Here is a 281,175-nt window from a genome sequence, read left to right on the forward strand (position 1 = left end):
CTGCAATGAGTGGCCAACTAGTATTATTAGCGCTGCACCATCATTCTTTATATGTAAAACTCTCATATAAATGAACATAGCATGCAAGAACAAACTTTAAAAAATTCATACCCTATCCAAAACTTCAACATTGCCACCAAACAACCCATGTACTAAAATTTCTCTTCTCAATATTATATTCATTTAGAACACACCACTAGATTTCTAGTAAATTGGAATAGCACCAATTTCTGAATTTCATTTTTGTTGAAATCTCAATTTTCCCGGCTGTTAATAGCTTGAAATTATCTCATAGTGTGTGATACAAGAAAAAACTACACAAAAAGAAAACAAAGCAAAACTCATAATGGACACTCCTGAATTACCTACAAATTTGGCAAAGAAAATAGAAGAACAAAGAAGTTAAGAGATCAAGAAATGTGAGGGGGGAGATTTGGAGTCCCTACAAGTGTGCAGCAGTGCGGATATTGGAAAGAAATTCTCCACATCCAACACCTCCTCCTCCCAAAAAAAAAACCATCACATAGTAGAACAAGACAAGATTGTGGTTTGAGATACTTAAGTTAAAGCCCAATCACTTTTTCAACTCAACCAAGTACTACCAAACTAGCCCAAAATGAAGTCCATGCCTATAATTTAGAGGAAGAGAGTACCTCAAACAAACCAATTTAAAAAAAGAAAAAAAAAGAATTCATACAAAACAACCCATGAAAGATATAAAATTTTGAAAGATTTATGCTTATAGTCAAGGGCTTGGGAATACTATTATAAGGTCCCTATTTAAAGTAGCTCAAATTGCACAACCTTTTTGGCTAATGGAATATGCAAAGAATGACCTTTGATTGTGTAAATTAAGTTTTCACCACAATTTGATACAGAATCAAACATGTACCTCAAGAGATTGTTCAAGAAAATTAACAACAAATAATAAACTTGGAAACTCAATATAATTGACCAAGAATTCAGACTATAGCTAAAAATTGCTAAACAATTAACTAGATAGTGCACATATTCCAAAGGAGAGTTAAGTGCCCCAAAGGCATAATAAGAGTCTTTTATATAGGTGTCTTCCTTTTGAAAAGAAAAGTAGCTCTTGTTGAAAAATCCTCCAATTGCCATCATCTATATAGCACCTGGAAACTAGAAACATTGACAAAACAAATCTATTAGATGGAAGACATCATTTGCTAAATGAACTAAGTTGAAAAACTTAAGTGGGAAGTTGACAAAAAAAGAGGGGGAGTGGGGGAGTTTAATTTTTTTTTTTTTTGGCGACACAGGAGATATCCCAGCATTTTGCTGAACTAATTTCCCTGCGGCTGTACACAGCCCCGCCCAAGCATGCACAGCAATGTTAGCACAGCAGGGTTCGAATTTGTGACCTACTGGATACTACCGCATGTGGACACTAGTTGAGCTCCTTACTGGGGGCTAAAAAAAAAGTTTAATTCAAGTCATCTTTTTCGCTCAAAATGTTACATTTTCATCTTGGCTCCATCTAACTGTGCAAATTAATAAGATCATGAATATGCCATAGGGCATTTAGTTTCCTCATCAATAAAAAAAAGTAATAATATAAAATTAGTAAATTATATGGTCAAAAATATGAATACCAAACTGTGCCAACTGCCAACGTGGATAAAGCTCAAATTGTACCAATGGCAATATGGCCATAGCTTCCATTATAAAAAATAAGTGCATTAAAGAATCATTATAGAAATTGGATTATTTTTTAAAATGAAAAAGGCCATGTCAATTCACAAGTTCTAATGGCTGCAATTGTGTTTCTCAACATGTAATAGAGAAAATTGAAATTCGGAAAGAAAGTGTAGTTAAAGAAGAGGGAAAAAAGACAAGTTGTGATTCTTTTATTCCAACAATGTGACTTAAGGAGCAAATTCATTCGGGATTGGCACCAACTTGTCCACAAGAAGTCACTCCCGAGCTGAATTTATCTATGACGTATACAAGAAGCTCACACTGCTACAGCTGCTAAAATGCTGACATTCGCTGGCAACCCCAGTGCAAGATGCTCATCTGATACCTCAAAGCTAGCACGCAAAATGGTGCTTTGGAGAGGAAGAGAAGAAGAGAAACAGTGAACACAGACAACTTAACAACACAGAATTTCTCTTTCTCTTGATCCCAATTGACATCAGGAGACCAAAGCATAGCATATTTAAAGGAGCAATTGGCACGAGCAGAAATGCATTAGGGTCTTCAAGCAACATAGATCGACCATCTTGACCAAGATAACGTGAAGGAGGAAAGCAAACGCAAGTTCCATACATGCCCTTGACAAAAACATGGAACCAAGGCGCTCAGCATGGGTTTTTGTGGTCCTTGATGGCTACCACCTCTGTTATATCAGGTATGAATATGTAGTCGCCGTCCACAAACACGGCATGCCCATTATACATGCTCAGCTCACTAGAATCAGAAATTCTGCTCAATAATTTTCTACAGATATCATAGCATACAGTAATTCACTGAGGCCAGTTTATGTGAGCCAAAACATGGCGCTAGGGATCAAATTATCTCTCAATGACAGGCAAGTCAAAGACTGAGGTAGATTCCTACTCCAAAAGAGAGCTCACACCCAGTGGATGCCATTTCCAATTCGAAAAGGGTTGCAACAAATTTAGACACTTACCCCATATATAACGAGGTTGATCTGAACGAAAAAATTCATCATCAGATAAGGCTACGCCTCCCAACACATAAAGCTTGCCATCAACTACTTGGTAACATGGTTCGCTATCACGGGTCGCAGTAGCGGTCGCAGTCTCGGTTGTTCCACATCCGTCACGGCATATCGGTTGAATATCGGGTGATACGCACATTATAACAAATGAAAGTTTCAAAAAATTTTGAAAAATTACTAAAATTAAAAAATATCAAAAAATGCACAATTTAAAAAAATATATAAATCGACTCTGAATTGACTCGGATATATCGGCCAATATCATGCATCACGAATTTGAATCGACCAATATCGGCCCAGTCAGAGCGAGTCGTCGCGAATATGGTAATATCCGGGTTTCAAAAATCGGTATCGTACCGATCCCCTCCGTTCAAGTCATGCTTAGTAACGAGGCTCGCGTCTAGTTGCAATCATATCAAGACCTTTGGAGTGGACTACCCCCTTGCTGGATCTACTGTATTGTAACAGTAGATGGAGTGCAAGATTTTCTGGCGCTCAAGAAAATGACACAATGGGTCAGGCACTGAGATAATGCCTCCTAAACCCAATGTTTTTAAACTCGGACCGGAGAGTGAATAGGAAAACTTTTTGGTTCACGGTTCGACCGATTCAAAGGTTTAATAATTTTTTATTCATTTTAGTATTAAAAATTTTGAATAAAACTAAAATATTTATTTTAGAAAATAAATACTTAATAAAAACCGGTTGAACCTCCCGATTTTTACCAGTTCAACCGGTTCTTGACCAATTTTGACCGATTTAATTAATTCTTTGTGTTTTTAAATGAACCGAACCGGAGGCATGGTCGGTTCGCAGTTCAACCGGCCGGTTCGATCCGGTTTTCAAAACATTGCCTAAACCGTGAATTAGGATTGTATATGAATCGAAAGTAACAAAGTCAATGCCTTCCAGTGGATATTGCATCTCTAGTTTCTGAGCACAAAGACCAGTACCTGCACACCCACTACTGCAGGCACCTTTCTCGTTGCCAGCATTCAAAATCAGTTGCAAACCAAAACTCTTTTTGGGGACGACAATCTCTAACTTCCTTCTTGACAAGAAAAAGATGCATGATCTCTTTTCCTCTAAGGGATCAGCAACCCTTGCTTTATTCGTTTGTCTTTTATTCCTCAGCTTGCCACCAGGTGGTGACCTTTTATCTCTTCCTATGTATAAATAGTGAGAATTTTTTCGATTTAACCACTTTTACTGCGTTTGACACCAAAACCTTGTAATCGGTGTTGCGAGGGTAAGTTCAATGTTTTGTACCATTCTTTGAGATAAAATATATCCATTCAAGCCAAGTTTCCACCTTATTTGCCTTAGGGTTGGACCGCTTGGGTTATTACCGGTCCTTTAAAAAAAAAAGGATAAATTACATATAATCCCCCTGTAATTTCATCTATTATTACATGACCTTTCTAATGTTTCAAAATATCCATTTCATTCCGTTATGATTTTATGTAAAGTAAAAACTTGATCGAAAATATTCTATCTAACATCATTAATTGAAATATCAATAGTGCCTTACTTAAATGCTAAATCAATTGAGGGTTTAATTATCTTGTATAAAAGTATAGGAGAATTATATGGATAAATGCAAAAATCACACGGGGTAAAGTAGATATGTATATAAATCATAAGGAGGTTACATAAAGATTAAAATTTTATCACACATGTTTCTAGAGTACATTGGTACAAACGCTATAACTGATTGTGCATTTAGCCCATTTTTTATTTCACATAAAATTATAGGAAGGTTATGTAGCTATTTCGAAACCTTAAAAAGGTCTTCTGACATTATGTAAAATCACAGGAGGTTATAAATAATTTATCCAAAAAAAAATCAAATGAAAAAAATAGAGACAAGAAGGCCATTGAGAAAGTTTAATGAAATTTATAGAATACCTGAAGCTATTTGAGTGAGATTGTCTAATGGTATTTTCGATTCTGATCTTATCAACGAATTAACATAACTCAATCATTTGAAACAAAGAAATAAAGATTGAGATATTTGACTTTCGCTGAAAATTAATGATCTTGACAGATTAGAAAATCAACAGGTTTTCTCATGCCTAACTTTTTAGCATCATTAACTGTAAAAGGAGCGGATATCGAACCGTTGAGGAACTCTAACTTCGAAACGGGTCTGGTGGTCTGTAGGTGATTATTCTTTAAATAATTTGCTTGATGAGTTCGTGAAACGTGGCCAACGTGCTTGTTATGAGATCTTTCTTATCAGACTAGCGCCAGCCTACATACGCGATGCAATAAGCAGTAAAAATCCTAAATTCCCTTTTCCAGAACGGTAATAAAGACGGGAGAATACAACTCGAATGATTGGAAAACATTTTATTGCAGAGTAGAGGAAAGAAAATGATATCGAAATTAACTACAAATGAGCTTTACGAAAATGATTTCCCATATAATCTCCTTCTTTCCACGATTCTCTCTTTTAAAGCTAATTATTCTCAGTGACTAATTTGCAATTACTACTTTTAATAGAATTAACAAACAAGTCAAAATCAACTAACTAATGATAACCACCCAAAATGCATCGGATGACTTCCTTCCCCCCCTAAAAAGTAAAAACAGTTCTTGTTCTCGAGAACTGAATTTTAGGTATTGCTGATGAAGGTTATGCAAAAACTCCCAGCTTGCAAACAAGGCAATGTAAGGATGCCCGAGAGTTTGAGACCAGTAAAGTGAGCATATTTGCTTGGGGAGAACTATATACTTTAAGAAGCTAAGTGAATAATCACACGAACTAAAATTACCAACATAAGTAGATTAAACATTTTGAGTGAAAGATAATAGCATGCAATTACTTACTTAAGTTGGCAAAAATTACCTTTGGAGCATCTCTTATCGCATATCGCGTAGAAAGAAACCTATCATACAACCAAATCAAAATTGAAATCTTAATTGAAAAATTGATATTTTCCCCATAACTCTCTATATTTAAGAGACTAATACCGTGGCGAAGGGTTCGATTGGGATAGCCATTTAGGCATAAAATGGACCGCTTATGTATTTGAGAGATTCCATAAGGTGTATTTTGAGGCAATAGGAGAATGGGGGAAAAAATAAGATTAACAATTGCAAAATTTCTTATAGTAAATATTCCAACCTATTTACCCATTTTAATTTTCAACTCAATCTAATCTGTTCAACTTTATGGCCGAAAAAAGAAACAAGTATATGAACATTCAAATGACGAGTCATGGGCATTTTAATCAAAGTTCAAATTATTATTCTAAAGATCCAAAGTCCAACAATTGCTTGGACACTCAAATTAGTGGTAATGCACATCTTAATCAAAGCTGAAATTATTTTTCTAAAAATTCTGAGCCAACCTAAAAGGTTAGTGATAAAACAAGCCAGTCCAGTCCTCCAATTGAACTCGAAAGGGACTAGCCGCGATTTATCCAAACTGCAGGGAGAAAAACTCAATTAATTAAAAGGTTCTATCGAAGTGCGGACTGCCGGAACCCGGAAAAGTCCAAGCTTTATATCGGAAACCCGATCTTTTAATCGGACTCTCATCCTCAGGGCTTCATCAAACGACACTTCTTTTAAATTCTCCATTATTCAATTCAAATCAATTCAATTCTTTCCCATTTTCAAAGAATTGGTCGCAGAAACTACACAAAAAATTGCTTGTGAAAACTGAAACTTTCAACTTCTCTTCGTTTTCCTAAACTGTTTATGGACTTCCAAGTACACGACAGCGGCGGTAAGTCTCCATAGTCTTCAAAATTATCTAAGCTTGTCGATAATTTGTTTCTTTTGGGTTTAGGGTTCTGTGTTTTTCTTTGGTTTTTTGTTGTTTTGATATAATTCTATTGAACTTTATTTTGCCTTGGATTTTTGCAAGATTGTTGATCTTTTGTTAGTGGGTTTTATAAGATTAGGTTAGGATTTCATAAAGTTGGTCGCTTTTTGTCGTTTTTTTCATTCCGGTGAAGCTTCTTTTTGTCTCTTTGATGCTTTTGTTGCGAAATTGGGTACTTTGATTTGATTACTTCTTCATTGGAAAAAGACGTTAATTCTTGTATCAATTTAGTTTAAAACTTCCATAGTTATTGGGGATGGATATGCTTTTGGTGAATTCGGGAGTTCCGTGTTTTGGGTTTCTTGGCTGTTTTTCTGTGTCATGATTTCTGGGTTTCTGGGGAGGAGAGCTGGAGCTTGGTGAATAGATTGGTTTCATAATATTAGGATGAAAAAAAAAAGGAAAAAGGAATACTGATTTATTAATGTTGTGTAACCTCAAACTACCAAGAACCAAGTCAATTTTAGGTCTTTAAGTTAATATTTAGTTTTTAGCATTTAATTAAAGGGAAAGATTCAATTTTTATCTGACAATCAAAATTTTTTGAAGATTCCACTTCAGGAATCAAAATGATAGGTGAGAGAAAAGTCAGGTGTTAATTGTGAGCAATAGAAGACTAAAGCTTTGATTTTGTCAATTACCTATGAGAAGATTCCTGCAATTCCGACGAGAAATGTTATTATGAAAATGATCAAATGCGATAAAAATGTTTTCTGCGTCGCTTTTTGGTTTGACACTACTGTTGGGAAACAGCTGTAGGTCTATGATTACTGTTCTGGATTGATATGTACCTGGTTATTCTTGTCAATTTTCTACCTGACTGTGGTGACATGTAGATCGATGCATATGTGATGATGCTATAACACGTTTAATTAGCATGTTGCTTTCGATGCATAATTTTGTTTTTCTGCCATCTCTTTTTGTTTTAGATTCGACCACACTTGTCAATGCTGTTCTGTCCGATACTTTACCTACATAGTCTCTAGTACATTGTTTCTTGTAGATTTGGGACTATTGAACACCTTGCTACGCTACTGCTATTATATCTTTGCTGTTCTTTGTCGTTGATTTTTAATTCTTATTCAATGTCTTATTCAGAGTGCGATCCATAGGTGTCAAACTACAATTCAGTAGAAGGCCTCTAGAGTGTTGATTTCTTGTAGATTTGGAATTAGTGAGCAATTCTATAGGTTGATGATATCGTATCTTTGTCTTAGATTTTACTTTATTTAGTGTCTTGTTGAGAGTGCCACTGACAGGTTGGAAGGTGCTACATTAAGCATCTTGTATGCTAAATAATGCAACTTGTTCTGCCAGCTGTCAATCTTTGTTATGAAGAGAGTTTTGGTTTGGTTATTTTTGGTACATAACTTATTATTCCCGTCTTTTTTCACCTAAGAATGCAACACTTTTAGTTTCATTTTTTTCCTTTTATTGAGTTTACCATTGATAGCTATTATCATAGACCAATCTATCTGAAAGCCAAATGACATGAAAATGACATGGTGCCTTGGTAATTGCTGTTAAAGGGATATATGTTTTGCTGGGCATAGAATTATCTTAGAAATTGTGGTCCATCATTTGGATGCGGCAACTTAAGTATGGACATGTATGTTAGGTGACTGAATTGAGATTTTGATATCTCTGATAGATTGCCACCAACATAAAGCAGCTGCGTATTTGCTCATTGCATTTGAGTCATAGTCACTTGATCTTATCATATATCTCCAAATTAGTGCTGCCATTGATGATGATCTTGCCTGAACACAATATATCAGAGTTCTGATTGGTGGTTTTCTTGCAGGAATTGGAAGATCTTTTATAGGTTCAGCCCCATACCAGAACATGAACAGTGATATGGAGTCCCAGATCCACATACTTGAGCAAGAAGCATATGGTGCAGTTCTGAGAGCTTTCAAAGCACAGTCTGATGCCCTTACATGGGTATGCAATCCTCTTTTTTGATTATTTTACGACCTCAAGCTCTATATTAACTTCTGAGCTAGTAAGCTGCTTGTTAATGCATGCTCATAGGAGAAGGAAGGTCTGATAACTGAACTGCGGAGAGAACTGAGAGTATCAGATGATGAGCACAGGGAACTACTGACCCAAGTAAATGCTGATGGACTCATTCATAAAATCAGAGAGTGGAGGAAAGCAGGGGGCAGGCTTAGTACCACACAGATCATGCCACAGCCTGTTCATGATCAACTACAGAGTCCAACAATTTCAGCCTCTCGTAAAAAGCAAAAAACATCTCAGTCAGTACCATTTGGCACACAGTCTCAGACGTTACATCCTCAATCAATTGCTGCGACACCACAGCAATCTTTGGTTTCAAAATGGGGACCTACTTCAGGAACTGTTGGCAGAAGACCTCAGCATGTATGTCCATATATTTATTGCACTGTAAATTTCTTTGTGCAGTAAACGTGTTTGTTTGTCCTTCTTTTAGTCTAGCCTTTCTACTCTGGGAATGAATGAAAAGATTCTGTTAGTTTACATTTCACTGCTGAAGCATGATTTCCAATTTTCTGATAGGGTCAGCCAGTGTTATCATCTCCTCCAGCAATACAGTATCAGCAAAGCAACCAAGGCCCTGGCGGCCGTTTCACAAATGAGCTTGCTGAGAGAACCTCTGATCCACTAATTGGTAGGAAAGTTATGACGCGATGGCCTGAAGATAGCAACTTCTATGAGGCAGTTATTACAGACTACAATCCAATAGAGGTGGATTTCAATTTTAGACTGATATTTTAGTGGTTTCTTTTATCTGCATCACCTTAGTGAAACATCTTAAAAGAGAAGGATATTGATATTTGACCTGAATAATTACACAAGGAATGAACAGGATTTCAAAAAGAGGACATCACTAAAGAGATGGTTAGCAAAGTGTCTGGATCTGAAAGAAAGTAAAAGTAGGTCTGAGAAGTATATTGTTCTTTCCCTAGATGTGATTCTGTCGGCACCAGAGCTTTTTAGTTCATTATGTAAAGACCTAATCAGAGTTTGAACTAGTGGTTTTCTTTTCATAGGGCTAAAGGTAGAAAATTTTAATGAAATTGCATATCCAGCTCTTCCAAATAAAGATCCGAGAGTTTACTGCTGCAATTTTTCTTGATATGTTCTAACAGGTGACTACTGCATGGCATCTTAGTATGGGATTTTGAAGAAGTTAGCAGGCATGTCTTTGAGGGTCTCGGAGTTCACATGCTTACATTTTTCTTGAATTATTGTGTTTGTAGTGGCCATGCAGTAGGTTAACATGCTGCAGCTCATTTCGATTCAAGAGCTTGAATCAGTCAGTCCAATGACCAATATAATTTCTATCAAAACTTTATCCAATTAGATTGGTGATTTTGTGACCATTTTCCATGTTTTGCTTGAAGATTACCCTCCCTTAGCTTCTGATGTAAATTTTATCATAGTTACCATATCACCGCTAAGGACTGTTTAAGTAAAACATTTTCAGAAGTGGCCTCCTGATGGTGTCTGTTTTGTACCGTAGAAATTCATTCTTCCTTTCATCAAGTTTACTTTCTATGTGATGCAGCCACTGCACTTCTCTCTTTTTTTTACCTCTCCTTTTTCTTCTGGCTTTTTCCACTTTCTTTTTTTTTTTTTTCCTTTCCTTTTTTGGGGGGAGGGGTTTTGGGGAGGGTTAGAGATTATCAATAAACACAAAAGGTAATTTAAGGGGTTTCTGGTGTATATCTGTTTTTGTTTGGGGTCAAAGTTGGTAGATGAGTGGCTTCCAGTCCACCCTCTTGGAAACTCATTTTTTCTCCCACTTTTTCCTGGCATTGTTGTATGATGCTGATATGTAATTTTAAACAAAATAAACCTTAAAATGATTTGTGTTACACCTCCATTACTTCCTAATCTGTTCGTGTGAATTCTGTTTATTGAGCTTTTACTGTTTGACCACAATCAAAAGTAAACGTTGGAATTCCTCTCTCTATCACACTGTGAGAGTGATGCTAAATTGCTTACTTATCCATTTAGTGATAGGATGAGCATTGAAAAGATGTCTCTTTTTAGAAGTTTTAACATTTGACTACAATCAAATTGGAATTCATCTCTCTCTCTCTCTCTCTGTAAGAGAGAAATGCAAAATTTTGCTAACTGGTTCATTGTTTCTTTAGCTGTTTATGTCTGTCTTTAATCTTCTAGTCCTCTACAGTGGGCATGAGGTTATTAATTTGGATACCAAAACTCTGCAGTTACCTTACCAGTCTGTTTTGTTTTTCTCTCAGGGCCGGCATGCTCTGGTTTATGACATAGGTACACCTAATGAGAGTTTGGAATGGGTTGATTTCAAAGAGGTACTTGCTCTATTGTTAACTCTTAATCTTATTTCCTTTATTTGGAAAATGTAAAACTTGTATTTATTGTCAGACTTCAGACAAGATTGAAAACTGAAAATTTCCTCAACAATGTGGAAATTATGTGAATTTGTATGCACTTGATCTTTTATCAAGAAAACGAGTTGTACTTTCCAGCAATTCCTTTGGTCAAGAATTCTAGTTCTAGCTTATGAAGTTTAATTAGTTTAGAAAGTAGTCCTTATCCTATATGACTCTCCATATGTCCCACATCCCCAAATTAGTTATTTTTGTAGAGATTACCAACTGCTTTTGTCTTCCAATAATTTGTTCTATTTTCATAAAGTAGTTGTGTTTAAATTAACATTATTGTTTCCCTGTTCACACACACACTAGATGTGCACAATCACTTGCATGTATACTTGCATGATCTTCACCATGTACTTGAGAAGTAATTTGCTTGGGAAGATTGGGTCAGATATAGTTTTTCTTTCTCTCGTTTTCTCCATTTTTCCCCTGGTTCTGTCATGGAGTCCATGGCTTCATTTTGATGTTGAATTGTGGTTGCAAATTTCACTTATTTGTTCTTCTACGTTGTCTTCAATTACTCTTGTTTAAAGTTGATTGATCTTTAGTTTAATCAACTGAATTTTATTTTCACAGTTAAGCCTGGCCACTCAGCTTTCAAATGCTGAATTAAAGATAGTTTGGTCCAAGTGACATTTTTCTTGTTTCATTGCTGCTTACATACATATTGTTGTAATAATGATACTTCTCATTGTGTTGTTGAATGTTCATTTTGTTCTTTCGGCGAGCTAAGAGAGCAAAGAATTTTCTTGATGACACCACACTTTGCAGATATCTCCTGAAGATATCCGATGGATAGGTGATGATCCAGGAATATCCCGACTAAATGTTGGTAGTGGACAAGGCTTTGGAGGCAACACTCCAAATGCTGGACGAGGGAGAGGACTTTCAAGGGATCAACTTGAAAATGACCATAGGCCATCACAGAATGGGGTTGTGAAGAAAATTGCTGATGATATTGAAATTCTTCATACAGACACACTAATTCAGAAGGTACTATATAATTAAATTCAAGCTGATGCTACCCATTTGGTGCAGATTTTTTGTGTCATAGGTAGAATTCACTTTTTTTTTTCTTGCCTCTGGCTTTCTGTCAGGTGGAGAAGGTAGTTGCTGCTAGTCATCCTGATCTTCTTGAGCTTGAAAAGGCTAAGAAAATGCTCAAGGTAAAAATCCAAAGAATTCCTGAAATGTAATATCAGCTGTCTTACATGCTTGATATTGGAAAATGATTCTCATTGATGCAGGAGCATGAACAAGCGTTGCTTGATGTCATTGCGAAGCTTGCAGATGCATGTGACGATACAAGCGGTAATGAAAACGTGCTTCTTATGTGAAATATTGTTCTACATTTCCCAGACTAACGCCATGTTTAACTGGTAAAAAAAAAAAAAAATCCTAGGTAACTTGGCTGTGTAGAACTTTATGATAGTGCTGAATAAAGTGTGTAAGATGGTTAGATTTCTCCTATTCATTTGTTTCAATATTTTCTTGGCATCTTTTAGTTTTTCAGTGATTTTTCTTTTTCATTTAATTTTTGCATCCTCTAGGAGATTCTTTTGGGTTGAAAACAAAATACCAATACAGCTTCTCTCTCATTGAAATTGTGAACAAGAGAAAATATATTTTTGGCATGAAGGAAAGCATATCCACATGGGGAAAAAAAGTTTTCATCTGTCAAAATGTAAACATAGGCTGGAGATGTTAAAAGACTACTGAATCGAACGATTGTCACGAACAGGTTGAAACAAGCTTTTTTAGAGTGAGATCAATATGTATAATTAGCTCAAACTTTTTGTTAAACGACTGTACATGGAAAATCATATTAAAGAAAGAGCAGTTGTAATATGAAACTGTCACTCAAATATCGTACAGCTTGATTTCAGTTTTTGGCAAAATTATGTGGTTGTGTTAATCTTTGTGTAGTAGATGGGGAGCATCATGGACTATCAGTGGGCATGGAGCGTGGACAAGGACATTTACATGGTAGAAATAACAGTGGCGCCAACATGGCATCTGAGATGAGAAGCAGAAGTAGCAGCAGTTATGACATTACTAGGGGCCAGATGCCGTTTGATCACCAGCAAGATGATGATGTTGTTGTTATTTAACTTCTTGTGTTTAGTTTGCTGCATCTGAAATATGTAACTTTTCTAGAAGTCGAGATTGTAGCATGGTAGGCCGTGATGAAAGACCTGACCTGATAATCTTGGCATAGGTGCTTGTTGGCTCATGCAATGTGGACGATGTAAAGAGATCCCTTTGCTAAATTTCATCCCCGTTACTTTTTCCTTTTTAACCTTTTTATATGTTGCGAGTAATAAGGTTTTCCTTGCATTGTGATATATATTTGCTCACTGCAGCACCTATAAAACTAACTAGCTAATTTTGCTGCGTGGGTGGCTAGAACATGATAATCTGAGGCAGTTTAAGTGATGGAACAGAGAGCATCTTTCCGGTTGCAGTGAGATTGCACGTGTAAATCATTTCTACATCTTCAACTTTACAACAATCACTACAGAAATCGTCAATCTGATTATAGCAAGATTGTACGCGTAAATTGTTTCCACATCTTGAACTGAATAATAATCACACCATCTCTCTCCTGTCTTCAGTTTAGCAGCCATCTGCTGTACAAAATGAGGCTATTACATACTCTCAGAGTGACACAATAAATTCAGCTATCAGATTCACCATCTGAGCATCAAAATCAGGACCCTCCATTTGAAAGTGACTAACACCTTTAATTAGATGGGTTTCGGTTCGCCCTGCAGCAGTTCTCAACTTATTCTCCAGTTGTTTTACACTGGTGAAACCGTCTTTCGTACCCATTACAAAAAGTTTTGGTTTTGAGGATTGTAGTATAAATTTGTGGTGTCTTCCAAACAGGATTGAAGCAGTTAAACCAAAAGGGTATCCCAAGCTCACAAAGCCAATGACTTCCTTTATTTGATCTACTGCAGAGCCAGCAATTGCTGCACCTGTGTCCAGGAATGAAAAGACGAAAACATGGCGCAAGTGAACCAGACATCTATAGAGAATATTAACCATGAACTGGGAAATTTATAACAAGCTCCCTAAGGTTATTCTTGAATAGAGTGACTGGAAATATAAGAATGGAGAGGCTGTTCTCTTTAAAAAGTGGAAGGCTGAAATTGAATGCATGCTCATCCTTCCTTTTGCCATGCCAAAAGTGAGAAAAAATGGGGAGGAATTGTAAATGCAAAATGGGGAGGACTTGTAAATGCAACTTCTTGTCCTTCCAAGTCTAACATGGTAAAAGGACATATCCTTTGTTCCAGCAATGCTTAAAACTCTTTCCTTCCTTTTTTCTTTTCTTCCAGCAATTAATAAAAAGAGAATAAAATAATTTCTCATCCTTTCATTTGTATTTTCTGCTCTTTCTCCCTTCCTGATTCAAAAATTTCCAGCTTTTAGTTTATCTCACAATGTCCCTTGGGTATCATAAGAAAAAGAAACTTAGTTGAGTCATTTAAAAGTTGAAAAGCAGCAATTCAGTGTCAGAAGAAAAAAATTGACAAGAATAGAAAAGAAAACCAACCAAAACATCGTATCAAATGAAAATTTGCACATGACAAACATTCTTAGCATAGTATGCACCAAATCTAAAAGTCAACATTGGAAACTCCATGCATTTCTCACACTAATTTTATTTATAATCTGCAGAAGCAGTAACATGCAGGAGTAAGTCTTTTAACATTCCCATCTATTTGTTCGGTTCGATAATCTACCACCTACATGGATCCTGGAAGACCAACCATGGTGAACAAATTATGCATGTTGGAAAGGACTGAAAATGCTGAATCCAATGAAGAGATTTCTGGTAAAAATATTTAATAAAGTACCAAAGGAGCAAATGTTCACATTTTCTCAACAAGGACTAACGGAAGACAAACCAATAAAATGCACCAAAAACTTGTCAAGAATTTTATTTGGTAAAAACATTGAAAAGTCAGTATCCTACAGAGTTTAATGACATCCAGTACTGTGATGTTGAGCACAAATTTTATTTGTTTTCTTTAGCACAAATTTCAAGTAAGGTGAGCATGTTTAATTTGAAGATCACAACTCTAAAACTCCTCCTCGCTAAGAATTTCTCCTGTCCTTCAAAGTAGCCTTGAAAACTTTTCAGGTGTTTTAGTTTGTCCTTACTCTACATATTGGAATGAAAACAAGCAATTTGTTACAGCTTGAAGCACAAGTTACTCATTCATCATGGAACATTTATGTCTAGAGAAGAAGTAATAGAAACGATATATATGAAGGGTACCATCTCATGTTCACTAAGCATAATTAATCAAAAGTTGCAAATAAAGCATGTGTTTAGTTGCAGCTTAGAAGGAAACAATAACAATTGCAATAACAACAATAAAAGCATGGTCCTTGGATGTTAGGAAGGTGAAGCCTCTCACTTGCAAATGCATTAGCAAGATACCTAAAATTTCATTTCATAGGACATTTGTCAAACTTTGTTACTTTTGGCTGTCTCCCTTTAACCTTAGAATATGATGATGGGCAATAATTTTATAATATGACTCTGTATTTGCATATATATATATATATATATATATATATATATAGGTGATAAATACTTGCACAAGTCCAGCATTTGGTTCAAATTTAAGACGATTATAAACATCCTCAGGTTAAGCCAATGAAGCTCTTTTTCCCCAAAAGGTCATTCTCCAGCAACCCATGAGCAACCTTCTGAAAAAGACCATTCCAGCGGTGCACCTGCCCTTAAATTATTCATTCAGGCAATACTTAATAATACCAACAAGAAGTCCTGCCTTTCCCCAGTCTGTTAAGCACTTTAAAGTTATGACTGCAACTTGCAGAATTACCACCCTAGGCAGAGTGTTCATCAACAATTGTGTTTTGGAAGGCGTGACAATTACGCATTGAAAGTAGTACGGCTCTACTTGTTGACCAAAGGCATGGTATGCTCAATAAATCATGGAAAATTTTACTTTGATCAGTTCCACCTTATACAGCAAAGAACAGTCCCTAAGAATAATTTTGCACAATGCAAATAATGCAGCAATTTTTGGGACTTCATTATCAGGCTTATCAAGTTAAGGCAACCATATTAGCACAACTAGGATAGTTCCGACTGCAAACAGAACCTTCTCTATCCTAAATGCCCCATAATAATCTCAACTCAAAGGCATCATAACCATGTATGTACATCTTCATTTGCTCGCAAACGTGTGAATTGCATTCGCAATGATTGATTTCAGTAGTAATCTTTTTGATCGACAAAGTTGAGGTAATAATCTTTATACAAAAAAACTAAAAAAAGAAGAAAACAATTACCCTATTAAAGACTTCTTAACAAAGATATTAATTGCGGAGCAATGAGATTGAGTTTAACTTTGAGCATAGAATTAATAATTCCCATACATTTTCCTATCTAATAGTTTACCTCCAACAAAAAAAAAGTGTGTAAAGAGTAGAGAAACCCTGCCTAAACAGCACAAAATTACTGAGATAAAAAGAGCAAAAGAAGTAGACCTACCAGCTGAAGAACCAATGAGGAGAATACGGTTAGCATTGAGATTCCGGGTGGCCCATTGGCAGACGGAAACTACGTCGTTAACTTCGGAGAATCCGGTGATAGATGGACGGCCGGTGGATCTGCCGGCGCCCCTCATGTCGAAGGTGACAGCTGTGAAGCCACGATTGGCCAGCCCACGGGCCATTCCCTTCATGAGGCCTTGGCAACCTCCCAAAATGGAGTAGGGGTGTACGAGTACAAATACCAAATCGCCCTCTCCGTCTCCCGCATTTGGCTTGAAGATCCGGGCGTCGAGCTTGACGCCGTCGCTGGCCTCAATTGTACAAAACTCTGTGCTGCTGGTATCACCACTCATTTTTCAGAAGATTTTTATTCTTTGTTTTTGCAGGGATTAATTGATAAATCGTGACACTATTCTGTTTGGGGGAAATGGTAATAGAAATTGAATTTGCATTACATTGATTTAAAGAAGGATTGATACCTTTGTTGGCTGTAGGCGCTTGAGTAATTGAGTTTAGATTTAGTTGTTGGTTGTGGGGTAAGGGTTTTGAATGTTAGGGATTAGATATTCAGAAAAAAAAAAAAATGTTAGGAATCAGGCAAGACTTTACAAACATTTTTTTTTTCTCTTTTGGTGAAATATATTATTGTTGAAAGATAGGTTTCTGTCACTACTTTATTTGAGAATTTTAGAAAATAATCTAGTGATTTTGATAGCACTAATTTTATCTTATAATTTTATGTGTCAAGTTGGAATTTGAAGGATGTTGAGTTCATATTTTAAATTTTCTTCTAGTGGAAAAAATATTGAAAAGCAGAATAAAGCATAAACTCATTATTGCTCGCATTTGCCAATTGCGAATAAATTAATCAAATGTCAAAGTAATGTGGTAATGGTGGCATGATGCTACAGACACGGGATATGGCAATTGTGCGTGTTCTCGAACAACAGCCAGAAAAGGGAAAAATGGTGGCTAATTTCAATCCATTAGTCGATGTGGAAATGTGTGTACTTTCTGAGAGTAAGAGGAAAAAATATGCTACGCTGTAGCACATCAAATCAAATGGGCTAAGTAACCACCAGACTAACATTAACCAACAAAATACTACTATATAAAGGAAGGACCATTTACTTTCTTGGCTTTTTTCTTTGTTGTTTTGAAGCTGCTGATTCACTCTCTCTATCACCTCTACCCCGTTTACCAGATGGAGTAGGAGGTGCAGCACCTTTATTTAGTGGTCTTCCAAGCGATTTCGTTGCTGGGATAGTCTTTTCCTTTGCCTGCTTTGCATCTGAACTCCTTGTAGAGACCTGTGCTTTCTTTCCACTCCACTTGACGTTTTCATTCTTCTTATGCTCGGATCCTCCACTTCCCTTTCCATGCTCATTCTTCTTAAGATTGGATCCCCCACTCGCCTTACTATTTTCATTTTTCTTGAGCTCAGATCCTCCTCTGCTGTTATTGGAAGCAGTGAGTGGGGTACCCTTCAATGCATCTAATAATGTACTGTTGTTGGAGGAAGAGCTTTGCTTCATTCGATTCAAGAAGTTAGCTGCACTACGTTTCTTCAAGTCTGCACTTGATTGGTTGTTCTTATTTTCACATCTAGGGTCCGGTTGCTGAGAAGATGACCCTCCCTTCCCTTTGTTGTTCTTCTCTAAATTTGTGCCTGACATTTGTTTGGAATTAGTGCCAGTACCATTTTTGGCATTTTTCTTCAAGCTCGTGGAAACTGAAGCAAATCTATCTGCTGATCTCTTCTTCGTGATTCTTGGTTCTTCAGCCCTAGCAGGCTGTTGACGGCGGGATGGGTGCTTGGAATCCAGGCCAGCGCTATCCTCAGTTGGCATTTTGTTTTGGTCTCTCTTCTTATCAGATGCTGATGATGATGCAGATGCTTTTGCAGCAATTGAGCTACGTTTCCGGCAAACAATCAATTGACCTCCAAGCTTAGGTTTTCGGAGCAAAGATTCTGATGGTTCAGAGCTTCCCTTGTCAGGCAAGGATGCTTTTTGTAGTGAAGCTTGTTTTTCAGACGATGAACCTGACGACTTGGCATTTCTCCGAGCCATCTCGTTTGCAATAAGATGTCGAAGCTCCATTGCAGCAAGAAATTCTGGGGTATTCTTGCCGAAGAAGACCATGGCATTGTTGACAAGCAGCAGTAGATCGCGAAAGAACTTGAGATTGCTATCCGAATAAATACCTTCTTTGACCCTTCTTTGCACTGTTTCAAGGTCAACATGTTGCCGGATCAAGCTCTTGTAATTTGGAGCTTCCTGCGATGCAGAAGTAATCAGCAAATACATAGTTGCTGCGTTACCGTTAGTGGGATAGGATAACATTGGCCATTGTCCAACATCCATATCCCAATTCTGACAGACTATTTACTTGATTTCAATTTTGTAAGTTGTCTTTTTTATACCGAATCCGCCCGCTAACATAAGCCCGACTTAAATTTACCAGTTCAAAAGGGCAACCGACACACAATTTCACCGGCCCAAATAATTCAGACAAACGAGAATATTATTAGTTTCAGAGACCCAATCAATCAAATCTCCAATGAGTTTGACACGTCAGCTCACATAATTGTCTCCACCAAGAAAAAAAAAATCCTAATTTATACGTCATCACTCATCGCCAATCACCTTTCCTATACGCTTTTTTATGTTTTTATTTTCCAAAAATAATCCAATTTACTAAAATTGAATAAATAAATTCACCTGGCTGTCGAGCCGGCGCAGGAATAGTGAGCCGAGCTTGTGACCTTTCATATGATCTAGAAAGTCGATTAACGGCTGAGATTCAACTGAAGCTTCTAATTTAACGGATGGAGACCTATTGTCGTTTTGGAGATCCAGATTCTTAGTGCTCCCGGGAAGCACGTCGTCGTTTTCACCATCTCTCCTCGATTTAGTCGCTGAGCTTTGCACGTCTGAGTTACATTCCTTGGTCGTCGCTTCCTCATCTCCACACACTCCATCACCACCACCATCCTTTGACTCGGCCACCGATTCCACTAACTCAGGTGAGTGACTCACCGATTCCGGTTCTACCTTCACTTCGTTCGGAACCGATTCAGGTCCAGGCTTCCGGTATTCTCTCTCCACACTATCTGAACTTCCATAACCCGAATCCTCTTCCTTAACCAGCTTATCCTCCATTGTCCGAACCGGTTCTTCATGCCCCTCCCCGATTCGACCGGGTTCTTTCACTTTCACCTCGTCTCTCCCGGCTTCTATTTCCCCAACTCTTCCGTCCTTGGGAACGGATCCATTCACGGACTGCTCATCCTTCTTGTTGGCCATCGATGACGGTGACTTTTCCAGCTCATCCATAATAACTTTTACCTTATCTTCAGACGCATCTCTCTCCGGCGGAGCCTCCGCCTCTTCACTTTTCCTCAGAACTGATGCCTTCTCCTCTCTAATCTCACTCTCTGTCGAACACCTCTCTCTTTCTTCCTTCATTTTCTTCACCTTCGATTGCAACGTCCTGCAACAATTTCCCACCGTAAACTAGACGACCACAAAATTTCTCCAGATGAAAAGGAAAAAAAAAAGAGGTCAAAAAATAGACGAAATGGTGGCAGAAGGGAAAGGAACGAATACACGATGGATAGATCGTAACGTTCGAGTTCGCGGCGGAGTTCAGCAACGCGGAGCTTTCGCAACTCTTCGAGCAAGGGAACCGATTCATCCGTGGAGATTATACTACCATCATGATCGGCAGCTTCGACGTCGTCGTCCTTGTAGTCGTTATCAGTATTACGAGGATCATGTTTGAGGAGGAATCGGCGGGTGAGGTCGAGGTATTTCATCTGGCAGTTACGAGGGGTTAACGATAACGAGAGGAAAGGAGAGGTAGACCGTTTCTGGATTTCGAGGGCGACGGATTCCCAGCTGTTGGTGCCGTAACGGTTGACGGCGCAGACTAGCAATAGATCTTCCCATGTTCCCCAGTGGGCGGCGTCGTCGGAGTCCAGTCGTTCAGCTGGGGCCTCCGATTTGTTGCCGTAGTCTCCGGTGGATCCGTTGGGTCCGGCCATGATTCCGTTCGGATAAGAATCAAACGGCGACGTGTTTTATGTTATGTCCTGCTTCGCGATTCGTTCATTTTCATCGTGTTCTTTGACTACGTACTCATCGAGGAGCATGTTATTATTAGTGCTGTTGTTTCTGTTAAATTAAAAGGCATGGGATGATGGGTCTGTACTCGCTAGAAGTGTAAAGAAGAAAGTACTTTACTTATTAAAAAAAGAGTACGGCGTTCTTGTTGAATTGCTAATACTAGGAGTATATGGTACTGTATATACATCTCCGACGGCATTGATTGGGCTCGGAATGGTTTGGTTTTGGTAGCTTTATTACACCATGGAATATGAATTGCATCCTTTTTGTTTTCCTTCTTTTTTTATTTGGAAAAGTTTTGCAATTTGCATTGCATCGTCTATTCTGTTAGGCTAGTAGTTTGTAGTGATGATTTGACCAAGAATTTGAAATCCTTTCGAATTTCTTTATAATTGCTTGGATTATTTAGAAGACATTTGGATTGGTAAATTACTAATTATTTTAGTTTTTCAAATGTATATAAATAATTGATGAATTACAATTCAAAATGGTTCTTAAATAATCTAAACAATTAAATCGATTTGGATGGATTTTAAATCCGTTGTTAAATTCTTTGACCCAAACGAAAATTTTGGAGCTACACTTTAAATTATAATGCGTATTAATATTTTAATACAAATTCTTTTAACACGTGAATTGACGCACTCACATTTATTAAGTCTATCATAAAAAAATACTTGATCTAATCCTTGACAGACACTGGTAATTGTTACATGTAAATTTTCGGCAAATGTCTACACTCCCCACCAAGCATGTCTTCAACACCTCTTGTTGAACTCCATTTGGATTACATCTTCTGGATGACTTTTTTCTTTTTGTTTTTTTTTTTGAAAAAGTACCATTGTGATATTTTATTTAGAAATTATATGTGTGATAAAAAAAGTTAATCGGTATATGAATTAAGAATCTCTCCAAAAATTTAGGGTTAATTACACTTTATTCCCTTGAACTTGGAGGTAAGTAACACCTTACCATCCTAAACTCATAATATGCACAGTTTACCCCCTAATGACATCAGATTTTAGAACTCCATAAAAAAAATTCGATGAACTGACATTAATGCCCATACATATTATCTATATAGACTACCATGTCCATTGGGTGGAAATTTTAGCGCCTTAATAATAGAAACTCATGTGATGTTAAAGAAAAAAAGAAGAAGAATGACAAAAAAAGAATGGGGAGATTAACGAATGAAGCATCTTATTTGTCGAGGAAAGAATAGAGAAACAAGCTGAAAAATGATGCTGCTGACTTTTGAGTTGCTGAAATTTGTTCTTAAACATATCTTTTGGACAATTTAGTATGAAACTTGTTTTTGTTAATTCAGTTGCCAATCAAATGGGATGATATTCCCTCTTTTGGAATGCTTTAAAAGCCGTAGTCACAATGATATTATTTTGATTATATTGATGAATATCTATGGTATATGTAATATGTTGCACATGGAAGCTAATATTACATTATTCATTCCTGGACAAGTTTAAAGTATTGCAATCATGGTAGCCAATGCCTTTCTAATTACTTAGAATATTTATTTATGCCTATTTCAGTTGGAGTTAGTTTTGGAATAAAAATTGGTGATGTCGCTCAAAATCTTGAAATTGTTAACATGGGGGTGATGTGTATATTTCTTTAGTATAGGAGGGCAAAGTGTTACTCATCCCCAAGTTTAGGAGGGTAAAGTGTAATTAACCCAAAAATTTATTCGCAGAATGTCAAACAGTTTAGGGATGCGGTGCCTCGACAAACTCTTTAATTTGCAAGACAAATTGTACTGAATTCCTAATCCCACCTGATTCAAGTATATTGGATTCATAATATTTGAATTGGATTCAATAAGATCAGGTGCAGTGACCAAATTCCTCAGGATCATAGCCAAGTATATTGGATTCATAAGCTGGATCTTAATTAGTGAATTCCTAATCCCACCTGATCTCATAGCTGTAAATGCTAATCACTAGAACAAAGACAATTTCTCCGGCACTAAGGTTTGTATCTGAAAAACATTGGAGCATATGACTTGCCCCTGTTGTATTTCCAGGCCAATAGAGTTCAGAAAATTCCAAAGAAACTAGACCTGCACTTTCACAAGCACTTGAGCTGAATAAAATAATTCCTCAAGAATTCATTTCTGTCTAAAATGAATTACTAGCAAATCGGCAAAAGTATGCTAATGGTGAAATTCTGACAAGCCAACTGGGTATCAAAGTTAAATGGCATCATAATGGATAGCAAGATCCAACATGCTAGTATATGAGTCCAAGCAGTAATGCTAGATTCAAACAAAATATTACTAGCATTCCGTCCTGTGACATATACCAGTAAACACAAAACAAACTATCCATTTTTCAGTGAGTCAGTTACTACACTTTTGACAGCATTCCAGAGGCCCAGTTCCCAATCCAAAATCCAAGATCAGCAGCTCAAGCCCTTGGTGCGAAGGTCTTATAAATTGTCAACCATTTTGACATTGATAAATTCCCTCACTGCGCATGAACTGTTTTCAAATCTTTGCCAATGTTGCACAGCAAGATACACTTTTTAGGCTAGGGAGAAGAAAGATGCCAGAGTTTGGGCAAATTAAACGAATAGCAAGTAGTTTAATTTCCCAAGGTTCTCAAAAGCTAAACTTTAAGAGCTAGTAAAAATTCTGAAGCAAAACTTGATGCTTACTATATCATGTTGTTGGCAAACCAAGTTTAGACCAAGGATGTTAACTGCTTCATCCCATTGGAGTGTAGCTAAGTATTCCATAGTAAACTGTTATTAAAGTATTACCTCTAACCAATCTCATAGCATGGATCCCGAAGAGCCTGGAGCAAAAGACTTTCCAAGAACTATATGACTTGAAGCAACTAGACTTAGCAAGCATTTCAGCCGAAAACAACAATTCACAAGAAATCATTTTTATCTCACGATAACAAGTTAACAACTAACAAGCAACCAAGAGTAATACTAACTGGCACAATGAACTTTGGACAAACGAACCAGCACTTAAGACTTATTTGCATAAAGAAATCCTCATACATAGCTAAAATTGAACATATTAAGCTCACTTCAAGCATAAATAACTAAACAATATACACAAAATTTCCTGAACTAGCAAACATACTTCCCTTCGTTGACAAGAAGCCAGCAAAATATTACTAGGCACTAGCACTTCTTCCTTCCTACATTCTGCATTCTCTACATTAAGCTAAACAAGCTCCCAAAAAGACTATAGATACCTTTTCAACTCTTCAATGATTGCCAAAGGTAAATAAAATTTTTAAACAAGCTCAAACAACAGTAGCACCAACAAAAGTCTTCTTCATCAGTTCCTCGTTCACGTCTCCTTCCATGCTCTTCCCATTAAGTTCTGATTGCTTCCTGTCACCGCCATTGCCCCGCCTATCAAATTTATTCCCATCCCTCCCCTCGACACCACGACCGCTGCCACCACGGCCCCCACTACCATCCGACAAGGATATGTTCATCTTCCCAGCCGCTATATCTGATCTCAGATCATGTAAAGCTTTCCTCAACAGCCCATTCTCGGCTTGAATAATCTCAAGCTGCTTCCTCACATCCAAACACACCCCAGCCACGTCATCACTCCCCGCCAAATTTAAACCCGACCCAGTTTTAGAATCTTTCGAATCCTTCTTGGCTACGTGTTCGATCGAGATTTTGTCCATCACAAGCATAGGGACATTTTTAAACGAAATCCCAGCCGTCCGCACATTCTTCCCTACTAAAACTGCATCATCAACCCCATCCGAAGCAGCAGCCGACGGAAACCTAAGCCCCCACCGGAAATTCAGTACAGCACGGCTTCTCAATGGAAAAGCAGTAGTGGCATTCACGGCCATCCCAGACATCATGCTATTCGCTATCCCAGTCGCCGCTGCAGCTGACTCCGCTGGCAAAACCCCGATTTTCTCCGCACCCGAAAAGAGCCCGCTCTCCTCAAAATACCCGTGCTTCACCAACGGCGGCGCCTCCTCGCCATTGCCAACAGCGGCGTTCAGCTTTGGTTCCACTTTTTTCACCAAAGCCATGGATGAATGTGATTTCTTGATTGAAAAGTCCCCAAATTTAGGCTTGAAGTGGATAAAAAAGCTAGGATTTTGATTTTGACTGCCAACAAAATTGAATTCGGCGCTCATGGTAAAAGGGCTCGAAATTGGAGACCCAAAATTCCCAATTCCGATTTTGCAAATCACGCTAAAAGGGTTTTGAGAATCATTCGGGCGATAAGCGATTTTGAAGGCTGGGCCGGCATCAAAGAAAGTGGAGAGATTTAAAGAGAGCTCTTTGGATTCGCCAGCGACGATTCCTGATTGGAATGGGAAGCTGAGGACATTTAATGGGATTTTTGCTCTGACTAAGGGCTTTTGCTCGTCGCGGAATTTGATTGAGGCCTTCATCTTTCGTCACGGGCGACGTGGTATCTTCACAAATTCGTGCGTCGACTGTGTATAGAAGTAGGTGGGTTTATGGAGTTTATAGCGTGTCTCTGTGTGCGTTTTATCCTAGTGTAGCGGTGGCTGCGTGTGTATAGTAATAGTGAAGCAGAGATACCGCTGAATAGTGAGCTGGACGTTTCACTGGGGCAATCTGATATGGCAATATTTTGAATCTTAGGGGAGTTTCTGGAAGGATATTAATCATCCCATTATACAAGTTCTCCAAAAGGTTTGAAATTCAAAAAAATTGCACTTGAAAGACAAATTTGGTAACGCTCCTCCTACGACTTGAAGGTTGTTAGCACTTTTGTCATTTTCCAAATTTGCGTATTTGCTCTCTGTTCTCATGTAATTTGGGCTTCCGTTATTTGGCCTAGAGCTAGAACTCAATCGAGTAGCTTGATTAGCTGCTCGGCTTTAACTGAGGGCCTGTTTGGCACCCTAGTTTTTTACCAAGTTTTTTAGCTATTAGTTTTTTAACAACTTTTGCTACAGGAATCTCAAAAAACTTTTCAAAGTTTTTTACCTACACACTTCAAAAATTTATACACAAAAAAATTCTCAAAAACTTTTCTTCCTCCCTCACCCAACCCACCACACCAGACACCGCCTCCACCACCTCTCCCGGGGCCGGTCACATATTCCGGCGCCGCCGGTAACCTCAAAAAAAAATTTTGAATTTTTGAGTCCCACAACCTCAAAAATTTATTATATATATTATATATTTATATATTTATTTAAACATATTATAAATATTTTATTTTATTTAAAATATATTTTTATATATTTATATAAATACTATATACCATATAAATTAATATTAATATGAATATGTAATTATACATTTATATCAATATTATATATTATATATTTAATAAATATAATACATATTATATACATTACACATTTATGTGTATATATTTATGTATATTTTTATACAATTATATTATGTATTATGTATAATATAATACATTTATACATAATATTAACACACAATATTAATTATACATTTATACATAATACTAATACATTTATATATTTATATTAATTATATTAATACATTTATACATAATATTATATATTTATAAATTTATAATATATTAATTTATATATTTATATAATATTCATTTATAATAATATACAATTATTACAATTGTAAATATATTTATATTATGTATTATATATAATATAATACATTTATATATTTATATATACCTATATAAATATATTTATTTATAAATGTATTATAAATGCATAAATATATATAAATATTTGAACAATATTAATTATACATTTATACATAATATTAATATATTTATACATTTATATTAATTATATTAATACAGTTATACATAATCATCATATATATTTATAAATTATAAATTATACATTTATATAATATTCATTTATAATATATACATTTATATTAATTATACATTTATACATTTATAAATATATGTATATTATGTATTATATATAATATAATACATTTATATATTTTTATATAAATATATAAATATATTTATTTATAAATATTTATAAATGTATTATAAATGCATAAATGCATATAAATATTTAAACAATAAAAATTATAAATTATAAACAATATTAATTATACATTTATACATAATATTAATACATCATTTATATTAATTATATTAATACATTTATACATAATCATCATATACATTTATAAATTATAATTATACATTTATATAATATTCATTTATAATTTATACATTTATATTAATTATACATTTATACATTTATAAATATATGTATATTACGTATTATATATAATATAATACATTTATATATTTTTATATAAATATATAAATATATTTATTTCTAAATATTTATAAATGTATTATAAATGCATAAATGTTTAAAAATATAAAAATTATAAATTATAAAATACTCAAAAATATGTTTTAAAAATACCTCTAAAAATAATCCAAAAAACGTCTACAGTAACATTTCAAAAACTTCTACAAAAAAGTTTTTCACCTTACAAAAACTTCTACAAAATTTTTTCAAAAACTTCTACAGTGCACTACAGTAAAGTTTTAGACAAACTCCCAAAAAACTCAGGTTCCAAACAGGCCCTGAGTTCGAGTCGAGTTCAATCCACTCGATTGAATTTGCGAGTCAAGTTCGAGTAAATAGATATATTATGGTCTCGTTTGACATGTGAGTTTTTTTTATATTTGTCTAAAATTTTATTGTAACTTACTGTAAAAGTTGTAGAAATTTTTTTTGAATATTTTGAAATGTATAATTTAAAATTTTTGAAAAATTTTTAAGATTACAATAGTTAAAGTTATTAAAAAATTATAGCAGACAAACTTGATCAAAAACTTGCTTGCCAAACAAGATTATTTGAGAACTGTTGAATACTCGCTCTATCGAATACTCACTCTTATATTTAACTAATATATTATAGATAAATAAATTACTATTTTAGATTGTTTATTTACAATAATTGGTTTTGTTATAAAATTAGTGAAGGAATGAGTCATTTTGCTAAAAAAATTCTTCTTCTTCTTCTTAACACATGGCCTTTTCTTTTTGGGAGAGAAAGGAAGAAAAATAAAGAAGGTTGTGTCTTTTAAATATTTGTCTTCAAACATAAAAATGATTACTCCCTCCATCCCAATATAAGAGTCATTTTTTGAAAATTCAACTTTTCATGGAGACATGATAATTATTATGTATAAATGAGGTGGCATTGATGAATTTAAAAATGTATCATTTGAATTCAAAATGTTGTCTTGATAGATGTGTATTAGAATTTTAAAAAGTTGTTTTTTCAAATGGCAATATCGAAAAGCATGTGTTAAATTTGACATGATAACTCTTATTTTAGAACATTAATAAAGTGAAAATATGACACGGAGAAAGTATATTATTTTACATATTGAATTTCTGTGTTGAAAATTTCTTACTTTCTCTCAATTTCTATCCGTGCATGGGTCAAAAAAGATTTCGGATCCTCTATCTAATCATCATGTGCTCCAATTTCTACCTCATCCTATATGTTTTTGCCATATGTAAACTCACATGTAATAGTGTATTTGTTATACACTATAAATATAAATTCACATCATATATTTACGTGTGGTGGTGAGAATAATAAATGGTGGATTTGAGATTAATACAATATCTGGGATAAAAGATTCACGGAGTAACGCTACTATCATTTTTTTCCTTTATAATTTTCTTTCCATCCAAACCTTCTAAATGACGAAAATTTTTAGCGTGTCACCAAATTATGTATTCTTTTTCCCCCAATTCAAAGTAAGTGTAAAATGAAGATTTTCTTTAGCTGCATAATATGGATTTTTTACCACATTACCATCTACACTAATTTTTTTTTTCATATTACCAGCTAAAGTCAAAAAATCACTCAAATGAAGTCACGAATTGTCATTAGAAGTTGAAAATTAGCTCCATTTGCCATTTCCATCTCTTCATTTGTAAAATAAATTAATTTTATATACATTGACAATGTATACACTATCACGATTAAATATACGATACATACACATAATTTGAATTTCAGATTAATTATTATATATACAACAGTGATAGTGTATATACTATCAATGCATAGAAAGTTAATCATTTGTAGAATACCTCATGATTCGACTATTTCTAGATAGTAAACTTCCAAAATTACCCATTCAATGTCCAAATTGAATATTAAAATTGTCTTAGTTAATATAGAAGTGCATAAGTCACTATCTCGTTGGCCTCTATAAGTCAACCTAAGCCTAAACTTTCCTCATCATTTTCAACAAATATATATTTTCCAATGGTAAATGTTACCGGTGCTTCTTAGAAAGAAAAGACAATTTAAGGGCAAATGATGGTTTTGAAGTGCTTATAACCTTCCTAATTTTGTTAGTTCGAAAGAAGTTCAGTGATAACTTCTAGCAAAATTTTAGATTCCTTTTGGTTTAAGTTTTTTTTTTTTAATCTCGGATGTGCTTTATGTATTTAAAAAAAAAACAATTGGATGTTTTTAGGGTTGTTTTTAAAGCCATCATCGCCCTTCCCAACGTCTTGGCTAACGACCAATGCTGTCACCTTTCCGGCTTTCCTTTACTGTGACGTTTCAGTATTCGCCACTTTCTTGCCCCTTAGCACCTCAGCTAGCCAAGAGTTGAGGTTCTGGGGGGGTTTGGGTTTGGTTTATAAGTTCTGGGAGGAACTCAAGAGTTGCCGACTTTTGAGGTTTCTTCTGAAATTAGATTTATAAAAGCCGAATTTCTAAACTTCAGTTTAGAAAAGGTCAAGAGCACCTCAGCTAGCCCTTGCAACCCTTTCTTTCCCCCACACTCTCCTTTCTGGCACCCTTTTTCACCTAGCCCCCATTATTTTTCCCCCTGTTCCTAGCCACCCTTTCCCCACCTGTCCCTTTCCTGCCACCCCTTACTCTTATGATCTTATCTACCTCTTGCAACGCCCTACTTTTTTCTCCTCTCTAGCCTACCGTCTCTTTCCTTCCCTCCCGTATCCTCTTCTGCACTCTCTTCCCAGATTAGGGAAATGGGAGAAGGCCAACGAGTAAGGTAAGATACAAGAGCTGTAGGGGGTCAGAAAAAGGCCGGTGGTGGAGTTGGAGGAAGAGTAGATGGTAATAGGGGAGGATGGTTGTCCGTCTTTTAGGTGTTTGAGGTTTCTAGCGTGTTTTTCTTCAGAAGTAGGCCAATCCAAACATACCTTTTGCATACACCAGGAACAAGATTTTCGTTTCAGATATAACTTTTCATTTTATGCAGAAGTTGACATCCAATTGGGAATATAGTACGTAGATGCTTCGCACTACAGTTGCAAAGAGAATAATGGATTCAAGAAAGGAATGAACAATTGTTATAAACAACAAAATTTGCAGTTTTGAGGACATCAATCCCAAGTACTGGGGACTAAGTAGCAGCTTCAGGAAAATCGTGCATGGACTCCACATAAGCACTCACCTTATAGCAAAAATGTATATCGACGACTTGCTTTGACATGGCTTGTGAGCATAACTTTTTGTGCTAAATGCGTAAAAGGGTTGGCAAGGGGGTACGATAAATAGAAGAGACTATTGCATGGAAGAAAAGATGGATGGATAAAGACGAGGTGGGCAACACAATAGATGGAACAATAATTGCGGATGAGGCTAGGGTCATTTGTATAGACATGCATGGGATGTAGGAAGATGGATAGATGGAAAATGGCAGCCAACAGAAAATGAGAAATTTGTCTTCTTTATTGACTTCTTGCTAGGCATAAAGAGTCTTAATAAATTTTTATACCATTAATAAATATTTAGGCCAGTTAGTTAGTCTATTTGATCATACAGCACACAAAAATTTTATTAAAGTAAATTTTAAAATTTAATAGGGTTAAAATGACAACATTTTTATTTATATAAGGCTATGCAGACCATTGCCTGACTTTGAAGGTCGAATCGAATTTGAATTTTTTAAAAAATGTTTGATTGCAAACATTCATACTTTGTGGTATATGAAAAACGTTCATTCTAAAAAGGAAAAAGTTCTTTTTTATTTAATTATTTTAGTAAAAATACGAGCTAAACCATTTGCCCTTTTAGTCTTTTGTTTGTAAAGAATTTGCTTTCTAGTAAATCCCTTTTGGTCTCTCGAAAAGATCACCTCTAAAATTAAAGAGCTTTAAGATTTTGATTTCCATACATTCAATATAAATTATTTTTCTAAGCTCAACTACATTTACACTAATCTCTTCATGAACCTATGAGATTATCCTACTTTTACTTGTCCTTTATCTTTGATCAAAACGTAACGACTATAGTAGGGGTGAAAAGCGCTAAGTCAAACTTTTGGCCTTCAAAATTCTTATTAAGTTTAATTGAATTTAACTGGCTTGAAAATAGGGGTAAGTTGCACTTTGTCATTTGTTGTTGTTTTGTAATAATTTTATCCTTTTACCTTACCACCAAGATTTTCCCATAATTTGCTCCTTTTGTCTCATAGTCAAAATTTTCCATCATTTTTTAAAATTGAGAACATATTGCGTAGTTGGCTTCTATGCGTTTTAGTACATGACTATGTTAATTCACTTGTACTTAACTAATTAAATTACTTAATAAAATATGCTTTACAATGAAATATATATCTTGTTCCAATCTTGATTTAGAATGTGGAAAGTAAAAGTAATTAAACCCAACAAATTTAGAATAACAAATTACAACATTTTCAAAAATTCATTTTATGTTTATGGACAGTGGACACTGATGGCTTGGAATGAAAAGAGGAAAAAAAGAAAGGTAAATCACCCTAGGCATTTAAAGTCATCACAACATCATTTTGTATGAAGGAATTATAAAAACATTTTCATACTTAATCAAATGAGGGCAAATTTCTGAAAAAAAAAAAGAGTTTAAGGGACAAAAAAGTGCAACTCACTTGTATCATGGGGGGTTTAATGCAAATAAGCCAAAATATTTTTATTCAAATATGAATAAAGTGGACAAGTATTCTCAATAAACACGCCTCCAAACAAACAAAATGGAAAAGGAGGGGAGCAATGCTAGTAAATTACAGCTGCAGTTTCCCATATTCAGGTCATAAAAATTCAACCGTTCGATCAACCCCGGAACTTCAATCAGAACCCTCCACCAAACCACTTATCCATGATAATTTTGATGATCCTTCATCTCCACACCTCATCACCGTCAACAGCGCATACTATATATATATTTTTTAACCCGTACAAAGTGCATACTATTTCTAATACAGTAGAATACTTCCAAAAAAAGATCCTCAAGAGAAAGAAAAAAAGAAAAAAATTGGGAAACAAAAGCCCCACAAGCAACCCAAAGAGACCTCTTTTTCCTAAACTATTTATTTTATTTTATTTTTATATCATTTAAAAAAATAGATTGTATAAAATCGGATCTGAGCAAAGACTCGTCGGAATTCATCGGCGCTTAAACCCGGACAGACTGTCTCTTCTTCTCTCGTTGAAAACCCTAAAACGCCCCGGAGACCGGCGACTCTTTCAAGGAAAAGCTTCTCACGAACTAGAAATATCTTTCGTTTTTCTTCCCCTGTAGATCTCTTCCTATCTGTTTCACGTTTATTTGTATCAATTTATACTCGACATTGGGCGCCTCGCGCGCGCTTTTTCCACCCATCAGTGGCGGCGGCGTCGGCGTTCGTGGAGAGCTGAAAAGCTTATCTTTTTTCTCTATTTTTATTCATCGACGAATCCTTTAGATGGTAAGCGTCACTGTGTTTTCATTTTGTTTTGTTTTCTTTTGCTCTCATTATTCTGTTTATGCATGTAAATATTATGTGAATTTGTTAGTTTTTCTTAGTTTTTGTTTTTGTTTATTCGGGATGAAGTGGGAGACTTTGGCTGTGAGCTGTTAGTTTGCTAGTGTGACATGCACGTTAAATTCAATTTTTCTTTTGGGAGTTTGAAGCTTTGATTGAGAAGCTGAAGTTGTTTCCTTTTTTCTATTTTTTCTTTTTGGGGTTAATATGTGAAACCCTAGCTAGAGTTTTGACTTGTGGATACATGTCTCATTTTTTGAGTCCTTAAGAGAGAAATAGGTGCACGACATATACTGCGTTAGAATTATATCTGCTGATGAAGATGGACATTCGCACCCTTTTTAGCCCTTAACCTTTGGCCTATATCCGATTCCTGCGAGCGTGTGTTTCATTGTCTAATTCTTGAGCCGGAGCTCGGTCTCTTTATCTCATTTAGATGGAGAAGATGGTAATTTCAAAATTTGTCTGGGTGTATCAATGACATGCAACCGACACAGCTGGGTGCTTTCGACATTAAAATACAATACACTATGTGTTATTTACAAAAATTTAAAGTCAGCTATAATGTGAACTGTATATGGGCCAACCAAGGTTCACATTGAATACCACTCAACCTTTTCTGTCCACTTTTTCTTCTCCCACTATTCTGGCACTTAGAGTGAGTACTTGCTATGAATTGTGGATTTCTTTCTTAAGCAGCATTTGCAACCTGTAGGAGTAAGATGTAAAAAGGCAGCATATTGTGGAGAAAATGTTGTTTCCTTTCTGTTTTTGCCTTGTCAAGTAATGTGACAATCTTGCAAACCTGAAGCGGGTCGTGATGGAATTGATTGGATTCTGTATGTTTTGTTGTTCTCTTTCACAGATTTGTGCTTTGAAGATTAGATTTGCTATCTGAGAAAATGTGCTTGAATCATTCATGATCTGAATGCTGGATGTAAGATATAAGATTGCAGTGACAAACTTGTTCTTCCAGTCATTTTGATTGCTGGAACCTGGCAAAGATGGAAACTTGAGATGTGACTTTGATAGTCTCTTGTCACTAGGTTTTGACATATATGTGTTGCCCTGTAAATACACATGGAAAGTGATTTTTTTTTTGGGTAATATACATTTATCTAGTCACTTCAGCTAAGATCTCTCTCGGCTTTCTCCAATACAGTTGCTCCTGTAAATGATGCTGATTGAATTTAGGATGGCATATTGTGAGGGAAAATGATTACATGATGCAGTTAAACATTGTAAAGTGATTGTTTGTTTACTATAGCTTACAGGATGTTAAGGTGCAGGTATTGGGAACAAACTACTTTCAATATGTCTCTAGAGCGGGGCTCTTTTTCTTCTTAATAAGTAATAATCTCTTGCTCTATCTCAACAGAGATTTAGGGAGTGAAAATTTGATATAAGGATGGTAACTAGGGGGCTATGATGCCTGTTGAAAGCAATGCTCTTTTATGTGAAACAATTTAGCCACTGACTATTGTACAAGTCCAACTAATTTTTGCCCGGATCTTGTTTTGATTTGCTTTTTTGTTCTTTCTGTGAAGCCTTGTCTTTAGAACATGAATGACTAACTTTATCTAAATGGGCATTGTAAGGACATATGCTTGAAGTTAAACGGTTATTTATTTGATCCAGATAGGGGAACAGCGGTATAGGTAGAATTGAATTAGTTTTTAAAAGTTGAAAACATAAATCATTTGGTATAGGGACTACTAACAACCTCATTTTGAGGTTTGCGTCCCTGAGGTAGAGATATATATATTTTAGTTTTATGTTTGCCCAGTTTATAATTCTTGAACGGAAGTAATAATTCTTTGCACTATCAAAGAGAGTGACTGAGCAAATGGTAGTTTTCTTGAGTGATGTTTCATGGATTTTCTTCTTAGTAGTGAGTCAATATAGTTACATGACATGAGATGTAAAGATTTAGTTGATCTAAGGATGTTTTCCATGGTACTTTAAATTGTAAGTGGTTCTTGCCTTGAATCTTGCAAATAGAGTTAAGTAACTCCTGAGTTAATTGTCAAGCCAGGTTTGTTACCAAGCAGCACACTCTCTAACCAGGTTCACCCTCTTAACTCCCATGCCCCCTGCCCAAATGTGGTTTTTTTCCTTTTTTTTTAATTAGAAAAACTTCCAGTTTAATTGGGTTACCTTCTGTAGTATGAACATTGGATTTGGTACCATATTGATTCACCGTCCTTCAATCTTTACAAATAAATTGATATAAAACACTGTGCAACCAATGTTGACAGCTTATGCCCATGTAGTCGCTTAGAAATTTTTGTTAAGTAATTTCAGGACAATTCTTCCTTTTGTTAAATAACACCCATGCCCCTGCATTGAGAAATATTTCATATTACTTCAAATCTAGTTTATGTTCATAAGATGTACCTTGAGACTTCAATCCTTGAATACATTTCCCTATGAGTTAATGAACCCACCTATACCTTTCCTGGCGACATATCACGAGAAAAGTCCTGGTCACTCCTTGGTATTTTTGGACTTAATTTATTTTAATCAGCTCGGATTCCTAGTTGATGGAAAATTGAAACTTGAAATGTTGAAAAACGTTTATCTTTTCTCTTTGCCATGTTTTTTGAGTAGAAAGTAAAGATCAGCACGATTTGTCCTGACTTTAATGATTTTTTTTTTACACCATTGAAAAAATCTACCACCATGGCGATTCTGTTCTGTTATTTGGCTACTTATTTATGGATGTAAGCTGATTTCTTTTTGGTTATTCTGTATATTTGACTCTTAACCAGGAGGATCACCTGCCTAATTTTGAATAATTTGCACTTCATTGTCAGATAGGATCTTCAGAAGGCAAAATCAATCTTTTATATGAACCTGCAACTTTGTTGCTAAAATTAAAGCAATCAAGATATCTAAGCTGTCTTGGTGTAATTAACTTTTGGCAGTAGTTTGGGGAGGAACTTAGATATGCTAGTGGAACAAAACCACAGGAAGCTATCTTCTTACTTGTGACCATTATAATTAATTACATTTAACTGCAAGTTGGAAGATCGAACTTATGATTAGATTATTTCATCTGAGGCTTTATCTTGGGTTTTTGATCATCTTACCTTTTTTTTGGAGACGTGTATTGATCGAAATGTTTATTTTTGATCATGTGGATGTCATGCAGTCAAACTCATCTGAATTTTCTTTTTTTCTGTGTGCAGGATTTGAGTATGACATAGGGATCTAAGGATACTCATGGCCTCCAAAGGTCCCAGGTCTAAGCTTGACCATGAAACGCGAGCCAGGCGGCAGAAAGTAAGAGAAAAGAACTCTCTTGTTTGAGGCCCTTCACTGTTACATCTAATCTGTTGGCAGTGGATGTATATCTTATATCGAGCTTCTGATACTCCTTTATTACTCTTTCTTTATCAATGTACTACTTATCTCGTACCTACAAGCAAGCACACATTCTAAAGGAGTTCTACATTGTAATAGTCAATTTCATTGCGAAATTGATTGATGTGCTACTTGAACTGGTTGCTGTGGGCCCTGCACAACTGAAGTTTTGCAGCTTAAATGTAATCTAACTGCACAAAAACAAGGGCAACCTTTTCCCATCTTATTACATCTCTTTAAGCTTACAATCATATGACAAAATCTTGTTCTTTATTATGAGATTACATTGGTAAATAAATGACTGTAGACAAATGTAGTCAGTAACTCAAAATGCTCCTTTCTTGTATCGTAGCAACTCACAAGAGTTACAAATGAACTGGGACTCAAACTTGAGTTATTGAGAGATTAACTACTTAATGAATGTGAACTTGGCTTTGTTTCCTTTCTTCAGTGGATGCTGCCCAAATTGTATTGCAGATCACGGAGTTGAGTTTTACATAATGTAGAATATATCGTGTATTTAAATCCGAAACATTTTGTCACTTCAAATTTCAAATCCATCCAGAATTATATATGTTAGACTGTCATGGCCCATCAAATAGTTGGTTTGACAGTTAAGTTTTTTTTTCTTTTATACTTCTGTATTTCAAATTCTGTGTTCTGTTTGACAGTGACGTCTTTCTGTAATTGCACCATTCTGACGTATTTGTATGGTGCTTTTAGCATTTGTTTTGATTCATTTGAGCTGACTTAAACAAAACTGTTATGAAGGAATTAGTATCTTTTGTGGAGTCAAAATTGAGTAGCTTGAAGTCATGCTTCAGTATAATTGATGGTCTACTTAATTTGCCGCATTCCATTAAAAATAGGGGGAGAGAGAGAGAGAGAGATTCTGGTTCTTTGAGGTGGTATATAATCTTGTGGTTTAAGATTCAGCACACAAAGTTTGTTGAATATTTTTTCTATGGAAGTCTGATGCGCGCAGCAATTCATTGATGTATTTCATATTGATAGGCGCTTGAAGCTCCAAAAGAACCTCGGCGTCCTAAAACACATTGGGATCATGTTTTGGAGGAGATGGTTTGGTTGTCAAAGGTAGCGTCTCTTTTTGTTTTTTGGAGTGAATTCTTCATTCAGCAAAATTTTTGTAAGTGATAAATTATACTTTGACTTTTCCCTTACACTAACAAATGTATCATTCAGGACTTTGAGTCAGAGAGAAAGTGGAAATTGGCACAGGCAAAGAAGGTTGCAATCAGAGCCAGCAAGGGTATGTTGGAGCAGGCTACAAGAGGAGAGAAGAGAGTGAAGGTTCTGTGTTTCTACATTAAACTGTATTTATACTAATAAATGTAGCAAAATCAAATTCTCTTTATCTTTTGTGGTTCACACTGATTTGATAGTCATATAATTATGTCCATGAATGTTACCAGGAAGAAGAGCATAGGTTGAAAAAAGTTGCACTCAACATTTCTAAAGACGTGAAGAAATTTTGGTTGAAAATAGAGAAGCTGGTAAAATGAATATTTGGTCAATTTCTTCCACTAAGCGTCTCAGAGTTATTGGAAATTGCTTGAAAAATTCTTTTAACTTTATGTTTTTAGGTTCTTTACAAGCATCAGTTGGAGCTTGATGAGAAGAAGAAAAAGGCACTTGATAAACAACTTGAGTTCCTCCTTGGGCAAACCGAAAGGTACGTTGGGGCCTGCTTTCTGGTAACCCTATAGATCAGGAACAATAGCATTCCCTTTTCATATTTTTCTGGTTGTGCCCGTCACTGCAAGATAAAAATGATGTATCAATGCTTGAAATTTCAGGTACTCAACAATGCTGGCAGAGAACCTTGTTAGCTCTCCAGGTCATTGCAAATTGGACTCGAGTTCACCGCAAGAACGAATGAGGATCGAGTACAAAGAAGGTGACTATGACAGGGGAAGTGCTGAACCGAATATTGGTAAGAAGATTTCGTATTATGTTCTCTGTTGGGTTACATCTTATGATGACCTTGTGCAGTACCTTACTTGAGTAATATTGATAGAATCTCAATCAAATGGACCAGATATAGATGGGGATTATGATATGGACTCTGAGGATGAATCGGTAAGGTTTTTTATTTTATTTTATTTTTTCTGTTTCTTTGTGATGTTGTCTATACTTTCTATTTGGGAATCTTCACTGTGATATGGACGGATTCTAAGAAATAGTTAACTGTGTGTTGAACAAACCATGACATCTTGCAGCCTCTTTCTGTTCTTTAAGCATTTTGTTAAATTGGTGTTCGGTCTTATTGCCGTTTACGTTTCCTTATATTTGGTTTTGTCATCCATGTACCATTCATACCTGAGTACTAGGCATTTCCTTTTGATACAGCTACTTGTGCTTAATCTTTCAAGAATTTGAGCATAGGTATCCAGAAAGTGTTATTATGTGGTGGAAGAAGGGGTTCTTTTTTTGGGTTGTTTTTTTTGGGGGGGGGGGGTTGGTTAACTACTTATAGGTGGCTGCATCATCAGATGCGTTTGTTTCATCTATTTGTAATGCACTACAATTTTTGTAAAGTTTTAATCTTTCTTTGGCAGCATTTTGCTCTGAACCAGGGGAAACCAAAATATTGACTGAGCACTTTATATAGGTGCATACTCATATACAACTTTGTTATAATGTGTGGGTTGTCTGCAATTCTGCCATACTATTGACAATTGAGACATGTTTATGTGCGATGCCGGTGCTATACTTATTTTTGGTTAATAAAATTGAGACTTTTGAAGCTAGTAAAAGTTATGATTGCTGTTTGTTGATTTTGATGCTACATTCTGGTATTTATTCAGCGCATCTGTGCACTTATGAAACTGTTTCCATGTGTGGTGATACTGCTTTAGGAAGATGATGAGCATACTATTGAGCAGGATGAGGCTCTCATAACCAAAGAAGAAAGGGAAGAAGAATTAGCAGCTTTACAAGATGAAATAGATCTTCCTCTGGAGGAGCTTCTTAAACGCTATGAGGAGAGAGGTATTCCTAATTTACTAGATCTTTTGTCAAGATATCTTTGCTTTCTTGCATTTTCTGTAACTTCACCTGCCCTTATTCTAGAAGCGTAACTAGCCAGACGGTTAAGTTTAATGCTGGAATTTAAGCTTCAATTCAAGGGGAATTTATGTGGCATATCATGTATTAATCCTTATCATGAATCTTTGGAGCCATCAACTACAAAAGCTAAGATTATAGCCTTGCATGATTTATACCTCATCTTGTCATGATAACTTGAGAGTTATTTGTCCTTTGAATGCTTAGTAGCATAACCTAAGTAGGCCTGCCCTCTTGTGTGCTCTTGAGCGTTGTGAATCTGTTTGAGGTAATTGTTCATAGCAAGTTTTATTGGACCAATCTAGGATCTATTCACGGCTCTGGCCACGTCTATGATTACTTCTCTGTTGAAGTTGGTTCTAAACTGCTGATCATTGACGTTCTTGACAATGCCAAATTTTAAAGGACAAGTGGTCTTACCTTTTGCAAACAACAATCCTTGTTTCTAATCTAGAATCTGAGTTTCTTACATGTACTACTGCTCTTGGTTCTTCCTGATAGAACCTATACTTCTTAAGGCTTGTTCTTGGTTGATTATTTATCCTGATTATAGATTTGATTTGATTTTTTATTTTTTTATCTTTTACTTTTTGCATCTAGATTTTTTATTTTTTAATACCAAGAGAGCCAAAACTGAGCATCTACCAAAGAGAAGCTTTTGTTGATTTTGATGGTTCACCATGATTGAATTTTGGAAATTCTAAAGGGGACGAGAATGAGCCCTTATTCAGAGGCCTTAACCTTGTCTGATGAGATGTGTTTTTATTTTGACAATAAGGCATTATAAGCACCTGAGAGCTTGCAAAGAAGTTATTGCAGCGGAGGGTAACTTTTGTGGTTTTGGAATGAGAAAAGTAGCTCCATGAAATTATTGCAGAAAACGATAACCAGATTGGTACCCTGACAGAGGGAAATCAGAATAAAACTAGAGCTATGTATCTCTCTGTGTAATATAGAGGGTGTGTGTTGTTTGGGCGGGGGAGGGGGGAGAGCACAAGAGACAATAGAATTCTCTGTCTTAATATCTACCCTCCTCCTATTCTTGTTCTCTATGGTTCAATACTGATTTTTGTTATCATGCCCTAGTTAGAAAACATTCAGTAGGACCCCCTCAAAAAAAAACCTAATTTATGCAATTTGCAATTTCTAATTAATACAAATTTTCAGTCAGCAGAAAAGCTAGTCCAGAGCAAACCGCTGTTGCTACTGGAGCTAATGGGCCAGTTGAAAATGGTGAGTGTCTATAGTAATTGGCTTTCTGCTTTATTGGCTATAGTTACCTTCTCATTTTGGATTTTTATTAAGACAATACAGGCAAAGAGAACGAAATTGGTACTGTGTCAGCAAATGGTAGAAGCAGCTCACCAGTATCTCCTGGTCGTCGTTGTGTAAGTTGTATGTGCTTGTGGTTATTGTAATGAATTGTTGAGCTATCTCTTCGCTCAACTTAATGTTTTCGCTCTATATTACAGGTTGGGAGTAATGGCTTTTTACACAATTCCAACAATCACTTTTTGGATGTTCAAGTGCACAGAGTAAGAACTCCAAATAAATTTCAAGACTGGGAGAAACAGTGCATTTTGGATGATTATAGTGATGAACAGGTAAAGATTGGAAATGATAATCTCTCTGGATTGTACTTGCAGTAGTTTTCTACTGTTTTGATGTTTCAATTATTGTATCAGTTATGGAACATCTAGGACCTGTACTATTTGCAAGTACATGGTCAATTTGAAGGCTGTGTTAAATTAGGATGCAGAAAGGTTGATGGGTGGATGTCTTTACATGGTAGTGTGGGGTGAGTTTCACCATCAAGTTGAAGGTTGAGCTTGGTGCTGTTCAATTTTAAAAGTGTAAATTGACTACACCTGGCGGATCTTGTCAAATGGCCATTCTTAGAGATTTAATCTGTATAGGGATTGCAGTTACTTTATGAAGAATGAATAGGTTTCAGACTTCTGTTATCTTTTTCTTGATAGGGTATAGACAAAAGCTGAGTGTATACAAGGTTTCTAAGTATTTGATCTTTTTCACCTTGGTCACTAATATTGGAAGAAAGGTTATCAAGCTGTTGTGAAATTTGGTTAGTGTTTCATTTTTTTTAGAGCTGCTCTAGGTTATAACCATTTCTGGTGCTCTTGGTTCGTTAATGGTCACCGTTATATTACTTTTTCTTTCTGAAACACGATATTAAACTCCATTATTGGCCAAAAGGTGTTTTCCTGTACAGAAGCTTTATTGTAGTTTAAGTATAGCTCTTTTTTTTCTGTCATGTGTCCTCTCTGCTTTGCTTCATATGTTTGATGGTGATTGAAGTGTGTGGCTGAAATTATTTAAAGATCACCTTACTTTTGTAGCTCGCCGATTATAGAGCTAAATCTGTTATATCCTCTTTCATGTGCAGGATGATGAAGATTTTGACATTGGTACAGGAGAGGAAAAAGACGATTTTATGGTAAACCTTTCATTATCAAAAAGACGTTTTTTTTTTTAAATTGGATGTGTAGTAGTGTGTATTTGTGTGTTCTTTGAGACTCCATCCACTTAGCTTTAAGGTAGCAAATACACTACTAAGAAAATTATGGGTGATTCTTGAGGAGGTTTTGCAGGTAGTGAGATGTAATTGGTTTTTCAGAGGAATGATTTTTAGAACATAAAGCAACCTGCAGAGAGCAAGAGCTCTTGAGTTGGAAAGGAAGTAGATAGTAGAACATATCATTCTTTATGGAAAATTTTATGGTTTCTCATAGAATTACATCAGCTTCCTAACTGTATGAAGGAAGTTACCAAAAGGTATGGCCATGGGAGCTGTGTTATGCATTTAGAGGTTGCGTGGGTTGGTGAATATTGAAGATTGGATGTGATGTGCATGTGGATGTAGTACAAAAGGTGGGTTGGAGAGAGATGATACTTTTAAGGATGATGTGCAAGGTCTTCCATGTAGGAGGTAGATAAAGACATAGATGATAGAACTGCCAGTTTAGGGAACCAACAAGTTCTGTTTGTTGGATGTGCTCTTGGGTGTGATAATAGGATGTGCTCTAGGGCATGTTGTGTCAAAGAGATGCAGGGAAGTATTGGTTAAAATGAGTCCTTAAATTTCTGCTGCTACTTTAATAAGTTAGACTTGGTCTGATAGTTAATGAGCCTTATGGAGTATTGTCCTTCCATTTGCACTTCTTATGCGTCTTTGTTGAGGACAGGGCCCCATGACATCAATAATTGTTGTGTATTCATGTTCAATTAGTGGCACATTAAATACGGCGTGTTGAATCAGAATAGAGGTTCCTACTCCGTTGAAATGATGTGCATTTTTACTAGTTACTAGTGTCTTATTGATGTGCATTTTTTTGTGAAATTTTGGGTTATTTGGTAATTGTACTTTTTGCCTTTGTTAATTAGAGTATATCTTCTTGATCAGTCACCAATCTTGATTTTGGGATTTTAAAATGATTGGTTTTTTTGAGATTATGTTTCACATTGACTTCAGGATGATGAGACAACCCTGTTAGAAGAGGAAGAACTAGCCAAGGCGGAACCCAATGATGCCCCAAATGAGGCAAGAACAGCTCAATCACTGCTCCATTTTAGTTTTTTTTTTAAATACTTTTCCAATAATCTAATCCTTGTATACCAGTGTTCTGGTTTCCATTTATTAGTTGATATATCAAATGTTGAGTTTGGTTTGATTTAATGTATTAAATGGCTATTTTTCAGATTGCGCTATTGCAGAAAGAGAGTGAAATTCCTATAGAAGATCTGCTTGCAAGGTATAAAAAGGTATGGTGTGGATTTCTCGCTTCAGTTTTTCTGAAGTGACTGTTATATCTTTGAGATTATTCTGATGGCTTGAATTTTTCTTGTTAGGACTGGGACTCTGAGAAAGATGAGCATGATGACACTGGATCTGAATATGCTTCTGCTTCTGAGAATTTTATGGATTCACCTGAACCCAAGGATCGTGAGTTGAAGGAGCTTAAAGTATCTTTAAACAGAGAAGATAATTTTAGTGCATTTCAGCCTGCTGCTTGCTCTGAGGTAGAAGAACCAGAAACTGAATATGTAGCAAAAGCTGGAGAAGAGGGCGAAAGTGCAGACATAATTGCTGATGCAGCTGCTGCTGCTAGATCGGCACAACCCACGGGTAATACATTCTCAACAACGAAAGTGCGTACGAAATTCCCTTTTCTTCTCAAGTATCCTCTTCGTGAGTATCAACATATTGGCTTGGACTGGCTTGTTACCATGTATGAGAAGAAACTTAATGGGATTTTGGCTGATGAGATGGGCTTGGGAAAGACTATTATGACAATTGCTCTGCTAGCTCACCTAGCATGTGAGAAGGGGATATGGGGCCCTCATCTCATTGTTGTTCCAACTAGCGTCATGCTCAATTGGGAAACGGAGTTTCTTAAATGGTGTCCTGCTTTCAAAATATTGACGTATTTTGGAAGTGCTAAAGAGCGAAGAATAAAGAGGCAAGGGTGGTTAAAACCAAATTCTTTTCATGTTTGTATAACAACTTACAGACTTGTTATACAGGACGCTAAAGTTTTCAAGCGGAAGAAGTGGAAATACTTGATTTTAGATGAAGCTCATCTGATAAAAAATTGGAAGTCACAAAGATGGCAGACGCTTTTGAATTTCAACTCAAAACGGCGCATTCTTTTAACTGGTACCCCCTTGCAGAATGATCTTATGGAATTATGGTCTTTAATGCATTTCTTGATGCCCCACATTTTTCAATCTCATCAAGAATTTAAGGACTGGTTTAGTAATCCCATATCTGGGATGGTTGAGGGACAAGAAAAAGTTAATAAAGAGGTTGTCGATCGGTTGCACAATGTTCTTCGACCCTTTATATTACGTCGGTTGAAGAGGGATGTAGAGAAGCAGCTTCCAATGAAGTATGAACATGTCATCTATTGTAGACTGTCAAAGAGGCAGCGGAACTTGTATGAGGATTTCATTGCTAGCTCAGAGACCCAAGCAACCCTTGCTAGTTCAAATTTTTTTGGGATGATTAGTGTCATAATGCAACTTCGCAAAGTTTGCAACCATCCTGATTTATTTGAAGGCCGTCCAATTGTCAGTTCCTTTGATATGACTGGCATTGATCTGCAGTTAAGCTCATCTGTTTGTGCAATGCTTACACCTCGCCCATTTTCCACGGTGGACCTTGGTGATTTAGGGCTTTCATTTACACATCTGGATAACTGCATGTCATCTTGGGAGAGTGAAGATATTCAAGCTATTGCTACCCCCTCAAGCTTGATTGAGGGTCGTGTTAACCAAGTTTGTGGAGAAGTTGGGCATGCTTATAAGCATAAGAAGTTTCATGGGATGAACATTTTTGAGGAGATCCAGAAGGCACTTACGAAGGAGAGACAGAGAGAAGCAAAGGAGCGGGCAGCATCTATTGCTTGGTGGAATTCTTTAAGGTGCAGGAGGAAACCTATTTACTCAACAGGTTTACAGGAACTTGTCACCATAAAAAATCCTGTCTATGCAATTCATGATCAGAAGTCTAATCCCTTGTCTTACTCATATTCATCGAAGCTGGCTGACATTGTACTATCACCTGTTGAACGATTTCATAAAATGGTTGATCAGGTGGAGAGTTTCATGTTTGCTATCCCTGCTGCCCGTGCACCAACCCCAGATTGCTGGTGCAGTAAAGGTGGAAGTTCTGTGTTTATTCAACCGACTTTCAAGGAAAGATGCTCGGAGGTTCTGTCTCCTCTTCTCACTCCTTTGCGGCCTGCAGTTGTCCGAAGGCAAGTCTATTTCCCTGATAGACGTCTTATACAGTTTGACTGTGGCAAGTTGCAGGAGCTTGCACTTTTGCTTAGGCGTCTAAAATTAGAAGGTCACAGGGCATTAATTTTTACCCAGATGACAAAGATGCTTGATGTTTTGGAGGCTTTCATTAACTTGTATGGTTACACATACATGCGTTTAGATGGCTCTACTCAGCCAGAAGAGAGGCAAACATTGATGCAGCGGTTCAACACTAATCCAAAAATTTTCCTCTTCATTTTATCAACCCGTAGTGGTGGTGTCGGCATTAACTTAGTCGGGGCAGATACAGTTATCTTTTATGATAGCGACTGGAATCCTGCTATGGATCAACAGGCTCAAGATCGTTGTCATAGAATAGGACAGACACGTGAAGTACACATATATCGGTTAATCAGCGAGAGCACCATTGAAGAAAATATATTAAAGAAGGCAAATCAGAAACGTGTTCTCGATGATTTGGTTATCCAGAGTGGGGGTTATAACACTGAATTTTTTAAAAAGCTGGATCCAATGGAACTGTTTACTGGCCATCAAAAAATTTCAGTAGAGAACGAGCAAAAGGAGGACAATTGCAATGAAAGTTCTGAGGTTCCTCTCTCTAATGCTGATGTTGAGGCAGCTCTGAAATATGCTGAAGATGAAGCAGACTACATGGCACTGAAGAAGGTTGAACAGGAAGAGGCTGTGGAGAATCAAGAATTTACTGAAGAAGCTATTGGGAGATTGGAAGAAGAAGAATTTGGCAATGAGGAGGACCTAAAGACTGATGAGCCTGCTGAGCATGATGGCCAGGTTACGGCATCAAATAAAGACAGTGTGGCAGCATTGAATGTTGAAGGACCAGTTGAAGGTGGATCCATCACCTTTGCTGGTAAGGAAGATGATTTTGATATGCTCGCTGATGTCAAAGAGATGGCTGCAGCTGCTGCTGCATCAGGACAAACAATTTTGTCCTTTGAGAATCAGCTACGTCCAATTGACCGCTATGCAATACGCTTTATGGAGTTGTGGGACCCAATCATAGATAAGACAGCAACACAATCACAAGTGCAGTTTGAGGAAAAGGAGTGGGAGCTGGATCGCATTGAAAAGTTGAAGGAAGACATGGAAGCTGATATTGAGGATGATGAAGAACCTTTTGTATATGAAAGTAAGTAGCTCTTTCCTATAATTTAGTCATTGACAATGCTTGAAATCATGACACAATGCATATTATCCCTTAACAATGCATTGACACACTGTGCGTATTATGCCTTAATGTCTCACCTATATGTTCCATTTTATTGTTTTCATGTTTTATTGAGTTAAACAAATTTCTGACTCTTTTTATGCTTGAACAAGTCTTAGGTGTTGTAGCTTGTAGATGAATCACATGAGTAATGCATGGTCTGAGGTCATAGTAGTATTAATGCTCAAAATTCCTGCCAATATCAGGTTGGGATGCTGATTTTGCAACTGAGGTGTATCGTCAGCAAGTTGAGGCTTTGACCCAGCATCAGGTTAGTGGCACCAATATTACTTTTGTTTTTTATAACCTCTCTAGAAAAGCGAAACGAAATAGAAAACTTCCTGAATGAAAAGCAATTGTAGATTTTCCAGCTTGTAGGGACACACAAAACCATGCCTTTCCTGCAATTTTTACTTTATTCTACTGATGAGGTTGTTTTAAAAATACTTGGTAGTTGATGGAAGAACTGGAAGCTGAAGCTAAAGAGAAGGAACTTGCAGAATATGGGTATTCTGATTCCGTGAGGTAAGTATGCTGCTGAGAATTTTCCTATCTATCCCCAGCTCACTTTGTATCTAGGTGGTCACTGCAGTATTAGGAAATTATTGTGTGTTATATAGCTAGCTCTGTGTGGTATGCAGAAATCAGATATCAACTGTTCGTAAACCCAAGTCAAAGAAAAAGACAAAGAAAGCCAAGTTCAAATCTCTGAAGAAAGGAGCTTTAGCTTCTGAGTTCAAAGCCGTTAAGGAGGAGTCAGCGATGGAACTGATGTCTATTGATGGAGAATCTCTGTATGATGATGAAATGACTTCCTCTGGTGATGTGTCTCCGTGTCGAAGGCTGGAGAAGAAACGTAAACAAGCACCATGGGTTGATGAAGAGAGAAGCACAAAGAAGTCCAAGAAGTTTAAGAAGGCTCCTGAGATGTGCTCCTCTGTTTTAGACTCCAACATGCTGGGAAAGCTGCAGAATGATACCAAATATTCTAGGCAATGTGAGAGTAGAGTAGTTGATGTTGAACTTAAGTCTGTGAGCAGGAGTAAGATCGGAAAGAAAGTTTCAATCATCCCTATGCCTGTGAAGCGGGTTATGACCATTAGACCAGAGAAACTTAAGAAGAAAGGGAATATGTGGCCCAAAGATTGTTTTCCTGTCCCTGATTTTTGGTCGCCTCAGGAGGATGCTATTCTATGTGCTGCTGTGCATGAGTATGGTGCAAATTGGAGCTTGGTGAGTGAAATGCTGTATGGTATGTCTACTGGTGGGCTTTATCGTGGCAGGTACCGATATCCTGTCCACTGTTGTGAGAGGTTCAGGGAGCTTATTCAAAGATATGTTTTGACTAGCACTGATCCTGTGAACAATGACAAAGCCAGCAATACTGGCTCTGGGAAGGGTCTTCTTAAAGTAACTGAGGTAAGCACATTCAACAATGAATCTCCCTCTGTACTCATGGAAAAAATATTTGGAACAGAATCACATATAAAATGTTAAAAAGTGGATTCCTTAGTCAAGCCTAAAATAACAGCTTGGACTAGCAGAAATTCTAGAGTAGAATTGTGAGTGAGGCATCTCAATAGGACAATGTTTCACATTCCAATAACCTGTGTCTTGGTCATTGTTGTATGGTTTATGTGTTGCCAAAAAGAAATCACCACCTGCTTTTTTCTCTCTTTTTTTTGCACAAATTAAGCAACTTTGAAAGTACGTGTGTCTATTTATACTTGTTTCTGCATTTGAGTACTGTGTTGTGGGTTAAAATACCCAGAAAGGATCATGTTTTACCTGGACATTAAGCTGCTATATGCACACATATGCTTATGTATACATATATGCTGTGATGTTCTGTCCTAATAAATGTCTGTGCTTATGAGTTACAGTAGGAAAGTTATGAGGTTTTGAATTTTAGCTATTGTGCCTACTTAAATTTGAAGTGGCAATGGTTAAGAAGTGCTAATCTTAATGTTCTTGACTCTAATTGGACTGGTAACTTGTTTACAACTCAGGATTCTGATAAAGCGCAGTTTGCACTTTGCTTAGAGCATGAATCAGGGACCCCAGCTATGACCTTAGAATTGTTGATAGGATGAGATTCCTTGATATTTTGTAAAATAAGGAGATATAATGAAGCTAAAGGTTTTTCAAATGATGTACAATACCTTGAAATTGATGATGTGGTTCAATGCTGCTGCAGACTGAGTGTCGAGCTTTTCCTTAAATTCTTGCATCATTCTATCCTTCATTATGTGTACATATGTTCAATGCATTGTTCTCCAGGTATTTCTGTGCCTCATTTTACATGGAGATAGCGTCTTGAGATTGTACAAGAATTTATAGCATCATGAAAACTTTGCAAATGAGTGTATTTCTTTTGGTGTGTATTATTTGAATGAGCTGCTTCAAAAGTATTGTTGGTTATGGCAAATCTAGCCTTCTTTTGGTCTATTATTCATTTTATAGTACATTGTCAACTTTCATCAATTGGAGATGGTATTACTTTTTTTTGTAGTCTCTCATTTTTTACCTACAGTTTTTTGGTTTAAATGTTATCTCAAGTTTCTTTAGTAAAATGCATTGTCAATGCACTCTGCCTTGTCAATATGGAAGAAGCTTTTGTTTAGATTTAGCTAATCCCTGTCCTCCTTTTGCGTCAGGACCATACCAGGATGTTGCTAGATGTTGCTTCTCAGTTTTCTGATGCTGAACCTCTTATTCAAAAGCATTTTTTTGCCCTTCTTTCTTCTGTATGGAGGTTTTCATCTCTTAAGACTAACAGACACAACCTTGCACCTTCTCAAAATGCCTCCTCTTCTTATCGAAAGGCAGTCACCTCTCCGTTGAACGTCGTCTCCAGGGATTTCAGTGGAGAATCGTTGGAGTCGATGAAATTCACCAATTCTTTTGCATCTGGTAAGTTAGTAGCAGCTGCTCTCTGTGATGATCACACAGCTAAAAAGGATGACAATGTTCCTATCTCCAAGCAGAGGGATGAAGCTTCTGTTGTTTCAGAGAGACTCGATGTTACGCTACAATTACTGGGTGGTGAGCATGATACAACATTAAACCTTCCATCTGTTGTAAATCTTTCGATACTTGGGCGTGAGACTCCACCATCTTCAAAAACCATTGGACAAGAAAATCATCTCAAACCTTTCCAGGATTTGGCAGAAAATCGGTTCAGGTATTGCTTATTGCAGCAAGACATTTACTTGCTTTTAATAATAAAAACTTAAGTTAATGTGCTGTGCTGTATTCTCGATTCAATGATTTGCAAGTGCATCATCCAACTGCCTAGAAGCAAACAAACTCTACATGGCTATTGCTACCCTGTGGAGTAAAGCAGGAATGTTTTTCTTCGGTTTTTTACTAAATATGTTTACTGCATGTCACCCTGGAGCCACATACAATTTCACTGGAACTTTCCTTTTTCTTTCTTGCACCTATTATTGACAAGTGCCAGTTTTGGGAAAATTAAGTGTCTATCACTCTTTTTTTTACCCCCAATATTTGTGCTATTTTCAAGCCATTTTATTTATGGTATATGAGATGTTAGGATGAAATCTTTCTTGGGGCCTCAGCCTTGTCTTCGAACACTCTCTTAATCTCTTGATCGGTCAATTTTGTCCTTGGGTTTATTTCTTATTCATTAATGCAGTCCTGTGTTTCATGAAATCACCTAAAATAAAGAAAAATGCAAAGTTGAAAATAAGGTTGCTGCCCTTTTTACTTTTTCTTTGATTGACAACTAAGCACTTGCTATTTAGTGTATTTATAAGCAATATATTATATAGTTTTTGAGAACTTAATATGTAACTCTTGGATCTTTACAGAGCTGCATCTAGAGCTTGTCTTGAAGATAGTTTTGGTTGGGCTACTTTGGCTTTCCCTGTTGGGGATGCAAAGTCTCGAACTCCAATGAAAGTACAATCTCTGGGGAAACACAAGCTATTAGTTTCTGATTCAAATAAGTCGTCCAGATCAAAATTGAGAAAGACAACTACAGAATCTAGTGATGCCCGTAGTTTTGCAGCTGATCCAGTACTCCATCCAGTACTCAGTGATTTCTGTGTAAAAGATGATGTGGTATCAACCAGCAGCGCTGAAATTGGAATGGCTGACCTTTGTGTCAGTTCCCCCTTTAACATCAATCCTGAACTTCCAATGGCAACTGACAGCTCAGATATGGTTGCACATGACTATGTTCCTGGGTTCATTTCTGGGTTGGATGATTATTTGATATTGCCAGAATTTACAGATATTGGCTAAAGGTTGAATTTGGAATCTGGCAAATGCTCTGAGATTTCCAAGTGAGACTTGGCTTAAGCTTTGGCAATTAAAGCCTCGCGGGATCCGACTCCCAGTCAAGGAGAGTATCCAATACTTGAGACTGGAGAATCATTTGCATGCTCTCGGGGGCAAGGTAGACCAAGGTGTATTGTTGTGATGCTTGTTAAAAAGAGGGCAAGATTCAGCCAGACCTGTGGTTTACTTGTGGGACAATGATCTGGTATAGGTGGTTGGATGAAGCGGAGTACTACATGGGGAGTGTAATATACTATTGATCTGACAGGCCATTGAGCTATTGATATTTTCTTTTCTTTCGTGGGGGGAATTATGTGCTTGCAGTTTTGGGGGAAATCATGAATTGGTTTATGTTGGCACATTCTATTCAATAGTGATAGAGGAAAACCTTATCAATGAAATTAAAAGGATACCATTTTTACCTGCTTCTCTTTCTCTCTCTGTTTGTGTGTGTGTGTTGTGGCTGTGCTTCCTGAGTTTACTAGATAGTTTGCATGAAGACAAATGCAAGTCCGGTATGTGCTGCTAATGCGAGTTCATAGAGCTGCTGCAGGTAATGTTCCTGAAGGGGAGTAATGTTTCCTGGCTGAAAGTCTTCACTCATCTCCTTGTTACTCTGATTTTGCTTTTGACCCTTGATTCTTGAAACTTAACTATGAATGGAATTTGTAAATTGCAGATGGCACTAAGTTATAGGGTTTGCTGCTGCTGGGTGAAGATATTGAGGAGCTGAACCGACCAGTGCTCGAGTTTCAGTTGCTTGGCTTTTTGCTGCATGATAAGGTTCCAATACGGGTGAAAATTTGCTGGATTACCAGGTCCTGAGTTTTAATACGACGGACAGCAACAATCCTTTCCCGCTTCTTCCTCCTCGGAAAACAGGAAAACAGAAAAGTCTCTTGTTCAAAATTTGTTCTCTTGGGGCTTTTACTGGATTCTCTTAAGCCGTATGTATGGATCACCTTTCTAGAGCTGGCAAAAACGATGGGAAGTCTTTCCATTATGCTCGTTACTTTTCAATATCTTAGGTTTGTATTAATGTAATAGAGGAATGTGCACAGAGCCTTATTGGCGAAAATATATCAGCTTCCTGAGAGGTTTGATCCCGTTCCTTATAAAAGCCAAATTGGCTTATTCTTACTCTTGCTATAAGCATAATCTAATAGTAGTATTTTACTTTTATAGTTCTATAATGTAATGTTTGGTGAATATGAATATAATTTTCTTATCAGCTTCCTGAGAGGGCTTGCGATTGTTAGGCAGCATATGCAGTTACACGCATAGTGGGGAGGTTCATTTGAGTTTCTTTCACAATGCTTTTGAAGTGCGCTACCTGTTGTCTGCCTTTACATCGCCGTCATAACTGTGATACGTGCTTGTACCTTTTTTTATTATAACAATTACAACTGGTTCTATATTAGGGGGGATGGGGGATGGATCGGACGGGTGTGATTAAAGCACCAACTAAAAGTGAAGTCAGTCAAGAAACTGTCAAATCGTGTACTAAGGCACATGACGTGCAGGAAGGGATCCGATCCTGTTTTACACCCAGCGAGGGGCCACTGGGCTGGAATCCAATGGTTTACTTGAACCTGAAGGAAACTAAGGTGATGTCATAATGATTTTATTCAGATATTCTTTGGCAGACACATGAATTATTCTGATGTTCTCTAGCAGCCTCATAAGTCACAGTTTGTTCGCTAAACTTCTAAAATAGGTGCTTGAGATAATAATACAAAGATATGTTACAACAAATATGTCTCCTCCATCTTTACTTCAAAAAAAATTTTTTTTTTTCACTTCCTGTAATTGCTCTTTCATCACTTTCCTAAATTATAAGTATTGTAGGCATGTGATTTATTCTAATCGCTTTTTCTAGTAACTCGTGTACTATTTTGGAGCGTGCTTGTACAAATGCTTCTTGTTGTGTTAGATAAAGTAAAAATTGTGTATTTTCAATCTTTGTTTAGTTTTAAATTTGTGATCAGATAGTCATACTTAGAACCCATTTTGATTGCTATTTTCTGAAGATTTTGTAAAATATATATATATAGTGTAATGATTTTATATATATGAAACAAAAATATGATTGAAAAATATATTCATGAAAAATGTAAAATTTATAATGTTATAAATTTATAATAATAGGAAGAATGCTATCAAACATCCAAAAAAAATACAAACAAACAGTGAGGCAAATATTAAAATCAATCGATACAACATATTTTTAAAAAATAATTAAAATTAAAAGGTAGTTATGAGTTGGCACTTAAATTGCGAATAAAAATTCATAGTGACGATATATAAACTCACTACTCACTAACTAGTATCTTCCCCGCCAAGCTCGAAATTGGAAACGGCAAAAAAAAAAAAAAAAAAAAAAAATCAAATCGAAGCACATCTAGTAAGCTTCCATTTCAACCCATTTTTAACTCACTACACCTTCCCACACCCAATCCCACGCCCCCCTCCACTTTCCTCTCATTGAACTGCCCGCTCCCCAAATTCTCAAATCCAAAATATTTGCGGTTTGAATTTTGTGTCTCCTCCTCCAAATCTTCCCTCTTCAATTCAATTTGCTTTTTCACCCCTCCTCCCTCCACCCATATCTCAAAACTCCCCAATCCACAGTAATTTCTTGTACTCCTCCTCCGCTGTTATTTACTTTCCATTCTCCGACTCCCTAAATTTTAAATTTTTTATTTTTTATTTTTGCTTCCAAAAACCCTGTCTAAGAAGAATCATTTCCATGCCGGGTTTAGGGTTTTAGGCCTTTTCTGTCATTTTCTTCCTTTTTTTTTTGTTTTCCTATGAATTTATAATGAAATTGGAGAGTCATTGGGTCTTAGTTTTCTGTTCTTGAGAAAGGAAGAAAAAGAGAATAGGAAATGATGCGGGGTGTAAAACGTGAGCCCATTGGTTCGCGGAGGAGTAGTAGTAGAAGAACAAGTTCCAGAGAAGGAGAAGAAGACAGCCAGAATCAGATTGTAACGCGACAACAAGCAGAAGCTGAAGCACAGGCGAATACGAGGAATGCTAACAGTAATTGTCAGAATGAAGCACAGGGGAATGCAAGTAATGGTAACAATAATCATCAGAATTCTAGGGCTGATAATGATGATAGCGTCGAAGGAGAAGGCGGAGTAGGAGGAGGAGATGTAGTGGAACGGAGAGTCCTTCGATCTCGTTATCTCAATGTCAAGAATCGAATTTCTGGTACACTGCATTTTCACAGTTTTGTTTTTGACTGGGTTTTTTGTATGTTTGTTTGTACAGCTTAAGATTTTCGTTTTGTGTGTGTTTGTAGGGAGTCTTATGTGCATTTCTGTAGTAAGCAAAAAAAAAAAATTTTTGGGGTGCGTTGTGATGTGTGTTAGAAGTAGAAGTCAGTTGCAGAATTTTTTTTAGTAGTATTTTGATTTTCATTGTTCTTGGTGTTCCGCAGATGAGCGAGACGATTTGTCCAAGGTTGATTCTGATAAGTTTAAATCAATTATTGAAGAGGTTGACAACTTACATCAGCTAGGTATGATTTGAAATCTTTTCTTGTTTGCTTTTTCCTCAAGTTTGTTGTGCGTGCATATTTTCACTTGCCATTTTGCTCAAGGATACGTGCTTTAATGGTAAGGTTGCTGCTTTAACCTTGAAAATAAATACTTTTCCTTTCTGTTTGGTCTTAATTTATAACTGGGTACTTCGTCAGCAAAATATCCCCTCCAGTTGGACATTGTACATGGAACACTGACACCGAACTGGGATTTCTATCCTTCTGTGTAGTTTTCTTTCCTATTCCTGGTTCTTCCTTCCTTAAATTCTTGATCACTTCCTTCCCTGCCTTATCTGTTCCAGTGGCATAGCCTCTCCCAGCATTTGTATTTTTTTCTTGTCTTGCTTTCTGCTTGACATTGTAATGCTTTCTTCACCTCTTTTTCTTCATCTCCACATGTCCAATCTTCTTTATTCCTCTCGTGACCCTTTGTTGTGTTAATCAGATGTTTCTTCATGCACTTCATCTCATTTTGATTTTAAGTTGACACTTTGGCTCAAACTAAATTGATTTCTTCCATTACTATACAGTTCAGAAACCCAGGGAACAAGTAGCAGATGCAGAGGCTCTCTTGGATATCACCAACACTTTGGTTACCTCTGTTAAGGCACATAGCACTGAAGGACTGACCCCTTCTGATTTTGTCAGTTGTCTGCTTAGGGATTTTACACAAGGTGGAGCAAGTACTAGTAATGAGGTAGCTAGCAGCTCTCTGCGCTTGAAGGAAATTGGGCTTGCAGTCTCTCATGTTTTCAGGAGTGCTCCAGGTTGCTTCACTATGTATGTATCTTCGTCATCCCCTCTCTTTCATTTACATGTAATGTTGGTTCTTATGTTGGGATTAACTACTTGCAGTTGTGTTTTTTGAATGATTTTCACAGGGTTGGGCCTATGAATACTGAAATTAAGCAACGTAAGGCTGTTATCTACAGAAAGCGTGCAAAGCCTACAGAAAGTGCACGACCTGAAGATGTAAGGTTCCTTGGATTAGATTTAGATACTTGTGCTAGTTTTCTGCAAACTCATTTTTGAAAGTGGCTTCTATTGTGGCACTAACTAGATCTCATTCAAGTTATATGAAAGCAGCAAAAAGAATAGCAACTTTAATCAAAACCTACTGTAATTTGTTGGTAATTGGATTTTTACAATGTATTTTCCTGTCATTTATCTATAATTTCCCCCAATACTCGGTCTTGTGGAGAAGAATGATTATATGGTTTGATTTACTCTATGCCATCAATACAGTTTACAAGTGGCAATGTAGGTTTATAATGCCCTTTAGTGAACATACTAATACACTGTGCAGCTTGATGGTGCTGCTACTGAAGAGAAAACAGACACAGACAAGAATATGGCAACAATGTTTGACATTTTGAGGAGGAATAGGAGGGTCAGGCTTGAGAATTTGATATTGAACAAAAGCTCATTTGCACAGACAGTTGAAAATTTATTTGCTTTGTCATTTCTGGTTAAAGATGGGCGAGCTGAAATAACAGTGGATGAGAAAGGAGTTCATCTAGTTTGTAAGATTCTCAACTTTAAACAATGACATGTGTATCATTTTTTTTGGGGTGCTTTTTGTCTTTTTCTAATTTCTGATCTCATTCTTTCCAGCACCAAGGAATGCTGCTGCTGCTAGTGCAGTTCATTCTGGGGAGGTTTCTTACAGCCATTTTGTGTTCAGATTTGATTTTAAGGATTGGAAGGTATCTGAATATGAAATGTTACTTTTGGCGTGGCTTTCTCTCCTATTGAATCTGTTATAAGCTTTCCTTTATGCATGTTGATTACTTCATGATTAGTACCAAATGAGTGGAAACTGTATTGTGTCTTTTACTGTCTTGTTCAGCACTAACAATTTTTAGAACTATGAAATTGTCTTAAATATTGAATTTTAAGATACAGCAACCATTTTTTCCCTCTATAGGGGAGGATAACTGTATTCAATGTCTTAGATGACATAAGCACTTTAGGTTACTGCTGCCATTTCCTACTTGAATCCATTCAGTGATTTCCGGCGGTGTTGTACTAGCAAGTCATGGAGTCACAGTTGTCTTTCTTTGCTTTAAATTTGCTCCAAATTAAATCATGCAGTATTTATAATAACTTGATGTCTCAGTTACTCGGCTTCATTTTTTGGTATTGAACATCTTGTTCCATGTTGTCTGAATTTGCAGTTAATGATGACTTGTGTTGGAGATGGGGAAGTGTTAATGCCACATAGGGATGTGGCTGTAGCAGGAAATTCTGAGTCGGATCCAGTATCTCTTGGGACACAAGCAGCATTATCTACAACACCAATTAGGAAATTTTCTAGAAATCGGGGTTTGGTTTTACAGGAACAGACAGTTGTCCAAGGATCTCCTGAAAGTGATGATTCAGGAGCAAGGGTTGCTGCAATTCGTAAAGGAAAAAGGAAGCTTGTTTAAGTGACCAGACATCTTACTAACTTCGGTTTTTGTTTTGTAGTAAGATGTAAAGTGAGAGGCATCTATTGTTGATTTATCAGTTCTTTTGCTAATTTTGGAAGTTTGGGTTCAGACCCTTTACCTAGGCTGGCAGCTTTCTAATTGAAGCATATGGAGTTTGGATGCACTAGATTGTTGTCTGGTTCTGTCATCCTTACCCTGCTTTGTACATATTTGCTGTGTATCGTTTATTTCCTTGGGTAAATACGATGATGTCTAGTCGTCTTCTGCCTTTCTACTTTTGAACGAAACCCTGCTAGAATAAGTTTATATTCTAATTCCTTAGGGTACTAAACTGTGAATTGTGAAGGCTAGGTGGTTTCTCATGCAAGTATTTCAAGTAGCCTTTATGCCTTTTCTCACTACTGGACCAAGGGTCCCATAGGATGGTTTGGTTGGCAATGAAACCTTTGACTACTAGTTTGAAGCAAGATTCCCATGCCAACATGCACATCTGCGGTATTCATGTGTGCATAGAGTTTCTTCAGGTTAAGGCTGGCAAGCATGTATGCGTCAAGATTTTGTTGCTGGTACTGGCCTTGCATGTCAAGCTCATGAGATGATATTGTAGTTTGTCACTTTTAGGGAGTCTGACCTCCGCATATGGAAGAAATGAAGAAGTGGGAGGTGATGGGATGATCAGTGAAATTACCTATGTGTTTGGGGTAATGTTTGGCTGCGCATTGGGATGCCTTAGACGAGAGGTGTCGAATTGAAATGATTGTATTTCTTAATATTGGAGAATAGCAATACTTAATATTAAGCCAGCTTTTAATCTATCAAGACCCGAAGCTAGGCCTGGATCTGATAATTTCTGGTATCAAATCTCTTGTGCATGCAGATACGGATGCAGTTGTAACAGTGCAATTCAGAACCTTCAAACAAGTTGGAAATAACAAGGCTCCACAAGAAGTTATAAGATTGCCATACATCACAATTCCAATGCTAAACCCGTTTCTATGAAAACGAAGTACACTTTCCTCGCATCAAAATGGAAAGCCCAGCAGGCGTCTTCCTGATAGCAATTGACTAAAGAACCATTATTCTCAATTTGATCACCGGACACTAGTCGCCAAAGCAAGCAAATCATCTAGCTTTTATTATTGTCTTTTGGGATGTCAAGATCTTTAAAAACTGGACTATCAACTCCTACACCCATTGCATTTAGGCCGTTGTCAACATAAATTACAGCACCAGTGACAGCTGAAGCCAATGGTGATGCAAGAAAAGCAGCAGCATTGCCAACCTCCTCTGTTCAATGTCAAATTCCAACCATTAGGACTCAGAAGTGACAAGCACCACCAGATGACTCAATAAGGCAATACACTGCATGATTGCATCATATGTCCAAAAACGAGAAATATACAAGCATTTATTGTGCATGTGTGTGTGTGCACTCGCCCATGGGCAAGGATGTCCTTTAGGAGCTTGACCCAGAAACTGACACGTCAGATAGCACCAATGACAACACAGCCTTGGTCGTCTATGTGAGAACTGTAAATACTCATGATCTAAAGCCACAACAAAAATTTCTTTCAAGTACTTCCAAAGATCATATATGGACAGAGTGCAGCCAAAATTCTCCAAAAAAAAAAAAAAGAAAAAGGATCACTCACCAGCAGATAATTCCTTTTGCAAGGGTGCATTTTCCAATGAATAATCAATCATCATATCGATGAAACCAATGGCTTTAGCAGCGCGACTTCTTAGTGGACCTGCATATTGTTTCAATACAGGTTAGATGTCAGCGGGATGTTATACTTGATTTTTCTGGTTTCAAATATTGTTTAGAGAATATAATTTTGTTCAATCAGTATCTGCTGAATGAATTAGTCATTAGAGAAGGAAAATGACGTATAACGCATGCTCAGCCCTAAAACATTGCCTGTTCATGGAAAAGGAGAAAATAGAAGGGACACAAGGCAGATAAGACAGAATTGCACATGGCACATTATGCATCCACATAAACCCATTAGAACACAGAGAGTTTAAAGTCAAAAGCAAAATGATCCAGCCAGAGCAGGTACTGTCTTGCTTTCTTGTAAAGGCACATCTGACACTACAGAATATTGTTATTTTCCAAGGGGGAAGGAGGCATGTCTATTAGGTAGTTGATAGCTTCAGTTATGTCCCACAAAACTGTATTCTCCTTTCATTTAATTCGTTTTTCAACCCACATGGACAAAAAGACTCAAGTGTAACCAGAAAAGAGTTACCACAATTATTTGTTATCAGCAAGAAATAAAGTTTAACATCTAGCACAGCCGTGCAACTTTGGATCCTAAAATGGTACCAATCATGCCATTAATCTTAGTATAAGACATTAACATGTAGTAGTTGCCAATACCTGCAGATATCGTGTTGACTCTGACTCTGTGTTTTCTACCAGCTTCAAAAGCCAGCACCTTTATCAAGAATTTGAAGTCAGAAGTGGTAAACCTAAACTAAACATTATCCCTTAAGCATCATCATGTACATCAGAAAGCTCACCCTCGTATCACTTTCCAGAGCAGCCTTGGCTGAACTCATACCTCCTCCATACCTAAGTTTAAGAAAAATCAATATTATGCTTTCAGAAGAGATAGAGGTACAACTTAGAATAACCTAATGCACCACCTCCATACCCTGGTATTATGCGTTCAGAAGCAATGTATGTTAGAGAAATTGTAGCACCACCTGCAATTTGAAGATAGGACCATACGTTTAGCATAAAACACAGCTTGCCAGTGCAGCATATGAAAACAGAAACTTTTGTCTCACTGAAATGCAGAAAACAAAAGAGAGGTGAGGGAAAGAATACCTGGATTCATTATGGGCACAAAATGCTTAAGTAAAGATACAAAGGAATAACTTGATGCCGATATGGCAGCAAGATACCCATTTCTTGATGTCTCCAGGAGGAGCTTGCTAACCTGTATTATGAGTTCAATGAAATCACATCCTGGAAGGCTGAAACACCAGCAATTGCTAAGCAAAAATGAGAATAAGAGGACGAGGAAAAGCACCTCGGGACCATTAGCAAGTGAATGTACAAGGATGTCTATCGTTCCAAAGTCATGTTTCACACACTCAGCAACTTCCTACAAGATAATTTAGAGTAAGCTCGTTCAGCATGCTGCCCTCCAGCATACAGTTTACAGGATAACCATGTTGAGTCATCAAGCACAATTGGTCATAATGCACTTGGTACTATAACAGGGACCTTGAGTCTTGCTTTGCCCAAAAAATTAGATAGGAAGTAACAATATTTCTAAGGTAAATAAACACAGATCTTGAGAACCTATTGATCAAGTGAATGAATAAAGGATTAAGTTTCTAACAACCTACCATACACTTTACCATGATGAGGTTCAGTTAGCAACTTAGTTTGATACTATTTTGACAACTTGAACCATTTCAAATCTAGCACTGGGTTCAGTAATAACATTATTCAATATGAATTCATCATCAACAGAATGTTACTGCTTGATAGCACACAATTTGGAAAGCTAAAGAATGTCTCATGATGCCTCATGGAAGAGTCACCAAGAATACATGATTTTGTTGTCCTGGAGGTCTCTGATCATCATTTACATATTGCACTTACATTCAAAGTGGCACGATCATGTGCTGGTGGTCTTGGGTCCTAAGACTCACCAATTGATTTTCCCTTTCCTATGAATAAACCAATTGGTTTTCCTTTGGCCTCTCATTAGATTTAATTTAGGAAAAGTTTTAGATTGCAATTATCCAGAACTATCTAAGAGCATGAAGTAATTAGAAATGAACAAATAACCACAAGCATGAGCAAGTTTTTAGAAGATTTGAAGTTCATACCTTAACTGTCCAGTTTGTAGAGCCAGCATAGCGTTTGTTTGATTTTACCTGCATAATCCAACATAAGTTTCACCTATGAGTTTACTTCAATTGCAGAGTCTGTGCTGAAAGACATTTTACTAGAAAAGATGTGCTTACATCTTCAGGGACATCCTCAGGACTATCATAAACAGCATCAAGTGGGTAAACTTTTGTGATTTCCATCAGAGAACCATCTGGCAGCCTGAAAAGAAGAATCATAGTTAGAAGGGGAATTAAATAGACAAACTGGAAAGTATAAAATCTGCAATGCTTACACACGAGATTCGTCAAATTTCCCACGACGCAAACTTGTCTCAAAAATATTCAGTGCCTAGAAATGCCAGAGAAAGAAAGAATTTTTAAAACCTGAAGACTCTTGCAATCATTAATTAACAACAAAGACAAATAATACGTACAGGCACCCATGTTCCGACGAGGATTTCAGCACCAGCAGCTGCAAGAGATTTTGCTATTGCCCATCCATATCCATTGTCATCAGCTACACCAGCTATGAATGCTCTCTTTCCTGCAGGTAATGGTGTTTATATGTGTGATGGTCCCTGATAATGTATGGCTATTTAGGGACAAATTACAACTTGTAACACGCATCTCTGTTGCTTGAAGATGCCATGTCACCATTTCCTGATACCTTAGACAGGCTTTAATTGTACAATCGAAACCTCAGGAAAATATGTCGCAGGTCAATGCTTGCAATGCAGTTTTCCAGATTTTACTGGAATCTTCAACCGAAAATATAAGTTTTTTATTTTTTGTTAATTGAAAACTACCTTCAAAGACTATTATTATCACGTTTCTGACTATTTAATGTTCCTGACATTTGCATTTGTATCTACTTCACACCCCACCTGTAGGTCCCTATAATTTTAACACAAAGATTAACATTTTGAGCTGGAAATATGCAATCTCTCTGATAGAAGGTAAGCATCTGCTGATTTACAAGCCTTGGGTGGCATACTCAGATCATAAATAAATATAAACCATGACACATAGCTAATTCTAAGACTAAACTTTGTCAGGAAATTTCCATTTCAGAAAACATAATGATGTCAACTATGCAGCAGCACTAGTTAGTCAGATGAACAAGCACCTGAACATGGGTAGGAAAGTAAACTACACAGAAAATAAGAAATGCAATGTGAATATTGCAGACTAATACTTGCATGTGGCCATAATTACCTACACAGGAAAGCTTCACAGATAAAATTAGGTTTTACTTTTACCAAAAAAAAGGAAGCTGATGATAGAGAAACATGTAAATGTCCAACCTCTCAAGTCAATTGACAACCCTGGTAGAGGCTCTTTATCACTTGTTGCAGACATTGCTTTTGTAACAACTCTCTGATATTTCAGGGGACTGGAATTAAGCTTTTGGTAGAAAGACCATGTTGATGAGATGTGAGATGTGCACTTGAGCTTTGTCCAAGACTCGCCTTTAGTTTCATTACCAAAATTTGCAATGCTTGACTTCAAAATTCTTTGAGATGCAGAAATGCAGGGCTTTGGAACTGCAATTTGAGAGCCAGCAGTTGTATTTGCAGCCATTCCCCTTAGACTGATTTACCAAACTCGAGATTCTGCAAGAGACACTAAAATCAGAAAACTAGAAGTTTCCTTCAGCCACCAAAGTGTACATGTAGATTATCCAGTTCTAGTTATGAACAAACAAAGCATCTTTTCTTTTGAAAATTCATGTCTTAGACAGCATAGAGAGGGAGCAATCAAATACAACCCCCCCCCCCCCCCCCAAAAAAAAATGCCTGAAGGCAAAGAAAATGCAGTTACTCTAGTCGAGCACGGTTCTATGAGTCTATAGTCGAGCATGGTGCTCTGAGTCTATCCATCTTTTCCTAGGCATTACATAAATCACCCTTGTCTCACACTTTTACTCTGTTTCACATTTGTCATTTCTGCTTTCAAATCTTAATCCAGCAGATGACGAAAGGAACAACCTTTATACGAAACTATCTTATTTCAGAACAGAATCACTTAAGTTCTCTAGACAAATTCTTAGTCCAAAAAAAAAAAAAGAAGGGAAAAGTGTCAAAGATACAATTAAATTTCAATTACTACCAAAGTTCCACTATCTTCAACTTGCAAGTGAATTTTCATGTTCAATTCTGACCTTTACTAATCCCTCCTTGCACATAAAAAGGTCGGTCAAACAAACCTATGACTCAAATATTCAAACACTACCAACCAAAGTTTTTCTTTTTCTCCGCAAAGAGAAAAGAGGAAAAAAAATTTAAGATCCTCTGGAAAAGCAAAAACAAATCATTCCAACACCTCATTTCTTCACGATTCTAGCTCCCAAGTTCATATGACATATCACCCTGCGAGACCAAATCTCGGAAACAGAAATAATAAAAAAGCTTCAAATCAAGAAATTATCATTTATGGAACCAGCAAGACAATGTGAGCATTAAATCAAGCACAAATATACAAACAAGGGAAAAGAAAAAAGAAAAAACCAATAAATGAACCTGAAATCAGCATGCAATTACATAATCCCTTGAAAGATCTTAGCAAGAACCATAAAAAAAATCTATCCAAAAACAAACCCTTTTCAGGAAAAAGCCTAAAGGAAACCCCATTCGGATCAACATTACGTGAACGCAGCATTGTGGAAGAAGGGATCAGAGAGAAACTCACCTTGAGGGAAGGAGGCAGACGATAAAAACGAAGAAAGCGTGAGTGATTGTGAGAAGGAGAGTGCCAAAGAAACGTGAATGGGGGCAGCGCCGTATTTATTGCTGGGGCTTTCGATGAAATCGAAGTTTGGCAATGGCAGTGTAGTGCGTAAATTGTAGCAATGACTAATGAGGCTGCTGAGCTGAGGTTGGTTTAACCGTTGTTTTGGCGAAGCTTTGAAAGTGCCGAAAAGGAGACTGAGAGTTCTGGGCTGCGCTGTTATGAATTGACTGTTTTGTCCCCTTTTTTTTTGCCCCCCTCTCTTTTTTTTTTTTCCATATAGGAGCATTCCAACCTTTCGACCAGACTAATATCTTAAAACCATATAGAGACTTGCCCCAACGATACACAGTGAAATAGCGTACGGGATTTGATCACTGAGTCATCTAGAACCTTGCTCCAATGATATGCAACGAAGTAGTACACGGGATCGATTATAAGATTTACTGGTAAAAATTAGATTACAGGACGAGTCGGATTACGAGTTTTTCCCCCTCTCTTATTTTTCATTTTCTTTTCTTTCTTTTATTAATCAACACACTTACTTTGCACGTGATATAACTTGTCATTGTGAAGAACAAAAAATTATTAGGATCCTCCTTACAAACTTATTCACAAGTCTTGCAATTCATGGAAGAATCTAAAGTCAATAATTTATGTGAAGAAGTGATGCTTCTTCTAATATAGCGATAGCAATGTTTTATGCGGTGTCCGCAAGGCGCTAATTGCACTCTCACAGGCGCTGTTACAATCATCGAAGGGTGCTAGTCACTATTTCCTTCTCTAAAATCTATGGATACCCTCCACACTTCACTCATTCAATGTAATCAACAACTCCACACATTCTCACTCTAGGTTACGAATGATTTGTACTAATTTAAGCATTAGAACTATTCTGGAATAACTAGATCCTAACTCTCTCTATATTGTCATTCAGTACTTGGAAGTCTTTGAGTAGCACTCAGTAACTCGCATTCGACCTGTTCGATTCCGCTACATGTCTAGATTTTTTGCTTCTCCATTTTACATGAAGAGTTGTGTTAATTTATGAGTAAAGAATTACGTCCTATATTAGTTCGAAGATGGAGAAAGAGTGATTAATATATAAATAATGATGGATTTTGCAAGATGAAAAATGAAAGATTAATATATAAATATGGGTCCAAAATTTAACAGTTTAACCTTTTTGGTTAATATTAGATTCCTAACTTACATATATTGAACTCTCTGTTAGATTCTCTCAAAGGTGTTTTCTTCCTAACAAGTGATATCAGAACTTGTGCTTGCGAGGCTACGATACTCGGTGATAAGTGGATGATTATCAAAGTTGGACCTATAAAATTCTCTTCTTAGTGATGGATTGAAATGTCAAGGAGTTTGACTGGTGTTACACTAGGCGCACCGTAGATTTGATAGAAAATTCGGTTGATGATAGGCCAAAGAGCCAAGTGCTTGACTAAAATGTTAAGGAGTTTGGCTAGTGTTAGGTTAGATGTGTCATGAATTTAACATGGAATCCGATCAGTATTAGACCAACCAAGGGTTGATAGGGTCAAAAATCTAGTTTGAATATTGAAAAAGAGTGGGTCCATAATTAGAAGTTTAAATGCTGAAGACGAGTAGGTCTATAATCAAGAGAATATGTGGTTTTAGATGTTAAGGTGAGTTTGCATTGAATATTAAAGTAGATTAAAAAAAGAGCTCTTATTAACTTGGGTTTCAATGTGAGGATCTCTCATAAAAAACGAGGTTATTAAATTCATGAGTAAAAAATTATGTAGCATGTTAGTTCGAGAGATACAAAAAGAGTAATTAATATGTAAGTAAGGATCTAAAACCTAATGGGCTAAGTTTTCGAGTCAGAATTGAGTTCTTCATTTACATATTGGATCATTTGATAGACTCTCGAGAGGTGTTTCTCCCAGTAAATTGTAATCCCGGGATTATTTATCTGTTTGAATCCAAATGGATTTTAATCCCTGTAAAATAATTGAAAAAAAAAAAACAAAGGGTCAAAGATACAACGAAATTAAGAGCCCGAATCTTCCAAGCTAGTAGGCCCCGAACGCAGCATCAACAACAGTCTCATGTAGGTTAGCTACATTTTCTTGCACTTCATGCCCTTGACAATACAGCATATGCGAATGAGCGTCAAAGCCCAAAACCAACCGTGTAAGCGGACTAGTTCACAATTTGGAAGGCAGTCCAATTGAGCCCACTAAGTTAGATGTACAGTAGAGTTGCTTGGAGTTTCTGGTCAACTATTTAAAGAACTACACCAATTTTAAGCTCACCTTTTTCATTTCTTGCCTATAAATTTGGATTTAAAGTTTTGTTTGATGAATGTAAATACGCTGGATAGTTAAGCTAACCAAGTAATTTGAGCTTGGTTTAACAGCAGCTCAAGGATCATTTGGTTACCAATATCATATTTGAACACACTACTTCAGTTTATGTAAAAGTTAATTAAACATATATCAAATGTCATACTTTTTTTTTTTTTTTGGTTTAAAATAGCTATAAACTTAGAACTTGTCACACCCATTTGACACATATAAGTGTCTTTTTTTAAAACTAAACATACATAGAATAATGATTAGATACTTATGCGTAATCCGGTAAATCAGTACTAGTGGAGTGTGTCGAAAATTTAACAATTTGCCTAGCCATATATCCATCCTATTTTAGTATTTTAAAAAGGGTTAATTACATCTATCTCTCTCTTGCTTTGATCAAACTGCAAGAAGACCCCCTAAAGTTCAAAAAATAACAATCGCTTTCCTTTGACTATGAATAAATATAACAAATTACCACTTCTTGTTAGTTTACTAACATTTGTTTATCCTAATCAAACCAAATAATAACAAAAAAGTCAAAAATTACCCCTTCAAACCAAAAAATTACTGAAGTGTCTAAAATAAAAACAAGGCCATCAAAATGAAATGAAGGGAGTAGTGCATTTAGTAGGTCATAATGATTGTCAATTCACTTAATTTCCTAATAATAAAAGTTAATTATATTCTTCAATTAGAAAGTGAACTATAATTTAAAATTGATGGAAAATGAAAACAACAAGCATCTTTGGTTGTGTTTGGATTACACGTTATTTCCATCTTATCTATACATACTAACTTGCTTGCATCATCGATACATTTTTCAATCACCTTTTTATCTTACAAACATCACATACAAAATTATTTCAAATAATTTATTATCCAAACACACTATTTGCTTGTATCATAAACACATTTTTCAACTCATCTTTTTTATATTTTTAACCACCTTTTTATTTACACATACATTACATCACAAAAAGTGTTACAGTATTTATTCCAAATAATATTTTAAAAATAAAATCGTTCAAAACATCTTTCATATTTTGTTAAATGACTTTTTTCGTCTCTCACTTATTTTTACGCCATTTACAAATTTATATTAGTCAAATTTCATCCTTACGTAGGTTTCTAACTAGTTTTTTGTCAAAATACATCATGTGCCTTGCAGGTGATCATTTTTGGGGTAAAATTGTCAAATTAAAATTTACATAATCCAATCTATAATCCCTTACATTTCACAAAATGAATTGCTTCGTCCATCACATTTCACAAAACAAATTTTTTAATCCCTCACATTTCAGAAAATGACTTTTTTCATCTCTCATTGACCATGCGTATAAATAGTTTTTTTTTTAAATCTATGTATATATCTATTTGATTTCACGTAAACAGTACGAATAGCATGTAATATATTTCTACTTAATTTCACCTAAACAAACTAAATTGTAATTGTATACATGCTATTCAATAGATATATATGGGTTAAATCTAACAATTTTGTTTTAAACCCATATATATATATATTTATTAATTTATTTGATTTTATCATGTGAATCTATTCAATATTTGTAGCATTTCTCTTTTGATAATTATTCATTTATTAAGTTGTGTAATAAGACCATCTAATTAATCAGTCATAATTCGAATTCTATAGTCATGTTAACAAATTGTAGTTTAAATTTAAAATTTTTACTCATCACCTTTAAGACCAACAGTTGAATTTCTCACCTTATGATTGTCTTAAAATTTGAAAGTGTTAATCAGTTACTTTTTTTGTTATACTTTTCCTTTGTTTATTTTTTCTGTCCAAATTTAATTTGATATAAATACTTGATAATGTTTAGAATTAAATGTCTTATTTATTTTCAATTTTTCGAGTAAAGAAAATGAACATGAGTGAAAAACTAATAAATTTTTAAACCCTGGTATTTATATATTTAATTTCACTTAAACAGTACGTTTAGGCGAAATCAAATAAAGATATATTACATGTTATTCAGGTAAAATCAAATTGATATATATATATATGTGAATTTTAAAAAAAGTTATTTGTACGCATGATCAATGGGGGATGAAAAAATTTATTTTGTAAAATATGAAAGATGAATAAATTTATTTTGTGAAATGCGAGGGACAAAATAATTCATTTTGTGAAACATAAGGGTCACATTAGGGACTATGGATCGGATTATGTAAACTTTAACTTAATAATTTTATCCTTAAAAAATGATCACGTGCAATGGATTCCGATAAAAAACTAGTAAAAAATCTAGATAATGATCAAATTTGATCAATATGAATTTATAAGGGACGTAAAAATATACTTTTAAAAGTAAGAGACTAAAAAAGTTATTTTACTAAATATGAGAGATGTTTTGAAGGATTTTTCCTATTTCAAATAATACTCTATTCAAACAAACTCACTCGGCTCCTAGTACTAGCGTTTACTCACTTAATATCAAGTGCATTTAAGTAGACGTGATGATTGTTAACTCACTTAATTTCCTAATAATAACCAAACCATGGTACATGAGAGCAGCGCTACTAGTACAGCAGTCCTAGCGTCTTTTCCTAATAATAATAATTACTGTATAAGAGAAGGACTACTGGTACTAGTGTTTAAATATCTCATCTTCTGGAAATCGTTTATTTCTTTTGCTTTGCGTACTCTTTCTCCGAGGAGGCCGCCCTCTTTCTTTCCCCGCCTCAAATCCTCTCTCTCTCTCGCGCTCTCTCCCTCACCTGTAGAGCCTCTGCAAAAACCCATGGACAGTTAGGGTTAGGGTTTTGCAATTATTCTTTTTCTTTTTTTTTTCTACCTGCTCTGCCTTCTTAGCTTAGGAGATTTACTTCAATTTTCTTCCTGTTTTGTTTTTTTTAGGAGTTTTGTTAGAGTTTTAGTTCCTTGAAGGTTCGTTGCTGTCTTTGCTGATTTAACACTCTCTGGATCTGAGTTTGGGGAGCTATGGATATTCGGAAGAGAAACCGGACAGACTCCAATCTCAACGCCAATGGCGGCTTCAAGAAATCTAAGCCAGGTTGAATTTCTCTACAATTTTTACTTTTATGCTGTTTTTCTTTTATTGAATTGTATCTGGCTGTTTGCTTTTTTTTTTTTTTTTTAACTTTTAATGACTAAAATTGCTTTCTTGGTTGATATTGCATTCATGATTTATTGGATTTTCAGTTTGTTTTTGTTTTGGTTTTGGCTCTTATATATGTTAGAATTGTGCTGATTCATGAAGATGTGCCTGATTTAGGACACTTAAAGTTGCTTTATATCCTAAAATCTTTAAAATTTTCACTCATATTGTTGTAAAATTTACACTTTGCTCTCAAGCCTTTAAGAAAAATGATAGGCTGCCCTTACTCTTGCCCCCGAGATCTCAACTTCTCGTTCCAGACTCCAAAGTACGAGTTGCTTTCTTCTTTTTTGCCTTTTTGTCAATTATACAAATTTTTTTTGTACCAGTGTGTGTGTGTGTTTTTTTTTTGGTGTATTATACTTGTGTTGTGTGTGTCCTGTGAAGCAAGAGTAAATTACCTGTTGGATCCTTGGTGTGTCTTGCTTATTACTTGTCCTGCACTGGGTTTCAGAAGATAAGAACGGTCCTTTTTGGTAAAATGGGAAGAAAATGGAGACTGTAAAATTTGTCACGTTGGAACTTTTGGTTAAAATATGGATATATCTTTAAAGACTGGAGAATTGACCTGTTGTGCACATCTGTGTCTGAGCACTTTTATTGTTGTAAATTTCTGTTGTCAGGAGTTTGTCGTCTTTCCTTTTTAGTTGGTGGATTTTAATAGTGATCCTTGTTGTTTAGCAAATATGTCAACAGTCCGTTACTAAGAAAAATGTAGGTGTAATCTATTGAAAATGAAGAGTACAAAAGCTTTGCTTGCACATAGCTTGAACTCGCAATAGTATATAAAATTTTTTTAGCTCTACGAGTACTATTTTTGCTGGTCAGAAGCTTATAACAATCTGTTGCCGGTAAGAAGGTCGTAATAGTTGTACTTTTCTTTTTGTTGGTAACAAGCTGATATCATATTTGTTAGATGATACATAATCAATTTCAAGAATCGATTAAATTCTAACTGGAAAAAAGTAATTAATGTTTGCAACAGAAATGGACTCCTTATCAAGTGGTATAGGAAGCAAATCGAAGCCTTGCACGAAGTTTTTCAGGTTCAAATCTTTACTTGCCCAATATAAATACTTTCAACTTGTAAATTTTCTGTCAACAGTTAATAGCCATAAATTTAATACCTACTCTTGATATTGCAAGTATTAAAAACTATTAGATGTGCTGGCAGAGTGGTGAATTTTGTACAAAATGTATTGGCTTATTGATCTTGGTATTGGTATTCTCTTTGGCTCTTTGTAAACTGTCAATCAAATTTCAGAGGAGAAGATGCTGTATTAGCAATTAATGGTGAGGTGAATCATTTGCCTGCTGATGTTGAACATTTTTGTGGGCAATTAGGTGGCAGATGAAATCAGCGCTATATAAGAAGTTTTTGGGTGAAGTACAATAAAAACCAGTGCTTATGCGAGCAAAATAATATTATCTAGAATATTTCCTAGGCCTAATAATCCTTCCTAATGGAGATCATAATAGCAGCAGTGGTTTCAATGTTTTTGGTTCTTGCATTGTGAAGGTACAATACAATTATATAATATTTATGTGCTATTTTCAATGTTGTTGGCTCTCTGATCAGTAAATAAAGTTGAACACAACCGTTGCAATATTGTATTAATCTTTATACAGTTTTATAATATTTAAGTACTATTTTTTATGTGACTATCAAACAATTTACTGTTTGTGGTTGAAAGCAGTCCCCGCCTGATATAGGATTTGTTGCTTCAGTGTGTGCAACATCTTTTCAACACATGGCCTGAAAATCCTGAAAAGCTTGGGGGTCATTGAACATGTTACATTATGTTCCTTTTATTCCTGTTTGATAGCTGCTAGCTTGAGTTTTACAAGTTTTTGAGATTAAATTAAAGTTTGGTTGGCCATCAGTTGTTTATATTGAACGACTTTTAGAGTCATCTAGAGTATTTCTTTTGGATATATTTTAATTCTTTAACTTTGAAACAGTATGTTTTCAATAAGTCTGCTTTTGATTATATAAATGTGGTTAAAGTTGCCAATTTGTATGGGTTTGTGGTGGTTCTATAACAAACATAACACAGAGTTTGCAAGCACATTATGATCTTACCATTGGCTAGCAGCCCTGTAGGCAATCACGTGGTCCTAGGCGTATCATATACAGTCTTACGGTCATCAGGGCTCAAATAGATGTTAAATTTACATTTGAGAATCTATACCATTGGAAGATATTTTCCATAAATTAATCTGCGAAACAAATGTAAAGTATTGTACACAGGGCTATCTATTTTCCCCCTTTGACCTTTTTTCAGAACATTGTTTTTGTAAGTAGTAAAATTTACACTGGTTTTTCCTGGTACAGATCTCGGGTCAAAGGAAAAGGTTTATGATGTTTTTCTGCTTATTGAATGTTAGTTGATATTAACATTGAATGTTGCAGACACATTTTTGCAGAACAATCATTTCACTTGTGTAGAGATGTAAAATATTTCAAATTTTTGTCTGAAAGTGAGGCCTAATTAATTACTCTCGGTTCTTGTCCGCCATTTAATTGTCTTGACGAGCAGCGACTTGTCATGGAAAATGCTTCACGTGAAACAGAAAAACTTGGATATTGATGATGATGCCTTTAGTGTATCTTGTGTAGTGGCTTTTTTTATTGTTTAGCCTGTGGTCTTGATTCTGGAATGTTTTACTCATCAATAACAAACATTTAGCACCATTAACAAGTCTCTGAAGGCTTCTCTAGTGCTTCATTTCAAACATCAGCGTTAATAGCAGTAAAGAAATTCATAGGCCTTGAGTATAATCATGTTTCTCTGCTGTATTGGGAATTTTACAGATTTTAATCAACCTGAATGGCAAACTTTGTCAATCCTCTTTTCCATATGACCATCCCCATTCTTTGTATGGTGAGATGGGTTTTGCGGGCGGGTGGCAGGGGAAGACTTCTTTTGAATTCTTGACCTCCGTACTCTCAGGACTAAGACGTAACTATACATATTTTTATGTTTGTCAATCATGATTCTTGGTTTTCATGTCAAATTGTAAATAAAGTGAATACCATCTTTCTGTCTGTTTTTTCCTTTATGGATTGCTGCCCTTTCAATTTTAAACTTTTCTGGGTTACCAAATGTATGGCGTCTTTTAATTGTGTCCATTTCAGCATCTATATTCCTGTTTAAGTATAAAATGGCTCTGTAAAGTCAACTTGGTGACTACGAGATCGAATTTTCTTTCAACAATATCTTAGTTTTTCAAACATAATCTATTTCCAAGGAAAATGCTGCCTGACTTATTCTGGTAATATTTCAGATTTAGACTCTTGTAAGATTTGGCAAAAGTTTGATCTGAGTGTTGGATTGTGTTTCTTTGTAGCACTGCTGGCTGCCCATTTGGGGAGAGTTGCCATTTCCTTCACCATGTACCTGGTGGCTATAATGCTGTTGCCCAGATGATGAATCTGCCTCCTGCCCCAGGCCCACGAGGTGCAGCAGCGCCGACATCTGTACCAAATGGTGCTGGTTCAGCAACAGTTAAAACCAAAATTTGCAATAAATATAATACTGCCGAAGGATGCAAGTTTGGTGATAAGTGTCATTTTGCTCACGGTGATTGGGAGCTTGGCAAGCCTATTGCGCCATCACCACCTCACACAATGAGTGCAATTCCTGGACGATTTGGTGGCCGCATGGAGCCAGTTGTACCTGGACCTGCTGCTAGTTTTGGTGCTTCAGCGACAGCCAAAATTAGTGTGGAAGCTTCCCTAGCAGGAGCCATCATTGGGAAGAGTGGGGTGAACTCCAAGCAGATTTGTCGTCAGACAGGTGTTAAGTTAGCTATTCGAGAGCACGAGAGTAATCCAAATCTGAGGAACATTGAGCTCGAAGGTACATTTGAACAAATCCAGCAAGCAAGTGCAATGGTAAGAGAGCTTATTGCCAGCCTTGGACCAGTAGGTGGCCCAGGAAGGGCACCTGCGATTCCTGGAGGCCCTGCCCCTCCAGGGAGCAACTACAAGACCAAACTGTGTGAGAATTTTGCGAAAGGTTCCTGCACATTTGCGGAGAGGTGTCATTTTGCACATGGAGCAGCTGAGTTGCGCAAATCTGGAGTTTGAGAATTTTTCATTCAGTCTAGTTGATATCCTTTCTCCTGAGTTTGAGTTGTTCCTATGTAGCATCTTCCTAGTTTTGCGAGCTAAACCAATATAGGTTAAACAACAAATTTTCTCAGCAGTTTTTCTCCTAGGAATTTGAGCTATCTGGTTTTCGATACTTTAGCTACTAATTGTTTTACTATATCTGATAGATACTATTGAAAGTAGCGAAGGCCGCCAACTATTATTTTACTATATCTGTTTTTCTTTTCTTTTTTTTTTTTTGTTTTGTTTAACGGTAACAATTTACATTATTTCTATTCCTGTACGATGGGAAAGGGAGAGCCAATTGGACTTGTAAGCGATTGGCGTGTGAACTTTAGATAGTGCATTACTGCGCTCTATGGTCTCTTGAAGTGTATAGCCCTTGGTGGTGTCGTATTTGTGCTTGAGAGGTTGCACATTCACAAGGGTCATGCGTTCGAGCGAGACGTATTAGCCCAGACACCTGATTTCATGGGTTCGACCCCTAATATGGGCGTGTTGCCCATTTAAGTAACCAGCTTGTAGAAATTTGTCGTTGGCCTTGTTTCGTTCCTTTTTAGCTCCTTCCCTCATCTCTGCTATCCTCTCTGTTTTCTTTACTGCGTGGCTAGTCTTTTTTTTTTTTTTCCCCCTGCAATAACAAATATCTAACATATTCCTACTCTTACATTATTGGACGAGTCTAAAAAAAATTTGTATGGAAGTTGGAGGGTGAATTTAGTTAAGTGCACTGTTGTACTCTATGAAATTTTTAAGAACAAGAAATTGTGTGATGCACTAGACGGGATTTTAATCCCTGACCTAGTGCACCGGAGAGCTCTTAAAGGGACTCTCCTTAATCATTGGATCAAGACCAATGATTTCACGATGTGGCTAATTAGCTACAGTCTAATATAAGGGTAGGGACCCTTTTAGTAAAGCAGAATTTAAAAACACCAGGTGGCGGTTTTAAATAAGTAATAGTTGACAACAAGTCATCTTTCGGAATTTTTTTTCCCAGATAAAACATGGGTCCGAATCGAATGCGAATGGTCATTGCAGTCTGCCTTCTTGGCCAAACTTGATTTTTAACCTTTGCTAGTGTTTTTGGATATTAGTTTTTTCTTTTTTTTTCTTTTAATTTGAGTGGATTCGATTTCGATCACCATCATGATCCTTCGAAATCATAAATTACTTATAAAAATTATTATAAATCGCTTACAAACACAAACTGCAACGAAATTCAAATACACGATTTTTTGTAAAGAAATTATCAATCCTTGTCAATTGAGTCAATTTATGAGCCAATTTATGTTAACGTGTGAATATTAGCTGATCGTGGAGTCCAGTGATATTCTTCACTTCCCGAAAAAGAGAATAAATTCTTTTTTCTAGCCTACAATTTTACCCCATGGTATATAGTACATCTGGATATGCTGAAAGGGTTGCCATTACTTGCCAAGCTGAAGATGGAGTGCGCAAACTAATTTTGATTAATGCTTGATGGTCTGTTTTTTATTTCCTTCCTGTGAAGTAAATCTCGATTAGTTGATCACAAAAGGCATGGAGTGGAGGCATCTTCTTCCGGTGATAATTTTCTCCTTTTAACTCGTTGGTCACGTATATTGAAAATAAGGCACTATCCAAAAAGCTGATATAGTTTTTTTTTTTTTTTGGGCGGGCGTAACTAAAGACATTGATGAAGAATTCATGATGCATTCGATCAAATGAAAGAGTCTTTATTGAAACTCTATTCTATCAAAAAAGGACTAATTGAAATTCTTATGTCTCAAATCTATCCATGTTGAGGAGAAACTTAACATGGGATGAAAACGAATTACCACGAACATGTAATATCCTCACTTATTACTAAAATTTCCACTCCACGAAAGTCACTAATAGTAATAAACAACTTTTACATAGATGCTAGAAGTGAACCTACGAATGACATTATCGAAAAAGCAAGCTTGTAAATCCTAAGTAACCTAAGATCAGAAATAGTCGAATACAACAAGTGGACCGTCCAACTTAAAAAGGGTTCCAAGTCCTTATTCAAAGCAAGATTTAAAAGGTCCAATTATCTAATCTAGTCTAAGTATAAGAACCACCAATGTTAGTAGCCGCACCAACATGGGTGTTATGGGCAGCATTAGTCCTGCCAGTCCCAGTGGCCGTCCCAATGTGGTGGGACTCAACCACGCCTTCGGTAACTTGTCCGGTGGGCTGTCCGGTGCCATGGCCGGGCAAGGCCGACTGCTGATGAGTCCCGGTAGGATGTCCTGGTGCACCCGTGGTGGAATAGGTGTGCGGCTGGCCAGTGTTTTTGGTTGCATTCCTAGCCGCAGCGTTATGCTCCTGAGCCGCACGCTTGTCAAATTCAGCCTGATTCACCTTCTGTTCCTTCCTCTCTGTCGCCATCTCTTTCTCAGTTGGATTATTTGCAGCGGCACGATCAACCTGCTCAGACAATTTAGTTGCAATACATGTGCTTCATCCCGTTTTCAGAAATTAGCAGAGAAAGGCGTGACACAGGGATTTTATGATCATGCTTAATAGTTTTGGCGTAAAATTGGCATTCAAGAACTAGTAGATGCATGGAGCCAAGAAAATGGTTCGGCATAAGGATTTGGAGTGCACTTTTCCAGACATGTTTCAAGTCTTAAAAAAATTGCGATATTGTTCAGTAAATTGCATGTCAAAATTGAAAATTAATGCTAGGGAAAGGGATAAATAAGTGCAGTATATATAACCTTCTCTTGCATGGTGGCCTTGGTTTTCTCCATTCCGGACTTGGCTGAGGCGGCAACATTGGCTGCTTTCTCCTTGATGGCCTGCATTTTCCACTCTCTCTTTTGCTCTGAAATCTAACTTGGTAGTGTTAATTTGCAAGAAGTTATCTAAGAGAAACTTTGTAACTGTTTGATTGATGATTTGATTCTTGAACAAGGTCCGAGAAAGCGGTTAAATAGATTGTGGAAAGTATGGAGATAAAGACAAGTGTTACTCAAACAAGAGGAACACTTGACTCCAGTTTTCGTGGGGTTTCAAACACGTGTCCACAAGGTGGCATCCTCAGAGGGCAGTTTACCAATCCGCGTAAAGAAAGATAAGGCTTTGTCGGGAATTTTCCCCGAGAAGACGGGCCACGCCACGTAGCAATAGGAATATGGCATTGCTACCTTTTAGGGCTCCATTGATTTTGAAATGCAGCCACGGTTTGCCTCCCCTAGGGTTGCTAGAGATTCAAGGTGCTCCCGGGTCCTTCGTGAACACCTCGATCGAGCTCGATCAAAATCAAATTTGAGTGCTAGAGATTCAAGGTGCTTGTGAGTTATTTGCAAGTAACTTGGTCGAGTTCGATTAAAATCGAATTCGAATCGAGTTTTAGCAGTTCGTTTTTGAATTTGAATCAAGTATAGACCTTAGAAAATGAGGTTCAAGTATTTGACAAACTTATTTGAATAATTAAATTTTTAATTGAAAACAAATATATATGTGAAATTATACTTATAAGTATGAAAATTGTGAAATTTATCACAAAAAAATTGAGTTCGAGTATGACATGACTCGTAAGGATTCTCGACCTTATTCAAATTGAGCTCGAGTTTGTAAACTACTTGCTCAGCCGAGTTCAAGTCGAGTTCGAGAATCAATGATCGAGTGATCACTATTCGAACTTGAATTGACTCGAATGCACCCCTAACCTCTATCATCAAGGAGTGAAATATGCTTAAGACCACATCTTTAAGTTAAAGAAAATGGGTATAGTAAATAGCTCAATAGTTTCCAACCTCTAGAGTCTAGGCATTTAGTTTCTTTGAAGTTTGGTGTAGTTTATCACTCATTCATTTAGAAATTTCGAGTAAATGATTATTTGATTATTTATATTAACAAAAATGTATTTCGAGGAGTTGAGGATGAAAAGGTTAAAATTTTTTTATCAAAACAGAAAGGCTAATCGTGAGTAATTGTAAATGATTTTGTATGTTTTTTTTAAAAAAAGTAAAATAATACTTTAACTTCGACTGTTCGAGTAAACTTCGAGTATGTCCTAATGTTCTTTCTATATTATGTCCTTATATTAATTCTACCAGTTACGTAAATATTAATATGTCCTAATATTTTAAATAAAAAAAGAGCACGTACAAAATTTTAGCGTTGTTTTTTCTATGACTCCCCCACTGTCCCCTCCCCACCCCACCGGTTCTAAACAAACGAAGCAGGCAGGGAACCCACCATGTCAGGGAAAATCTTAATTAGGGTGAAAACGAACCAAAAAAGCACACTATAATCACTTATTGCCGTACTTATCAAACATGACCTGCGAAGAACTCAAACAAACATACTGACGGGATTAATGGTTGAGTCAGTAAGTCATTAAAATATAATGTTTATAAATGCTGATAATATATTTGTTATCTTAGTATATGTAAGGTGTGTTTAAACATTAATTATTGTACTTAAAAAGATATATTATGAGAATATAAATATTGATAGAGCACTCAATTTCATTTTTTATTATACTTTACGAATACAGACTCGTAGTCAAAGACAAATCAAATTTATTTTATTTAATAATACAACAAAATTTTAAACTAGAAATTATATCTAGTTATCGAGATACAATCGACGCGCGTGCAACACGACAGGAAGTAATATAGTATTAACTAATCGATGCGCGTGCAACACGACAAAAAGTAATATTAACTAAATTGAATGCATTATACAGATACACGGAGTATGTGTGTGTGTCCGGAATACATATAAAAACGAATTGTATGGCATAGGAATATATACAACAATTGTACTAACAAAATATTAATGCCATTAAGAATGTATATATGTGTGGAAACCCTCCATATTGGCACTTGGGATCCTCGGTGACATGTTTTCTATGCCAACCCAATGCCACCAATAGTGTTGCGCCAAGTGTCATGTTATTATTTACACTTGTGTTAAACCAAACCAAGTTGAATTATTAGAAAATTAAAATGTAAATAATAACATGACACTTGGCGCAACACTATTGGTGGCATTGAGTTGGTATAGAAAACATGTCACCGAGGATCCCAAGTGACATATTGGTGTTTACTATCTATGAGCTAATACTTGCTGGAGACATCTCGTTGTTAAGCATCAAAGTCGAGCAATAATGATGGAATGGGAACTTCTCAGTTTGAAAGTTCTAGCGATTAATTTTACATAAGAAAGTAAATAAATATAGTTAAAGCAACATTTGGTCAACATGTAAAAGTCTAAATTAGTGGTAAAATTAGAGAAGGATATCCAAATTTGAAACCTTGATAAAAGTGTGTTTAAGCAAACCACCGCCGGGTTCCCTCATAATTAAACCAGTTGGTTAAATGAATTTGACCAAGTAAACTGCTCAAAGCAGATTCAAAAAGCGGGCTGGCCTGGGGGCGGTCCACCCGACGAGCGGTTCAACCTCCGAGCCAATTACTGTGCTTATAACCAAAATTTCATGTTCAATAATTAAGCACTTCACAACACTACAATGGAATGAATGGCAGACAAATGCTTGTTCAAGAGGTGAACTCAGGATTTATCTTATCATGTGGTCTGAAGAAGTTGGAAATTAAGATAGTTCTACTCTGGCCTGAAATTCTTGCTGGCCCGGAAACTACGTACTGCTTGGGAAAATACCAAATATTCATGTCATGTGTGATCTAACATAAAAATAGATTTCATTGCTTTCGAAAAAATTAACATTTGAATTCCTCTAAACAGCACCATAAATCTATCAACATGTGCAAGTTAAAGGTTTTAAAGAACCTCCAATGTTATTCCCTTGTTCCAAACCATGGCTAATTCTGTATTATTCCCTTATTCCAAAACATGGCTAATTCTGTATAATACAACCCTAGTTATAAGAGGATCATCCCTTACTACTAAACAAAGTATTGGCTCAAACTAAAACATGCGTCATAAACACTCAGGCTAGCTAATATGTAGCACCAGGTCCATAACCAGTCCTAGCTCCTCCGCCGCCAACCCCGGGGTCTTGAACTCCCGGTCTGCCCACATCCACCCGGTCAGGATCAAGAACACCGGTCCTTCCACTCCCCGTGTTCACTCCAGCAGGATACTGCGACCCAACAACTCCACTAGTCACGCTAGTTGGATAATCCTCCCTAACCGGCCCTTGAGCCGAGTAACCAGCGTGGCCGAGCGGATCACCCGCCGTGTGGAGGTTGTGGTCGCCTCTCCTGGCAGCTTGGCGCATCCGTCCCTTCTCACACTCTGCTTCAAAGAACTTTTCCTCTTTCTTCCGCTCAGCCATCTCCTTTTTCACTGGATCAGTAGTCATCTTTTCAGCCTGCATATATACGTACCCAAAAACAACAAAAATATATCAATACTGACACACTCTACCAGCAATCTTGGGTTGAATTGGTAAAATCATTGGTTTAAACAAAGTCGTTTTGAACCAAAATCGAACTTTTCAGCCTCCTAGGTCGTGCTAAACAAGTTAAAACAACTTACCTTTTCTTGTAAAGCGGCCTTGGTCTTATCCATACCGGACTTTGCCGAAGCAGCTACGTCGGCTGATGTTTCCTTTGCTTTCTGCATTTTTCTCTCTGTGGCAAAGATTAATTATGGCTTATTTCTGTGCCAAATCCCTTGCCTATAACTAAACGAGCATATATCCCTTGACCATACCATGCTCAAGTGACCAACTTCACATGGTTTTATCGTATGTGCATGGGCGTGGAGAGGATAGGAAATGGGAGGCGGTGACACGTCGTCGTGGGAATACACGTGGAGATTGAAGGGACAACTTAGGTGCGGAGATTTGACGCTTGTCGAGGGAAGTGGATAAGATTAGAAGTTTGGAGATGATGACTGAGGAGAGGGAGAGGAGGATCTTTAACTTGCTTCTGTGCTGCTACATTTCGTACGTGGAGCCCTGCAATGGCTTCAAAATTGTTGTCTCAAACTATGTGCTACACGTTGTGTTCAGTGATAAATTAAATAGGGAAATGATTCTCCATACGACTGAATTATCTTGCTAGGATTGCAAATAAATCAAATCCTTGGGAGTTGATTTGATCAAATCGAGTTATTGAACTTGAAATGAGCAAAGAAAAACTCGCCAGCCAACTCTCTTTTTCTAATTTTTATTTTAATAATAAAATTATATATGTGTCTCTAACATTTGTATTATTTATTAAGAAAATGACTATTTTATATATTTTTAAAAAATAATTATTTTTTATTTTTTAAAATTCTACTAGATTCGAATTTGAAATCAAATTCAAATTTAAGTTTTACAATTAAAAATTCTTTGAGTTTAAGTTCGAATTTGAACTTAATAAAATCGAGTCGAGTCGATTATGTCAAAATTCGATTCGATTCGATTCGTTTGCAATTTTAAGTCGGGTAGACTCGTTCGAACTTATGTGACTTAGCTAAAAGACTAACATATCCAGTATTTGCGTTCTCTTCATCTTCCTCGTTATTTTCAGCCTCCACCATTGCACCAAACTCTGTCTCTCCACATTTGTCTCACAACCCACAAGGCTGCAACAACTCGCCTCTCCCACATGCTCAAAACGCTCAACCACTAGCCCTGCATTCCCTAAATCCCAATTTCAACTGCTGCCTTTCCTCAAAACACAGCCGAAACCCACTTTAATTTCTTCTGTCGCCAAGAAAATAAATTAGGAAAACATTGCTTGGCTTGTATTATTATCATTTATCGGAGGAATTATACTTTTGTAATATAAAGAAATATCTATGCTATACACAAAGGTGGAGGGAGATTTTGGTGTAAACAAAATTTTGTCACTTTACCTTTTTCTTAAACGACCTTTACTAACTACCTAATATAATCAAACACCAATTATGGTTATGAACTATTTCTGAATAACTATCTATTTATACACTTTGTTATGGTGAATTTTTTAATATCTATTGTCAAAATATAAAACAAATTCTTCTGGAAATGATATTAATTTGCTCAAAAAAAATTTTAATGGTATTTTCCTATTAGTTGCACACACATTGGCATGTGCCCTAAATACTAGTCTCAATTAAACATGTCAATTTTGAATAGAACAATTCCTACTTTCTTGTAATGCTACGAGGAAACCACCAGCCTTTGGGTTGGTGGCTACCACCAACTCTTGCCTCCCATCAATTGTCACAATATGTGACTTCTTTTAAAAAAAATCAAGATGGGTGTGTAGTGTACCTGTTTGGTCCGATGGTAATTCAGTTCCCATCGGCTCCTTATAGACCTAGTTGGACCTCCCTTTTAGGTTAGAATAGAGTAGGATTATATAGATAAAATGACGGGCCTCCTCTTTAGGTTATGATAGAGTAGAATTATATAGATAAAGTGACGATTGACAAAAAAAAAAAATTAATACTACGAGGACGGCGAAGTGAAACTGATTTGGAGCCAACAGTGTTGAGTCGTTGCACTGTTGAAATACGTGTTCAATTGTTTGCCGTGCTTGAAGTCTTCAAACAGGTTTAAGATAGCATCACAGACAGAGGGGAAGTAGTCTTCATTTATTCCTCTTACCTAATCTTGGACTTTAATTAATCTCAACTACACGAAAAGAAAGAGGTAGTTGGCAATTGGATTCCTATTGTGATTGAATTGAAATGGAATTAATGCAAAATTAGGTAAAAGGAATAAATGAAGGACTACTTCATTTATAGACCTGCGTACTAACTTGTCCATCTGCGTACCTAAGTATTGGGTAAAAGGTGGCCATCTGAGCCCAATCGTGATTCTTGCTTTACAAAGGGCATCCCTGAACATGTGCACTGAACAAGCTTGAATTTGAGTTTTACAGAATCTTCTATCTGAGAGTCTGAGACACCACCACCAACTGATAGTTGTATTGTATATGCCAAAACGCTTTCTTGTTTGTTAAGAGCACTTAAAAGTTGGGTATGCATTTGTTTGTTAAAGTGCCCTATTCACAAATTTTACGTAAAAAATAGTTTATACCCTTTTTCTTAACATGTGTTTAGAAACATGAATTTCAGTTTTGCAAGAATCTATCTGAAACGCACTTATGTGATGGTAGTGTATTTGTCAAAGATCTTTTTTTGTTTGTTGGAGCACCATTTGGTTTGCTAAAGTGCATTTTTCATAAATTGTACATACATAAATTGTATCCTTTTTCTCAAGAGTTTATGAAGAGTTTTTCTCTTCGTCTTTTCTTTTTCTTTTTTCTTTCGCTTTTCTTATTGTCGAATGTTCATGCAACTTTTGTCGATGAAATTGCTTGGATTATTCCTCGTGATGAGCGGCTAAATTTCTTTTTCTAGTCAAGGAACAACGGAAGACTTGGTTAATCTAAACTTGTGAAAATCGAATTGAATATTTTTATTTCTTTTATATACTGATATTCGTATGTTCTCTGATTTAATTTCTTATGGTTATTATTTTATTTGAATATCAAGGGCACCCGATATTTAATTAATCTAATAACCTAAAACTAGTTAGAGCAGTTAAATCCGTAATTATTTAAATTTTTTAAATTAGTGGTGACTGGCATGATTGAATTTGTGTCAGGAAAACATATGAGTTAACTTAAAATAACCCTCATAGCTTGTTATTTGGTTTGAACAGGGTTTCTCTAATTCTTAAGACAATTGAAAAATTGAACTCTGTGATCGTATCTAGAGTTATTTCTTGATTAGGGGAGTAATTAATAGTCATACCTTGATCACCGATACAGTAAGAAGAAGTTGATTGTCATCGTGTGTTTAGTAGTTATAAATTGTTTATCAGCGAATAAATAAGATTTTCATTATTTTGATGATCAATTTAGTGAACCATTTCCAAAGTTAGTCCTTGGTTAGAGCTTGTTTATTATTGATTTAATTTTAATAAAATATCACTTATTTTTTATTTGTTTATTTATTTTTCTTTGAGCTGTTTAGTTATCTTCATTTTTATAAAAATCCCCCCTACTTTGAACTAGAGGAGAAACGAATTTCTCCGGTCTCTGTGGATTTGACCTTATTTACTACTGTATACAAAATTCATAATTTATTTGACCAGGTATTTATTATTGTATAGGCTCGACGCCTGTCAAGCACCAACATGTTTATCATGTTCTTGGCTATCAATTATTTTTTCCAAAAAAAGAAAAATGTTCCAACATAGTGAACACAGTACTTCGGACTGACAAAGGAAATTTCAATGCCAAATCCCAGAAAGAGCAAGTCTTTGAGCATGTTTGAACTGGCATGAAAGTTTAGTTTCACAAGAATCCAACCGCTGAAGAAACACGCCCTCCATCTGATAAGTGTTTTGTTTGCGGATCTTTTTTTTTTTTTGGATAGGCGATTATTTTGAAAAAATAATTTTTTTTTAAAAAAACTATAGTATTTTTCTAATGTGATAATATATATATTTTTAAAAAGTATAGTATTTTATGCTTGTTAAAATTTAAAAAAAGTATAGTATTTTATGTTTGCTTTTTCGTTTTCGGGTTTTCTTTCTTTTTGTCCAAGTGTAGAGTTCTCTAATTTTTAATCACAAACAAATTTTCAGCTACCATCCAGAAAGCAATTTTCCTATAAAGATATACTTGTAAAAATAACCAAACTAACTTTCTGCAAAAGCACATACACTTTTGCATGGCTTGGTTTATGCTCTTCCAATAATTTTTTTTTTCTTGTTTAAATGTAACCAGTTTTTGCAAACAGTTTGATTTTGCACTGATGAAGCAATCTCAACTAGTCAATTCTATATATTAAACCTGGCATAGTTTTGGTTTTTGTCTATTGCATATCACTTTCTTCATAAATACTCTCTTATACAACTTGGTTTATCAATATTGACACCACTAACGAAACTTGGACGGTTGGACCTCCAACCCCAAAAGAAAAGAAAAAAACAAAAATAAAAAACAACATCATCTAACGGTCATGGAGAACCGGATCCGAGGATGTTGCTGGAGAAAAGCCCCAACTTCACTGCTGTTTCCATCTTTGTGATTCGTCTGTTTAATTTTGCTTTACAGGGAGGATTATGCCTTTTGGAGTCCACTTACAAAAAGTGTATCTCGTGATTCTTCTGTTTAATTTTATTTTATATGGAGGATTAAGCTTTTTAGAGTCCATCTACCTAATTTTTTACCAAGGATTATGCTTTCACAGTCCACCGGTAAAGGTGACTGAAAATCTACTAGATATTTAGAGTTCATCTACCTAATTTTATGCGGAGGATTATGCTTTTCGAATCCAGTTACAAGAGTGATTGAAAATCACGATATTTTTTAGTAATAAAAACAAATATGAGAATTCCTGAAAGTAGATCATCTTTTTAATTATTACTATCATTTAAGTTTTTTGTTCTTAAATGTAAAGTTTTGCAATTAAAATTTTTGATTTATAATTTCTTTTATCTTACCGTCCAACTCAACTCTTTCCATTTTGTTTAAGTCGTACGTCGCTTAATAAAACATTTTTATATCCTGATTTGTTGATTGATTCAAGTTTAGCTTGAATCTGCAGCTGACAGGATCTCGGGACATTTTCAACATTTCATCTATGTTGCACACGTGACTCTCCCAAGATATTTTCAACCGCTTGTGCAATAATCTCAGCCGTAAAATTGCCGCAACTCTCCAAATCTACGGCGACGGTTCATTGGACAACGTAGGATCAGCCGACCAATTACATTTGGGAAAGTGCAACTTGTGTTTTTTTTAAAAAAAAAAAAAAAAAATTCTTTTGCTACTGCCACACCCTTGGCTTGCATCTTTTCTTTTTTTTCTTTTTCTAATAATTCTTTCAATAAAGATGTCTATTGTAATTTTTCCTTTTCGCATGCCTACACAAAGAGAATTTTGATGAGGAATTGTCTATTACTTACAAGACAACAGGAAATTCAAATTGCTGTTTTCATTTCTGTCGAACACAGTGAGGCTGTATCCAAATGGGATTGTGAGTTCTTCGAGAGAAATTTTAAAATATTTCTCTAATACAATTTTTAATTATCATTATATCTCACATACTCCCTCCGTCCCAAAATTTGGGACATTTTTCGGGAATAGCACTTTTTATGCACAGTAAAATGGTGGACTGCACTTTTCATATTCTTCCAGTTTTACCCCTTGTCTGACACACGGAAATAGCCAGCTAAAAGCAAAAGGTCACAGGAATGGTGAAAGTGTGCATGTGTTGTGGTGGGCCATATGTAATTGTTTATTATTAATTGATGGAATCTTGTCATTATTACTAAGGGTATAAAAGGAAAGTAGTAGTGAAAGTTGTTTGACTTTTGCCATAAGACTCTTATTTTGGGACAACAAAAAAGTGAAAACATGACATTAACAATGGGACGGAGGGAGTATATCATATTATTATAGTACAATTTTTTACAAAAAAAAAAACTTAAACTCCAATGCAAATGGACTCTTACATTTTCAATCAGCTTATTATTTGTTTAATTATTTGACATATACTGTACTACAAAATGTGTGATAATATTCATAAACAAATCACAAAAATAAGAGAACAGACGAGACTATAAATAAGTTTGGGTGTAGTGGAAGGAGTGGCACACTTGAAGTATCAGGTAACGAAACCAACCTCCTAATTAGTAAGACGTTTCACTTATTATCGATAAATTATATGTTCTAATTAATAAGACATTTCACTTATTATCGACAAATTTATATGTTCGAATCCACAATAAAACAAAAGAAAACAAGACAGCGGAGTGTCAAAAGTACAAATAAGAGCGCAAAAGTGACTTGACACCCCACAAACAATGCACTAAAAATGTTGGAAGGCGGGAAGGGTCCAAAATTACGTGCAGGCGTGTGGGTCCGAGAGAGAGAGGGAGAGATGCGGCCCACGCAAATTGTAAGGTATTCATTTCGAGAGGAGGGAAACGTAAAAGCTTAAAATCCGAGCGTTCCCTTTCCCACTTCCTATATAAACCAAAGAGGGCCGACTCCCCCAGCGGCCACCGAAAACTAAGGAGAGAGACAGAGAGGAGAGGAGAAGGCGAAAAGTAGCAGTAGAAAGAGAAAAGGGCGACTTCTTCGTGCTCTCTCAAGTGGAGGAGAGAAAGAGCTTCCCCGGAGGGAAAAAAATATAATATATATCCTCCTCCATTTTCATCAGGTATTGATCCTAATAACCTGCTGCTGCGTTTTCTCTTTTGCTTTGCAAAAAATTCTTCATTTGGATCAAAAGAGCATATATAGAGGTTGAGTTTAGATCTTTGACTGGAAGGCTGATTCATTGATAAATTTTATTTATTTTTTATTGATCATTCCATCCTTGAATAAATTCTCAAAAGCAGCTAGAAGTTATGAGTAATTTTTGCATGTATGGATCGAATGTTCTTCATTTGGATGGTGTGCTGTAGAGCTCTGATTTCTTTCTTTCTTTCTTTTGATTCGATTTTGAAACCTGAAAGAAGAGCTTAAAAGGGCAAAAAAAAAAGGAAAATTTTTTTTCCCTTGATGAATGTGCTTTTCCTTTTCAAATTTTGTTAATTGGATTATGTAATGCATTCGCCAGAGGAATCTGATTTGTTACGTTTTTTTTTTTTCAAATACTACGTGCATATGAAATGGATCCAGATTTACCAAACCCCATGTCTGATTCCCTCGACATTTCTGTCCAACTAATACTAAAATTTTGTAGTTCCAAAATTGGAAGAACTGCCCATTACCACTCATATGTTGTTGCTCCTCCATATTCAAGAACAAACTTCTGCATACAAACGAATGCAGAAGGAATTTCAACTTCTCAGTCATGGTGTTTATTATAGACCAAATTTTGGTAATAGGTCCTAGGATCAAAGAGAGAGACTCACCAATCCATACTTCCTTTCTCAAGTTTTGAAGCCTTGCAACTTCTCATTTCTTGAAGCTTTGGATGTATAATTATCAACTTCAATGTAAATTTGAAATTCAAATTTAGACATTCATTGCATCTAGACTTTTTTTTTTTTTTTTGTAACAAAAGGGACTATATATTAAAACAAACTTAAGTTATAGGTACAAAACGAGGCATCTAGACTTTTTAATGTATACATGTTAATATACGAAATGCTATTCCTAATTTTATTACTGGCATCAAAATGAAATTAACGTGTTGTTGGAAAAGGTTGATGCTTAACACAAGCGTTACAAGTACATTGAACTACATGTCTCATGGGCTGCCAATTTTTTTTTATTGACCTTTGACCAAAAGAATAAAAAATTGGGCTACCAACTACTGAGTTTTTGATTTGTCACATGGGATGTGGGTCGGATGGTAACATGTTGATTAACCTTTTCTGTATACATCTCCCACTCGTTAACGCTTTACAAATTACAACTTTGGTTTTGTGTCTTTTTCCTATACGGAATTACTGGACTTCCTTAGATGGATGCCTTTCCTCAATTTGGTAAAGAGTTGAGTGGTTAGTGAATTTAACATGTGGAAGCTGTGGGGTCGTATTCTTAGTTGTTTAATCTTGGACAATTACTCCTCCTTGCAATGCTTAATGATTACAATGGAACTCTTCATTAAGCTCATAGATTTAAATTTCAGAGATTAAGGGTTATTAAAAGAGAATGCAGATATTATGAATACTTTGGGGAAAATTTTCCATTATTTTCAAGAACTTGTGGAAAAAATGTTAATTGTATTTTTGTAGAGAATCATAGGCCAATGATGTGATGTTTTAATGAGTGGCCAATGACTTATAGCTGTATTCAGCAGACGGCAGCCGGCAGGCGGACTGATGGCTACTTGCATTGAATATTACTACTAAAGACTTTTCTTTCTTGATGAAGTAAATTTCAGATTGCCATACATTAGAAAATTTATTACTAGATTTATACTTTTCTATCATATCCAGTGTTCTTTTTTTTTTTTGGGAGGGTACCATACCCGGTGTTCAATAGTCTGAGCCAAATCATCTTTTGACTTGGGTCAAGTACTAATTCTTAAAAAAAAGGAATACATCTCATTTTCATGACGAGGCACTTGTTGAGATATTTTCTTGTCTTATCAAATTAATTAGATGCAAATTGTATCTTTTTGGGTTGGCAAATATAAAAATTCGGCTCAAGTTGCATATGCTGTGATGTAAAGAAAATCATTTGGTGGGGGCCCACCAAATGTGTAGCAATAGTCGGATATGCTTTTTCCTTATTCGGTACCTTTGCAATTTATGTAGCATAATTATTTTTTTTGGGGTGATAAAAAGCTCTATTCTTGCAATTCCCCAAGAACAAAAAAGAACCCAAAAGGAAAATATTAAGCCCTCCATTATCATAAGGATCTTGTACTAATGCAAAGGTATTATGTATTAAAATCCTATTGTAAACTGATGTCTATGCGGAGCATCCTAAGTGTATTCCGATAGGAAAGGCTAATGTCGCCATCTAATCCAAGTACATAAAGGACATTGATCCTGCTATTTAGCTGAGCCAAGAAAATAGATATTCATGGGTTCTCGCCTTGCGGGTGCTTGTATATTGAATTAGTTGTCTACAGAGCAGATGTCTGTATCTTTGGTTAAATTACAATTGGTGGAGATTGGTCTGTCAAATTCTGTTGACTTTGTACAATTTGAATATTGAGTGGCTTTGTATTTGACGAAGTTGTCCGTCCCTGAAAATTAATATGCTGTGAAAGCAATGGTTGCCTGCATTATAGCTCGTCAGATTTCTTTTAATCAAACTTTTCAACCTAATAATTGCTTAGATTGTGCAGATCATTGACCAACTTTTGTGTTCTTTTTCTGCGTGCTTGAATATTTTGAATTAGTCGTCTATAGAGCGAAAGAAGATTTAGTTGATTAAATACCATTGGAGTCTGTCAACTTGTTGCATCATTAGACCACAATGAAGTTGCTATGGCTTTACTATTCAGCCGCTTTATATTTGCTGAAGTTTTCCTTGGTCTGAAATTTCCATTGACAGCAAGCAATCTAGTTTTAATTCTATTATGATTCGTTACTGTTTACCTGCATTATAACTCATTGATTTGTTAGCTACCAAACTTTTCATTCTATTTTAATACTGTCCAATCTAATGGTTTCTTACATTGTGCAGATCATTCAACAATGGGTGCTGGAGGCAGAATGAATGTTTCCACTGAGGCCAAGAGGTCGAAATCCGATGTCCTCAAAAGAGTTCCCTATTCAAAGCCTCCATTTACCGTGGGAGATGTTAAGAAAGCCATCCCTCCCCATTGTTTCAAGCGGTCTGTTATTCGCTCTTTCTCTTATGTATTCTATGATCTCGCAATTGCCTCTCTTTTCTACTACGTTGCAACGACATATATTCCCCTCCTCCCTCAGCCTCTCTCCTTTTTAGCCTGGCCGCTATATTGGATATGCCAAGGCTGTGTGCTAACTGGTGTTTGGGTCATAGCCCACGAATGCGGCCACCACGCCTTCAGTGACTATCAATGGCTTGATGACACTGTTGGCCTAATCCTCCATTCTGCTCTCCTTGTCCCATATTTCTCTTGGAAATACAGTCATCGCCGCCACCATTCAAACACTGGTTCCCTAGAGCGTGATGAAGTATTTGTACCTAAAGCTAAGTCCAACCTTAGATGGTCTGCCAAGTTTCTCAACAATCCATTAGGCAGAGTTTTGATCCTTGCTGTTCAGCTTACTCTGGGCTGGCCTTTGTACTTGATGTTCAATGTCTCCGGAAGACCTTATGATCGGTTTGCTTGCCATTATGACCCCTATGGCCCTATCTACAATGACCGCGAGCGCCTTCAAATTTACCTCTCTGACGTTGGTGTACTATCTGTCTTTTATGGGCTGTACCGTCTTGTGGCAGCAAAAGGGCTTGCCTGGGTTGTCTGTGTTTATGGATGTCCATTGCTCATCGTGAATGGGTTTCTGGTATTGATCACATATTTGCAGCACACCCACCCTTCGTTGCCTCATTACGATTCCTCAGAGTGGGATTGGCTGAGGGGAGCTTTGGCCACAGTTGACAGAGATTATGGAATTCTGAACAAGGTATTCCATAACATCACAGATACTCATGTAGCACACCATTTATTCTCAACCATGCCTCACTATCATGCAATGGAGGCTACAAAGGCAATTAAGCCTATCCTCGGAGATTATTACCAATTTGATGGGACGCCAATTTTCAAAGCAATGTGGAGAGAAGCAAAGGAGTGTATTTATGTTGAGCAAGATGATGCTGACCAGAACAAAGGTGTCTTCTGGTACAACAACAAGCTTTGAGTTTTGATGGCAAGTTTCAATCTTTAGTGGAAGATTTTACTCTCTTCCCTGTTAGTGTAGGTTGTCTTTTTCCTCCTATTTGTACCGAACCTTTTTCTTAAATTAGTTTAAGATTTTAGTTAATTAATTACTCTATTAATCATGGGAAGGTGCAATGAGTGCAGCAAGATAATGGACTCAGAAGCAAATGTACTGAGCCTTTGCTTGATTTGGACTGCGAAACAATTTTTTTGACAATGGCAGTACGTTTATCTAAATCCAGCTAAAGTTTCAGATGCCCTTTTTCTTTTTGGCATAGAAGACTGTAGCTAAAGTCGGTAAGAGATTTAAGCATACTTAAGCAAGATATATGCTAAAGGTTTAGTAAGAACTTAACTAACGTATTAACTTAGTAACTATTTGAACATCCTCCGATTGAGCTTAATAGTGTTCCAGATACAGTTGGATCATGTCGCATCCTAATTCCCAACTCTACTAGAATCAGTTAATCGATGAGATCCATCTTCAGAAGTTTAGTTAAGGTACTCAAAAATCCTCAATTGCTTCTGATTTTAACTCTACTCAGACTGAATCCTCAGACTTGATTAGCTTCCTAGCCGTTCCATTTCTTTCGCTCATAATTTTAACTGCTTGAGTTATATAGGGTCCTCTAGTCTTCCTCAGCGCTTACTACTTGTAATGAAAAAGAAGAAACAATAGCAGCTGACATAATCTCCCCTTTTGTTGCTCAATGAAGGAATATTGTGAAAGAAGGCAAACAGCCATGAGCAAGAGTCAAGTTGGTTCAAGTTGGTCTGCAAAAGGATGCTCGAATAAAACTCGAGGGGAATTTAGACTGAGTAATGAAATTAATAAAATGATAAGTGTGGATGTTCATTTATCTTTTCAAAGATACATTGAATCATTCATCCCTTATAAGATTCATTGGTGTGTTTATATGTCTTCTCGTAATTTGTTAGTTCATAATAGAACTACTAAATTCATACTAATCCTCTTCCCTCTATTTTTCTTTACTTAATTTATTAATTTATATTTGGAAAATTTGTCAAATTGGTCCCTAACATTTATCAAAAATACTTTTTTAGTCCCTAACATATAAAATCAGTCAAAATTATCCCTCACATTTAAATTGTGATCCAATTTGGTCATAATGCTCGTTTTTGCTCATTTCTCCCGCTAAAAATAGCACGCCTCTCTCACGTGATCATATTTTTAGGGGTAAAATCGAAAAACACATTTCATTACCGGTTGAAAGTAAAAGGATAAGGGACCACTTGACTTTGTCAGCAGGCAAAGCATCTCCAGCTGCAACACCACCTTCCCAGACACCCACCACCACCTCCTCCTCCTCCTCTTTCACTAGTTGTTGTTGTTGTTGTTGTTCCAGTTCAGCAGCAGCAGAAAATGGAGGAGGAAGAGGAGGAGGAGTAGCAGCAGCAGCCTGTGATCCTGTTAACCTAGCCAGTACGACAAAAGACATCCCTCCAAGGACATTGCTTAAGCACCTCAAAACGACGACGGAGCTTTTGAAGAGAAAAGAGGGAAGGCCCTTGGCAAGCAGAAACTCGATGCCGTTGAGGGCTTGGTATCTGAAGTTGCTGCTGACGCCCATGTGGACAGCCCAGGTGAGAGCGTTCAAAGGCATCGGAGGAGGCTTGTTGGGGGTCTAGAAATTGGGATCCATCTTCTTCCTCATCTTGATCAGGGCATTGGAGATGGCAGTTCCCACGAGTCCGGCAGCGATGCCTACGGCTGCAAAGAGGGTGCTTTTGTACACAAAAGTCCCCATCCGACTGAATACACCGTAAGCCCTCGGCTCGAACATGTGGCTGGGAGGACAAGCAACGAAGATGGAGGGGAGGCGGCCAGAAGAAGAAGCGCCCCAACCTCGGCGGTGTGTGCCAGGAGATACATGAGCAGAAAATTGAGAATAGAGCCGACGACGAGGGTGGAGAAAACGAAATCCAGTTCATTAAGGCCGAAATTAGGACGAGATGCCATGTCCCCAAACACGCAGGCCGTCACACTCTACAGCTTTGTCTTTGTCATTATCATCACTAACATTTCCAAGTTATACTTGTTAATTAAGGGATGCAATTTAGGATTTTTGAAACTGTAATTTGAGGGGGAAAGGTGAAAAGGAGTGGTGGTCCCCTATCCTTTTACTTTCAATTCTGGAAATGTGTTTTCCGGTTTTGCCCTAAAAATATGGTCACGTGAGAGAGGCGTGCTATTTTAGCCGGAGAAATGAGCAAAAACGAGCATTAGGACCAAATTGGATCACAATTTAAATGTGAGGGATAATTTTGGCTGATTTTATATGTTAAGGACTAAAAAAGTGTTTTTGGTAAATATTGGAGACCAATTTGGTAAATTTCCCTTTATATTTTATTAGTTTCACGATAGAATGCGGTATGTTGTCCCCGGTCGAAATTTCCACCTTCTTGGCTTACATGGGCTTGGACTTAGTTTGCTGATGGGTAGGCTTCGCGTTAGCTAATCGGTGTGTTTAGGCCCAAGATTTGAGCATTTTTTCTTTTCTATTTTTGACAAATAAGTCGAACTGAGGTGCAAGCCTAAATTCCTTTACAATTCCATTCTAGGCAAGGCTTGGAATTTGGTGCTCTAATTTAGCATCCAATGATATGTTTTCATAAGTATCAAATTTAAGTCGTTCGAGAATATACATGAATGCTACCCAACCTTATTTCTATCAAAACTACAGAGCAAAAAGGATAGTTATTACTTTTCAATAGTAAAACCTGATGGATTGTCAATTTGAGTTCGTCTTGTGCATGAATTGCCTTGTAAGTTCTGAATGTGAAAAAGGATTTTCCGAGATTTTATATTGCAAAATGCTAGTAAATTAGAGTATTTCTCTTAATCCGTTAGCATTGTTATTTTTAGGAAATTTTGCAGAAAAATATACTGCAACAATTTGATATATATGAGGTAAAAAGGTGATTGGAAAATGTGTTTACAGAAAATGGAATTTTTTTTTTTTTTTTTTTTGCAAAAAACCACAATCCAAACAATGCTGATATTAAGTGTAATGCTTACTTGTTTAGATAGACAGATGATTAATGTAGCACTTAATTAGCAAATGACACAAATTGAATGTGGATAACCTAGCCGAGCACATTACTCTTAGGCCTCAGCCTCAGAAGTGCCTAGTCAATGTCTCAAATCTCACTGTATATCATTGCTTTCAGTAAATCCAGCCATGCAACATGCAAGCACAGGAAGCTTAGGGGCACACACATACAAATAAAATGCGAGGACCAGCCTATAATGAGATATAATTGTATTTTCTGCTTTATCTTCTTTCTTTGTTCTTTTTTTCTAAGTGGTACACCTATATCTCAACAATATTCAGAAGGCCAGTCCAAAATCCAGAAATGAAAATGACAAGTACGAGAGCTGCACTTGAATATTAATCCAAGAGGCATATATATATATATATATATATATATAAAATTTGTGAGTGAGACACACTCTATGTGTTTATATGATATGTATCAATCAATCACCTAAGAGGATTGGTTATATGTTATTCGTGCACCCCAGCCGCCCGTCCTGAGGTCAAGGTTGGTCAACTCTAAGTTTATTTTTTTAAAATTTTTTATGGTTTGGGGCATTTTGATCAATTGGATTTAAATACACTAAAATTTAAGAATTAAGTTTTCATACACTGTCAATGTAAAGTTTATTTTACACTAATAATCGTGGATGTGTGTCATATATGCTAAAATTGAATTTCAAATTTGAAATTAAATTATGTGACATACAGTCAATACCGATCATGTACACACTAATAGCGTATAAAAAAAATTACCCAAAAATTAATATGCCATAAACAAGGAGCTAAACGCGTATTGAATAAAAATGACACCTATGGACATATTGTTCTAACCAATCAACAGCAAAGCTTCTAAAAAAATGGCATTGAATCGTTCAAAAATCGGTATTTTGTCAGAGACTAACTATCAATTTGGACATGACAAAGCAAGAACCAAACATTGTATTTTCTGTGTGTGTTTTACTCTTGAGAGAAGAGGGGTTGAGAGGAAGAAGCTTGTGATTGTGATAATCGGAAGCATGTTTTTATATGATGAACTAAAAAAAATTCTTAACCACATCATTGTATCATACCAAAGTATTCCATGAACAAAAGATTTTTTGTTAACTCGTTCATTTTCCAAGCAATGGTATAATTTTGTATCAAGCTAATGGTATGGACCTCTAATGCTACGTACCATGACTCAAACTCTATTTTAGTTTTTTTTTTTCAAAATTTTATAGCATGTTAAATCCAATTATCCAATTAATACGTTAAATCATACCTCAAATAGTGTATTTTTTTTCCTCAGAAAAACCTCTTTTTTTTTTAATGATCAGAAAGATTTGATAGAGATTAGTGTGTTGACCAATGTGGATTTCTTTAATTTTTTTTTTAAAAAGGGAAGACCGGAGAAAGTTGGCTTGAAACTTAATAATATATTTTTTTCCCCTAGTGGTGGATTTTTTTTTGGTTTGTATTTTGGCAGTTTCCCTTGTGGCAAACTTTAGAAGATTGGCTGGATGGTTAATTGGAACCTGCTAAGGCTAACCTAATCCCAGCATACGCAAACGTACCAGCTTGCCACGTGGCAGCAGAGTTGCTCGTGGGGAAGTGAGGTGGGCCGGCTGGACCAGCCGGCACACGAGTCCGGTGTGGATTGCTTTTCGGACGCATGACGTCAGAGTGAGATTTTGTTGGGCCTGGGCTGGCTACGAGGGACTGATTGGCGATTCATCGGAGCTCAACGGAACTGAAAATCATGATGATACGCACTCTGACATGAGCACGTGCAAATCTAACGGCTTATAAGCAATCATTCTTGCACGGACAAAGCCACTCTCTAATCATCTTTCACTTTTTTTCACTTTTTTACGTACCCCTGCATGTGCGTGAGTGCGTGAACAATACAATACTATACAGCCTCAAGTGGAGTAGCCTCTTCAACGATTTCTTTGTTCCCACTGTATAGAATGTAAAATAGATTAGATTATACGAATATTATCGTTATTATTAAAAAAAAATTGAGACCATTGATAAAATCGGGTCATTTCCTTGATTAAATTTCATGTTTTATGTTTTGATATCCTCAAACCCCTAGTCTGCATTTTCGATTCAGGATTTTCTGAAATATTTATGGAGATATGGGTCCATCCTCATCTCCCTTGTCCTAATATAGGGCTAGTTGTAAAACGTTGCATTAGAAAAAAGTATTGGCCTAAAAAAGGCAATTTGTAAGAATTTAAACAATTGGTGTTCTTAGAAGCATGTTTTGATTTGTGAAGATAACTAGAGTTGAATTCATCCAAAATTTTTCTGAACCAAAAACAAATAAAAAACAACACTACATAGCACACGATACTTAAGCCGGCAAAATCCGCCTATACCTGCATTTATGCTCGCCATATACTTCATGCTTTCCATTTTCCCATAAGCTTGGAAGTGTGGGGGGGGGGGGGGAGGGGGAGGGAGGGTTCCGGCCTATTCCTCCGGGGGAGTTTCCTCTAGAAATGATGGTGCTCAGTCAACAATTATAGCTTAGATTAAGGGTCTAATGTTGAATGGCGAACTTTTCACCCAACATACCAAGCAATATTGACAGACAAAGATGACTTTGCGTCCATATCTGGCAACACATAATGCGAACTAAAAGTAAATAATGTGACAGGAATATACTACCTGGTGTAGACATATGTGTATAAAAGTTTCACAAGAAAGTACAATAAGCGCAAGAAATTGCATGCGTTAACAACATTTTATGCCTGGTGATTGAACAAGTGTCAAATCTTTCAAGGTGAAGAAGTAATTAAAAACCACTCTTCTTTATAGAAAGTTATTTACTATCGTTAAATTTGAACCACATGATCGATTAAGCAATTGCAAAAAACTCTTACAACTATCAAAGCTATTAAAAACCCCCAATTATCTTGTGCCAAATTTCACTAGCCAGCATTCGTACGATCTTTTTCTTTTCTGTTTGAAAGGGATTAGGTAGGAGAGAGCTGACAACTTGTAATCATCTTTCTGGTACCAGAGAGACATAATTAACTTTCCTTTTAAGTTTCTTCCTAACGTCAATACGGAAAGAGCCCATCTTTATTATCTATCTATTTACTCTTGAATTGAGCTATCATATCATCAAACTTATGCAATTAGTTCTCGTCTTGAAAATGTCGACATGTTACTTGTAACCAGCAAGATGTAGTGTATGAATTTGTGTTTGATATTTGGATGAGAGTAGGAATATTTAGCGAAGGCGATGCTCAGTAAAATAAAAATCCAAATTCTAGCACTCTCATGCAATGAAACATGCTCCCTAAGCAACATACATAGGCTTATTTATTTACAGCTGAGAACGAGAGTGCTTGTCCTATTTGCTCCTTGAATTGGAAGCATTTGCACGTCCTGCCGAAAATTTTCTCAAGGATGGAAGCGGGTCTCATTTGTGTTCTTGGGTGAATATTGCGATGTTTCGGATAAGTTAATGTATAATTGATGAACCAATTATAGGGTGTTAGACTTTCCTCCAGGGTCCACTACCTGCATTTTTTATGCAGCTGTTAATTAATTCATAGTAGATTTGATTAATTAGTGCACCCAAGTCACTTTTTAATGTTAACTCACTTTTTAGTGCAACAGGATTAATACCAAAAAAAAAAAAAAATGGTAAGTTTGTTTGGACTGGTCTGAACTTAAAAGCCTATTTGTGTAGTTCACATTTTTAAGTTTAGTTACTCATCTTTCAGTCTGACGACAAGTTGTAAATCATGTTCATGAAACCTGCAGATACTCAAGAAATCAAACATGTCCCATTTCCCAATTAATGCAAGTGAGTGATTGGAAAAGATAATTATCTAAAAATCGGGGCAATGGATCTGCTGAAAGGTGAAACATTAGGGACAAGAGAAATTAGACAAGTCTACGAGAAAGTGCACTGAGACTAGCTCCAAAACCTTTTTGAACCCAGATGTGAAACTGTGCACATAATTCTAGTGAAGAATAGTTGTTGCCAAGAAAAGTTTCTTTAGTTTCAGATAAATAAAAGCAAGCAGTAGCAAACAGAAATGCGGAATTTACGTGTCATTTACCCTGAGAAAGACAACATGGAAAGAGCAGATGGAAGAAGGATACAGAAACTGGTGAAATCGTGAAAGCTGGAGTTGGAAAGAATTGGTCAATACCCAAGAGCAACCGGCACAAGGGACCACGCAGGTCTGGCTATATATCACAAGCACCAAAATGTACTCAGAGTCCATCCAATCTCTAACTTTCTCAAGAACAAGCCAAACATGTAAAAGCCAAAGAACATACCATCTGGGCACACTAGTGCCATAGTATAAGAGTCCAGGGCAAATCTTTTATGATTTGAACAGGGAATTATTATAGTGCTCCAGACTATGATTGTTGGGATTCTGAGGATAACTTCATTAGTACGTTGAGACCTTGATACTATAGCGGCAGAATTTGATTGTTAGTAAGGCAAAAAGGTGTAGTGACAGTGGAAACAGTTAATTTAAAGCGTTGTAGGAAAATGAAATTTGTTTTGGACGACCTAAATAAACAAATAGATATAGCAGAAGCACCTGTTGAGAAGGTATCAACTGGTCATGTTATTCTAAGAGAAAGACAATCAGAGGCAAGTAGGAAGGCAGGCGCATTAACTGTGAGCCTGAACAAGGATTAGTTCTGATGCAATACTAGAATCCGCCAGAAGTTGCTAGCACATGAATACTATTTTATCTATAATGAGAAAAATTATCCCAAGTCGAATCTGTTTTCAAGGATTTAGCATTTCTTATATGTAATTTTAAGGATTGGTGTTTATTTGCGAAAGTTGTTTAACAAGAGTACTTGACAGAATTTGCTAATTAAAGCATTTGTATGTAACGTGTGTTATTTTTTCATTTGCTGATCAACTGTAATGTTGATTAATATGTTTAATATATCTTCTACAGCGGATGACAATGAGCACTTTTAAATGTGATGTAGGGAAGATTAATCCTTTTTTTAAATGTGATGTACGTGAAGTAAAACAATGGTTGTGAAATGCGTCAAAGATATACTTTGAAAAAAAAATTACTTTTGAAAAACTTTCCACAAAAATGTAATCCAAACAATTCCGCAGCTTTTGAAAAACAACAACTTACAAAAACTTAGGGAATTTAACATGATTTGGATGTTTGCTAAATACCATTCGTACAACGACTAAGCGCAAGGATGACAAGACTAAGCGCAAGGAGAGTAAAGTTGTGATAGATTGTTATAAAATTATGAACACAGCTATGGAATTTATACGAAATTTTACTCTTTCAACTCTAAAGCTTAGAGATAATAATTTGTCCTAACATCTTCTATATTGACAGAAGCATTTGATACACATAAAGTTATTGGCACCTACATTTGAAAAAGTCAAAACCATGGCAAAACCTTGGAGTTCAGTTGTGTTTAAAGCTTTGAATTCGAGGGCATTCAAGTACCAAATAGAGGCAAATACAACTCAATGAAATGAAATTGAATTCTTTTGGTTTGGAATCATTGCTAAACATATTAATGCAGTACGTGGGAATGTTCTGCAAAAGCATGTTTAATTCAAGAAGGACATACAACGTAATGCCAAAAACCAGAAGCAATAACTTGTGATGAATTTCAAAGATCACGAGCACATAATAAAGATTTGATGGTAGGATTAGCAAAGAATATTGCAAGTATAAAGCAATATATGGTTCACCAAATCAACGAAAGAAAGATACAGAGATAGTAGTTTTTGAGACGTCTGAAACCTGGACAAAACATGGCCGTACCCAAATCCATAATGGGAGCCATGACATTTGGCTCAATTTCTTCCTACTACGCGCATTCTTGTATTGAGTGTCACGTATTTGCTTGTTGCTAGACATGTTAGTCCTTTATAATGACCTAATTGTCATTTACACAAAATATTTGTGATTGGCTTGTGCATTATGTTGTTAGTTCTTTTGTGGAGTACTAATTAATTATAAGCATCAGATGAACTAAACAGTTACCATGTATGATTGAGTTAAACTTCTTGTTTTTTCTTTAATTTTTTTGAGTCTAACGATTATTATCTAAGGAGGAACGTGGTGCTGTTGTAATTTTTTTTAAAAAAAAAATTCAAAGGATCAATAGTGATTTTTCACCTATTCTCTTAATGGTTCAAACCTGTGACCTGTTAGTTATAGGTGAAACGTCGTACGAACTAGATTATTATAATTGATCATATATCTTTATCATTATGTCACTAGCTAGAAGAGGAAACAAATTTTTCATCTTTTTAAAGATTTAATATTTTTTCTTTTTGCTTTTTGAGAAGGGAAATAGTTAAGACTAAGTTGAAAGAATACTGACGATGAATAATGGAATGGGACTAGTATTCTTAGTGCTTTCGATTTACTTAATCTTTTATCGACATATTGTACTTAATTCTTGTTTAGAACTTCTCATTGAGTTATAACCTTGGCATTTGCTAAATTACTTCTTAAACCAACATTCTTGGAGAAACACTCAATGAGAAAATTAAGCACACAATACTCTGCCACCATTTAACAAATGGCTTTTTTAACGAGTGCTCTATGGGCACTCGTTAACACACTTATATTCCACCCAACCTACTATGTATATACATACACTAATAATTACCATTTTCTCTTGCATTTATATACTTTTCCTAATTAATTCCGTTGTATTTATATGTTTTCCCTAATTAATCTTATATTTCTAAAAATCGAACACCTGAAATACATTTTAACCCAACCTACTATGTATATATACACACTAATAATTACTATTTTCTCTTACATTTATACACTTTTCCTAATTAATTTCCTTGCATTTATATGCCTTCCCTAATTAATCTTATATTTCTAAAAATCTAAAACCCGAAATATATCTTAACGAATGTACACCTGTTAAACAGTCCGTTTAACAAATTAGCAGTGACAGTTCAAGAAAAGGTCAATCAGTTAGTTCGTAATGTGTGGCTTTAATATATACTATGAATTGAATTCCCTCGACTGCTTGGCAACAGTCTGTTTTCTTCTTCTTTTTTAAAAAGAGAACATAAACAAAGCTTAACATTAGGGTTTTGTGATTTAAATATAAACCAAGTTGGCAACTACTGTGTTTCATGCTAAAGTTTGATTATCATATTGTTTTGCATTAATTTCGTCATCAACTCTAAGAGACAGAGGACTGTTTCTGTCATTTTAACTAGGCTCTTATAATATTATTATTACTCGGGGACCAATAGATAGATGAATTCCATACTTTATTGACTCTCTCCAATTCTTCAATATGTCAGAAAAGGATTCATTCAATCCTTGCCTCAACAGACAGCTTGTTTTTCTTTTCAAATTTTTTCTATCGGCCCTTCATTACTATATTCTATTCAACAAGTACCTTTGATTACTCTCCTATATATACAAACATCCCCCCTTTCTTCCTCACTAAAGAATCAACCAACCTTTGCAGTCCTAAGGAGCCACTCTTTCTCCAACCCCCTTCTTTCCTAACTAATTTTACAACTTACCATTTTCTTTTATCTACAGCTCAAATCTCAAGTTCCAGGTAGTCTTGATGTATATTATGGAAGGCATGACGAACAGACAAAATTGTGTCGCCAATACTAGCGTAACAGGTGCAGCACCAGCAGCACTAGGATTGCATAAGAATTCTCAGATGATATCCAAAGTGAAGCCCAAAATTCGCATAATTCACATATTTGCACCGGAGATCATCAAGACCGACGTCGCAAATTTCCGGGAATTGGTGCAAAGGCTCACTGGAAAGCCCACAGAGAACAAAAACGACAGTTGCACCAAGAAAAAGTTACCAAGAATTGTTCCCTCCAACAAAATTGAGGCATCAAGAAATACTTCCTGCAGTACTTTGCCCCAGCATCACATGATTCACAGGCCACTGGCGAAGAAAATGGAACTAAGAAGCCGTTTTCACTGTGCCAGCTTCAGAGAAAGGATTAAGGGTGAAGAAGAAATATGGAGAGGTGCAAATTCTGGTGGAGGTTTCTTAGGTGGTTTTGCTGAGTTGGAGGGCTTCATGGAACAGCTCAACCATGAGTTTCCATTGCTTCCTGCTATGCCCATGGAAGCTTCTCATATGGATGCTTATGGACAATCCCAGCTTGCTTAATTAGTAATAGTAGTTAGTAGCGTATTGACTTGAAAACAAATGTTGGTAATTTCTTTTTTTTATGACCAGCTATTGATTAATTATTCAATCTTTAATTATTTAATTAGGGTTTAAGGTAGAGTTTCATTTCTGGGATCCATCCCTTCTCCTCTTGAGTTCGATCTTTTCACTGCACTACTTCCTGATCATCACTTGAAGTTTTCGAACTCCTGGATGAGTATGCAATTCATCATATTTTCTTTGCTTTTAATCTTTCCTTAAACGAGGAATATCATATGGCATGGAGTTAAATAATGTAATTTGCTCCCCCAACTAAGCACTGGAAGCAAAATAAAAATGGAGTTCAATATTTGGATGTTTGTGAATGATTCAACTCATTCTCATTACTGTTAGTGTTTCTTTGTCCCGAGAAGTTTCCAGTGGCTTGTTTTTGTTTGGTTCTTTATCTTTAGGAACGTGCTAAACATTTTGTTGTTTTGCTATGGATGTTGCAATCCAAGGTTTTGTCTTTTTTTTTTTTTTCTTACCAACTCTTGGCCTTGATTTTCATCTCTATGTCTCTCTCAAAAACACAAACAAAATGCTAAATAATCCCTTACAGCGACAGTCTCTAGAGCCATTAATTACCTTTACGTCTTTCGTTTCCTTGATCAGATTACAGTTCGGCAGACCAAATTGGACTCAACCAAGACCTTGCATTTGAATAATTAATGTTTTTCATTTCTTGCAAGATTCATCATATATTATGATTTTAACAAGTTGACCTCGATGTCATGTGTTTATCCAATCCGAATTACTCGCCAGAAGAAGAATTCAGGGAAAAAGAAGCTAAAAAGAAGAATGATACCAATTGAACAACATGCTACATGTACTGAAACATTAGCAGCAATGATACAAAAATATAGTATTTGACAAATCATACAACGTTACGTGTCAAATGCAATTAAGGGATATATATATATGTACAACAACTTTGTATAGGGGTCTACTCAATTTACTACAAGTTGAGGCTCATGTTCTACAAGTTAAGGATTCCAAATTGGGTTATTTTGTACAACTTTGTATAACCCAAGTTGAGTTTTAATTTTGTACAACTTTGTATAACCCAACTTTGTTTACAAAGAAAATGTTTTGATATTATTTACAACAAGTTGAGGCTCATGTTCTACAAGCTGAGGATTCCAAATTAGGTTATTTTTAATTCTGGATCATGTTCTTGGCAAAATTTGCCCATTGCAATTTCAACACCCATTAAAAGTTCTTCAAAGACCCTTCTACGTACAAATTATGTCCAAAGAAGAATAACTTTTTGTTTACTATTTTTCAAGGGCAAATGCAACTTTGTCTAGTTATTGTGTATAGTTTACGTGTATTTTCTTCCAATACCAAATGTGATGCGATATATCCACCGTTTTAAGTAAATTGATTCGGTAGTTAACTAAAACTGATCAAGAAGTAGATGCATGGACCTAACGAAAATGTTTAAAAAAAGAAAAAAGAGTAAGAAAAACACAGAAATGGCACAGAATATCCTTAACCGGCCTGCTTCCACGTTACATTCACGATTGACTTCATTTTTATAATGGTGAAGATGATGACTCTATGTCTCTCATGAATCATAGCTCATTTTGACATACTGTTTTAGGCTTTATTAATTCGTATTTTGGTTGTTGCTTAGTCACGTCTGCGCAATTTATTTGGGCAAACGAATTAAAAAGTAGCAAACAAAGAAGAATTTCCTTCTCATCCATCCCCTCAAATCCAATTCAAAAAGTTCGTGACCACATAGGGCTTATTTTCGTCTGATTATTTTAACTGATTATGGATTTTCACTTTAGATAATTAGTTTTTGTGATGTTCTCAACTGTTTTTGTATTCTAATTATATATTTTTTAATATGATAAAAAATTAAAATCTATAATTATCTAAAGAGTAGTGGTTGTTGCTGATTTTGATTATTCTCCATAATCAATCTTCATAAATAGATTTTGTAAAATCTAAAGCAACCGAGAACAAGGTCATAGGAACCGAAGATTTACTTAATTTTTTCCTTTTTTTTTAATTATAACATATATTAAAAATTGTTGGCTGAATTAAGCCTAGACTTATAGGGAAATTTATTCGAAATTTATTCAACATACTTTGTCATTTGTCATGCTTATCACTTATTATTGATTAGAGTTGACGACTATATATCTATATATTTATAGTTATTGAAACATGCAATCAACTTGAATAAAGGAAGTAAATCCTTTCTTCTTCTTCTTGTTCTTTTTTTTAACCCCTTGTGATCATGGGAACCAAAGTCTAAAGCTCGTGCTCCTTTTTTTAACCAAAGAAAATATTTGACTAGTGGTATTTTGGTATACAACTTAAAGCCCACGTCTATTGTGTAGTGTATTAATATTTGTTTCCAATTTGAGGCGGCGTTTTCACGAATTTAATTAGGCTAAAATTGAGTAGACTTGCAAGTCTTCATGACGGGTTTCCAATGTCACAGGACTCTTAATTTCTCCTTTCATCCACTGCTGGCGTAATTGGAAATCATTTATCTTTTGCACGCACATTGAACTATTCATACCTTTCCTTAGGTGTGAAAATTTGTGCATAATTAATGTTACAAACACGAATGAAGGTAATTGATTAAAGTTGAGATTTTTGTGATTTGTTCTTGACACACCTGATTATAATACAAAATTTGTAGGATGTGACACAATTAATTAAGCTCTTATTATGATAATCAGAACAGTTTCGGTCCATTAGTTAATTAAGCGTATTATGTGGCCTTGGAAGGATCAAGCCGAGTCATTTGCAATGAAGAATTGGATAGTCAATAATTTGTCAAAATTTATTTACTTGCATCATTAACATATTTTTCAGTCACCTTATTATATCACATAAAAAAATATTTTTTCAAAAAATTATCCCGAATAATCTACCATACAAACACACTCAAAGATATCATTATTAATGGGGTTAAAAACAAAAAAGCCCCCTGTGATAAACCTAATACACAGAAAAGCCCCCCATGGTTTCAAAATATACAACACGACCCCTCATGCTTTGAACTAAATTGTAAAGGTGACGGAATCCATTAAACTTAACGGAAATAACATATTGGAACCTAAAAAAAAAATTTTATACCTAATTTTTATCAAATATACCTATTCTACCCCTTAACTCTCAATTCTCTCTACTTAGAAAATAAAATAAATGATTTTTTGAGCTGTTTTTTTGTTGAATTATATCAGGGTATTTTGGTCATTTTGACCATTTCCGTTAAGTTTAACGGATTCCGTCACCTTTACAATTTAGTTCAAAGCATGAGGGGTCGTGTTGTATATTTTGAAACCATGGGGGGCTTTTCTGTGTATTAGGTTTATCACAGGGGGCTTTTTTGTTTTTTACCCTTATTAATGGTCAAGGAGGTTAAGACATTATGAGTTAGAGGTCTTGAAGTCCTATTTCCCTATATGTGAGTTTATTCTTTTACTATTTGTGCGCTTGTTTGTTGATTGTATTACTCTTACCATGGGAGAATCTTTGTAATCTTTCCAAAAAAAAAAAAGACTATTCTACACATTTCAATGTTATGACCGATATGCCAATATTCATTGATTTAGGGTCTATATGGTTTATAAGGCATTAGAATGTACGATGAGACTTGTATCCTTGTTTGAATTGTGGTATTCCGCAAAAAAAAAAATTTATATTTTTCATGAACATATTTTTTCATTAATTTTTTTTCATATATATCAAATCACTATAATACATTTTCTTGTTTACAAAAACTTCTAAAAATAGCAATTCAAACCGTACAGTACAACATTTTCTTCCTAATCGATGCAAAGATGAAGAGAACACAAAGTTACTTAGAAAAGAAATTGTATAAGCAAATAATGACGAAGCCAAAGATGCTGTATCCATATGATGATAAACGAGTAATGACATGACAAAACTGATAGTAATAGGTTGACTTATGATTCTGAATTTTCATAATGAAGGTGCTAATTCTTCATACCACTGTTCTTTATACGTCCTGATCATTCAATTTGAAGCCTCCAGCCCTCTGCAAAAGCTGAAGACAAGATTACATCAAAATCGCAACGGATCTTCTGCCCCACACTCTCTCTGTCCCATTTTTTATTATATTGCTATTTCTCCTACATAAACACCATGTTTTAGTTCTTTTTTTGTTTCCTTAAGATCCAATAACTATTAACTAAGTAATATACAAAATTTAATAAACTCAAAAAATCAAAATGCATAAAAAATGAGATTTTTATGAATTTTCTGCTGCATTTTTTAATTTTCTATTATATATTTCTTTTTTTAAACTGTTGTATTTATTTTTTATTTAATTAATAGTTATTGGATCTTAAGAAAACAAAAAAAGAACTAAAACATGGCATTTATGTAGAAAAAATAGCAATATAATAAAAAATGGGACAAAGAATGACACAGGATGTGGGACAGAAGATCTGTTGCGCATCAAAATCCGGAATCCAAGTTATTTGATTTAGCGAAAATAAAAAAAAAAGACCCCATATATTCATCATTTCAAGAAAAATATTTAAAAACTAGTTGCCTTTTTTCTTGTTCATTCTCGAGGATAGGCATACACTTGCACTTGCTTGTTACAGTGGAGGACATTTCAGCCCTACAGACTGTATGTTTGGCTAGGTTCATACGTTATTCGTCATATATTACAGATAGGAAGTAATATTCTGAGTATATTTGGTCTCTTTGCCATACTATTACTCTTTATTGCTGGAATACATGAGCAAGAAATTGTCAGTCAAGCTCCATTCACCCAAAATAATCATTACAAGAATCCGACTATACAGCAGTCCACTTCTACGTAAAACAGTAGCCAGGATAACGGTGGAACGAGACCGAGAATTAGCTTTTGCCTCAGATTCCTTGATTTCTTTTCCGTAGGAGGTAGTTCCAAGTCTACAAGATTTCAATCGGCTGAATTTCATTAATTTCACCTAGAAATGTGCTTTAAGCCCAAGCCAGTCATCTAGAAGTCAATGTTTGATGCAACAACAAATGGGATAATTTCAGAAACCTCCCTTGAGGTTTTTAACAATTTCACTCGGCTCTCTTGAGGTTTCAATAATTACATAGACCTCTCTTGGTATAATCAAATGACTAAAATGTCCTCCAATTAATAGTTAATTCATAAAGGGACATTTAAAGCCGAAAAATACTTCTTATTATTATACTAGTCATTTCCTAATATCAAAAAACAATTTCCATCAATTTTCTAATTTCCATCTCTTCCTCCCTCCTTCCATCCCTCTTTCATATTCTTCTCTTTTTCTCCTATAACCCCTTCTCCCTCTCACTAATATTGTGCTCTGTTGTTACCAACCATACCACTATCAATTTTTTACCAACTCCAAAATTTATCTGTATTTTTTGTCTTCCTATCTCTTTTTTACTATAAAAATTTTAGACCCTTTCTTTTTTCTTTTTCCAATAGTTTTACTCTTTACAAATGTTAACCAATTGAAGTTACCAAATTAAGAAGGTGCAGATTGTGAATTTTATTGTCAAACTAGGGGAAGATGAAAAAAGTGGCAATGATATAGGGAAAAAAATAAAATTGAGAGTTGGAACATAAAGAAATAACTATTATGTTTGTTAAGCAAAAAAGTCTAGCAATTACTCATTGGTTCTCTCTTTTATTTACCTATTGATTGTGATTTTACTAAAAAGGTAGAATTTTGTCTCTATTTCTAAGAGTGCTAGAGCAATAATGAATTATGTTCTTAGGGACATGGAGGCATTTCTCAGTTTAGTATTGGTAGCGGTGGTAGTGAGTTGTACAAGGTAAAAATTAGCAAGTAATGAATTTTGAGATGATTTGGAGTCACTGAACTTTGTTTGTTTTAATGAGCATAACACGTACAAGAAATTAAATATTAAAACCTTATTTTGTTTTGTTTTGTTCTCTGAAGAAGGGTATTTTAGGATATTTGTGAAAAATAATAAACTATCGGGTCTATATTGTTACATAAACCTTACAAGCAAGGGAGGTAAGTATAATTTTTGAAACTTGAAAAGAATTCTCTGTAATTGTTGGAAATCTCAAGGGAGGTTTTGAAATTAATCCCACAACAAATATCGACATGGTACTTCTCAAGTTCTCAGTGCTTCAAAAAAAAAATGGTACTTTTCAAGCAGCAGCAAAGTCAGAAGTAGTAGCCTTTGGGACAGTTTGTTTGTTGCCTTGTTTGCTGCAGGAATTCATGAAAGAAATCTTCCCCCTGTTTGGGAACAATCTTTCAGCTTTTAAAAGTTTTGGCACCATTAGTGTCTGATAGAAGTGCAACAACTTGCCAACATAATGTAATTAATGAAATAGATTAATTCAAACCTATTTGCCATTTGTCCCTTACAAGGCAAAGATTACTTTACCCTGAGCAGTACAAGTAATAACAACGGCAATGAGTGCTATTGCCCCAGTGTCTTCAAGTTCAAACGTTTTACCACTTAGTTACTGACATCAAAACATCTAGCCGCACCAATGAACCAGTTCTTTCGACTGCTCAATTTATCACTGCCCCTCCTTCCTCTCTCCGTGAATGATGTACTCTATAGTGCAATTCCTTTTTGTTTTTGGTTGATGTTTCCCATTGGGAGTAATATATTGCCAAAATATATGCTGGATTTCCGAGGTAAGTTGAACTACCGAGCTTTCACCCTCAGAGCAAGCTGCGGCTCTTTCAACTCTCATAGTCTGTTATCTGATCTTCCTTGGTTGCTGGGGCAGGATCTAATCTTGTAAGGACTTCAGGAACTCCACCGATACCCCTTATTATCTGCCAAGAACACCAGCGGACAAAATATTAGTCTAGGATTAGTTAAATGGGTTGTAAAGAGACAAATGTTTAGACAGCAAAATGCCTAATTGCAATCATAATTTGATCATCAGGTCTTGGAATATGGTAGAATTCCACGCCCATCGGCCCATTCTACATGGTTTTGCGAACAAATAAGTCTGAAACCTTAGCAAAGCAAAAGGAAGAGTGTCCTCATTTCCGCTGTAAAAGAAGATCTTAAAGCTCTTGCAAGAAGTACATGTGATTTTGTGAAGACAGACTACTACATTCCAAGTGTTGGCTAACATACAAACTATGTTTTAAGAATTACAAAATGACTAGGAGCGAAAGAAGATATCAGACATGTTACATACAAGTAATGGATATGAATAGACTGATAAATTCTGTAAGAGAGATTTGAAGATTGCAAGCTACAAAAAATGGTTCATGTACACTAACCAGTATTTCATCATCAAGATAGGAAATCATAAATAGTCTCTGAATCCTCCCGCCTGACATAGTAAGAATAAATGTCAAATAACATATCAGAACTAAAATGAAAAAATTGAGCAGCATTTCAGCTATGATAGCCCTTATACAGATGAACACCTACGCTTTCCCCTATTTTGATTTCCATTGCATCTGGATTTCTGGCAAATACACTACTCTTGCTCTTATTCTCCTTTTAAGTTTTTTTTTTTAATTTCTTTATCTTTTTTAAGGAGGGTGGAGTGAGGTGGCAGAGGATCTTTGGGACGGGGTAATCATGATGACACTAAAATGACAGAACCTGGTGAAACAGGAATCTGTGGACACTTCTTTCGCATACAAGTCAAATGCACAACAATATCATAGGAAGGGTAAAGGATTATATCAAGTCCAAGTTCAAAATGAACATTCAAAATCCTCACCAAGAGGGACTTTCAGTCCACTGGCAACAGCATCCCTGATGGGACCAGGAAGTTGCTCCACTGTGCTAACTGCCTGACTGAAAGCACCTTTAAGCTGCTCAGGGATGGTTTCTTCATTGAGCTTTGGAGACTCAAATACTCCTTCAACATATTCCTCTTTCATTCTAAGTGGTCCCTCAACTGATAATCTGGTTGAAAGAATGAAGTTGCTATCTATCTGCATTTCACTCATGGAAATTTGACCACAATATTGTTAAATTATGATCAGAAGACAATATCAACAGAGAAGTGACACATATATGAGTTGCTAATAAGTCCAAATAGATAACAACCTAGGTCTGCTTACTTGGGTCCAAAAAAGCAATAGTGATAAAATAATATAAAATAAAACGTCCTGGTATATCTGGAATCCTTTCCTCTAATTAGTTTGGGCAGCTAAAATCAGCAAGTTTACCCAAACTCATAGATTATTATGTGCATCAGATCATAATTCCATATGGTGTTGTCAGGATGATTCAAAGTGCTTTAAACTTGAGAATGAATAATCACTCTCTTGAAAAGGAGGGTTTACCAGATATAGAAAGGGCTGTCCAACTATGCATGATACACATTTATAGCCTTCACATTGCCAATCAGCTATAGCTCAGTAGCAAGAAGTACGGGAGTAATTTTACACTGGCATTTGCACATTCATCTCTTTTATTGAGGTTTCAAGACTCAACTTTCATGAATCAAAATGGATAAAGTCCAATTGAAATTGCAGGCATCAAAGTGGAGGAAAGCAATCTGTGGGGTTATCCATCACCTGAGGAATGCAGAATGCTCCTGATACATCTATCTATGTACTCTTTTTCTTCTATATTTTATATATTTTAATTCGTTTTCAATTTCATTTTATGTTTAATTAACAGATAGAAGCTGAACTTGCTTGTTGCAGTCACATAGAGTATGTTACCGAGTTAACAAACTTCAAACTTGCAGTGATATTGGCATATCCATCCTTGATCAGCACATCAAGTTTCGATAGAGTAGCCAACGTTGAAGGAAATGTCCTGTGAATGCAAAACCACATTACTGCCAGTGATATTGGCTTGTCCATCTACTTTTACAGTGATTGAGTAGATATCCTACCAAACGTATGCCATAGATTTCAGAACATTCTCTCTAAGATAATTGAAATGCAGCCCAAATAGTTTTAATATCCAACAGAATTAGGACTAAATTGAAGTTGGCTAAAAACGAACTAACAAGATAAAGAAGGTCTCAGGGATTCGGGATTCCTTACCAACAACTCAAGCCACCCCAAAAAAGAAAAAAAGGGCAGGATGTCAAACAAGCACGGAGCTCTCTTAGGCAGCGAAGATCATTTCTTATGCCCATAATGAAGTGAAGATTTCTGAGAGATGCTCTAAAACTCCTATAACTTTCCTAAAGGACAAGCACTGTGGTGCCTACATGGGGCAAACATAGGCAGAGACCACTCTAGTGAACAGAGATAATCACCACCATAACAGAACACTTACTGGAATACCAACTTAGCGGCAAAAAAGCCAGGACTTCCATCTCCAAACCACTTGAAATTCCATTGACCTTCAAGATAAGGAGACCTGGACAGCTGAAAATATCAATGAAGTGCCAAGTCGATAAACCTTATGCATTTGAAGATTGAGCAGCCTTGTCATTAGACTTGAAACCTTACGTTGTTGGTCGAGGAATCGAATTGAGTCTCTCAAGACTTACTATCCTCTCATTCACATCAATCCGCTGCATATCTGTTACATTTCCAGTCAGTAGTGCTTCAAACCCCCCTGCATCTTTGAACTGAAATAAGAAAATCTATCTTTATTCTTGATTAATCACATCAAACCCGAAAATCAAATCTATACATTAATCATTTGACCAAAGAGGCCGGGGAAAAAAGGCCAATCCAGTTGGTTTCCCACTAAAATTTGGAACTTGCACCGGCAATATCACAAGCTACATCCACATCTTTACACCAAACATCAGTTACTCGGTGCACCCCACATCTTCCCCAGAAAAGTATGAGGCTTTAACCAATAAACTTCAGATACTAAGGCAGCAAGTCCTTATTTACTTTTTACCCTTTTTTTTGGGGGTGGGTTTGTTTTTGTGGGGGAGGAGGAGGTGGGGTAATAATCCTTTATCTACATATTTAAGTGGGGTAATTAGACGAAAATGGGGCTTCTCTTAGGGACCAATTACAGTATATTCCCTCAAAATCAAGACATTTAAAAAATTTCGTGAAAAAGGAAAATATTAAAGCAGAGTTTTGTTTATCTCCTTTGCTTCTTTTTTGGGATTTTAACAACCAAGATTAGAAGCATAGAAATAAAACAGAGCTGAAAAATCGGACAATATTATCGCAACTAACAACCAAAAACTGAAATCCCAGAAAACCCCATCTAGAAGAATAGTGATATCAAACACGAACTGATCAAGAGAGCTAAATTTCCTAGTTTTAGTGGGTCAAAAGTGAAGAAAAACTTCAAGAGATAACACAAGGAGATTATATGAATTTACAGCAAGAAGAAGGGATTCTTTAGCGGAAAGTCTCTCCATTTCTTTAGCATAAGCAGCAGTAGCTCCTTGGACAGCTGTTTGCTGAACCATTGCTTTGCAAGTCAAGGCTCCAGCAAGGGATTTTTCTTGATTTTTCGCATTCCTTGGAATTTTCAGGAGACTACGGTTACTGGGCAGAGTTAAAAGGGAAGAAGGGTACGCCGTCGTGCTGCGCCGAGGGAGAGCTGAAGAAAATGGGAGGTTTTGAATTGAAAAAGGGAAAGCCATTGGGGAAAGAAAGAGAAGATGTAATGGGAGGCGCTTGTGCGTCTGTCGCAGAGTTGAGTGCCGCAGCTGGAAGGCGAGGACTGGGCAGGACGAGAAGAGTCGCGGATAATTGGACAAGAATCCTCAAACAAGTAAGAATCCTCAAAGGCGTGGGAAGTTTAAGCACGTGTCACCAGCATCCCGCTTCTGTCCTTCGATGCTACAGTTATGAAATGGAAACTCTGTGCCTCCTTGACTGCAACGAAAAAAGCGCAGTTTAAGACCATGCTAAACTCGTGCTTTGCTCATCGCTTTTATGGTCAAGCTAACCCTCATTAACACTTGACAGGATACTTGTATTTAGATAGGAGATTTAGTTGGGATAATTCTATGAAGAAAATATTCTAACACATTTTTGATGTGATGTATATGATATAAAGGATGATTGAAAAATGTGTTTATCTTGCATTTTGATAAATTAGTGTAAATAATTTACTATCCAAACATTCACATGATAATATTTACAAAAAATAATTCGAAACATAGCTACTTTTGAAATGATGGGGGATTGATACATGTTGAGGATTTTGTTATTATTATTATTGTTATTTACTGAAAAGAAATTTTATGCTTACAAGGGAAATTAAGGGGAGAAGGAAAATTTTGAGAGTTGAATAGAGATTTACATAGTTACTTGATTATTGTTGAAACGTTGACAGTTTGATCAAGGTAGTAAAAATAAGATATGTACGTGTTTAATTAGTACTATATTTACTCCTACCATATGAGATGAAATTCTTTGCATTTTCTTTTGGTGGATAATTAGTACTACATTTACTCCTACCATATTTAGATCAAATTCAGATGGTATGATATTTATTCAATTTCGTCGGTATATACACGGATAGTGTAAGAAAAGTTATTCTTCTTTTGGGATACTTGGGCTTCATTTTGACTCCTTTTTCGCTGGAGTTCGTACCATTAGTAATCAGGGAATTTCTGTTGATTGTCATGGTATATGGCACTATATTGGATTTTGTGATGACCTACGCAACCAAATTTGTCTTCAATCAAACATTGATTGGGAAATAAGGGCTAAAAGAATTATCTTCAGTTTTCAATATGTCATTTTGAAGGTTAAGGTCAGAATGTAGGAAAGCTTGAAATATCAGTTTGCAAGAGAACAAACTCAAGATCCTAGAAAGGAATGGAACACTTCATTCACGGAGGAAACTGAACATGAGCATGCACTAAAAGTTCACATCCAAAAGTAAAGCAAACAAAGGAAGTCCTAAATACCACAATAAGCTTTAATTTTACTCTCATCACTCAGAGGGTAGTAAGCGAAAGTAAAACGAAAAAATCCCATCTGATCAAATGGTTTGAACTGCAAAGGATGCTCATCGTCCACTAGCTCTTCTGGAACATGAACCATCCCATTGTGGTACGAGAATAGTGCAGTCGAGAATCTTGTTTCCCCTGGCCTCATTCTGATGCGGTGCACAGTTGAATGCACCCTACCATTGCTCCATGCCTAAGCCAAGAAGAATATTTACATGTTCACGCTTCTAGTCTTGGAAAATCAATATGGTACTCTAATCAATGTGATGCTCTTTTGCCGTAGTTTATTCCCAATGGAACCATACCAAAGTTTAGGAAGGATAACAATAGAAAAGCAATGGGAATAGGAAAGAAAACGAGTTAGTATTTTATGTTTTCTAAAGGGTTAATTCTAATTTGCACTTTTGAGCCCTCAATAATTGGCAAGTAGTTTTTTGGTTTCGAAGTTTAGGAAGGATAACGAAAGCCAAGTAAGAAAAGAAAAAGGGAGAGACAGAGAGACAATGTTTCCGCAATGGATCTTATGTCCCACACCCTGTGACACTCTCTGTCTCACTTTTTATTATATTACTATTTCTCCTTCATAAATATCATATTTTAATTCTTTTTTATTTTTTTAAGATCCAATAACTATTAATTGAGTAATACACAAAATTTAGCAAACTCAAAAAATCAAAATGCATAAAAAATGAGATTTTTTATGAATTTTCTGCTGTATTTTTTAATTTTCTATTATATATTGCTTTTTTGCAGCTGTTGTATTTATTTTTTACTTAATTAATAGTTATTGAATCTTAAGGAAACAAAAAAGAATTAAAACATGATGTTTATGTAGGAGAAATAGCAATATAATAAAAAGTGAGACAGAGAGTGGCACAGGATGTGGGACAGAAGATCCGTTGCGCAATGTTTCGCTTTTTCGAAAGGATTAATTGGAATTTCCACTTATAACTATCACCAATTTGCATTTTGCACCTTAAGCCATATCAATTTTAACACTCAATTATTTGATACTATTAATTTATAGCACATTATTCAAATTGATTGAAACCAATAAAAAAATGCGAATTTTGAATGATAGAACGTTAGTACCTCTTGAACAATAAAGAATAACTCAGTAAACAGATGCATATTAGTTCTTTTTCACAAAAATATACCAAGAAAATTTAATTAATGTTCAACTAATTTGAATAATGTGCCATAAATTAATGGTATAAGATACTAAAGTGCTAAATTAAAGTTCAAACTGCAAAATTAATGATATTTGAGGGGTGCGTGTCGCAATTTACCATTTTAAAAAGCATGCATGGCTTATATTCCTGAAGTTGACAACTACTCCAATTATATGCGCACATTAATGGGGATGGGGAGTTATCAATTATCATCCTTCGATGGCGATGCGGACTTAAGATCCCCATCGAAACCAATTACCAAGCCTCCCAAGCTCCAACCAACTAAAAAAAGAAAGGAAGGTCAACTAGAAAGCCTTGTGAATGATGGGCATTTCTTAATCTTTATTTAGTAACAAGGTACAGACAAGGAAAGGAGAACCTACCACCAAGCAGTCACCAGCCATGACAAGAAATGATGATGGAGGAAAATCAACAGCAATCCAGCTTCCATCTTCCTTTGACTTCACCTCTAAACTTGAAAATTGATTTCGTTGAATTATTGTCACAAAAGTTGGATCTGTGTGTTCAGGAACACCACCAAGATTCTCATTCATCTGTGGTGGCCTGTGTTTATTGAATCGAAGCATGCGATTGCACGATTCATCATGAGAGCTGTACAACTTCTCTACACCAAAGCTTTCAAAAATCGTTCTCATCACCAATTTTTCAAGGTCTGAAACGTGGTTTTTGTAGGACTCCATCAATTCACTGATAAGCAAAGTACCACAAAACACAACTCAACTCAGGACTTAAAGAACCAAATTTGCCAAAAGTTTAATCAGGAAACAAAACATTCAAATATACCAGAAACTATCATTTCCTGAGGGCCACATGAGATTTGTGAACTTGAGCACTGCTTCTGGATTATTTACATCTTCAATTCCCATGCCTTCATAAGTAGGATTTGTCGGCTGTTGCCCAAAGTAGCCGAACAAACCATCAGTTGTGGTAATATTTTGGACTTTGGTCTCTGTGGGAAGATCAAATAACTCTCCTAATTGCAGGAAAATTGAACTGATCAGCTCTGAAGGAATTCTTTCATACTGAACCAAGAAACAGCTGTGCTTCTCAAGTGCATCTCGCACTTTCTTGCAAGTTGACAGCCAAGAACTCGTGCCTGGCTTCAGAGTTTCCCGGGTGAAGTATACGATTGGGAGGTTGGCTTGTGATTGTGAGCCCATAACTGCAAATTTTACTCTCCTCAAACAATCAATTAAAATAAGATAATACTAATGAATAGGAGGAGTTAACTAGCATCATATTTATAGGAGGCAAACCCCATGTAACGTGCACCAATTGCTTTAAATTTTTAGTCCCCATTATTGGGGTAGCATAGAGTCGCTCCTAAAACGAATCATTATGATTCCTTTCACATTGAAATCTTTGAGAGTGATTGGTAGGCGAAAACAAATGTATAGTCAAGTTTTACTTCAACAAGTGCTACTTCTATTTGTAATTGTTGAGAGTTTGTACGAGTAATATGTAATATATCCAATACACTGATGTAACTTGTAAACTATATACTATTTCTAATACATTTTGTTAAGAAATCTAATCATATCAATATATCTTATAGTTTCGTATGTTTCAAGTTTTACTTGTTTTGGTTGAAAATTTTGTCGGACAATATACAGAATTATGTGTCACATATCACTTTCCATTCTTTCTTTCTATGGTTTAAATGATTGTTTGACGACCAATAATTACACATATATGCACATAACAGTGATCAAAACGCACTTGGAAATTTTATTTGTTCTTTGTGTATAATGACCTAATTAGTCTTGGTATCCATCCAAATCCAATATATACTATTCTAATACATGTCAAATAAACATATGTGTTCACATGGGTCGGACTATCTGTAGACGATTTCTTCTATGCATATGTGTACTTGTATTACGTGTATAGGTACTTATATTTATGAAAATCCCTTATATATATATATATATATCTAGCTATTAACGTTTGTAAATTATTTTTGTATTAACTTTCTAGAGCATTAAATTCCCTGTTCGTAGTTGGTTCACATGATGTTGTCCTCTTGTCTTTGTGGAGGGATATATTCTGGATATTTTTATTTCATTTTGTGAGTTGTACATGATTATTTCGATTTGCAGGATAATTTGATGCAATGAATATTTGCTTATTAGTCCAACAATTTCAATTTAGTCTCCTAGTTGAATTTTTCTATTGGTGTCATTTGGCAATTTTTAATAGACATAACTTATTATCCAAATAAACACACTAACATTTGCTACAAATGTCTTACATTTAGTCATGTCGAGATCAAAGAATAAATCCAAAATTTTTCTAAAGTTCTAATTTTATTTTACTTTTTATTTTTACCTTCCCCCTCTCCGCTAATCCCTCCCTATCCCCAAACCTAACAGTCAAGTTCGAACCCTAATCTGTTAGGCAGGGGAAAAGTTCAATTTTTAGTTGCTAAGACTTTGATGTATGATTAGTTTATGAACAGAAAACTATTTCAAAATAGTATACTTTGTACTCAATGCAGGCTTTAAAACAAGAAAAAAAATTGTTCCTCGAAACTAATTGTTCTACAATTTGACATTTTCTTGCTTGGAAATTGGCATCTTTCTGTTTGTTAACGTGTATTAGAACTTCCAGTTGTGGTTGGATACTTGGATATACAAGTGAATTACGTACATCAGTACAGTGGGATTAGCACAGGAAAGAAAGGTTCAATTATTTGTTTGGAACCAGCTTAGTTGTAGTAATATATTGAATCGCAATCACACATTTTACAAGTGATGAACAGTAGTTGACTGAGTACCAAATCCCCCCTACATTTTCCTAAGGCCACCTAGTGTGAACGGTGGTAGAACCCTTTCACATTACTTTTCAAGATATGCATGTGATGGATGTATAATTATCCTCAAAAAACCCTGTGGTAGCAGGAGATGTTCTTGTCATTATGGAGACACCGATTCAAGGCCTTGACAATTGATATGCCGGCTGGAGAACGGATAGTGTTGAGATGGTGCTGGACCCCTATTTTGTGACAGCATGAGTACTTTTGGGATCAAGATTTTGGGTTCATGTCTCAATCATAAATTTTTTTATTTGTAAAATATTAGCAGGTGAAAGATCAATATTACTATTCAATCTTGTCGGATCCTTCATCCATATCTGCACTTTCACATGCATCTAATATTTTTCGTTGATGATCAGATCCCCGATCACCAATACCTTATCTTGTATAGTAAAGGACGTTATTGAGGAGACAAGAATCTATATATATTTTCAAACTGTTGTGTTTCAATCCCTTGTACAGCAGAATCTTGAATGCGTGGAATCTTCCACCATCAAGCTACTAATACTGGATTAGTTTGTGAAACTTTTAAGCATGTAGTCGCAGGGAAAATAAAGGGCTGTTATGATTCTGATCAAAATTTAGACGGCAAAATGGCAATATTGATCCTACCTCAAATGCTCCACCTCTTTACCCTTCATTTTGTTCAATATCCTCATTAATTCACAAGCCATTTGTGCTTCCTGTACACTCAGCGAAGCACTAGTGACCACATCAGCCGGAAAATCATTTTCTGGACGTCAAATGGGGTATTTGCCCTTTGCAACATCAAAACTAACAAATGTAACACATCATCATCTGAGTACGAACCCAAGTAGTTGTGAATCGTATACTCTGCAGCAAAAGAGGAAGATCTTTCAAAAAATTAATAAGGATCTTGATTTGAGTTGATAGTCCTGGTAAATGTTACCTTCAGCATACTCTCCAAGACTAGAAATACACCCGAACCAGAGGATATTAGTTGACAGCATGGTTTAAAGTCACGGTCGCAGCCCGAACTGTTTCACATCGATCTCGGCATGTCGGTCACAGTTTTGACGGGACGCAAATTTTAAAACATTTAATATTTTAAACATTATAAATAATATTCAAAAATATTCTAAACAAAAATTAAAAAACTTAGCAAAAAAAAATCTATAAAATGTAAATTTGCGAATTGATTCGAGATGACTTGGCCGAGACTATCCGTATTAGAGACTTCTTGACCAAGTTCTCGGTGACTCGGTTGAATTCTCAGCGAGTCAAGTATTTCGAAATTATCTCGTCCCGATATCATAACGGAGGGGTTGGTTCCGATAACGACTAAGTCGAGTAGTCTCGGTCTCGGCTAAGACTTTGAACCATACTACTTGACACTTGACAGTAGTGATTTTACCTTTGAACTGCATAAAACATGGGTAGATTTCATATACTGCTTTATTAATTTGCTCATCATTAACAAGTGAAAACAGAAAAGCATCAAAATCTGTACAACAGCAGTGTTGCCGTAATGATGAATCTCAGTTGGATCTGTGCAGGCGTATGAACAAAAGTTAGTACGCGTAATCAGAATCAAGTACAGCTACTCTTTGGTGAATTTTCTTTGATCCGTGCAGGTGTATGCACAAAAACACTCTTTTAACCCTTGGTCATTTCTTTGATTCAACTTCACATTTACGAAAAATAATCATCTGGGCTCCAATTGTATTAATGTCTACAAGGCACTCATTAGACCATCCCTCCCTGGTTTGGAGAAAATATTTAGTACGACAGTTGCATCATTTAGTCAGTCATTAGCCGATAAAGTTTCTAAGTATCATCTTTTGGACAGCCAGTGAATTATCTGATATTTTGATTGAGGGCATAAATGAACAGCCTACTTAGTAAATACTAATAAAAATATAATATAAAATATAAGGCCGAACAAGCAGCCTACGTAAAAACTTGATGTGTAAATATATTAATTTCAATAATATCTTATCCATTTACATATATTATCTAGTATGATGGTTCTCATGTGATTAATTTGGCCAAAAAATCATGCAGGATTTGTATACCAAGATTAGCATATTGAAACTTGCTAAATTGCAATCAATGTTGTTTGTGTTGTAGAGGCTTCATCTACTGACCATGCCCGTTTTATTCTATACATATGATTAGACATATAAATTTCTAAAACATTTTCATGTCCATCGTTATTCTATATCTCGTTATCCCCATATTTTATTATTTCCATCCCTTGATTTATAGATATTATTACAAATCTTTAAAAAAAAAAATCTCAAACATACAAATTAAGGATTGAGAAAGTTTTAGTATGTATGTAACTTTCAAAATTATAATGTTGTAATGTATACCACTAGAATCCTTGTTTTAAAAAAAAAAAAAAAAGAAATTAGTGGAAAATGATATTTTATAATTGGGAAAAAAATATGTCACAAAGATTTGATAACTAAGGCAACAGAGAATTAGAATCAAGCAATACAATAAAAGAATATTGCAAAAGATATGACACATTAACCAACAAAAATACAACTAATTAAATATCTATTTAGCCAAGAATTACCTTTATCAACCTAGTAGAAAAAAATACTAATTAATACAGACCCCTATCACATCATTATTATTATTATTATTATTATTTTCTTTAGATACAACTAACTATGACATTAGTTGAGCTCCACAACATAAAGGTTCTAGGATCAAATTACCCTCCCTCTTCTTAAATCCTACTCCTCCCCTACCCCAAAAAAAAAAAAAAACTACTATCACATTATTTGGTCCATAGATCTACTATCTATAATATTATTATTGCTTTTGCATCTACAACCACCTAACCTCCAATATAAATAATACCTAGTTATGATCAATTGCCATAGCCCACCAAAAGCACTAAATTGATGCCCACAAAAACTGGTCCAACACAAATAAAAGAGGAAATGGGGCAGGAACGGTTGTCAGAGTTCCTGCCAGTGGACGGCCATGATTTGGCCTCAAAATTTTGTGCGGTTCAGATCACGTCTTGTAACTCGATTTTCACGCCAAGTGTGAGACCCACAAAAATTCGTTCTAAAGTTACGTCGTGTGCAAAGAAAGTTACACCGTGTGCAATCGATGTTACTCACAGTGCAAAATGCACACAACCTGCTGCAACCGTTTGTGCCCCTTGTCCAGTAAAAGAATATTGCAAAAGTTATGACACGTTACTGCAACCAACAAAAATACAATAATTAATTATCTATTCAGCCAAGAATAACCTTTATCAGCTTGTTAGAAAAGTATAATTATTACTATAAGCCAATATCACATCATTTTTTTTTATTACAAGAATATCATATCGTTATTAGTATAACCATCAATCACATTAATTGGTCCATATTATTGCTTTTGCACCAACAACCATCAAACCTCCAATATAAATACCTAGTTATAATCACTTGCCATAGCCCACAAAAAACACTAAATCGGTGTTCATCTATCTCCCATCCCATCCTAAATTCCGGAGTCCTCCAGTCCCTTAGCAATGAGCAGCATTTCTTTAACTGCTGCTCATTCTCATTCAAAAGAATCCTTGGACATGGGCACAGCAACAAACTTCCAAAAGAGTACTGGCCTGGCATCTCTGGATATTTGTATCAGTACCAAGGATTTTGGTATCCTTTACCCCCGTTAGAAGGAGTCATTGCACTTCAACAAAAATTTCCAAGCTCAAACAACTGATATTTTCTTGTGCAGTGCTCCCAAAACAGGAGCCACCTGGCTAAAGGCCTTGTGTTTTGCCATTCAAACAAGGACCATCACCCACGAAAAATCCAACCCTTTGCTAAGCAAGCTCCCCCATCTTCTCGTGCCATTTCTGGAAGTTGATCTTGCTGAAAACCCGAAGAACAGGGACCTTGATCATAACCTTCTCCCGCTCGTCTCAACACACTGGCCCTATACTTCACTGCCAGAATCCATACAGAAATCGGGCTCGAAAATCATATACATATGCAGGGAACCGAAGGCTACTCTTACTTCTTATGCTCACTTCTCAAACAAGATGAGGATGAACAATGACTCCGAAGCAACATTAATCCAACAGCACCCGCTCCAAGACTCGTTTCAGCAGTTTTGTGAGCTTTTCCTATTGCCATATGTATTGGAGGGGGGCCGTATTGGGATCATGTTTTGGGGTACTGGAAAGCAAGTCTTGAAAGGCCAGATGCAGTCTTGTTCCTGAAATACGAAGGTCTGAAGAAGGATATCTTGCTTCACATCAGAAAAATGGCTGAGTTCATGGGAAAACCATTTTCCGCGGAGGAAGAGGAGCATGGTGTACCTCAAAAGATCGCTGATATGTGTAGCTTTGACAACTTGAGTAGTGTAGATGTTAACAAGAATGGTAAGCACCGGCTTTCTGCTTCTGTCGAGATCCCAAACAGTGCATACTTCAGAAAGGGAACAGTTGAGGATTGGAAGAATCATCTTACACAAGAGATGATCCAAACTGTTGATCAGATTACGCAGCAGAAACTACTTGGATCCAATTTGTCCTGGACTAGTGTGACCCAAGCAGCTTGTAAAGATGCACATCTTGTTCTTGTTTTTATTTCTATTTGCTTTTAGCCAGCAGGAGTTATAATGTAAGATAAATAACATCCTCCGTTCTATTGCTTGTAGAATGTGGGAATTGTGTTGCGTGAATATTGAACTTTAAATTTCATCGATTAAGAGTATAATATATTTCTGCATTTGTTGAGCTTTTAATTTTCTTGACATAATAGATTAACTTTAGCTCATGCGTCCTATTGTAAATTTTTTTTGAGACCACAAGACTGGACTTTCCTGAATTTAGTTACATCCTTCGATCTAACCCTAAAAACAAAAGGAAATTTTACTGTATCTGCAGCTTGCAGGTACCAACTTCTCAGTGACAACAAATCGTGGGTTTACGTACTATGAACTCTTAATTTATTGTTAAATTTGCTCAAGTGGGAGATAAATGAAGTACTACATCAGTACCGTAGCACTGATACTTGAAAGAAAGATTTGATTATTTGTTTGCAACCAGTTAGCTATAAATTATTCGATCCTGATAAAACGTTTACGAGTAAGCAGTTGACTGAGCATAGACGCCCCTATATTTTCCTACCAACTTTGTAGCTTGTTCGAAATGGTAGTACCTTTTCAGATGGCTTTTCAAGATTTGTGATGCATTTGTTTATACTACTTACAGCCTGCGGATCCAAGAAACCTCGTAGACAGCAGAACCTTCTACTATCAAGCTACACCATTGCTAAAAATTATGAACTCAAACTTAAGTGCGTAGTCACATAAAGGGCAGTTCTGATTCTCATCGGACTTTGGACTGCAAACTGGCAGTTTCGATCCTACTTCAATGCACCGTCACCTTTTCACCCGTCATTTACTTGAATATACATAACCCTTTTTCTGGCCTCTCAAGTAGGGATAGGTATCCTGCCCTTCAGATTTTATGTCAATAAAGTTTTGCTATATGATTATATCAAGGCATAAGAATGAAGGTCTTAGCAGAAAATCACATAGGCATGACAAGATTATCTGAGTAGGAGAAGATGGAAACAGGACATTTGCAACAGAAGTAGTTGTATTTTGTAAATCCAGAACTCCGCAGAAAATGCGGAAGGACCTTGTTTTGAGTTAATATTCCTAATGGACGTTCCCTTCAGCATGCTGTCCGAGACTAGGAATACATCCGCACTAGAGGGAATCAAATGACAGTGATTTTACTTTTGAATTGCATAAAATACAGGAAATTTTCGGATACTGCTTTACTTGCTCATCATTTACAAGTTAAAACAGAGGCGCATCAAAATATGTACAACAGCAGTGGTTGCTGCAGCAATGAATCTCAGTTGGATCTGCGCAGACTTATCAACAAAAGTTACACACAATTAGGATTTCATGTGATCATCAAGCGTGTAAGCATAAATTTCAGAAGGGCTGGTCCCAGGCCTGTCAACAATCAACAGGAGAGAAAGAATGTTAAAGCTCTTGAGTTATCTGAATAAATATACCTGATAAAACAGTTGGAGTGAATTAGCCACAATGCTAACCAATTCAACTACTAGACCATCTTAGCAACTGCCTTGAGATGAACTTCACAACATGGTTTTGTACTATCTGGAATCAAGACAAGGCATGAAGACAAAGCAAAAGAAAGAGAACACTAAAAATCCACAGGATTTTCACTGTTAAGTGAGCCTTTTTCTCTATGCGAGCACAATAATTTGCCTCTCTCTTGCCATCACCACTCAAACACGAGTTAAGTTGCTGAAGGAAGAACAGAATTCTGAAATCAATCGCTTTGATGCCCTCTCAAATAAGAAGACAAGGTAGTTATCAATTATAGAATGACAACAACAAATAAGCTCCCCCCTGGAGGTCCCTTCTAAAATGCCATTGAACCTAACAGCCTTTTACATACTTCTCAACCACACTAGGACAGTGGACATTGTCAAATGCGGAACTGAGCTGGTTGATTTACGCTAAAGATTGGGTTTGGGATGTTTCCTGGTTAGATAATTTATAAGAAACCAAATCAAAGCAACGAGAAGTTTTCTCTTTTTAACAGTTGATGATGATTGTCTTCTTGCTTTTCTTTGACAAAACAGATGAGATACAGGAGCCACATACAAAGAACTTTCATAGTACCAGGAGTTGGATGGCGATGATGTCCTATCTTTTTCTGTTTCTCAAGCTTACAACAAAGTGACAGCAGAAACACCAGAAAATGAAGAAAGCAAATTAAGAAAAATGAAGAATACCTTTTGTTTATAATGCCATAGTGAAACTTGGGCTTTCCAACCTGTCGATCTTCAATGTACTACATTAACAAAAAGTAAGAAATTGAGACAACTGCAGATTGAAACAAGTATTTGGAGAATGAAATTCTTAGTTTTGGATCCAGATCATACCAGTTTTAAGGTAACCAACATCGATGAAAATGCCAAGGAATCAAATGGAATATCATCTAGTGCAAAGAGCCTGCACTCTGATGATTCTTGACCTGGTGAAAAGTGGGGCCTCCTCAACTTAGCTAGAAAAATGATGTATGTCTGTTTCAAAGAAGAGGCAATAATTACTCTGACAAGTAGATAAAAATACAGCTATAATTACTGTGGCAAGTACATACAAATACAGCTTTAACAGAGATTTTTTTCTCACCTGACCTATAAGAGGTATATCCAATTGTGCAAAGGGGGACAAAATATCCACTTCTGCATTTGCCTCTTCCCATGTTTCCCTAGTTGCACCATCAGCAGCAGATTCGCCCATCTCCATGTAACCAGCAGGAAGCGTCCTATAGGAAAGAAAACCAAAATCAAATTAACATCAAAATACTCAGCGATTAAACTTGTGAGACCAATTAGTTAAAGAACTATTTTAATACAAAAAAGTTCATGATGAACTAGCTCTGATCTAAGTAAATACCAAAGGCCATATGATGGTTGGATCTTTCGCCTGCATAGCAGTATCTTATCTTCATGCTCAATCAAACAACCTACGACCTAACATTTAGCAGTGAGAAAGTAGTCAATGAAAATAACCAAAACAAAAAAAAAAACCAAAACCTAGGAGAAAGTTCTAGCTTTATGTCTAAACAGTCAATTAGAAAACCAGGATAGATCATGAACAATAATGTTCATATTGCATAGTCCTACACATCAAAAGACTCAGCTAACATCAATGTAAACATCATATTTCTTTCATTTCCAACATTTAGAACCATCTACTGCTTATCTTGTGATTGGTCAGAAGAATCATTCAAGCCCACAAATAGTACAGAATACCATTCTCTCAATGTATCCAATAGAGATATTTAACAAGTTTTCCAATTTTATTTTGTCCTAGACCAACACTAGTTTTCCAAGAAAGCAGAAAATTCCTTTTCAATTAAAATGTGGCATGGATTTGGAAGCAATTCATTCAAGAGATCCTGCTAAAAATTACCAAAAAGAAAGAGGAACAAAGGCAAACCATGGCGAATTAACACGTAGATTTTTTTTTTTGGGTATCAGAAAACTGTCCATCTGATTAGATCTTATCATCCAGAGAGTATGTAAGATTTAATTCTGCATTTGCTAGGTCAAAAAAATCATGAAATAGTTCCTACTAGAAGACGATCTATTTTCATTAATGAATCATCACCAAAGTTTACAGTTGGCAGTTCTTGCCAGGACTATCAGGTTGAGCAGAACATGCAACTTAATAAAACCTAATGCTTTATCCTACTAGATTCTGTTTTCTCTATGCATCTGGTCCTATTGCCAAATGCATGCAAATTCCAACAATGGAAAGACACTGAACGATGAAAAGGTTGAGCCTTTTTTCCTTTCCTTTATGGAGCAAGGGAGCAGGAAATCTAGCAAGAAACAAGTACCCTGGAATTGCCACTACCATATATCAAAACGAATCAACTCAAATTCTGTCACTAACATATATCAAAACGAATCAACTCAAATTCTCCTAATCAAACCAGAACTTTAAGTCTTTGGTACTAAGCTCACTTTGTACACCTTAAGTACTTTAACTAAGTACTTATGTATTGACTCCCTGCATAGCTTGCTCTCTTTAGAAAATTACCAGGATAATATTTCTATATTACATATTTGTAAACTAACACAGTTGTTATAAAAGATGCTGAAGCCTAGTTAACTAACTTGAAATCAAGTTAAGAAACTCTAGAATCTTCTGCCTGTAGTATTTATTTAAACTCAAAAGTAGTTAAGTTTTACCATTTTTGGGTTCACGTATGCAATCTTTCCGCAAACAGTGCAAACTGCCCTCATATTCTCCTCTCCATTTGGTATCTCATGTTTTGTTGGGCCACCACATGATTGACAGAAATTGATCTTGCGGGTGCTGCCCTGCACATGGCAATATTGAGATTTGCGCAAACAAACATTCAAGATAGGATGGAAGATGGAAAATAGAGTAGTACAAGTAGCACTCTCACCATGACAATGAAATATGTTCCATAAACCTCCAGTCATATGCACCAAATCTGAAGGTAGCTAGTTCTAAAATCTACATTTTATTAGTTCTAAAATTTACATTTTATTAGCTTCACTACCACATGTTCAATATCCGCATGTAGGACATATGCCAATGGTTGCTCTTTTCTACCCACTGATTTTGAACTGGGGGGAAATAGATATACCTATTGCATCACCAATTTAGAGCCCTTTTTCAGATCTACTTACTGCCACAGAAGATATCAACTGAGAAACAAATAGTGACAATAGACTCCAATATTCAGATTAGTTTCCTTAATGTATCTCCTTTTCTTTAATTTCCAGCAAATGTCCTGTTAGAGATATCGTTATTGATTGCTCTTAAGGACCATGTCAGATGAGATCCATGAATATGGAACCTCACCAAATTGAAACTGCTATCTCTTCATTACAAATCAATACAATTGTGATAATGTCAATGTTGCAGACAAAGATTTAATTGATGTGACCATGGTAGAGTCTGAAGGTATAAAATCCCAAACTAAAGTACCAGTTTTTCGTAACTTGAACGCCTTTTTGTCCTTAATTGAGAATCATGATTACCGACATTAAGGCTTATTCGGTAGATATCATAAAAGTGGAACAATCAAAGTAGTGAAAAATAAAACGTATCAAGATAACAACACCATAAGAGACATACCCACTCTACATTTTACTAAACCCAAAAATCTAATAAGCAAAAAATATTCAATTTGAAGATAAGGTCCTCAAATAACAAGACCTGCATATTATCAAACAATGTCCACCCAAAACAAAGACGTGGCAACTACTTCAATCATCTGAAGAAAATGTCGCATTCAACAATGCACAAACCGACAAAACAGCCAAGAAAACTCCACAAAATCCAGTAAAATTGATGTTGTCAAACATCCAAGAAAACCAGAACGCGGCAATGCAAATTAAATGCAAGAAAGAAAAAAACAAAAGAGAAAAAGACAAAGGGGAATCTCACAGTTGAAGAGTGAATTGTAACTGATGATGGTGATGATGACGAAGTGCCATCGGGCGGTGATTCATTATGAGCAAGAGACATCCCAGAAACTCTGAAATTGCAGAAATAGCCCTTTTGATTGTACTTGTGAGCTGGAAGAAGAAATGGGGAGGTTGATTTTCTTGATGATAATGAGATTGTTTTGGGGGCTATGGATGTTCTTGAAATCAAAGAAAACCCACAAGCACAACTGGGATGGAGGAGGATTGCCTTCTTCTTCTTCTTCAATTTCAATCTCTGGGAGAGAGAAGCCACCAACCCAGACGATGAAGCTGAAGAACATGAACCAAGAATCGGTACGGCTTTTAGCATTATTAGCTAGTAGGAGCGTATTACTGTACTAGACTAGGACCCTTTTTGGGATAGTCATTATGCACTATATTTAGCATATATATTAACAATGGTAATTCAGCAAGAAAATTAAAGAAAAAACCCGGAGTGATTGGATAGACATGAGAAGTGAAAAGTGGCCCGGCTTTGTTTGGAAAAAAAATTTTAAAGAAAAATCAGATTAGCACATTTGAAGCAATTTCTTAAAGAAAATTTGATACTTTTTTCGGCAAACATATTTTTAAATGGGAAATTTGTCAAATTGGTCCCTAACATTTACCAAAAATACTTTTTTAGTCCCTAACATATAAAATCAGCCAAAATTATCCCTCACATTTAAATTGTGATCCAATTTGGTCCTAATGCTTGTTTTTGCTTATTTCTCCCGCTAAAAATAGCACGTCTCTCTCACGTGATCATATTTTTAGGGGCAAAATCGAAAAATACATTTCATTACCAGTTGAAAGTAAAAGGATAGGGGACCACTTGACTTTGTCAGCAGGCAAAGCATCTCCAGCTACAACACCACCTTCCCGGACACCCACCTCCTCCTCCTTGACTAGTTGTTGTTGTTCCAGCTCAGCAGCAGCGAAAGACGGAGAAGGAGGAGGAGGAGCAGCAGCAGCAGCAGCCTGTGATCTTGTTAACTTGGCCAGTACGACAAAAGACATCCTTCCAAGGACATTATTTAAGCACCTCAAAGCGACGACGGAGCTTTTGAAGAGAAAAGAGGAAAGGCCCTTGGCAAGCAGAAACTCGATACCGTTGAGGGCTTGGTATCTAAAGTTGCTGCTGACGCCCATGTGGATGGCCTAGGTGAGAGCGTTCAAAGGCGTCGGAGGAGGCTTGTTGGGGGTCTGGAAATTGGGATCCATCTTCTTCCTCATCTTGATCAGGGCATTAGAGATGGCAGTTCCCACGAGTACGGCGGCAAAGCCCACGGCTGCAAAAACGGTGCTTTTGTACACAAAAGTCCCCATTCGACTGAACACGCCGTAAGTCCCCGGCTCGAACATGTGACTGAGAGGACAGGCGGCGAAGATGGAGGGGAGGCGGCCAGAAAAAGAAGCGCCCCAACCCCTGCGGTGGGTGCTAGGAGATACATGAGCAGGAAATTAAAAATGGAAAGGACGACGAGGGTGGAGAAAACGAAATTCAGTTCATTAAGGCCGAAATTAGGACGAGATGCCATGTTCCCAAGCACGCAGCCCGTCATACTCTACAGCTTTGTCATCGTCATGATCATCACTAACATTTCCAATTTATGCTTAGTAATTAAGGGATACAATTTAGGATTTCTTGAAACTGTAATTTGAGGGGGAAAGGTGAAAAGGGGGTGGTGGTCCCCTATCCTTTTACTTTCAACCAGTAATGAAATGTGTTTTCCGATTTTGCTCCTAAAAATATGATCACGTGAGAGAAGCGTGCTATTTTTAGCCGAAAAAATGAGTAAAAAAAAGCATTATGACCAAATTGGATCACAATTTAAATGTGAGGGATAATTTTGGTTGATTTTATATGTTAGGGACTAAAAAAATATTTTTGGTAAATGTTAGGGACCAATTTGATAAATTTTCCTTTTTAAATCACATTTTTACTTTATATATATCAAATCGTTACAGTAATTTTTCTAAAAAAAATCGGAAAAATAATTCAAACAAAGCCAAGCCCCTAGGCCATAAAGGCTGTGTACGTTTGGATCTGAAGGCTTATATGACCCACCAGATAAAAGGTTTTGAACAATCAGATTAGCAATTTCTCACTTTTTTTTTTTTTTGTTCTTTTGCTTTTGTTTAACACATTTAAGATGCTTGTATTGATAATTTTAACATCCGTTGAAATTTCTTAAAGATGTAAGGGAAGAGATAGATTGAATGATTCAGGAAAAGAAATGTAAGTGGAAGGGTTCAGTTTCCAATTCGAGCACTCCGAGACTGAACACTCTTACTTGTGCTAAAAAAAAATACTTTTACATACGGTAATACGTGGGTTAAAGAATAAATGATTTGCATTTAGCAGCTTCATTTGGTCCTTTGTTCACGGAGTGTTTCAGTAGTCATATTATTCAGCTAAGAAATGTACAATTTACTTGATATTAATTTATGTTAAGCAACAAATTGATATTGTATCCAAATCATAGCTACAGCTCTGTTTGGATTGAAGATTATTTGGATTTTTCCTTCTTGAAATAATACTCCAGTACTTTTTGGTATATCATATATGTAAGATAAAAGGATAGTTAATAAAAAAAGAAAAAGAAAAAAAAAAGGAGGTGATTTGGAAAACATGATTATAATGCAATGAATTTTTTTTTTTTGAACAACATATATATATATATATCCAAACAAAGCTGATCGATTTCCACATGATTCCACCAGTATAAAGATCCGGTACCATGGAATTGCATGTTGCAGAAGCTGGAGTACAAATGTGACTTCCAACAACATATTGTACGAAATCTACTCCAAAAAGCCTTGGTGCATGATACCATTAGGCAAACAGATTGGTTGTTCTCTTGATATCTGTCTTATAAACTCTTGGCAAACTCATTCATTTGGGGCTAACATAGTCGCATAAAGATTCATATGCAGCTTTGCAGGACTTGAACTTTTCCTCCGCAACTGTCTGCTAACATATATGTTAGATTAGTCAAGGTACGTGTGGCTGATATTGCAATCCCAATACTGTGCTTCAAGCCAATGCATGAAGTGACTATTTTATGTAACTAGTAAAAAAGAAACTAGTGAAGCCTAAAGATGGGAAGTGGTTGGTGTTAAAGAGTTTAGAGCCCTCCACATTTTAGTGAAAAATAGTTTCAGAATTCTCTTGCCTCCCTTTCCTTTCATCCTTAGCCAGTAAGAGTTGTCACATTTTAGTTAAAGGATTTATGTCAAAGCTTAACTTGCAGATATACTATGAATATTAAGCTTGTCCTTTGATCTGCTTAACGATGATACTATTAGGTTAATTGCCTAACGATAACAACGCTACAGGTTTCCTTCTCTTTTCCCCTCCAAGAAAAGGGGAAAGGGTCAGTGTCTCACAAGGTTGAGTGAATCAATAAAGTTGAAGTTCCAAAGTACTAGGATGTAAGAGTACAAAAGCTTTCCCTCATCCATGAAATTGAAAACCAAGGAAACAAACTCAACAGGTGAGATGATGAAAAAGAAGGAAAAGAGAAAAGATTATGTAAGCTGAGATGCCAAAAAGCTTACCTTAAACAAGCCCTGGTTATGATCTGGATGCCATTTCATTGCACATGCATGGTATCTGAAAAGGAGTCGGATTAAATAATAGGAGAATAACTCTTAGTATTGGGTGAAAATGAAGTATGAGAAGCTGATCAGAAGGATTCTTATTTGTGAGATTATGAAGCAACTGCAAGCAACTTACGCATTTTTAACTTCTTCCAGAGTTAGAGGACCAGAAGCACTCAAACCCAGGGCCAGTCTTTCTGAGGTCATTTCAGGTGTTGAATTATCAGACTCTTTTGGGGGGTCGTCTTTACCTTGATTCTGATTTCTCCAGTTCCAGGAGCTCCAATGGTGATTAGAATTGCCTGGTGAAGTTGTCCAAAACTTCAGTACAGCAGAAGGGCCAAATCACATTGAACAGATAAATTGAATAGTTTATCTCATCTATCTCAGAACAGGAGTCCTGCTTCCGAGATGCTCAAGAGCCTCCCCTCAAATCGTAAAATTCATAATTAAACTTTTCTTATTCCTAATTCATGGACCTGAGTCGGAGAGAAAACCAGTTAATATCTCGTTTTATATTATCTGCATTCAGCTTAAGCCCTTTCCATATCCATATCAACATACAGATTATTCTCTTTTGTGATTAACCAATACAAATTCTACCAAATACAAAACAGAGATTACCGTCACTTTAGCATTTGGTTAGTTCCAGATTGAACATTTGAAGCGAAAAATTGAACAATATTACATAGGTAAATGTAATAGTATAGTTGTGTCAGAAACTGTTATATCAGATAATGTAGTGCATGATTTGACTCAAATCAATAGGCCGAAGTAGTATCACAATCACTTACTTCCTCCAAAAGCATTGGATCTCGTAGCTTGATAATCCTGTCCGAACCATGAGCTGCTTCGGCTTGAATATGGGGTGTAGTAATAATAATCATTCTGTCAGTAAAGAAACAAAGACTTGGATGATATTTGCTTTAGTTCAAGCAACAAAAGTACCAAAAATGTAAACCATAACAAGCAGGCTATCCCTAATGTCAAAATTCAAAACCAACAGCCTTCCCAAACACCAAGAAATAAGTCCAAAGACGCACACAATACACCTAAATAGAGGGATAAGTCATTTAAACTTCGTGTAATTCCTTCCACCATACAAATAAACAGAAAATATAGTTAAGACAACTTCTGTAAGTCAAACTCAGACAACCTGAACTGGGCCATTTGAAGGTGCACTGGGATCTCGCAGCAGAATTCGCTTCCACAAAGGATTACTGAAGCCTCTCACGAAGTTTTTGTATCTCTGCACAAGGAGAATAAACACGTTACATCAGAAAATAAGGAAAGGTTGAGCAGAATAGAGTAAAGAAAGAAGCTCTCACCCTTTTAGGCGCCCTATAAACTCCTTCCTGCAAAATAAGTACAAGTTACAGGCAAATAAACAACTAGATAAACTCTTGAGTCTGTTCTGACCGCTTTATCTAGTGAAATTCACAACTAACTTCCAGACAGTTCAAAACTCGGGAAAAAAAACAAAGATTACTTGATTCTTTTGCTCTACATGTCTATGCATTGTTAACTTACAATATTTTTTGATTTTTTGGTATTCATATCTTAGAATCATGTATATTCGGGGTTGGTTTGTCATCATCTCATCCCATCTCCCAGCCCTACCATTGCTTAGTTTAAAGAATCAAATAAATCTCCAAGCTTCGTGCTCAGAATATATAATTCCCCGAAGAAAGAAAAGAAAAACTAGTATTAACACTTGTCATGAAGGAATAACCATCTATAACAAGAGAAATAATTCAGTAAGATGCGATACTACTAACGAATTCAACAGTGCTACTTGTACGTTTTCTTTCTACTTTTTCTTTTGTACAGGAAATACGAAGGAGAGAGACTGACCGAAGCATAATAGTATGGCCTTCTTCCGCTTGAGAGCGCTGGGGTGGAGTGGAAAAGAAAGGCTTTTTGATTAGCAGAAGTTGGGAGAAATCTAGTAGAGTTCATTACTGCCGGTGCAGCAGGTTTCAAGAGGAACAGCTTGTTCTTGTTCATTCCTCCACAGCTGCTGCAGCCAAATGATAGTAGTATAATTTTTGCATTTAATGCCTGCCTGTAGCTTACCCCTTCCCCAAGTAATTTAAATTTCCATCTTTAAGTTGTAAAGTAACATAAGGTAAAGCTTTTTCCCAGGTAGCTGGCTTTTATTAATTTTCCTTTCTCTGTTCTCTGTCTCTGTTTTATTGGTTTGTTTCAAGATATGATCCTGTTGCCTATTAAGAAACACAATATTAAACTTTGGCCAATATGCTATTAGTCACATGCAAATGAGTAGGAATAATAAGATGAGGAAAAAACCTGGGGAGCCCTTAAACTATTGCCGTTGTCATCTTTTGGCCCCCCATCTAAAATTTGTTTCCGATTGATCCTTAAACAATTAAAAATGCATACTTTGAGGACTTCTGATGACTTTAACCACAAATCTAACCGGAAGTAAAGGGCATTTTTGTCCGTTCATGTTTGCACCCTCGGGACCAGCAACTAAGTAGCGTAAAAAGAAAGATGCAACTCTTCAATTCTGTAGCAAGGCAAAATCGAAGCAACGGAAATCCTTTCCAGAAATCGAGTTTTGCCCATTTGTTGAAATCCCATCTTCTTCTTCTGCAAAAGAAAGAAAAATTAGGGTTTTCTTGCACGTATAACATTGGAAACGACGAGGTGGAAGATGCCAAGATCAAATCCAATACCTCCAATGTGTGGCTGCGGATTGAGTACCATTCTGAAAACGTCATGGACTCCACGGAATCCAGGTCGAAGATATGCGGAATGTCCAGTTGCTCAGGTAATGGATAGCAGTAATTTAGTGAAGTTGTTAGTAATTGCTGAGGTAAGTTGTTAGTAATTGCTATTTTGTTATGAATTTGAATTTGAGTTAGGGATGCAAGTATTGGAAATGGATAGATGAAGAAATGTGTCCGCGTTCAGTGGAGATTATACCTGGGTTGCTTCGGCGAATCAATCAAATGGAGAAACAGCTCACAAATGCCGAAGAGTCTGCACAAAAGTGGGAGTGCAAAGCAGCAAAATTGCAGACAAAGGTTCGAAGGTTGGAAATTATGATGCAACAACATGCATCAAGGGAGAGGAAGTTTGCTGCAGCTCTTGCAATCACCTATGGCTTTGTGTTAGCAGTATTTGCAGTCTGGGTGTTTGGAAATTTAGGAAATAATGATCTATTGCAATTACCCCAGAAAGATGTATTATAAGCAAAGGAATGAAGAAAGTGGAACTGGAATGTAATATGTACAAATGTAGTTCATGGGTGAATGGAAAAGCATGTTTTGCTTTAATTGGACACAGAACGTATTGGACAAGCATGTTTTGCTTTAATGATTGCATCATATTGGTTTATTCTGTTTTTGTGAGCAATGTACAATTGAAACAATGGTATATTTGACGTGTTCATTTTAACATGTTTAACAATGGAAAAGCTAGAATAGTGTAAAATTGGATTATGATAGAACATAGGGAAATCAAAAACCTTTTTGATTAAATACCAACTGCCAACATATAATTACATCATTAATACCAAGAGTCAAGCCACTTAATTAACAAACAAAAGGTGGTCCAACTGTACGACATCTACGAATAAACCACCAAAAAGACAAGTCATTTTCATGCTCGACATAGCACGAGATAAGTCATGTTCTGAAAGCAAAAGTAAAATGGCATCCAATGCCATTGACTAGGCAACAAATCTAATAGTTAGTTGAAGATGAAGGCACACGTCCTCTTCCTCTTCCTCTTGCACCAGCACCCTCACTTTGAGTTGGATTGACATTTCTTCTTCCTCCTGTACCAGCAACTTCATCCTGATTTGGCTTCCCACTTCCTCTTCCTCTTCCTCTTCCACCAGCACTTTCACTTTGATTTTGAGTACCACTTCTTGTAGATCTACCTTGGCCCCATCTTCCTTTCCATCTTCCTACAGAAAAAGGAGGCTGCTTTCCAAGATAAGCATAGTTGGAGTTTATCCTTCCCTTTTCAGCATCAGTCAATGTATTGTTTTTCTTTGTCCTGGAGGCTTGATTCTGGGGTGGTTGCCGTTGCTTTTGCTGTTGTGTTGACTGATTGAAGGGTGGTGGTTGGTGTTGTTGTCTAACCTGAGATGGCTGTTGTTGTTGGTTGTTTTGTGATTGATTCTGCTGTTGGGTAGGCTGTCTAGATTGCTGTCCCTGCTCTTTATTTGCATGAGAAGATTCAGGTACACTCTGCTTTTCTCTCCTTCCCTGAAAGTGTAAATGTGGCCAGATCAATATGTGGATTAATGTACAAACAATGTTAGTGAAAATTCAAATTTCATACTCGTTTGGACTGTTGCTTTTCTGAATTTTGACTTTGCTGTTGCTGCTCAGCCCCTCTATCTCTTGAACAAGTTGCAGCATTGTGGCCAGTCTCTCCACATTTTCTACAGTGCATCACAACTATCTTGCGCAGCTTGGTACTATTTCCCTTTTCCTCTGTTATATCCCTTCTTCTAGCCTTTTTTGGCCTTCCAGGTTGTACACAAGCGACTGGAGGATCCATTTCCAAATGCTCAGAATTAGGCCAAAGTGAGACCCCACTAATTGGCTCCAAGACATTCTCATAAATTTTAGCAAACAACTCTCTTGAGTAGCATGGGGCTGTCAACTGCATTGGATTTCTATCAGACACCAGCATTGCAGAAATGGCATGAATACACGGAATCCCACTTATCTCCCAAAGTTGGCACGTGCATGTGTTTTTTCTGAAATCTACTGCATATTGAGCTGCCCGAGGACCTTTCACTTGGTAGCCATACAAACCATTCCAGATTGGCTCCCAAAGACAGGCCTGCTTAATTCTATCCTCAATCAATTCTTTGATTAGGGGCCCTACTGGTTCAGTCCATTTAGATATCCCTTCTCTTCTTTGTTGGATCCTCTGCATCACCTTCTCTCTTATTTGTTCAAGCATTGATATTATTGGTTTGTCTCTGGCTTCAAGAATGAACGCATTGAAGGTTTCACAAATATTGTTTACCAGCATATCACATTTCGTATGGACTGGAAAAAATGCCTTACACCAGTGCCTGGCATGAGGTGCTTTTTCCACCCATTTAAAGGCCTCACAGTCAAAATCTTTCATGTCTTCCATGGCCTTGTTGAACTCTTCCATACTTGTACTAGTGGCTATACCCCACATCTTGGACTTCAAAGCTTTGCCGGGATGTTTTTTTTTAAAATTTCTGTACATGTGTTGTACACAATATCTATGCTCACTCCCAGGAAGTATCTCAGACAAAGCTCTGTCCAATCCCTTTACAAAGGTAAAAAAAAATGAGTCAACACTCAAACTGATAAATATGAAGGATATCATTTCTATTGGAACAATTGTTAACACTCAAACTATATTGATATTCTTACCTTTTGTTGATCAGAAATGAAGGTGTAATGATGTTGATTGTCAATATTCAAGTCATCAGCCAGGAGTTGAAGGAACCATTTCCATTGCTCTCCAGCTTCTTTTTCAACAACTGCCCATGCAATGGGCCACCATCCATTGTTAGGGTCAACACCCATAGCTGTTAGTAATTGACCACGATGAGTTCCTTTAGTATGACAACCATCAAGACCTATTAGTGGCCTGCAACCACTAAAAAATCCCCTCTTAAGTGGCCCCAAACAGCAATAGAATCGCATGAATGTTGGATTACCACCAGGTTTTCTGAATGGAGTGAATACAATTTCAGTCGTTGTACCTGGATGAGTTTTTTTAAGCTCCTCAGAGTACCTACCCAAAAGTTTGTACTGCTCTTCAGCTGAACCCTTCACAGTTTGAGTAGCTAGTGCTCTTGCTTTATATGCCACTGCTCTAGTGATTTTGGACCTGTACTCTTCATCAACTGTTTGTATTAACTCTTTCACAGGCAGTTGTAGGTTGGATCTGTACCTCTCTTCATACCTATTTGCCAACCACTTTGAGGTAATAGCTCTATTCTTCCAAGCATGGCCACAGTTTTCATGCTTATCATAGATTGACTTCACCACTAAGTCATTTGTGCCTAGACAATTTACTGTTGAGGCAAAAACAAACCACCTACAGGGGTGCTTACATTTTGCTCTAACTCTTTTTCTCTCATTTTTGCAAGGCTTCACAGGTTTACCATTAACAATTGCATAGTTTTTAAGAGCTTCTTTGAACTCCCTGCTATCAGCAAATCTTTGCCCTTTAAAGAATTTTGGATTCTTCATGTCCCTCTCTGGGATAAAGTCAATGAATTTGGGCATATGTCCTCCCCTTTCCTCAGATGACTCTTCCCCACTATCTAGTTGATCATCTATTTTGTCCCCATCAAATGCAGCTCCAACATCTATAGATTTTGAACCAAAAGTTGCAGGCTGTCTTGCTTTATTTTTTTTGCCTTTCTTTTGTGATTGTTGGGTAGGAATGTTAGAAGTTCCAGTCACATCTTCATGCTCCTGCTGCTGCCTTCCCACAGATTGCTGGTCATTTTCTGTTTCATCTATACTGCCTGCATCCTCAAACATCAAGTCATCTCTGCAGAAATTATCATCAGCACTGAACTGCTCATTATCTGAGCTGCTGCTCGTGTCATCAGCAGCATCATTGTCTCTACCCTTACTAGTACCTACCCCTCCCACTGTTTTAGTTGCTGTCTTTTGTTTGCCACTTTCAATTTCAGCCTGTGAGGTTGGAATCTTTTCATTAACAATGTCTTTCTGCACCTGTTTTTCTGTTGAATTTTCACCTACACTTGCACCACTTTTTTTTTGATTTTGAGTTTCAGCATTCAAAGGCTTTTTGGTTAATACCATATCAGTACAAGGCTCCTCTATAACTCTGCCCTCATCATCTATTTCTTCTATCAAAACACCAGATTTTGGTGGTGCTGCATATGTCTCTACAGGCTCATTGAATTGCATTTTCAATACCTCTTCAATGGTCTTATGGTCACAGTAAACTTCCATCACCTTATATTCCTGTACCCAACTACAGAACTGGTTAACATGTTGATCAGTTTGCAATTGCCTTAGTCCATCAGGTAGAACACTTGTCGGCTCAAGGTAATAGTACAACACAGCTTCCTCTTCCCCATACCCCAGTTTTTTTAACATTTCATTAATCTCAAGCACTGACATTCTATCACCATCACACAAATCTATATGATCAACTTCACCACCAGTATAAAATCTGTAATCCGAACCATTAAACTTGCCCCCATAGTGCAATCTAATAGTAAAATATTCACTCCCATGTTCTGCACAATCATGTATCAAATTAAAATCAAAATTCACTATATTCATAGAGTAGTAAAAAATAAGCAGCAAAATTGCTAAATAAACAATTGCCCATGCAACATCAACTATTTTTTGTCAAACTCTATACCAGAAATTTCATTAATTTACTATTTTTAGTAAACTAATAATGGACCACAGATATAGTAGGACCCCATGCAACCTACCAACAGGACAAAACTCTCAGACCCTGTTTCCACCCAATTAATTTAATTAAACTCCACTATATCTAAGCCCCTATCAACCAACATCTAATTCTTTAACAGCCCTTAAATTGTTCAATAATAACACAACAATTACACACACAAACCCCGACGATATAAGCTTACAAATCAAGAGGCACATTACCGTATACGAGATATGGGTCAAAATATGCATCCCTCCTTCTGATCATCCATTTCATTTCTCTGTCCATCTGTAGCTTTCAATGCAGAATTTCTCCCATGCAACCTTCAATAGCTGTAATTGAAAGATTATCTAGCCATTCTTCTTATACTTTAGATGAAATTAGAAGAAGAAGATGGGATTTCAACAAATGGGCAAAACTCGATTTCTGGAAAGGATTTCCGTTGCTTCGATTTTGCCTTGCTACAGAATTGAAGAGTTGCATCTTTCTTTTTACGCTACTTAGTTGCTGGTCCCGAGGGTGCAAACATGAACGGACAAAAATGCCCTTTACTTCCGGTTAGATTTGTGGTTAAAGTCATCAGAAGTCCTCAAAGTATGCATTTTTAATTGTTTAAGGATCAATCGGAAACAAATTTTAGATGGGGGGCCAAAAGATGACAACGGCAATAGTTTAAGGGCTCCCCAGGTTTTTTCCTCTAATAAGATAGATCCTGATATTAGTTTAACACACATTGTTCTTTTTAACACCAGGCTGGATACAGAAATTAGCACTAAAGAAATACTAGTTATGTAAGAATTGAAATTGCGAAATAGCAAAAAAAATTATATGTTCCTTGTTCAAACAATTCTGCATGCAAAATTTACTTGCTGCGTTCAAAAGCATGAGGGCATTAATGAATCTTAAAGCTCGTAGTATTAAACAGAAGTATACACGGGTACAAAGTGAATGGTACAAAAGGATACAAGGAATAGCATACTGTGGAAATAATTGCTCATTGGACACCATGCCTCTCATTTTTCTATGTTGTGCATAATTCCTAACCTAATTCCTAACTTAACCTAAGTACATAGTTATGAATCTTATGATCAAGATCCAATCTGATCTCCTACAAGACTTGATAGATGCCATCAGCAACGGCAACCCTAATTTAGACCGAGCTTATCACATAATGACTGATATGCCGCACCGCAAAGCTTGAACTTCTCTTCTGCCGCAGCCTGTCCACGACATCAAACCACTTGATTAGATCGACAAGAAATCAAACCAACATGTCTGCAGATAATTCTCATGATCATAACCTGAGTATGAAGAATCTAGGAGGTGGAGAAGAGGGGGGGGGGGAAGGGGGGAGTAGTTGGACAAGCCAAACAACTAGAGTCGGTGTCAAGATGCATGGACATATCATCAATGAAACTAAGGTGAACAAGGATGCGTTGTTCCTTGGTATCAGGTTCATCAATCAACTAAATTAGTTACCATATTAACAAATTTGTAGTGTGTGAAAGAGGGATGTAAGCATCCATTCCATTGAAAGGCCCAACATCTCATAAACCCGACCAGAGACCTTTGCTATCAAACATCCATAGCTATTAGAATAAAAGAAAAAAATGATAGATAAAAGTAGCGGCTTCATTAAGAGTCAAAGATAGACAATTACTGCCATATCCCTAACAAAAATAATTGCAATGGGAGACAAAAAAAAATGAAGAAGAATGCGAATATTATGAGGGAAAAAACAAACAACAACAACAGCCACCTGAAAATTTAAACTAGGCCAAAAACAGAGATACCTTGTGAGGGCCATGGTGGCGATCTGGATGCCATTTCAAAGCGCAAACTCTATAACTGAAAGCAAGACAGCAGTTTAAGTCAGAAAGACAACATATTTCTACCCATTCAAATAAGATCTGAACAGAAAGTTGCAAGGGGTTGGTAATTCAAGCAGACAGCGAATGAAGGAATCAAATTGAACTTACGCATTTTTAACATCTGTAAGACTTAAAGGACCAGATGAACTCAGCCCAAGAGCAAGTCTATCAGATGTCAGATCAGACTCCAGACTATCAGATGAGGAGCTGTCTTCCTCCTCATCCTGACGCCCCCAATTCCAGTAATGCCTATGGTTATTGGAGCGTCCAAAGGACCCCCTCCACTGTGGTTCTTCATCTATAAAGGAATAGTAGGTGTATTTGTTTCCCCCAAGTGCAGATTTAAAGATGGTCTCAACATCAAAATCATCATCATCTACAAAAAATTGGAATCCTGCCCCCACGTGGATATCAACATGAGAAGCATGTCAGACAGACGTATTTCGCTTTGAAGTCCAACTGCAGTTATGTAACAAAAAGGGCGACTTACTTGTGTTCCATGCCTGTTGTCCCTTGTTTCTGGAGTTTCCTTTCTTAGATCTATTACCATTAAAATCCTGTCTAAACCATGAGCTGTTTCTGCTTGCAAATGGATTGTCGTTGTCGTCAAAATCATCAAATTTCCAGCTCTGATACATAGCAGTCATTGTTAGAGAACAAAAATATATCATTGCTGACAATTTAACAAAGTTAAAAGTCAAGGTAATGACACCCAAAGATTAAAAGTTAAAAAACTAGGAAAAAAACCCAAAAATAAGAGGCATGTCTTCAAGAGTACTAGTAAAGGAAAAGAATCACAGAGAAGGATTGAGAAAATTAAATGTAAAAATTAAGTCATCATATATACTTTAGGACTACTAACAAAATTGTCTGTTAGCATAAACCTTTGAGCATACAATAGTGCATGGACAACTGTAGCATGTCATGGTGCATTCAAATTCATGATATTTTCTCTATTTACAAGCCAACAAGCTCCTTTAATATTAATTTCTTAGTAATCCTTCAACAAATTTGCAATTCATGTGTAATCTGCACCAGTATACGTGATCCAAATAGTACAAAACATAAACCAGAATCAACAACCATTTTACCAACACAGGAATCTTTTACTCAAAACTTCCAAACTAAGAATCTTTGAACTTGTAAAAAGGATTAGGCACATAAACTTTTTTTAAAAAGGGAAAGATAGAAAGAGCATATCTGCTTCTAGAATCACCCAAAACTAGAAAACAATGGTAAACTAGGAAAGCTAACTCAAAAGACAGATCAACATGACGACCAAGAATATGTCCCCTTGATACTACTACCATTCAGAACACCACTCTTACATTGACATGTAATTTCATCTTTGGCACATGGACATGCATCTGGCTATCTTTTAAGTTATAACATGTACCTAAATGCTCATGCTGCATACTCATGAGCATGCACGTGCAGAAAGTCCCTCCCAGACAGACACACATAAAAGAGGCTGCAATTTCATACTATCCCAAGCTTCAGATAGCATACATGCCTTGACCCCATTGTCAACTCCCTATTTCACCCCTCAAAAAATAATGAATAAAAAACCAAAAAAAAAAAAGTCTACTCTACAGATAGAATAACAGAAGGAAATTAGGAAACTATAGTCTTGACTCCAGAGAGAAGAAGAGACCAAGAACGCCTTCATTAGTCATTAAAAACCTGAAAAAGGTGCTCAGCAAATGAGCTGACGTTATGCAACAAATCCTGCTTCGAATGTAGCTTCCTATTCCTTCTGGAGTAGCTGCTAAATCTCTACAAAAAAATTTACCATCAGATACACATTTATTCAGAACGATGTAAGTGCGACACAATGCTAAATGTAAGGCTTCGATCACATTAGATCCATATGATTTTGGTCCTATGGAGAAATAAAACATCATTGAAGAAAATCAAGGATGAAGCAAAAGAAACTGATGACAAGACAATACACTAGGATATTAGCAGCCCCACATGGCAACACAAGATCTTTAGCCAAAAGGCAAATGACTAACAGGTAAAAATTAGCGCCTCATAATCTCTGTCACAGGCATCAATGCAATAAGTGTGCCAAATATCTGCACCCATCTCCATCAATGCTTTATTAATTCAAGGTAATAGCATGACTAGGAATACTACAGCTTATGAGGAAGCTTGACATAATTGCAGACTAGAAATAGATGGTAAAGCAGCCTAGCCTACTCACCGCACATCATCCAAAGAAAGAAACAAATATCTATGGATCTAAAAGAGGGTTTAGACTATTTTTTAGAAGGGTAGGGAATGCATGTAAGAATCAGCTTCAATCTGGCTGTCTTTCCATCATTTTCCTCTGGACACACTCAACTCGCTACACTTGAGCATAAAATGGTTCACTTTTTTCTTTCATGGGTATAAGAGTAATGAATATGGTTCCAGACATCATCCGAAACCATGTAAGTCTCTAAAATCAATGTAGTTAATCTTTCATTTCAAGGACACATCCAAAGAATCAAACTGAAAATGCAAATTATCTCCAATCCCTGATCAATATCCTGAAACAGATGCACACAAGTATTTCACAATAAAAATTACAATTCCACAGCAAAAGGCTACACTTTTTATCGTGCATAAACTTGCTCAAACCGTACAGGCTCTCTATGACTCCTTGATGAGCCCCTGGAATAACCTCCTCCCTGCACATAAATGGTGTAAAAATAGAAACCATTACATCCAAGACAACATTTTTCTACATGAAAATTCAATGAAGAATAAAGGATGATCGATCAATTTGGTCATAGCATCACCAAGACTCGACTTGAATTCCCCTCCCCAACCCCCTAGCGGGTGGCGCCAAAACTACCCCAGGCCACATATGACATCACTAGATTCTTCTGGGGAAAAAAAGAAAAAGAAAAACCAAAATATATTTTAAACATAAGCTGGTAGATATATAATATAATTCACTAAAAAGCACAAATATTTACCAAAATAATCCCATTTCAGACCATCTAAAGCCATTTCAAAACTCAAAAAAAAAACTGCTCGGTAATAGCATAAATAGCAAAATAATGTTTGCAAAAAATGAAAATATCTGCCTTTTTCCTTTTTTTCCTATGAGTGTAAAAGAGAGGAGAGAAAGACTAACAGAATCCCAATGAGTTCGTCTTTTTCGTTCCAAAATTGGAGTTGAATGGATGTAGGAGACTTTCTGCTGAAAAGGGTTGGCCCCAGAATTGATTAGTGCTGCTACTCTGATTCTATTCATGCCTAAATTTCAATGGCGATTTTCGTGAATATGCTCTACCTGAAGAAAAAAAAAAGGGAGAAGAAGAAGGGGCAGCAAATATTTGCAGGAAAATGGGCACATTACACTGGTGACTGGTTCGTGAACCTGGAAATCCAGCTGGACCTGGACCTTGCAATTGGTGGTCCATGTTTGGATTGGACTGAAGGCTATGGGCCTGGACCTCTGGACTAATAAAAATTTGCCTAAGAGTAGGTCCATAAACTTTGGAGGATATATTATGTGTGTGTAGGCTGAGTTTAATGGTTGTTTGCTTAAGAAAGAGTGTGGAATGGGTTTTGATTGACTAGTTTTCCCCTATTCTGGGGATCCTATGTAGTTACGTACAACAATTGATGGCTCAGATCTGTCTTAAGAGATCGGTTCGATTTGAAGCATACATTTAAACTTTGCAAGGGAAGATCAAGAATTTTGCGACCCCTTATGACAAATCAGGGGATCAATTGCATGGCATGATTGCACCTGCAACAGCACTAGTCCTTAAATCCCTTTTTCGTATTTCTAATTCTTGTTAGTAGGTAGTTTTTTTATTAGTTAATAAACATTGTGAATGGAAAATTTACATTTCTAGGAAAAGTAACTTTGTAAAATACAATATTATGCTTTATCGCTAGTAAAATTATAGTAAGAAACTTTTATTTAGGGCAATTAATCAGGAGAGAAAAATAGTTCAAAAAATGAGAAGCTAAAAAAAAAACAAAATAAGAAAGTTTATACCAAAAGTCCTCTCCTACTTTATATACAATGTAGGTATAGACATTATTGTTACACTTTTTAGAAAAACATATTAGTGTGAAATAAGCTTGTATAGCTTTATAAAAACATGAAAAGCTATTAATTCAAGCTCGAAATCTCGAATATTTTAGGAACATCATCAAATTTCTGTTTTTAAAACTTATGTATGGTTTATTGAAATGTTGGACGCAGTGTTTTGTGATTAACTGTGTGGTCACATGCATTATCACATTTAGGCTCACTAGAAAATATGCAAAAAGCTAATTCTTTTTTTTTTTTTATCAGACAGTAACAGTTAGTCTAATCTACTCCTACTCATACTCATACTCTAGCTTACACTTAGGAGAGAAGGGGAGAAACCCAACGGAACCTAGAAAAATTGACGAAAACTGAACCACCATCGAATCAAACGAGTGCACTACGCATCCATATGAATTTAGGATAAGCCACGTACTTAAGTGCAAAAAACTAATTCGATGAACAATTTCAAGAACTTTATGGTGATTTTATATTTGAGTGGCACTTGGAGGATATAAACTAACCTAACTCTAAGGTACTCACTCAAAAAATGAGCTTATAATAAAAACATGGAAGTTGGGATGAACGATTAGAAATAAAAGAAAGACTTGACAGAGGATTGAGCACCCTTGAATGGTTAGAAGTGTTTGCTACGGCAAAATGTACACATGTGGAAAATTAGGCATCTGATCACAACATTCTGTTACTAGACACTTGTCCAGCAAATAGAATAAGGAAAAAGAGGTTCTATTTTGATAAATGGTGGGTGCAACATAAGGAAGCCCATCAATTGATTAAAGAAGCTTGGAGTATAACATGTGATGGATCCATAATGTACAAGGTCACCAAAAGAATAACAAATTGCAGGGTAAGGCTCCTGAAATGGCACAGTAGCAAGATTGGCATTGCTAAAAAGAAGATAGAAGAGGCCAAAGAAAAACTAGAAAGAATAAAGGAGCAGAACAGGAAAATATCAAAGGAAGAAATTGTTAATCTGAAAAAGCAATTGAAAGAAACATATCAACAAGAGGAAATGTTCTGGAGTAAAAAAGCAAGACTGCAATGGTTGAGAGAAGAGGACAAGAACTCCAAATATTTTCATGTTGTGGTGAATGGAAAAAGGATGGCAAATAGAATGAACCAACTTCAGAAAGGAGATGGAAGCTGGACAAAATCAGAAAAAGAAGTTGGGCAGGAAATAGCCAAGTACTATAGGCAACTATTTACTGCCTCAACAGCACCAACAAGGGAGAACAACATTCATGAGATACTTAAGGGGATTCCAACCACAATCACAGAACAAATGAATAGGATCTTAGTCAAAGCTGTGGATGAGAATGAAATTAAGACAGCAATTTTTTCAATGAATCCTAATAAGGCTCCTGGAAGTGATGGTATGTCACCTCTTTTCTTTCAAACTTACTGCGACATCATTAAAAAAGACATAGTAGAGGCAGTTCAAGCTTTTTTTCATTTAGTCACATGCTTAGTTCCATAAACCACACTATTATCTCTTCGATCCCCAAAATTTTAGTTCCCACTGGCTTAATGCACTATAGATCTATAAGTTCATGTTCTGTTCTGTTATGTACAAAATCATTTCCAAAATTTCAGTGAACAGACTCAAACCTGTGTTAGATAAGTGAATAAGCAAAAATCAGTCTGCATTTGTTGCAGGTAGACAAATTCTGGATAATGTCATATTAGCTCATGAGTTTCTTCATTTCCTGAAAAACAAAAGAAATAGGCAAGTGGGATGTATGGCTGTTAAACTTGATATATCTAAAGCCTATGATAGAGTGGAATGGGATTACTTGAAAGCAATAATGATCAAAATGGGTTTTTGTAACATCTGGATTAACTGGATAATAAACTGCATAACTACTGTATCCTACTCTTTCAGTGTGATTGGTGAAGTAAGAGAACTAGCGAAACCAGAGAGAGGATTAAGGCAAGGTCAGTCCCTATCACCATACCTGTTCCTAATATGTTCAGAAGGATTCTCCAACCTCCTTAAAAGAACAGAAACAAGCAAAAAGATGAAAAGAATGAAGATCAGCAGGAATGGTCCTGCACTAACCTATCTCTTTTTTGTAGATAATTCATTGATACTGAGCAAAGCAGATTAAAAGAAGGCTAAGGAACTGAAGGCAATCTTAAACAAATATGAAGCAGTATCAAGTCAACAAATTAATCTAGAGAAATCCTCAGTATTCTTCAGCAAAAACACTAACCAGAAGATGATGGAAACAATATGTGAAGAGCTGCGAGAAATCCAGGCTGTGCGACAAGGAAAATATCTTGGTCTGCCAATGATAATTACGAGGTCAAAAGAACAGATTTTTGGTTTCATAAAAGACAAAATCAAGAAAAAAATGGATCACTAGAAGACAAAACTACTCAACCAAGCAGGCAAGGAAACTTTTCTGAAGGCAGTAACAATGGCTATACCAACTTATGCCATGTCCTGCTATAAGTTTCCCCAAAAGTTATGCAAGGAAATTTGCTCCATGATGGCTAGCTGCTAATGGGGACAGAATGACAAGAAAGACAAGCAACAGTGGATTGCATGGAAGAAATTTACCAAAAATAAAGAAGAATGAGGAATGGGTTTCAAGGATATTCAACTTTTCAACAAAGCTTTACTTGCAAAACAAGTATGAAGAATAATGACCCAATCCAACCTCTTGGTAAGCAAGATACTGAAGGGTAAATACTTTCGAGAAGGATCAATACTTGAAAGCAAGGTCCCAAAAAGTGCATCCTGAATTTGGAAAAGTCTAATGAGTGCTAGAGAGGTAATTGAAGAAGGGTGCAAAAAAAGAATAGGAAATGGAAGGGGAACCAACATCTGAGAAGACAAATGGATCAATAACAACAAAGCAGGAAGGATAAAAACTCAGAAACCAGAGGAATCAACTTTTTGCAAAGTTTCACAACTCATAGTTTAACGCAGATGGAACAGAGTGCTAATCTTTAAAGTCTTCAACAGAGAAGATGCAGAACACATTCTTAATATTCCAATAAGCTTGGCTAGAAGAGGAGATAGCTTGATATGGAAGCATTGCAAAACGGGCCAATATATAGTAGCATCTGGCTACAAATATCTGCAATAAGAGAAGAGGAAAAGAAAGGAAGAAAGCAATGAAAAGGAAAGATGTAGCTACCAACAAGTAGATAGGAAATTATGGAATTCATTATGAAAGCTATCTATCAAATATAAGTTGAAAATATTTGTGTGAAAATGTATCAATAATGGAATGCCAATGAAGGCTCAAATATTTCATAGGACACAAAGATGAGACCTAATATGATGTGAATGTGGAGAGAATGTGGAATCCATTGAGCACATACTGCTGCAGTGCAAGATAGTAAAAGAAATATGAAAATTTGCATTAGTACACTGGGATAGGCTGGAAGACCAAACCGGCTGCTTTAAACAATGGTGGACCATGTTGATGAATGCAAGAATCAGGCATGAAGATGAATATCACGTATCCCTAACAGTAGGGATGTAATCGAGCCAAGTCAAGCTCGAGTATAGCTATACTCGAGTTCGACTCGACTCATATATACCTAGACTCGAGCTCGACTCGAGTTCGACTGAGTACAAAAAATCGATACTTAAAGCTTGACTTGAGAAACTCGCTTTAAGCTCGAGACTCAATCGAGCCTTATCAAGTTGAGCCTAATCAAGTTTTTTGACACATTTTCGTCTTTTCTTCCCTTTTTTAGACATTTTTTCTTTTTAGGTCTTTTTACAATTATGTTATTACTTTTTTGCCATTATGAAATTTTATTATAAAGAAGAGTTTATTGTAAATTGGAAAAATGGCCAATTTAGTCCCTATACTTTTTTTTACTCTCAATTTAGTCCTTACATAATTTTTTTGGCCAATTTAATCCCTATACTTATTATCGGTTCCAATTGAGGAACTCCGCGGCGGCGCCACCTTATCATTTTGATCAAACGTCTAATTGAACACTTAAGCGGGGGTATTTCAGGTACTCCACTGCTGGGGCTCCTTTCCAGAAGTAAAAATCAAAACCAAAAGTTACCGGCACACCACCACTGAAAAAAACCCAAACCTGAAATCTCAACCTTTTCTTGCAAAAACCGACTGAAATCGACTGAAATCTTGCAAGAAATTTTCTGTTAGTTACTGACATGTATCTATTTCGCAATATTGCATTAATAATGCAGTGTTCAACTTTATAACTGGAGCTCATGATGTTGCTGTGGTGACATCAAAGTCAGCCTATGATTCCTGCAACACCTCTACCACCGGAACCACAATGAACACCCGTCCAACCAGAATTACCCTGACCAACCCAAGTCAAGATTTCTACATATGCACATTCCCTCGACACTGTTCACTCCGCCAAAAGCTAGCCATCAACGTCACCGAAACTACTGCCACTCCATCACCAACTCCGGTCCCCACCAGGCCTCTATCCGACCCTGCCTCTGAGGCTATGGGCAATAAGAAATTTTCTGTGCTTTGCTACATAGCAAACAAAAACTGGATGACCAGTGGAAGGAAACAACAACTTTAAGATGATTGGTATCAAATGATTTCGGCATTGAGCCCACTAGAACATGCAATGTTCACATTCCATAAATATTAAGAAAGCAGAAGACTATTTAACGAAAAAAAGAAAAAAGAGAATTATTTCTAAAGGAGACAACAGGTTATAAATGTGCACAACGGTAGCAGAGCCCACATTTCGCATCACTTAATTCGAAGTACGAAATTTCTTGAGTATATTACTCAGTCAATGAGAATTGAGGGGATTCTTAAACTACTGCAGAAGTAGGGAGGGATGCTCATCGGAATTGAGACATTTTCACTGTCGACCGGCGCTCCTACTCCTTCATCGACCGACGCAACTCCACCTTCCAACTCTTCCACCCTACCACCCTCTAGCTCTCCTAGCACGTCACCTTCGGGCTCTACCACTCCATCTCCGTCTGGTTCTCCAGCTGGTGTCTCAGCTCCTCCTCCACCAAACTCTGCTCCATCTTTTGCAGTAGTAGCGTTGCCATTCACTTTCTTGTCGATTGCCTTAGCTTTCTTGTATTAGATTTAGCTAGCGACCATTGACGACTTTTATTATTTGTGATTATTTTATTTTTGTTACCATTTTCGCATTACTGCTATTGTTATTCAGATTGAACCATTTTGGTAACTTTTGGTTTTGTTTTTTACTTCTGAAAAGGAGCCCCAGCAGTGAAGTACCCGAAATACCCCTGTTTAAGTGCTCAATTAGACGTTTGATTGAAATTATAAGGTGGTGCCGCCGCAGAATTCCTCAATTGGAACCGATAATAAGTATAGGGATTAAATTGACCAAAAAAATTATGTAAGGACTAAATTGACAGTAAAAAAAAGTATATGGACTAAATTGGCCATTTTCCCTTGTAAATTCCGTAAAACTTATACTCATAATGATCATTTTATAATTATAATACATATATATTATTTAAATTATAAATATATTATTTAAATACCCCCGACTCGACGAGTAGCTTGACAAGTCTCGAGCCTCAAAATATTGGCTCGAAACTCGACTCGAATAATAATCGAGTAGCTCGAGACTCGGCTCAAACTCGGTCAACCCGAGTTCAAGCCAAGCCGTTGACCGAGCTACTCGATTATGACTCGACTCGCGTACATCCCTACCTAACAGTCAACGTGCTGTGGCAAATTTGGAAAACGAGAAATGCCAGAATTTTCAACTCAGCACAACAATAGCCTTTTAAAGTGAGTGAAAAAGCTACTGAGGAATGGAAGGAATACAAGGAAGCAATCCAGCAAAAACCAAGGAGGAGCACAACAAAAACAATAAGGCAAGAAATGAATGGTCAAAAAGAGCAATCTGACTCTGAAGTGGTAACTCTAAAGCTGGCGACCCAACACCAGAAAGAACCCAAAACCTTTGGTATTGGCATCACAGTTGTGAATAATGCAAACCAGGCAATTGCTGCTTGGTCGCTAAAGGAAAGGCAAGCAGGAAACAAAGCTCAAGACATTGCAGAGGCGGTGAGGCTATGTATGATCAAAGCAGCAAAAGGGATGGAAAGACATCAAAATACGGATTGAAGATAGGAAGCTGCTAGCCCAAATAGGAACCGGAAAAGCTACGAGCTTAGAGACAGCCACTATAATGGAGGACATACAAAAAATGACCTCATGGTTTTGAATGTGCTCTTTTGATATGTTGAATGAGGATACTGATAGCCTATGCTACAGTTTGAGCAAAATTGTTCTTTTGAACTTTTGTGACATGGAGTGGAACTACTCCATCCCATAGCGCTAAATGCACTGCTGTAAAGATAGGAGCCCTTGCTCCAACACTGTACAGTTTTGTTATGATGTAAAATTCTATCGTTTCGAAAAAAAATAAAATAAAAACATGGAAGTCCATTTAGGCTTCTTATTTCTTTTGTTATTATACATTCGTGTGGGAACATAAGGTGGTGAACTATTATGTATGGGATTCAATACAAAAAAAAAAAAGACCAATATAATAGAGTTATGGAATAATCAATTAGAAATAAAAAACTACAGTCATCGTGACCTAATTAGTTCCACCTTTGACAATTGTCTTGTAAATTTCTCTCAACATTATTAATTCATCTTCCTTATCTTTAACTTATTTAGCATGTTGAGGAGATTTTGATCTAATAATTAGTATTAAAATTAATATAAAGTTTAACTCCTAAATCAATGTTTCCATAACATGATAATCTCTCCAAAAGTTAACTTCAAAGCAAGTCAAAAAAGTATGGACAAAACAAGAAAGAGTACGTAAGGAATGAGAAAGAAAATCTTGGTTACGAAACCGAAGGTTAGGCCGAGTACTTTAATAGAGCTATACCTACAAAAGTTTCTTCCTGCCCTTTCCCTTTTCGACACATTTTCTTTCTTTTTTATTTTGGTGTCGCCCGGGGGAGGATGAGAAGAAAAGGAAAGGAAATGGAGGGATAAGAATTTTGATAATTGAATTGATTTTTTATGAAGAAAAGAAAGGATCAGGAGAGAAAAGGAAGAGATACAATATAGTTATTTTTTTTTGTCAATTTGTTTTCCATGGGGTGGAAAATGGAGGGAAATGAAACCAAGATAAATGAAAGTTTTAAAATTTTTGTCAAAGAACCTATATGTTTTTAAATTAAGCTTTTAAATTATTATAGATAAAAGGTAACTTATACGTGATAGTTTCCTTTTCTTTCGTAATCCAAACAATATTGTTAATGGTTTTGTATTTAATCAAAAAAAGATGAATAGAATCAGCTTTCCTGTACTCTTCATTTTCTTTCTTTTCTACTAGAATCCTCTCATTTCCTTTCCTTCATTTTCCTTCAATTCAAATGATGTCTAAAAGCTTTTGAATTCAATCCTATTGCTCCTTCCTTATTTCTTAACTTTCATCAATTCCCTGCTAAAATTTTTGTCAAAAATAAAAAGAATGAGATTTCAAGAAATAGAAGTTTTGGATTCAAATCTTCTTTCTCCTTTTCACTTTTTAAAATCATATTCATACCCCTTCCCCTGTAGAATTCAAAAAAAAAAAAAATTATCTAGCATGATGCAATTGTGTGGTATTGAAAAAATTCCTCCAAACCGACAATTTTCTATCTTCCATTCTTTCTAATTTTTGTTGTCTTAGCAAAACTTGCGCCCATGACTCTCTCGTCCTTGCAATTTTGAGTGCTCTCAGGTTGTGAAATGATGCATGGCACGTTAAGGCAGGCCAGTAAGTTCGGACTTGTTTGACCAGTCTTGCCGGTCAGCCACAAGACTTGGCATAGAAAATGGGCTCTGTATTGGTGATGAGTGGCGGGCAGGTGTGAACGGCCATTCACCGCACGTGATGCAAACAGGCTGACATCATCTCCAGACTGGTTGGAACAATTTGGCCCAGCTGGACTGGCCCTACTATTGCATCATCGTTCATGTGTCTTATTATTGCCCACACCCACCCCACTAATTTGATTTATGGGAAAAAGGAGAAAATAAAGTAGCCGATAAAGTGATTAAACGATCTTTTTGTGGGGGGAACCTTGTCTGCAGGACCATTTTATCCTCGTCAATTTTTTGGGGAATGTCAATGCATCCCTGAGGCCGTTTTGGGGTTCTAAGTTTGATGGAACCTAGATTCTAGCCATTTATTAACTAACTTCTAGTATTAGAGTGGGTTTAAATTAGGAATGCAATCGAGTCGAGTTGAACTTAAATAACACTATTTGAGTTTGATTTGAATTAATAAACTTGAACTCGAACTCTTGCTTGAGTCCAATTGAGTTTAATTCGAATCCAATCGAGTTTAATAAATATAAATTTATATGCTATATAATTTTAAACAAGGGATAAAAAAAAATATATATTTAATACTAATAAAAAAAGCATATATATATGTTAAGCTTGATTGAACTTAGATTAAGTTTGATGAACTTTCGAATTTCACATATTAAACTCGAATTCGACTTGTTAAATAGCTTGAACCGCTCAAAATCGACTAACGCGAGTTCAAATTCGAGTTTTAACCAAGCAAACTCAAAACCTATCTATTTGATTAAACTTTACTCGTTTGTACCTCCAGTTCAAGCAATATCCCTTTAAAATTATTCCAGCAATGTCCCTCTATAATTATTCGAATCTCTATTTAGTGTTATTAAATATGTCAATTTTTAAAAATGTCCTGTAATATCAAAAACCTATTGCAAATTCTATTTACCTACAAGATTTGAATTAAAACTGTTTGAAACAATTCTTAATACATTTTGAGTAGTATCTATCATATTAAACACCACACGTAAAAGAATCCGAAATATATTGAACCAAATGAGGAACAAAAACAATAATAAAGTACAAAACAAGATTCTAGTCTTCCCGTGACTTTGAACTCGTGCTCCTCTGTGTGCTGTCCTTGAGTCAATACTAAATTTTAATCACTGATTTGCAAATATGTTGTATACTAACATTGGTATAACGACCCTCATGCTAAAAGAACAGACAATTCTTTATGTTTATAAAATCGACTAATGAATCTCATTATGTGTTATACTATATCAAGACTTCATTAATCATAACCAATTTGTCATAGATGAGTTGATCACCAGTTAAAGTATAAAATACAGTCCTTATAGTAAAATTTAGAATGTATATGACAATACATTTCTTGGTAAAAAAATGAGTTTATCGTCTTTTAGTCTTTCTTGATCCAATTGAACCTTTTCTTAATATAAGTTAGAGTGGCAGTAGTTTAAATTTTACCGATTAACCAAAAACATTCATTAATCATGAAATTTAATATTCAATGGTCAATTTAAAATTGTTGTCTTGTAGAACTTAGGTCCTTAGTTGATTTTACAAAAATATGAATGAGCTCTTGAGAAGGTTTGGGTGGGCATAGATTTCCAATGTTGGGTCTTTGGGTCGGAGGGGAGTAGGGGACCAGTAAATGGGGAACGATCCAAAAGTGGAGGGTATATCAGTCCCTACGGCAAGAAATGAGTGGAAAAGCAAAGCCAGCTATATCCACCATGAACATGATAGCGTCATGGGGTCCATTCAATTCAGTAGTTACCCATATAATCCCCCAATCTAACGGCCGGCAGTATTAACCGAACGAATTTGAGGTTCATTTAAGCTGTATTTCATTTGAGGCTGAGTTTTCACCATTTTCCGGTTTTTAAAAAGAAGAGGGAGGGCAGCCAGTTGCACCTCTCACTCTGCCAAGAAGAGATAGAATCAGAAAGAGAAAACCGGGAACAGAGACCGAGAGGGACAACCAGTCTAGGAAGGCCTCCAAGGTACCAAATTTACTCTTGAAATTCATGGTTTTTGTTACTTTGCATCTTCAATTCATTTTTACGAGGCCCTTTTGTTATTTTTGTGTTAAAGGTTGAAGCTTGAGTTAATGTAGCGGTATCCTGTTCATATTCTTGTCTTACTGTGTTTTGTGATGAGACTGACTTCTAATGCCATTTTTGAGCTTTGATCCATGGATCTGCAAATGGTGTTTTTTTTTTGTGAATGAATTCACATATTAAGGGGGTGACAGGCAATGCTGCTTGCCTTAATCTTTGATTTCGTGAAAAGCTCAAGCTCTGGTTTTAATGTTTATTATATAGTTTGATTATTGTGACAGTCTGACTATGTGACTGAGATTGCCTTGAATTTGCAATTTAAGGCTGGGAATACCTAAACTATAAGCAAAAGATTACTGAACTGTGGATGATTTCTTTGTAATGTGCTTGGTTTTTGGATATGTTGAATCATCTGCAATGGAATTTACATTATCTTTGATTCACGTTCTGGGTTACTCTTACTGGGCTTGTCATCGAATAAGTGTGAACTTTGATCTGATTGAACTTTGATTGCATGGCTAGATATTATTCAGATCGTGTCAAAATGGAGGACTAGCTTATATAAGAAATGTCCAGGAAAAAATTGATGCTGTAAATGCTTTGTCTTGTTACATTGTCATTGAGTTACCTTAGATCAAATGTCTGAGAAGAATTTGCTGGTTTGATTAGCCAATTTACGCAAAGTTATGCTATTCAAACTGTAATTGTTATATGGGTTTCACTATTTGCAAGGAGACATGACATCAGATGTTGTAATGTGCATCTGCAATCGAGATCTGTTTCTTGACAACTTCTATGACAAACTTGTTCTTCTACAGACCACATTAAAAGATGGCAGATGGTGAGGAGATTCAACCTCTTGTGTGCGACAATGGGACAGGAATGGTCAAGGTAAAAATCTCAATGTTGTTTTGGATCATTAGATTCCTTAAAAACAGTTTGATACATTTGTATGATTGCATTATTAGGTGTTCAGCTTAGTTGCTTATTCTTTAAGTTGATCCGAATTTGCAGGCTGGTTTTGCTGGAGATGATGCTCCAAGGGCTGTTTTCCCAAGCATTGTAGGACGCCCACGTCACACTGGTGTGATGGTTGGTATGGGGCAGAAGGATGCCTATGTTGGTGATGAGGCTCAATCCAAGAGAGGTATTTTGACTTTGAAGTACCCAATCGAGCATGGCATTGTCAGCAATTGGGATGATATGGAAAAGATATGGCATCATACGTTCTACAACGAACTTCGCGTTGCTCCCGAAGAGCACCCTGTTCTCCTTACAGAAGCTCCTCTGAATCCAAAGGCAAATCGTGAGAAGATGACTCAAATCATGTTTGAGACATTCAACACTCCTGCCATGTATGTTGCCATTCAGGCCGTTCTTTCTCTTTATGCCAGTGGCCGTACAACTGGTAAGGGACTTAATGACCTAATTATATGAATTTTTTGAATAATGTGTCAGGTTTGGTGTTGTGGTTTTATTTATTAGCTGAAAGAAGATTATTCTGAGTTTTATTGTTCCTCAAAAATTAAGTAAATCCCATATTGCACTGGGGGCATAGCAAAGCATACTAACTATATCTTTAAAAGGTTCAGGACCCACTTCCCTCTGGAACTGAGAATATTACAAAAACTTGTTGAAGTCAATACCATCTTTTCATGATGTACCTATTGGGTACTGAGACAAAGCTGTATTGAGTGCTACAACTTCTCTTAGAAAGAACCAGAACCATGGTATAAACCAATATGTAAAACAAGGTTGTAATCGTTTTGAAGACCATGAAAACCAAATGAGAACGCTAAAAACAAAAACAATGTACCAAAGTTTTGATGTTATATTTCTCTATGTAGCGATAATCTTTTTTTCCCCCCCCAGGTATTGTGCTGGACTCTGGTGATGGTGTCAGCCATACTGTTCCTATCTATGAAGGTTATGCCCTTCCACATGCCATCCTGCGTCTTGATCTTGCAGGGCGTGATCTCACAGATCACCTCATGAAGATACTGACTGAGCGTGGTTACTCTTTCACCACTTCTGCGGAGCGAGAAATTGTGAGAGACGTGAAGGAAAAGCTTGCCTACATTGCTCTTGACTATGAACAAGAGCTAGAAACCTCCAAGACCAGCTCAGCTGTGGAGAAGAGCTATGAGTTGCCTGATGGTCAGGTGATCACTATTGGTGCGGAGCGCTTCCGTTGTCCAGAGGTCCTATTCCAGCCATCAATGATTGGCATGGAATCTGCTGGCATTCATGAAACAACATACAATTCCATCATGAAGTGTGACGTTGATATTAGGAAGGATCTTTATGGAAATATTGTCCTCAGTGGTGGTTCTACAATGTTCCCAGGGATTGCTGACAGGATGAGCAAAGAAATTACAGCACTCGCTCCAAGTAGCATGAAGATTAAGGTGGTGGCTCCACCTGAGAGGAAATACAGTGTATGGATTGGAGGTTCCATCTTGGCCTCCCTCAGCACATTCCAGCAGGTACTGTCCCTAAGCTCAGAAACTTATGTAATCTGTTTACTGTTACATAAGCATACATTACACACGTGCATATCATTTTCTGTCTGTTTACCAGTAATGTGTGGGCATTTTCAACTAATGTGTCTTCATTTGAATAGTATGCGAGTGTTTAGTCCTTGGCAATTGCCTAACATTGACGGGAGAAGCCATTCTGATTTTGTAACGTTGCATTATTGACAGTGTTTGTCATGTTGAAAAATCTCCAATTGAATTGATCTGCCGAATGAATTTATGTAAAAGATATTGGTCTCTAAGTGGATATTTCTTGAGTCAATTGCTGTGTACTTGACCTGATAAGAATTTAATTTCTGTTCCTTGAGTGCAGATGTGGATAGCTAAGGCAGAGTACGACGAGTCTGGGCCATCAATAGTTCACAGAAAGTGCTTCTAAATATAGGAGTATTTTGTTATGCTGGAGGGTTCGCTGAGGAGATTGACACCGGCTTATATACTATCTGAAATTTTTATCACATCTTTGCAGATATGCTACATTTCGTTTGTATTTGTTTCTTATTACTTTGTTCTTTTTTTCTTTCTCTCGAGTTTTTCTTTCTCAACAATTTGAACAAGGGACCTGGAAACAAGCTGAGCTTGCAAAGATTAATTTTTTCCGATCAATATTTCATTGTAGACTGTAATTTTTTAATGTTACTAAGATTGGATTGTGGATTGAGGGCTCGTCTAGACTTATTTTGTCATTTCTCTTTGGTACAGGGCATTAAGTTGTTTAATAGCAACACTCGTGCAAAGATTTTGGTAAGAAATGATGGTAAAATATGATCTTAAAATACATAAAAAGTACAATAAACTGAATTACAATGACAAAGCAGCATGACACTAAAAACTGAAAACGATGGATCAATGGCAAAAATGGCATGGGAAGAAGGAAGTGAAGAACCTGGGATTGAAAGTGAGAATAGGGCAGCAATCTAATTTCTTTTCTTTTGAAGTATGAATACAAGTTCTTGAATTGCTGTATAGGAGAATGTAACCACTAGCTAAGACATCCGAAATGCCGCTGCAAAAATGTACGAAGGGAACTAGAAACGAAGTTGCTATACACCAATGAGAATAACACCCTTCTCAGATATCAGTTCAGGAATCAGTAATCCAGACCGGTGCTTCAGTTATGAAGTACTGAATATCAGAATTCCACAGCACTTCCCAGGTTTCTGGCACATCATATGATAAAGCTAAAGAAGAAGCATAGGAAAAAACTGCTAGCCAAACACGGCACATCAACGCCACTAGATCCATCTGAAGGGTAATTCGACTAAAGCTAAAGCATTTGTAGCATTTGAAATGCTGAAAGAAGCATATATGTGTGTATTTCAATTGTAAGCTGCAGCATTCTAGGCTGGAAAGCAAACTGAAGTAATGAATTTATGAAAACAATCCTCTCGAAGGCCTTGGCTATTCGTCATTCTACAGACTCCGGATTCACATCATTCCCCTGTAGAATTTTGAACTTGGAAGGTGCAATGCTGTCCACAAATGCTCTAAATGACCGTTCAGGCACAGGTGCCTTGTTATTCAGCATTTCATAGTCAAGGAAAATTACAGCAACAGTAATATCATCATGCCAGAGCCTCCTCTTCCCCTGGTCGTACCCCTTAAGTTCATCATAACTCCTGTTAACTTTGGCTGCTGCTTTTTGTAGAGCTAATCTTAGTAGCCTCCTTGCTATACCCTATACCCAAGGAAAAAGAATGTAAAACTTGGACATATACTGGTTTTCCTCCCCCCAAAAAAAAAAGGAAAAACATGTTTCAATAAATTAGATGATGTAAACCCACCTCTCTAGGATTTTTGTGAACTATCTCCACAGCTTCCTGATTTGACAGGTGCTCCCACAGCCCATCAGATGCAAAGATGAGGAACTTGTCACTGGGTTGCAAAGTTCTGGTACATATAGATGGATCAGCTCTTAGCACAGGCTGGCGAAGAGGTTCAGGAAGGTGGAATCGTGGGTAAGATTCATCAAGAGCGAAATCTGGATTCTTCAGGTAGGCATCCCCAATGGATCTAGAGACCTAGAATGGATGTTTGAGTAGTTACATATTGCATCAACTTCAAGTTACATCTAAAACCAGCCAAATATCCCATGAGGACATCAACATATAGGTTGCAGTCTTGCTTGAGACATAAGACACGAGCTATTCGCATATAGCAGCACCACCACATCATCACTAACACTAGTTGCATTACCAAATCCAAACTTTTATGCATTCAATAGAAACAGCATTGATGTTACATAATATGATATTATATGATGATGCCATGGTTTTTGTTACCTAAGTGTAATTCTTTTCCATTTTCAAAGTCTGAAATCTCTTTTCTGAGCAAATATAATCAGTAAAGCAAACCTACTCTTGGTTCTGCTTTCTGTTTGAGATATATAAGTTGATCTACAGTAATTCAACAGTGCTGGTTGTGAATTAAGATAAGTTTCAATGTAAAAATAAAGGACTCTGTTTATCAGGAAAACCAAACAAACTTAAAACAACTAAAAGCTCAACAAAATGACAGAGAAATGTTGCAGCTTATCAGCATATTCTCAATTTCCCACATATTTATTGTGCCTGAGAGATATAACCAAGGTCAGTTGAATCAAAAGTCAACAGAATTATGAAAATGAATTTAAAAATTCCATTATGAACTGTTTAAGAATTGAGGGACAATGAGCAAATCTGAATGCGGTCTCCCAATCCAGACTAAAGGTACTTCAGAAAAGGGGAATACTCACATTGTAGCACTCACTAAGCTAATTTAGTATGTAACACGGTACCAACTTCTTATTCTCTGTACCATATTTCCAATCATATTTCTTTGTATAGTATTACACGGTTAATTTCTGAACTGTAAATGAGCTTCTCATTGATGTTCAACACCTAAATTAAATCGAAGTTCCCAAAAGGAACAAGCATGCTTTTTTCACTTGAAAAAACTACAAAACAACAATCAAAAGCTGCTTTATTAGGAAACAATCTTGCTAAGGATAATTCATTTATGATAACATTTTACTGTCAGCACAATTTTGAGATTGAGTACTCTTACACAAAGGTTTCAAGTCCACTTTAGGAAGAGAAACATGTAATCACTTGTACAGGCATCTGACTTTTCCATAATTCAATGTACCAGACAATTCCATTCTGAGACCAGAAACCTTAAAAAAAAGGCTGCCTTCTGCCTGCACAAAGTCAAAAGGCTGGCATTTCATGTGCATTGGTCTCAAACTTAACAAAACTGAAATGAGAACATCGACAACTTCATCAGAGAAATGAAATGAGCTCGGAAGTTCACTACTCAGAATTGGAACAAACTAACTAAATGACAAAGGTAAAACTTTGTTAATTAGCCTTCTTATCTTGGTTATAATCGTTATTCTTGTCCAGAAAAAAAAAAAAACTCAACTAATTATGGTTGGTATTGTAATTATGTGAAAACAATAGAGCTTCTGAGTGCCCTACTTTCTAAGACTCTTAATTAAATTGAAGAAGACAACAAAAGTCAAATTTAGTTTCATAACCTAAATTTCTCATTTTGTCCCCAAGCTTGCTTAAGTAAGACCATTTCAAAGATTTCGAAAATTTACATGATTCAAATAAATTTCATAACTATGTTCTATGACAAGTTCAACATCCTAATATCTATGCAGAAGAAGTGCAACAATAACATCGTATGCTCTAAAGATCTTAAAATGTGCAAACCTGTATAATGCCTTTGATTCGCCATACATTGAACTTCTGAAGCACAATCTGTGGATCATCTGGGTGTGAAGAACGTAATTCTTGTCTAACCTCCTTCATATTGGCATTATGGTCTTTGGTCAATTGCTTAGCAGTAACTCTTTTTGATTGGCATAGACAGCTGAGCATCTTTTGGCCTACACAACCCAGCACTGCTCTAGAATCACCAAGATTAGCAACAAAAAGTTTCCCTTCCCAGATTACTCCAACTAAGCAGCAGGATCCCCATGAAGCAACTAGGCGGTTAACAGGATACAACTGCTTTACAATTGAAAGAAACCCATCCTCTGTTTCAGAGAAGGCATTGCAAATAACTCCTTCAGACATTGTTCCATTTTCTTGAGCTAGCTCTGCCAACCAGAAAAAAGAAAGAGATAATAAATCTTCAAGTCTTCATGTCATATATAACCGCAAAAAGCTTGTATCTCTTTGCCGGATATGGCTAAATAAGTTAGAAACTACTAAGCATCATGCAAATGCCTCATAGAAGGTGTCAGTAGGACAACAAACAGTTTAAGAGTCTTTTCAATCTGCAGCTCTAAAGGAAAACCATATCATAATTGCAGGCCCTACGTAGGACCTCAGGAACTGCTGAGTTCTAGCTACATTTCTTTTGAAAGAATAAGTCAATCAATTCCAACTTCTTTATTTGTCGTTTACTTTCAAGTTTATTATGTGATAGTGAATTATTTTTCTACAAAACATGTCCATGGAACGGTCAATGGAAGATCGCCAAGGTATAAGACTTGGTCAAAAGCTCAACCAACAAGATTTCGCCTTTGCACAAATACAAGATAACATACAATTATAGGGATTTCATGTTCATAAGCATGAAGACAACTTTACTGGATATAATCAACGAACCGAAAGTGTTAAATCCAATTTGCTATAACTCAGAGCCTCCATTCTTAATGACAGAAAAGACATTACAAGGAAAAAAACAAGAAAATAGGAAAGAAAAATATCACAAGAGCTTATGGATATTAAAAAGCCAATTGAAAATATTTGTAAACAAATAATGCAACACAGCAAGAAGCTAATGGATATTTGACAACTCAGTAATTTTTAAAACAAACAATGCACCATTAAAGAGACAAATCTGGAGGTGTAATTAATCAAAAGCACTGGAAGTCAAAGTCAAGAAACTTTTCCTTTTTCCTGATAGCACTAAGTTTCAATAACCATGCATATCTCGGCATGCATCATATTAAAAATGTAAAATCAGACCAGAAAGTTCGACAGAGTAAGATAAAACAACACACCATATAAAGGAAAAACAAAAAGAAAATGTATCAAGAAAATAAAATACTCATAGTCTCAATTTCTGTTTTATCTTGTTGCAGCGAACAGAGCTAATTGATATCCCAGGAGAAAGTACCAGAAAGAACATATAGAATCATCAAGAGCTATAGAAATACATCAAACAAGAACACGGTCATATTATTCTTTCTCCATTCTCTCTTCCTTCAGTCTAGCAACTTTCTTGGCCAAAACTTTTGCATAAGAACAAACATGCACCAGTTCACTCCTCATTCAAATTAAAAGCATTAAAGTATATCCTCGAAAACAAAAGGAAATAATTGGAAAAAGATATTGCCACTCACTTATTAGATGATAGAAGAGGTTGTCACCGATGAATCGTGCAGTCTCATGGCTACCATGGCCATCATAAACTCCAACAAAGGTGGCATTCTTTCCAGTTTCAACTTGACCTTGATCCTCCATAACTCTATTGGCCTGAGCCGCAGCAAAAGAGAATTCTCCACAAAAATGCTTCTCAAGATCTTTGTACCAAATCGAGGGGTCATCTTCCTCGCCTAACATAGTAATACTAGCATCTTCATTGTTAATATCGCGGTTGCTATTATCATCCCTGTTCATACGCACATATTGACTCAAAGGCCCGCAACAAGCTGACACTATTTTCCCCAACGACGAAGACATATTTCATTTCCCTATATCTTCTTGGCTCCTGGCTTTTTTCAAGAATGATGATTTTAAGCCACCAACCCCACTAATTCCCTGGTATCGTCGAAATTCAAGGAAAGCGCAGATGAAATTTTGATCAAGAAACAAAAACCCAGTAAGAATTGTAGGGCTGAAATTAAGGACTGGAACAGTTACTGCAGCAAAAGAAGAATTCAGGGGGGAAACAATATCACAAAAGAGAAAATTTAACAGAAACCCACTAAAACCCAGACGGAAATATCGATCAAAAAACCGAAGCCCAGACAGGATTGATCAATGTGATGCGCAGAAGGCGTTAGAATTCAAGGCTGGAGCAGTTAATGCAGAAAAAGAAAAAAAAATCAGGGACACAAATTCAAGAAAAGAATGAGACTGGAGTCTTTTCGTATGAAAGTGGAGTGGAAAAGAATCAGAGAGTGACGAGCAAGAGAACCCAGAAAGGGATTCTCATGAGTGCAGACGTAAAAAACTGGAAAGATACTGGAAAGGGGAGTATAAATGGATGTACGATTGCTACTGGTTGTTTGGTTTTTTTGGGAGAAAAGGGAAAACAAAAGAAGATTTCTGAAGGGACGAGAAACAGAGGGAGTTAACGAAAGAAAGCGTGGCTGCCGGGGCAGAGCATGTATGCTTTAAAGAGCGTTTTAACTGTTATACGGGACTTGGAGGGATGGAAATGACTACATATTTATGGAGGGAAAGAAGTGTAGATTACCGGATTACAAATTAATACATAAACAAATAAAAAAACAAACACCAAACCGTAATACAAAAGAAAATAATACAGGGCTGATTTTTATTTTAATTTCTAAAAGTGTAATTGAGAGAAAATGATAGTGACACCTAATTTTTGCTCTCTATGTAATGTATGTTTCAATTATCATTTTGTAACAGATCCGACTAATCACTCTATACCTGAAATATCTTGCCCCCAAGAGCATTTAGGCGTTAAAAGAGGTTTGAACCCTGGACTTTGGGACATGAATGGCTACCCCAAGATCAGGTGATCTAACCCGAGGGGCTCGGTTTAGGCTTTCAGCCGAAACCAATTTGAATCTTTCCAAGGAGGGAAATTCATACTAGATAATCCCAAAAGGAAAAGACAAGCTGTGGAAGACCATTTTTGGCTTAATATGTGACCATCACTTTTCAGGCATTATCTTATAGAGGCGGGTACAATAGTATTTACACAGGACAGGGATTATATTATTTTTGTCCTAAGAAACTCATTAGTATCATTTTTTCTCTGCTAAGAAAACAAATTACTATACATAACTTTTTTACCATTTGCGTATAGATTTATCGCTTCTTACTATTGACAAATTAATTTGTGGTGAAAGATCATCGCCATGAAACATATATTTTTTCTTGTCCGGATGGTTCAATTTGCCCAACCCATAAAATTTATTTTATCCCTTTCACTATTAAATCGTTAGACACATTTTTCAATAGCTGAATTTATGTATAAAAGGAAGGGAAAATTTCTTTTTCTTTATTAAACTTTAGGTATGAAAAGTAGACTTTGTTACATCATGGTGAAATGAATCATAACTTAGTTAACGGGGAAAAAGGAAAATAAAATGGGACAACCTTGAAGTCTTGACGTATCAGGTGTGTCTGTCTATATGGAATGTAATGGGCATTTAATAATTTTAAATGGAAAGGTATAATTGATTCTTCTCCTAGGGGGTAAGAAGTTCTCTACGTGCATATGAAAAGGAGAGTTTCATTTATTTATTCTTATGTGGTTATTTTGGGTAAGAAAAGGAGAGTTTTTACATGAAGGTGAATTAAATCACAATTTACTTGGGAAGGGTTGGATTGGATGGTAAAATGGGAGGGATTATAGGTAAACTTCCTGCTTAAAAAAAACACAATTTACTTAATGCGAAAAAGTAAAATAGGGTGCATTCGAGTCGAGTCGAACTCGAGTAATTGAGCTTGAGCTTGTTGAACTTTTAGAAATCAAGTTTGAATTCGAACTCGACTTCAGTTTACCTTACTCGAATTCGAGTTTAATTAAATCTAATCGAGTCAAGTCAAACTCAATCAAGCTTATTTGAGTGTAATGGAGCCTATTCGAGTGTAATCAATCTCACATAATAAAAATTAATATCTTACATATAATTTTAAATAAAGGATATTATTGACATTTCACAATAACAAATTTAAAAAATTTAAAAAACATATATTATAAAAGGATCGATTATACTTGTCGAGCCTTTGAGTATAAAATATTGGAACTTGACCTCAACTCATGAACTCAAATGAGTAGCTTGAACTCAAACTCGGTTAAAACGAGCTCGAGTCGAGCTGTTGATCAAGTAGCTCACGAGTTCGAGTCGAGTTATTTGATTCAGCATCTCCCCTAAAGTAAAAGAGACAACTTGAAGTATGTCTGCGTGTGGAGATGGACACTTAACTTTTAAATGGAGAGATACACTTACATATAATTTTAAATAAAGGATATTATTGATATTTTACAATAATAATTAAAAAATCTATATATTATAAAAGGCTCGTTTAGGTTTGTCAAGCCTTCGAGTATCAAATATTGGAGCTCGAACTCGACTCATGAACTCAAATGTGTAGTTCGAACTCAAATTCTGTCAAAATAAGCTAGAGTCGAACTGAATAGCTCGCGAGTTTGAGTCGAGCTAATTGATTCAGCATCACCCCTAAAGTAAAAGAGACAACTTGAAGTATGTTTGCATGTGGAGATGGACACTTAACTTTAAATGGAGAGATACACTTGATTACTTCCCCTAAGGAAACATGCAAATGCATCATATTGACCAGGTTCAGACTCTTGAATTAATTTTCAATTCCAAATAAAAGAAAAATACTACTGCATTAATTAACCCTTTTGGTCTTACGTTCTGCAAATACATGCCTCAACACTATAAATGCAAGCTGTCCTAAATGTTATTCCATCTACAATTCACAAGTCACAAAAGATCATGCAAACAAGTAGTGTTAATATATATAGTACAAACCTACTAGAGAACAATATTGTTTTTTTATTTTTATTCCCAAAAATTGCATATTACTTGCGGACAAAGCAAAGCAATTCTCTTTGGCAAACTAAAAAAACCTACGAACTTGCTGAAATTGCTCTTATAAATTGATAAGGTCAATTTCCAGTCTTTTTTTTTTTGTCAGCAACGATACATTTGTATAACCTACTCTATCCTAATCTAGGGGGAGGGGGAGCCTAAGGAGGCTGTGATAGGGGCTAGTGGGTATACAGACCCAACTAAACCAAGGGAATGTTATGACATAACTCTTAGATTTTTTTCGCTGTTGGTGAGGTTTGAACCCTCACCAACAGCCCAAGGAGGGACTTAAGTCTCTCCTGGTGGCCACCGAGCTTCAATTTCCAGTCACTCCATAGCACTTCTGGACAAGTGCGGAAAAGTAAAAGTCGCTGTAAGGACTGGTTACCAATCCACAGTTGACTATACCCAAATTTGAAAGGCGGTGCTCTTTCCCATGGTTACAGATATCCTACACAAGTAGCTCGTGATAAGGTTACATCTTCGATGACTTGACTAGCTTACCTAGATAAGCTAATCCATCAAAAAGTGCCTATAACGTAGTTGGCAACAAACATCCGTGCTGAAGCTGAACCATGGGTTAAAGCAGGAGAAAGTGCTAGAATGACAAGAAGATGTTTTGGAGGTTGACTTTGACAACAAGAACACAGGCTTTTTTGGGACGTCACTTTGGTTGAGACTGCACATCATGTTTGAACGGTGTTCTGCACCGACTCTTTACTGATGTTATTAAGAGGTAGAAACCGTAGCTGTTGTTGAAGGTGATCGATGTGAAAGAAAAATATAAGCACATTTTAGACATTCAGTCCTAGCTTTCACATTGAGAACCTGTGTAGAATAATTTTGGTGGCATTTCACTTGGTTAAAAACATTTTATAATTCAAATACTGAAGCATTCTTTTCAAGATTGTCAACGCATTCTTCCAGTGAGAAATATGTGCTTAGCTTCTCGAACAGAATCACAGAAAGTAAATGAAGTGAAGTAGAAACGTGAAACTTTCAAAGGCTGAATCTGCGCCCCCCCCCCCCCCCCCCCCCCCGAGGGGGACAATATTGGAGAGGGGAGCTCAGCATCTAGATACATTGAATGCATGGATAATCATGTGGAAAGGTGCTGTAGATTCATCGCTACCCTTTTTCTCAAGTGTTTGAGATGGGAAATATGCCCTCGTGTCCCCAAGAAGTCGAGTTCACCTTTCATTGCTTTAGACTTTACAACTGTCATTCACACTCTATTCTGCTCCTACATTATGGGGTTGGAGAAGTTCATTTAGACTTGTACAGGCTACAGAGGCTGGAAATTAGACATAAAAGAAAGCACTGTACTTCTCTTTAATGCATCAAGAGGATTTGAACTCTTAACCTGATGCACAGGACAATTTTAACGAACTCTCCCTGATTGATCACTGCATACTATTCTACCAAGAAAATGTTTAAACTTGATCCCGCTCTAGTAGTATATTGAACCTTTTCTTGGCTGTTGGCAATCTTCTGGACGGTAGCAATTTTGTTCTACTTGTTTGTGTATTTTGTTCATGTGCTCTATTGCCCGCCTCTAATAAGCCTTTCCACCATCTGATGAAGCTATTTCTGATTCAATTAGGCCGCCCCACCACCTCTTTGACTTGCAATATTCTGTGGCAGGTTTGGAAAGGCTGGAAACAGCAAACACTAAGCTTGCCCTCTTTTCTCCTTTTTTTTTAAAAAAATTTATTTTGAAATTTCTATAAGTTGTTTGCACATTGCGAGCAATAAATCCAACAAGCAAAAGAAGAAATAGAAAAACCAGGGGTGTCGAAATCAATTGTTTGAATGCAGGCAAGTCTTAATGCATTTAATATTTGCAAATTCCTATAATAAACGATATACAATTTACCGACAGAAACAAACTAAAGGATTTCAGGGATTCAATATTTGTATCCATCACTTGCAAATATCATGATTTAACATTTATCCTTAAATATGTGTATAACAACAAGATGTAATAAGAAAGAAAAAAATATGCAGCTGATATTATCAAGGTATGGAAATTAAAGGCAAGAGACTTTGGATTCTTAAAAAAAAATTAGATAAGAAAAAAAATGGATGTAACTGATCTTCCAACTTACAACAATGAATAAACAAGTAATTAAAGACGACCATTCTCATTTTGCGGCAGAACCCTTTTCTCCATGTTTCCATAATTCCAATCTGTGGAAGAATAATTCATATTACAAAATCCCAGTAGGAAAGGACAAACTGTGGGCATAATAAGAATTTAGATATCAATTTCAAGTCTTGCGTCATAGTGTCGGTTACTATAATGGTTTCAGGGATAATTTCTTTCATGTGCCAACAAATTGATTATCATTTTTATGTGCTTAGTAAATAATTATAATTTCGATTTAGTTAACTTTTTCTTTAAAATAAAATTCTAGTCTTACTATATTAATATAGATTTATCACTTAATACTATTGGCAAATTAGCTTGTGATGCAGGATCATCATGAAACATGCATCTTTGCTTCAATTTGCCCAACCAATTTATCCCTTTTGCCATAAAATCTTTAGCCTCATTTTCCAAAAGATCAGTTTAAGTATGTACCAAAAAAAAAAAAAAAGAAGAGTCCTCATTTTATTTTATTTTATTTTTTATGCTTTGGGTGTGAGATGGAAAAAGGAAAAAAAAAATGATAACTTGAAGTAGTTGCAACCAGCATCCGTGCTGAACCTTGGGTTAGTGCAGGAGAAAGTGCTAGAGCAAGAGCAAGATGTCAAAAAAACATGCTCTTCCAAGCCACAATTTTGAGTTTTGGAGGTTGACTTTGACAACAAGGACAAAAACATTTGAACTTGGAACATTTAAACATTTTTTATGGGTTAAAATTGAGGTCCTGTTTGTTTATTAAGAGTTATCACTTTATTTATTTTTTGTGTGGACTGAGGAGATTAATTTGAAGAAGGTTCAGCAGAGTTCCTGTGAACTTGGAGGAATTAATCCATAAGCTGTTGTTGAGGGTAAAACAGAAAAGAAACTAGATGTATACCACATATAACATAACATTTTGATATTCAATCCTAGTTTACAATATAGTGTACAAGTATACCACAGCCTACCTCTCTGTTTTTTTGTGGAGGGGAGGGGAGAGGGGATGGGGTGGTCATGCTTTTGTTGCATCAAGTGTGGATCCAAAAAATGCACACTCCATGAAGGCATCAAATTTTTCTGCCAATAAACTTTTCATAGGAGCAGAGAAATTAACTTCACAACTTAGAAACATCACCTAACCTTTTTCATGGGTTAAAAACCATGCCATTAGTAGTATTCTCCAACAACAGAGAGTATGCTAGTATATGGAAACTCCTTTAAAGAAATCAACATGAAAGAACCGAACCTTGTTTTTCAACTGATAAGATACCTCAATGAAGTCTGGTATAGCCTGTATCGTTAACTAAAACATGTCATGCTTTAGACGTCTGTGTTGGTTGTAATGCTTCTCCACGAATACCTTGCAAGCACCTTCAATTGTCCTACGCCATGTCTATTTGTACATTAACAAAAGAAGAAAACAGCATTCAGTTTTCGACCATATTTTCGCATGTCATTACTGCTTATAATGGAGCATAATGAGTGCATGAGACTATATGTTTTCATATCATGACTAATTTGATTTGCAATGGATCATGATGAGTGCTGTACTTGATATTTCACAGAATTGCAGACTCAGGAAGATATGTGTGATGAGGGTTTGTGGAGAGCAGGAGAAGATGTGTTGTAGAAAAACATGGTTGCAAAAGTGAAAGGTCTGATTCAAGCTAACTTAAGATATTAACTACAAATTAAGTTTCACAACTTCTTGGATGATATAGAAAAGTACAAGCTACAAATGAAGGAGGCTATGGACCAAAGCTTCCTTGGAGGCGATATTTGTCTAAGTTAGATTTAATATGATTAAACTACAACATCAAGGCATACTACTAATGAAGATGATTAAGAGCAATGAGAGCCATATGCACTTGTATGAGGTCCCTAATTATAAGTAAAGTTTCAACAAGAACTCTAGACCTAGGTATCTAGGACTCACCCTTCAATCTTAGGGGTAAACTTACACTCAAATTTTAGGCTCTGTGCCTTGGATCTATAAGATAAAATTGTCTAGCATCTTCTTTGGTTATTCAAAAATTTATTCTTAGCATTTGATTACCGTCTTCTGTGCCAATACTTAACATTGTGCAAGTCAGACTTTAGAGGTATCTTATTGAAATTGTTTACCACGAGCGACTAGAATATAGGTTTTCGATCCATAAGAAGTGAAGTTGAACATTCACAAATCACAAGGAACTTTTTGGCATTTAATCCTATTATTAGGGGGCAATTCTGACATTTTGTGTGCAGCCGTTAGTTTAGATAATTTCTGTTCAATTTTCAATTTAGTTAAAATGACGAAAACTTAGAAAGTAAGTTCACTTTGCCACAGAGAGTTAAGTTGAATTTTCTACCAATCACAAGGGACTTTTTAATAATCCGAAATGCATATTCTATCCAAAATCGGCATATTATGCCTATCCGGAAACAGATATAATCATGATCAAGAGTAATAAAAAAGACAAAACATAAAGTATATCTAATTATCAAATAAAGAGATCTCACCTTCTCAATTGCACCCAGAAGAGACTTATGCTTAATTTCCCTTGCCCTGACTTTTACTCTCCCAATCCCAAGTCTTCGAACCACCGCCACAGATGATCTCCGAGACGAGGGCGTAACGGGAGGCAAAAGGGACTTCCTCTCAACAATGGCAGCACTAATACCATTCAAAGAAGAGCCCTGATCAACATACATTCTGCTCTGAGTATAAAACCCAGCCTTAATTGCACTAATATTAGTGCTTCTTTTAATCCGCTTAGCCAACTGCAGCTCTTTCTTGTCTTCTGACTCAGAACCCACTTGGGCAAACTTCCTCAGCAGCTCATCAGATGATGCTTTTGCTACATGCTGAATTCTCGGACAGCTTTCATCGCTATTGTTGTCTTCATTGTTAGTAGCCATTCTTGAATTCTTGAGCTAAAAAAGATGGCAAGAAAAGTTGAAAAAACAGGCAGTATAAGAGAGCGAGATGGGGGGGGAGGAAGAGAGAATCGTGATTAATTTGATAAGGATTTGCAGAGTGAAGCTCAGAGGTGGTCTGAGAGGGAAGATTAATATGTCAAAAATGGACCGTTAGGGAAGGCGCGGTGGTGTATGATTTGATTATTAATGGTTAGCTGGTGGAGAAGTGGCTGAGCAGAAAATATAGCCGTTGAGCAAGAGCCAAGCTCAATAATGCTAAGATAATAATGTGCCATATGTCCTAGCCCAGAAATAAATACTGTAGATGAAAGGACCATAATATAAGCAGGTGGCTTTCCCAGGGAATGGACCAAATAGTGATTGGGTGGGAAAGTATGCCACGCCCAAAGTCCCAAGGCCACTGATGGCCCATCTACTTGAGTTTAGGTAGACTGAAACATCTAAAATGATATGGAAGGAATTCTGTCCAAGTTGATTATGAAACTCATACCAGCTCTTTCGTGATTCTGTTTTCCTGTTTGTCTTTCCCGATTCTCAATAAATTCCCTGATATGCGAAACATTTAATCTCATTATATCTTTGATCATGCATGTAATGGATACTTCTGGCTTCATGTTAATTTATCAAACCTAGTTATTGACAATGATTTCTACTGCCTAAAATGTTTATTCAATATGTCTTGATGTACACTCTTTCACTTCATAGGCGCAACTGATTTAAAAAGAAAAAAAGAAAAAAAAGCCTTGCATGTACTTCGGGGATTTCAAATGGGATTACTCTAGGAGATTAGGATTAATCAGTTTTTGTTTCAAGGAATGGATATTAATTACGTTGTCTGAAACAAAGTTAACCAGAAAAATTCTATAAATCATGAACATATTTTGTGGACGATAATGATAAGTCATGCTTCTTTCCATTATTAAAGTAGACAAACAATAAATATTTATTCTTTCTTAGACCCCCAAATGCAGGCATACTATCTGAATTGCGATTCTTTTTTTTTTTTCTTCTTTGGGAAAATCTTTGATTTTTGGGTAAATTACTCATAACCCTCTTGTGATTTTATATAAATTTCACATGACCTCCTTAAGGTTTCAAAATTTCCACATGACCCTATTGTGGATTTACGTAAAGTGGTAAATGCATGAAAGGCATCTTCGAATATTGCGATTGATTTGAGACCCATTCTAAAAGTGCTTATGATAAAATTATAGTATTAGTTTTACTCCCTTGCAATTTTACATAAATATACATTTATCTCTTCTGCAGATATGGCAATTGGGACGGGTGCCTGCGGGGTCTAATGGAGAAGGGCTTCGTACCCGTTAAAAAAATTAAATATTTATATATATATATATATAAATGTATGTGTATAATTATATGTACAATATATTTAATTTAATTAGTTACAAACTTATAATAATGATATTATTATTTATAAGTATTATATAATGTATATTAGTATATGTAATATAATTAAAATTATTAATTATACTAATAATTATACATGTCTACTAATAGAAATTATTAATTAGTTATACTAAATTTACTAATACATTTATACTAAATTCCTAATTACATTTAACACACTAACACTTTTTTTCTCTAAAAAATTACAATAATATGGGGAAGAGGGGTGGGGCGGGGGGGGGAGTGGGGGGCTGGGGCGGAAGAATTAGTGGCCAGCAGTGCGGGGGGCGGGGGTGGGGTCGTTGCCATTCCTACTCTTCTGATTTTGCATCTATTATTCAACCCTCGGGGTTGGCTCGGCTGGTGCTGGGGGTGCCTCCTTAGGTCCTGACATCGTGTGGTCGCGGTTCGATCCCTGTTACCGTCTTGTGTCTTCTGGGGGTAGGGGCACAAGCGGAGTGGGAATAGTCGGGTCCGAAAATATAATCCGTCGAATCCCGGATACTGTCAGGATAGGAGAATAAAGAGCCTGAGACGATGTCGTTTTGGGGCGGGATTAGGGCTAAATTGAAGGAATAAGTGGAACGGTGACGTTTTGAAATAGTTTAGGGCCAAATGAATTGTATAAGTAGAACGGTGGCGTTTTGGCCACACTTAGCACCGGATTGGTAACTGAATTAGTTACAGGTTGTTAGATGTCCTATTTGTACCCGAATGATTGGTGGGAAAGGGCATGCAAGAAATTAATAGAAATTCAGATTCTTCTTTTGATTCTCTCTCTATCATTTCTCTCTTACTCACTCTTCTCTGCAAATCTTCTTCTTCTTCTTCGTCTCTTCCCTCTCTCCCAAATTCAATTTCCGCGTTTATGATTTCTGGACCCTGACAAAGTGGTATCAGAGCTCGCGAATCCTTGGAACTAGTATCAATGGCGGAAAGCACCAGGTTTAAGACCCTGGAGGAACAAATCAAGAAACAAGAATTTAAGCTTCAGGAGGTGGTAGAAAGCTTCGACGCTTCGCGCCACCAACAACAGTAGATGCGTGAGGAGCTCCGAGCAGAAATGGAAGAAGGTACCAAACGAGTAGAAGGAGTGGTGGCTGGACTGAAACAAGAACTCAGTGCCTTCATGAGAATGATGATGGAAAAGGAGAAGTGGAGTCCAGAAACAGGGAGGCGTCCAATTGATCAACCGCCACTGCTGCCAACTCCACCGCCCGTCCAGAGATTGCCTACTGGAACCGAAGGCTATAGAAATGGAAGGAAGGAGACAGGTAAGGTGACTATTCCAAATCCCCCAAGAATTGACCTACCACTATTCGCGGGAGAAAATCCAAGAGATTGGATTAGGAAATGCAACAAATACTGTATAAACTATCAGATACCTGAGGATCAGAAGGTGGAGGTGATAGAAATGTATCTGGAGGGGAAGGCGGACAGGTGGTTCCAGGGAGTCAAAATGGAGAAACCGGGGATATCCTGGGAAATGTTTGAAGAACTACTGTGTAGAAGGTTCGATAACAATCTAGGCAAGGACATTGTTGAGGAATTCAATAAGCTGCATCAAGTTGGAAAAGTGGAAGAGTATCAAGAGCAGTTCGAGGAGCTTAAAGTCCTTATGACTACTAAGAACCCCTATCTGAGCGAGGAGTATTTTATATCCAGTTTCATCAGTGGAATGAAGGACGAAATCAAGACCATGATCAAGATGCTGAGGCCTACATCCTTGTCAGAAACCTTTGAGCTAGCCATTTTACAGGAGAGTGCATTGAACTTACAAGCCAGACACTCCAAAGAAAGTGGGAAGACAGTCTCAGAAAATAGGCTGGGGATTTCCAGAAATTTTTCTCAACCACAGAATCACAGCTCACAGTACAAAGCGCCTTCAGTCAACTCTTTCAAGAACACTCACTTCAAAGGCAGGCCTGTTTCTGCCACAGAATTTGAGTCCAGGAGGATTTCACCGCAGGAAGTACAGTACAGAAGAAACCATGGTCTCTGCTTCAAGTGTGGAGAGAAGTATGGGCAGGGTCACCAGTGTAAACTTGGTCACTTGAACTTCTTGATTAATGATGAGGAGGAGGATTCTGAGTTTGAAGATGCAGTAGGGGAGCAAGATGAGGCTACAGGCAATCCCGGACAGGTCATGGAAATGTCTCTGCACACACTATCTGAGGCACTAAAAAGGAAAACTATAACTCTAGTGGGGAGACTGGATGGAGAGGAGATGCTAATCCTGGTGGACACTGGCAGTTCAGACAGCTACATTAGCAGTGAGAAGGTAATTGCCTTTGACATCCCTTATCAGTTGGTTCAGCCTTTTTCTATAATAGTGGGAAACGGAGCTTGTGTAACTAGTAAGGCAATATGTCCTAAAGTGGTGTGGGGAATCAATCAGCACAGGTTTTGCTATGATCTCAAGGTTATGGACCTGAGTGGCTGGGATATGATACTTGGGGTTGATTGGATGACCCAGTTTAGTCCCATTACGTTTGATTTCCATAAGTTGACCATTTCCTTACAAGATCAGGGGGAAGCAATACACCTACAGGGCCAAGCTGAAGACTGTGACTTGGACCTTATAAGAGGAAACGACCTGAGAACCTTTATTGAGTACAGAAAGCAGTTATGCATGAACATGAGGTTAGGCCAGGGTGACATGGGAAAGGAAGCTGATGTCCCTGCAAAGGTTCGAGATATCATTGAAGAATTTGCAGATGTGTTTGCAACTCCTGCTGAGTTGCCCCCTACAAGGGGAGTAGATCATGAAATTCCATTGAAATCTGAGTCTCAGCCTTTCAAGATGCGGCCTTACAGGTATCCACACTCGCAGAATGGGGAAATTGAGCAACAAGTCAAGGATATGCTGCAACATGGAATCATAATCCATAGTAACAGCCCATTTGCCTCACCCGTTCTGTTGGTTAAAAAGAAGGAGGAAACATGGCGTTTCTGTGTTGACTACAGAAAATTAAATGAGATGACTATCAAAGACAGATACCCCATACCAAATGTGGATGAACTGATCAATGAGCTGGCAGGATCCAAATATAAGTCCAAGTTGGATCTCACATCTGGCTATCATCAAATCAGAGTTAAATCAAAGGATACATACAAAACTGCTTTTCAAACCCACTGTGGCCACTATGAGTTCCTGGTGATGCCATTTGGACTCACAAACGCACCAGCTACATTCCAGGCCCTCATGAATCAGGTATTCCAGCCATACCTGAGAAAATTTGTCCTAGTTTTTTTTGATGATATCCTGGTCTACAGTCCATCCTTAGAATTACACTTGCAGCACTTGCAAATTGTGTTATCAGTTTTAAGGGAGCACAAATTGTTTGCAAAGCGTTCGAAATGTTCATTTGCACATCACACGGTGGACTACCTTGGTCACACCATAACAGAAAAAGGAGTGTCCATGGACAGATCAAAAATTGACAGTATTGTGAGCTGGCCATCCCCAAAGACAATCAAGGAACTGAGAGGGTTCTTGGGGTTGACTGGCTATTACAGAAGATTCGTCAAGCATTATGGCATTATCTGCAGGCCTCTTACTGCATTACTCAAGAAAGACAGTTTTGCATGGAATTCAGAGGCTCAGGAGGCTTTCCTAACTCTAAAGCATATAATGTGCACTGCCCCTGTCTTAAGGTTACCAGATTTTCAGAAGCCTTTTGTTATTGAGACTGATGCCAGTGGAGGTGGTATTGGGGCAGTGCTGATGCAGGAGGGTCACCCTATTGCTTTTTTGAGCAAGGCCTTGTCACCAAAGAATCCGGGACTCTCTGCCTATGAAAAAGAGTTACTGGCCCTGGTCATGGCAGTTACTAAATGGAGACATTACCTGGTAGGTTACCATTTTGTCATTAAGACTGATCACCAGTCGTTGAAGTACTTGCTGGATCAAAAGCTTACAACTATCCTACAGCACAAGTGGTTAACAAAACTACTGGGATTATACTATGAAATTCAGTATAAAAAAGGAGTGGAAAACAGGGTAGCAGATGCTCTATCCAGATTGCATGAAGGAAGTTCATTTCCTACAGGCTCTTGTCTAGCACTGTCAGCAGTTAAGCCAAATTGGATGCAGGAGCTGCAGGAAAGCTACGCTTCTGATAGCCAGTACAAGGATGTTATGTCCCAATTAGTGGTAGATCCTTCTTCCCAGCCACTGTATGAATGGAGCAATGACCTTCTGAAATACAAAGGCAGGATTTATGTAGGTTCGACTACTGCTCTGAGGAATAGGATAATCCAGACTCTACATTCTTCTGCTGTGGGAGGGCATTCAGGTCAAAGAGGTTGTTGGCAAAGAGTTAAATCCTTATTCTTTTGGCCAGGCATGAAAAATGATGTTATCCAGTTTATACGGAACTGTGATGTCTGCCAGAGGTTTAAAGCTGAGCATGTTCATGCTCCTGGACTGTTACAACCCCTACCTATTCCTAGAATGGCTTGGACACACCTCACCATGTATTTCATAGAAAATCTACCCAGTTCACAAGGCTTCAACACTATCATGGTGGTCATTGATAGATTGACCAAGGTTGGACACTTCATAGCCTTGGCTCATCCATTCTCTGCCAAACAGGTAGCTCAGATCTTCTTAGACAACATTTTCAGGTTGCATGGACTACCAGAGTCCATAGTATCAGATAGAGATAGGATCTTTACCAGTGCCTTTTGGAGCGAACTGTTCAAACTAATTGGCACCGAGTTACACTACAGCTCAGCTTACCACCCTCAATCAGACGGGCAAAGTGAAAGGGTGAACCAATGCGTGGAATCCTACTTAAGGTGTATGACTGGGGAATTTCCCAACCAGTGGAGTAAATGGTTAGCTTTGGCAGAATGGTGGTACAACTCATCCTACCATCCAGTTTGCAGCTATCTCCATTTGAAGCATTATATGGCTACAAACCTATTCCACTATCTCTGGGACCCTACCTAGATACCATTATCCCTTCAGCAGCTCAACTTCTTCAGGAAAGGATACGCATTTCTGGGAGCATCCGAGAGCACTTAGCTAAGGCACAGCAGCGAATGAAATTCTTTGCTGATAAGCAGCGTTCTGAACGATCGTTTGAGGTGGGTGACTGGGTTTTCCTCAAGCTCCAACCTTATCGACAGCAGACAGTTGCCATCAGGAAATGCCTCAAGCTTGCGGCCAGGTTCTATGGGCCTTTCCAGGTAGAAGCTAAGGTGGGAATAGTAGCCTATCGTCTGAAGTTGCCTGCGGGATCTAGAATTCAACCAGTTTTTCACGTCTCCCAGCTAAAGAAGAAGATTGGACCACTACAACCAGTTTCGGGGAATCTACCTCAGTTTGACAGTACAAACCAATGTCCTTTACAGCCAGAATCTATCTTGCAAAGGAGGGTTGTTCTACGCCAAGGCCAGCCAATAATTCAATTCCTGATCAAGTGGGGCCAGCTCGGAGAGGAGGAAGCTTCATGGGAAGACAGAGATTTCATCTCATCACAATTTCCTCAATTCCAGTCTTGAGGACAAGACTTTTCTTTTTGCGGGAGGTAATGTCAAGATAGGAGAATAAAGAGCCTGAGACGGTGTCGTTTTGGGGCGGGATTAGGGCTAAATTGAAGGAATAAGTGGAACGGTGACGTTTTGAAATAGTTTAGGGCCAAATGAATTGTATAAGTAGAACGGTGGCGTTTTGGCCACACTTAGCACCGGATTGGTAACTGAATTAGTTACAGGTTGTTAGATGTCCTATTTGTACCCGAATGATTGGTGGGAAAGGGCATGCAAGAAATTAACAGAAATTCAGATTCTTCTTTTGATTCTCTCTCTATCATTTCTCTCTTACTCACTCTTCTCTGCAAATCTTCTTCTTCTTCTTCGTCTCTTCCCTCTCTCCCAAATTCAATTTCCGCGTTTATGATTTCTGGACCCTGACAGATACCCACAACGTCAGGAAAAAAAAATACGCATATGATTTTATGCAAAGTGATCTGACCATTATTCAATTTAATACTTTAATTAACAGCAACAATAGCATTTCAACTAACAACATTACATATTTCCTGTCAAAAAAATTATAATTTAACACTTAGAATTACATCATCAGCACTTAGAACCTAAGAATCTCTAAGGTCCATGGGGCTTTTGCGCCGCACCATGGGACTTTTGCCCAATTCAACATCATTCATAATGCTCGCTTCACGCCTCCGCCTTTTAAAACATTAATCCTGACTATTATTTTGAGCAAATTATCCCAGTGGCCACTACACTTTTCCCATCGTCGAGTTTTGGTCACTCAACTATTAAAAGGCTGGTTTTGACCATCAAACTGTATAAAAGGTAGACTCGAGCCCATTCTGTTAGATTTAGTCGTTAACTTCGCAGAGGTGTCTGTCCGCGCGATTTTCAATACAAAAGGTAGGGTCAATTTAGGAAGTCGAAAATATCACTTGCACCTCTTCTTCCTCTCCCATGCATCTGTTCTTTTTCTTCCTTGCCTAAACCCAAACATCAAACAATTGACAATTAAAGAAAAACGCAACAACGAAGAATTTTGGGGGATTGAGCGACAACAGAACGGGTTGACAAACAAGATCTTCATTTCGTGGAACGATGGAGTGGCCCAAGTGGGTGATTAGACCAAGGGGCCAGCATTTTGATCCATCTGATGCATACGGTAAAGTTTTAAAATCCCTAAGTTTGTTTAGTTATCCACATCCCAGAATAGATTGTGTGTTTCATGTATGTATGGGCTACATTTTATCGTTGTTTTGGCTTTTTGCAATAAAGCATAGAGATTTCATAGTACACTGATTAAAGTATTCTTAATGCTGGAAAAAGGGGTTAATAAATAATTCATTCATTGAATTTGGGTTTACTAGTTTTGACTAAAATTTTAATTTTTTTAACTAATCGCATGTCATGCAGTGCCAGGTTCTTCTCTGTTCACCATACGAATGTATCATGGGGGTAAATTCAATTGGCAAAATTACAGATACATTGATGGGCATGTAGATTATGTTGATTTATGTGATGCGGAAACAATGTCTGTGCATGAAATAAACTACATGGTGGATAAATTAGGGCATTATGGATGTATGGTGTATTACTATGTTGAGCCTGGGAAAGATTTTCGAAATGGGTTGAAGGAATTATCTACTGATAAAGCCATTATCAGTTTTTGCAATTGGGCTTATAAGCATAAAATCATGGAGGTGTACTGTGACCACCAGTCAAAGAATGAAATCAAGATGATGGCCACAAAGTCCCTTCCTTCTGATCTACAGCTGAGTAAAAAAGCCGCAGTCACCATCGAGGAACTTGACGAAAATGGAAATGTTATTAGGGAACCTGGATTTGAACTAGTGCCATTTACAAGATCAATTGGCAAGATAGATGTTGGGAACTCTTCTAAAGAGAATGCCTTGAATAATGGGGATGATGGGGATGCAAATGATAGAGGAAATATAGATGGCCAAGTGGAGACTGATACTGATTCGGATGGAGATTGTGATCGCTTTAGTGCTGATAGGGATTTCTGTAGGGATGAAGAAATGTTAGAAGAATTGATTGTTGAGGGGCTAAAATCTGGTGTGGATTCTTCAAATACAGAGCAACCTAGATCTTCACAGCATCCCAATTCTAATGATGATTGTAATAATGCTGCACAACAGCAAGAATCAGTTGTAGATGAGCTAGGCAGACAACAACAAACAGTTGGGATGGATCCATGGTCACAACAATCAGGACTTGAAACTGAATTTGAACATCAGCAGCAGCCTGAGACAAATGAAGAACAACCCACGGATGTGGGAACTGGAAACCAACAGTCGCGGAGGAAGAAGCAAGTTAGAAGGAGAAGAAACAACAATAGAGCATCAGGAGAAGAGGCAGCTCCTCATTTAGATGATGTCCATGCATTAGATAAAGACACAGTGGTGACTGAGTTGCATAGTGATGCTGGCTCCTCAGATGAAGAGAATGATGATGACTGGAGGAATAGGTATGTTGATTTCAATCCGGAGAGAGATCTAAAAGACCCTAATTTTGAGTTTCACATAGGAATGAAGTTTGAGTCAGCTGAACAGCTAAGATTAGCTGTTAGAACATATTCCATCATGAAAGGAAAACCAGTAAAGCCATACACAAATGAAAAAAAAAGGTTTAGAGCAAAATGCAAACCTCCTTGCCAATGGTTTGTTTATGCTTCAGTTGAGAAGGAACTTGGAATAGCTGATTTGGTTGTCAAGAGCATGAATAATGAGCACACAAACTGCAGTCATGTATGGAAGAACAAGAATATTTCTGCTAAGTGGCTTGCAAACAAGTACATGGAGAGATTTAGATGTAATGTTGAAATGCCTCCAAGATTATTAAGACAAATAGTTGATGAGGACTTCAAAGCTGAAATTTCAAAATGGGTGGCATACAATGCAAGGGCAATTGCTAAAAAGGAGATTCAAGGGAATGCAGAGCAGCAATATAAGGACATATGGAGATATTGTGCAGAAATTAAGAGGACACACCCAAATACCACAATGGAAGTTATGTTTACTCCCTTCAGACAACCTGGATGCAACCCAAAATTCATGAGACTTTATTGCTGTTTGGGACCATTAAAACAAGGCTTTCTTGACGGTTGTAGGCCCATTATTGGGGTTGATGGATGCCACATAAAGGCTGAATATCGGGGACAGCTGTTGACTGCTATTGGAGTAGATCCCAACAATGGATGGTGGCCCATTGCTTGGGCAGTGGTTGAGAGGGAAGCAACTGAACAGTGGAAATGATTTTTTGAGCTGCTGAAGAATGACTTGCAGATTGAAAATGGGTACAGCTACACCTTTGTTTCTGACCAGCAGAAGGTATTAACTCCTTCCCTTTGTATATGCACAGTACACAAATCTGTTTCAATTTACTAATGCCTTTTGTTTGTAATAATTTATAGGGTCTTGACCGAGCATTATCTGAGGTACTACCAAACAGTGAGCACAGATACTGTGTGCAGCACCTGTATAACAACTTCAAGAAGAAACATCGTGGACTTGCCCTGAAGACAAAACTGTGGAACATTGCAGCAAGTACTACTGAAGGACTATTCAAGAAAGCAGCAGCAGATCTGGAAAATTTTGACAAGGAAGCATATGAATGGGTGAAGAAAGCACCACATTCCAGTCATTGGTGTAAGACTTTTTTTTCAGAACATACTCGATGCGATATGTTGGTTAATAATTTGTGTGAAAGTTTTAATGGTCATATACTTGAAGCTAGGCAGCAGTCAATTATCACAATGTTAGAGTCCATTAGGATATTTCTGATGGAGAGGATACAGAGAAGAACAACTGCAATGGAGAAGTTTGAATTGTCCATTGGCCCACTAATTAAAAAAATAATTGATGATAGGGTGATAGAATCAAGACAATGGAGGACCATTTGAAATGCTGTGGATGGATACCAGGTTAGGGGACCAAGGGGGGCCCAGTTTGCTGTTTATTTAAAGAAAAAATCCTGCACATGCAAACTGTGGGATCTATCAGGTATTCCTTGCTGTCATGCTATTGCAGCAATTCACAGAAATAATGGCGACCCCTATAAAGAGGTGTATGACTGCTACAACAGAGATCTGTTTCTAAAAATTTACAAAAATATTTTGTATCCTATCAATGGACAAGTAATGTGGCCTGAAGCTGATGGGGTGGATCTTGATCCACCAGAAAGGATAGTGCAACCTGGCAGACCTAAGAAGGCCAGGAGAAGAGATCCTACTGAAACTCAAAAGACTGGAAACAGGTTGCGGAGAAGAATAGTCATCCATTGCAGAAAATGTGGTGTTGCCGGCCATAATGCAGCTGGTTGCAAGGTGCAGCAACAAGACAATCAACAACAGCAGAATCAGGATAGCGAGGAGCAGCAGCAGCACCAACAGCAGCAACGTGGTTCTAAGAACATGCAACAGCAACAACAGAACCAACACCAGCACCAGAGTCAGCATGAACAGACCCAACACCAGCACCAGAGTCAGCATGAACAGACCCAACACCAGCAGCAGAGGCAACATCAGACCCAACACCAGCACCAGAGGCAACATCAGACCCAACACCAGCACCAGAGGCAGCAGCAGACCCAACACCAGCACCAGCACCAGCAACACCAGCAGCAGGATCAATATCAACAGCAGCAAAATCAGCAACACCAGCAACAGAATCAACATCAGCAACAGCAACAGCAGCAGGATCAGCAACAACAGCAGCAGCAGGATCAAGAGTATCAGCAGAACCAACAAGAACAGCAATCACAATCTGCTGTTGAGGAAAGTGAACATGCACAGCATCGACAGCAGGAAGAAGTTGTACAAAACCAACAACAGTCTCAGAGCCAAGGGGCTCATCAACAAAGGAAAGCAGGAAAACGAAAGTTAACAGATTCAGAAAAGGGGCAGATCAATGCCAATTATGCATATTTAGGTAAAGAACCTCCTTTCACTGTTGGAAATTGGAGAGGAAAATGGAGTAGAGCTGGTACTAGAAGAGGAGGAACTTCAGCAACAACTACCAGAGGACAACCAAGAGTCAAAAGAGGATCAAATTGAAGAGGAAGTAAAGCTATAGCTAGATTGGGACATAATGCAACTACATTTTGTCTTTTTGTATGAAGTTTGTTTTGGATTTGATATGCTGACCTATTACGAACATGGTCCATATGTACAAACAATTTATTTTGTCCAATCTACACAGATTGTTCTATGTTAATGCAGCACTTTTGTTTAGTTCTTATGTCTCTGTCATTTATTGATGAAATTAGTAGAACTGAAATGTGTTGTTTCAAACCTTTTTTGACACCAAATAATAACTATTTATTCATGTGAACAATACAACTTTTATACATCAAAATGTTTATACAGAGGGGTACAAAAGGGGCTTTATAAAGCCATTTGCCCTTTCCCTTTCAATATGCTACCATTACAACAGAGTAGCTATTCTTCAAGGATTTTCAACGATGCCACAAATTTGTAGCATGCCACCAGAATTATCTATTCTCATAACTAACATTGCTAAGACAACTATTAGCCAAGGCAACACTGCGCATCGAATGAGTCGCTTATTGGCTGATTTGTACTTGGCAATTTCAGTTTGAAGTGGCTTCATTTTACCCTCCAATTTCACAGCTTTTGCTTCCCACTTTCTTGCAGCTTTTTCAAATTCAACCATTTTTTCCTCCATTCCATTGATCTTTCTGAGTAGACCCGGTATAATCATTGTAGATCGAGCGCACATTTCATCATCTATCCAACCCCAATAGCCACAGCCATCCTTAAAAAAAAAACAAATTCATTATATTTCTTACACAATAATAAATTAAGTATCTAAAAAAATGTTACAAACCTCCTCCAATGCGCATTTGGCAAATCTTCTTCCCGGATTTTGTGCAGTCCATGAAGTTATCATTACTGTCTTCATCCCACAAACACAAGTAGGCAAAATGGGTGTCAACGATGTAGGTGGCATGGATCTTGCTGGCCCGGCTCTTGGTGGCGTTGATCTTGGTCCTGCTTCCTCTAATCCAAGTTGGGCTTCTTCCATTTCCTTCTCTTGTAGTTTCTCTCGGGTAAGTAATCTTTATTAGCTTTATACAAGAAGAACAAGAAGATATATTTTCGACTTCCTAAATTGACCCTACCTTTTGTATTGGAAATCGCGCAAACGGACACCTCTGCGAAGTTAACGACTAAATCTAACAGAATGGGCTCGAGTCTACCTTTTATACAGTTTGATGGTCAAAACCAGGCTTTTAATAGTTGAGTGACCAAAACTCGACGATGGGAAAAGTTTAGTGGCCACTGGGATAATTTGCTCCTATTATTTTTTATTATTGTTGTGTGCGGTTAACTTTTCCATGCCAAATCTAACCTTATTTCTGATGCCAAGACAGATAGAGAGGGATGGAAAAGAACCAATCTTTCATATTATGTAGACCGTTTCGTCAATCAAGATCCCACTTTCACTTATTTTTTTATTTATAATAAAAAACCAACAAAAACAATCAATCAAACACTCAAACAGTGAACTCGTCGTAGTTTGACTCCAGTTTTGATCCTCTAGAACTTGGATACATTAATTTTATCGACAGTGTTCGCGTCAATTTGGAACGCCTTGGCGAGCGCTTCTCTGCTGATTCCTGGTTCTGATCCAAAGACAGAACTAGCAACGCTTACGAGGCCAGGATTTTGACTGTTGAGACCAGAAAGCGCAACGGCATTGCTGTTACCGACGTTTCTTTGGTAGTGGACAAGTCCCACTGGAAACACAAAGACGTCCCCTTTCTGAAGAACCTTGACGAAAAGCTTGTTATCAGGATTAGAAGTTACGAAGCCAACTTCAAGAGCTCCATCAAGAACCGTGAGCATCTCGCTGGCCCTGGGGTGAATGTGTGGGGCGTTGATTCCCCCCGGTGCAAAATCAAGGCGAACCAGTGAGATGCCGAGAGTGTTAAGTCCGCGTATTTGAGCTGCGGATACTTGTGTAGCCCCGAAGCCCGCAGCATTTGATGTGTTGCCAGCAATGTGCAAGCCTCTGAAGAAGAAATCATTTGCATGAACGCGGCTTGGATCCTTGCACGCCAGGCCATTCAGTTTCACTGTAACACACCATACAAGAAAAATAGAAGTGTGAGTGAATCGAACGCCTTCATATTCAGATACAGAAAAATTTTTGAATCCTACAACAAAAGATAAAACATTTCCTCCTCGTAATTGTTTGGAGGGCAACTAAAAAAAAAAAAGGTCAAATCCAGTGCACTTTAATACCTGTGGTTGTGGCTTTTGCCACGCAGAAGTCTTGCAATGGTGATGGATCAAATGCCGAAGTGAGGTAGGAGAAACTGAGAGCTAGCAAAGCCAACAAAACAGAATTTTTCGCCATCCCAACCAGTGACAAAAATAAGGAGGTAGAGCACTGAAAGACCTGAGTAGTACTGTATGTGGAATGTTTTATGTTTTGAGAGTGGTGATGAAGACAGCCCACTTGAGATGGTTATTTATAGAGGCTCCTCCTGCAATATAAGATTAAGACCGGCTGGCTTTACCAATTTAAGACGTTGCCGCTCACTCACTTGTAAGATTTCTAGCTTTCTGAGACCAGGTCAATGTGTATTCTTTTAGAAAAGTAAACCGTGCCCGGCTAGCTTGAACTTATGGACGAATGGTAATCTGTGAAGCCGGCTATTTGCATCAGGACTAAACTCAGGATTGCTGAACATGCATTATCTGTAGTTTGTGGTTTGTATTTTTCAGACTGGAATATTGCTATCCAAGCATTTGTACTTGGGAGTAATATACTATTGCAGATGAACAATCCGATTTTTACCTCTCTGTTGATAAACTAACAGCACTCTATACATGAATTGTAACTTAAGTTTAGTTTCCACTCATTTCGTAACTTAAGAATTGTATCTCATGCTACATACTTTTGATCGAATCCTCAAAGAACTATTTTTATAATTGAAAAACGAAACGGACTAATCCATTTACTACACAAATTCAACAAGAAAATCAACATTTCTTTGTTTGATCCCAGAAAGCAGACACAAATATCCACACCAAGTGGATGCGTATCACGAATTAAGTTTAGATTTTGTTTTTTTTTAATCATATCTTTGTCCAAGTCAATGATATTTTAATTGACACTAGTCTGAGTACATTTTCATGATGAAATTAAGTAGATTCACAAAACAGATCACACTCTTATTTGTTTAGACGTTTATTTTTTGAGCCGGACATGATTAAAACTGGTATTGGTTTGGGATCCTACTCCGTCGTATATAAGAACACGATTTTTGTCGACAAAGAAGATAGGTTCAGAAAGCAGAATCCACTTTGATAACACCCTGAGAAGGTTCATTTAGATGATTGAGGGACAGCAAATTGCATAATCTTCTACGTGCATACCTTCAAGGCTAATCAAAATAACAGAAGACTTGTTCATTAAAATAACTCACCCGAAGTGTGTATGTATACATACATAAACACATGCATATATATACATACATATACATATATACATATATATGTGTGTATCTACGTACCTTTTCAATTGGAAAAATACTTTTAAATACTGGAGAATCCATTAACTGGGTTGTATACACACAATAGCAATGGTGAAGTTGTCATGATAAGCTACACAACCATACCCATATATTCAATTGGCCTTCTTTTTTGGGATAGGAAAATCTTGTCCCGTTCCCTTGTCAGTTGTTAGCAGCTTTATATATATCTTCTGCAACATGACGGCTGGAATCATAAGAAGCAGGAAAATTGGAATAAAATGAGCTAGGCCCTTTGACAGATGCGTTAAAACATTTGTATACAGCACAAAACTGAAGATCCTGATAATCCATGACGAAGTTTCAAGTTTCAAAAATTAGCAAATAAAAGGTGCAAAAAAAAAAAAAAAAAGGTCTAATCGAACCAGAGTATTCTAGTGACGCAAGTGCATGCCTTAGTTGTTTGCATTGGACATAATTAAAGAATGCCTTTGGTTGGGATGTAAAACGTATCCAGTTTTTTTAATTCTAATCATGTCCTCATTCAATTTTAAAGTTATTATCATGGAATAGAAAAGATGAAGCAATTATTATAATGAGAATTTGACAAATAAAATTTGCAAATAGTAATATTAGAATGAGTCTGTTCTGGTTTGATTATTGCACCAGCTGATTTAAATTCTAATTTAAAGAAAACATTTTAAATTTGTGAATGTGAGAACAAATGATTGACTTGTTAAAATCATGGGTGTTTCTATCCAATTCTATAATGCCGGCATAACATGATCTTATGCTTGGTCGGCATTCTACAGTTAATAAATAACTCATAAAATTCTTTTCTGTTCCTTGGCTCTTCCATGAACATTGCTTGCTAGTCTTGCTCTATAAATAAGCAGCTAAAAGTACTCATGCATCATCACTCATAAGCCTTGCCTTGCGTATCTATATAGTATCTTAATTAATTTACAACTTATTTTCTTGTTCGGGTTCCTCCTCCCTCTGCATCCTTTGCCCAAGATGGGAAAATGCATGGTGTTCTCATTGTTCTTCGTAGCGGTTGCATGTTGTTATCTCGCCTCTGCTTTTGACCCCTCACCTGTGCAAGATTTCTGTGTTGCTGATCCCAATAGCACCGGTAAGAAATGCATTAATTGACTTATCAAGATTTCAAGCTGTACGTTTAGTGACAAGCACTTTAATTGAATTTCTTACGGATTTTTATTAATGTTTTTAACTTTTCAGTGAAAGTGAATGGCTTTGCATGCAAAAACCCCATGAAAGTTACAGCTGATGATTTCTACTTCGGTGGGCTGCACATAGCTGGAAATACCACAAATGCGGTGGGTTCCAGGGTTACTCAAGTATTTGCAGCTCAGGTTCCAGGGCTTAACACTCTTGGCATCTCGCTGGCTCGCCTGGATTATGCACCAGGTGGGATTAATCCTCCTCATACTCATCCTAGAGCCACCGAACTCCTCACAGTTATTGAAGGTTCCCTCCTGGTTGGCTTCGTCACCTCAAATCCCGAAAACAAGCTTTTCACCAGAGTTCTTCAAAAGGGTGATGTTTTCGTCTTTCCCGTTGGACTCGTTCACTTCCAATTCAATGTAGGAAAGACAAATGCCGTCGCTATAGCTGGCTTCAACAGTCAAAATCCAGGTGCCGTAGTAATCCGAAATGCTGTTTTTGGATCAAATCCTCCTATCAATGATGATGTTCTGGCCAAGGCATTCCAAGCCGACAAGACTGTAATCGATCAACTCCAGTCAAAGATTTAAACTAGCCGAGATGAACGTGCAATTTTATGATTTTATTGTTTTATGATTAAGTGTTTGGATCATTTTTTTTTTTTTAAGTTGTCAATGTTTGTGTTCAAGTTATTTATGTTTCTAACTGAAAAGAACGGGAAGGAGTGAAATTGTTACTGTATTCCATACTTCTTAATAATATACAAGACCTATATTAATAGGCAATGACATACAATGAATCTAGATAGTTTACAATGATCCATTAACATCTAATCTGATTGTGTCAATCAATACAAATATTCTGTTTCCTACCAAATGTCAAAGTTGTTTAGGAAGAAACGTGGGTAGAAAAATTGGATGATGGCAGAATCGCAGAGATATCCACATGGAATTCATTTATGGTGCTTGAGCTACTCGTCCCATCTGCACAGCTCTGGTCACGCAGCGAAAGAACTGGACTAACAAGCTGATTCACAGCAATGGTGTGCAAAGGCCCAGTTGCTTCTCGCCTGCCCACTTCAAATTGGTTCACCACTTGCTGCATTGTTGGTCGACATTTCGGGTTTGCGTTGACGCAATCCAGGGCTAAAGCTGTTGCCACAACCACATTTTGAACAACCAAAGCGTTAGTCGGAAGGGGCAGACGGGCATCAAGAAGATCCTTCAGCATTATCGGTTCATTGGGTTGTGATGAAAAGGAGGAAAGGAATTCTCGTGGATGCTTTCCAAACAGCGTTTCTAGCACCACAACGCCAAAGCTATACACATCGGACTTTTCAGTGACCACCATGGTATAGGCCAGCTCTGCATTGACAAGAATGTGTTTGGATAAAATAAAGTTAATTGCCATCCTTTGGTATATTGATATGGCTGCTAATGTAAAGGAGTACAAATTGCATCGAGTTTTCAATACTAGATGATCTGAACAACGTGACCATACTTGCTATTCAACAAAATAATCGTTTCAATTGGAAGAATTTTTTTCTTTTTCTGTCCTTGAAAGTTAAGCCTAATATGTGCATCAAGAGAATATGGAAAACAAGGTGAAAAAAGAAAGTGATCTAGGATAGCAAGGTAACCTACCTGGTGCCATGTAACCAAAGGTGCCTGCAATGACTGTTTGATTTGATGAATCAAGTTCCAAAATCCTCGCAGTTCCAAAGTCAGAAAGAGTTGCTTCGAGCTGTGAATTCAAAAGAATGTTGTTGCTTGATACATCCCTGTGAATGATTGGCGGATCACAATCGTAATGCAAGTAGGACAATGCACTGGCAATGCCCTTGATCAAATTCACTCTTTTAATCCAATCCAGCTCCACAGCTTCAGTTTCATCTCTCAAGATACAAAACAAGCTTCCTCTGTCCATATACTCATAAATCAGAAACATGCATCGCTTGTGCAGACAGAATCCAAGAGCTTTACAATGTTCCTGTGCCTGATTTTAGATAGCATTCGGCTTCATTCCTAAAGCCTTGTCATAATTTGGATTCTCGCCTTCCAAACGGTGAAGCTTTTTCAAAGCCACTACTTTCCCACTTGGCAACTGCGCTCTGTACACGCTGCCATAACCCCCTGTCCCGATGCAATAACTGACCTCAAAATCATTGGTTGCTTTAATTATGTCTTCGTAAGCCATATGTCCATCATAGTTCCATATTCTGAAAATGTCTCCATGTTTATTGTCTATCGGCTCAACTTTAACTTTCTTGAAGCAGAAGATATAAATTACTAATCCGCCAGTTATTGAGAACACCAACAAGGATACGCCAAGACCTATGATGTAGTATAGGGTGCGATGTCTATGATTTCTTGTGATTTCCCATAACAGGAGGAGATGCACCACAAAGAGTGGAATGTGAACGCAAGTCTGGATTGCCGGCAAATCTTTCTGAACCAAACTTATTGACAAGATCACACGGAAGTTCACCTTCCAAAGCATTATAGGACAGGTCGACGTCCCCCAGTCGCAGAAGAGACGGGGACAGTGCCAGAGAGAGTATTGTGGGAAAGATCCAAAGTCAAATGGTACCACTCGATTTAATAATGTCATCCCCAAATTGGATAGGAATTGAACCTATAATTTGGTTTGAAGAAATATCTAGAAATTCTAGAAAAGGTATATTGAAAAGTTCATGGGGTATGGAACAACTTATTTGGTTAGAAGAGAGGATCAAAGAAGTAAGAGCAGTCAGATTGCCAAGGGTCGAAGGGATTTGACCAGTCAGGCGGTTGAATGCAAGATTGAGATATTTCAAATTTTTTAAATTTCCTATTTCAGGGGGAACGGACCCATGAATTTGATTCTCAGCACCTGAAAGAGATATTAGTTTGGTTAGGTGGCAAAGAGATGAAGGGAGGGCACCTGAAAGATTAAGGTAACGGAAGTCTAATTCAACTAAACTCTTCAAATTTTCTATTTCTTCTGGGAGAAATCCTCCCACTGAGGGATTCGAGTGAATGTCTAGCCGGAAAAGATTTGTCAAATTAAAAAGAGCTGAAGGAATTGTCCCACTGAAGTGGTTATTATTGAGGTTAAGGGAGTTTAGATTGGACAATTGGCCAAGAGCAGGAGGGATGCTGCCAGAGAACACACTGTAACTCAAGTCTAATTCAACTAAACTCTTCAAATTTCCTATTTCTTCTGATAGAAATCCTCCCATTGCGGTATTCATGTGAATGTCTAGTCGGGAAAGATTTGTCAAATTAAAAAGTGCTGAAGGAATTGTCCCACTGAAGTGGTTATTACTGAGGTCAAGGGAGTTTAGATTAGATAATTGGCCAAGAGTTGGAGGGATGTAACCCCAAAAATTATTGTACCTCAAGTAAAGAGTAACCAAATTTGTCAAGTTTCCGATGAAGGAGGGAATAAAGCCTTCGATAATATTATTCGAAACACGAAATTCGGCTAGTTGTGTGAGGTTTACTAGAGAAGAGGGAAGCTCGCCTCGAAGATGGTTGGAAGACAAAGTCAGATAGGTGAGTTTGGAGAGTGCACCTATTTGATGTGGGATGGCTCCGTCAAGTGCATTGTCACTGAGATCGAGGGAGGCCAATTTGGACAAGTGGCCGAGAGTGGGAGGGATGCCACCATAAAATTGATTGCCACTCAATTTTAACTCTATTAAACTCATTAGCTGTCCTATTTCTTCTGGGAGAGATCCTCCAACATACTTGTTGAAGCTAATGTCGAACCGGGAAAGATTTGTCAAACGACAAAGAGCCAAGGGAATTGTTCCACTGAGGATATTATTACTGAGGTCAAGGGAGGCAAGATTGGACAATTGGCCAAGAGTTGGAGGGATGTAATCCCAAAAAATATTGTGGCTCAAGTCTAGAGTAACCAAATTTGTTAAGTTTCCGATACTTGGAGGAATTAAACTTTCAATCGAATTCCAAGAAATATCAAGTTGTGCTAGTTGTGTAAGGTTTAATAAAGAAGAAGGAAGCTCACCTCGAAGATGGTTGGAAGACAAATTAAGATAAGTGATTTTGGTGAGTGCACCTATTTGATGTGGGATGGCTCCGTCAAGTGCATTGCCGCTGAGATCAAGTCTGACCAGGTTCGGAAAAGAAGAGAAGCTGAAATTTGTCAAGTCATCTAGGATCCCGTAGTTCGGAAGCAGTATTTCGGTGACACTACCAGCATCGTTGCAAATGATACCAGGCCACTGGCAATGGGCAGAGACGTTTCTTGCAGTAGTATTGACTCCCCACCAGCCACTCTCGAGCAGTGCTTCAGCTTCTAAATTCACAGCAGACTCTGTTCCTGCTATCGCTACTGGAACTGGTGCAATACCCAGTATCATGAGAACAACAACTCCGCTGCATACAACATCCATCGATGCTAGTGCCATGAATCGGATTGTATTATACTGGTGCAATAGCCAGTATATATCTTTCTTTCCAATCTGTTGTATTATTCACACCGATTGTTGAATTCAAAAGAATTGTAGTTGTAGCCCATTATTACTTTGAACTCCTCCATTATAACTTTGACCTTATAAGAGCTAGAATAGGACTTTTAACAGGTACATAACTACATATACTAAAGTCAACTTCAACTACAGTGAGTTATAGATATTTTCTGGGACGGTGGAATTGCCTGCTTATGAAGGGGACAGCGTGGTGGCGGTCGTGGCTGGAGAGGAAGAAAAGTCAAGAGAGGTGGACGGAGATGAGGGAGGAGAAATGGTCAATCGTCACGAGGAGAAACAAACAACATTTTTAAATTGGGGGGTTTTTTTTTTTCAAGTGCCATATCACTTTCACGACTGATTCCAATATGAACGGGTCGTAAATACTAAATAGCACACGGATAGACTATTGTCGGACTAATTAAGCAAACATTATCTGAACCCCCTGCGATAAAATTCATGGAAGTGACACTTTATAAAGAAAAAAAAAAAGGATAATCACAATAATAAAAAAAAAACATATTTGATCATGATGTATTTGTTTCGCGTTACAGGGGTTGATGATGGTCGAATCATTAAGAATCAACAAACAACTTAAAAAACATGAATCATCCTTCAACGAGGCTTCAAGAAAAACTGGAAAGGAAAAAAAAAAGATTTGTCGCCATAAAAGAAATCATCAGAATAAGTTGGTCAAGAACTAGAACTTAGACTGGATTCCATCTATTGTGTTCCTATTGACTTGGAACGCCTTGGCCAGCACATCATCACTTATGAGTGGAGTCGATCCAAAAACAGCCTTTCCAATGGCAGTGCTGTCAGGATTTTGACTGCTGTAGGCTGCCACAGCAACAGCATTTGTGTCCCCCACATTGCGGTGGAAGTGAACAAGTCCCACAGGAATGACAAAAACATCACCCTTTTGCACAACTTTGGTGATCAGACGGTTCTCTGGATTTGAAGTGACAAATCCAACCAGTAGAGTACCTTCAAGAACGGTGAGAATTCCGGTGGCTCTTGGGTGGAATAGAGGAGGGTTGACTCCCTTTGGTGCGAAATCTATGCGGGCCATTGAGACCCCGAGAGTGTTTAGCCCTGGCATTTCAGCAACGGATACTGTGGTGACCTTGGAGCCAAAAGCATTTGAGGTGTTGCCCGGAATATTCAGCCCCGTGAAGAAGAAATCCTCTGCTGTAACAAGCTTGGGATCTTTGCACGGCGCGCCATTTACCCGTACTAAAAATGTTCACCATTATTGAAAAGCAGTGAGCAATTGAACTAGTAATAACGTCAAAGTTCACTAATCATACATACATCTTGTGTGCGCGTGAAATACGTAATCTTACCTGGGCTAGAATTATCAGCCACGCAGAAATCTTGCAGAGGCATGGGGTCCGTTGCAAAGGCAACATTAAACAGCGTGAGAGCTAGAAAGCAGGAGAAGATCATGTGCTTTCCCATGTCTGGTGCTAGCTAGCTGCAAATGGTGAATAATTCAGATCAAGAAAAGGAGTGATTATACACAGCAGCGATGACGATTGCTTCAGGTGGCCTGCTCTATTTATAAAGGCGCCCGTCTTGTTTCAAATCTGAGAGGGAAGGCATAAGTTTTTCAGCGGCCGGCTCCTATAAAATTGTGCAGGAGATTGGGTCAAGATTTGGTATGTAACTACAGAGTTATATGTAATAACGAGAGGTTTCTTCTTGGGTAGGAAATCTTTTGATGTCATTAAGTTGTTTGTTCCTCCTTAGACTTTGTAAAAGTCGGGCAAATTTTCGTCTGTTGTGTTTGCTATTCATCATTTGGATCCTATTCTTCTTGCTCGTTCTGGTGCTGCCTGCATCCTATTCTTCTAGTGTTACAGCTGTTATATTAGCAGTGTTGTTTGATGAAACATGATCCTCATATGCGTTCTTGAAAAGAATATTCAACGAGTTGTTGCAAAAAAAAAAAAAAAATGTTTTCCTGACTTTTATGGATGCGTAGGCAATGGGTTATTCTACCTAATGTTAGATCACGTAATTAATTCATTTGTAATTTTGCTAACCCTGACTTCATCTGTATGGGCTGATTAAATATTATCGCACTCCATGTACTAACCTTATCCGACCAATTAATTAACCCAGATAGAGAAATAATTAGCATAACAAAGAAAACAGTTAGGATTAATTAATGATTAGGGAGTTGAGGTTCTAACCAAACCAACGGGATAAATTAATTGAAGTTATTGAAAATCAAAAGGTATAACCTTAACCTTTTGTTCTTTTCTTTTTTCTTTTTTTTTTTTTTGAAGAAGTAGGTCTGACCATTTTCTAAAATTTTGGATTGATTACCCCTTTTCTTTGAACCAGTCTGGTTTTTGCAGTCACCCCAACTTTTTTTTCTTTTTAATAAAAACATTTCTAAACTGCATGATGCTTCATATCTCCAGAACGGCCAAAATTATGTGGTTTTTGCTGAGTCAAGCTTTTAAACAGTGTATCAAAATATTCTAAACGGTCAAGAACTAAACTTCTACAATCAACAATATAGTATTATTGTAGAAGCAAAAGAAAACGAACAAAACTAGCATCCGTGCTCTTAACTTAATCCTTGGCCATGATGACTTTATGCTGCAGGTTCTCAATCATCAGGTGCTATCCGAAACCATTCAACAAAACTTCATCAGAACCTCAACGTCACCTCTAGATGTAAACTTAGAAAATGAAACTTTGTAAAATATAAAAGAGAGGAAGACCGATGCTTAGAGGTGGTTTGGACTTCTCTCCAATTGTGCAAACTACATTGCCTACCTATTAACAAATGTCCAAAAAAAAAAAGAGAGTGACAGAGAGATATGGATTCAGTTTAGGGGGAAACATCATGGAGATGTGGATTAAGCACCGGAAATATTGACTTCATCGCAATGACTCCCTAATCCACAAGTTCATGGATTCCCTTTCCAATATTATCAGGCCAGAGTTATGTTTTATATAACATTATTATATCCAAGAACTTGCAAAGTTTCAGAACTAAAAAGGCAAGCATTGCAAGAAAATCACAGGTATCCCTTTCAGTAAGCAAACAACATACTGATTATCACAAGCAACACTTGAAGGTAAACTTAGAAGATCTTCAGCTTCCAAGCAGTGCCAACTCGTACCTCGTAATTATTAGCTAAACTCAGTCCCAAAACTGAGAGCATGACAATCCAGATTTCTCAAGTTCAACTGCACAGAAATCAGCAAACTGCATTAGGTTAATCATTCACAGCTTCAACAAGCTATTTTTCCAAAGAAATCAATTTTCTTTCCAATCGATATTCATTTTTTGTTTTCGTATTGCTGAGGAAGTCAGGTGGTGTTGGCAGGAAATTTTATCTCAAAGCTGCATCCAAAGTATAACCTGAACAAGAGACACTTGCCAGGGTAAAAGAATATAACCTGAACAAGAGTGTTTTAATGCCATTGCAAATCCTTACATAAAGCAGCACATAAAGAAAGTGAGAGACAATTAGGCAAACACACCATCAAGCAAGCACTCGTGGAGACAAATTTTGTTGATATAAAAGCCATTGTGTCTCATGTAATGGACACAAAGTTGAAAATGATTTGCATATTTTGGAATTTTTTTCTTGTCAATTTAACATGTCTAAAAAAACCGGAAGGACAAAATGGAAAGGGTTTAAAGAGGCGGCACAATAAACCCCTCATACTAAACTGATGAATACAGGTTACTACTAAACAATTTTGTATATTAAAAAATTTTCCATTTCATTCTCAGATGGATAATTAGTCACGGTAGTTTTCTTACATGATTGGACAAAAATGCCCTTGGATTCCAGCTACTCTTACAACTAAAATGGCTGAAAGGATTGAAAGTACACACTTTTTATTGTTCAGGGACTACTCTAAGACAAAATTTAGATTAGGCGCCAAAACTTGACAACAGGAATAGTTTAATGGCACCCTAGGTACTTTAAGGAAAACAAAAAGGTAATGAGGAAAAGCAGCCCTGGCAGGCAAGGGATATCGAGAATTAACTTGCTTCTTTTTAAACAAGCACTCATTTATTATCTTATGAGCATGAAAACATTTTGCACTTCTACCATGTGATTTGTGTCTACTAAGTTAACATCTTGCACTTTATTTTGCTTCTGAATCTAGAGTCTTAGTCCTTTTACAGTTATGCAAGTTTTATTTGAGCATCAGACAACATATTTCCATAGAGACCAAATTACAGCATATCAGGAATGGTAGGGATTCCCTGTTCTGCTACGCGTCATGTTGGAGCTTCTGATTGCCTAGTTAGATCAGTAACTGCCTCTTAATATGCATTACAACAAAACAGTTTGAACTCACTCCAGAAGTTCAAGAGACATATGTTAAAGTTGATGACTTAAAGCTCAACATGGAAGGGCCTCGGAAGAAAAGAGAAATACACCCTTGAGGAACTGAAGTGAAATGCTTTTACAAATTACATTAAAAAGAAGAAAGAAAGAAAAGACATACAGATAGATGATCATGAAGTAAGCGAGAAGGTAATATGGGGTACAACAAATTACATCTCCATATGTGTTGTCTTTGAATTACTTTGTCGGCAGAATCTTATATACTAACCTTCCCTAGTTTAAGAACTTTAGGTGTATGAGAAACCTCACTAAAGAAAAATGCTAAAGAAAATTCTCTTTGGGGGTGGAAAACTTGTATTATTCTACCCAACTAAACTTGAGTTTGTATATAAAATGACACACACACTCAGAGAGAAACTTAGAATGAATAAGAGGAGATGTGTCGAATATATTCTCTGTTTCCCCATTTTTCTTTCTGGTAGTGTTAAAGAATGGAACCTTATTGACTTCTTGTCTCTCACACAAAATGACTATATGACGACAAACCCTTAATTTTCCTTAATAGACACTCAAGGGGTGATGCTAGGCTTTACTGTCAATGAGGCCCCATTGACAATCTTTATTCTGTCACAAAACCTTTAGACCAATATATGACTCCTTCAAATGTCAAGGAAGTCTTGACACCAGTAGAATAACTTGTGCTCACCTTATCTCCAAAAAGAGAAACTAGAATTTAGCAACCTAAATTGTCAAACCCTCAATGAACTCCAATTTAGAACCACAAATATCAAATTCAAATAGCTTTGTTCACTTCTTTATGGCCTACTTTACAAACTTTGGAAGAGGAGAAATTAAAAAGCTTACCACCACAGCAACTCCAGTTTCACTAAATCTGGGAATACAGATTAGTCTCACTATTTGTCCCTCTGCTCCTGCAATTAAAGCTTATTTTGTAAATTGTTTTCTTCAAAATGAAACAGAAATCAAGATAAAAAGGGTAGCAAAATGAATACCCTTGATCAAGCGAGTCTCATATTTCTCTTGATTACCAACAAAATAAACGTGTGGACAGGTCTCAACGAAAAAAGGATCCCTGTCAGTAAAAGGATAACATCCTGCAAGATACCGACAGGTTCAGTGCAAACTTTAATACAAGAATAAACCACTATATAAATGTTCTAAAAGTCAAAGAACAAATTCACGCAAGTGCGACATTTAGCCAAACCTATGAACAGGACAATTCAAATATAGCAAGCATGCAGCATTTACCAAGGGTATTTGGTGCCGTTGGTGCAACATGTCTCCATCTCAGTGTCCTCTCCAAAAATTCAAGTTTATCATTTGCATCTGAATACTTCTCGAGATCATCAATGTTCTGACCTGATGTTCCAAGCAAACTGAAGACAAGATATCTTAACAAATTGACTAATTTCATTTGGTGCTACATCCAGCAAAGCATATAAATGAGGATTAAGATGAGATATCTTATCAAATTGACTAATTTCATATTGTGTTACATCTAGGAAAGCATACATGTTTTCTCACCTAACATCGTCAAGCTGAAACAAATGAGGATTAGGACAGGACCTGAATGTGTTGTAAGCTGATGAGCTAGGAAAAAGGCATCTATGCAAAGGCTGAAACATTAAAAACAAATAAAATGTAAATCTAAACTAGAAATGGCAGATTGCTGGATCACTAACAAGTTGTAAGCCAAAAGTAGATGCAAAGCAACTCCTACAAACAGTATAAATTGTACTCCAGATCCCATCCCCGCCTCAATTTACCTAAGAATGTCAACGAGCACACAATGAATGTTAACAAACCTGCTGTGGCAAGGAGAAATTGGCAGGGTCATTTGGCCCTGGCATAATATCAACTGGTATACCTGCAGCAATCTGTAGATATTTTAAAGCACTATAAACAAACATTTTCCATACTCAGAGGTCAAGAGACAGCTATCAAAGTACCTGAGTCAACTGAATATCCAGCTCTTTAATTGGCTCAGACAATGTAAATTGATCCTTAGAACCTAAGTTCTGCACAATCAAGTAAAGTTGCTAACATCTGAACATCATAACATTGCAGCTGAGAGAATAAACCATGCCAGAAATGGATTATATTCATTATCAATCATTAACTTTGCAAAAGAAATTGAAAAAATGCTCACTGGAAACTCTTAGTAACTGCTTAAATGGCGGAAACTCTTATTAACAGCTTAAATGGCTATTTGCATTATGGTGTTCTAATTGAGCACAAAGAAGCCTTAGCACAAGTGGTGTCTCTGCTATTCTACATATACTAGCACCAAAAGGTAACTTCACTCATTCTTTTGAAAAACGTGGTATGACCTCAGGGTCTATGTCTTTCACGCTAAAGATTTCAAGTGATACATTTTTAATGAAACACCAGCAGAATCCAAGTCCTGAACTAAATTTCAAATTTCAGATTAAAGCATCCAGCAAAGCCTACACAAAATATTACACCTATAAATGACACACGAACACAAGTCCAGCTAGCAGAATGTGAGGTACGTTATATCTTATTCAAAATCCAAGTAATCAACTTTGAATGCCACTCAATTGCAGGCAGACCAATGATTTCAGCCCAAAATTATCAATATAATATATCTCAAAAGCAATCTTCGATCTACTTGCTTTTTCTCTCAATCTCAAAGATCATGTGTATATGATAATCCTGGAATTAAAAAAAAATGTTCAAAAAATAAAAGAAAACCTCTCCTTTAGAGTGTTATTTTTCATTTGTCTTAAATTAACGTTTTCTTCAGAAAATTTATGAAATGCAGATGCAGCCAATGTTACTGGCAACAACCTGCAATAAGAAAATGCAACTGTTGCATTCACAGAGAAAGAAACTTGCATGAGGTACATAAGTAATCTGTCCATACAACCTCAGAAGCACAAAAAGTGGTAAGAAAAAGACCAACAAAAGGTTAAAGCAAGTTCTGTTAGAAGCTTTTTTGTGGAAGCCGGACAAAGAACAGTACCTGACCATTAAGTAGCCCACGGGGGATTTCAACAGAATTTCCAGCAATAATTACTCGAACTATCTTGGCAGCAATACTTTGTTCCTGTGACATGCACTCAAGGAATTTACATGAGATCTATAGGGCAACCAATGATGAAAAGAGCAATCATAGAGGGAAGCACAACACAGAATAAACATATAAACCTTTTTATCTCCAAGATGGCCAGTTATGTGATCAACCAAAAGCTGGAATTTTAGAGGATTAGAAGTGCTGCTCCCAATATCCAAGCCCGAAACAAAAATGACATATTTGTCTTCACCTGCTTGCATCAAATGAAGTTCCTTAAAATACTTTCAACGACAAACAAGGATAAATATTAACACCAAATACCAAAAGACAGCTTGGTTGTCCCATAAACTAATTCAAAATATTTCCATGACAAGCATCATAATATAATTATTCCCCCAAAAGGACCAGTCATCAGATATACATTTTAAGAAAGACCTTCTATTGCTCTAAATACCTCTATAGTGTACCAAAAACAAACTCCTGTAACTTTTTCAGCATATTGGTAGACATTGGCAGAGTCGCTTCTATCATAACATCAAAGCAGTTAACATCAGAGTACACTACATGAAAACTGAATGATGTATCAGCAGCAGAGCCAGTATCAGTAATATAGCAATATCGATCCACTACCCATTCCATTTCCATATGGATATCCTACCTTCCTTTACAGAAGATGCCTACTCTATTCTTATACAAGTACATCAATAAGTATTATCTTCTTCAAACGCTTATGCACGATAAGGTGGTGTTCCAAGACATTTACTGCTTTCCTCTGACACATATATCTATTCAGAACTACTTATTTTCTCTCCTAAGATTATAGGTTTTACTGATTATGCTTAAAACAAAAGATTCTGGTGCTTATACAACCAAGAGTACATGATATCATGAGCAAATAAATCAGAAATGATACTAAGTGAACATACAGTTTCCACATAAGCTGTCTTCTAGAAAATTTCTAATCAGTCCAACAACTTTTCAGGGGTCCTCCATCAGAGTTATAATATTTATCATCTGATCACCCACTACCTGCCAATTGTTAAAATGGCCAAAAGCTATCGTAGCAAATTGCGGGCATCCATGATTATGAATTAGCTAGGTGGACTGGGGAGAAATGGTGAAAGAAGCAGCACTCCAACCTGATTTAATTGGCCGCTCTATTTGGTGTGGTAGGCCTCCTTCCATGACATCTTCAACCCAAAAGTCGCCTGTACCAGTTTCTTTTCCATGCAATGCAACCACGACACCTGTTATAGAACATTGTTTGGAACAAAATGGATGGGTTACTAATCTTCAGTGGTAACTCTAGTAATCATCCAAAGAACCAACCTAAAAATGGGAAGGTTACAGAAGAAGTGGAGAAATCTGATAGGAAAAAAAAACCAAATTTTTGACTGCCAAAACTAAAAAGTGCCAAAGCAGCATCAGATACAGACCTGTCACATAAACAGAAGGTAAAAGAACATCTCCGCAAACTTTAATTCTGCCGCTCTCATCTTCCAAAATTAAATGATCATCTGGGTGCATAAAATTGTGAGGTCTTACAAGTGGGGTTGCAGATCTCTGAAAGACACAAGTTACATCATTAATATCTCAGAAAAATAAACCATATGAGTTGGCAAAAATAAAAGTAACAATAAGACAAAAGAAAAAGCAAATTATTAGAATATCATCCATTAGTAACTTCATTACCTCTTTGGAGTACTCTTCAAGAATGGAAGGTTTCAGCTTCATGTGCTTGTAGAGAGTCCCAACAATGATGCATTCCTTGCCTTCTTCTAATCCGATAACAGTGCAGACTACCGGAAAAAGGGGGAAAAAAAAGTGGGGCCATTTACAAGCAAATCCATGATTTTGCATGACAAATCTACTAGCCTTGCAGAATCAAATCCCTATCATGCATACTTCTTAGACAACTTGTTCAAGTCCTTAAATTAAATGCAGAAAAAAAAACAAAGATTAGAAGAAGAAAAAAACCAAGCCAGGTGATCTCTTGTAAATTGACCAAACAAAATAAACAACAAAGAAATGGTCTTCGCTTGTCAAAAGAAAAAGAAAAAGTCGAACTGAAGAGAGAAACTACTCCAGAAAACCCCAGGAAAAAAAAAAGTAACAAAATCAGAGCACCACAAAAAAAAAAAAAAAAACTTGGCCTTTACTAATTTCAACAATATAAATTGCAGGAAAAACCCAAAATCCCTTACTTGTAAAAAATTGAAGCAGAATCATATAAAAGGTATCATCCAATAAAGATTTCCAAAGGCAACAATTTTTTCCCCTCCCCGGGGCCGACCCAAATTGTTAAAGATCATGATTGAAGTATAGCTACAGCAATAACAAACAAGTACCCCTGGAAAATTTAAGTGCATCATCCAAGCAATGTTGAACTAAAAAAAAAAAAAAAGGGAGGCAATAAGGATAATGGATTGTAGAATATACCCTGAATGTGGGGTTTCCAATTGGGGAGTAGAGAGTAAAGAAGAGTTCTCATCAAGTGAAGCCTAGCAAAGTATATTTGGCTGTATTGTTGACCTCTGTACATCTCCTTCTGAATCACAAAGCATGAGTCCTGTGAATTAAGATAATAAGAAAAGGGGCAATTTTTCATAAGAACAGAGTTAATCAAGGAGACAAACAAAGATTTTCTTGAAATCAAGCTACCCAAAAATATAAATACAGAGAGAAAAGAGACAAAATAAATGCAAAAAGTAATACTAGTAGGAAAAACAGCAATATGTTTTTCTGTCTCTTTTACTTACCAGGGAAGAGTATAGAGCTTGTTTCCGGTGAAGGAGGCCGTTCTCCGACGACGAGTCTTCCGTCTCCATGGCGGGAAAACACTACTGCTTCTTACTCTACTGGGTCAGGAAAAGCAATACTCCTACTAATACCCCCATAGTCGTTGCCGCCGATAGACAAGATAGAATGTTCTAGGGCAAAGTCGAACCCCCGAATCAAAGGGGATGTAGCTCACATGGTAGAGCGCTCGCTTTGCATGCGAGAGGTACGGGGTTCGATACCCCGCATCTCCAATATTTCTCAGTTTTCCTTTTTTTTTTGGGCACAATACTAATATACTCATAAAATTGTTTTCCTTTTTTTTTTTTTGCATAATACTAATATACTCATCGGCATCTCCACTATTTCCCATTTTTTCTTTTTTTTTTTGGCACAATACTAATTAATACTCATAAAATGAGTGGTAATGGAACAAAATCATAATTATTAAAATCAACCCTGGCATCAACCTTGAATCATAGGGGATGTAGCTCACATGGTAGAGCGCTCGCTTTGCATGTGAGAGGTACAGGGTTTGATACCCCGCATCTCCAATATTTCTCAATTTTTCCTTTTTTAATGATAGAATTAGGAACAAAATCATAGTTATTAAAAGAGAAAAATGCAGTTTTAGTACCCAAATTTTGACATATGAGCGGTTTTAATCCCTAAATTTTGGACAATGACAAATCTAGTACCTAATTTTTCAACTATTAAGCACATTTAGTACCCCTGATGGATTTTTTTCCAAATTACTACTACAAAAAGTCACGTGATCGTCACATGTCTGACAACTATTGTATAAAAAATGTCAAAAATATGTAAAATATCCTTTTGATACTAGGTGTCATGTAAAATATCCTTTTGGAACTAAGTACTAAATTTAAGGACTAATAATTTTATCAAGTAAAATATCCATCTAACACTAAGTACTAAGTTTAAGGACTAATAATTTTATCAAAAGGATATTTTACATTTTTTGAGATTTTTTTTACACAATAGTTGTCGGACATGTGACTATCACATGACTCTTTTTTATAGCAATTTGGAAAAAAAACTATCAAAGATACTAAATGTACTCAAAAGTTAAAAGTTTGGGTATCGAATTTATTTTCGTCCAACGTTTGGGGATGAAAACGACTGACCTGCCAAAGTTTGGGTAAAAGAAATACATTTTTCTCTTATTAAAACCAACCCAGTCATCAACCCGGCATGAGGATCAGGTTGGCGGATTAGTGGTTTAATTGGGGGGTTACTGGTTGAACCGTCGGGCCACACTTTATAATAAAAAAATAATAATATAATTAAATAAACTTATAAATTATAATATAAGTATAGAAATTCTTAAATGTTAACAAGTCATAACCTATTCATATTTCATAGTTCATATACACAAGCCATACTCATACATGTCCTTAGTTCATGAATTCATATTAATATTATACATAAACATAAATGATAAATCTAAATGTTAAAGAAAGAAAGAAACCCTAATTTTCAAATTCCTTTTCAATTTTTCTCATCCAATTGTCAAAAAGAAAACAATGTCCATGCTAATGTGGCTGGTCAAATTTAAAAATTGGATAAAAAGGTAATTTCATTTCTTAAACCCACCGGGTTTAGCGGATCATCAGTTCAACCACTCAAATCAAACTGTTCAAAGCTAGTCATCTGCAACTCCAATTCAATTGCTAAACCGGCCTGGTTCCATGGCCAGTCCACTGATTTGACCCGTTCAATTGTTGGACCAGATCGAGTTTAATAACTATGAACAAAATATAGATACTTATAGCGGAATAGTCACAGATAAAAGGCTTTCAATCTAACTTTAAAATCACAGTATTCTTGTCTTCCGTACAAAGCTATGGATTCAAGTTAGACATTTACAAGAATTCAATATTTTATTATAAGTTTAGTTTTAAAAAAATGCAACTTGAAAGTGAAACTTCCAAAATTTAGAAGTCAATATCAGAAGTTTGAATTAATAATAGTGTAACATATGTAAAACATACCAATCACCTTTTATGGTTTTCTTTATCCCTCAATTTAACAAATGCAAATGTCCTTGGCTCCTACATGTAACTCTTTTATGTTTCGGTAATCAACCTAAGGTAGACTAAATGCTTAGGAAAGTTGCCAAGCCGTGTGTTCTTAGCTGATGTGTCGCTTTGTGGTTGGTGAAAAAGTTGTAGTCCTCCTCCTCCACCTGGTGGATGCCTGCTTTGTGATGTTGGTTGTGTTTTGACTAAATAGATTGTGTGTGTTTTGACGGGCTGTGTTTTGGCTGCTTGCATGGAACCGAAAATTGGATAACCTGCTTGTATGAAACACAAGAAATGGGTTATAGTGGTCATAATTATAATAGTTTTTCAACCTGAGGTGCTGATAATAATGCTACTGTCCTTCCAATTTTACCTAATGTCAGGTTTTTGGTGAGGTTAGAGTGTGTATTTGGTCAATGTGACAGCTCATTAAGTTACCTATTTACCCTTGTTTTAAATGTTTATTTACATTGTCTTTTTGTGAGTTGCCTTAGTTTAGTTGTAATTGGGTTATAGATGTCAAAATAATGCTTAGTCACTGTGCACTTTTTAAAACAGGCCTCTGTTCTTTGCCTCTGCTGGTTACCAACGTCCTCCTCCCGTACGCTACCGTCTATACCGTCTGTCCTGCATTCTGCAGCTGCTATCATGCTTAGTGGTTGGCTTCCGCATTCGGTCACCATTTTCCCTCTCTCGTTTTGTTGTTTCATTTCATCATCAACTATAAGGTTGGTTTGCTCATTTTTCCCCTTTGCTTGTTCCTCTGTTCTTTTGAATCCTTCGTTTCTGTTCGGCAGTCTCGCCATAATTGTCTGGGTCAGTTTTTTGCTTATCAATTTATATGTTTTTTTGCTATTCCTGTTTATGAGCTGTGGCAGCATTAGCTATTTTAATCACTGACTTTGTTGTTTTTTCCCCTTTTCCCTGCTAATAAATGCTGCTCTATATATGCCTTTGGTTTCCTGGTAAGGTCATTGTTTTAAAAAAAAAAATTCCCGCCTTTCTATTTTGCTCTCTCCAGTATCTCACCTTTCTGTTGTTGTTGTTTTTTCCATCTTTTGCAGCTTTATTTGATGTCCGTGTTTTCGGATTTTTGCTGCCATTTTCGGCCTGCTGGGGAGCCCGCTGTGGACCTGACCTTGTGCTATGTCTTATGCCAGGATTTCCTTGCAGGTCAGATGCTTGTTTTGTGGTTTTGTTTTCCTCTTCATTCCTTGTGCCTGCATTAGTTCATCGCTATTTTTTCCCTCTTTCCTGGTCATTCCGCACTTCATGTATTTCTCCAACATGCATGGCTTCTTTGCATCTTTTTGCTTCGTTCATCGAATTAATTCAAGTTGTATCTGCTTCCTCAAAAATTTTAAAAAAAACCCTTTTAGACCATAGGGAAAAAGACGGCTACAGTGACACAGCAGTACAAATTCTACCATGCAAAAGAAGCAGCTCCTGTGGCTATCACTCGACAGATTTCTACAGCCTATGGAATCCCAAATTGAATAAACAATGCACAGACAAATCAAAGCATAGGCAAACAGAAGCCAACCTGACTATCACTCTCAAAATTCTTTTTTAAGCATTGTCACTAGGAAAGCGCATGTTGCATTCTTAGCCTTAATCAAACACCCTTTACATGCCAAGAAAAGTAAAAATCAGTCACGTAATACTCTGAACATACCCTTTACTTGCGCTATACACTGAAATCTAACTTCTGAGTTTACATGCCACAGCTAATTCAAAAGGCCATTTGCACATTGAGGAAAATTGAACTACTGATTAGTCATGCATGCACCAATCGCGTGAGGCTAGAGTTGCTCTTAATACTTACACTTCCAATGCTTTCTGAACAGAATAGAACTATTAAAGCTATTTAGGCAATCTTATAACTTACAAATCCAAAGCCTAGATTTGCTAATTCAAATCCAGCAGGCAGAGCACTGAGAAAATAAACCAACATCATGCATGCAACCAGCTTCACCACTAAACGATAAGTGATATTGTACAGTCCAAAGCTAAACTCAAATACTAAAACCATTAAAACTCCCTAAAAAAATCACCGATAGAGATAGAGAGAGCAAAGAAAAATATAAAAGTCTTAGGACTTTAGTGATCATTAAACACACACAATGCTTTGAGCACTATACAGGATGGGTAGTAATTCAACTATCAGCATTCTGAGCTTCCAACCACATGTAGCATGACATGCTTTGTGATGTAGCTTCTAAGTCCGTAGGGAGGGTTCTTTGAATGAGCTCATGCTTTCAACAATATGCATCCCACATTATTTGAGCATATGAATTCACGTGTGTTGTGTTCTTTCTTTTGGATTCTACAATGTTCTTTTATGCTCATTCTTGGTTCTTACAAAGTCATCATATTTGGATTGTTCAATTCTTTGGATTTTTCATGCTTTGGTTAGTATTTTTCTCTGTTGCAACCTGGTACTGTGGCTGCTGTTCTAGCAGGCCTTTATCGCTTGCTTGTATAATTTCTTATTTCCTGTTCTTTATAGCAGCTCACGCGTTTTGAACTTTTCCCTTTGCGTTCTACTATGCTCTTTTATACTTATTGTGAGTTCTTACAAGGGCATCATATCTGAATTGTTACTCCTTAGTTTTTTTTTTGAGATGGATAAAAATGCTATGCGCCGGAAGCGTTATGCAGAAATGTCACCCATTGCCAAGGTTGCACTTTCACGCCGGAGGCGTGAGGCCAGGCTTCTTAAGAAAAAGGATAAATCATCGCGCTCTTACCTTCGTACCGTGCCGCTCGGGCATGTTGAAACTGGTGTTTGTTTCTCTAATTCAGCTCCTACTCGTAACGACTCGTTAGCAGGTTGTCATGGTCAGGTTGTCGATAGTCGTTCTGTTGCGCTTCAAGAATCGTTGAACTATATGTCTGCCGCTATGCCTGCCTCGCTCTGTCTATCTAATGGAGCTTGTTCCTCTCCTATTGTCCCGCATTTAGTGCAATATAGTTTGGATTCTGAAGGTATATATACCATGGCACTATTTTAGTTACCTGCCCCAAAGCCATTTATAGTTATTTCATTGTTCTCCCCATGTCTGCATCTTGGCCTGCCTTCATTTTCTGTGTGCTCTTCTGATGCAAACTAGCCCATCTATTTGTACACTTTGCAGCCCGTCTCCTGAATCGTACACTTCACTGTCGGCAAGCTGACCCACAGAGTAGTTCTCCAAAACAGAAAGAGCAGGGCTCTCCCTCCCCTCATCTTTCAGCTACTGTTCAACCTTCTTCTCTCATTCATGAGAATGCCTTATCTAAAGCATTGGATCATCCTCCACATAACATTGTTATAGCCTCGAGCCAGGAACAGCAAACTTCTGATGCTCTGAGTAAAAATGCACATAATACCTCCACATCTGTTAACAATTTAATGATTGAAATTCTAAGCCCCCTCGATGCAGCTCCTTCAAATCACTTCTCCAGAAACTGTGTTCCTCCTTCTACTGCATTAAATCTCCCATCTAAAAGTACCTGCCAGTGTACAGGTATTGCAGCACTTAGAAATAGTTTCCCTTGTGTTTCTTCTTCACTTCCACTATTGCCATCTTCTGTCTGCTATTTCTATATGCATAACACCATCTATATCTCTGTCTCACTACAGCTTCATGCAGTGGCAGAGTTCCGCATAGAAAACGTCCCCCACGAAATTGTTCTGACAAAAACAAAAAAACTGATCTTCTGGGATCCCATTGTTTACCTCATGACCCTATGCATGGGTCAAATCTTAAGTCCCTTGGCTCTTCCAGTACTTCATGCTCAAGCCACTTAATTGAGCAGTTTCCATCTTCTTCTATTTCATTCAATCCTCGGTCTTTTGGCTCTACTCAACCTACAGGTATTACTCGTTCATTTTGCTGATCCTTTTTCTTCCCTTTCGTTTTCAACCTGTACCTTTTACAAAAAAAAAACAATATCTCTCTTCTAAAGCAATACTTTGCATTATGCCCGGCTTATTAGAATTTGCGCTCCTGCACTTATAGATGCCCTGTTTCTTTAAGAACAAACAGTTGTTCCTTCTAAAAAAAATTACAACGGTTTGCCAGGCAACACGAATGCTACCAGCAAATCATCTCGTCCTCATATTGGTGTTACAGCTGCTACAACGAATCTTTCAAACGTTATATTGACAACAAGGAGGCAATCAGGTTGCCCTTTCTTTGTTTGTCATATTTGTGACCTTTCCCCCTCGTATTCCCTTCATTCTGTGCTTCTTTCAGATTTCCTTGCGAACATCATTCCCATTATATAGCTTAAACTGCAGGGACGCTTACTGAACGCCGTCGTTCAAAAAAATCTAGGATTGATGAAATTGCTAAAGAATCTTTGTTGCTCCCTGATGCTCTTGATTGTCAGTATTGTGGAGCTAAAGATTCTATTTGGAACCCCCTAGCTTTTGCTGCTCCCAAGGAGAAATTTCTATTGTTGCTCCTCCAATGCCTTATGCTCTAAATCCAGAATTGACAAGGAATACAAGGGGAGTATATACCTTTCGTGTCCAGGGGCAGGTTTATCATTTTTTGAATAGTTTATCACAGCCTGATGATAGACCCTGTGGAATCCACCTCTACTTTTTTGATACCGATGAAGACTTAATCAGGCGAGTCGCTGCTTCTGACAAGCTTCGCGAGAGCACTTTGAAGCTTTTGATGGACATACTTTCTAATAATCCTTATGCTAGATTCTTTAAGGACCTAAGTGATGTCCCAGATCTTGAAAAGCATAATGTTGTCCTTAACTGCTTTCCTGGCCTTGACCAGCGCATTTATAATCTTCCTTCTGCTTCTCAAGTCGCTGCTATATGGACTGAAAATGATGATGAATCAGTCGATAGGCAACCACATATTCTCGTATATAGCCGGTCAAATACTGCTCACAAGGTCCAGCATTATTATGCTTGTTATGATCCTTTGCAGTATCCTCTCTTATTTCCTTTGCAGTTCTTCCGTACACCATATATCCAAATAAACACTTCGGACAAATATTTATTCTTCTTGTTTTGCTAGCATGAGACCATTCATCCTAACTTTGAAGAATGACTTCGAAGAAATCAACGGTCCTGCAATTGCAGCTGTTCAGAACAATTTTCCTATCATCATTGCCATAAGAATGAAAGTCACAACACAGAACTGTAACCAAATAGCTACTATTTATTATTTAAAAAACAGCTACGCATTTATTAGCTGAAAGTCTTCTTTACTCTTCTTATACTTGATGTTTTCTTCTTTTTCCCCCCTTAAATCCCAGATCTTAGTCTTTCAACTCAAGATTCGACCACTATTTTGATAGCTCCAATCGTGCAACAAGCAACCGATCTGCATCACTGGTCAGACAACTGACTGCACGCTCTCCATTCCATCATTCCAGTTATTCTCTTCCAGCTTAACTTTTCCTTTCTTATTTTAGGTATCGTCACAACACGCCTCAGCTAGCACAGATGGTCCATGAGCACAGTTATGCTAATCCGCACATCCTTTTTCCTCCCCCTCATTACAGTCAAATCCATGACATAGCCGCTCTACTTCACTTCGTAAAATTCTTATACTACTGACCAATTTCACATCTAAACTTCTTTATTATATTTCCTGTTACCATTTCCCACTTTCTTCTTCTATTACTTTTATTTTATAGAAGCCAAAGACCGCATGGATTAAAGGTGTCGTCGAACTTGATTGTAAACCTCAAGATTTAACCTATATAGCTTGTCCCAATTGTTATCATCCAGACAGTTGTATAGATGAGCGAAAAATTATCTGCAAATACTGTCAAGCTAATGTTGATCTCCAACCCAGGTGCATATACTTATAAATAAGGTACATTGTTTTTATTAATCAATCTAAACTTCCACTGTCAAATCATCCACTTATTAATTCCAGGGCTTGTATTTCAATTTGGATCACGGATTCAACTGGCACTCTATGTCTTACTGCTATGGCCTCTGAAGCCGAAAAGCTAGCTCAATTCTCAACTGCTGAGCTATACTATTTGCAAACAGAAGTAATTATCAATTTTCTTTTATACACTACTTGTTTAACTCTCTTTTTCCCAACAGCTTAGCTTCATTTCTTACTTTTTTCGCACCAGAACATAAATATCGCTCAACATCTTCAAGCAATTCTCCACGGAAAAATCCTTACATGCTACGTCAAGCCCTCTACTTCAAAGTTCAGAATGCTACGGCGCTCAGCTTATGAAATAATCACTTCCTACACTTTAGATGAAGTTCACAACATTGACAACCTCAACATCAATAATCTCAACATTAATGACTGAAGACCTGGTTCTTTTGTTTGTTAAATCATGCCTTTTCAAATCAACAAACTACGCTCATTACTTGTGATGTTTTTTAACTTATATGTTAACTATACTGTTTCTTACCATTTCAGATTTTGTCAATTTCTACATTCCAATTCCTTATTACTTTACTTAGCAGCACTGGGCATGCCAATATCTGAACCCCACACCGCGCGTACACGCGGTGTACACCTCCTAGTTATTATCAACATATATAGAGTAAGAGTCGAAGAGCTCTTTGGTCTGACTTCGTTTTGGTCGTCCTCTCATGTGTCAAGCATGTGAAACGCCAAAAACCATTCATGTGATGCGTTGGGATTGATTCATCAGACAGTTACATAGACTTGCTCTCCAGGGTTTTCTCGTATTTTTGCCGCTCCCTCCTCCTTCGCCTCACCCTTTGCCTCTCCCTCTTTTCTTTAATCGACCACCACCACAGCCCTTCTTTTTCCTTTATTATTTCTGGGACAAGATTGCTCTTTGGTTGAGTTTCATTTTCGTCGTCATCACTTGCGTGTGTCCTGAAAACGGCATGAAGTGTTTTGTGTTTTGGTTGCTGAATATGTTTTTGATCGATTGGTGCAACACCGTTTGGTTGCCGGTACTTTCTTTTGTGCTGCTCTCTCTAAGGTTTCTCTCAAATTTTCACCACTTGCCCATCTCTCTCTTCCCCTTCTTTTTCGCCTCACCTTCTTGCTCTTCGTCATTCCTTCTTCGTCCACCATCACTGCGGTTGGTTAAGACGGAACAACTTGCTGTGGTAATTCCATAACTTTCCTATTTGCTTTCCTTTTTTATGGTTTAATTTTTATTTAACCCCAAGATTGAATTTCTCTGTCTCTCGTCTTTGTTCTACTTTGGTCTGAAGAGGTTTGTCTTTGTTTTGTTTTTATCCAGCCAAATATTTCTTTCTTTTCTTCCATTCTTCTCATTTAGGTTTTTTTCACAGGAAGCTCGTTCATCCTCCATCAATCCTGATGAATTTTAGAACTAGAATACCCTCTACCCTTTTTTTCCTGCTTTGGTTAATCACTTTTGAAAAATTAGTAAATCCTAACCTAAAATCCTAGGGCAGAACAATCATTTTAAGAGTACGTCATACATCGAAATTCAATGGTATTAAAGGTGGTGCTGATTTGCTTAATTCTAGCATATATAAAACTCCTACAAATCTTATTGAATGCCTGAGAATATTTTAACTGAATACTTTTCATATTTTGATGATGTGCCTTCAAATATTTAAACTCATTGATCCTCCATATATATGCCAAATATCTGACATCTCCCCTATGGTTGCAAACATTTTTGAAAGGTTGCTTATGATTTGTTGTTAGCATGTTCAGTTATTCTCTTACTAAGTCCCATTGGATTTCACTCTAATCAAGGACATCGTTTAGGTTTTTCTTCCTCTGCACTTTTTCATACAATTGATAATTTGCTGCTTAATTGGACCATAACTAACGCAATGTACCTTGTTCTTTAATAGATGCATATGTTTTTGCTTGCTCATCTATTGTTTTAATCTGCTAGAAAATAATATTTATTCTTTGCAGCTGAAACCACATTTTTTTAGCTGAAACTCATGAGCCTTGTGTATCTTCATTGTATACCTTTTCCTATTTACTCAGATTCTTTTTTGGTAGCCAGTTTTAGGAAAATAATCCGAAAAGGGATATGAGGTTGGAATTGGTGGTTGTTTTTTGGGGGTGTTGGAGTGGGGAGGACAGGTTTTTTTGAATGCAAAAATCTATTACTCAAAAAGAGCAGATAATTTAGTGAATTATAAAATATACTGATCTGAAACATGCTGGTTTATTTCAGGCCAAATTGGATATGGTATTGTGCCCATGATTGCCAGAGGAGTGATGTTGGGACCTGATCAGCCAGTGATCCGTCACATGCTTGATATTTCACCTGCTACTAAGGCACTCAATGGAGTTAAAATGGAGCTGGGTGATGCTACTTTTCTTTTATTAAAAGGTTTGTCATCTGGCCATTTTAATTGTTATTCCTATATTAAAGCTAACATTAGTTAATACTTGATAGTCAAGTGAAGAATGGATTTATAAGTATAATTATAATTTTCTTTGACCAGGTGTTGTTGCTACAACTGATGTTGCTGAGGCATGCGCTGGTGTCAGTGTTGCTGTTATGATTGGTGGATTCCCAAGGAAAGAAGGAATGGAAAGAAAAGATGTGATGACAAGGAACGTTTCTATCTACAAGTCTCAAGCTTCTGCTCTTGAGCAGCATGCTGCTCCTAACTGCAAGGTTCTTAGCATTTTTAATAACTTGTAGATTATTGGTTGCTATTCATAGATGTTGGTTTCAGCTTTTATTTTGTTGTGGAAAGGCATTTTTGGTTCCTTTCCTAAGATTCACTTGGATTGTTGGGATATGTTACTTGTTTCCTTTTTCCTGTTTGACTTGTTTGAAAAAACCTGTTTATCATTCCAACTAGATATGATCATGTCAATTGGTTAGTTTTTCAAACTATTCTGTCCTCCTGAATTTTTTCAATTGGGGCAATTAGTTAACTTGATGCAATGTATGATGAAAATGGTCTATAGAATTTAGGCTTCCGGTCATATTTCTGTTTCTCTTAGATATCATATCTTAAATAGTCTTCTGTGACTGTTCTTTCAGGTTTTGGTTGTTGCTAACCCCACCAACACGAATGCATTGATCTTGAAGGAGTTTGCACCATCAATTCCTACAAAAAACATTACTTGTTTGACAAGATTGGACCACAACAGGGCCCTTGGTCAAATCTCAGAAAGATTGGGTGTTCAAGTTAGTGATGTTAAAAATGCCATTATCTGGGGAAATCAGTCCTCAACATAATATCCTGATGTCAACCACGCAACTGTTAAAACATCAGCTGGAGAAAAGCCTATTCGTCAGCTTGTAGCTGATGATGCCTGGTAAAAAGTTCAAGTTTTTGCAATTTGCTTCTTAGGTTTTCTAAGTTCTCCATTCATTGCCATTGTTTGGTTTCACATTTCACATGGTTTCAGTGAAGATATGTTATTTGAATTTTTAGGTTGAACAGAGAGTTCATAACGACAATCCAAAGATTGTGGTGCTGCAATTATCAAGACTAGAAAGCTCTTGAGTGCACTCTCTGCTGCTAGTGCTAGTTGTGACCACATTCGTGATTGGGTCCTTGGAACTCATGAGGTAAATCTTAGTGTGCATACTTTGCACAATATGCATAGTATTCTTACTCTGCTCTCATTCACGATTTATGCTGCATTGTAGGGCACATGGCTTTCTATGGGTGTATACTCTGATGGCTTCTACAATGTGCTTGCCGGGCTTATATATTCCTTCCCAGTAACCTGTAAGAATGGAGAATAGGCTATTGTTCAAGGTGAGCATGGAGATCTTTACTCTATGGCTTTTGTTTGAAATGACTTCTTATAGCATCAGATGTTAATAGTTTGTACATGAATTACTGGTGATTGGTGACAATTTATAATTTTGATTAGTCAAAAAATTTAATCAGTTACTTTGGTCTGGACTTTCTTTCATTTTCACTGCTTTCTTAGTGGCACTAAAGATATGTCATTGCTGTCCATGTACCAGGACTTTCAATTGATGAGTTCTCAAGGAAGAAGATAGATGCGACTGCTGCAAATCTCTCTGAGGACAAAGATTCGGCATATTCATGTTTGTCATAAATTTTTCATTAGATAAATTTTCCATTAGATATATGGGGATGTGATAGGTTGGCTGTCAGTGAATAATGCCATTCTTCAATCTTGAGAAACGAGTAATGCTGGTGCTTACTCGTGATACACTCTCTTTTAATTTTTGTAAAAGTTACTCTGTCATGTACTTCGTTTCAGAAGAGAGTTGATGAACTTTGTTTTTTTGAGGGGTGGAGTGGGGTTGGAGTTGGTGGTTGTTTTTTCGAGGTGGTGGTTTATTCACCATCTAGCTGATAATGCCTTTCTTGGGACCCAATTTGTTAGTGTTTGGTTGTATTGAATGCAATTTCTTCAATGTATTGAGTATCCTTTTTTTTTTTTTTTTTCTGTTCTGGCCTCTCTATTTGCTATTACTTTACTTTTGCTATGACTTTTCCCTCTTTTTCTTGAATTCTATATGCATATATAGTCCATATGGTTTCACCTTTTTTCCCCATTTTCCTTTCTTGACCTATTTTCTCTTTCCTTTTGTTGGTAGATGGATATAAAGGCATTGAGTACAACGGACTATCATCCAAGGCCTCACACCTCAAAACTACTAATGCAGATCACATTTTTTTAATTGCAAATTTGGTGTTTGTCTAATTGTTTAAATATAATAATTTATGATTTGGTGATAGATATAGATTGAACAATGAGGGGCATAGAAACTTGCTGTTTGGTAGATTTTTTAAAATGCTATCTGTTTGTGGGTGGTATGAATAGAATGAGCGGCATAAACATGTTGTTAAGGAGATTGCCAAGTGGGAGTGAAATAATTTGTGAAGTGAGAAATATTGTGGAAGTACTTGGTATGTTAAATATATACCACTGGTGATTCTATTTTGAAGTTATCTATTATCTGTATAAGTTAAAAGCTATTTCATGTGTTCTGGTGTTTCTATGAAGGATTGATCATATGTATGAACATAGCAAAAAATTGGTGAAGATAATTAATACTGATTTTTCAATTTGGTGTTATGGCCTTAAATTTTTCTTCAACGGTAGGCAATGGCATATGAGCTGATGCTTGAAATTTCGAGCACCACTACAGTTGTTGTAACTTAAATTCACGAGCTTTTTTTTTTTGGAACTTTAATTAAACCTATCCTTCAAGCCATTTGTTCTTTTCTCTTGTAAACTTTAATTAGCATATTGTTCGCTAAGTGCTAATAGTAATCTCTCGATTCTTCTTGGTCTTGTGTTACATATTTTTACTCTGATTTCTTTATCTTTCAAATAGTAATAATGTCCTTAGATATATAGGTATTTCACAGCTATTTATGTTAAATTGGGCATACACATTTTTATCTCTAGTTCTTTTTAAAGGGTGAAATTCTATGACTTTTTTGCAGCATTGTAATTATTGTTTCTGTCACTACCAAATTCAAACTTTTAAGTGTGAAATTTGAAGGTCTTGTAGTTGAAAATATTTGAGGCCTAAAACATGCAGGAGGTATATCTGAGCAAAATGCTTATGCATTTATTTTGAATCCATTAGTTCGAGAAGAAACAAATGGACTTAAAAGTCAATTTTCAAAAACAATTATCGATACTTCTTGGAAATTAGTTAATTACATTAATTATCGAGCCAATTATTTTTCAAATAGATTATCGAGAAAATTATTCCTGTTGAAAATATGCGAGGAACCAAATAATTTTATATAAAAATTGAGGGACTAAAAAAGAAGACGTTAGAACGGTGGAGCACTACTTAAGCAATTGGGTTAATTCCACTTTGTCCCCCTAAACTTTGGACGATTACTCACTTCAATCCCTAAACTTCAAAATGGGACACTTAAGTCCCTAAACTTATAAATACCTCCCACTTAAGTCCCTAAACTTATAAAATGAGACACTTAAATTCCTAAATCCTTATAAAATGGGACATTTCGACCACCGATGGCATTCAGGATTTGTTAACAATTTTCTTTAAGTGGGAGGTATTTATAAGTTTAGGGACTTAAGTGTCCCATTTTGAAGTTTAGGGATTGAAGTGGATAATCGTCCAAAGTTTGGGGGGACAAAGTGGTATTAACCCTAAGCAATTTATCCAGGTTATATTTCCTTCGACAACGACCTTACTTTGACTCGAAAGTCTTCCGCTCAATCACTCGTATAGTCTATATAGCATTGCTTCCCCAAGCGGAGTTTTCTTTACTCCAGCTCTGCGTCCCTAATGGACAACTCGAGATTTTCTTACGGGAAGGCTCAAAACGCATCGTTTCATCATTACCAAAAGCTCGATTCCGAATCCCGATCCCCACGGTCAATCAACGGTGATTTCTCATTCGGCGGCGACACCGATCGCCGATTCGCTTATTCCCGGCAGCCTTCATTTCACCAACCGCCGCAGGAGCCTCAGACTCCTGTCTCGATCAAGGATTCTACCAAGCCGTTTCTATCCAGAACAAGTTCCAGCGTTGATATTCCCCTGAATCTTTATTCATACGATAAAATCGAGAATTTTGCGGATGAGTCAAAGGAGTTAGATGAGAAATTGTCAATTTTGTCGTTTATTTTGTTTATATTTAAGAGCGCGAGATCGGGCAATAAGCAGCTAAGGAAATTGTTCGTGTTGATATCGCTTAACGTTGCTTATTCTTCTGCTGAATTGTGTATTGGACTTTTCTCCGGTCGAGTAGGTATGAAAATTTTGAAGCTTTTATTTTATTTTTTTCTAAATTTCGACTTGCTGTATAGCTTACCAACTATAATTAGAACTATGCACTTTATTAATGCTGCTCGCTAATGTTAATGATGAGCATTAGTCAATTTTTACCATTAATGACTTTGGCTTGTGAATTTATACACTAGAGAAACATTAGTCAAATTAGATGCAAATATATAGGTTTAGTCACAATTAAAACACTAAACCTTTTTATCTTTTATCTTTATTTAAAAAAATATTTGCTGAAAAATGGGATGAATTCTCTCAAGCTGTAAACCTGATTTGGTAAATTTATTGAATAAAACTGATTATTTTGGGCTTAATGTATCGTAATCATTTTCTTGGTTATAGTTATATTAGTTGGTTTGTGGTGTTTAGATTTGATTTTGTTCTTGCTTTGTCCAGGTTTGGTTTCTGATGCATTTCACTTGACGTTTGGCTGTGGACTGTTGACTTTTTCCTTGTTTGCAATGGTCACTTCACGGAGAAAGCCTGATAGGTGCTATACATACGGGTGAGATTCAATCCTTTAGTTTAGCTATGTAGCTTCTTTAGCTGAGTAGTCTTAAAAATTTCTCTTCATTGCTAGCTTTTTGATTAGCCAGTTTATTTCGTTGCTACCTTAATTTAATGTACGCTTCAGAAAGATTACGAAGGTATGTTCAAGGGGATATTCTTAAACAAACCATTTTAAAATGTGGAGTTGTTTTCAATTGGAAAAGAATATAATTTGTTTGGTAACATTTTCTCGATCTCCTATATTAGTATGATGACGACTCTAGGTCGTGTATTCTGGACTATTGAGATGAACAGTTTTCAAAAGGATAATTGATACGGATTTGAATTTCTGTCAGGTATAAAAGACTGGAGGTTCTGTCTGCCTTCACCAATGCTGTAAGTATTATACTTTTTGATCATTCTTTGACCTGCCTTTTCATATTGACATGCTCTAAGAGAAGCTTCTAGTAATTTTCCAATAAAGGATCTGTTTGAGGTAGACATATGAATGATGTCTTCAAAGCATCTATCTTTCTAGTCCAGGAATATCCTACGAAGCAAAAGTGATTAAAAGAATAGGCTTTTGTTGTTGAGAAAATTTTGGTCCCATTCTCTACGTGTATAACTTGCATGGATGTATTTTGCATCTATGTATTAACATGGCAATGTTTTGTTTGTGTTCCTGGTGTAGACAGCTGTTTCTTTTGTTTTTGTCATTCTCCTTGGCCGTGGAAGCACTTCATGCATTTATACAAGATGAATCTGAGCACAAGTAAGTTGGTAGTCTCAGCATATGCAAACAACCTTTTAGGACTGTCATGTGGAAGATATTGTCATTTCATGAACAAAGTCAGTTTTGTTTTTTTCTCTCCCTCTTCCCCTGTACAAAGTTTATGTTTTTAGGATGACATGTATCTATTTATATATATGTATTTAAACAATTATATGCACCTATTGTTTTTTCTCTTTGTTGTACTGCTGATCAAGTAACAACAGTTATTTTTGGTTTTCACTAAGCTTTTCAACTTTATCATTACTTTTTATCAAAGTGAGTGTGATAATGTTTTGGAGTTTATTGATTGAAAACTTTATTTAACATGAGATTGAAGCATTCCTGTATTTTGGAAATTGAAATTTGAAGTAACTCAAGACAGAAAAATTCCCACCAAAAGAGAATATGTGATTTTGGCTAACACTCATGAGATTTTCCTGTATTAGTTCTCCTTTTTCTGTTACAGGCCTTCTTCTTAAGTTTTATTTAGAGGAAGAAAATGTAATGTTCAGAAGCCTGGTGTTAAAAATGAGGCGAAAGTTAGCTAATGTCTTTTATCTCAGCTGCATGAGCAGAAACTTAGCTGGCAATATAAGGAAAGCAAATTAAAATATGGTCTACATTAAGAAGTCATTTTGTAATCTGCAGAAGCTTAGCTCTCAATATAAGGAAAGAAAATTAAAATATGGTCTACATTAAGAAATCATTTTGTAATCCACTAGTTGACTTTCTTAACTGCATCTATGTACTAGGAATAACTTTCTCTTTTACAGTCCCAATGATTTCTTTTCTTCTGAACTCTGAAGAAATTTTAAGAAACATATTCACTTCTTCTGTCTCAACCTAAGCATCATTTTCTTGAGGATACAAATTAGCAGAAATAGGGAATAAGAGAAATCTATTATGACTAGTTTCTGAATATACCTTTTCTGGCTAGGAAATGTGTTGATTATTTCAATTAGAAAGTAAGATCTGCTGTTGAATTTTAGAATAGCTTTTCACTTATTTATAATTCTTCTCTGATCTATAATCAATTCCAACTTCTAGGCATTACTTGATAGTCTCTGCTGTGACTAATCTGCTGGTGAATCTCATTGGTGTGTGGTTCTTCAGGAACTATGCTCGCATTAATCTTGGTAAGTCTCTTGCTTGTGCTTGGAGTTTTCTTACCTCTAAGTTGAGGGTGTCTTGTTACTTTCCATATTTTTTCCTAATGAATGTGTTGACTCCTCCTGTTGTGTTCTTGTATGTATTTTCTCTCCATTAGTGGAAAATAACATATATATATATATATGTATATATGTATGCTTCCATGTTGAAATTCTTATGTGAAAAATCAATTGCAGTTTACAGAAACGCTGAAGATATGAATTACCACTCAGTTTGCTTGCATGTTCTTGCAGACTCTATTCGTAGGTATGAGACGAATAACTGTAATCACAGATGCGTTTCTTTTAACACATATATGCCTTCATGTGATTTTACTACACATGCACAAGCACATGCATATCAACATTTACATATATAAGGTACCTCTTATGTGTCTTTCTTAATATCTAATTTCTATTTTATTTGATATGCTTGCTCATAGATCTTAATCTGTCTACATTCTTTGTTTCTCAGTGCAGGATTAATCCTAGCATCCTGGTTATTAGCCCTTGGGTATTTGCTCTCTCCTTTGATTAAGGATGTTTTGTTTCAACTAAATATCACATACCTACCTATTTATGTGCTGGTTTTTTGCAGGGTGAGAAATGCTGAGGTTTTGTGTTTGGGACTAGTTTCATTTACTGTTTTTATGCTGGTGATACCACTTTTTAAAGCCACTGGTGGCATCCTGCTGCAAATGGCCCCTCCCAGCATGCCATCTTCAGCCTTGAGCAAATGCTGGAGACAGGTAGTTCTATCTATTTTTGCATTATATTTTACTACATAAGACAAATAGATAATTTTTTTGTATTTGCAGTTGATTAATTCTTTCAGTGAATTATCAGGTAAGCACCCGTGAAGAAATTTCAGAAGTTTCTCAAGCTCGTTTTTGGGAACTGGTGCCCGGTCATGTCATTGGATCAATTTCATTACAGGTAGGTATCACAATGAAGTTTGGATGGCAACGGTATTCATATGTCATAACTAAACAGGCGCAAGCAATTAGTTCTATTTGACCATAAAACTAATTGGGCACACATCCACCTTTCAAAAGGATCTGCTTTGCTTTATGCTATTGGTTTTACACTTGCACTATATCAGTTGTTCTATTGTTGGATGGCTTTCACAGGTGAAGAAGGGAATTGAGGATCGTCCGGTACTTCAATATGTGCATAACCTGTATCATGAATTGGGGGTACAGGACTTGACGGTACAAGTTGACTACAGCTAAAGTTTCACTTGTGTATTTGTATTTTATTCCTGGTTGCTGGATACAAAGATCAAATACCCAGGCATTGGCGCTAGCCAGTTGAACCTTGTACGAAAAAGATTTAATGCTAGTTAAAGTTAAAATTGCCCATACCTAGCAAGGAAGAAAGGTTTCATTTTTGTTTAGTCATCAAGTCAAGAAACAGTTAATGTTCATGACATGATTGCCTGTAAAGAATTTTGCTCGGTTTCTTTTATTGATGGCTAGCACAAGGTTCAATCTTGTAGATGAAGGCACGAGTTGGTTGTCCTTTATCCAGGTAACTCTTTGCTTCAGTTTAGAATTGTTTCCTAACGGAACCAGAGATGAGTCATCATTGCATTTATATCGCAGCAAGTGTTTCTTTTGTTCGTGTCTGTATATGATAGCTGTTCACTAGCAAAAAAGGAAGTCAGCTGAGTAAAAGGGCCAAGCGTCCACCCCCATCAAAGCCTGGATTATTCAGTGATAAACCAAATATTGCAGTATTTCTCTGTAGTTTCTGGCACTTTAACCAATTTTTACTGTCATGTTCGATCATGCGGATTATTCCGGCACACGCGCTGCGCTATCTAGGTTAAATTTACACATCATCACTGATGGTATGTCTACATTCAGCACATTGGAAAGAGATTCCATTACGGGGTTGACCACAATTGTTGCACTGGAGGCTGGCTGTTCACCCTTCTTAAGAATCACAGATAACGGATGAGGGTTGGCCCCTGAGATCAAGGGAGCCTCCAAACTTGATGAACCGATATTCATTATAAAGGATGGCCACGACTAAAATTGCTTTCGTCTCAAGCTGAGAAGGATTTTCCTTCACTCCGAGGCTCTTCTACTTCATGACCTGGGTGATCAAATCAATTGAATCATCTGGCACTGGGAATTGGAGAGGATGTTTCAGATAAATCTTCAAGCTGCATCTTAGACTTGCAAAGCCTGATATCATAAGAAACAATCCCAAGTCAAGCAAAAACAAGTAGTAGTAGTGATATTAGACAAAAAAGGTATTTTAATCGAGTTGGAAGAGGACTGCCTAGACGCCTTGGCTGCTCTGCCCTGAACACTGAAATGGTTGAACCAGTGATCTGATCTTGGTATGTATTTGGCGCTCTGCTGTTAACAATTTGGTGTTTTTATGAAGGATTAATGCCAGTGGATTTAGTGGCAAGTAAGCAAGCGGGCAAAATTGACCCCCGCTTAATTTTTTTTAAAATTAATTTTAAAGTTTAGTAGGGGCAGGCAATTGTGTCATGATGATCATTTATTTGTGAGTAAGATTCATCATCAGTGTGTTATTCACCGGCAGCCTTATTAATTGTGAGAAGTTTGTTGCAGTGATGATTTATGTACGAGAACGACACATTTCTTAGCATTCGTATTCAGCGTAATAATAAATGTAGTACTAAAATCTCATATTTCTAAATTGACATTAATGTGCTAAAATGACGTTTGAGGTGACAAAATTGGAATAATATTCAAATCTAAGCGACTAAAAATTAGTACATTTGTTTGGCAAAGAGAGAGAAAAAACAAATAAAAGGAAAGGAAAAAATAAAAAAGAAAAATCAAGAAACAACCTAATAATCGCAGTAGAGCTACACTAGTATAAGTACTTACTATAAAAAAATTAAAAAAGAGAAAAAAAAGGAAGAAAATACAAAAAAAAAGGGATAATTTCACAAACCTCCCCTGAGGTTTTTAACAATTATAGAGAACTCCCTTCAGGTTTTAAAAATTACATATATTTCCCCTACTTTTAATGTTTAGTAACAATGTAGGTCCGACAAGATAAATTTTCCCACAGAAATCCTAAATTGTCCTTTTGTACAAAACTAAGAAAGAAAAATATAATGTACTCAATTAATTTCTTCTACACTTTGCATAAATCAACAAGTCTAATCCCTAAAAACCATCCAAGCAAAAGTTCTAAAATCAAGTAGCCGTCTAAAAAAAATTATAAATTGCACATAAAATATTAATACTTGCCACGCAAAAAAAAAAAAAAAAAACACACACACACACACACACGGAGCCCATTGATAATCAGTTGTACCTAAAATTAAATATTAATATTCAAATACCTTTTTAATGCAAGTTAGTATGATCTAGAATCGTCATTACAATCCTTCTACGGGTTTAAAAATATTAATATCTCAAAAAATAGATGATAAATTCTACCTCTATAATAAAACATAATAAAAAATATCTAATCCAATGAAAGAAATCCCTATGTAATTATTGACATTTTATAAAATTTTTTCTTGGCAACAAACAAAATATGACAAATTTCACATCTTTAGTTCTTCTTCTTATTTCAATCATTAATTTAATTATTTATTTCTCTATCACTGCGAGTCTCTTTATTTCCTTTTAATTTGACAAATAATCTACTCTCTCTGTTGCTTTTGTAAATTTCAATTTACTAATATCCACAATATTGAAGATAATAAAAAGAAGTTATATTAATTAGAAAACAGAGGAGCAAAAATAGATAAGAGACAGAAAAATGAATTTTTTTTGGGTTTTGTAAATCTAGTACCTTAAATTTAAAATTGTCTGCCAAGTGAAGGGCATTATAGGTATTTTACTATATCAAGAGAGGTAAGTGTAATTTTTTAAATCTGAGGGGAGCTGAATGAAATTGTTAGAAACCTCAAGGGAGGTTTCTGAAATTATCCAAAAGAAAAAGAGATAATTTCATAAACCTCCCCTGAGGTTTTATGAAATATCACCTAGCTCCCTTGAGGTTTTTAAAATCTCACTTAACACCCCTTGAATTGACATTTTGGTAACATTGGAAGCCTTTCTAACCAAAAGTAATATTAAAAATTTCATGTTTGAGAAGAGAGATTATTTTAGTGCCTTTAATACCCTTAGGCTATAAAAAAATGAACATTTTACAAACCAAGGAAAAAAAGTATTAAATTGGAACCATCTTAAAAGTAAGGAGATGAAAATTGGTAAGATTTTATGTTACAGCCAATAGTCACTTCTACAATAGGAAGAGATAGTAAAAGCAAATACTATTTTTTGAACCATTTATACAAATAGAACCTTTCATAGCGTTGAAGGTAATTAACATGTAAAATCATACATTTGAGCAAAAAAAATTTAGTAATAGATGAAATTCAACTTTAATATCATACAAAAAATTTTGCTCAAAATAGACAGACTTTTTTTATGGGTGTGAAATATGAAAATTTTATTATAGAAAAAGTCAGAATTTGAAAAATTATTTGGAGTTTCAATTACTTTATTTCTCTTACGCTCTACATGAATAGGAATAAATAAATAAATAAATAAAGTTGTGAAACACCAAAAAAAGAAAAAAATAAAAAGAACCTGCAGCTATTCTTCTCCAAATGCATTGAATATTTCATTGATTAAATCTTATATTTCATTGATATTTGCAATTCAATTATACATATATATGTATGTATGTATGTATGCATGTTTTTATAGACATTATTAAAGAAAAGTAGGAAATTTAGAGAAAGGAAAACAAGTTCATAAAATTCAAATATAAGGGTATTATTGACAATTCATGACCTTTTATATTAGTATATGGCCCGATCATCACTTTAAGGGTACTAAGTGAGATTTTTAAAAATTTAGGGAAGCTAGATGATATTTCATGAAACCTCAAGGTAGGTTTCTGAAATTATCCCAAAGAAAAAATGCCTTTTGGCTTTTTCCTTACCTGTGACCTCTCTCAGTCTTTTCTTCTCTATTGCCTTCCCTATATTTGTGCCTTTTTTTTCTCTTTGTATTTGTCTCTCTTAACTTGAAAGCTGGGATTATCCCTACTCCGCCAAGGACCTGATCTTTAATCCGCTTGGCAAGTCTATCGAGCTAGTGTGCAACGCTCTAGGCATAAGGTACTACTGCTTCGATTCTATCTGGTCCCGTCGTTATTGTCGTTCATTAGCCATCTGTTTAGCCTTTATAATACTTTTGCTGATTTGGATTTTCTGTATCATTATTATTATTATCGTTGTTATCATATTGTTTTTGTGTAAAAATTTGAACTTTTTAAAATTTGTGAGCTAAGGATCATGATGAAGAATGTGTTTCAATTATAGTCCTAAATTGAAGGATGTATTTTCGGTTTTTCTAGCTGGGGTTTTTGGGATGAGGTAATCTCTGCTGATTTTTAATCAGGCTTGTTGATTCAGCAAGAGAATGCCACTCAAAAAAGAAGAAAAAGTAAAAGAAAAACCCCCACCAAGCTTTTTCGGAGATTGTAGCTGCAGCGATTGGCCTTTATGTGAGATTTTGGGGGGGGGGGCTGGTTGCAGTTTGTTTGGTTGGCTTGAACTGTTCTTGCAAGATTGCATAAAAGGGAAAAGGATATATTGATAATGTGATAAGTTAATAGTGCAGCCAGGCGTTGATAACAAATATGACCGTAGGCGCAAACATTTAGTTGATAAGCAGGGCAGTGCTGATTTACGGTAGAGAGTTTTGGTTCCACTTTCATTGGTTTTTTAAGTTGATAACAAGGATTGAAGGCAAAATGATGTCTTTAATTTAGGAACAGCAGTGAGTCATATGCATAACTCTCTAGCACATAGGAATATGTGTCTACACCACATCTTGTGATCTAGTATTTCTTGTGGAAAGGAACTTAAAAATAGGAGAATGTGGGAGATAGTAGTCTTAAAGCGTTAGACTGCTTGATTGAATAAACAAGATTCAATGTGGGCAACCTGTAAGACTATTTAGTGGCTTTGATGGCCATAGCAATTGGTGTTACCATCAAGAGGTTCTCTTTGTTTTAATGTCTTCCAGGAGATATAATTCTCTGTCTCAGTACCTTCTTAGATTAAAGTTACATCTGTACTCTTCAAGGAGGTTTGACTACGAATATTAGCTTTATCTTTAGAACAATAAAGCATAAAATGTTGGAATTGGTAATTAGAGAACTTTTTTCTGAGTGGACTCTACAATGTGGGATGGTGTGTGCTTTCTGTTTTCTTCCTTTTTGGGAATTTTGTAGTGTTTGATAAAGCTGACACTGTCGTCCAAATAAACTATTCAATTCTTCCAATGCAGGAGATTTTTCCAGTTCTTCATTCTCTATCTTGGAGTGACTTTTGGGTCTCAGCATTTGCTTCATCCACAGAAAAGAAACTTACTGTGTGTCATTTGTGTTGCTTTTCTTTCCATTGACCTCTTACATTCTTGTTTGGTTTCAATGCTGTTCATATTCCTTTAACAGGTTGCCGAACAAGATGACAACTGTTTGCCCATTTGCCAAAGCTGGTCGTCCCGATGATGCTGCTGTTAAGAAATGTCCAGAAAACCAAAGTAAACCGAAGTGTCCCTTTGGATATGATTCTGACACAACTGCTGCAGGAAATGAGAGCAAGCCCAAACAAGAATCTGGCGAATCTGCCCGCGTTACTCCCAAGTGTCCCTTTGGATATGATTCTGACACATTTAAACTGGGCCCTTTCAGCTGTATGATTTGTCAAGCACTTCTTTTTGACTGTAGCAAATGCATTCCGTGTTCCCATGTCTATTGCAAGTAAGCAAAATATGCTTAACATCAAATTCAGCTTTCTTTCCTCATGTTAATTTCCATTTTATGGAAAATGCTTATATGCTTGGAAAATTTCTGATGGTGTTTTACACCTGGTACTTCATGAAAAATCAGAGTATGTATATCACGCCTCAAGGACTGTCCATTATGTGGTGCTGACATTGAGAAGATAGAACCCGACACAGATCTTCAGAATGTTGTTGATCGTTTCATTGAAGGTCATGCAAGGATCAAGAGGTCTCAAGTGAATGAGGACAAAGAGGAAGTAGTGGGTCAGAAGAAAACAGTAATATATGAAGATGTGTCTCTCGAGCGTGGTTCTTTCTTGGTGCAACAAGCCTTGAGGGTGAGTTTTCAAGTGTTTTTCAGTTATTTGTGTACCTAAGTCTGGAGTGATGCTTTTCATCACGAATCACATTCCTGTTTATCTGTGTCTTTGGTCATTTTTCTGTTATCCCTTACCCGCACCATTGTATTACTTATCTAGTGGCTGTTTTTCGTGCAGGCATTTCGTGCAAATAATTTAGAAAGTGCAAAATCAAGACTTAGTCTGTGTGCTGACGACATCAGAGAGCAGTTGCAAAGAATTGGGAACACTGCTGAATTGTGCTCACAGCTAGGAGCAGTTTTGGGCATGCTTGGTGATTGCTGGTCTATCTCCAGTTCTTTCTTATTGTGTCGATAGCATAATGTTGCATTTTACTTTTCCAATGTGTGTGTTTTTTCACTAATCTACTGATACTTAGCTTCAAAAAATATGAATGATGTGATTTATGTTGCAGTCGTGCTAGCGGAGATGCCGCCTCTGCTATCACTTATTTTGATGAGAGTGTTGTATTCCTTTCAAAAGTGCCTAAAGATGATTTGGAGGTACTTCTATTACAATTTCATGCTTAATGGTATACAGTTAAAATCTCTGCTTAAAGATGAAGTCACAGCATTAGCACCTTTCTTGTTCTACTGGTTAGCAAGCTTTTCATTTGACCTACTGCTTCTTTGATGATCATTATGGAACTTTCGCAGGTTACGCATACTCTATCTGTATCACTTAATAAAATTGGAGATCTGAAATATTATGATGGGGACCTGCAAGCTGCCAGATCTTATTATTTCCAGGCTCTGGATGTTCGTCGTGATGCTATCAAGCGTCATTCTAGCATTCCATCTCAGGGCAGGAAACGTGTTAGTTATGCATGACAACCATGTTGCATGTGTGGTCTTTATGCTGGTTCTTGTAATTTGTAGAAAATGCTTACAGCCTATGGAAATATGCATGTTTGGAAAACATATAACAGTTTGCCTGAACCTTCTATCTGCAATATCCGGCTTTATGATTTTAACTAAAAGAACATAGCTGAGAAAGTGCTCCAGTTGTGATTCTTAATTTCAGTGTTCATCTCTTCTAATAACTTTTGCTGCATTTGAGTACATGCGTGTGCTTAGTTTCTTCAGCTTCTAGCTAATTTGGAGTTTGGTAATTCAAGCAAATATTCAACTATGGTGTTTTGCAGCAGCTTGGAGACCCTTGTTACAGCTTATAAATTCCGTTTCCGTTTCAACCAAATGGTTTTGGCCATGTTAAAGCTCTTATGGCTTCAAATTTTGCTAGCTTTTTCTAGTAAAATATGAAATACTATATTAGCAATACTATTGGTTGCATTTTTGAAATTTAGAAAAAACAATTTGCCTCTTGACTAGACTAACTCACATAAAAATTCTTCTGAGAGGTAATGATGCCTGATCCTCTTATTCATATATTTGAATTTGTACTGTATAATTTGCCTTTTGAATAGGCTAATTCACATTATATTAATTTGAGAGTTTATGATGCTTGGTCCTCCTGTTCGTGAAGTGCTTTTGTCATGTCCAATTTCATTTTGTAGGGTGGCCTCAGATCCTTTTAGGATACATAAGACCCTTGGTTGGTTGATTTTTTTTCTGGCACATGTAGAAGTTGAAGACTTCATGAGAAAATTCTGAGTGAGAACCAATCTAGTTTTTCTCGAGTGTGACGGTAAACTAGTATATATTTTTGTAGGTTTAGAGTTCAATTGAATTTGTGTATCTTGTTCAGTCTTCAAAGAGAAGTAAAGAAGTTTGAGTAAATAGGAAATACTGGATGAAGCTTATTCTATGACTACTGGAAATGGACTTTGTTTCATATAGGACATGGATAAAAATCTCATCTGGTCTTTGAAATATTTGCTTAGGTAGATGGTTTAAAATTCGTGCTCCGTGTTCTCATTTTTAGACCTGAGAAAGTCAAGCCATAGGCACTATACTCCTGCGATCATTTTATGCTGTAACAAAAGATGTAGTGCTATGATTGTTGCATGCATGAAAGAAAACCTTGAACTGCAGGTTGTATAGAATTATATTGTTTACTAAGGATTTCATAACTTGGCTTCAAAAATTTGTGTTGCGAGGTAACATTTGCAACCATTGTTTGTGACAATCTGGAATTCTAATCTCAGCAAGTCATCTTGAACTTGGCTGGACTATTCGTACTCTGAAGGGCAAAAAGAAGAAAAATGAAACATGGGAGGGATAGTTGAATATGTGACAGGAGTAAGAGAAGGAAAGTTAGGGGAAAACAAAGAAAAAAGAGGAGTTTTTTGGGCATAATACCCATCAATTGTTAAGTCTATATTTTATTTGTTTTACTCCCTTGTGGCATGGGAAGATTAGTAGCTTCTTATGCTCTAGAATGAATGGATAAAAGAAGCATAAAAGTGGCTATGCTTCCTTTTCTCATAAGATCCAGTTGACAATCCACAGTTTCACTTTGTCTGTCATTCATTCAATTGTGGATGTTTCAAATTGCAGAGGGCAGTCTACACTGAAATAATAAATAGTAGAAATGAATGGATACCATAAAATGTCACCTAGAAAACTGGTACCAAACAGTAAAGATTACCATATGGATTTTTTAGTGCTTGACTTCTACTGAAATCCACATTAATGCAGTAAAGTAGCAACTATTAAATTAATTGGCATGTTATTTGATGATACACGGTCTTGGAGGTGGGGCGCGGTCATCGTGGAGTCTTGGAATGGTTTTCCTAGGAGGTGCTATGCCAAACAACTCTTCCCAGGAAGATGTCCAACTGGCGGAAAATTGGGAAAGCTGGCTAACAGCTAATCCAAGAGGCATATGATGCTTAAGTTAGAGAGGAGTTGAACAACTACGAGAGCTTTGGAGGCTTAAACAGTGCAGTGTCATGTTGGATAAGTGAAAGACTGAATCTTTAGTTTATGCATGTTTCATGAGTGATAGCTTGAATCCTTGAGATTCTACAACATGGGGGCAGATAAGGTAGTGTGTAACGAGTACTCGTTATCTTTTCCTAAAATTTGCTTATCTGATCAAAAAGTGAGTTTGGTCAGTTCCTGTGTAAGGATTATGACACTGTAACTTAAACAAGTAACCTTCCTTGGTTGCTGGAAATTGATGAAAATATATTTAATCAACAATAGATTGAAGACCCCCTCCCCTCCCTTTTTTCCCTGGAAAGTTAAATATTAGAAAAACAAAGAAAAATGAAAACAGGCAGGTGATGGTGCTTGATAAGCACTTGTTGTTTTTCGAGTTCTTAAACTAATTCAGAATTTAACTGTTCTTTCGACTGATATTTAAATATTGATTTAGACCTAAAGTGATGAGGCATTCTTTGTTCCTATAATTTTCATGATTTCAGATTTTGGATATAGCTATTTCCCTTGCAAAAGTTGCAGACGCGGACAGAAATCTAGGAAATGAGGATGCAGCAATTGGTGGATTTCAAGAAGCCATAAAATCACTGGAATCTTTAACATTAAGTTCAGAAGAAATTGTCCAACAACAGAAGGTAAGATCCACTATTTCTTGTGTGTGTCAATGTTTGTATCGAGAAGTTGGCTGACGCTTTATTGTTTACTTTTTCTGATGCAGCGCCTCTCGGTGCTTGAGTTTCTAAATAATCAACTCATGAATAAACCTTCCCAGTGATGCTTCATTGCACGTGCAAGAAGGGATGAGTCAGGATGTTCATGTACTGCATATGCTTGAGCCTCCTGTTGTATATCTGCTGCAAGTTCAGTTTAAGGACAAGCATCACCTGTACATATCTTGAATAAGTTAGGTTCCAACTCACACTCATTTTCTAACCGAACTTTTGGAGAAGACCAACGTGCTTTCTTTCCTGCAACTGTGCTATTTGTACAAAGGCACTGAATAAGAGAGAGCTGTACTTTCTTATGTTGAATGAGATATGTTCGTTTCCACAGCACGGCTTGTACTTCCGCTAGATGTAATGAATTTTCATCAGTTAGCCATAATGATACTATACAGAACGTTTATGTGTTCATTTATTCTTTTCTGTTTCCACACTGTTGACTGCCTGAAGGATTTAACTTTTTGTTTGGTTTAGAGAAATTTGTCCAGAGAAAAGCAGAGACCTTCTGCTTGCAGAAGGGTTAGTGGGCAAAGCCTGTTGAATCGAAAAACCTATTCGGGTTTCATACATCCGGCAGTACTCGTGAGTATCCAGAAACTCCACTAGTGCCAACAAATTTTTTAATTACCCAAAGCCATATTTAGAGCTCAAATTTTGGTAGGGGTAGGGGAGATATTAAAAACTTGTGCTATGTTTGTCTGAAGGAACATTGCAAGCCACACAGAGAGAAATTGTTTGAGTGTAAACTCCAATTATTGCTCAAAGATCTTAGTTTTCCAGAACAACCAGATGTGTTTTAGGTTTGGACCTTCATGTTATTACGAGAGAAAAACCATGGAGAACTCTTCTCTCTTTTCATGTTTTTATTCTTATGAATTCGCAATCTTCCTTTTATGTTTCCTAAATTTTCCCTCTTTCTTTTAGCAAAATTTAGTAGACAATCAAATCAGCTGGGAGTTAATACCCATGGAAAACAACTATTCTGCGAAGTTTCTCAATTTCAATGGCCAAAAGTTTTCATTTCAGCTCTCCGATCCGCGCTCACATGAATCTTCCTACAGTTATATTATTATTTCTGAAAGTCAATGAATATTGCAATAAGTATGAACGCTGCAGTTTGCTTTCCACCGAACTCAAGTGGGCATCCTGACCTTGACTTTGCTATTCCACTTGCCAAATTGATCACTCGAAATCTTAAACTAAGTTGGCAGATTGACTTAGTCAGCTCTGCAATTGTTTATCTGTCAAGAAGACAATAGGAATTGAAGAAGGAAGAGAGTAAACAAGAAGAACAGAAAGTAATGGAGTACAAGCATTTCAGCCACCAGCACAATCTCAATATCTACAAAGTGCAGCAAGGGCAAATTTGTCGTTGCCATGGGTGCCAATCTCTTTGCCATGATTCCATTTATGCTTGCTGGGCATGCGATTTCTTCCTTCATGAGCATTGTGGAAATGCAACTCGTTATGTTAACCATCCTGCTCATCCCCTGCATCCTCTGATCCTGATTCCTTCTCCAACTTATTGCAGCGGTTCATTTGTATGCAACGCTTGTGGGGAAATTGGCAATGCATTCTCCTATTGCTGCGCACTTTGTGAAATTGATCTTCATCTCAACTGTGCCTTTATGCCACCAAAGGTAAGCCACAAAGCCCATCAACATGAGCTTGTAGTTAGTGTTGGTAGCCCAGATCGAAAGGGTGCTCCTGAATTTTGCAAAATATGCACCAAAGAGTTGAACTCCAAGAACTGGTCATACTGTTGTCTTAAGCCTGAATGCGATTTTCGGGTGCATACTTTTTGTGCTACTTCAGAGGTGAAACCAGGTCTGTATCAGGGAGATGATCCGGATTCTGAAATCCCTGAACCAAATTCAGCAGCAACTGAAGCCAATGGAAATCAGCCTAAGCCGGCTCCTCCTAAACCATCAGATCCTGCTGCTGAATTGCTGGAGCTTCAGCTTCAGATGCAAATGGCTCAGCAACTCGCACAGATGATGGCATCTTTCAATCTCAGCCAGTTTGTGTAGACTGGAAACATATATGTCCAAGAAGCTGGCTTTGTTGAACTTGTATGATTAAACACCAATGCTTTTGTTTTTCCTTTCCAATTGGCATGTATTTCTTGTTTTTTTTTATATAATTTCAAGAATAAGTTTTTTTTAATCAGTCTTTCCAATTCACATTTTCTGTTGTCTGTATCAGTACAAGAACCAGTAATCAATATGGGCCTTTAGTGGCGTTCTTTGTGGAAACTTCTATATCACTGAGACAAAGAGCTGACCAGTAGGGCAGCTGAAGCTTTTATCGTTTTCATCACTTATCATGTATATAACCTTGATTGTAAGTCTTGGTGTGCATCGTTTTTTTGCATACGAGATTCTGGTTCAGGGATATATATTTCCATTTTGAAGACTTCTAAAAAGAGGCTTTTGCTCCTGTATGTTTTGATTGTTGGGGAGTGTCATATAAGACGAACAGTCTCTATCATTGAACAGGCAAAGATAAGCCAATTTTCTGACATTTACACTTTAGAGCCATTGATAAGCTTGCAATTGAAAATTTGGAAAGGAATTTCCCAAGTCCTGTACCAGACTTTTGTGAGCAGAATTTTCCTTAACCAGACAGCAACTCTTTAATACTATCTACAACAGGCTTTTTAACAGTCTTCACAAGCCACAAAAATGTTTTTTTGGTTTATCTGCAAATACTAGCATCTAATAATCCTAGTGTCATGTTTATACAGTTAAACAAACGTTTACTGTTAAACACCATATTAACACACCTCTTCTCTTATCTAAGGCCATTCTTGTCCAGACGACTTTATATTTTCAAAAAAAATTCCAGAAGCAGATTTTATGGTTAGTAACTAAGCATCCATACTAAATATTATAGAAAAGCAATATTTGTTTCGTCAGCTCGTTATAACAGAGAACAATGTATACCAACAAGGAAAGGAAATGAAACTTAAGAGATGAAGTTAATGAAGATTACAGGTAATACCCAATTTAGTAGAGAGACACGGTACTGTAGTTGGTTGTCAGTAATAATTCTTGTAGCCTATCAGGTGGCCTGATCACATATGAAGCAACAAGAAGAGTTATCATTGGAGGGATATTCTCATGTTTCTTCTTGGCATGCCTGACGTCAAGCAGCTTGCATATCCTGTCTTCTTCTGTATGGAATCTCTTAGCTTTCTCCAATGACCGGTAAAAGCAAACTTAGAGATTGACAATTGGCTCGTGTAAAGTTAAAGGATGATAAAAACCATAGAAAGAAAGATTGTTTTCCTTACAGGCTACGGCTTAATAATTTATGACAAAAGGCCAAGCTGAAGCTGATTGAAGCACATGTAAAGGAGTAACGTAATTCTACAGCCTATATTGTTTTAAAAAACTAGGTACCAAAGTTTTGGTTAAAACAATTATATGCTATCCCTTGTCACCTCCGCGTGTTGGGAACTTAGAAATTATATAGGTTTAGATTTATATGGGCACAAGAGAGAGAACTGAAACAATCTTTAGTTATGGAGAAACCGCTGCAGAAGCTTCTAATACAACATTTCAGTCATGAACATCTATTAGAACGTAGACTGTTTCCACCTGAAGGAAACTGCATCTGCTTTGGCTGCAAACTCCAGATATTGCCTGGCAAGCATGGTTACCGGTGCAGAAAATGCCCCTTTTATCTTCACCAAGTGTGCTACAGCATGCCTCAAAAGATTCAGCATCCAGTTGATCCAAATCATCACCTCACCCTCCTTGCCATGCCATCAGACTTTGACAAGGCCATTGACTGCAAGGCATGTGAACAGACTATCGCTGGATTTTACTACAACTGTGCAACATGTGGTACTTTCTACCATATGTTGTGCTTAGCAACTCCTCTATCTGTTAAGCTTCCTGTCCATCCTCACACACTCAAACTTGAATTTTCCCCACCCTACAAGTTCCAGTGTGATTTATGTGACATGCCCAGTCATCGTGGCTGGCTTTATCGATGTGGCTTCTGTGAATTTGATGTCCACATTTCTTGTGCCATCATGGATTCACAAGCTATGTTGCAATTGCAGCCACAGACCAGAGTTTTAGAAATCGATGGAAGAACAGATGCTGATAGTAAGCGCCACGAATTGATGGCCTTAGTATTGAAGGGGATTGCAGGCTTGCAGGGTCAAGAAAATTTTCCAAGTCAATCAGAATATTATCAACCAAGTCCACTGTCAGAGTATGCTCCAACTCCAAGTTTTCAACTCAGCGAAGCATGTTTCTCAATAGATATTGAAAGATCATTTATACATGATGGTCTGGAAAGCAAAGAAGCAGATTTCCATCTGGTGCAGCTTCAGGAATCTAAAGAAACAAAGAAAATTGGCTATGTTGTTTTAACCAAAGGAGATGTCCACGATCCAAAGCAGCCTAATCCAGTGGTTACTCCGGCTAAAAATCCCTCAGATGGTTCTCGTATTGGAACTCCACAAAAAGGTCAAAAGCCAGCAAATTCATCTGCCATTAGTTCTCATGTTTGGGTGGAATTAGGCCAAGAAAATGCTAAAGCAAATGCATCAAATGACAACGCAGGCCTTGTACATCAGACCCAAGAACAAGTAAGTATCATATTGTCAATTAATATTACAGAATTCAACGGAATGCAAAATAAGATTTGAAGTATGCAGCTTTGGAGAGGTTTTGATAATCCACATCTACCTGATACATGTATGGCAAGACAAGTTTCTGAAATTATTTTATCCATGTCCGCAGGGTCGTTGGTGCTCATGCTGGTAAAAGCTCCTCATATTTCAGTAGTTTGTGATGGGAATGGGCAAAATTAACCAAGAAGACCATGTTCGAAGCATAACAAAATTAACCAGGAAAGACCATGTTTGAAGCATAAAGTTGACAGATCAATGTCACCTCCATGTGTTGAGGGACCAAAAAAGGTTGTAATTTATTAACTTTTAGTATTTTCTGTTTGATTTGTAAAGCTTCATTGATGTTGCAAAAGCAAAATGGATTTTATTCTTTAGAAAAACTAAGCAACCGTTTGGTAAAAGTTTATCAATCACTATCACTATTACTGTCATTAACTATTTAATGGTAATGAATTTCGTAGAAACCCATGAAGTCTTTGATAACTAAAATTTAGATATATGTTTTACTTTTTCTTTTTTTTTTCTTCTAAATTTTTTTCTCTCTCTCAATTTCTTCTAGTATTCTGTAACTATTTATTTTTAATTAAAAATCCGAGTTACATGGGCAAGTAATTAATGATTCCCTACTAAAAAACAGTGAATCAAAAAATCCTCAAATTAGCCTATCATACCCATTAACTCATTCCGATTAATATTAACTAGATGATAAGTATTACTATGATTTACTTTAAATCTCATCCTTTAGTCTAAAACCCACTTACCAAGTGCTACCGTAGACAAATATAGCCCAAAAGCTGTTTCCGTCGGAAAATATTGTCGTTTTCCGTGATCACATTTTCCTATCACCTTTTTCCCTCACATATATCAAATCGCTACAGTAATTTTTCCATAAAAAATGACGGAAAATACAATCCAAACACAACCTTAGGAATGGTTCTTGTTGATATGGTTTTTATTGCCTCTTTCCATAAGTATTGCAATAAATATACAAGGAGGAAGCGGACGGCTACTTATAGTTCCAGCTCTAATTCTGCTGCTCATAAATGCCAATTGCCAAAGAAAACTTCTAATCTGAATCAAAATCTTGACTCTTCATTGAATTGTTTATAAACAAAATAAGTTAACAATATATATATATATATGTGTGTGTGTGTGTGTGTGGTGGGGAGGGGGGGTTTGAGTGGTTTGACCTTTCATTTACTTTAACTCACTGTTTTTGTACTCCTAAAAAGATGTAGAGGTCATCCTGCAAATAAAAAATCATCCAGTCGGCTAATCTTTGTAGTTTGGACAAGATTAATTAACGTTTCTTTTTCTCAAAATAGTGCTTAATTGGACCAGTCATGCTTACCGGGCGGCTCCATTTGTCTGAAGTCTTTGTTCATGCTTTGGTAATTATATATCTCCTAGGAAAGGATAATTAATTGCAAAAGAATGACAGATTTCGTGTATATGTTAAACGGTTTTCCCACTTTGTCAAGAGAACCTAGTTGCTTTGATCAAGCTAATCAAAAGTAAATCTAATCTATTAGTACATTTTGGTCAATGGATTTGACATTTTTACTAGAACAAGTTGCTTCATCTTGAGGTGTCTTGCATGTTTTCCAAACCTAAAAGTCGAGGAAAAGAAAATGTCATGTCGTTTAAAGTGAGAAGGGTTTATAAATAAAGTAGAAATGAAAACTTCCAATATTCGAGTTTCAATTGCTTTAAAAATTTGTTTGAATTACCATGTTTCTTCAACAAATTTTTACGTTTTCGCTGAACATATTTTACATTCATCTTTTTACCGCATGTGCATCAAATCGATACAATTTATTTATTTATTTATTTATTTATTTATTTATAAAAACTCCAGAGAATAGCAATTCAAACGATGGAGCTCCAAGAAGTACTTGAAAACCATTTGATTCTCCATTATGCGAAACTTGTGACAGAGTCTTCTTCTCCGAGACAAGCAATCAATGTTCGAGACTTTGAGCAGCTAAAAAGGCCAGCAGCTTTACTCCTCCAAATAGTATTAAGATTAAGATGCTTCCTTAGTATGTAAGAGAATTATCAATTCCACAAGGTCCACCAAGAATGGAATTATTATTATTATTATTTTTTTTTTTGTGAAAAATCAAGGTCCACCACGTTGAAGTGGACATATATCCACAAGAAAGCAAGATCCCAAGTGAGCTTCAACATCATTTATCCATATTGATCGAGTAATACACATCTAGGATGTTACTAGCCTCCCTCCACAACATGCAATGTGGTGCCACTGCCAAATAGAAATTCCTTCAAGCAAAGGTTATCGCAGTACTGTCCTTTTCTCTTTCCTCTTTTAGGTGCAATAAAGAGAATACTTGTACAAGGCATATCTAAACTCAAATTCTATTGAATCACAAAGAAGAAAAAAAAAAAAGAAATTTGATTATACCCTCTACCTTTAAACCAACGAGGGAAAAAAAAGAGAGGATGTAGTTCAGCATTAAAACCTCTTAATCCTTTTGTAATTGATGAGTCAGGCTCATTAATTCTCTCCGTCTAATTCCTTTAATGTTGCCTTTCATTCTTCATTCTTTTCCTCCTTTTCTTGAAAAAAAATTGTACATAGTTGAATACAATTCCCTCACGAATTAAAAGGAGCATTTCGGTGGAAATTAGAGCAATGCTTGAGTAGTAGACATGCACAGACACGTTAACGTATTATGGTTCTTTTGAATTTGCACCCCTTCAATTATCAAATGGTTAATGGTGTTAAGTAAATTAACAAAATTCTCTCAAAGTGCATGCCAAGGCAATTACTATTCAACTTTGTGTCGACCTAAATTATTATCCATTTCTACTTTGCACCCTCAAACTTGATATGTGGACGTACGCTTTGCGTACCTTAATTTTGTTTTCATATGTTTTCACAAATTTATGGCGTTTCGTGGTTTAAATAATACTTTGCAATTACGGAAATACAAACTATTATATTACTAAAACAATCAATACCGTTTTTTCTAAACGTGGTCATTAAAAAGGCCAAATTACTCAAAATAAAAGCTTGGGTTGTGTCCAAAATTAGGCTAGACTCTAGGTAGCACAGTGGAAAGAATAATAGTTTAGGGGGTGCAGAGTGAAATTAGGCTTGAAAATAGCGGTTAGTGGAGGAAGATGAAGTTGGACTAACAAGACATAAAGCTAATGGATGCATGACCTTAATTTACTACTAAGAAGATCATATTCTCTGATTGATCTTGATGCGAATGGTAGCTTAAGGATCTTATTGATTTGATCTCATCCTGTTATTTTACCAGAATAGTCACTGAATAAATCAGACAGTACGTACGTTGAATCTAATCCCAAGAACCGCATTTCACTTTCTTTTTTAATACATATTTTAGTTCCCCCTAACGATCGATTAAGGTCTTGGCCTAGCTAACCTATTTTTAATTACCTATTTTTTCTAGTAAATATATTGTAGAAGGTTTTCAATAGTTTGACACGTGTTATTCCCTTAATTAGGTGATTGAATTTTTTATTCTTTAATAACTTGATTGATGTTATTCAATGGTTACATGTTAATTAAATTCGAATCACTACTGAATTCCTACACAGCACAGTACGCAACTTCAAATGTTTAATATATCCTTACACATATAATTAATATGAGACATAAATTCAAATATTTAAATTCTTACTTTAGTCTAAAATTTAAATTATATATTTTCAATCATTTATAGTTCCCATCATCAACTATATATCCTCAACTACTAACTTCATCCGGGTGTGTCTTGTAATCCAACCACGTGACACTTTAAAAGGAATAAGAATTTAATACGTGCGAGGAGCGATAATTTTGGCACTCTACGAGTAGTTTCTGGTATTTCACGTCAATGTTCCTAAATTATAGCGAACACTTCATTTTTTCTGATAAAACTCTCTTTCTTCTCTTTTAAAAATCTCTCCGGTCAAAATGACCTCAACTCTCCCAAATAGATACATTCTTCTCTCCTAGGATTCCTAGTGAGAGTTTTAGGCAATTTTGTCATTTTTGCCCTAATATTATATATATCTGAGTTTTTTTTTTTTTCAAATTTTGATTATCAAATCTAGAAATTCTTGAATTTATTTGGTAGATCTCACCATAGATTTAGTGATTGAAAATATGCATGGATGTTCTTGGTGTTACAATTATTTAACCTTAATTTTTATTTATTTTTCAGATCTATAGTATCTATTCTTCTCATATTTGTTTTTTGATATCTATGTATCATTGATGATGTAACTTCTACCATTACTGTGAATTTTAGTGACATTATGATGTTTTATCAAAAAAAAAAAAAAAAAAAAGCGTCCCTTATTCTCCACAAACACGGTAAGATTGTGAACAAATAAATTTTATTCTCCTTTGTTTGATTATTTTAATGACTTTAAAATTGTATTCAAATAAATTTAGTTTGTTTGTTTATTGAGCCGAACTCAAACAAATTTTTATCAAGTCAAACTTGAATCAAATTCGAGTAGCTTGAATTATTTACACATATATTTCAAGTCTAAATTCAAATCAAATTTGAAAGTTTAACAAATACAAAATCTTATTCAAATTTGGTTTGTTTAGCTAGCAAACCAAATTCAAGCAAACTCTTTTATCAAATCGAAATCAAACTTGATTTGAGTATTAAATAGTTTAGTTTTGCTTCCAACCCTAGCTAAAGTTCTAGGTTGAGAGTTCTTTTTGTTAATTTATGAATCCCATCAAAGTAGCCCTTTTGAGTTTTGGCTTTCTTTATTGCCCGAAAAATTCATCCCTCCACCAATCAAATCGTCTTCATGTTCATTCATCGTTTTCTAGCTTTTTTGTTAGCTCAACTTCATTCCCTGTTCGTTTCGTAAACTAGTTGGTCCTGCAGTGAGCTCGATAAGTCGGGTTTTTGGTTGTGATGGTAGCTTTGCGACCGAGCCTATGAACAGTTATTCCAAGCTATATTGGTGAAAAGCAATGATAGGGTTAGAAATCTTCGAGCACGGAAAGGCGGCATGATATTTTTATTAAAATAGAAAGTTCTTTCACATTTTAATTTGTTTCTCGCCAAATATAATAATTTAGGCAAGAAGTTCTATATGTCAACGCTTGGCCGGTGACGGTATACGTCCGCATGGCCGTTTACAAAAGCTTTAACACTGGTCAAATCCTATGCATTAATTTTTTTTCTTTATTTTAGTAATCGAGTAAATCTTTCCTACACTGACAGTGCATACACTATCATCATTGGATTCATGACATGTGTGCAAAAATTGAATTTCAAATTCAAATTTTACATAATTGTCATTCATCCAATGCTGATAATGTATACACTGTCAGTGTAGGAAAGATTAATCCTTAGTAATTTCCTGGTAAAATATTTGTTCTTTCAAGTTACGAAAGAATATTTGCCAATCTAGCCGGATGACTATCTCCTTTTCCTATTTATACAAGAAAAATCCAATTCCAAATGGATGGATTTGGCTCTTTCCGTGCAGGTCTTAGCTACCTACCTCTTAGCTACCTCTTTAACTACAATTGAATTTACAAAGTTAGCAAGAATAGAATATTTCATTTTGCAAAGAGGGACTTAACCAAGAAGTCCCATTAGGAACGTATAATTGAAATGTTTGAGGTGAAGAACCGTACATAATTTTATGCTGCAAAATGACAATAATTAAGTTAATACAAAGAGTGATTTATTATTGAAAAAACAAAAAAGGGTTAGCTGATGGTTAGTTTCTGATAGTTTTAAATTTGATGGTTAGACTCCTTTTCACTTGAAGATAAAGAAAGAAAGTAATTTCCTATTGTCTTATTATCCCAATAAAAATTAAAACCAAGCCAAATTAGTACTGCAAAATACCTCAGCTTGTTTCCAAATAGAAGAACAAATGGGGTAGAAAAAAATGTGTACTTAATATTTGATTCTCTACCATCTCCCTTGATTGCATATACTCCAACAATGCACATACAGTAGATCGATCTACAGGATACAACCAATTGCCATTTTTCCTTTGTACCTTATGAAATTTTAAGCCAAATATGTTGCCACCATTATTTTACATACCTGCTATAGTATTAGGTATAACCTCTCCTCTTCACCTTTAAATGTTATATCATAATTGATCTCACTTTGACCAAGACTAACAAACATGCATGCTTGAACATGGCAAAGCAAAACACTTACATACCCTCATTGTGTCTTTCTTCGTGCAGGAAGATGCAAATTACCGTCACATACATATTTTAGACAAGAGTATTGTAAAAATCTTGAAACATCAATACCAAAAAAGTGCATGATATTCACAAAATCATTTACATGGTCCTTGCAAGTTTTGGGCATAGACATTGGTGGAAGTGCAGGAGAGGGAAAAAAAAAAAAAGGTTCTTGAATTAAGATATCCTTCTTTTCATGAACCTCAATTGCGGGGAAAAGTTTTTTAAAAAAATCCCCTCCTCCTCCATCTTCTTTTATAGGCCTAAAGTGTACAAGCTACTCCATCTTGAAGTTCTCAAGAATAAATCCTCGTTATATAGCCAATCATGGAATAAATTTGGAAATTAAGGCAATAACGGGTTCTTTGGAGAGAAAATTAATGAGAATAATTCTCTCTTCTTTCTTATCCTCCCCTTAGATTTGGTACTGTTTCGCATTGTTACTAATGAATGTGTTGATTTATCGAGTGAAGGGTTTGATCGTGACCTATTTTTGATGGACTAATTTAGCAGTAACCATGGGGTTGTAATAACTTTCTTTCAAATCTCATGGGGCTCTAACGCATCTAACCTTGAACCTTGGGTCTAGATGTAAATACACTAAAATTTTCCTGATGCAAAGTTCAATGGTACGATAATTTTTTGGGTTTAATACGTTAATTAGCAGTAGGGTACCATGAAAGGAGAGGCAGAGCATCTTGGTCGTTGTTGGCAGTGGAACCCACAATTTTTCTTAAAGGCATAAACGTTAAAACAACCTCCAACCTTCCCATCATTTTGTAAAATTTGTAGTACTCTCTTTCTCTTTCCATCCACCCTGTCACCTTCCGTACCCGTTCTCTTTTCCTCACGATTCCGGTTGCCGGTCACTGCCTCCCTCGCCACTGCTCCTCCGTGCCTGACTTCTCTATCTCAGCCTTCACACGTGCGCCAGAAATACACAACCGAAAACTGATCTTTAAGCTTCTTTTAGCTTTGGACCCTTCGTGTGGTTTTTTTTCTTTTCATTTTAGTCCCTCACATGTCTCTTTCAACACATTTAGCCATTTTATGTCGTGTGATCTTATCATGCTTTGCCTCTCATATTTCAATGTTAACACAAACACTCTGAATATTTCCTTAATTTTCTTGTTTTGAACGGTTCTTGTTGCATCATAAAAAATTAACCTACTTAAGTACAATAAACAATTTAATAAAATCACAAATCATAGGAATAAAAGAAAACTAGTATGTCAGAATTCACTTTCAATTCAAAATAATTTTCAAACTGAATGACGACTCTAAACTACATCGAGAAAGAACATGTTAGAAAAAAAAAAAGAATATTGGACCGAATACAAAATACAAAATTCTAATTACATTACAGCACGTAAAAACAAGATCATGCTGAATATAAAAATACTATAAGAGTCTAAATCGAAACTATTTGAAAACCCGTGGGTCTAAATTGCAATTTTCCGTTTTTCGATAATGTTGTGCAATGCTACGTTATATCTATCCTTGTGTGTGGTCTTGTAGTGTGTTGGGTGGTGCAACAAATAAAAGTTAGAGAGAGAAAACAAATAGAGATTAGTGTTGGAGAGACATAGGGAGCTTGTTTGTGAGATTTTGATATTAAGCCAACAAATTTGTTTTCAGTAGTAATTTAAGAGTTCTTGTTCTCTTTTATTGCTCCCTGTCCTAAAAGATCAGTACCTGAAAATTCCATTCTTGTTATAGTTAGTCTTCCTCCTCCTTGTCTTTCTCTCATCAAAATCGTTTCCCCTTTTGAGTCTTTAATCGTTCATGCTTACAAAACCATGAGGATCAGGAAACGTTTTCCTCCCTCAGCATCAATCTCTTCAGCTGCCCCGTCAGATCCCCAGCTCAACCGGTCACCGGTGGTGCAACCACTCATACAAGTAAATCCCCATCAGAATCTTCATATGGTGCAAGAAGAGGCAAAGCACAACAATCCCAAAAATCCCGATCCTCAAAATCAGCCCTTCCAGCAACCAAATAGTCAAGCAATCACGACCACAAATGAAAATCCCACATGGGATTTTCTCAACAGCGGTGTTGATGAAGAGAAGTTGAAGCAAAAGGTGAGTTTGATCAATATCATGAATAGGGTGCAGTGAAATTTCAGTGGGGTTTTTAGCAAGGGTAAATAAATCTGCATCAAGAAATGTTGCTTCAGGTGCAAACACGATGCGTGGATGGTATATATGCTGAATCTGCTTTATTTTTCTGCAGGAAATTGAAGGGAAGGAGATTAAAGATGAGAGGTGTAGCTGTAATGATACAAGGTAAGAATAAAAAAGAAAAGTTACTCAACGTTGTTTCACTTCTTTCATGAACTCTTGTAGTAAAAAGGTGAAAAAGAGAGAGGAGAGACTCATAGCTTGATTTAACCCTTACCTCCTTGAGAAAAAAGAAAAGAAAAGAAAAGAAATTATACTCACTACTGTAAGTGGAAGCACTGTTACGAGTGTTTTTTATGCAGACCATCAGCTTTGGCTAGCCACCATTGCTTCCCATCCCATCGCCATCTAATCTAATCTAATCTATCTCTCTATTCTCTATTTACTGCTATACTTTTTTTTTTTTTTACTTATTTCTGTGAATAGGAAAAACAAAAGGGCAAAAGAATGCCCCATGTGGTGCATGTATATTAGCATAAAATACTGGTCCCCCAGCCACAATTATCACTCATTCTTCTTCTATGGTTACACTATGGAGTTGCTCCGTTGTTTCTTGTTTGTTATTTTTGCGCTGAACATATTCTTCTTCTGTGGTTGTGGATCTTTTGGGATGTTGCTTGTATATAGGAAGGATAGCATTCAAGGAGAATTATCTACTACGCAGTTTCCTCTGCCATCATCTTCTTCTTCACCAGGTAAGTAAACCTTTTTGGCCATGACAAATCAAGAAAAATGCACCATTTCGTTAGCATGATCGTATAAGAATATTATGATCGCAAGCCCAAATCATCTTATCGTTGTTTCTTTTTATTGTTGTTATTTGCACATGCACTTGCACTATGTACATATATAGTTATTGAGAGATGGTGTGAAGGGGATAAAGTTGTTCCATTGAAGAAAAGAAAAGGGAGCTTTGAGACAATTAACATTGCAAGCAAAGAAACAACAAAGGCGAAAATGAAGTCGAAAACAAACAAGAAATGTTTGCTACAAAGTGGTGATGGACATGAAGGGATCAAGAAAACGATGTCTAGTGCTGGTGCAAAGAAGAGCAAGAGAGGCAGCGTTATCATGGAGGGTTCGCGGTGCAGTCGCGTTAACGGGCGAGGATGGAGGTGTTGCCAACAGACTCTTGTAGGTTATTCCTTGTGCGAGCATCATTTAGGTAAAGGAAGGCTAAGAAGCATGACTAGCGTTCGAAACAGTGCCATGACTAATCAGATTGGTGCAAATGAGAAGGATGAAATAACTGCACCACTGTCGAGTTTGCAAGAAAAAGAAGTGGTGAAATCTTTGTCAAGCAAGATTAATAGTAATGATTTTGATGATCAGGATGATGATGAGAAGAAGCCATTGGTGGGGGTAAAGAAAAGAATGAAGCTCGGTGCAGTTAAAGCTAGATCCATGAGCAGCCTCTTAGGCCAGACAGATACTAATATGGTAGTGGGATCTAATGGCAACAACCATATATAGTGACTAAATCATAAATGGTGAACATGAATATGCTCTATTTCATGAGAAAACTTTAATTTCGAAAGGTATGTTTGCTGGCTGCGGATGTTGATCAATTAGATCATGCAACTGTTAATACTTTCGTTTTAAGTGTTTTCCTTTCTGGTGTTTCCTTTTTTTCTCCCTAAGATTTGAATGTTCCTTTTTCTCGGCAGCCTATTTAGCTGAACAATCTAGTGTTGCCAGATTACAATGTCTCCAACACATCACTGAACTAATTCCAGAATTTGTAGATAATAGTGTATAATAATATTAACTTGGATAATGAATCCTAATTAATTAAACTTCAAAAGAAAATGAAAGATCTTAAATCAATGTCAACTTATTCTTTTGGTAATCTAGTTACAAATCTTTTCTGTGCGAGCGAGTTCCCAAGCTAATAGCATGCTGCACTTCCCTAATTCATATGTCACTGCCTGAATAACTTTGCCGTACACTGCTCTTCTGACAAAAAAAATAACCGGACAAGATTCTTCTAGGAAAATGACAATCTCAGTGAAACTTGACAAGATATTCTTTCAGAAAAAATGACTTAATTTTAGATGGGATTTAAGAACTTTGAACAAGCTATTTGTCCTGCATATATGCTTATGACACGTCCACTTTGTAAAGAACTTTAATATAAGTTCCTATGATTGGCTTCCCCCAGAAAGAAAAAATGATTAGAAGTCCATCTGGTTGTAGAGTCTGAAAAAATAACTATTTAATTACCTCTTTAAGTGTTTTTGATCCATGGCTGCAATCAGTTTAGCGACTAGTAAATTGATATACTTTCATTCTCATGATCGGTTTCCTTGATCAGGTAACTTGATTAATAGGGTTTCCTTACATCAAGAAACACAATTTGTTTGTAAGATGCTAAACGTTGTCTCAGTTAATGTGTACCACTTCTTCTCTGATTTATTAATGCTAATGCTATGCTTGTTTTTATCAAATATGTTATGTTCGTACAAAAAAAAAGGTGAATTTGTAGCAAAAAAAAAAAAAACTAAAGCTGAAGTGAAATGTATTTAGGGAGGGGGAATAAACGTACGTACCAATACCAGAAAGTCCAAAAGGATTCAAGGAAGTTCAACAGAGAAAAAAATAAATTTACTTAGAAGACTACAAGCCCTGAAATTATGTAATGGTACTATTAACAAAAGGGAGAGCAACCTGTTGTCAGGTGGTCTCTCCAATAAATCAAAATGTCTTCCAAGATTAACTACCCATACAAAATTATTATTGTTTTTCTCTTTCTATTTAGTCCCCAAGAACATTAGATAAATAAGCACATAGAAAATGTGGGTAACTACACTATTAAAATTCTAGAGTTACCACTCAGTCCTTGAATTACATACACTTTCTTTGATTGAATGAAAAAAAAAAAAAAAAGCACAAAGAATGACATTGGGTTCACTTCTTATTGTGTGGCCTCTGGAACTAACTAAAAGAATCCAAAATTAATTATGTATTTAGTACTATAATATCTGATTACATATATAATGATTAAGAAAATTACAATATATATCTTCCTAAACATTTATTTCCATGCCAGAAAACACGTATAAATGTTGTAAATAAAATCTTTAATATGATTGGTGTCACTTGTGATGATATACCACCTCTATCTATCTATCCATCCGGTCAAAAAGTTATCGTATTTTTCTTTTTCAGTTTTAGGTAAAAAGTCATTGTCTTCACTACATGCATGCTAATCGGTTCATATATATGGTAATTTCACATGGTGCAAACGAGGGTGATATTTCACTGCGAAGAAACGCATCACCACTAATTCTCTCATCCAAGTAGTAGCTGAGAAGGCTTCTTCCCATTTGTTTGGATCCCTTGAATGAACCTTCTTAAGATGTTACATTAGCAGTTTGTAAATTCACAGATTCAGTTCCAAGAGGGGTGGAATGATTTGCTACTACATCAATTAGCATATTAGTACTATGCTATACATCTCTGATCTGATGGCCCATGATTCATGATCTGTCCGACCAGTCAATGACAACAATCTGGACTAAACTAATCATTTTCATGCATCACCGTATACATGTATATATTCATCTTGAAGCAACACCTGATTGGAGATTTCCATTCTCCATTTACATTTTTTTCTCTTTGAATTTGGTTGTCCTGAAGTGACCTTCTCTGTAATGCTAGCTGTTGGGACGACGACCATTTTTATATTTTGTTTTCCTCGTTATTCTTATCAAAATCTTTGTTCTATTTAGTTTGGTCTGGGACAAAAAAAATAAAAAAAAATTTAACCACTTTACCAACTTTCCCTACAGCTAGCTGACTAATGATGACAGGAGGAATGTACTGTAAAGAGATCTATCTGCGTCCAAAAATCTATCATCAAATTAGACAAATGATAGTGGTTCGAGCTGCAGGTGTACAAATATATTACTTTTGCACATCATTTGGCTTGGTGATGGCAAAAGTAGGAAAAGAGAAGCTGGAATATGCATATTCGACGATATAATACATCTCAACTTTTTGGCACTTATATAAGTTTTACGCCACCAGCAAATGAAATGCCTGGACTTGGTAGGTCAAGAAGGAGGGGAAAAATAAAAAGCATATTAGGCATACTTTGTCAAACATCTATCTTGTTTTATTCTTAAAGACTGCCGGTCGAATGAATAGCAAAACAACCAAAATGGAAATGCTATATATCATCATCTCTGCAGATATTCAAGGATTCTAGCATACATCATGAAGTAGATTTATCAAGGCTGTACATCCATAGATCATGCTGCTAACCAAAAGTTTCGGATGGTTTTCATTGTATATCATGATGGAAATAGACTGTATTCTTCTGCAATTGCAGAACAAACAGGCCCTCATAATTTTCTTTGCATGGTCATGATATTCTGGTACGTTCGAGTGTCTGCATGCACTGCAGAGATTCGTAGCCTTAAATGTTTATCAAGCACTTCTAGCTAGCTAGTTAGGATCATGGCATTTCATGCTGGCTGGCTGAAGATTAAGATTTGCTGGTCCCTTACCAATTACGATGAGGATTAATTCCTCAACATCAAGTCAATCTCATATTGTTATTCACAAGCCTATAATGGCTTCGATACCTTCCTTGTTCATCCTTCGATCGTGTCGTGCTTTCAACACTTCACCACCCGATTTTCAGTTTCTCATTTTGCACCTAAGCCCAATCCCAGATCTATATTATCTTCCTCTTCGTCAAAATTGGTTTTCCGCGCATCAATCTTGAATTACAGCGTTAGTCTGCAATAGTTTGCTCTCCTTTTGTTTAGTCGTTGTTGTTGATGAACTTGGTATATAAGAAAGTACAGAAAACTATTAACACGAAAGTTTACACGAGCAAATGGGAAAGGAAGGTGATCTGCTGAAATGTGTGTAACACTGTTCTTAAAGTTTTAATTGCCTCTGCTATAACAAGAAGATAGTTTGCTTTTGAATTGTAACAATTTACTCATAAGATACGGTAAGAGGAGAAAAAATAGACTGCAAAATCTAATTTTTCTCACTTAGAATGATGAATTTCAAAGTTAATTGGTCTGTTTGAAACTTGTTCATCTATTAAAAACAAAAAACTATATTTTCGTAAAAGGTACAAACGATTAGAAATTGTCTGAACCGATTAAGATAACCTTTTGCAACAAAATAACTACTTAGAAGCATGCAAAGTTGTCGAACTGAATTGGAACATTTCTGATGATTAACAAAGATCCGGCCCCGATCCACTTGAGCATGAAACCAGATCCAGGGCATCACCCCATTATGTGATCCGAGTCCGATCCTTGGTTCCCATGAGATTATCCATCAAGTCTTCATTTGTATATTTCATGACGAACCATATCCCAAAAGCTAGATTCCTTCCATCGCAAGAGCTACACTGCATAAAAAACATTTTTAATTGCCGGAACCATGATTACACATTCCGGCCCGTTGTCTTTTTTCCCCTGCACATATTTGCTCGTTGCCATGACCGAAGGCAGTTTATAGATAGATTAAAGAAATGCTACAACAAAGAGATACCAAAGTTTGCTTCAAAATCAATCCAGAAAGCTGTATCTATCTATTTGCTGAAATCCAACTCAGCTCCCTAGCTAAGAAGCCTAAAAGAAGTTGAGTGTCCACAAGACATCCACGAGGAAGGCAACTAGATAACAGCAAGAAAAATTCAATTGGACGCTACTAGAGAAAAGACATGATGCAGGTTCACGTTCACCAATAGAATTGGAGGTGAGTGATTGAGTTCGAGAGGATTTGGAACGCAGAACAGAAGGAAAAGTATATTGAAATCTACTCCCATTGACAAATAAGACCATTCTTTGAGTGTTTGTTAAACGAGATGAATCAAGAAAGATATGCTGTGTAAGAATAACTTGATCAAAACAATCGTTGGTACATACCATGATCTCTATGGTGACAATATTCCCCTTTACTGCACTGCTGCATAGGTAACTGGAAGGTACGCAGTATGGTTGCATCTCTGAGCCTAAATGTGTAAACAAATTAATAAACAATCAAATAAATCAGAGCCCAGAACGTACCCAATGGAAAATACTTCACGTAATTTATTAAAGAGTATAAATTTCTCCGTGAGCATATGTGTTTTCTTTATAAAATATGCTTGACTCTTCTCTTGGCGTTCAGCACACAAAAGTAAACGGACGTAAAGTTAATGTTCAGAGCCTAATAAAAATTGATGGGATAGTTAGTGTTCAAAAATTTCTAAAAATGTTCTCTGTATCACCTCAATTTTAGCAGATGTTCCCCTAGGGACTGGATAATTAATGTTGATTAATTGGTATAGTAATTTAAGTATCGTTGGTTTGTGCTCCCTCTGTTCCATTTTAATGGTTTTATTTTCCTTTCTCATTCGTTCCAAATTATAATCCACTTTTTCAATTAAAAAATATATAGTTAGTTAACTTTTAACTTCTCTAAAATATCCTTATTTATTTAATATACTTTATTAGCTATGAATATAACTTACCTTATTGAATAATTGTTTTGACTCAGGCCTTGAATGGTACAACTTTCTGTCAGTATTATTTTTGTAATTAATGTAAATATATAATGATTAGTAGCAGTCGTAATATTAATAATATAAGAGTATTTAGAAAGATAATAGATTAGATTTAATCTTTCAATAAAATTAATTAATTTTTCTTAAACTATTTGAGAAAAAAATCCAAACTATCTATAAATTTGTCGATGATGTTGGCTTTAGTACTTAATTTTAGTTTCCACCGTGGCACAAGCAAACGAAACTATGATAGGCTATCGTAACTGAAAGAAGCTAAACCAGGTCATGTTGTTGTTGGAATCTTCGTGGGTTGAGGTCAGCACTTCAGCAGTCCACGTGGTTGTCGAAAACTCCACCTGCATTCGGACTTTTGGAGATTGACCGGCCACCGGGAATCAGGTCGTCAACAACTTAGGGCAATAATTCTGCGACGAAATGGCGTACTTAAAAGGGCCTAAACTCTTTTGTGATGGGTTTGTCTTCTGGTTTGGGCATTAAGCCTGTCCACTGTGAAGACTTCACTTCAATAGAGAAAGAGTTCAATTTTAGGCCCATTTTAATGGATGAGAAACCGTAGTTGTTAATAGGGCTGTCCACGAGTCGGTTTTGGATCAAAATCTGGCCCAAATCTGGTAAATTTTTCCGAATATGGGTTGAAAAATAATTTCGGTACCTGGACCCGTATCCGTTTACTCTAACAAAAAAGCGGATCGAATACGGAATATGGGATTCCGACCCGAATCTGAACAATACATTAATAATTATAAAATATAAATATTTCTAAATACATTCTTTTATTAAATTAACAAAAGTATTCTTTTACCAAATTAACCAAATTACCCTTATCTCAGATGAAGTATCTAAGAATTAGGATTTTGAAAAGGCAAACTTGTTTGACAAAAAATGTATTCATCACAAGTTGCATATAAGTGTTTTTTGCTAAATATCCTAGGATCATGTTGGGCCTTTTTGCTAACATGGGTCAAAATTTGATAATTGAATCAATTAAATGACATTGAATTTGTTAGGCACTAAATTTGTTAGGCAAAACTTGCTCTAAACAATAACTGATAAGTTATATGCGATATATATTCAAACGTATCAAATTTACTATTTAACAATTCAATAATTTAATAGATTCATATTTCAATTTTCAATTTTCAATTTTCAATTTTATCAAACGCATCCTTAAACTTGCCTATTGTGTTTTTCCAAATAAAAATAGTGTTGCTAATTAGTGTTCGTTGTGCATTGGTTAAAAGAGACCATTACTTCTCTCTATCCTCAACTTTCTCTCTACTCTTCTTCCTCTGTAGGAGGGAGATCTTGGTCCTAAGCCATAGTCTCCCTTCCTCTTCCTTTGTTCTCACTTCCTATTCCCTTGTTCTTATTTTGATTTAATAAAGTCTCTCCTAGAGTATCCTAATGAGAGTTTTCTTCTCTTTCAAGCTATCCTGGTGAGAGTTCTTCTCTCCTAAGCTGTTTTAGTGAGAGTTTTGTTTAGTTTTTATTCTTTTTGTTTTTTATTTTCTCAGATCTAAGAATTTTTTCATATCTATATGTTGGATCTAAAATTTCTTGGGTCTTCTCATCAGATCTCAATATCAGTTTTGAACTTGAACCAGTTGGATACCAGATCTGAGGGAATAGACATGCACAGATATCTATGGAGCGGTTCGTTCAATTGGTTAGATTTGATGATTGGTGATTCACAGTGTAAACTTTTATATTTTGTATCTTTGTTAAATCTTATGATTTTTCAGATCAAATATATCTGTAACATGTTCAATATATTTTCTGCCATTAGTGTAGATTACTTTGTCAAGCAAATCGTGTTGAACGATTTCCAACTAGATGATTAATAATATTGACTTATGTTTTATAAATTAAAAAAAAAAGTGACATTTACTAACTTTGAGTAAAAATCAAGTTAATTTGAGCAAATGCAGGCACGGAAACAATAAATATGGATGTCTATTAAGTTTGTTGTTGAATGATGAGTGCCGGTTTTAGTAGTTATTTTGCGGCTGGAATCTTCCTATGGCATACAAGGAAGACTTCTACTAAATTGTAATGGTTGAATTAGTAAAATATTGAATAAAAGGGGATTCGATTTCGAGTGCTATCTAATTAATTAATTACAATCTGAGATACATCCCCACATACAAATTTTAAATCTCTCCAAGTTGAACGACAATCATAAACAATACTAATAGCGCTTTCAATACGTTAGTTTTTGTGAAATGAAACTATATATGGAAGTAGTGAGCTTTTTCTTTTCCATTTCACACGCAACTAATAGCGCTTTCAATACGTTAGTTTTTGTGAACTGAAACTATGGAAGCAGTGAGCTTTTTCTTTTCCATTTCACACGCAACGCTAAGGCTTCCAAAAGCCAACCAATCCCCCTCTTTTATCTGCTTTTACCACCAGGGAAAGGATGGACCATCTTCCCTAAGGTCACTGGAGTTCGTCATTTTTTTTATCCTTTTCCCAGTTAAAAATTGTCTTGTTTGGACTGAAGTTTTTCGTAGAAAAACTTTTATATTCTTCGTGACTACATTTTTAAAATATTTTTTTTATTTCATATATATCAAATCAGCATAATATATTTTTCTATAGAAAATCGAAAGAAATGGCAATCCAAACATGACAGGATCCATTATTTTAATTAGCCTCTCAAGATACCAAGCCCTAAATTTCTGCCCTCCAACTTCTAATAATAGCGAGATTTTCCTCTAGATTTAGTCGTCACATAAATATCTTACATCTGACGAGATATTATATACATGGAACAAATGTCATAATCTACTCTCGTAAAAAAAATTTCACTGATAAGTATATAAAAGGCCAAGTCACTAGATATACAGCTTGAAATGTCAAGTGGACTAGTCTTGCATGACAAGTCCTTCCTGCAAGTGTCTTATACAGCCAACTGCAGAGTCTAAAAAGAAGTACTTCAGGGTTGAAACTTTGAAATCCAGTGGTATAGATTATTGATCAAGGCCTGCCAAATTCCGAACCTGCCCCACTCAAAATTGAAAGATCCTTAATTAAACCATAGAGTCAGTAAATGGTTGACAGTTTAACCGAAGATTATGGATTCCATATAAACAACTAGCATCCTTAGTCAATCAGTGACTATATTTTCAAAGATTGCAGTGAATCACCATCAACAACTCTCACCAACTACTTTCAATCATAAGCACAATGCACGCTTAATTGGAATGAGAAAGTGCCCGACCCTTGAAAGATTAACTGGGATTTCAGCACGCAAAAATTAGCTGAGTAAAGATGATAGCATTTACTTGCTGCTGGCATGGTTAGTTCCCTACTTGAGTGGCCTTAGTTCAGACTGCTGAAACAGGACCATAGCTGGAGATTGAGAATCCCAGAACAAGCATAATTCACCAGCCCTTGCGTAGGTTTCGACTTCTTCGCTATGATCTTCCCCGGTTATAAAGGCCACTTTCTTGAATCTAAAATCTAATTACAGCGTTGCATTGATGCGGCACTCGGGTAGTAACTTTACTCTTTATTTCAAAAGTAGAGAACTAATAAGTACTCCAAAAATCCTGAAAAATATCAATATATGCTATGAAACCTTATACCTAGCCGGGCTATTGGACGTAAAAGCAGAGTAGACTTGCCTCATTCCCGCACGGCAACAAAAGAAAACATTGCTGATAAGAAGCTGTTGTTGTTAAGGAAAATGCATGGTAACTTCAACCGTAATTCGAATAACAAGTGCAATTAAATTGTTGCAGTTAGAACAAAAACAGTACTAGAGGTTCACCTGTGATCAGTTACAAGATTAAGTGCATAATTTGTCTGCAGTCCCGTTTGATGAATTACTCGATTGATTAGCCCTACACTATCTCCTATAATACCCTTCAGAACTTGTTTAATCTCAAATGATTAGATGCCTAAAAAATGAAAGACTGGAAACTATGAGACTCTGGTGCTTTCCTCCCATATAATTGCACATAGCGGAGTTTAACCTTGTGTTAGTTCATGTGTTGTGTTTTTTAATATCAAAACGAGCACCAAATGAGGTGATTAGAACATGAAGGAATGTCGTTTGGGATGACAAAAGTTTAGTTTTAAGATCGGATTTCTTGGTACCTAAGGTTAGATTTGCAATTAGAAGCAGACAGCATTTCACTATTTTTAGTCCATGAAGCAATCAATGTGTTCTGTGTTTTATGAACGAGTACGCGTTGTTTAGCAAGGAATCTTTTAAAATTCAAAGGAATGACCGACAACGTATTTGTCTTTGATAGCAAAGATTTCAAGGGAATTATTTTGTTAATGTGGTGATCTTTTACTGGCGCCAGCCCCCACCCTAAGTTAACTCCAACACAGATTAAAGCTGGTAACAACTCGAATGGAAATTTCCTGTTTGACTTGGTGGTTATGGTTTGCATTCCCACATCAGCCATCAATCATTCTTCCCAGCTAAGCTACCATCCTCATTCCTTACCCTGATTAGTCAATCATTTTGTGTCCATTTTTCCTTTGAATTGGTGGAGTTGTTTCACATACTTGAGGCAATATGACACTGAAATGTCAGTACCGAGTTAACCTTGAAGTTGGATTACCATGTATTGTATGCCTAGACAAAGGAAAAGAGTTTAGGTGGGAAAGAGTACGTTTAATTTGCTACTCGCCCTAGTTGTTAAATCGAATTATGACCAAATTTCTGCTGCCGAATAGTAATAATTCATGTTTTACATAGTACCTTATGAATGAAGATTGTATACTCAAAAAAAAAAAAAAAAATGCACCAAGACCAATTCTCCTTCCCCAAAGGCTGGACGCGGTGAAGCATCCAAGAAATGACCTACAATTCTTTTGTTGACTATGATGCTTAACACTAACAGAAAGATAAAGAGAGTAATTTTTTTTTTTTTTTTTTTGCCATATCTGTACCAAAGTCATTTTCTATCCAGGGGACAAAAAGAACAGGATTGTTTTCCTATATAATGCGTAGATCCCGAGTCACTAATGGCACAAGGCAAATTTACATTGTTTGCTTGCTTCCAGTCAAAAGAACGAAATGAAAACACTTTCTCTTCCGTCTCTCTTTGTACTAATCAGCTTTTTCCTAGGTGCAATTCAGCTGCATGTATCGAATGCTCAGTTGAATGCAACATTTTACTCAAACACATGTCCAAATGTATCTGCCATTGTCCAAAATGTCATACAACAGGCTTTGCAGTCTGATCCGCGTATTGGTGCAAGCCTCATTCGACTTCATTTCCACGATTGCTTTGTTGATGTACCTTTTTTTTTTTTTTTTACTCTTATAGAAGTTTCTTTAAAAAAAATTAAGAACAGTAAACTGGTTTTTATCATTTCAATCGATTAATCTTCTGAGAACTGTTTGTTGTCATCAGGGATGTGATGGTTCGATTTTACTGGATAACAACGGAACTTTAAGAAGTGAGAAAGATGCAGCTCCCAATACCAACTCTGCTCGCGGTTTTGATGTTGTTGACAAGATAAAGACTGCTGTTGAAAATTCTTGTCCTGGTATTGTCTCTTGTGCAGATATTCTGGCACTTGCTGCTGAATCATCTGTCTCTCTGGTATGCCAACATTAAAGAACTTTTCATTCAATCTTGTAATTTTATTTTTTGTTCCCTTTTTTTGTCCCATTTTTCCCAACAAGTCTTAATCCTAATGCTTGCAAGCAAAAAAGCTACTGGCAAGGAGGCACCCCTGAAGTGTTAAAAGAACTTCTATCCAACTCCCACCAGCCTTCTGCTCTAGGATTGGTTTCACGCTAAGCAGATAATTGGTCTCTGAACAAATAAAGATAATACTGAACATAAAGTAGACACTTCAGGCTCAATATGTTCCATGTCAAACTCCATTTTTCACCTATACGTGGGACAAATTGAGCACCAGAGTTTTAAACTCTCAGCGTCAAATTTGCATTTTGTACTGTCAAGATTTACAGGTTCAGGATTGGCAATTTGCAGATATTTTTCTCTTCTGATTCTGTATTGTAGAAGTGATTCCATGTCATTATAGACTGATGGTGGGATCCTTGCTCAATAGTATACGAGATTCAAAAAGTTACTCAATTGTATTACCCAGTGGACCAAAAAAAAAAAAAAAGAATCAATCTGGGAATGAACACTGTTTATAATAATCAGCTTGAAAGGAAACTTGAACTAAAACATATACTTTTCTTTGGATTGTACAGTCAGGAGGACCTTCATGGAATGTGCTACTGGGAAGGAGGGACAGCAAGACAGCAAATCAAGCAGGAGCCAATACCTCTATTCCCGCTCCCTTTGAAAGCTTAAGCAACATTACTGCAAAGTTTACCGCTGTTGGACTCAACATAAATGATCTTGTAGCATTGTCTGGTAATTTGCACGCTAAATAAGATCCCATAATCATAAAGATTTACTCAAGCATATGAGTTTCCTAACTTCCTGTGAATAAAATCTTGTTAGGGGCTCACACATTTGGACGAGCTCAATGTCGATTATTCAGCAGTCGACTTTACAACTTCAGTGGATCTGGCAATCCTGATCCATCACTAAACACAACATACTTGGCTACCTTGCGCCAGATATGCCCACAGAATGGGAGCACTACTGCTTTGGCCAATCTTGATTTTACCACACCTAATACATTCGACAATAACTATTTCTCTAACCTCCAAACCAATCAAGGCCTGCTTCAATCAGATCAAGAGCTGTTCTCCACTCCAGGTGCTGCAACGATTTCCATAGTGAACACTTTCAGTAGTAATCAGAATGCATTCTTCCAAAGCTTTGCGCAATCCATGATCAATATGGGGAATATTAGTCCTTTAACAGGTACTAATGGAGAGATCAGGTCGGATTGTAAGAAGGTTAATTGATGGAATCTAAGAAAGCTTCTGCAGAACAGTTCAAGATACTCCACTTTACAAGCTGGCTCCCAGAATTGTAAAACTTGAAACTTGGTACCCAAGAGAAGAAAAAAGACGTTCTAAACAGTAAGTTTTTGGTATTTTCGATTCTTTCCAATCCATAAAGATGTTGAATTCTTGTACTACTACTAGATACCATTGCAATTTTTGGCCCAATTGGGCATGTGAAACTTTGCAATAGTCAAGCCTGAAATATGATTACCCTTCTATTTTTTTTTTGTTTTTCACCTTACACCAGTGATTGGTCTTCGTTGAGCTTTCAAAAGTTGCAAACAGAAGTTTCTTTCCTTCAAAGATGCCAACAGCAAAGCAGTACAAAGTTTTTTTTTTTTTTTGGGAAATTAGAAACACTTTTATTGATCTCAGCAGTAAAGTTTTGTACACATGGGTAATCACCCTTCAATCATACTACCATTTACGTATCATATACACTAGTATCTCTCCTCTATTCTGACAAACACTTCCAATCCAACCACCATTCCATCACAAGCTCCCAATTTTGTCGTGTGCGTGGAAAACCTGACCAACTACTAGTTACATAACATACTGCTTCAACGATAGTTTTTAGAAGTCCAGAAACGTCGACAGGCTTTGATTGAAAAATTGCCTCATTTCTAAGCCTCCAGATTTGGTACATAGTCGCAGCTTGAGGCAGCCTCCTCAATTGGTCAGCAAAGGAATTAGATCTCCAATGATTTGCAGGCCAATTAAGCTCCTCTTCCCACATATAAGCCCCTCGAAATACCAGACACATATGCTGTACTTTATCCCATAGTGGTTTGGTTACACAACAATTGAAAAACAAATGATTCATGCTCACTTCCTCTCCGTTGCAAAGCCCACACAAACTGGATAGCAAAGGCACTCCCTACTTTGCAATCTATGTCTGGTAGATAGCTTCCTTTTACACAGCATCCACAAGATAAAAGCATACTGGGAACATATCCTTTTCCCCAAACCAACTTTGCCCACACCATCTTCTCCCTCGAACCACATAACACCTTCACGACAGATTCTGTATTGAACTCACCAGATGTACCTCCTTCCCATACAACCTGATCCTCAAATTCCATCGAGGGGACAAAACAGTCAGGTGCAGCTTCTTTTAATCTCTTCACTTCTGCCGTTTCTTGTCTTTTTAATGGCCATTTCCACGGGAAGAGGGGCAGGAACAGTTGCTTTCTTGCCCATTCATGGCCAAGATTTGACAAAAAAAATTATATGGTCCAGATCTCATTTTGTACTTCGTTTTTAATAACATGTGTGGGATTCACAAAATTTTGTTCTAAAATTACACGTTATTGAAAGTGAGTTACATCATATGCAAACAGAGTTACATCGAATACAAAATACACAAAACTTTCAAAAACGATTACAGAGTGCAAACACCACGTACAAAATGCACGTAACCTTCAACAACCGTTCCTGCCCTGGTCCATTTCGACTTTCCATCCGCTATGATTTCTGATTCCGGAGCAGATGGTTTACAGCAGAGACTATAGAGAAGGCTACCTGTAAAATTTTTGTACAATGGCCCAATGGGGTGCCATGTGTCAAACCAGAAATTTGTTCCAATTCCATTCCCCACAATGTGCCTAATGTAAGGTTGGGTCAACTCTCTAATCTTCAAAATTTTCCTCCATATGCATCATATGGTATTTTATATGGCAAAGAAGAATATAAGCTATTGACTATTGAGTCACCGGAGCAATTGAAAGGTGAGCCTTTACAGTTTACAAACGAGGCCAAACGAAAGTAGAAGGCAAGTTCAATTCAAGCACTTCAAATACTTTTGCGACCAATATAGGACTGGATTTATTCATTAACACCTTTCAATAAGTGGGGTGGAATTTGGTCAATCTTATAAACAAATAACCTAAAAAAATGAAGGAAAAAATAAGGGTATTGTTTCTTCAAAGAAGGGCGGAAGAAGGGAAGGGCGTAATTTCCATACCAAAAACATGCACCAATCAAAGTCCTTAGAATCAATCTTTTGCCATTTTGCCCTTTGGACATTGTTATTTAGGTTTAACATCCCTCCTCAATTTGCGAGACAATTCTGATGTTGCCCCTCCAATACATATGAAGCCAAAGGTACTTTGGCACTTGATTGGACAATCAACGTTGCAATTATGCCACATGTTCAACAATTGTCAATTGAGGAGGAAACGTGAAAGGATGAATCTTTGAGTCCGTCGGTATCATATGATTTGTTTACTCAATCTAGCAAAGATTGATTCCTGTAGGCTCTAATTTTTTTTATGTGTTTTTGCTTGCGTGATTAGGATTGTTACTACCGACTTAAGCTCTAAGTCAAAGCCGGGCTCTTTTACGGTCACAGATCTAAGGTCCAATTACAACCCTCCTAATGCATTAGATTTCCAATCCTGCTCGTCCTACAACTAGAATTAAATGGACAGAAACCGCCCAGCTTTAACTCAGTGGACACCAAAAAGGAATTAAATCTCTGTTTGGATTATAAGTTGGAGGTTTGATCCTCATTTAAATCTAGAATTAAATGGCTACAAACTACATTGCATGAACAAAAGGATAAAATTAACTAGTATCAACAAAATCTTCATCACTAATTGCATTACAAAAATGACTATATTTGTTGTATCGAATAATGTGTCTAATAGAGATTTTTCCTTTTTCTTTTTTTCATTTTTGAGCATTGTGATGGATAGAGTTGGAATAGCTTCGCCTTGATCGGGTTGAGCTTATCTGAGCTAAAGCTTCATTCCTTATCTAGACCACCCCCAGGAAAAAAAAAAAGAAGAAGAAGAAGCTTCATTCCTTATCTGTCATGACATAATATTTGAGTCCAATTTATGCTCATTGGGCACAGAATGTATGGTTAGCAATTATCTGTTTACTAACACCTTCAAGCAATGTTCAACGACTAGTGATTTCTTTCGTAACTCTTGTGCATATAATATACACGAATAAAGATTCAACATCAAATATTCGATATAACTCACCTCGATAAGAAAGCTCTAAAAACAACTACAGTAGTATAACAGTTTTGTTATCTATATTCTATTCAAAATTTGTGACTGTCACTTTCGAGTGATTTCCTCTAGGAGTTTCACGTCAGTTAAAAATTTCCCTCCTTCCCATCTCTTAGACTAGATTAGAGTATATTATACAAATGTTATCGTTAAAATTAACCACTACCAACTCAAGCGCATTATTTAAGCTGATTACGCGCGGTTAGCACGATCTAGCCTTGAAATGTATGAGCCTTTTGTCCTCTTAGACTATTTTTGAGTTTTGACAACCCCCCCCCACCACACACCAAAACCAAAGACAACAACAACAACACAAAAAAGCTCAAATAATTAAACACATAAGGTGGGAAAGTTAAAAAAAAAATAAAAAAAAGAACGAAGAGGATAGCGGAAAAAAAAATAAAAAAAAAAAAGGCAAAGGTGGGGGACCAATCACACACATACTAAGTGGGTCCATATCTCACTTGAATGCTGACATGGCACGATTACAACCCCAAACATTGGTGAAGATTGGAAGACACCCAACAATACTGTACACAGCCTATGCAGCTGATTCCCTCCCCCCTCTCTCTCTCTTGCCCTCTTGTTTCTGAGCTGTGTCCTATTCAATCACACAAAATCTCATCACAAAACACACACACTCACACACAAGCAGACCGGATCCCTGTTCACAGTCAATATGGAAACCCCACTCCATTTTCACTCAAACTGTAAGCTTTAAGCTTCTTCAGCTCATCATCATATCCCTTCACAAGGTCCTTCTCTCTCTCTCTCTCTCTCTCTCTCTCTCTCTATTCTGTGTCTATACAATTTTTTTTTGGTTTTTATATCCTTATTTGGTAAACCCTGAATTGGGTTTTTTTTTTTGCTTTTAATTTTTGGACTGCTTGTAATGAAGTGGTTAATTTAATTTGTCTGTGTTAGATTAGCGAAAATTGTTTCTGAGGTCAGAATCTTTTACCCCTCTTTTGTCTGACAAATATTAGGGTTTTGACCCACCAAAAAAAAGAATAGATTTTTCCTTGAGTTGACTGGCAGATATTACTGAAAGGATTTTTGGTTTTATATTTTCTGGCTAAATTGTGTTAGGATTTGACCAGAAAGTTTCTGAGGCCATTTAATCAAAATTTTGAGAGTTTTTGCATTACATTTTGTCGACATTTATCTGAATTTTCCCTTGTAAGATCAAATAAAGTTAGGGTTTTGGGTGAATTAGCTAGAAGAAGATGGTTGATGATTTTTTGGTTTAGGGCAAAGAGTTGGGATTCTGATTTCGTTGAGTTTGAGCTGAGAAAGGAAGGATTTTTTTTTTTTTGGGGGGATTGTTAAATTTGTGATGGGAGACGGGATGAATCTTGACCTCAATTTGGGGCCTATTGATCATTCTAGCGAAAATACTGAGCCCAGGTCGGGATCGTTTCCTGACGAGACCATGAATTTGGAGGACTGGTTAGGTGATGGTCCTCTTAATAGGGCTATAGAACCATTTAGGCAGAGAAGACGGTGGCGGTCGGTTTGGAGACAACTACAAGTGCCACTTGAAACAAGGGACATTGCTATGGAGCTAATTGGTGGGAGTGGATTACAAGCTGGTGAGGGTAGTGTTGCAGCAGAGGATGCACCGGTGGATGTGGTTAAAACGTGTGAGAACAATAATGTGTTCTTGGAAGATGAGGCTTTGGGAAAGAAGGATGATGATGAAAAGGGCAATGGCGAAGCAGGAAGCTTTTTTGATTGCAATGTATGCTTGGACCTGGCCAAGGACCCTGTTGTGACTTGTTGCGGTCACTTGTTTTGTTGGCCTTGCCTCTATAGGTGGTTACATGTTCACTCAGATGCCAAGGAGTGTCCAGTTTGTAAAGGGGAAGTGACCATGAAAACTGTTACCCCAATCTATGGCCGGGGAAAGAATGCCCGACAGTTAGAGGATGATTCAAATCTGAAAATCCCCCTGAGGCCCCAAGCACGACGTGTTGAGAGCTTCAGACAATCTCTACAGAGGACTGCTTTTACTGTTCCTATGGAGGAAATGATTCGGCGTCTTACCAGTAGGTATGATTTGTATCAGGTTCATTCCCACAATGCTGATGCTTCACGGGACTCACCTGAAAGAAGCCATTCGCTGCTCAACAGGATCCTGACATCAAGAGGAATGCGCAGAGAGCAGAATAATGTAATATCACCAGATGATGTAGTTGACTTTACACAGAGCAGTCCTACCAATTCAGAGGTGGGGGAAGCCGGACGAATTTCGTCACTCTTGCTTCGTAGATCACATCCAAATCAAGCTGCTATCTCTCATCTGACATCCACCTTGAGTTCTACAGAAAGGTTAGTTGAATCCTACTTCCGTAACAATCCCGTTGATAGGACTCAGGAGCAAACTTTGCCAGTGGATGATAGAGATTCTATCTCAAGCATCGCTGCTGTCATACAGTCGGAGAGTCAGACAGTAGATACTGCAGTTGAAATAGATTCCACAGTTTCACTCTCCACTTCATCTTCCAGAAGAAGGAATGATGCTTCAAGAATTTCAGACGTGGACAGTGGAGATTCACGTCCCCATAGGAGGAGAAGATTGGGTTGATTTGTGCTTCTCCTCTTTACTGTTGACTATCATTCTCTCTGCTAAATGTCAAGTCATGGTTTGAAAACGGGAAGTGCCTCTATGTTACTACATATCGGCTTGTTCCTGAGAATTCTTGCCTGTCTTCTTTTTCATTCAGAAGAAGAAACAACGCATCAAGACTTTCCAAATCTTGATACTGGAGATCCACTTGCGTTAGGAGTAGAAGTTTGAATTGATTTGATCTCCTCAGCTTCACTTTCATATTGCGCTGCTGCTCCTCCTCAGTTTCGAGTCACCTTTTATCTACATCAAAATGCCTTCAAATAAATATAATAGTAGTATTTTCTGGAAAATATTAAGCTTTGCTCTTAGCATTGGTAGCGATGAGGTACCTACAGAAACTTTGAAAAGTTTTGGTGTTTAGGATTCCTGGTCGATGACCTTGTTGCAGTAATCTGATTATTATGTGGTTTCAATTTGTACATGTTTGTAGCAAATTTTATGAAGATACAGACCAATTGATAGTCATCTGTTAAGATCTTTCCAGGTATCAATGCATGTATGCTATAAAGTTTGAAAATCCTCATTTCTTCTTTAGTGGGGAATAGGGCACCGGGTTGTTTCCTCATTAATAACTACACTATGGTGTCATTTGTGTGTGTTGATGGGTGTCTGCGTCGCATGAAGAGCACCCCTTTTGGCATCTATTTCTCAAACTTTGCTTGAGGTTTGGCCTCTCCTACAATATAGATGCATTCTTTGGGAATTGTGATTCAGGCACAAGAGTCAAATTAAGTGCATTTATTGTGAAAATCTAGTTGTCTTTCCCTTAGCTTCAATTCGTTATTCAGCTAGTAAATAGTAATCCTGCCTGCCAATTTGGGGTGGTGGCTTAGTATATGCTATATATGGGTTCTTATTAGTAGTATCTAAATTGGAGGTTGTCAGATATGAGTATCCTGACATTTTTTTGAGGTTTGGGGGGTGGGAGGGATTGAACCTAGCCCTGCCTTTTCTCTCTTCCTTTGCATGTGGAAGCTGCAAGGAACTGGGGACAAACAATAACATAAACAAAATGCATCTCTTCCAAATTGATTCAATCACAATTTGTGTGGGAATATGATAAGGGGAAAGGAAAGATTCCGTGGCAAAACTTGTTTGGATTTCAACTTGGTCCCAAAGCCTCTGTCATTTGGCCAGGACATAATTAACTCTTGAATGAGCTATGACCTTGCAGTAAAACACCGCCGTGGCATGATTTGGGTTATGTGAAATGATAAAGCGTTAAATGCTGTTAGGGTGATTGGACTGATCTTGACCAAATTCGGACACTTGTCCAAGGACTGGAAGAGGAACGCCTAAGAATTAGGTGGACTAGACCCAGGGACCAACTATGGCTCTCCCTGTAAAAGTACTTCGACATGGGAACGTATAATTTCGTGTACGTTGTTCGCAATTCTTTTTTTTTTTTTTTTTTTTATAAATCACATGTATCCGCGTTTGTCTTATCGTCTGCGATGCGGGGAAGCTCTTCTAACATGATCATTTCTATTTTCATGAGTGTCGAATCCAAGAATAATTCATAATTGAAGGATGCAAGTTCGTAGTCATTTCTATTTCTATGAGTTTCGAATCCAAAAGAGTTTCGAATTCCTACCAATTACATAAGCATATGTTGATATTCGTGATTTCATGAAATTATACATGCCGTGTCCTTGAAACTTAATCCATAGAGACATCACATTAGCTAAAATGTCATGAAGTTTGTAGTTCAACTTTTAAACCATCCATTTTTCTCCTACCCCTCCAAGGTTTGGATTTTTTTTAAACAAAAAAAAAAAAAAAAAAGTAAATAAATGGAAATAAAATAAGTAAATAAGAGCGCTCTGTAATTCAAGTTGGTTCTACACAGGAGAGATTATCAGGCGCTCTGTCCATGGGCCATTTTAGTATTTAAGAACTAGCAATTCCGGCACATCCACATAGTGAAAATCAATTCACCAATTAAGCATGATTAAAAAGAACACAAGCAAAATACATTTCTAGAAGTTCGACTTCTACTACTTTTCTATGTTGTAAATTGTGATGTTATTGTTAGCTTAAAACCCTTTTACAGAATTTGCAGATTGATTTCAAGGAAAGTAAAAAGATTTTTCCACTCAGAAGCTCACAAATCCCACTTAATGATTTCATGACTGCACAAAAATCAAATTATTTCCATTAAATTTACAGCTTAATTGCATGGAAGGTAGAAATTATAATTCTTTTATAGTTGAACAATAGTTGAGCAAATTAAAGTTAAATTGTCCGAAGATTCATTCATTTAGAGATCCCTTGTCCCTCGCCCTTTTTGATTATGAATTAAATCCCAAGATTTATCAAATTTATTCAATACCTTGTACGAAAGAAGAAACAACAAAGTTTTCTGACTTATTCGTAATTTAAGCAGGAAACTCACTTCAAACACACAAATACAGTAAAAAAAAAAATGTTTTATATACTCCCAACAAAATCCTTGGTTACTTTTGACTTTTCAGATGGCCACTAATATTTGAGTTCATTTTTTCGCTTTTTTCCCTACTTTTTTTTCTCACGGAATTGGACTGACTCCCAACATTTTTATTTTTTATTTTTTATTTTTATCCACGGTAATAAGAAAGATAGAGCAAATTATGATCCTCCTTTTCTGTAAATGTAAATTTTACTTCTTGTAAGACATAAGAAGAGCAAAACTCGGCCCAACTCAGCTTCCCTCTCATGAACGCGAAACCATCTTAGTTACCATCTCTTTGATTTTCCAATGTGGGACAAAATCCATTTATTTACAACAATCTCCCTGTTCTGATAGGGCACTATTTGTAAAAAAAAAAAAAAAAAATTGATTACTTCACATCATAAATACTTTTTCTTCAATTAACTTTTTTATCTCATCAATCATATATAGTTTTATCATTGTCGTGAAAAGTGTAACAATATTGTGTTAAAAAAAAAGAAAAATTATCCGAATAATCTTCTATCTAAATACACATTATTGTTATTTTCACAATTATAAACACTTAATGCAAGTACTACTACACATGACATGATACAGCTGTGTGGTTGCCGAAGATATAGTTGTTGCAACATCGTCTTCGCAATCGCAAGAGCCCGCTCTAGCATTGAAGACAATCATCATGTCAAGAAAACTTCTCCAACTTTGTCTTGGAACTGTTCCAACGTTCAACCAAGGAATCAAGACTGACTGAGTCAATATATATATATATATTGGATGTAAATTCTGTGTCTTTTATGGAACGGGTACTGTAAACGTCAATCAAAGGGTGCAGTCCGTAGAGGGGAACTATTCGGCAACTTCAAACTATACAATGATGCCGAATCTCAATACATAAATAGGGATGGCAACGGGGCGGGGTTGGGGCGGGGGACCCCTCCCCCGCCCCCCGCCCCCGCCCCGTTGCCTATTAGTTCCCCCCGTCCCCCGCCCCGTCCCCCGTTTCCTGCTCCCCCCGCCCTTGCCCCGCTTCCCCCGCGGGGTTAATAAAATTTTATTATATAATTTTATTAGAATTAAATTTTAATAAATAATCAAGTACTAAAATATCAACACATCACTAAATTATTATTCATTGTAATTTTACAATTGAAACTCATAAAAACAATCAAACAGAAGTTATTTGAATACAATCCAATATGATAAAATAAATATAATTAAAATAATCAAGTTTTCACTTTTAGTACAAATGCAATCACTAATTCATTATTGTGTTTGTGCTTTTTTTTGAGAAAAAAGTGTTATTCTATTAAGTGTAAGTAGAAATTTAGTATAAATGTATTAGTAAATTTAGTATAACTAATTAATAATTTTTATTAGTAGACATGTATAATTATTCATATAATTGATAATATCAATTATATTACATAAACTAATATACACTATATAATACATCTAACTAATAATATCATTATCATAAATTTATAACTAATTAACTTACATATTATATATAATTATATATATATTTATATATATATATATATATATTTTTTTTTTTTTTTTTTTGCGGGTGCGGGGCGGGGGATGGGGCGGGGGTATACTCCCCCGCCCCCCGCCCCGTTTCTAAGCGGGGGGGAAAAATTCCCCCCCGCCCCCGCCCCACCCCCCGCCCCAACCCCCGCCCCGAGAGCCGGGTGCCCGCCCCCATTGCCATCCCTATACATAAACAAAAGTAGAATAAGCAGTTAAACATATTTATTAATCGGTCCTCTGTGGCAGAGATAGTATTTATTAGTTGAGGCGCATAATTGATGAGGACTTTTCTTTTCGTTAATCCAATCAAATACACAAAAAAAAAAAAATTGCATTTTGATCTTTTTTTTTTTTGCGCCGTGTTAATCTTTTTCACTACTCTTTTGTCTTGCAACGACATTCTTCCTCTATAACAGATCTGATTTACTTTTCCAATTAAGATACGTAGAATATTTGTTAACCAACATACCAAGAACTATTAAATTTTGTTTAAATTATGCTTATATGTTTGTCGAAATAAGGTAGTTTTTACTTTCTTTTTATTTCTGGCTCCGAATCAAAATGAGCTAGTTTATTACTTTATACGAAATTATCTCAACAAAATTTACAAGGAAAACCTAAATTTTATTTTGGGCCTTCAAAATTTAGAATATGGTCAAAAGAATCGTTTCATTTCCGCTAGTTGTAAATAACATATAGTTTTTCATTTTTCTTTTTATTAGATGATATATTAAATTAAGATAATTAACTTTATTAGTGTATCTTTATATATCATCTTTATTAATTATTCAAATCTTTGATCTTCTTCATTTGAGAAAAAAAAAAGAATCAACTTCTTTTGTTTTTCTAACGTTTGCTTATATCACACACGAACCCTATATATAACACATGCAAATGAACAAGTTCAATCTATATTTAGACACTAAGTATGTCTTTTTCTTTATTTCATAACATAATACTTTTCCTTAAAAGCATTAATTTGCCATTATATATGTCACCAAGAACAAGGTTTGCATAATAACCAACCTAGGTTTGAAAATTTGCTCAACTTGTCAAGAAATCAAACATTTAATCATAACATGTCTCTTTCTAAGCAATGGTCTTGCGGGTGTTTTTAGGAAACTTACGCGCAAATGTTTTTCGCCGATAAGCATATTTGTGAGATTAAACAGTGGATAAAAAGTATTTTCTCAAAACAAAATATTGGAAACATATTTCATCCAAACATAGCATGTTTTACTCTCTTACACTCAATTTACGTCCGCTGCATGGCTCTTAAAGGCGATTATTATCTGTATATTGCTCTCACCAAAAGTTCCGGGTGCATTGGAATGATGTGTTTTCTTGGACACTTATATAAAATTTTACTCTTATGTATGATAGTTGTTTCAAAAAAAGATATTGATATTTGTCTCCCAAAAAACAAAGCGAGAATATTCTCTTTCTCGATGTAGGTCGAGTTTTGGGCGATTTCCGGCATCCGGCCCAAGACAAAATTCTTAGCTACGTTTGCTGCAGAAAATGTTGGACTATGCTGGGTCTAGATACTCCTAGGCCCATTTCTCTCTTAAACACCATCTGGTATGTGGGTCATGCAGCACTTAGTAGTTGATCAGTGTAGGAGTGTAGGCACGGGCTCCCCTTATCCAGCATTTACTCCACTCTAGACCCTTCCATCCAGTTTTTTTTACTTTTTTTTTTTTTAATTTAAATGTGTGGGAGATCCTCGACTCTGGAGCTCTCACTAACACTTCCTCCTCCCTTTCCATCCAGTTAATTACTCTAATTACATACTCTGACAAAATCCTAATGAATTTTGTGTCCCTCTCACAAAGTTTTCATTTTTTTTAAAAAAAATTTCTTAATAAAGAGGAATGGGATTTAAGAAGTAAGAAAAGAGAAGAGGGATCATAACTTAAGACCTCTAAATTCTAAGATCTTAACCTTAATCGGTAGAGTAAGGTCTTCTTGGTCACAAAGTTTTACATCACTTAATAGTAGAAGGCACATGGGATCCTTAGTGCCACTTCTCCAGTGGCAACTCGGTGTCATTTCTATATTTATACTATGTGTCCTATTTATTTAACTTGTCATGTGTTATTTATTTAAATTTTTTTTATTTTCACATGATAAGTGGGATTGATACTGGATTTAGCACCTGATAGTAGGTTCCCAACTGGGTAAAAGGCACTTGTGGTTGGACCAATAAAACTTGCCTGCTTATGCGGGAAAAAATGGTTAAGTACTTAACTATTACCAAAATAAGTGATAAATCTAAGTCACGAGATAATTATACTAATCTATCATCAAACAACCTAAAAGGAAAATCTATCATCAAATAAACTGACGAAGTCTGTAATATTTTCTTACTGCTGCTAATGATCGACAGCATTGTAGTTAAACTTTACTAATAAACAGAGAGATTTATTGTGTTTGGTATATCTCATCTGAGTATTTGTGTACGTCCCTGTCCATTAGTGTTGAAAATGACATGAGAATGAGTTCATAATAATATTGGCGATAACTACAACAACAACAACTATCAAAGTAATCATAATAATAATGAGAAAATAGACACTGCCTTTGAGAGTAGGAAAAGGGCATCAAAAGCTGGCCGAAGAATACTCCATGATTGATTCACCACACATCAGAATGGCTAAGCGTTTCTTCCAAGCGAACTTAGTCAAACTCCTCATTATATCTCAAAAATTAGATCCTTATGGGCTGTTTTCATGGAATGCAACGATTTTGGCTACACGGGTCTTCAATCATTTAGCTAAAATCTTGGGAACAAATATTATCGTGCAGCAATTTAATTTCATGTAGCATGGACTATCGATTTAGGCCATAACCTGGTTGGCAATCTGGCTTCATCATGCCTTGACCCTACAAGATGTTGCTGTGAGGTTATATCAAGTCATTGGAATATTGGACTGCTCAATCAGAAGAGAAATGTAATTTCCATCCTTATTTCTTGGAGAAAATTGCTAAGTGAAGTCATTTTTCACATTCTATATAAACCATTATTGTTTTCATTTTCATTAAATGTTTCTCTATAGTGTTCCATTCAACAGGATAATAAACCCATAATAATTGGTGGGAATGTCTCGTATATTATCAGCATCATGACATGAAGCATTTCTATGAGATTTTGTCCCTTTCTTTGCCAGCATCAAGAAGCATCCCAAGTGCACAAAAGCGAAAGGCATTGCGTGCATGTGATAATGATTATGATTAGAGAAGTGATCAATTATAAGAGCATGACAAGTACCTAATCATCTTGTCTGTCTAAGGGAACAAAAACGATAGTTCTATTGATAGGGTTTGCATGAGAAGCTGTCTTTTCAAGCTTTCCCCCAAATCAAGTGATCTTAAACAATTATTGAAGCACTAATAATTTAATCTGGCACTTCAAGTCTCCGCTTGACCTAACGTGAGAAAGACATCGAATTAACTGAGGTTCATTTTCAAAGGGACAGAACTGAAGTACTTCTTTTGAAATTTGTTGCCACTGCAGGTTTTCACAAAGTCATCACAACATTAGGTAACATGGAAGGAGTATGTACATGATCTTTGTGACAACATAAGATAGATTTGTGCATTTGACATTAAGAAAAGCAAGCAAGATTTTTTTTTTCAAAGGCGGAAAAAAAAACACCAAAGTGATTAAAAATGCTGAACTTGCTTTGAAACAGCATTTGTTTTTCGACAAGTATATTCTTGTCAAAGCATTAGAAACAAAAGAATTTAGACAAACTTGCACAAAAGGGCTGATATTTGGATCTGAAAGTCATCTGTTGCATTGCTAAACAATCTCATTTATCGGATTTATGAAACTTTCGAGCATGCATGTTTTGACCTATGCAGCTATGTACGGTCATAGTGTTTTTTTTTTTTTTTCAAAATTTAGTATACACTTAAATAAACCGTTAAGTATTAATACACTAAATTGATATACACAGTAAAATTTATCAGTAAAACAAAGTTATGCCACAGGACAACAAGTTATTGAATAAGAATATAACAACCTTACAAATTCACCACTATACCAACCCTAGATCCATTCTATCATACTCCGCCAGTGAAGTTTTGCATTTTTCCGACGAAGGATCTGAGTACAATCTGATTCTTCCAGTAGATGATGTATGGCGAAATAAGTACCATAACCGTAAATTAGTGGACTTAGCTGAAACAGTTTTTTCTTAAATTCAAAAGAAAACGACAAGTGATCCCATAAAAGCTTTCCTCTCAGGAGTCAGGACTCAGGAGAGATGCCATGGAACTGACTTCTTAAGTGCTACGGCACAAGAAGCCACCAACGTTGATGCTTAGAGAAATGGCCGCAGAATAATTACTCCAATTTGCAGACAACAGATTTATAGCCACAGCCCTTGTTTGCACTGGACTGTACACAATTTGACTAGGGGCAACGGCTCCATACGGTTTCTTGTAATCAAGGCTTATACTGCTGTCTCTGCCACAAAATTATCTGATCTCAGGTTGCTGACAAAAGATTCATAGGCCCCTAAAGCTGCCTGCTCGAGAAGCCTTGGGTTTTTATTCATAGCACCTATACATTGCTAATGGCTATGGCTAAAAAACTGCTGCAACTGGGCCTATGCATGACTGAACCAAATCTCCCAAAGTCAGCTGGAGATCCTTTCCTATGCAAGCTAAACTGTTCGCTCCTATGGAGGAGTAGAAAAGAACAAGAAAATACAAGCCAAACCGGGTCGAATATGCAAACGTCTAATCAAATAAAATCTCGGAAATCCCGTTCAGATGTTCAGATTTGATGTGACCATCAGATCAAGCCATAAAGATGATGAATGAAGATTGATAAAGCATGACTAGCCAACCTTGAAATCATCCCATTATGATGAGGATTTTTTTGTTGGTCAAAGGACAAAAGTTCTCTAGTAGATAGGAAAATGGTCTACGGCAAGTTTTGTGTGGAGATGATTAATTTGCAATGTTGAAGAAGGTTAATTAGTGCTTCAATCAAGATCAAAAGTCAAAATTAGTCCTCCATCAAATGCTGCAATGATTCTTGATTGACAATCATTACCTTTTGGACTCATTAGTTTAAGCGCAATTTGCTAGCATAATTTAGTGTGAGGTATAGTTAGGTCAAGTTTCAAAAGCAAGAAAAACATGTACGCCCCATTAGAGAAAAAATTGAGTTGATTTCCTATCATTCTAACAATAGTACGGCAATTAGTAAAGATTAGTGTCCCATGCTTTCAAAGCAATCATATAGTTAGGCCTGTCAACGGGTCGGGTCTAGACCCGGATCCGGACCGGATCCGTGAAATTATTGCGGGTATGGGTAGGGATTTAATTCCGTTTTCCGGATCCGGATCCGGATCCGTTTTGTCAAACAAAAAAACGGGTCGGATACGGAATATAGTATTCCGGCCCGTATTAGACCCGGATCCGGATATAAATGAATTAATAATTTTAAATATATATATTTATCAATATAATTTGATTAGAGTGATGTATTTTAATAAAGTTAATTTGATTTCTTTTCTTATTTGGTTTTTTCTTTGCATTAGTTAAAAATTAGTTTACAAATATATTTTTTTTTCATTTTTATTAGAAATTATAAATTTTGCTAAATTTGTTCGGGTAGACCCGGATCCGGATCCGGGACCCGCCGGACCCGCCGGATCCGGATCCGGAACATAGAATAAAAGACCCGTCGGGTAAACGGGTCGGGTCCGGGTCCGGCATAGTAATTCGGGTCCGGGTCCGGAATAATGAATTCCGGCCCGGACCCGGCCCGTTGACAGCCCTACTTATAGTTTGATTGCACCACTTCTCTCACACCTTTTTCAATTTCTGCTATCCCGCTAATTAATTCAATGAATGACGCTAGCTTATTCCTCCGACTACAGTTGGGACTTGGCAATGTATTTTCAAAAAATGAGATGATTTTGTCCAATTGCAATCATGTCTTCTTACAAAAAAATTCAGTTTGGTTGCACAAGTCATTTGGATTGCTGGAATTGCTGAATTATTTCACATAATATTTCGTTTACATTATAAATATTTTTTTCAATTTATTTTTTTATATTTTAAACTATTTTTTTATATCGCATACATCATATTAAAAAAAGTATTACAGTAATTATTTTAAATAATACTTTATCCAATCACAATCATGGTAACTAGTAACAAATAAAATTAGTTGAGCGGTAGGGAATTAAACCTAAATGTGATTGTAGACAAAATTCAAATGGATATAAAAGTCCTGAACTATCAACTTAATCGTGGGACGCATGTGTATCCCTATCTTGAATTTTTTTTTTTTTTTTTTTTTGTGTTAAAGGAAAGATTCCAAACTTTATAAGAGAGGAAGAGGGGAGTATTTGAGAGTCTAATCAACGATGATCAATGTCCCTAACAACTAAGTTAGGTCATGGGTACACATCCCTATTTTGATTGATCAGTTGTAAATTAATAACAAAATGCAGATAATACAGCGCGTTTAGATACATTATTATTTTATATAATATCTATACTCACATTACAAACACATTATCCAATAATCCTTTTATCTCACATAAATCATATTATTAAAAAAATGCTATCGTAATAATTTTTGTAAATGCTAATCTCTTAATAAATGTGGTTCCTATGGGCATTGAGTAACCAAACTATTTATGCAAGAAAGCCAGTTTGTATTGATGACAAAATGGGTAAAACTCGTGAAGGAAAGCGACAAGACCACAATCAAGTCTCCATAATTCCACTTTTTCATGTGGTGTATGATCAATGGTAAACCATCAAGCCCCATGAACAATAAACGCATAAAACGCAAGCGTAGCACACTTGAATGGGTAAATTACGCGTCATCAGAATTTAATATCCCTAAAGATATATTTATATGGCAACTGCATGATCCTCTTTTTCTTCTTCTTCTTTTTTTTATTTTTTTGTTTGGTAAGGGTTAAATGTATGATTGCAATGAGCCATTTTGTCTATGACTTTATAGTACTACAAAAATTTTGCCTAAATCTCATTTTTCCCTCATATATCATTGTATTTGAAATTACTAAACTAATTTACTGAATATAGAGCCAAAGCAAGTATTTCTAACTGAAATACAAGAGCGATATGGTAGGAGAAGAACGTGTAAGTAGGAAATTTTAACACTTACAAAAAAAAAAGATATGGTAAACGAATTTGAAAAGCATGTTACAAAACTTAAAATCAAGACGACATGAAGTCATTATAATATACCTTCCTATTGACCATTGGCCTATTGGGGGTATTGTGTCATGTAGCTTTTTATTAATTTCTAAAGGAGGCATCGCTATACTTGTCTCATGTGCTTCAATTGTACTGTTAAACTCTGACATTATGCACGAGGGAAATTGCTTTATATGTTTCAAGTAGTAATGCTTGACAAAATAATAGGAAAATGGCCCTTGAATTCTAATTCCGTTTGTTGCCAATGTACTGAATCACGCAGTTGTAAAGCGCGGACTACCATGATTGACATGAAATATATTTCTTAAATTAGCCCAAATTACTTCACATAAAATGTCTTATTGCATATTGTTTTTATATTGACACAACAACGATTATTCTATTTTCACTCCTATTCTTATATTGTGAGGAGAGGGAATTAAAAGGAGATAACTACTAATTTACACGAAGGGATTGAACTATCTTCATATCAAAAGAGTGAACTAAAATACCTTTTAAACTAAGTCTAAGTTGTGGGATTTGATCATCCAACACGTCTAGCTAAAAAGTCAACTTGTCTAATTGAGTCGATTAACATAGAGAGGGGGGAGAAGGGGGGGGGGGTGGTTTTCAACCTCTCTAGCTAAAAGCCAACTCACCTAAACGAGTTGATAATCGTCTAATTGCGTAGCCAAGGTCATAGAGGGATTTTCAACCATCCTAATGGAAAAAATAAATTAAAGAAGGAAAAGTAAAAAAAAAAAAAAAAAATCTACTTCTAAACTAATTCTATGGTCTGGGGAGTCCTACACAAATTGACTTGTAGGGGGTCGATAAGGAGATGGGATGCACAAATGATTGCTAGGGAAGAATATGTCTGCTGAGGGTGGTGGCAGCTGTCCCCGTCAAAGTGGATCCCATAGCTCTCCTCATCCTCGTAGAGAAGTAGCCTTAGCCTTAGCCTTAGTTACTCTGTCTATGATTTTTTGGTACTGACGCTGTTGCCTAACTCAGTTGAAAGCGCTGTTGTTGCAGAGAAAAACGTCATCATCCCTCTTCGACTTTGCTCATCAATCCTTTCTCTGTTTCTCACACAGGCCACTGTAACCTGGACTCTTTCTCTCGTCTCTTTTCTCATGCATGACTAGACTGCTATTTTTGTGGTTGCCTACTTGCATTATCTAGCAAAAAAATACACTACTGCTACCGTTCTCAGAATACTAACTGGATAATTGGGATTATTCATCTTAGACAAAACTGACCTCACAAAAACAGGCACTTAAGCATTGATAATACATACATTATTGTATGTATGTATCTTAGTTCTGCGTACTGTTGTTGTTGGTAATATACATCAATAACATTGCAATGATTACGCAATTAAACAAATTATATGTAAAAGTGTTGATGGCTTGACCAAATCGCTTTACGGAGTTCAAACCTTATGATTGTCAAAATGTTTAACCTGTTCATCAGGGGGAACGGAGGAGAAAGCTGAAAGAGAGATGGATGGAAAGCGAAAAAGCGGAAAGCGAATTTGGTTGGAATTGGAACGGGCGAATGGGGGCCAGGATTGTTGGGCTGTTGTCAACCTTGTCAAGATGTGGCGGTGATTCGTGTGGTGTGGTTTTCCTATGCGTGTATATATATATATATTCTTTTTTGTGTGTGTAATTAATTTCTTCTTATACTAAATGCACCTTGAGATTAGGGAATTTTGAATTTGACACCTCTGTTTTCAAGTATCTCCTTCACAAAATCCATTAAGATTAGGAGTATTACTAAACAATGCAAGTGAAAATGTAAGGGAAATCTTCTTTTTTTTTTTTACAACAATGAAAAAGTTATCGATAAAGGATATAAAAAAGATTTTTTTTTTTTTTTAAAAAAAAGAGCAAGAAGTAGAACCGTTAGTTTGTCTTGTTTATTTAATTATAGTATAGCATATTTTCACTGGTTTTTTTGACATATATACAGTTCATTTTGTTGTTTTCCATTTAAGATGCACACCTAATACCATACCAGTGTATCAGAACCCAATTCAATTTTGTCTAAACTGTAATGTTATGAGGGTAGGTGAAGTCTGGTAATGAGTTTACCTGCCAAGGCCACCAAATTACTCCTATTACGGGTGGTGTAATTGAGTCTAATTAAATCGTATGTTTTAGTGTTCAAAATTTTTAATTTATCTTAATCAAGTGAAATCCAAACGAGCTTTTATTTAAGTAAGTTTCGAATAGTTTAAATTTGTTACATGTTTATATCAGATTTTTATAGTAATCGAGACCAAGCTTAAAACAACTTTGTCGAACACAAAATATTATTCAATCTAACCTTCATTAGTCAGCGAACAAAATTCGAACTGTGTGTGTTTCTGATTGATAGAGCTGAACTCAACACGAGCGAGCATCGAATGGATGAATTGTTTTTTCATAAACGGGATCTTCAGTGCCACTTTTCCAGTGACAATTCAGTGTCACTTCTATATTTATGCCAAGTGTCCTATTTATTTAGTTTGTCATGTGTTATTTATTTAAATTTCTTCTACCATCATGTGATAAATGGAATTGACACTGAATTTGACGCCGAGTAGTGACACAGAGGATTCCAACTGATTTTTTCAACCCTAAATCAATTCCTCCAACCATCAAATACAATTCCATGTCGTCTTTATTACTGGTTAATTCGTAAAAGAACATTCATGACTCTTTATCTCCCTCTGGTCTCTGTCTCTTTCATCGATGGATGGTATAGTATCTAAGTCGTCAGCAGTAGTCTATCATTTAAGCCTGCATGAGTTCAATAATTGCAATGATCCCAAAAGCATGACAAATCTGACCGCGTCACCTTCATGTAGGTGCGTTTTTTAATTTAGGACCTTCTTCTTCTTCTTCAAAAGCCCACCCGCATGCGCGTTGGACCACTGGTCTTCATTTACTCTCCATACTTGTTTAACACTTTAATTTCACATCCCCATTCACATAGCCCCCCATCCCTCTCTCCAAATGACACCAAGGCTCCCCTATCTATATCATCATCTTCATCATCATCATCCTCGTCATGATGCAAAACACACTACACAGGTATAATGTATGACTCTCATTATTTCACGCTCCTACATTGGATGCTCATTCATTGTTTATGTTAGTTGTTTAAAAAAAAATTTTGCATTAACAAAATTATTTTAAAATACTCTTTTATCATTGTGCAAGCCGTATCAATTGAGTTTCCTTTCCGAAACAAAGAGAAACAATGTGTCCGTATGGATTAAGTGTTTTCAAAAACTTTATTGTAACTTTGTATATTAAACACTTTTGCTATAAATGTATAGTGGAATTGCTTTAAAATTTTAAAAATTTATTGGGATTTATTAAGATTTTCTTTTACTTTCCTACTATAGCCACCTAGCACCCCCTTCTCTACCCTTTCCCTTAGCCGCCACTAGGGGTGTGCAAAATTGAAAATTTTTTATTTATTGACCGAATTCGAATTGAATTCAGAATTTTTGAAATTAGTAAATCGAAAATCGGAATTGAATTCAGGATTTTTGAATTCGTATATTTCGAATGTGGTTCGAATTCGGTAATAGGGTTCTTTAAATTGGAATTTTTTATTTTAATTTCAAATTCGTTTTTAATGCTAGAGAGATTCTTTGATGCCAAAATTTCGAATTCAAAGTTTCGAATTATCGATTTCGAATTCGATACACACCCCTAGCCACCACCAATAGGTAACAGTACTACTGTGCCCCTACTCCACTCTCCTTCCTCTTCTTAGATTGGTCACGACCAAAACTAGTCATTGCAACCAAATTTGGCCACAAGTAAAGAGGCGAGGAAGTGTAAGGGAAAAAAGGGAAGGGACGGGAAAGAAAAAGAGGGAGGAGAGAGGATGAGGGAGAAGAGTAGGCAGTGGTGCAAACAATAGAGGTAGAGTTGATGGAGGCATTATCAGTAGTGCTAGAGAGATGAGGAGGGAGGAATGATGCTGAGGAAGGGGGAGAAAAAGGGAAGAGGAGAAGGGAAGACATAATGGTGGTGATGGCAGCGGTGGGTGGAGGAAGAAAGAGATGGTAGAATTATTTTGTTAAGTATATTGAGATTATATTTAAAGTATTTTAGAAGTGCGTTACTATAACATTGTATGTGCAAAATTATATATGAAAAAAACTTCCAACCCAAACATGACCAATGCTAGCTCTCAACAATTAAGTGACATTTATTTTATATATGTATATATATAAGGCTCCAACATTGTTTTTTGTAATGGTTTACGTCTTACATACAAGACCAAAAAGGGCAAAAAAATTATGGTAACAGTTCTAGTCCTTATATGTTTGGTTTATTAAAACTTTACGTGCGATGAATAACTTACTATGGTTCTTTTTTATTTTTTTTACACTATGGGTATATATGGTGAAACAAATTTGATATTTATGTAAATCCAGCTAGAATATACAACATATAGCTTTCATTAGATGTTTTTCTGATGCTACTGTTGTTGAAAAAGTATGATGACCATATTCTAGTAGATACGTACAATAATTAAACATGTAAAATTTAATAACAATGTGTTGCCAATTATTGGGGGGAATTTTATCCTTTTGATAAAATGAAAAAATATTTGATAAATTCATTAAACAATTTGCCACCCCAATAGTCCAACAAAATATTTATCCGAGTCGACTAATGGAGGAGACATTGGATACCCAGGTCAGGGAAGCTTTTAATGATAAGCAAGGGTGGTATCAAGGATGTGATGATTCATTCAATTCAGTCTTTAAACGCCAGTTCTAGAACCAAATGAAGGGGTAGCAAGGACTCATTATGAACAAAAACTACTTTCCTGGGAATAGTAAAACATGGTCTGTTTGTCTGCTCAACTTAAAACATATGGTTGGGTGGCAGTTATGGTCAAATTTCGTCATAATCCGACCATACTTTTCTGCTGTCTTTTCTAAGTTCACACCTGCTTGTAACCTTTGTTCCAAAAGTGTGTGCTTTTGTTTAACGATAATCGAAAATGTGTTCTTTTATTTGAAACAATCTCCTTTTTTTTTTTTGGATTTTTATGTGGTTTGATTTTTCGTATGGCATGCAAGAACAACTTCTGGGGTTGCCTTGTCAAAGTTTGTTGTAGTTGTAATCTAAGTTATTGATTGTCTTCTTCGGACTGCGGGCAATTATTTACTGATAAGTCAGCTTCTTGAGCAACATGGCATAGATAAAGTCTCGAAATGAAAACCTCCTCTCTTTTTTTTTTTCTTCTCTTTGAAACACAAATAATGAATAGTTTTAATTAGACGATACGATTAATTTCAGAAATTTTATGTATAGGGCGGTAATCCAGCATTCACTATTCCAAGTTTTAGAAATACCACTTTCTACTCTAGAAAATAGATAGTTTCTACATATTTATTTACAACTGAAGCCTCGAATTCTTGTCGAACCTTTAAATGTTGTGCCAAAATTTCTTTGGAGAGAGTCTGGTACGCACAACAATTTTTCTAATACTACAAATGTTTCACAAGCAACAAGTTTCACAATTAAAAAGTTTTTTTTAAAAAAAAAAAAAAAATACATACTCGATCGTCTACCATCAATCCCTATACTTGTCCATATCTGAACAAGTTAAATACCCCAGTAATGAATATTCACATCATTGGATTTACATTTCATTAAAGCATGATAATATTGATCACTAGTTAATCATCTTATATATCATTTCCATAATGACTTGGCCCTATTTGGTTTACCATTTATTTCGATTGATTAATGTGCTATTATGAGATGGGTTGATGAAGTGAAATAACTTATTGTCACAGGTAGTCCCACCTTGTGACATTGCATTACTTGAAATTTCACATCCATTCCCTTTTAAGTTTTAACATTCTGCATCAGAATTTTCATCAGATCTTAACAACGACATTCAATACTAAATGGACGGTCATACTCTTTCCTCCTGTAGAGAGCTTTGATTAAATCAAAATGGAATCATCTTGCATCAACTTCAAGTCAATTTTGTTTCCGTATCCATATGAGAAACTTCAATAGCATTTTTTTCCCCTCACAACAATTCAAAGGCAAAATCTTGCAAAAACAACTCTAGATGGTAATAGCAAAATATTTCCGTTTGTATTACTATTTTTATAAATTTTTGTAGAAAAATGTACTGTAACAATTTGATATATGTGAGATAAAAAGGTGAAACATTACTACAGTATTCACTACTTCAGTCACTAGAACATATCAAGAATATACCCCTTCTAAGTTCTATCTCTACACCCCATTCACAGAGCACATAAGAAGTAAAATTATGAATTTGTTACCGACCCCATCATTCATTTATTAGAATTTGTCTTGATAAATCACATCAACATCCCCATATCCATGTCTCTCTTAAAAGATACTACTCTTATCCTGCATTATTCTTCCAAGTATGATATCTACTGTGATAGCGACTTAACAAAACTATGCCAGCAGTATAACACAATTCCAGTTGATTACTTAGATAATACACAGGTATTCATAATTGGGCGTTTCTTTCTTTCTCTTTCACACACAGCACATAGTAACGCATACCTACAGCAGGAGATTGAGCACAGTACTATATGTAGGGATTTAAAAGTCATAGGTATGAACCGCTGTGTATTTATATAGATTCACGTGCGTTTGTCAACAAGAATTTGTCGGTCAATCTTTACGTCCCGCAAACGAGGCAATCGAAAATTGAAGCACTTTTTTTGTTTTTTTGGTCATGCTAGGAGTAGGATATATCTCTATATTACTAGTGGTGTCATCTTTAAATTCTTCAGGTCTCTTCCTAACAGCTTCGTCGTTCAAAATATCTTACTTTTCTCTTCAATCATCATTGTTGAAAATATTCTCTGATCATGGAGTTAGCTTTGAGCCTAGGTGACACCCCAAAACCCTTTACATTTCTTGACAAAGCCCAGAAAATGGTGAATAGAGATCTAGGGTTTTGCATGGGTTTAGGAAAGGGTGCTGCTGATCGCGGTGGTGATCATCAGAGCAGAAATAGTAGAGAAAGTGATGGTGAAAGAAGAGGGTCATCAGATCCACCGGTTCAGCTTGATCTACTTCCTTTCTCTCCGGTTCCAAGAAGTCAAACTTCTTCATCCCAGCTCAGTTTTTCTTGGCTGACACAACACTGTAATTTCTCACTGTTTGATGTTTTGGAGTTTTCTGCCTTTCTAGCTTGGGGTTCCTGCCTGGTTCAACACTTGAATTTTACCTTCAAAAACTTTCTAAAAATACTTCAACCACCTGTTCTCAAATATTTTCGGAAAATTTATATTGCATGTAGCATGACTATTATTCAAGGTGGTATCTGTTCAAAGGAAAACAATAATATTACTCGAGGAACTTCTTTGTTTTCCATCTTTCCATCAAGATCTTTTCTTTTAATCTTTTACAAGGGAAGGAATAGAAATGAAGAATTGAGCTGAGTAGGGGAAATGGAAGTAGAGAATCTAATTTGATAGTCCGATTCAAAGACTAGGAAGTTACCACCTAGCAGCATGATTAACATTTTTCCCTAAGAAAAGTTTCTTTTTTTTTTCTCTCTCTCTCTCTCTCTTTGTTTAGACCGGTGAACAAGAACAATAAACACAGTTTCTATTCCAGATTATTCCTTCTGATTCGAGAATTTAAGGGGTAAAGCCTTCCAGGGTTCGCTTGACAGATGGTTTTTAGATTTCCTTGGCCTGAAAATTGTATTGCAGGTGATTTGATCACAAGCCTTATTTATGTTGACATATTTTCTGTTTTAACAGTGACTGTAGCTGCCGAACCGGGTTCGTCCAATGGATTCACGAGGGCGGTGGACGTGAACCGGAGATCATTAGGAGTGGACAAGGGCGGCGAGGAAGGGACCACAGCTCTGTCCTCACCAAACAGCGCAGCCTCATCTTTCCAGATGGACTTTTCAATCTACAGAAGCGGATCAAGATCAAACAAAAGATCAGAGAATGAAGCAGAGAATGATATTAGAGGAGGGATGGCTTCTTCTAGAGCAAGTGATGAAGATGAAAATGGAATGGCCAGAAAAAAGCTTAGACTTACAAAAGAACAGTCTGCCTTTCTTGAAGAAAGCTTCAAAGAACACAATACCCTCAACCCAGTAAGTCAGATTCTACTTACTTCACAATTCATATGTAAAGAATAGTAGTACTACTTGTAGTATTATTACAAAATAAGACCATTATTCAAGATCATGCTCAAGACCTCTGAACATATATTCTAAAATTATATTTCAGTATAATTAAAGAACTAAACCAAACCAATATAAATACGTAAAATAGGTTGATTTCAAAACCCCCCATCCCAACAACAAAACCCTTAACAAAAATAATGAAGGTGGTAGTTCTAGTTGGATGAGTGAAGCCAAAGCTAGCTTGTCTAATAGAAATAAATGTTTTGCAGAAACAAAAGCTAGCTTTGGCAAAGCAATTGAATCTTCGTCCTCGCCAAGTAGAAGTGTGGTTCCAGAACAGAAGAGCAAGGTATGCTTGAGTAAGAACTGTTAAGTATCATTTTCTGTTCAAAACCTACAAACTAAATGGATTTTGTTTCTTTGCATCAACTATTTGATTTTCTAATGAGATGGTTCTTCTGTTTGTTATGCATACTTGCTTTCATTGCATCAACTGTCCCTCAAATTGAGGGGTAAGTAACTAATTAAAGCCTCATAGCCATTCCAATTCTCATTTCGTAGTCTTTAAATAGTAGTAGTTTGACATGTTCGAATTTGGATATGCTTAACATTTTATTTATTTATCGAGTGAAATAGTTGTATTTTTAAAGAAATCCCATTTGTGTGTCTATGTTCCTTGTGATTTTCCTTCAATTCTTTTGAGGTTCCTCGTGATTGTTATGGCGATTGGAAAGTAATTTAGGGCATTTAAGGAATGCAGGACCAAGTTGAAGCAGAC

General features: G+C 36.5%; 34 protein-coding genes, 1 non-coding gene and 4 pseudogenes across 44 annotated transcripts in view; 19 read left to right on the forward strand and 20 right to left on the reverse strand.

Moving 5' to 3' along the window:
* The first annotated feature begins 6,175 nt into the window (after window positions 1–6,175).
* LOC113775580 (protein EMSY-LIKE 3-like) lies at window positions 6,176–13,258 on the forward strand. Of its 3 annotated transcripts, none has more exons than XM_027320524.1 (9): window positions 6,176–6,440; window positions 8,344–8,483; window positions 8,574–8,924; window positions 9,087–9,269; window positions 10,796–10,864; window positions 11,723–11,944; window positions 12,049–12,117; window positions 12,199–12,262; window positions 12,878–13,258. In XM_027320524.1, the coding sequence occupies exons 1-9, from the start codon at window positions 6,413–6,415 to the stop codon at window positions 13,060–13,062; spliced, it is 1,311 nt and encodes a 436-aa protein (XP_027176325.1). In that variant the 5' UTR covers window positions 6,176–6,412; the 3' UTR covers window positions 13,063–13,258. The 3 variants fall into 3 exon arrangements, with proteins under 3 accessions (XP_027176325.1, XP_027176323.1, XP_027176324.1); XM_027320522.1 differs by having other exon boundaries at window positions 6,177–6,440; window positions 9,081–9,269; XM_027320523.1 differs by having other exon boundaries at window positions 6,178–6,440; window positions 9,081–9,269; window positions 12,881–13,258.
* A 120-nt stretch (window positions 13,259–13,378) lies between these two features.
* LOC113774737 (uncharacterized protein MT2364-like) lies at window positions 13,379–17,018 on the reverse strand. Its single transcript, XM_027319348.1, has 2 exons — window positions 16,491–17,018; window positions 13,379–13,932 (listed from the first exon to the last, which is right to left on the reverse strand). The coding sequence occupies exons 1-2, from the start codon at window positions 16,843–16,845 to the stop codon at window positions 13,610–13,612; spliced, it is 678 nt and encodes a 225-aa protein (XP_027175149.1). The 5' UTR covers window positions 16,846–17,018; the 3' UTR covers window positions 13,379–13,609.
* Window positions 17,019–17,520: 502 nt separating this feature from the next.
* LOC113775178 lies at window positions 17,521–20,974 on the reverse strand. The gene is made up of 3 exons (XM_027319944.1): window positions 20,104–20,974; window positions 19,216–19,987; window positions 17,521–18,771 (listed from the first exon to the last, which is right to left on the reverse strand). The coding sequence occupies exons 1-3, from the start codon at window positions 20,538–20,540 to the stop codon at window positions 17,620–17,622; spliced, it is 2,361 nt and encodes a 786-aa protein (XP_027175745.1). The 5' UTR covers window positions 20,541–20,974; the 3' UTR covers window positions 17,521–17,619.
* A 2,715-nt stretch (window positions 20,975–23,689) lies between these two features.
* On the reverse strand, window positions 23,690–25,219 carry LOC113774835. The gene has a single exon (XM_027319468.1). It carries the CDS (start codon window positions 25,032–25,034, stop codon window positions 23,904–23,906), a length of 1,131 nt encoding a protein of 376 aa, XP_027175269.1. The 5' UTR covers window positions 25,035–25,219; the 3' UTR covers window positions 23,690–23,903.
* Window positions 25,220–32,028: 6,809 nt separating this feature from the next.
* On the forward strand, window positions 32,029–50,595 carry LOC113774983 (protein PHOTOPERIOD-INDEPENDENT EARLY FLOWERING 1). 2 transcript variants are annotated; one of them, XM_027319663.1, is made up of 21 exons: window positions 32,029–32,323; window positions 35,572–35,665; window positions 36,761–36,841; window positions 36,950–37,057; window positions 37,180–37,260; window positions 37,351–37,439; window positions 37,564–37,700; window positions 37,785–37,846; window positions 38,626–38,758; window positions 40,001–40,066; window positions 40,139–40,221; window positions 40,306–40,437; window positions 41,238–41,288; window positions 42,324–42,392; window positions 42,551–42,613; window positions 42,701–45,785; window positions 46,070–46,134; window positions 46,318–46,388; window positions 46,505–47,282; window positions 48,521–49,047; window positions 49,697–50,595. In XM_027319663.1, the coding sequence occupies exons 2-21, from the start codon at window positions 35,606–35,608 to the stop codon at window positions 50,130–50,132; spliced, it is 6,177 nt and encodes a 2,058-aa protein (XP_027175464.1). In that variant the 5' UTR covers window positions 32,029–32,323; window positions 35,572–35,605; the 3' UTR covers window positions 50,133–50,595. The 2 variants fall into 2 exon arrangements, with proteins under 2 accessions (XP_027175464.1, XP_027175465.1); XM_027319664.1 differs by having other exon boundaries at window positions 40,148–40,221.
* Window positions 50,596–52,670: 2,075 nt separating this feature from the next.
* On the forward strand, window positions 52,671–56,419 carry LOC113774877 (non-structural maintenance of chromosomes element 4 homolog A-like). The gene is made up of 7 exons (XM_027319526.1): window positions 52,671–53,384; window positions 53,614–53,694; window positions 54,246–54,495; window positions 54,597–54,687; window positions 55,022–55,238; window positions 55,330–55,421; window positions 55,893–56,419. The coding sequence occupies exons 1-7, from the start codon at window positions 53,057–53,059 to the stop codon at window positions 56,142–56,144; spliced, it is 1,311 nt and encodes a 436-aa protein (XP_027175327.1). The 5' UTR covers window positions 52,671–53,056; the 3' UTR covers window positions 56,145–56,419.
* A 650-nt stretch (window positions 56,420–57,069) lies between these two features.
* LOC113774878 (enoyl-[acyl-carrier-protein] reductase [NADH] 2, chloroplastic-like) lies at window positions 57,070–62,941 on the reverse strand. The gene is made up of 13 exons (XM_027319527.1): window positions 62,691–62,941; window positions 61,307–61,615; window positions 60,437–60,546; window positions 60,296–60,351; window positions 60,138–60,222; window positions 60,000–60,047; window positions 59,189–59,263; window positions 58,984–59,095; window positions 58,808–58,859; window positions 58,674–58,725; window positions 58,531–58,588; window positions 57,800–57,898; window positions 57,070–57,434 (listed from the first exon to the last, which is right to left on the reverse strand). The coding sequence occupies exons 2-13, from the start codon at window positions 61,581–61,583 to the stop codon at window positions 57,274–57,276; spliced, it is 1,185 nt and encodes a 394-aa protein (XP_027175328.1). The 5' UTR covers window positions 61,584–61,615; window positions 62,691–62,941; the 3' UTR covers window positions 57,070–57,273.
* A 4,768-nt stretch (window positions 62,942–67,709) lies between these two features.
* LOC113775794 (zinc finger CCCH domain-containing protein 14-like) lies at window positions 67,710–72,535 on the forward strand. 3 transcript variants are annotated; one of them, XM_027320810.1, is made up of 4 exons: window positions 67,710–67,837; window positions 67,947–68,103; window positions 69,194–69,254; window positions 71,560–72,535. In XM_027320810.1, exons 2-4 carry the CDS (start codon window positions 68,031–68,033, stop codon window positions 72,299–72,301), a joined length of 876 nt encoding a protein of 291 aa, XP_027176611.1. In that variant the 5' UTR covers window positions 67,710–67,837; window positions 67,947–68,030; the 3' UTR covers window positions 72,302–72,535. The 3 variants fall into 3 exon arrangements, with proteins under 3 accessions (XP_027176611.1, XP_027176610.1, XP_027176607.1); XM_027320809.1 differs by having other exon boundaries at window positions 67,711–67,843; XM_027320806.1 differs by having other exon boundaries at window positions 67,711–68,103.
* Window positions 72,536–74,141: 1,606 nt separating this feature from the next.
* Window positions 74,142–75,227, reverse strand: LOC113776093 (18 kDa seed maturation protein-like). Its single transcript, XM_027321168.1, has 2 exons — window positions 75,055–75,227; window positions 74,142–74,761 (listed from the first exon to the last, which is right to left on the reverse strand). Exons 1-2 carry the CDS (start codon window positions 75,139–75,141, stop codon window positions 74,396–74,398), a joined length of 453 nt encoding a protein of 150 aa, XP_027176969.1. The 5' UTR covers window positions 75,142–75,227; the 3' UTR covers window positions 74,142–74,395.
* A 2,941-nt stretch (window positions 75,228–78,168) lies between these two features.
* LOC113776168 (protein LE25-like) lies at window positions 78,169–78,969 on the reverse strand. Its single transcript, XM_027321274.1, has 2 exons — window positions 78,809–78,969; window positions 78,169–78,641 (listed from the first exon to the last, which is right to left on the reverse strand). The coding sequence occupies exons 1-2, from the start codon at window positions 78,893–78,895 to the stop codon at window positions 78,267–78,269; spliced, it is 462 nt and encodes a 153-aa protein (XP_027177075.1). The 5' UTR covers window positions 78,896–78,969; the 3' UTR covers window positions 78,169–78,266.
* Window positions 78,970–85,274: 6,305 nt separating this feature from the next.
* On the forward strand, window positions 85,275–89,736 carry LOC113775353 (delta(12)-fatty-acid desaturase FAD2). The gene is made up of 2 exons (XM_027320192.1): window positions 85,275–85,432; window positions 88,366–89,736. Exon 2 carries the CDS (start codon window positions 88,377–88,379, stop codon window positions 89,526–89,528), a length of 1,152 nt encoding a protein of 383 aa, XP_027175993.1. The 5' UTR covers window positions 85,275–85,432; window positions 88,366–88,376; the 3' UTR covers window positions 89,529–89,736.
* Window positions 89,737–89,776: 40 nt separating this feature from the next.
* On the reverse strand, window positions 89,777–95,210 carry LOC113773671 (annotated as a pseudogene).
* Window positions 95,211–100,197: 4,987 nt separating this feature from the next.
* Window positions 100,198–100,752, forward strand: LOC113773672 (VQ motif-containing protein 25). Its single transcript, XM_027318299.1, has one exon. It carries the CDS (start codon window positions 100,198–100,200, stop codon window positions 100,750–100,752), a length of 555 nt encoding a protein of 184 aa, XP_027174100.1.
* A 6,301-nt stretch (window positions 100,753–107,053) lies between these two features.
* On the reverse strand, window positions 107,054–111,410 carry LOC113775262 (probable plastid-lipid-associated protein 13, chloroplastic). The gene is made up of 7 exons (XM_027320062.1): window positions 111,038–111,410; window positions 110,196–110,317; window positions 110,020–110,103; window positions 109,452–109,548; window positions 108,497–108,713; window positions 108,045–108,097; window positions 107,054–107,585 (listed from the first exon to the last, which is right to left on the reverse strand). Exons 1-7 carry the CDS (start codon window positions 111,302–111,304, stop codon window positions 107,490–107,492), a joined length of 936 nt encoding a protein of 311 aa, XP_027175863.1. The 5' UTR covers window positions 111,305–111,410; the 3' UTR covers window positions 107,054–107,489.
* A 1,070-nt stretch (window positions 111,411–112,480) lies between these two features.
* Window positions 112,481–114,986, reverse strand: LOC113776191 (probable 2-oxoglutarate-dependent dioxygenase AOP1). The gene is made up of 3 exons (XM_027321297.1): window positions 114,601–114,986; window positions 114,180–114,504; window positions 112,481–112,817 (listed from the first exon to the last, which is right to left on the reverse strand). The coding sequence occupies exons 1-3, from the start codon at window positions 114,975–114,977 to the stop codon at window positions 112,575–112,577; spliced, it is 945 nt and encodes a 314-aa protein (XP_027177098.1). The 5' UTR covers window positions 114,978–114,986; the 3' UTR covers window positions 112,481–112,574.
* Window positions 114,987–119,550: 4,564 nt separating this feature from the next.
* On the forward strand, window positions 119,551–121,251 carry LOC113773673 (annotated as a pseudogene).
* A 950-nt stretch (window positions 121,252–122,201) lies between these two features.
* LOC113775341 (nudix hydrolase 23, chloroplastic) lies at window positions 122,202–127,073 on the reverse strand. The gene is made up of 7 exons (XM_027320172.1): window positions 126,602–127,073; window positions 125,371–125,502; window positions 124,067–124,143; window positions 123,800–123,935; window positions 123,550–123,690; window positions 123,400–123,458; window positions 122,202–122,587 (listed from the first exon to the last, which is right to left on the reverse strand). Exons 1-7 carry the CDS (start codon window positions 126,950–126,952, stop codon window positions 122,527–122,529), a joined length of 957 nt encoding a protein of 318 aa, XP_027175973.1. The 5' UTR covers window positions 126,953–127,073; the 3' UTR covers window positions 122,202–122,526.
* Window positions 127,074–127,386: 313 nt separating this feature from the next.
* On the reverse strand, window positions 127,387–128,186 carry LOC113773674 (annotated as a pseudogene).
* A 4,718-nt stretch (window positions 128,187–132,904) lies between these two features.
* LOC113773675 (uncharacterized protein At4g04775-like) lies at window positions 132,905–133,445 on the forward strand. The gene is made up of 2 exons (XM_027318301.1): window positions 132,905–133,066; window positions 133,116–133,445. Exons 1-2 carry the CDS (start codon window positions 132,905–132,907, stop codon window positions 133,443–133,445), a joined length of 492 nt encoding a protein of 163 aa, XP_027174102.1.
* A 5,087-nt stretch (window positions 133,446–138,532) lies between these two features.
* Window positions 138,533–142,838, reverse strand: LOC113775132. 2 transcript variants are annotated; one of them, XM_027319884.1, is made up of 7 exons: window positions 142,645–142,838; window positions 142,148–142,192; window positions 141,201–141,293; window positions 140,008–140,146; window positions 139,626–139,911; window positions 139,440–139,494; window positions 138,533–138,866 (listed from the first exon to the last, which is right to left on the reverse strand). In XM_027319884.1, the coding sequence occupies exons 1-7, from the start codon at window positions 142,762–142,764 to the stop codon at window positions 138,792–138,794; spliced, it is 813 nt and encodes a 270-aa protein (XP_027175685.1). In that variant the 5' UTR covers window positions 142,765–142,838; the 3' UTR covers window positions 138,533–138,791. The 2 variants fall into 2 exon arrangements, with proteins under 2 accessions (XP_027175685.1, XP_027175687.1); XM_027319886.1 differs by lacking the exon at window positions 141,201–141,293.
* Window positions 142,839–153,201: 10,363 nt separating this feature from the next.
* LOC113774680 (actin-97) lies at window positions 153,202–156,642 on the forward strand. The gene is made up of 5 exons (XM_027319279.1): window positions 153,202–153,376; window positions 154,252–154,324; window positions 154,448–154,841; window positions 155,306–155,919; window positions 156,284–156,642. The coding sequence occupies exons 2-5, from the start codon at window positions 154,265–154,267 to the stop codon at window positions 156,347–156,349; spliced, it is 1,134 nt and encodes a 377-aa protein (XP_027175080.1). The 5' UTR covers window positions 153,202–153,376; window positions 154,252–154,264; the 3' UTR covers window positions 156,350–156,642.
* Window positions 156,643–157,233: 591 nt separating this feature from the next.
* On the reverse strand, window positions 157,234–162,255 carry LOC113774679 (probable protein phosphatase 2C 43). Its single transcript, XM_027319278.1, has 4 exons — window positions 161,312–162,255; window positions 159,669–160,057; window positions 157,755–157,991; window positions 157,234–157,648 (listed from the first exon to the last, which is right to left on the reverse strand). The coding sequence occupies exons 1-4, from the start codon at window positions 161,649–161,651 to the stop codon at window positions 157,379–157,381; spliced, it is 1,236 nt and encodes a 411-aa protein (XP_027175079.1). The 5' UTR covers window positions 161,652–162,255; the 3' UTR covers window positions 157,234–157,378.
* Window positions 162,256–167,431: 5,176 nt separating this feature from the next.
* LOC113775948 lies at window positions 167,432–169,917 on the reverse strand. The gene is made up of 2 exons (XM_027321008.1): window positions 169,362–169,917; window positions 167,432–168,252 (listed from the first exon to the last, which is right to left on the reverse strand). The coding sequence occupies exons 1-2, from the start codon at window positions 169,758–169,760 to the stop codon at window positions 168,163–168,165; spliced, it is 489 nt and encodes a 162-aa protein (XP_027176809.1). The 5' UTR covers window positions 169,761–169,917; the 3' UTR covers window positions 167,432–168,162.
* A 12,241-nt stretch (window positions 169,918–182,158) lies between these two features.
* Window positions 182,159–182,758, reverse strand: LOC113773676. Its single transcript, XM_027318302.1, has 2 exons — window positions 182,561–182,758; window positions 182,159–182,488 (listed from the first exon to the last, which is right to left on the reverse strand). Exons 1-2 carry the CDS (start codon window positions 182,756–182,758, stop codon window positions 182,159–182,161), a joined length of 528 nt encoding a protein of 175 aa, XP_027174103.1.
* Window positions 182,759–183,273: 515 nt separating this feature from the next.
* Window positions 183,274–184,096, reverse strand: LOC113772911 (putative germin-like protein 2-1). The gene is made up of 2 exons (XM_027317413.1): window positions 183,982–184,096; window positions 183,274–183,812 (listed from the first exon to the last, which is right to left on the reverse strand). Exons 1-2 carry the CDS (start codon window positions 184,094–184,096, stop codon window positions 183,274–183,276), a joined length of 654 nt encoding a protein of 217 aa, XP_027173214.1.
* A 2,149-nt stretch (window positions 184,097–186,245) lies between these two features.
* Window positions 186,246–186,994, forward strand: LOC113773677 (putative germin-like protein 2-3). Its single transcript, XM_027318303.1, has 2 exons — window positions 186,246–186,351; window positions 186,459–186,994. The coding sequence occupies exons 1-2, from the start codon at window positions 186,246–186,248 to the stop codon at window positions 186,992–186,994; spliced, it is 642 nt and encodes a 213-aa protein (XP_027174104.1).
* Window positions 186,995–187,209: 215 nt separating this feature from the next.
* Window positions 187,210–188,903, reverse strand: LOC113773678 (annotated as a pseudogene).
* LOC113772910 (probable leucine-rich repeat receptor-like protein kinase At1g35710) lies at window positions 188,840–190,806 on the reverse strand. The gene is made up of 2 exons (XM_027317412.1): window positions 190,416–190,806; window positions 188,840–189,275 (listed from the first exon to the last, which is right to left on the reverse strand). The coding sequence occupies exons 1-2, from the start codon at window positions 190,801–190,803 to the stop codon at window positions 188,983–188,985; spliced, it is 681 nt and encodes a 226-aa protein (XP_027173213.1). The 5' UTR covers window positions 190,804–190,806; the 3' UTR covers window positions 188,840–188,982.
* A 699-nt stretch (window positions 190,807–191,505) lies between these two features.
* On the reverse strand, window positions 191,506–192,576 carry LOC113772913 (putative germin-like protein 2-1). Its single transcript, XM_027317414.1, has 2 exons — window positions 192,225–192,576; window positions 191,506–192,114 (listed from the first exon to the last, which is right to left on the reverse strand). The coding sequence occupies exons 1-2, from the start codon at window positions 192,337–192,339 to the stop codon at window positions 191,579–191,581; spliced, it is 651 nt and encodes a 216-aa protein (XP_027173215.1). The 5' UTR covers window positions 192,340–192,576; the 3' UTR covers window positions 191,506–191,578.
* Window positions 192,577–193,905: 1,329 nt separating this feature from the next.
* On the reverse strand, window positions 193,906–201,120 carry LOC113775073 (DNA polymerase delta small subunit). Its single transcript, XM_027319805.1, has 14 exons — window positions 201,027–201,120; window positions 200,707–200,836; window positions 199,960–200,066; window positions 199,704–199,830; window positions 199,407–199,514; window positions 198,402–198,517; window positions 198,217–198,300; window positions 197,180–197,248; window positions 197,036–197,107; window positions 196,755–196,846; window positions 196,479–196,606; window positions 196,223–196,324; window positions 196,074–196,141; window positions 193,906–194,088 (listed from the first exon to the last, which is right to left on the reverse strand). The coding sequence occupies exons 1-14, from the start codon at window positions 201,093–201,095 to the stop codon at window positions 194,032–194,034; spliced, it is 1,329 nt and encodes a 442-aa protein (XP_027175606.1). The 5' UTR covers window positions 201,096–201,120; the 3' UTR covers window positions 193,906–194,031.
* A 106-nt stretch (window positions 201,121–201,226) lies between these two features.
* TRNAA-UGC lies at window positions 201,227–201,299 on the forward strand. The gene has a single exon. It is a non-coding gene; the product is annotated as a tRNA-Ala (tRNA).
* Window positions 201,300–215,245: 13,946 nt separating this feature from the next.
* On the forward strand, window positions 215,246–219,800 carry LOC113775117 (metal tolerance protein C2). The gene is made up of 10 exons (XM_027319860.1): window positions 215,246–215,739; window positions 216,171–216,279; window positions 216,620–216,659; window positions 216,959–217,035; window positions 218,083–218,171; window positions 218,382–218,451; window positions 218,659–218,697; window positions 218,782–218,932; window positions 219,030–219,119; window positions 219,314–219,800. Exons 1-10 carry the CDS (start codon window positions 215,274–215,276, stop codon window positions 219,413–219,415), a joined length of 1,233 nt encoding a protein of 410 aa, XP_027175661.1. The 5' UTR covers window positions 215,246–215,273; the 3' UTR covers window positions 219,416–219,800.
* A 3,377-nt stretch (window positions 219,801–223,177) lies between these two features.
* Window positions 223,178–229,334, forward strand: LOC113774843 (protein NCA1). Of its 4 annotated transcripts, none has more exons than XM_027319479.1 (9): window positions 223,178–223,317; window positions 224,495–224,578; window positions 224,661–224,969; window positions 225,099–225,330; window positions 225,490–225,635; window positions 225,767–225,854; window positions 226,008–226,166; window positions 228,683–228,832; window positions 228,916–229,334. In XM_027319479.1, exons 3-9 carry the CDS (start codon window positions 224,674–224,676, stop codon window positions 228,970–228,972), a joined length of 1,128 nt encoding a protein of 375 aa, XP_027175280.1. In that variant the 5' UTR covers window positions 223,178–223,317; window positions 224,495–224,578; window positions 224,661–224,673; the 3' UTR covers window positions 228,973–229,334. The 4 variants fall into 4 exon arrangements, with proteins under 4 accessions (XP_027175280.1, XP_027175279.1, XP_027175278.1 ...); XM_027319478.1 differs by having other exon boundaries at window positions 224,495–224,539; XM_027319477.1 differs by lacking the exon at window positions 224,495–224,578.
* Window positions 229,335–230,060: 726 nt separating this feature from the next.
* Window positions 230,061–231,044, forward strand: LOC113775964. Its single transcript, XM_027321027.1, has one exon. The coding sequence runs from the start codon at window positions 230,221–230,223 to the stop codon at window positions 230,947–230,949; it is 729 nt and encodes a 242-aa protein (XP_027176828.1). The 5' UTR covers window positions 230,061–230,220; the 3' UTR covers window positions 230,950–231,044.
* An 814-nt stretch (window positions 231,045–231,858) lies between these two features.
* LOC113775946 lies at window positions 231,859–233,769 on the forward strand. Its single transcript, XM_027321005.1, has 2 exons — window positions 231,859–233,525; window positions 233,680–233,769. Exons 1-2 carry the CDS (start codon window positions 232,446–232,448, stop codon window positions 233,701–233,703), a joined length of 1,104 nt encoding a protein of 367 aa, XP_027176806.1. The 5' UTR covers window positions 231,859–232,445; the 3' UTR covers window positions 233,704–233,769.
* Window positions 233,770–241,324: 7,555 nt separating this feature from the next.
* LOC113775738 lies at window positions 241,325–243,592 on the forward strand. The gene is made up of 4 exons (XM_027320733.1): window positions 241,325–241,871; window positions 242,023–242,075; window positions 242,598–242,665; window positions 242,824–243,592. The coding sequence occupies exons 1-4, from the start codon at window positions 241,587–241,589 to the stop codon at window positions 243,441–243,443; spliced, it is 1,026 nt and encodes a 341-aa protein (XP_027176534.1). The 5' UTR covers window positions 241,325–241,586; the 3' UTR covers window positions 243,444–243,592.
* A 9,954-nt stretch (window positions 243,593–253,546) lies between these two features.
* On the forward strand, window positions 253,547–255,633 carry LOC113775906 (peroxidase A2-like). Its single transcript, XM_027320958.1, has 4 exons — window positions 253,547–253,768; window positions 253,887–254,078; window positions 254,702–254,867; window positions 254,958–255,633. Exons 1-4 carry the CDS (start codon window positions 253,547–253,549, stop codon window positions 255,368–255,370), a joined length of 993 nt encoding a protein of 330 aa, XP_027176759.1. The 3' UTR covers window positions 255,371–255,633.
* A 3,405-nt stretch (window positions 255,634–259,038) lies between these two features.
* LOC113774624 lies at window positions 259,039–261,541 on the forward strand. Its single transcript, XM_027319197.1, has one exon. The coding sequence runs from the start codon at window positions 259,769–259,771 to the stop codon at window positions 261,017–261,019; it is 1,251 nt and encodes a 416-aa protein (XP_027174998.1). The 5' UTR covers window positions 259,039–259,768; the 3' UTR covers window positions 261,020–261,541.
* A 17,520-nt stretch (window positions 261,542–279,061) lies between these two features.
* Window positions 279,062–281,175, forward strand: part of LOC113775988 (homeobox-leucine zipper protein HOX11) — a 2,653-nt gene continuing 539 nt past the window's right edge. Inside the window, exons 1-4 of the mRNA XM_027321055.1 lie at window positions 279,062–279,394; window positions 280,018–280,364; window positions 280,667–280,746; window positions 281,158–281,175. The exon at window positions 281,158–281,175 is cut by the window's right edge and continues 539 nt beyond it. Coding sequence (XP_027176856.1) covers window positions 279,115–279,394; window positions 280,018–280,364; window positions 280,667–280,746; window positions 281,158–281,175 — 725 coding nt within the window. The 5' untranslated portion in view covers window positions 279,062–279,114. The remainder of the gene's footprint in view (window positions 279,395–280,017; window positions 280,365–280,666; window positions 280,747–281,157) is intronic.

The sequence above is a fragment of the Coffea eugenioides genome, chromosome 6 (genome assembly GCF_003713205.1).
Source record: "Coffea eugenioides isolate CCC68of chromosome 6, Ceug_1.0, whole genome shotgun sequence".
Classification (NCBI taxonomy): Eukaryota; Viridiplantae; Streptophyta; class Magnoliopsida; order Gentianales; family Rubiaceae; genus Coffea; species Coffea eugenioides.

Bases quoted from the DNA above. Each gene is read 5' to 3' on its own strand.
- LOC113775580 (XM_027320522.1), top strand. From the start codon at position 6,413: ATGGACTTCCAAGTACACGACAGCGGCG. The intron at 6,441-8,343 runs GTAAGTCTCCAT...GTTTTCTTGCAG, and splicing joins CCAAGTACACGACAGCGGCG to GAATTGGAAGATCTTTTATA. The intron at 12,263-12,877 runs GTAATGAAAACG...ATCTTTGTGTAG, and splicing joins TGCATGTGACGATACAAGCG to TAGATGGGGAGCATCATGGA.
- LOC113774737 (XM_027319348.1), bottom strand. From the start codon at position 16,845: ATGAGTGGTGATACCAGCAGCACAGAGTTTTGTACAATTGAGGCCAGC. The intron at 13,933-16,490 runs GTAGGTCTACTT...TCCTGGACACAG, and splicing joins CCTCATTGGTTCTTCAGCTG to GTGCAGCAATTGCTGGCTCT.
- LOC113775178 (XM_027319944.1), bottom strand. From the start codon at position 20,540: ATGGCCGGACCCAACGGATCCACCGGAGACTACGGCAACAAATCGGAG. The intron at 19,988-20,103 runs GTATTCGTTCCT...AAATTGTTGCAG, and splicing joins CGTTACGATCTATCCATCGT to GACGTTGCAATCGAAGGTGA. The intron at 18,772-19,215 runs GTGAATTTATTT...TCTGCATCGCAG, and splicing joins TGCGCCGGCTCGACAGCCAG to GAAGCTCCAAATTACAAGAG.
- LOC113774835 (XM_027319468.1), bottom strand. From the start codon at position 25,034: ATGAAGGCCTCAATCAAATTCCGCGACGAGCAAAAGCCCTTAGTCAGA.
- LOC113774983 (XM_027319663.1), top strand. From the start codon at position 35,606: ATGGCCTCCAAAGGTCCCAGGTCTAAGCTTGACCATGAAACGCGAGCC. The intron at 37,058-37,179 runs GTTCTGTGTTTC...GAATGTTACCAG, and splicing joins GAGGAGAGAAGAGAGTGAAG to GAAGAAGAGCATAGGTTGAA. The intron at 40,438-41,237 runs GTAAAGATTGGA...TTTCATGTGCAG, and splicing joins ATGATTATAGTGATGAACAG to GATGATGAAGATTTTGACAT.
- LOC113774877 (XM_027319526.1), top strand. From the start codon at position 53,057: ATGATGCGGGGTGTAAAACGTGAGCCCATTGGTTCGCGGAGGAGTAGT. The intron at 53,385-53,613 runs GTACACTGCATT...GGTGTTCCGCAG, and splicing joins TGTCAAGAATCGAATTTCTG to ATGAGCGAGACGATTTGTCC. The intron at 54,688-55,021 runs GTAAGGTTCCTT...TACACTGTGCAG, and splicing joins AAAGTGCACGACCTGAAGAT to CTTGATGGTGCTGCTACTGA.
- LOC113774878 (XM_027319527.1), bottom strand. From the start codon at position 61,583: ATGGCTGCAAATACAACTGCTGGCTCTCAAATTGCAGTTCCAAAGCCC. The intron at 60,352-60,436 runs GTACGTATTATT...TGGCATTTCTAG, and splicing joins TCGTCGGAACATGGGTGCCT to GCACTGAATATTTTTGAGAC. The intron at 58,860-58,983 runs GTATTCTTTCCC...TTCAAATTGCAG, and splicing joins TGTGCCCATAATGAATCCAG to GTGGTGCTACAATTTCTCTA.
- LOC113775794 (XM_027320810.1), top strand. From the start codon at position 68,031: ATGGATATTCGGAAGAGAAACCGGACAGACTCCAATCTCAACGCCAAT. The intron at 68,104-69,193 runs GTTGAATTTCTC...TGTTTGCAACAG, and splicing joins CTTCAAGAAATCTAAGCCAG to AAATGGACTCCTTATCAAGT. The intron at 69,255-71,559 runs GTTCAAATCTTT...GTTTCTTTGTAG, and splicing joins CCTTGCACGAAGTTTTTCAG to CACTGCTGGCTGCCCATTTG.
- LOC113776093 (XM_027321168.1), bottom strand. From the start codon at position 75,141: ATGCAGGCCATCAAGGAGAAAGCAGCCAATGTTGCCGCCTCAGCCAAG. The intron at 74,762-75,054 runs GTTATATATACT...TTGTCTGAGCAG, and splicing joins AGGCCACCATGCAAGAGAAG to GTTGATCGTGCCGCTGCAAA.
- LOC113776168 (XM_027321274.1), bottom strand. From the start codon at position 78,895: ATGCAGAAAGCAAAGGAAACATCAGCCGACGTAGCTGCTTCGGCAAAG. The intron at 78,642-78,808 runs GTAAGTTGTTTT...GTATATATGCAG, and splicing joins AGGCCGCTTTACAAGAAAAG to GCTGAAAAGATGACTACTGA.
- LOC113775353 (XM_027320192.1), top strand. From the start codon at position 88,377: ATGGGTGCTGGAGGCAGAATGAATGTTTCCACTGAGGCCAAGAGGTCG.
- LOC113773672 (XM_027318299.1), top strand. From the start codon at position 100,198: ATGACGAACAGACAAAATTGTGTCGCCAATACTAGCGTAACAGGTGCA.
- LOC113775262 (XM_027320062.1), bottom strand. From the start codon at position 111,304: ATGGCTTTCCCTTTTTCAATTCAAAACCTCCCATTTTCTTCAGCTCTC. The intron at 109,549-110,019 runs GTAAGTGTTCTG...TTGCATTCACAG, and splicing joins GCCGCTAAGTTGGTATTCCA to GACATTTCCTTCAACGTTGG. The intron at 108,714-109,451 runs GTAACATACTCT...AGTGAAATGCAG, and splicing joins GTTTGAAGTTTGTTAACTCG to ATAGATAGCAACTTCATTCT.
- LOC113776191 (XM_027321297.1), bottom strand. From the start codon at position 114,977: ATGGGCTCACAATCACAAGCCAACCTCCCAATCGTATACTTCACCCGG. The intron at 114,505-114,600 runs GTATATTTGAAT...TTTGCTTATCAG, and splicing joins TCAGGAAATGATAGTTTCTG to TGAATTGATGGAGTCCTACA. The intron at 112,818-114,179 runs GTAGGTTCTCCT...TTCTTGGCTTAG, and splicing joins TGGCTGGTGACTGCTTGGTG to GCATGGAGCAATGGTAGGGT.
- LOC113775341 (XM_027320172.1), bottom strand. From the start codon at position 126,952: ATGCTAAAAGCCGTACCGATTCTTGGTTCATGTTCTTCAGCTTCATCG. The intron at 124,144-125,370 runs GTAAAACTTAAC...GCTAAATGTTAG, and splicing joins CATACGTGAACCCAAAAATG to GTCGTAGGTTGTTTGATTGA. The intron at 123,936-124,066 runs GTATTTACTTAG...TCTTTCCTATAG, and splicing joins CAACCATCATATGGCCTTTG to GACGCTTCCTGCTGGTTACA.
- LOC113773675 (XM_027318301.1), top strand. From the start codon at position 132,905: ATGCCAAGATCAAATCCAATACCTCCAATGTGTGGCTGCGGATTGAGT. The intron at 133,067-133,115 runs GTAAGTTGTTAG...AATTTGAGTTAG, and splicing joins AGTTGTTAGTAATTGCTGAG to GGATGCAAGTATTGGAAATG.
- LOC113775132 (XM_027319884.1), bottom strand. From the start codon at position 142,764: ATGAATAGAATCAGAGTAGCAGCACTAATCAATTCTGGGGCCAACCCT. The intron at 139,495-139,625 runs GTAAGTTCAATT...TCTTGCTTTCAG, and splicing joins CTTACAGATGTTAAAAATGC to TTATAGAGTTTGCGCTTTGA. The intron at 138,867-139,439 runs GTATCTCTGTTT...TGTCGTGGACAG, and splicing joins GCCACCATGGCCCTCACAAG to GCTGCGGCAGAAGAGAAGTT.
- LOC113774680 (XM_027319279.1), top strand. From the start codon at position 154,265: ATGGCAGATGGTGAGGAGATTCAACCTCTTGTGTGCGACAATGGGACA. The intron at 154,842-155,305 runs GTAAGGGACTTA...TTCCCCCCCCAG, and splicing joins TGCCAGTGGCCGTACAACTG to GTATTGTGCTGGACTCTGGT. The intron at 155,920-156,283 runs GTACTGTCCCTA...CCTTGAGTGCAG, and splicing joins CCCTCAGCACATTCCAGCAG to ATGTGGATAGCTAAGGCAGA.
- LOC113774679 (XM_027319278.1), bottom strand. From the start codon at position 161,651: ATGTCTTCGTCGTTGGGGAAAATAGTGTCAGCTTGTTGCGGGCCTTTG. The intron at 160,058-161,311 runs GTGAGTGGCAAT...TCTGGTTGGCAG, and splicing joins CCTCTTCTATCATCTAATAA to AGCTAGCTCAAGAAAATGGA. The intron at 157,992-159,668 runs GTTTGCACATTT...CATCCATTCTAG, and splicing joins GAATCAAAGGCATTATACAG to GTCTCTAGATCCATTGGGGA.
- LOC113775948 (XM_027321008.1), bottom strand. From the start codon at position 169,760: ATGGCTACTAACAATGAAGACAACAATAGCGATGAAAGCTGTCCGAGA. The intron at 168,253-169,361 runs GTGAGATCTCTT...ATGTACAAATAG, and splicing joins TTCTGGGTGCAATTGAGAAG to ACATGGCGTAGGACAATTGA.
- LOC113773676 (XM_027318302.1), bottom strand. From the start codon at position 182,758: ATGGAAGAAGCCCAACTTGGATTAGAGGAAGCAGGACCAAGATCAACG. The intron at 182,489-182,560 runs GTTTGTAACATT...TTTTTTTTTAAG, and splicing joins CCAAATGCGCATTGGAGGAG to GATGGCTGTGGCTATTGGGG.
- LOC113772911 (XM_027317413.1), bottom strand. From the start codon at position 184,096: ATGGCGAAAAATTCTGTTTTGTTGGCTTTGCTAGCTCTCAGTTTCTCC. The intron at 183,813-183,981 runs GTATTAAAGTGC...GGTGTGTTACAG, and splicing joins GGCAAAAGCCACAACCACAG to TGAAACTGAATGGCCTGGCG.
- LOC113773677 (XM_027318303.1), top strand. From the start codon at position 186,246: ATGGTGTTCTCATTGTTCTTCGTAGCGGTTGCATGTTGTTATCTCGCC. The intron at 186,352-186,458 runs GTAAGAAATGCA...TTAACTTTTCAG, and splicing joins TGCTGATCCCAATAGCACCG to TGAAAGTGAATGGCTTTGCA.
- LOC113772910 (XM_027317412.1), bottom strand. From the start codon at position 190,803: ATGGATGTTGTATGCAGCGGAGTTGTTGTTCTCATGATACTGGGTATT. The intron at 189,276-190,415 runs GTGAGCTTCCTT...TATCTCTTTCAG, and splicing joins GTCTTCCAACCATCTTCGAG to GTGCTGAGAATCAAATTCAT.
- LOC113772913 (XM_027317414.1), bottom strand. From the start codon at position 192,339: ATGGGAAAGCACATGATCTTCTCCTGCTTTCTAGCTCTCACGCTGTTT. The intron at 192,115-192,224 runs GTAAGATTACGT...GAACATTTTTAG, and splicing joins GGCTGATAATTCTAGCCCAG to TACGGGTAAATGGCGCGCCG.
- LOC113775073 (XM_027319805.1), bottom strand. From the start codon at position 201,095: ATGGAGACGGAAGACTCGTCGTCGGAGAACGGCCTCCTTCACCGGAAA. The intron at 196,847-197,035 runs GTTTGTTAACAT...TTAATGTTTCAG, and splicing joins ATTTCTCCTTGCCACAGCAG to CCTTTGCATAGATGCCTTTT. The intron at 194,089-196,073 runs GTAAGCTTTTTA...ATTTCTGTGCAG, and splicing joins AAACTGGAGTTGCTGTGGTG to TTGAACTTGAGAAATCTGGA.
- LOC113775117 (XM_027319860.1), top strand. From the start codon at position 215,274: ATGGACAACTCGAGATTTTCTTACGGGAAGGCTCAAAACGCATCGTTT. The intron at 218,933-219,029 runs GTAGTTCTATCT...GTGAATTATCAG, and splicing joins TGAGCAAATGCTGGAGACAG to GTAAGCACCCGTGAAGAAAT. The intron at 219,120-219,313 runs GTAGGTATCACA...TGGCTTTCACAG, and splicing joins TTGGATCAATTTCATTACAG to GTGAAGAAGGGAATTGAGGA.
- LOC113774843 (XM_027319479.1), top strand. From the start codon at position 224,674: ATGACAACTGTTTGCCCATTTGCCAAAGCTGGTCGTCCCGATGATGCT. The intron at 225,636-225,766 runs GTCTATCTCCAG...TTTATGTTGCAG, and splicing joins GGCATGCTTGGTGATTGCTG to TCGTGCTAGCGGAGATGCCG. The intron at 228,833-228,915 runs GTAAGATCCACT...TTTCTGATGCAG, and splicing joins AAATTGTCCAACAACAGAAG to CGCCTCTCGGTGCTTGAGTT.
- LOC113775964 (XM_027321027.1), top strand. From the start codon at position 230,221: ATGGAGTACAAGCATTTCAGCCACCAGCACAATCTCAATATCTACAAA.
- LOC113775946 (XM_027321005.1), top strand. From the start codon at position 232,446: ATGGAGAAACCGCTGCAGAAGCTTCTAATACAACATTTCAGTCATGAA. The intron at 233,526-233,679 runs GTAAGTATCATA...CCATGTCCGCAG, and splicing joins TACATCAGACCCAAGAACAA to GGTCGTTGGTGCTCATGCTG.
- LOC113775738 (XM_027320733.1), top strand. From the start codon at position 241,587: ATGAGGATCAGGAAACGTTTTCCTCCCTCAGCATCAATCTCTTCAGCT. The intron at 241,872-242,022 runs GTGAGTTTGATC...ATTTTTCTGCAG, and splicing joins AAGAGAAGTTGAAGCAAAAG to GAAATTGAAGGGAAGGAGAT. The intron at 242,076-242,597 runs GTAAGAATAAAA...GCTTGTATATAG, and splicing joins TGTAGCTGTAATGATACAAG to GAAGGATAGCATTCAAGGAG.
- LOC113775906 (XM_027320958.1), top strand. From the start codon at position 253,547: ATGAAAACACTTTCTCTTCCGTCTCTCTTTGTACTAATCAGCTTTTTC. The intron at 254,079-254,701 runs GTATGCCAACAT...TGGATTGTACAG, and splicing joins CTGAATCATCTGTCTCTCTG to TCAGGAGGACCTTCATGGAA. The intron at 254,868-254,957 runs GTAATTTGCACG...AAATCTTGTTAG, and splicing joins TGATCTTGTAGCATTGTCTG to GGGCTCACACATTTGGACGA.
- LOC113774624 (XM_027319197.1), top strand. From the start codon at position 259,769: ATGGGAGACGGGATGAATCTTGACCTCAATTTGGGGCCTATTGATCAT.